The 288,358-nt window shown below is 40.3% G+C and overlaps 1 protein-coding gene and 1 pseudogene across 1 annotated transcript; both read left to right on the top strand.

Annotated features, from left to right (window-relative positions):
• Positions 1 to 110,826: 110,826 nt before the first annotated feature.
• Positions 110,827 to 110,977, top strand: LOC149319773 (U1 spliceosomal RNA; annotated as a pseudogene).
• A 27,963-nt stretch (positions 110,978 to 138,940) lies between these two features.
• LOC149319774 (uncharacterized) lies at positions 138,941 to 139,752 on the top strand. Its single transcript, XM_089508448.1, has 2 exons — positions 138,941 to 139,463; positions 139,556 to 139,752. The coding sequence occupies exons 1-2, from the start codon at positions 138,944 to 138,946 to the stop codon at positions 139,750 to 139,752; spliced, it is 717 nt and encodes a 238-aa protein (XP_089364574.1). The 5' UTR covers positions 138,941 to 138,943.
• Positions 139,753 to 288,358: the final 148,606 nt, after the last annotated feature.

Here is a 288,358-nt window from a genome sequence, read left to right on the forward strand (position 1 = left end):
ATCACGAAAAAGGAATTCAAAGAAATAGCAGGCATGTGCAGGGGTAAAGTCAGAAAAGCTAAAGCGCAGAATGAACTCAGACTTGCTAGAGAGGTTAAAGACAACAAAAAGGGCTTTTTTGGATATGTCCGCAGCAAAAGTAAGAAGAAGGAAATGGTAGGGCCACTGTGTCGAGAGGATGGCAAAATGTTAACAGAAGACAGAGAAAAGGCAGAATTACTCAACACCTTCTTTGCCTCAGTCTTCTCAGAAAAGGCAAAGGGTGCTCTACCTGAGGATAATGGAGCAGAGGACAGAATAGGGGAATTTCAGCACAGAATAAGTAAAGAGATAGTAGAGGAACACCTTGTTAATCTAAATGAATTTAAGTCTCCAGGACCAGATGAACTCCATCCAAGGGTATTAAAAGAACTGGCAAATGTAATATCGGAGCCATTGGCAATAATCTTTGAAAACTCCTGGAGAACAGGAGAAATCCCAGCAGACTGGAGGAGGGCAAACATTGTCCCCATCTTTAAAAAGGGGAAAAAAGAGGATCCCAACAATTATCGTCCAGTTAGTCTGACATCAGTACCAGGAAAGATTCTGGAGCAGATCACTAAACAAAGAGTCTGTGAACATCTAGATGGCAATTCCATAATCACAAAAACTCAACATGGGTTTCAGAGAAACAAGTCATGCCAGACAAATCTAATCTCTTTCTTTGATAAAATTACCAGCTTGGTAGATGAAGGGAATGCTGTGGATATAGTATATCTTGATTTCAGTAAGGCCTTTGACAAGGTTTCCCATGACATTCTTGCAAAGAAGCTTGTAAAATGTGGACTAGACAAGGTAACTGTTACATGGATTTGTAACTAGTTGACCGGCCGAACCCAAAGGGTGCTCAACAATGGCTCCTTTTCATCCTGGAGAGAAGTGACCAGTGGGGTCCCACAGGGCTCTGTCCTGGGCTCAGTGCTATTCAACATCTTTATCAATGACCTGGATGACAGAATTGGGAGGATACTTATGAAATTTGCAAATGACACCAAATTAGGAGGAATAGCTAATACCCCAGAGGACAGGATCAAGATTCAAAATGACCTGAATAGACTAGAAAGGTGGGCCAAAGCTAACAAAATGAAATTCAACACAGAGAAATGTAAGGTATTGCACTTAGGGTGGAAAAATAAAATGCACAGATATAGGATGGGTGACACCTGGCTGAATGAAACTACGTGTGAAAGGGATCTAGGAGTCCAAGTAGACCACAAGTTGAACATGAGTGAACAGTGTGATGTGGCAGCTAAAAAGGCCAATGCTATTTTAGGCTGCATCAATGGAAGTATAGTGTCTAGATCAAGAGAAGTAATAGTGCCACTGTATTCTGCTCTGGTCAGGCCCCACCTAGAATATTGTGTCCAGTTCTGGGCACCACAATTCAGAAAGGACATTGAGAAACTGGAGCGTGTCCAAAGGAGGGTCTGGAAACCATGCCCTATGAGGAACGACTTAGGGAGCTGGGGATGTTTAGCCTGGAGAAAAGAAGGTTAAGAGGTGATATGATAGCCCTGTTTAAATATTTGAAAGGATGTCATATTGAAGAGGGAGCAAGCTTGTTTTCTGCTGCTCCAGAAAACAGGACCCGGAACAATGGATGCAAGCTACAGGAAAAGAGATTCCACCTGAACATTAGGAGGAACTTCCTGACAGTAAGGGCTGTTCGACAGTGGAATGCACTCCCTCGGAGGGTGATAGAGTCTCCTTCCTTGGAGGTCTTTAAACAGAGGCTGGATGGCCATCTGTCAGGGATGCTTTGATTTGGATTTCCTGCATGGCAGGGGGTTGGACTGGATAGCCCTTACGGTCTCTTCCAACTCTACGATTCTATGATTCTATGATTCTATGAATGGGGCTCGTGCATGCGGTGGTGCAGAGGCGTTCACATGCCACGGGTGCACACACCATTCATCCAAATGAGACGCGCCGCCGTTTGCACCCTTGTGCTCCCACGCGGCTTTCAACATATGCTGAAAGCGTACCTTGAAGAGCTGTGATTTCATTTGGCACCATATGATTGCTTTTTTCCTTGCTAGTTCTGGGGCCAGTTCACCTGGGAACCAACCTGCTGGTGATGCTTTTCTGTATATAGCAAGACTGGCCCTTGGACAGCAGTTACACAGTCTATCAGACCCTTATTAGTTTGGTTGAACCTGCAAGAGCTTACACTCTACTGGCATAGTTTTCAAGAATCCAGGGTCACTGCTATTCCATGATGAGATAGCAGTGTATGGTTTTATGGAAGATGTTTTCAAATAGACCATGATTCATGCTTGGATTTCTTGACACAAAATGGCCATTGATTTCAAAGATTTAGACATGGAATTTGATAGGTTCAAGGATGATAAGATTTCAAAGGGCATGATGGCTTTACTTAACCTTTGGATTTATGCATAATATTCTATTCTCAGTTGCCTCCCTTTCTCTCAACACTTGCTTATATCTTTACCCTTTTCCCTACAAATTTCACTAGATGTCACTGTTGTCCATCCTATCATTTGATCAGAACATAACACTGCCCACAAAGAGAATTTACCTAATTTTTATACAAATGGAAAGCAAGATATTAAAAGAACAAAAATGTCAGTCTTTTAAAACCTGAAATCGAAGCCTTGAGTATCTCTGTTGCCATTAGTAGCTTCTGGTTTGTGTAGTATAAGCATTACTTAAAAGAGCCCTGTTGGTGCAGTGGTTACATGCCTGTACTGCAGCCACTCATTCACAAACTACAAGGGTATGAATTTAATACTAGCGATGGGCTGAAAGTCAACTCAGCCTTGCCTCCTTCCCTAGGTCACTAAAATGAGTATCCAGCTTGTTGGGGACAATTAGCTTACACATTGTACACTGCTTAGGAAATGCTTAAGTGCACTGATAAGTGGCATAGAAATGGACTTGCTACTGCTATTGCTTGCTTTGTGTGTGCATGTGTATGTGTGTGCACGCATGTCCATGCTGCATGTGTGTGTAGACTTAATGTTTTTGATGTGAATCACATACTCTGTCCATCTGTGATTGATACTTAATGTATCATGCTTAATGACATCAGCATGGTTTGTCCCTTGTAACATTACCAGGAATGACCCCTCTGAAACCTAGGGACAATATAGCAGAGAGTTGTCCCTAGGTTTCAGGTTTGGGCCCTGAAATAATAATCATTGTCATTGTTGTTGTCATCATTGCCATCATAATCTATATACTGTTTCCCGCCTAGAAGCAGGACTCATGATGGTTTACAAATATAATATACCTAAGCATAAAAAGTCTACATTAAAGTTGAATTAAATTATCAAGAACATTTAAAAAAGGCAAACATAAAATTGAAAAGAATTTCAAATCTTTTAAAAATAATACAGTTAAAAACCACACTGCACCTTATGCTAAACCCTTTCTTTAAAAATATTCAGTTTTCAAAAGCCTGTTGAAATAAATAATAATAATAATAATAATAATAATAATAATATAAAGTATTTGCTTGCTGATGGGAGGAAAGGAAGGAGGGTGCCATTCTACCTTCCACAGGTAGGGAAATCCGGAGAACGGAGCAGATTCCAAGAAGACCTTATCTTGTATTATCACTAGAGGTATCTGTGAAAATGATGGAAGTGAGAGGAAAGCCTCTGCTAAGTATGTCAGAGCCCAGATAGATCCATAAAGGGTGATATGGTCACCTAACCCACACACCTAACATATAGCTGGTCACATAACCCACATAACCCTGGTCACATAACCCACATATAGCTTCATAGCACTTTGAATTGTGTGCAGAAACAGACCAGTAGCCAGTGTAGCAAATGAATGATAAGATCTCTGTAACCAGCTCCACGTAACAGTCTGACTGCAGTTCTTTAAGCCAACTGAAATTTCTAAATACATTTTATGTCAAATGACTCTCAGCAAGACCCCTCCCCTTTATTTTGAAATCAAAAATTCAGGAAACAAGTCCTACATGAGCAGGTACAAATAATCTGTATGTTGTTAGTTGTAAACTACAGACTGGTTCTCCCTGGCTGCACCCACAGATTCATGCTCAAAACAATGGAATTTAGGGTTTATTTTTTCCCCTTTTCATAGGTTCTAGGTTTATAATTAGTATAGTAGATGCAGGGGGGGGGGGAGTGATGGATTTGTTGATGTGGGGATAGTGAATTTCCTTACCTCAGAGTAACAACTGCTTTTCCTGCAGGTCTAGGTGGTATAGCAACCCTTCCAGTACCAAACCTCTGTTGGGCATAGGATCCAGTACTTGGATAACACCCACACAAACTAGAACAGCTGTGGGAGAAATGGCCACAAAACTGAGAATGTATTTACAGCTATTGCAGCAGTGGGTCCATTGTCCACTCTGGCATTTTAGTGGCTAGAATACTAGATTGGGATTTGGGATATCCAGATTCTAGTACATTCAACTGAACCATGAAATTAAGAAAGAGAGCCTGCTTCAGGAAGTGGATTGCAAAGTTCTGCCACAGCGGACCTACATACATTTCCATCATGGTCTCTTGTAGGATTCACCTTTCTTGTGTAGGACATGCCTCCAAGACATTTTGTGGCTGGTGGAGAGTAGAGAACAGCTGAAAAGTATCTGTCTATGTGACTGTAGCCAAATGCACAATGATGATGTCATCCTCCAGGTTCTCCAGAGGACCCCTGAGAAGTCCTGGGGATGTCTTCGTTGTTGTGTATCTGCCTCCATGCCCACTGCCAGATGCTTTTCCGCTACCCCTCACTTTCCACCAGCCACTAAATGTCCATGTTGTTTGGGCAGGTAGCATGAAAAAGGTAGGTTTTTGGAGGGGCGAGTATTTCACAAGGAAGGTACACACCCCCTCCAAATATCATATGCAGTCATACTGGAGAAGGTCTTTTCTGCACACAAGATAGTATAAATTTCAAAATGTGAATTGTTTTCACTGACTGCACAGTTTTCAAATTGTTAAAATCGTGTATTACTTCATTTGAGAACAAAATTAGTGAAGAATTACATCCCTACCTGATCCACAGAATGTGTTGTGGGTTAAGTGCAGTGGTAGCAATTAGGATTATACATTCACCTTTAGACACAAGCTGCTGTGCAAAGGTATTAAAGATATAATCCAGAAGTAGCAATCTGTTGCTTCTATTATGGTTAACTTAATGTTCCTCCTAAGCAATTTCTGCAATGTTTTATCTAAAAGCTTCCTTTCAGCACTTATTTTTTAAAAAGGCTTGTCTCATTTTTAAGATAACTTGCTGATGACAATGTCATTGATATGTGTAAACATATCACTAAGGCTGCAAAAATAAATCATGCTCCATAATAACCCACATAACTAATATTACAGCTATGATTGTAAATGATATCATTAACACTTACGTGTGAAAATAAATCATTAAGAAATGTACTGCATAATGTTTGTTTATCCTTGGCTGGCATCTGTAGGAAATTACAGGCAAGTCAGAGTGGGCAGAAACTACTTTTTTCCATTCCTTTTGCATCATGATTGTTCAACTCTTGGTTGCCTCACCCATAACTCGAAAGTTGTCCTTACTGGAAAGGTACAGTGGATAAATTTGTCACTTCATGGACAACCGTAGCTGTGGATTATAATTAAAGTGGGCAATTGGCTGTTGTTTCTCTGGTTTTGGACATCAGCCAGGACATCATGGACATGGGAAAATAAGGGGCTGCCTTATACTGCATTAAACTATTGGCCCATATCACCCAGTATTTGATCTGGGGTTATGTCTACATGGCCCAATTACATTGATTCTCCCGTTCCACCCTCACTGCAACCTGTTTACACAAAGCAGAGCCAAATCCCTGATTCAAGTGTGGACTGTCTTTACAATGTAAATGCACTGAATCTGCTCTACCCTTGTCTGAAAGGTTGTTTTTTTTTTTGTTTTTTTTTTAAACCCTTACTTTTTATCCAGATTTTGCAGGAAAATCCAGAGCACTCTGTAGTGATGTCAGGCAGCTGTTTCCACATGCATCTTGCTGTGCCACCTGGTACTGCCTAATAATATAATAATAATATAATTTATTTATAGCCCGCTTTTCCAGAGTAGATCAAAGCAGGTTACAACAAAGCAAAAGGGAATACAAAACAGAATACAAAACATACAATATAAACATCATAAAAACAGCTCATTACGTTAAAACACTATAAAATACAAACAACATAAAAAACCAGAAAAAACAAACTAGCTGAATGAGACCATTGTATAACAGGGGAGAACAGCATGAAGTCAGGACACATGGGGGAAAGCTTGTTGGAAGAGAAAGGTCTTTAGTTCCTTCCTAAAGAGATCAAGAGAGGTGACGGAGCGGAGCTCATCGGGAAGAGAGTTCCAAAGCTGCGGGGCCAAGATGGAAAACGCCCTTTGTGCAGTCAAGGTGTATTTTGACTTAGGAACCCTTAACAAGTGCTTCCCAGATGATCTGTGTGCGGGGCGGATTATATGGGGAGAGGCGGTCCTCCAAGTATCCTGGGCCAAAGCCATTTAGGGCTTTATAGGTCATAACCAACACCTTGTATTGCGCCTGGAAGCGAATAGTCAGCCAATGTAGATATTGCAGGATAGGTGTTATATGGCTGGTACTGGAGCATCCAGTGACCAACCTTGCTGCCATATTCTGTACTAATTGAAGCTTCCGGGCATGGTACAAGGGTTGCCCCATGTAGAGCGCATTACAGAAATCCAACCGAGAGGTTACCAGAGCATGTACCACCGTTTCAAGGTCCTCCCAGCCCAGGTAGGGTCGCAGCTGGCGTATCAGCCGAAGCTGATAACAGGTGCTCCTGACTGTCACATCCACCTGAGATGTAAGGTGGAGCGGCGAATCCAGAAGCACCCCCAGACTGCGAACTGAGTCCTTCAGGGGAAGCGTGACCCCATTCAGGACAGGTGGACAAAGTTCCATCCCCGGGCCCGGGGAACCTATCACGAGCACTTCCGTTTTCTCTGGATTCAGACTGAGTCTGTTTTCCCTCATCCAGCCCATTACCGACTCCAGCAGGCATTTAGAGGAGAGATGCCATCCCTAGTCACTGCATCAGTCGGAGACACAGAGAAACATATTTGGGTGTCATCAGCGTACTGATAACACTGCGCCCCGTGTCTCCGGATGATCTCTCCCAGCGGTTTCATGTACATGTTGAATAGCATGGGGGACAGAATGGCTCCTTGAGGGACACCAGATGTAAGTGTCCTCTTATCGGAGCACACGTCCCCCAGCTGCACCATCTGGAATCTGCCCAAGAGGTAGGAACGGAACCACTGGAGTGCAGTGCCCCCGATACCTAACTCCCTCAGGTGTTCCAGAAGGATACCATGGTAAATGGTATCAAAAACCGCTGAGATGTCCAAAAGCACTAACAGGGACATGCTACCCCTGCCCATGCTCAGACGGAGATCATCGACCAGGGCGACCAGGGCAGTCTCAACTCCATAGCCTGCCCGGAAGCCGGTTTGAAATGGGTCTAGAAAATCTGTTTCATCCAAGATCACTTGAAGCTGGAAGGCAACCGCCCTCTCGATCACCTTCCCCAAAAAAGGCAGCAGCAAAACAGGCCGATAATTATTCCAAATCAGGGGGTCTAGGGAGGGCTTTTTTAGCAGTGGTTTTACAACAGCCAATTTGAAGCTAGATGGAAACCGCCCTTCCCCAAAAGATGAATTGATTATGCGGCGCAACATAGAAATTACGGCCGTCCCCTCCTGAGCTGCCAGCCATGAGGGACAAGGATCGAGAGAGCAAGTTGTTTTCCTAACACTTCGAAGAATCTTGTCCACTTCCTCAGTACTCACAGACTCAAAATGATCCAGTCTAACAAAGTCCAAGGAAGCTCTGGAGACCTCTACTCTGGATTCTGAAGAAATACTGGCATCAAGATCAGCCCTTAATGAAATGCCCAACCATGTGATTGATGCTGGATGCCTTGTTTCTGCATTCAGAGGGACTGACTTGCACCAGTAGCAGCTGTACCAAGTGGCACACATGTGTAGGCCACTCCCTGACACTGCTCTGGTGTGTGGAGGTAATGGGAGGGAATCCAGGGCAGCTCTGTGAGCAATTTGGAGTATTCTGTTTGGTGTAGACAAGCCATTTGACTGGCAGGTGCTCTCCAGGCTTTCAAGCAGAAATTCTCCCCCCTAACCTTAGCTGGAGACCTCTGGTGTTCCTTCATGATCTCTCATACAAGTAGTAACCAGGAGTTGTATCCAGATTAGTCTAACTATGATTGGATGGATAGATGGATTGATGGATAGGCAGCTCTATGCGACTTTGAGGATCTTTTGATCAACATTTGGGAAATAAATCTTATAAAGATCTCATAATAACAACAAAAGTGCTAGGGAAAAAAGTCAGCGGTTCTGTTTCCTTTTATTTCTGCATCTTCGACACTATACTGGACACCTTCCACAAGGAGAAAGGATGACAATTAGAATTTTCTTTATAGCTTGTCTGTCCACAGAGGCCGAATTAAACATAATGATGAAAATGAATACCAGAATGGGTTATGTATATGCAAAGATGGTGGGAGTTGTAGTCCAAATAAGTAAGTAAATAAATAAGACTAATTTGCCCATTCACTTGCTTTTTGTGTATGGCTATTTCTGAGATCATTATCACTACTATTAGTTTAATTTCATTTCTACACCACCCTTCTTCCAAGGAACTCAAAGTGGCTTATATGATGTCTCCTCTGCAAACACTAATTTTATCATCACAACAGCCTGTGAGGTAACATTGAGAGTTTGTGACTGGTCTATAGCCACCCAGAGAGCTTTGTAGTCAAGTAGGGATGTGGACCTGCCTCTATCTAGCCCTACTTCACCTCTCTAATCTTTACCCAACATGGCCAATCTAGTTCATTGCATGGTTAAGCACTTCAGCTGTGACAAAATGAGACATCTGCAACACATTTAAGGTACATACATATATATATACCTATTTGTGTAGTGCTACAGTGGTTTCTCAGTGTAGTGTGGCAGAGATTTTTACTGTCTGAGAAAAGCCAGGAACAAAGGTCCTCCTTCTCCAAGGATTTTTTTGTAAGACCTGGCTAAGGTCATTTACTTTTCTTAAGCTGGTATGAGTTTGCCTTTGAACACATCTGCTGCTGGACTTGTTAGATCAGAAGGGAACTTGTTCAGCAGCAAAGTAACAGCAGGAAAAAGCAAAGGACATTCTACCCTGTACCCAATTTCAAAGGAGGATTGACAGACTCTGTGACGATGGGTCAGGAGGCAAGTCTCAGAGGTCTGTGGCATTTTATACTTCCAGATTTCTCTTAGCTCTGTTCTCACCTGGGTGCAATCACTACAGATATGCATTTTAATGGACTCTTGCATTTTGTGAGTGCATGTATGTGTATGTGTCAATACCTCTTACAGGTTATTTGTCTTCCTGACAAAAGTACAGCAGGAATAGTGCCATTATTAGTAGCCAAAAGAAGGCAAGCCTATGACATGTATGGGAAGTATATTATTCTTGTTGCTATCAGCCCCAAGAATATAATACCTCAGTCTGACAGGCGCAGAGTAAGTGTCATCCTTTCTTATTTAAATTTAATTTACACAAAATAATGCTCTTCTTGCTCCATTTCTCCTCATTCCCTTTCGTCTCCTCCCTTGCTCATTTTTCTTTATCACATCCAAGTTACTCTCCTCCCCAATGTCACCCCTCCTGTGCCCATATATTTCACCTTTATATAGTGTAATGCTTCCCTTCCTTTCCAGCAGAATTTGACTGTTATTGGAACCATTTGTTTCATTTTAAAATGTAAGAATTTCCAAGGAGAATAAAATAACTATTTACCATGTGTAACATTTTCAGTTTTCATATGGCTAGGGAAATTGTTTCATCCAATTTGCCTTCTGCCTTGCTTCTTTCATCAGTCTTACCTCTTCTTTCACTGCTGCTTTCCTTTGACACTGTGCATCACCCATGCTTATCATGAACACTATGTTTAGAAATAGGTTTAACTTTTTGTACTTGACCTGTTCATCATAAATATTCCTTGCACACTCCCCTGTCATGACCCTAATTCTCATATATCTGGAGCTGAAGCACCACTTGGGCACAATATACTTAGCATATCTATCCATAAATGCATCCTGTCTTTACTGAGGTATGTTTAACATTAAAATAAAATTTACTATGATGATGGCAAATAGATACTTATAGGACAATTTCGGTTGTGAGTCAGAAAGTCCTACGCGTTGCCATTACTTCATTCAGAATAAGAATTTGAACAGCCACAATACTCAGTTGCATTACTATACAATCTGTAAAGATGTATAATTAAATACCAAGGTCAGAATCATCTATGCCATCATATTTCTGATTGCTTTGTATGGCTGTGAAAGCCGGACAGTGAAGAAAAATGACAGAAAGAGAATCATGCCATTTGAAATGTGGTGCTAGATAAGAGTTCTATGGATACCATGGTTGGCTAAAAAAGACAAATGGATGGGTCCTAGAGCAAATCAGGCTTGAATTCTTACCAGATGGCTAAAATGAGGCTATTGTTCTTTGGACATGTCATAAGACAACACAATTCACTGAAAAACCTATAATGGAAAATAGAGGGCAGTAAGAAATCAGGAAGACCACATCACAGATGAATTGATTCAACCATAGAAACTAGAGCCCAGTGTAACCAGGGCTCTTGGGGGCTTATTATTCATAGGGACCCATAGGTGGAAGCTAATGTATTGGCAAACAGCAGCAACAGCAACAACAATCATGAGCTGAATGTGATTTCAGTCAAATGTTATTCTTCCTCTGTCAATCTGGAATGATGCTGTGCCTGCAACTGTATCCCAAGTACAAGGAATCTTAAGACTTGTCATTCCAAGGCTGCCTGGACTCTGTAGAGTAGATTCATGCTTCATGGACTGCTGGTGCTGGAGTAGAGTTCTGGGTGCCAATTAGCAGAGCTCTGGAGGCAGTCCCAAAAGGAGGGCCCCCTTCGTACACCTGTACTGACTATTCTAGGAGTCGTGGCACAGGAAATAAAAAAAGAATAAATAAGGGACACCAGAATTACCCATTTTCCTATCTGCTCAGAAGTACAGTGAGCCCTTGGTATCTGCTGAGTTTGGTTCCAGGACTCTCTCTGGATACCAAAATCTGTGGATGCTCAAGTCCCATTCAATATAATGGCATATTAAAATGGTGTCCCTTATAGAAAATGGCAAAATCAAGCTTGCATTTTGTAATTTATTTTATTTATTTGAATGTTTTCAAGCCATGGCTGCTTGAATCCATGGATACAGAATCCATGGAAACAGAGGGCCAACTGTAAAGTGAGAAACAGCTGAGTGCAAGAATGTAACTACTGTGAAGTTACAAGGACGAGATTACTCAAGAGACACCATGGGGAAGCACAGCACAGACATGTAACAATAATGGTGAAGTTAATAAGCCACAATCCTTTGAGGCCACTTTTTTCTGTTCCATGGACATCTACAACTGTACAATGAAGAAAACTGAATCAACCCCAGGCCCATTTTATATGCATCTATTATTTCCATTCAGAGTCACCTGATTGACCTATATAAAGGCAGAAAGGTGTTATTGGGGAAAAAATACCATGCACTATATTACAAAACCCGATGACAAACAAGTCCTTGATTGTACAGCTAGTTTTATTTGGATCTCTGAAGGAGATGTCTCAGTGTATATCTAAAATCAGAGGTTGTATCTTTGTCTGTTTCAGGAATGTGTTCTTCCCTTTGTTACTCAGCAAGTGAAACTGTCAAAACAGTACTTTAGAAAAAGTATGAGGAAATTGCTAGAAACTACAGGGTCATCTTTCCCTGCCAAAGTCTGTAAATGGTATTGCCACCAGAGTTGTACCCAGGAAATTTATTTGAGATGAGGAGCTAAGAAATTCTGCTGGAGTAGGTATTTTGGGTATTTCATTTTATTTAGCTTGTATAGTGCATGCCCAGAGCATGGAAGCAATATGACTCATTAAAAAATGGGTATTCATGTGTAACAAAGTTTTGTTTCAAAGGCAATGCAATAAACAAAATTACTTTATTGGTGTAAGGACATTTTCAAGTTACTTCTAAAGGGCATTTTAAAATATTTTAGAGGCATTTGACAGGAATGTTTCTGTATATTCTTATCAATTTTTAAAAAAATTATGAAAACAACAAGTAAAGCAAATAGCCCTTTTTTATCACAGTGAGTAAGATCAATGTATTACTGTTCCCAAACTACAATGATGAACAGCAACAAGCTACTTTTAAAAAAGAATGTCCCAAGCTCTCTGCAGGCCACTACAGCCACTAAATTTAACATCCTGTGGCAGAACTGACTACTGAAAATTTAGCAAGGTATATCAAAATTTTCAGTGATGAAAAATTGCCACTGTTTAAATCAGAAATGAGTCTAGACACTTCTATTTATTGCCTTCCCACTCTGCTTGGTATCTGTTTGGTTCCTGCTGAGCAGCAGATTTGATTGCTCCAATGGTGATTGGTGGCTTCTATGTCAGCAGAATAATAAATTGACTCTGGGTTTCAATTCAGACTTTAAAGTAGCTATTCAAAGTTGCTAAATCAGTTTTTATAATCGGATCCAGCACTTTGAATAGCTTTATAAAGTTGAAACAAAATCCTGGAATAGATTCACTGCTGCCCTGACATGGAAAGACCAGCTGTCACTGTATAGTTGCCACACTTGCCCAACAGGGCACTTCTAGTGTTCTCACAAGGAAGGTTCTTAAAGAATAGCAGCTGCTCTTCTCTCTCTCACCATGTTTCTTTCCAATGCTCTTCCTTCTAAAGCAGGGAGGAAACAGAGTGGAATTTAGTTTTGGACTTGTAATGGAGAGTTTGCCTCTTTTCTTTCCTGGCATATGTTGTACAGATGAGGAAAAGAAGAGAAGCTTTTCAAAAACATGTGGAAAATAGACAAGAAATCCCAGTCAATAAAACATTCTGTAATATCCAGCTTCAGACTGTCTGCCCTTGGAGTTATCAGGATCAGGGATGACAATGCAGCAAAGCCTCCTTGGTTAATCTGATGTGCAGCACAGGTGATTTATCTATTGGTAGATGAGGTTTTCATAGGGAGAAGTAATAAGTCCATATCCAAGCTTATATCTGGTGACCATTACTTCTTGGCTATGTGTCTAGCTAATTGTAGAAGGATTCCTTCCAGCTCATCAGAATGGGGATCAATAAATCTTGGCGACGCCATAAAAATTTGAATTTCTCAAGGCATTAATTTCAAATTTTCAGTGATACTTCTGCTATGTGAGACTTTGTTAGGTTTTAATAAAATTTATTATCTCACTAGGGCCACACTAATTCTAATAACAAATGACCAGCTTCTGCCTAAAGCTCTAACACTGAATAAAATTTACCTGTAATCCATCAAAATATGCCAAGAACCTGTGTCCTGCTTGGTGGAGTGTAATGTTGGGCCTGGAGAATCCCCCTGTGTTACCCAAAAAAGTCGGGAAAGCTTCTGGCTTCTTAGGACGCATGCATTATTATTATTATTATTATTATTATTATTATTATTATTGGTAATAATATTGTAATGCTGTAACTGTATTTTTAAACTCTGCTGTGATCCCACCTTGATCCAATCGGGAGAGGCAGGAAGATACAAATAAATTTATTATTATTATTATTATTATTATTATTATTAACATATAATAATATGAAACCTCATATTTCAGTGAGAGGAGTGTAGGGTATGCTAGCTCTTGGGCTACTGCTTGTCAAGTTTGCAAGGCTATTTAAAAGGACAAGCATACACTGTCTTGTACATTTAATGGCCAGGGAAGGTACAGAGTACCTGGGAACCAGCTGGCTATATTTCTACAGCCAAGAGAAATCAGCAGCTTCCCATTGCTGAGTTCTCCATTGAGTGTGTAAGGTTACAAATATCTATGTTACCGACAGGATTCCAGCAATTGTGTTTCTCTGCATCCACTCTCAGTTGTTGGTTTCTCCTGAAAGGCAGAACAAGAATGTAAAATATCCTGGTAACAAGACAAGGATAAGGTCTACCAGACATTTTACACATCAGCTGTCAGGTACATAGCCAGGATTTTAGGAAGGGGGGGGGGAACTAAGTGCCACCATTATAATGGGGCTTGGGTGCGGCGGTGCAGCAGCACGCACCATTCATTTTTCTAATGGAAGGGGGGGGTCCGGACCCCAAGAACCCCCCCCCCCCGGCTACGTCCCTACAGCTGTGCATCAGCTTACCACTGCTGGCTTCTGATATCATCATGAACAGCATTGTGTAACTTTAGGGTGATGGAGCCATATTGCTGACAACATATACCGCCATTTTAGAAAATTACGATAATGCGCCACACAGCATCACACAAGATGTCCCATTGCACAACAGAGGTTTTCCCCATAACAGGGCACCACACAAGATGTCCTTTTATCCAATGGGTGCTCCCATCATGCAACAAGGCGATATGAAAGGTGGGAAGATTTTTCCAGCAATGACTTCCTTTGCCCTCTGTTCCAGATTACCAGTGCCCTGTACCTCTGTTGTAGGCGATTCCTTCTTCTCTTTATGCTATCATTGCAAACCTGTCCCACAAAGTGCCACACTTTTGTGCATGGTGGCCATTGTGCAATGGCCATGCTGCTCACTCTGCTTGTGTAATGGTCCTGATGGCATAGCTATGAGAACACTTCCCTCCTGGGAATACAACCATTGCACAATACCACATTTCTAAACTGAACAGTAGTAAGGTGGTTTATGACATTGTAAATTCTCAACAGGATACTAGCCTTCATTTCAAGGCACTTTGTCATCATATTCCAACATATTGACATATTTCTGAAATTGTGGTATTTGTAACTGTGCACAGTAATCCATGTGACATTCAACTAAAGCAGAATAGAGTGATACCATTGCTTTCCTTGATATAGATGCTATACTTCTATTAATATAGCCTCAAACTGTATTTGAGGGGTTTTTCCCCCTCTCTTCATTACTGTTGTGCTCATCCTGGAGGAATGCCCGGCTGAGGACTCGGAAGAGGAGAGAGAGAGAGGGAGGAACCTGACCCTGAGCCTAGTCTCAGTTCCTCATTCCCTGTGCCAATAGAGGCTGATGCCAAAGAGGACAGTCAGGAGACTGGCACTCAGGCAGCTGAGTCTCCTGCGAACTTGGGCAGCGAGGAAGAGGAGGCCAACGTACCTGTGCCTTCTTACAGTCGGCAAAGTTCAGAAAGGACAGGGCTGCATCATTCTAGGAGGCTTTATGAGAACCGCCAAGTAATCATGAAGCAGCTGCACTAGGAAGTGCTGGAGATAAAAGCTTGGGAAGAATGTCAGAACTTTTGTCAGAGGTTAAGTGACATTCTTGGTGGAAAGTACTCTCATTGTGGACTCCTTGTTTTCCTGTTTTTTCAGATTGAATCTTTGGACCTTTGCCTGACCTTGCTGCTCTCTGGAAACCTGACCATTGGATTGACTGATGACCTCAGCTCTTTGGACTTCTAAATTCTTTGATATGTTCTAAGGCCCTAACTTTGTACACTTTGGATTTGACTTGTCTCAAACTCTGTGTCTTGGTTGCAACCCACTATGTGCATCTAGTAACTAAGGCTGTTGCTATTGGCCACTGGTTGCCTTCCCAGAAAAATACATCTTTGATTTTTGTTTTGTTTGTGGTTTACCAAGACCCAAAGATCATTTTAAAATGCATTACTGTAAAGCCAGTGTTGCCCATTTTGTGTTTTGTATTTGATTTTTCCTGCCTAAATTCAGAACCTTACATTTGTATGGGTATGTGCCTTCAGGTCTCCTGCTGACGTATGGTGCCCCTATTATTTTTTAGTAGGGTTTTCTTAGGCAAGGGATCTTCAGAGGTGGTTTTGCCAGATCCTTCCTCTAAAATAGCCTACAGCACCTGGTATTCTCTGGTAGTCTCATATCTAAGTACTAACCACATCTGATCTTATTTAGCTTCCAAGATCAGATGAGATCTAGTGCCTTCAATGTATTTAGGACCAACCTTACACTTATTGTTTAAATTCATTTTGTTAGCTTGGGCCTAATTGATTTTGAATGAAATTCATTTTGTTAGCTTGGGCCTTATGAAAATTGGAACAATGTTTACCACCCATCAGTCTGCAGGGACTTCATCTGTTCTCCAAAAATTCTCAAAGACTGTAGACAGAAGCTCTAGGATTACATCTCCAAGCTCTTTTATCACTCTTGGATCTAGTTCACCCAGCCTGGATACTTGAGTTTGTTTAATATTGTTAAGTGTTCCCTTATCTGTTTTGTGATGCAGCCCCCTCTCTGCATCATTTATTCTGTTTTCACAAAATTGACCTGTCTCCCTTTTGTGAGAAGAGAGTGGGAAAAAAGGGTGTTGAGTGCTTAATGCCTTCTCTCTGCCATTTATTAACATTTCCCCATTTGTCGGTAGTGGACCTACTATTTACTTGTTCTTCCTGTTGTTTTGAACAACTTATTCCAAGATTATTCTGAGTTCTAGCCCTCTTGACACTACAGATATTATGTACACATTTATATACATCCTTGCTGAATTGTTATTTCTTATAAATATCCTATTTAAATCTCAGCTCATCCAAATGTTGCTTATGCAGCCAACTGATTTTTTAAAAAAGAAGTCTTAGACTTTTCTTTCTCTTTGGAATGAATTGTGATGGTGCCTTCAATATTTCTTTAAAAAATTCTCATCCATAATGAACAATTTTCTTTCTGAGTATGTGAAATGGCTACACCTATAGAGCAAAGTGAAGAAACCAGGAAGAAAGAAAATTAACTTATTTGAGATGTGGTGCTGGAGAAGAATGCTGAGAATACCATGGATGGCCAAAAAACAAATGGGTTCTAGAACAGATCAAGCCCAAACTTTTCCTGGAAGCAAGGATGACTAAATTCAGGTGATCCTACTTTGGCCACATCATGGGAAGGCATGACTCATTAGAAAAGGCAATAATGCTAGGAAAAGTGGAAGGCAGTAGAAAGAGAGGAAGACTGCAGGCCAGATGGATGGACTCAATTAGGGAGGCCACAGGCCTGGATCTACAAGACCTAAGCAGAGCAGTGGAGGATAGGGGGGCTTGGATATGCCTCATATACAGGGTTGAAGTTAACAACAGCAGCAACACAGAGCAACATGGCAGTGAGAGACTGGTAGGCTAGGTAAGGAGCAGAGAATGTGGACATCTTACATCTCTTTCATTTCCAGACTAATTTCATGTCCAGATTCATTCCCAAGAAGTCTAAAATTGCCTTCAGTTTGCCTTCTGTTGCTGTTGCTGTCAATAACAGGTTTGTTTGTTTATGGGATTTATATCCTGCCTCTCTCCCAAAATGAGATTCAAGGTGGCTTGTTTCACATATTATATCCTGCAATTACGGAGTTGATTTTACACTTGTTGTGGATCAGTATTATTTTGCTATCTGTTATTTCCATTCTACATATTCTTTATTTTGAACCCCATTTTGGGAAAAAGGCAGGCTATAAATCCTATAAATAAATGAAATAAATAATTGTTAATGTTTATTCTCCAAAGGTGAGAGACCACGCAAAGGTTTAGAAAAAATTTAACACTAATGAGGTCACCTTAATATATTGCTTTATAGGCTATTTTAAGTGACATATAATTATGAAAGATCTCCTTGTATAAAAATGGGAACATAAAAGATCAATATATGTAATCTATGGAATGATGACTGGTGGCAAAAGTGAACAAGAATGAATAGATAAGGTGTACCAGAAAAATGTGATGGAGTTCCAGAGGAATTTGCCCTTGGCCTAAATCCAAAGTTAGCTGCAGCTACAGCAGACACATGAAAATGAATGAATTTTGTTCATATGAATAGGCTTACTTATGTAAGACCCACCAATTTCTATAGTTCTATTCTATTTGAGACTAACTTTGGGTTTAGCCTGTAATTTAACTGAGTATGTCTTGGTTAATCTATTAAATGGAGTGGGAAACTTTTACTGCTATAGATGTTTTAGGTGGCAACTTGCATAGCCCCTTATATGTGTGACTGGTGAGTGGGGCATTGAGAACTGAAGTCCAAAAAAATTGGGCAAATAAAGATTGCATGTCGCTGCTATAGAACAATTTTGTATTATCATCTTCACCTTACAGAATCAAGGGTGAGACTGAGAACCAGCATTAAACTCACCTAGTAAGTTCATATTTCACATTTGATTTGAAACATGTAGCCCTCTTAATATATACCTCAATCCCTTTACCACTACAGTGTATAAGCGCTACTAAATATAATAGTTCTGGGCAAAGTATGTGATCCCCTCCATCATTTATGATTACTGCAATTCATAGTAGTAGTTGTAAATTCAGAAAAAGACATGAAGCAGTAGTTCCAAACTAATTAATCTAAAACAAGTATCCATGCTCTTATATGCAAATGGAGTTCTATATTTTAACATGAACTTGGTACTAATTATTCATCTAGAATGAATAAGACTTACAGAGTCAAAATATTTACTTTTAGTGATTCCTGTTTGTTTTCACTTGAAGGAGGGTAACCCAAATCATAGCTCCTCTTGCTTGGAAAACAATGTATAATATAGTTATAATTTGGCAAGGGACATTTGCAAAGTAGACTAATAGGCAGATCATAACATTGTTATCCAGAAATCTCACAACCAGTGTGTACATGACACACTGTCTTTTTTATAACATGTAATCTTTTTACCTTCAAAAATGGGTAGAAGAATTACTGTGTGTATTTATAGACTTATGGTGTTATTCAGCCATGCATATATTTGTCAGTTTCTGGATACCAAATGTGCATGCTTTAAGAATATTATCTGAACTGCTCTATACAGAGTGAGAGTAAAGTGCATTTTATAGCCAGTCTAGATAGGAAGAGTAAGGATAAATTGAACAGACAGTCCTGGCAGATTTCAGTTGTAGTTTCATGGATATTGCATTAGCTAGCGAATGTCAGCAGAAGATGTGTATTATTTCATCTGCGTATTTTGCCGCAAGGAGCCATCAACTACAGTGATCACTAATGAATCTGCTCTACAATTTTCCAAGGTTCATCAATTTTCTATATCAATATACAAACCTCCTAAGCAAACCTGCTTTCAAGACATCAGTATGAGGAAACAGATGGCTACAAACAAGCCATAACTCATTTTGGAAAAGGGGGAAGGGAACTCTCTGGCCTCTGTTCTGTGTTTGTTGTATACCCCCAAAAATCTATACATAGAACATATTCTTTTAATACTCTATATATTCTGAATTTTTACAGCAGTGGACAGTGCTGTCATAAGTCAGAATTCTTTACTTTTTGCATATGTGCAGCTGCTTTGTGTATACAGTCATACTTGGTATATCTGCTACACGTCAAAGTGGCAAGAGACATATCAAGAGGGACTGTGTTTTGCTTCATTACACTTTAATTTTTTTTTATTATGTTAAGCCCTCATTATTTTATGCTGTGCACTCTGTACAACACAGCTTTATTTTCTGCTATGGCCCTTGCCGATAAAGTCCTTAAATCAATCTCAAAATCTTCTTTGTCACATATGAAGTGGCCCAGAGAGGATTGTTTGCTAAAGTGCGCTACAGCTCATATTTGCTCTTTCTTGCTGCAAGCCAAATCATGTGGTATTAGATGCTGGAAGTACTGAGACAGTACAGAAATCTCTAACTACATCAGTTTTCAACCCCCTGCCCAAATTTCTTGCCTGAAAGAAGCTGCAGCATAAGAACTGCTGCATTAGCTCTTTGAAAACCAACTTTTGCCATGGAAACATTTCAGCAGAGTAATTTTTCCTCTATTTTGTGCTCCGATTAGGTTGTCAGGGCAGCACAAAGCAACTCCATTACTCCATAGGGAGCCAATCCATTGTCTTGAGCAAGCAACAGCTCTCTAGTGTATAAAGTTGCTTCTGTGCAAGTATTGTATTCTGCATGTGATGCTTTGCATGTTTTCCCCTCATCGTTAAATCAATTACCATTCCTACCAGATGGGACTTTGTCTGTATTTCAGAGCTTTGAGCTCTGAATTTTATGAATTCAGTCAGCATGCACTTATACATATGCTGCTTCTTTTATTTATTTGATGAATCTCCTTTCTTTGATGTCTAACTTAGTTTCTATCAGAATGAAGGGAAGGCAAAGCCAAGAGGCACAAGAGAAGTTTATTTACAAACTGATTTCCAAAACTACCAATATGTTTTGCATATAAACATTCTTCCTTAGGAAAGACTATTCAGTATAAAAATTATTTTATCAGTGAACTGGTAAAATCCAGTCTCTTCCTGCCTATGCTAGGCAGAGGTGAAATAGTTTAACAGTTGTGAGTTCCAGTTAGGTGTACTGTGGATGATGGGCAAAAGCTTCTCTCTATCATGACAAAAGAGGTGAGGGCAGGAGAAAGTGATGGAAAGAGTACCTGGATCAATCATATAAAAAGCTCTGAAATGAATGGGAGAATTCCACAAATGAAGCAGATCTAAGTGCATGACAGCTATAGGATTCCAGGGCTTACAGTCAAAGAAAGTAACTTTCCCATCCTCTTATTGTTTTGACACTGGTAGTCCATTTGGTATCTTGTTTACAGACTGTGAAATTTAAAAACTATTTTGGCAAAGGGAGTACTATGAACAAAAGTGAATAAAAGCCACACACAGCCACAGAATGAAGGGAGCAAATGTTTCTGTTCCTCACTTTTGGCTTTATTTATGATTTCATGAAACCAAACCAATTGCGAATATGTTTTGTAGCACTAGGTAGTTGTGGCTGGTGAGTTGCATGTCAGTGAGCACAGTGAATCTGCTCTGCATTTAGTCCAAACCTTAAAGGAACTATCAAAGGTTCTAAACCTACTTTGGGGATAGGATTCAACACCTTTGATTCACTGTCCCACTGATGTGGAAGCCATCAGCTGCCACTGTTTGGAGCTGGTACCAAAATAGAAAAGGAAAGGTTTTGATAAAGTTTTCATCTCTACCCATTCACTGTCCATTAGTCAACAAGCGTTCATTGCTTGTCCTAGGCCCCATTCCCACTGGGCTATAAAGCAACGAATCTTGCTGCGAGTGAGTTCCTGAGTCATATTCCTATCACGTCCTTCATTCTCATTACAAAAGGGAGGAAACGGAATAAGTTTTTCTTGACCCATGTTCTCATTCCCATTGATAGTTCTCCATTGTATTTTGATGTGGATTTTTTGTTCCCCATTCACATTGCCTGTCTGGAACTGGTTTTTCTTTTTTTAAGCTGGTAATCAAGCGCTTAGGTGATTAGATGTCACAGTGACATCAGTTGCTTCTATGCATATTGACGTGGGCTATTTTTGTTCCCCATTCCCATTTGTGTCTTTCAAATCTGTTTTTCTGGTGTGTTTTTTTGTGGACAATGGATTGCTGAAGCGCCTGAGCACTTGGGTGGATAGGCATCATTGTGATTGCCGCCCAGACGCTGGAGCACTGAGGCACTTAGGCGCTCAGCAAAAACAGAAAAAAGGAAAAAGAAGAAATAATAGTTATTAAAAGGGTGTGCAGTGGGTCTCCTCACACATCGATCTATGTGGAGTGGGAGGGGGTTGGCAGGGGGGCGTCATGTGCTTACCATGTTTGGAGGCCAATGGAGCAATTTGCAGTGTTCAGACACCCGACATAGCACCTAGGCAATCAAAAGCTTAATATTAAAAAAATTTGTCTACACACACGATTGTCTTGCCCTGCTTCCTGCTCCACCGGGGGAAAGGCTACGCAAATGGTGGGAAATGGCACCAGGAATGCAGGAAAGAGAACAAAGTGGGTGACACCCCCAGGACTGCCCCTTGAACATTGCTCCTCCCCTCCTAAAATACCGATTCGGACACCCTGTCATTCCCATTAGTTTGTCCCAGATCCGACACGGCAGCTGCTAAAAAAACCTCTGGAAAAGTGGTGTCAGGATAACCTGGGTTATCCACCACTGATTCGGGTTTCGCTGGAGAAACCAATCAAAGTAGGATCAAACCTGAATTCAAATGGGAATGATTTTCCTTAAACAAGGATTGAACGCGAGTTCAAATGGGAATGATGTCCCTATAATCCAATTCTTGATTCACTTTATAGCCCAGTGGGAATGGGGCCCTAGGCCATATCTTTATATTCATAGTTAGTTTTAATTATTGCTTAACTCCTTTATGGCAGAATGCACAATCTAGAGTTACATACTTGTGACTGTTACATATGCATGATCCTTACATAACCTCTAGTTTAAGAGCTTAGTTTACAACTCTAGTTTAGCAGTTTCCAAAGACAGCCTCACATAGAGTGCAGTACAGTAGTCCAAGCAGGATATAATCAAAGTATATGTTACTGTGACCAGAACTGAGATTTCAGATTTGAGGCAGTGAAATAATTAAGGACCTTTTAACATTATCATCATCATCATCATCATCATCATCATCATCATCATCATCATCATCATCATCATCATCACATTCCTCTGTTCTTCTAAAGCATTCACAACAATGTACATTACTGCTCCATTGCTCCTGTGAGGTAGGCAGGATGTAGAGAAAGAAACTGACTGACCCAAGGTCATCAACTAAGCTTTGCAATGAAGAGAGAATCTAAATACAGGCCTCAGTGCTTTCTAACCATTTTTTAAAAGCCATCACATACCCTGGTGGCGCAGTGGTTAAATGCCTGTACTGCAGCCATTCATTCAAAACCACAAGGTTGCGAGTTCAAGACCAGCAAAAGGGCCCAAGCTCGACTCAGGCTTGCATCCTTCCAAGGTCGCTAAAATGAGTACCCAGACTGTTGGGGGCAAATTAGTTTACTTGCTAATTAGCTTACTTGCTGTTCACCGCTATGATCTTTGGAATAGTGGTATATAAATAAAACATAATAATAATAATAATAATAATAATAATAATAATGACATACAGGATATATAGTCAATCAACTAAATTTAGTAAATCTGCCTGTATATGTGAAATATATCAGCAGGCAAATACTAGGAAAAAGAAGAGCAGTAAGAAAACATTTCTTATTGTCAGGTAGGTGGCACTAAGTAACTAACTACTGCAAACACTCCCCAAAATCTAAGTATGCAATTTCTTTTTGGTGTGACAAAGTAGTTTCTCTATGAGAAGGAAGCAAATGCATATCAAAGAAATAATTCAATAAATAAAGAGAGAGGGACGAAGGGAGGGAGAGAGGGAAACGAAGGGGAATTTTGATAGATGTACAAAGAGGAAGAAAACAGAACTGCAGCTTTCATGGTTTCATTAAATTCAGGTTCATGTATATCTCCTGTTGGAATAAATTGTGATGGCTTTGAAAGATTGTCTATGCAAAGATACAGAAAAGGTAGATTCTCCTTCTTCTTCCAGGAAGCTACAGAAAATATATTGCCTAGTGATAATTCATTAGCCATGAATAAATGATAAGTAGTGCAGCAAATCAACAGGAGGAAAGAAGTTGTCCAAAGGATGAAAGCAGCTCATTAGAGAGCAATAAGACTTGCAGCTTCTTGCAGCCTGCTTCTTTGAAAGCCAGTTTGGAAGTAAGCACCACCAATTTCAGAGGGATTTACTCTTAAGTAATAAACAGACATATGTCATTTTAGAGAAGAAGGGGGAAAAAGCAGAATGAAAACAGCCAACAACACCAAGACATCATGATAAATGAGGCTAAAACAGAAAGTCTGAAAAGAAGTGAACCAGAAATAAAAAGTTCAAAAAATGCTGCTGGAATTATAAAGAGCTCATGGAATAAGAGAAAGGGAAACTACATTTAATGGTATTTTCAAATTAGTTCAGTTATAATGGTAAGTAGGGTAGGGAAAGAAATTAGATTTATATAGAAAAAGGGCAAAAAGGAACCTTACAATAATAAAATACAGGTTAAAACCAAACTCTTGATTAAAATAAATACATTTTAAAAAATTAATAAAAACTTGATGGAAAAGGTATCCACACCTAATTAATGACAACTCATACAACTCATTCAGCAACAGACTAGCTTAGGTGCCAAAGGCTTGTATGCATAGAAATAATATTTGCCCAAAGGCAGAAGGACAATAAAGGGGATGCAAAAGTCCCCCTCCCCCCCGGAAAAGTGTTTGGAATGAACACCAAAGAAGACCAGCCTAAGTACCAACATTATGATAGTTGGGTTATCATCACAAGTAATTTCTTGGTAATCTAGAAGAGGTGATGGCTGTTTTGGTCTGCAATTCTATATTATCATTTTATTATTGGCCATGCTGGGTGGGGCTGATTGAAAATATAGGTCCCAACAGCTATGCCCCATCCCTGGTCTATGTGAAGGATGGAGAGTTCACCACACTAGTGTTATGAAGAGTTTTCCACACTTCAACACTGAGCGTTAAGCAATTATTTTGTCTGACATAGGAATCTTGGGTGCCAAGCGGGGAGGGGCTACTCCACCAAACATTTCAATCCATAAATTAACCCTTGAAAAGATATGGTTCCCCACCACTATATCTTAAAACTGAAGAATTAAGGTCCTAATCTAGATTCAGTCTGGGCTACCATTGTCTCCTTCTGGACACCTGAGTGCCCAATTTGTGGTGGTGTTTGAACCAGACAGGCTAAATTCTCATCAATACTCCACTTAAACATTCTTCAATATTGGAATCTCGGGATATTTACATGGGAAATTAGCAGGCTTTTTTTGGGGTAATCTTTTAGGGTTTTTATTATATTCATTCATAGGTATATAAACATGTGTGGGCCTCATAGAGAGAGAAACACAGACAAGACATGTCACAGATCAGGAGAGAATCTTTCTCTCTCGCTATCTCTTTAACAGGTTTTGTAATATTTAACAGATTTATATGTAAATTAACTTCTTAAACAGTGTAATTCAGCCATATATTCATCATCATCATCATCATCAACATCATCATCAGGTTCTTTCATACTTTCCATAGTGTCTGTTAAGGTAGTATAAAGACACTTCATGAAGGCATTCACATGTACAGGTTTCTGTCCTTTGTATCATATTCATAACCATTTTTCTATCAAAGAATACAATTTCATCTGCTGAGGCACTATATATCTCTAAACAAACATCTATGTACACACAGGCATTTCAGGGTTAATCTTCTAGAGCAGTTAAATCTTAACAGCATTCATTACAGCCAAAAGCTTCCTAATGACATTCATCATGTGTGTAATGGGACATCAGCCCTCCTCATAGGCGGGCTTGCCTTCTGCGGCTTTAAGCTTACGCAGAAGGCAAGCCCTATTAGAAATAATGAGGCATGTACCCATGCCGTGCGCCCCACGCACCACTGTATGCACATTTCCTATGGGGCTTGAGCATATGCTCTTTTCCCTATATGCGGGGGAAGTCTGGATCGGATCCCTCATATATAGGGAGGGCAGACTGTATATCTATTTCAGCATAGTGTAGATGTTTCTTACCAATACTGTTTTCCTCTGGCCAGCATGGTTTAACTTTACCACTATCTTTGGGAAGGTTAACAGCCTATCAGTGTATCAGGAACAACCCAGCTGTTGAAGACAGCAGTCTTTGTCAATGGAGAGATGTCCAAAGACAATCTGATCTGTTCTATCTTGGATCCTTTTACTCTCTCTTAAGATCACCCAGGTTATCAATGTAAATCAAAACAAAGGAACAAATAGTTCCCACACTTACAATATCCAAAGAGAACAAATAGCTTTACTGATGATCCTGCCTGTGGTCCACTAGAAGTCTTTGGCTTCCCTCCATTTGGACCTGCTATGAGGTTATCCTTGATCAAATCCTCTGGACATTTTGTTTTCTTCATTACAATTAAGCATATTTGTTATTGCAAGTCAGACCTTCTCACATCCACAGTATGAGATTATTCTTAAGCTTGACATTTGAGTAGGTATTTCACCAGATGTAAGCTGCTGCCAAATTCTCATTGAACATCACACTCAAATACATCTAGCTTTCTATATTATATCTTATATCTATACTCTGTACGTTCCATTTTGTACTTTGTTGGTCTATTCCAAGGCTGGCAGCCTGGCAACCTATATGTCTTGCCTGTAAAAGCTTGGAGCAGTAAAACTCCTGCACAGCTCCTGCTTCATTTGGATTTATGCAGGAGAACTTCCCAGAAGGCTGTGTCTTATGTTGTTAAAAATACTGTTTCTAAAGTGAAATGCTAAACTTTGCTAGGAAAGTCTTTGCATGTGAAATTTGGTGTCACAGTCAGGTACTGCGTAATGTAAATCCTTTTGAAATACATTTACCAACCAGTCTTTTATTAATTAATGTAAAGTTAAGGCAAACACACTCCACCTAATGCGAAACTCAGAAAAGTGCACAGTTAAGCTAACTAATACTCGTACCAGCAGACTCCCATGCAGCTTCAAGTATTTCTTGATGAGAAATATGACAGACCCAAGGCATCACATTTTCATGACTGTTAAGCAGATCTTCTTGTATTTATCTTGTAGTATTGTAGTGTTTTTTTTTAAAAAAATCTCAAGCCAGAATTAAGAGGCAAGCTATTAATATTAATGTTCCAGTTATCTATTGATGCAGGGTACCTCTCAGCAATCTGTTCTTTTTTAGGAAGAGCTACTTGAATTCATCCAAAGGTAGCAGAGTGCAAGAACTTATCAAGTTGATTTTAGCTATTAAATCCCATTTTCAATGGTTAACTTCAGAAAGAATTTGCATTGTACTTATTTTGCAGTCCTGCACTGTCAAACAACACAAGTAACTATTGTGCTTTCAGGTGATTTATTACTTTCAATTGTTTGCTTGAGAGTCTAGTCCAGTGCATTTCAGGCTATTTGATGTGAGCAGTTTCCCTGCTTCATTGTGCCAGAGCCCAGCATTATATTTGTGCCCATGACTGTAATAGTTTCTTTTTCTTTCCTAGAAAATGGGGACTATTAACCAAATGTTCAGGGTACTAGTCCAGGGACCACCATATTGAGTAGGATTGCTGTAGGCCATACTCCTGTACTGCAGTTCCCAAGATACCTCAATCCCTCTCTTCTCAAAGTACCTTAGTATATTTTAATATACACCAATATACACCAAACTACAAATCCCAGCATTTCTTAGGGCTGATACACTGAATTATTCTCAAAGTGAATCATTCTTACATATGCCTTTCCTTTCGAGACTCAAGCTTGGCGTATGAGTTTGATTCTGCATTTTGTAGCAAGTCTTGGTTATTGACATGGCAATTGGCCAGCACCCATAATGCCACTAAGAAATCTCCTGACTCAGTCTCTAGGGCAGTTTTTCTCTCTCTCTTTCAAAATTTTCTTTCAAAAAGTGACAAAGAGATAGATATCCATGATGTTTCCTAGAAATAAAAATGGGGACAGCTTGACCAAAGAAGAGGAGGCAAATAGTAAGAGTCACTTTGGATTCAGAATTTATATTATTATTATTATTATTATAGAATTTATTTTATAATATCTGTACCATTCACACTGTGCATTTAGGAGTGGGCATAGTCATAATAACTCTGTTCTCAACTCAGGTTGACAAGACTTTCAGGACTTTTTGTATTTCTTGCCCTTTTTGCCAGCTAATTACTAAAATGCCACAAATGCTATCTTTAACATCAGGTCACTTTTATGAAAAGTACATTCCAAGCAGTTGGCCTATTCTCTCAGATATCTCCAAGATTAGAATCTGGAACAGAAGTGCTTCCCCACCACCCATACTGTATTTCAAAAAATAAATACTGCCTTGTGAAATCTAAGCAAAAATCCATGCAGTCCAAGTTTCTACTTCCATGAATGTCCTGCCAGATGTCCAGGCAAACTCATAAGCAGTGCATGATGACAAAAGCCATTTCCATTTGGTTTGATTGCACTTGCAGGCTCTGATTAAAAAGAAATGAATTACAATACAGACATCTGGTACACTGTTCAAATCAAGAGTCTCTTGCCTTCTTATTTATTGCAGTTTGAAAGTATAAACTTTAATTATTTTATTGTTATTTGTAATTATTATTTATTGTAATAAACAAGTGTTTATTTATAATGCCCCTTTCACAATATTTGATATATATAATCAAAGATAAAAGAATCAAACAAACACTATAATATACTTAAAATAAAATTCACCATCCCACCAATTGTCACTTATCTTGGCAGCCTTAGGCACACCCAGCAGCTTAATCCAGTGTTTTAAAGAGGATGGTCTTGAGCCCTTTGCAAAAATGGATAAAATTCTCCTCCAGTCAGAGATACAAAAAAAAGACTGTTCCACAAATGAAAAGCCAGATCATGAAAGGCTTGCAGACTTGTCAGACATTGCATCTGCACTGCAGAAATAATCCAGTTTGACATGACTTTGACTGCCATGGCTCATTGCTGTGGGACTCTGGGATTTGTAGTTTGCTGTGGCAGCAGAGCTGACAAAGAACTAACTCACAAAACTAAAATTTCCAGAATTCCATAACACTGAGCCATGATGGTTAAAGTGGTGTCAAACTGGATTATTTCTGCAGTGTGGGTGCATCCAGGATCATATGCACTGGTGGAACTGCCAATAATACCTTTCCTGTAGTTTGTAGCTTCTTAGATGGTACATACCATGCTAGTTGAGCTGCCAAGTACTGACAGAGGTTAGAGCACAAAGCCTTAAATGTCAGGACCAAAAGTGCATAGTGAACCTTGGCTCAAACTGGTAGCCAGTAGAGGCATCTATGAGGATCTGAGACATGAATATTCAGAGAGGCTTAAAACAACCTGAATGACACTATTCTGGATTAAACAGGAGGGATAAGAGAACAGAAATGTAAATCTGCCAGTAGGCTATTATGATAGAAATTATGAATTATGATTAACATTAGTACAAAAGACATTACTAATGGTTCCGTATGGTATGGTGTGGGAGGAGGTCAGTGATGGGCGGATGACACCATGAATTACCACAGTGGGGGATGCTAACCCTAGTGAGGCCACTGAGAATTGTGGTGGTAGGCTGAGTTTAGACAGTCTGTTTCATACAATGAGTGACTGAGATGCATTTGGGGTGCTATCTATGTACGTCCAATTGTCCACCAGCTTGCTGGTCTGAGGTGACACAGGTAGTCCGAGCGGTCAGTACATGTGCTTATGAGATTTCCTGTTTCAAGGACCAAGATAGGACCACAGCTTTTGGGCATTATGCACAATGACCAGGGTAGGCAGTGGTGAGAACACTTGATATTCTGTCTCAGAGAGCACATGGACTTTGGAAGGGCTTATGTTTCATAAACAGATCTTGAATCCATTTCTTAGATTTCACAAGTTTCATAGGGCAGCCATCATGTCATCCATTAGATAATTAATGGGTATCCATTTATACTCATAGAGCTGGGCATGCCTAACATCTCTATGAAAACTAACATGGGAATATCAGGCAAAAGGAGCCTGCCTGCCTGCCTGCCTGCCTGCCTGCCTGCCTGCCTGCCTGCCTTCCTTCCTTCCTTCCTTCCTTCCTTCCTTCCTTCCTTCCTTCCTTCCTTCCTTCCACCCCCCTTTCTTTCTAAAAGTAATTCATTGCTGGGTGTTCATTGCTTTTCGAAACTGACTCCTTGGTGTTACTCATTGACATTACCCATTTTTATAAGAGCAATATATTACTAACACATTGCTAGCATGTAACCTTTTAGTTATTTTAAAAACCTATTTCAATAAAATATACTTAAAATATAAAAATGCTCCCATGTCTCCCCAAGATCAACATGTTAGGAATAAGGTGTTAACGCACCATTTCTCATTATACTGTTACTTTATTTTTTAAAAAAATATAACAGTAGTAACCCTTATTATTACCCTAAAAGGTAACCTGTTGCAGGTAGCATTACCTGTAACGGATTACTTCCAAGTCATGAGTCAGAGGCATGGCCTCACTTTTCTTTACACAGTATTCCTGAGGCTGCATCTACACTGCAGAAATAATGCTTAGGTTATAAATCCATAACAGCAATATAGAATGAGAAAACCAGTGTGGTGTAGTGGTTTGAGTGTTGGACTACAACTCCGGAGACCAGGCTTTGATTCCCAGCTCAGTCATGAAACCCACTGGGTGACCTTGGGCAAGTCACACACTCTCAACCTCAGGGGATGCCAATCTTGCCAAGAAAACCCCATGATAGGTTTGCATTAGGGTCATTATAAGTTGAAAACAACTTGAAGGCACACAATAACAACAGCAACAAATATGGAATGACAGCCCCTATTTCAAACTTTACAACTTTGAACGGATATTTTTGAAAGTCTGGTCTCCTTCCCTTCTCTCAGGTTTCTTGAGAATAAAAAATCATTAAAAGTGAGAACACCAGGTACTGAGAGCTCCAACCACAAAATACACACAGTCATTCCACTCCTACAAGATGCCGCTCCTGCTGAGCTCTGCAGGGAAATGAGGTCGGATTGGGCATGGGGGAAAAAAGGCAGAAGGAAATACCAGACAAAAGTTTACTTCAGCAAGTGAAAATTGCTTTGCAGTCTACTTTTCAAAGTTCTTGCACTTAGCTGTGTTTCCCAAGTGCTGGAAATTAAATATACAGTAATCTCCAAGAAAGACAGCTATGTGTGTGTAATAGCATAGGCAACAGGGAAGACTCAAACTCTGAGGGGAAAAAAAGGAATATATAGAAAGGAAGTGGGACAACAACTCTGGAAACCAGGATTCAAATCCCTGCTGGTACATAAAAAAACCCTGAGTGACCTTGAGTAAATCACACTCTCTCAGCCTCAGAAGATGGCAATGACAATGGCAAACAAGCTCTGAAGAAACTTGCCAAGAAAACCATATGATAAGGTTCACCTTAAGGTTGCCAGAAGTAAAAAAAAAAAACTTGGAGCCACAAAACAACAACAAAGGCAACAATTAGATAAACTGAATTTCATGTGTAAATAATGTGCGCATGTGTGTTTGTCTAGGTGTGCGGTGCAGGGTTGTAGCTACCAAGGGGAGCCCAAAAAGAGGAGAACACTGCCCCCCAATAATTCTGCCTCCCAAAATGAAATTTTTCTTTGGTTCTCAAAATTCTAGCATTCCAATAACTAAAAATTTCAAACAGGCATTTAGAAATACAGTTGATCCATTCAGAGAAGAGGGGACAGTTATCAAGGGAATGAGAACACAGCAAGAAGAAAAATTCTAGGTATGATTAGTTTTCAATGTCTCACTTTCTACAATGCTAGAAATTTGGAGATTAAATGGAAAAATTCATTTGGTGAGGCAAAATTCTTATTTAGGGAGGCAATGGCCTCATTTTCTCTCTCCTGGATGATGCTAGGTAAGAATCAAAAGGCAGGGAAGAAGAAAAGAGAATAAGGCAAAAACCTTTATTATATGTACATATAATTCTTCCTTCTTTGTTCCCAGTGTATGGTGCACAGTTAGGGTTCTGCTAGCTACCAGATTATGAGTGATCTCTTATAATCTGGTAGCTAGCAGAAGCCTAACTGTGCACCATACACTGGGAACAAAGAAGGAAGAATTGAATAGAATCCCTGACAGAGATCTAAACAAATAGAAATGTTGTATGCAAACAAATTGGTTTAATGTTGGTTGGTGAACAAAAGGTTCCATATCTTGTTTACTTTTTGCTTTTTTCATAATTGGACATTTACCTAATGGAAGCACCAATAATTTAAATACTGGCATTTCTCACTGAAGTCTTGGAGAGCTTAGAGTTTCTTTTTTGGAATATAACACCCAGAGTCCAGCCAGCATGGTCATGGTCTGTGACATATAAGAGAATGAGGTAAATTAATAGAAAATAATTTTCCAGAAATGATTCCCAATGTGTTTCAAACTATTTTTTTCCAGGGAAAGTTTTATAGCAGACGTACCAATGAACTTTCTTCTAACAAGCAGAATGTGCTTCCTGGTTTGAGTAAGCAGCAGCAACAGCAGCAGCAGAAAAGTTAGTACAATGAAATGCACATGTGCATAACTACACAACCAACAGTTTTAAACAGACATTTCCACACTGTTCACAGAGAGAAAATAGTGACAGTGACTTAACAGTGACAAATGGAGACAATTTCTTCTAACTGCAACCATTGAGAGAATATATGATTTGTGCAAGAGGATTTTAACTCTGATCTGAAACAACAGAAGAAATATGAATCCAGAGAATATGGTTTGAAAGGTATGTGTTTAAGAAAAACAGAAGGCTAGAGTTTTCTACACCATTGAATTATAATTAATACACCAAGGGAAAAGAAAGAATCTCTCTCTCTCTCTCTCTCTCTCTGTTGTTCCACTCATCTTACAGTAGGGTTGCCATAAGTGAGGACCTCCAAACCGGGACAAATGTAGGACAAATGCAGGACAACATTTTCAAATGTAGGACACATTTTTTAAAAAATGGAGGACACGCAAAAAAATTGAGGCTTTTTTAGAAATGTTAATATAAATCCATGTTTCTTAGGCATGATCAAAATGGAGGACATTTTGACATTATTCGTAGACAGATCACGGAAATGTACTTCCTTTTCTGGCCACCCCCCTCTCCCCATTCCAAACAGCACATTTGGGCATTGATCATGGCTTTATTTTAACATTGCCTCTTGCATATTTCAGAGGCTTATTCCACAACCAAACCCTTTGGTCAAGGGACTTTGGTTTTCCTTCATTTTGGCTTATTTTGTCTGTATTCCTCCCCACTAAATAAAGGAGACATGAAATGGAGTTAATGGGTACAAGTTGTTAAACAAAAAAGTCTTGTGAGACTCTGTAGGCAAGAAGTGCACCATGTTAAGAACTGCATTAAGCACACTTAGGCTGCTGCCACACTGCTTTCACTCTCATCACTCCATCCTATGGAATCCTGGGATTTGTAGTTTGTTGTGGTGCCAAGGCTGGGCTTTGAAATCTCAGGCATAAGAGAGGCAAAAGGCTTGGGCTGCATCTACACTGGAGAAATAATCTGGTTTGAGACCACTTTAACTGTCTTGGCTGAATGCTATGGAATTCTGGGAATGGTGGTCTGTTCCAGCACCACAGCAGAATGGCAGTTAACCCCTGGAAAGCTCTCTGACCAAGGTGACCAATGCCCTCACCCCAAAATGTAGGGCACCCAAGCAAAAATATGTAGGACATGGCCAAAAATAAAAGCTAAAAACACCCATGTACTTATAAATCCATGCTTCTTAGCCATGATCCAAATGGAGGACATTTTGAAATGTGACAGAAGAGGACATGTCCTGGAAAAGGAGGAGGATGCCTGGTCACCTTGTCTCTGGTCCAAAATACACTGCAGAAATAAAACAATGCTGGACTGAAATGCCCAGAGTTCCTCACCAAAGCTGCATCCACACTGAGAGAAATAATCCAGTTTGAGAGTGACCTAACTGTCCTGGGTTAGTGCTGGGGAATGCTGGGAATTGTAGTACATTGTGGCCCCAGAGCTATCTCTGACAGGGAGTCCCATAACCCTCCAAACGTAGTTGAACTGCAGTGCCCAGAATGCCTCCCCAGGTGCATCCACACTGAGGAAATGGTCCAGTTTGAGACTGCTCAGTGCTGGGGAATCCTGGGAATTGTAGTCTATTGTGGCCTCAGAGCCATGACTGACAGAGAAGTCTCAATGTCTCCCAAACACTAGCATTCCCAGGATTCCCTAGCACTGAGTTAAAGCAGTCTCAAAGTGGGTTATTATTCCTGCAGTGTGTGTGAGAGATATAAAAGCTAGGGACTGGATTCATTTGGAGGATCTCTGTGTCCAAAACACACTGCTTGGACTGCCAGGGCTCAGTGCTATGGAATCCTGGGAATGGTAGTTTATTGTGGCACCAGAGCTCTCTGACAGAGAAGGCCAAATGCCTCACAAACCCCAGAATTCCAGAGCATTGAGCTTTGGCAGTTAAAGGGGTCTCAAAGTGCAGAGGGGGGGGGGAGAGAGAAAAGCCAGGGAGTGTGAATGAGCTCTGAGAGGAGGAGGAGGAGGAGGAGGAGAAGGAGAAGGAGGAGGAGGAGGAGGAGGAGGGAGGGAGCCAAGGGAAGTGGCCAGGACCACCAGAGGAGCCCCTGCTTTTCCTCATCATCGCAGCCTTCTCACTGCTGGCAAGAGGCTCTGCCCCCCCGCCTCCTCTGTGGATCATTCAGTCTCCTTTTGTCAAAAGAGCTCTGGTGCCACAAGAAACTACAATTCCCAGAATCCCATAGCACTGAGCCATGGATGTTTAAGGGGGGGGGATCAAACTATTTCTGCAGCCTTTGCTACCCCAAAGCCTTCTATTATTTACCAGCAACTTGCAAGGCAAAATCTCTTCCTTCCAAGCCATTGAAAACCAACCCAAGGGGAGGGGGGCTGATTGCTTCTTTCCCATTGGTCAGCTTCGGGAGAAATTTGCATATTACAAGGAAAGGTGTTTAGGGCCTCAAAAACGACCCTGTGATAAAGAATTACAACAATACTGAGTGGTAGACATTTAAAAGATGAGGCATTTAGACTCCCAGGGAAACAGGAACGATTGATGGCCTTTTTTTCTTTGCTCACTGTAACCTGAAAGTAATGCCTTTTGCAGGGTATATATACCAAGTGGGCTGGCAATAGCTCTGAGTGGCAGATGTCTTTAAGACCTGCTCTCTAGGCTTAAGTCAGGCAGGGAGGTGGGGAGGGTGGCCCACAGCCATGGGGAGGGCTGGAGCTGCCTCCAGGGCCTTGCTGGGGGGGGGGGGAGGTCCCGGGGGAGGGGCCAAACTGGGGCGGGACTGTGTGGCCCCGCCCCAAACCGGGAAAGTCCTGCCCCCAGGCGGGATATGGCAAGCCTATCTTACAGACACTTCCCTACATACATGAATATACCTCCACCCATCTCTGATGGTTTTAATGATTTAAATATATTTTATTATTGTTATGAGGATTTATTATGCGTTGTTTTAGGATGGAGGGGATCATGGGATGTATTTTTATAGTATATGATGTATTTTATATTGTATTTTATCACTGTTGTAAGCTGCCTCGATCCTGTTGGAGAGGCGGGATAAAAATAAATAAATAAATAAATAAATAAATAAATAAATAAATTACAAGTCTGAAGTTCTGTACTGATTCAGTGGGGCAATCAGATAATTTTAGGTTCTGTATATAACAGTATTATGGGATAGGTAATGTGCAATTGTTTACTTACCTCAAAATGGCATTACGTTAAAAATGACTACTGTAGGTCATTGATAAGAATTTTTACACACAATAGTTATACATTTCTCTGTGTTACAGCGTTGTATGCAGAGAATTAACAAAATGGAAGATTTGTTATGCGGATCACAAAAAGATTTGTTTTATTTTTACAGCATGGGTATTCATGGTATACAATCCTTCTTTTCAGATGCTACAATAGATCAGGCCTTAGCTAGAATCTAATGACAGTTCTCTGATTATTTAAAAAAGTAATCACAACATTAAAGCAATATTTTTTCCTGCAGAGGTTCTACAAAGAGTGGAGAAAAATGAAAGCAGAGCTACAGCAAAAATAATTAATTAATTTATTATCTTTTTCATTAAATCAACAGTGTAACCTATATATGTCTACTTGGAATTGTATTGAATTGAATGGTGCTCCCACGGAAACCTGTGACTGCAACCTAAAAGTGTCAAAATTCCAAATATAAAATTTGATTTCAAAACTTTAAGATTTTCAGTTTTTTAATTGCCTAATATTCATCAGGCAGCAATATAATGATAATGTTAAAAACAGACAATTAACCACATTATAATATTAAAATATTATTGAATTAAAAAGCATATTTAAATCCCTTTAAAGCCAAACTCCAGTATACCCACTGGCTGAACATAACTCCTTACTATTGTAGCTCTACATCAGTGATGGTTTCTTTTCTGGGTGCAAAAGCTCAGCTACTTATTGACTGTGAAGGTCTGCCTGGGAGCTGTCAGCAGCCCTTGTGTACCTAGAGCAAGTGAAAAAGCAGTCATCACTCCCAGACCAGGTGTGAGTGCACAAGAACATCTGCATGGCTACTAGATGTACCGCTCCAGCCAATCCAGCTGGAGATAAGGATGCAGCTGTGGTCAGTATCCCATTGTACAGTAGGATACAGGATACCTCCTTCCACAACATCTTTAAAACTACTTCCACTGGTGTATGACTTATTTATTTCAGTCCTATTCATAGTTACTCCAAAGTAAGCCTCAGTTACTTTAAAAAGGTAAAGCAGTCCCTTGACATGAATGTCTAGTCGTAACCGACTGTAGGGGGCAGTGCTCATCTCCGTTTCTAAGCCGAAGGGCCAGCGTTGTCCAAGGACTGCTCTGGTGGTCATGTGGCCAGCATGACTGCACTGAACACTGTTACCTTCCCACTGAGAAGTGGTACCTATTTATCTACTTCCATTTGCATGCTTTTGAACTGTTAGGTTGGCAAAAGCTGGGACTAGTGACAAGAGCTCACCCCAGCATGTGTTGCCTGGGCCTCAACCTGCCAATCTTGCAATCAACAGAGTCAGTGTCTTAATCACTTGAGCCACTGCAGTTACTTTAGTTGTATATAAATAAAAATGCAGTATCTCTGAAGATGCCAGCCACAGATGCTTGCGAAACGTCAGGAAGAAACTCTTCTAGAACATGGCCACATACCCCGAAAAACCCACAAAAAACTATGGATGCCAGCCATGAAAGCCTTCGACTTCACAAGAATGCAGTGTTTTATAGCATGAATAAATGTCAGACTAGGAAGAGGGTCCCTTTAGAAGTGTCCCAGAAACTGGCTGCATTTCTGGAGATGAGCCATTTTTAGTAATAACCCACAAGGGCAATGTTACAGAGGGGTGGGGAACCCCATGCAGTCTTGCCAAAGCGCTGTTGGTCTTCTTTAATAGGTAGGATCATACTACTGAAGGGAAAATCAAAAATACAGGAAAATGTAAGCTTAAGGGGTAGTAGTCAAGGATACAAAGAGGGTTCAGCAAAAGCATTAAATAGAAAGAATAACATAAAAAGGAAGTAACAAGAAAAGAATGGAGAAGAAAGAGATTTTCAACAGAGAAATTTAGTCATGTACCTCAAGCTGGGTAACCTAGGAGAATATTGTTCTCTATTTTTAGGTTTTTCTTTGGAAAGGTCTGGTTAGCAGTGAGACTTCTAATGTGTCTTAAAGTATTCATGGCCTACTAGCAGACCAAAAATGCTTTGCCCGCTTTTCCATGAGATGCTGTTTATTTGTCTACAAATATATAATAGTACAAAACCTCATTCAGCAGTCACCATAGTGATGGCTTGATCTTGAACTCTTGTGATAGCCGGAGAAATGAGTCTTGGAAGAAAGCATATGGGGACTGGTTTTTCTCTTGGCTTCCCTTTTTGCTTTTGTTTTTTGCTTCCCTTCAACAGATCTTTGGTATATGCAATTGGAAGAGCTTGGTTACTGGTGACTCTCATATGAATGAGTGGGTGGGTGGATTAGTACTGGGTACTTTACAGTTCTCAGGGTGCTGATCCTCTTGGGGGCTCAGACATTTAAAGTTCAGATTAAAACATGGAGCAGATTCACCACCCACCTGACAGAAGCTACCAGCAATTTTGGCACATGGTCCATCATTTTTATAGCTTACAGGAAAGCAGGGCCAACACTACTATTAGGCAGACTACAGTCAGAAGTGTAGCTACCGTGGGAGGGAGGCATTAACCCTAATAAGCTTTGGAACTCCCACCCTAGAGAGGCCAGGATGGCTCCACCCCTGCTGTCCTTCTGGCGACAGGTGAAGACATTCTTGTGCTGGCAGGCCTTTGTGAACTGAGAAAGACTGGATTTTTAATGTTTTGTAATGTTACAAATTATAATGGTTTTTATTTCAACATGTTATACTTAAAATTGTTTAATTATTTTTTAAATTTTAATTTATATATTTTAATATTCTTGTACTTTTAAAAATGGTATTGTTTTATACATGTTGTTCACCACCTTGAGTCCCTATGTTGGAAGAAAGGCAGGATATAAGAAAATAATAATAATAATAATAATAATAATAATAATAATGTAGCATTGAAAATGCTAGAAAGCAACATCAACAATTTAAGATATGCAGATGACACCATACTACTAGTGGAAAGTATCATAGACTTGAAACAATCACTAAAGAAAGTCAAAGAAGAAAGCACAACGGCAGGCCTAATGTTAAAAATAAAGAAAACAAAAATAATGACCATGGAGCCATTATTCAAGCCATTGTATTCCCTATTACCATGTGCAGCTTCAATGGACATTGAAGAAAGCAAATAGGAAGAAAATAATTCATTTGAGATGTGGTGCTGAAAAAGATACTGTGCTGAAATGTGGTGTGGAGGATACCAGGCACAGCCAAAAAGATAAACAGTTGGATCCTAGAAAAAAAAATCAATCTTGAACTCTCCCTGGAAGCCAAGATGACTAAATTATGGCTGTCATACTTTGGCCACATAATGAGATGGCAAAACACATAATGAGATGAGATTAGAAAAGACAATATGTGTCATCACACACGATTCCTTTCTATGGGGGCTCCTTCCGTGGGGCTTCTGCAGTGAATCCAAAGTGACTCCTCATTTTGATGAATTTGGAAAAAAGTGCATTCACAGAAATCGTTTCCAAACTCACTTTGATTTCACTCTGAATTGGTCTGGTGTGGAATGCAACTTTGCTTCTGCTCTGGTACACCACCGCAACCCCCCTGGGTTATAAATTTCCCATGATGCGGCGCTGCAATTTTCCCCCATTTCCTTTCGGTGTTTCTTTCAATTTCAGCGCAACTTTCAGGGCAGCTCATTTTTTGGGAATATATATATATGTGTGTGTATGTGCGTGAATGTGAATATACAGATATGTATGTATGTATATCTATCTGTCTATCTATCTGTCTATCTATCTATCTATCTATCTATGTGTGTGTTGAAATTGCTGAAATGGAAGGGAAAATAAAAAATGAGGAAGAAGAAGATACAAAAATATTCATGAGGCAAATATTCACGCAATCACGCAATTATGCAAAACAGGGAATAAGAACTTGCACCCTTTCCACCCCAGAAATGTACGAGGTCACGATGCGTTCAGACCGCCACTGAGCGTGCTCAAGGGTGCCAATTCAAATCGTTTAATCCCACCAGTGCGGTAATACAATTTGCACTCACTCCACTTTGCTTGAATCTGCATCACGTGACTTGTTTTGGATTCGATTCCCCCTCAATTCGGAAGGGCAACAGAAAGGCAACCAGGTGTGATAAAACATTCACATTATAATGTGAATTTGCATAGCTGAACCAGGAGTCACCCCGGATCTGAGCTGCAAAAACCTCCTTGTGATAAACACCAATGATGCTGGGGAAGAGGGAAAACAATAGAAAGAGAGGAAGACAGCACACCAGATGGATAGACACAGTCAGGGAGACTGTGGGCCTGAGCCTACAGAACCTGAACAGAGCAGTGGGGGATGGAGACGTTTCATTCACAGATCGCCATGAATCCAGGTTGATATGTAGGCAGCTAACAATAACAACAATAACAAATAATTCTGCCCCCCATATAAAATTTTTCTTCAGAATTTCTAACATTTCATTAATTTAAAACTTTACATAACCATTTAGAAAAATAAGTTTAAGCACCCAAAGAAAAGGGACACACAGAATTACAGAGGGAATGTAAATGTATCAAATATAAGAGTTCTTGGTGTGGATGATTTTTAATGTCTCAGTCTCTGGAATGCTAGAAATGTGAAGACAGAAATAAAATTTCATTTGTTGAAGGGGTGGAATTCTTATTTACAGGGGCAAATCACCTATTTTGTCATCCCCTCCCAGCTATATCTCTGACAGGGATAGCTGTCTCAGGTAAGTGGTATAGGGGAATCATTCTACAGGATATCAAATGAGTAGATTATTCAATTTCTTATTTTACTACCATAGAAGGGGACAGATGCTTGTGGGATTTTTCTGTCTCGTGTACCAAAATAACGTGGTGGTTTTGAGCACCATGTCTTGGGTGAGTGGGGCATGTATGCTAATGGCTCTTTCATCTAAGGCAGAAAAATGGCTGGACTAGTCCTGCAACAAGTACAGAAGTCACATGACAGAAACCTTCTTCCTATCCCAAATTTGTTAATCTGTGGAGGCTGGGACATTTCCTTTCCTTTGGAAATGGGAATCATTTGGCCCATCAAGATATTGTTGGACTGCAAGTTCCAGCAGCTTCATTCAGCATAGGCAATGTTTAAGAATGCTGGGAGCTGAAATTCAACAACAAAGATTTCCATACCTGCTTGAATCGCTGCTAAAATGTCCGTCAATCATCCTGAAAAGGTGGAGGAAGCACGCGTGTCTGGAAAACAGGCATGCTTCCTCAATCATCGGGGAAACGTTGCTCCCTCCTTTGCATCCCTGAATCATTCCTAGGGAGCAGATTTCCTATGAATGCAAAGTTTGCGTTCATAGGAAATCCGCTCCCCTTGCGACGATTGATGGACACTAGAGGGAGTGACATTTTCCTGACAATTGAGGAAGTGTGCCTGGTTTCCAGACATGCGTGCTTCCTCCACCTTTGAGCAACGTTTGACGGATGTTTTAGCAGTGATGCAGACAGGTGTGGAAATCTTCAGTATTTGGAGTACTGCGTGATTCCCATTCCTCTCTTGCCTCATGTCATATCTTTTCCAAGATGGATTCTTCCCTGGAAAACAATGGCACAACAGTAGCCAGTATCAGCCATGTTATTTTTATGAATACCAAGGTTTCCTGTTCACAGAATGAAATAATAGGTCTGAGCAGAGTGGTAGAGGATAGCGGGATCTTGGTGACATCTCATTCACATGTTCACTGTGAGTTGAAGTTGACTTGAAGGCAGTTAACAACAACAAAAATCCAATAGCTAGTTCCAACTAGAGTAGCCACATTAGAGCAATGCCATTTTCTGAAGTGTTAACACCAATTGACACCAAATGGGTCTATTCTATTTGGGACTAGCAATTGGATTTAGGCCACACTATCAATACGTGATAAAATTATACAGCGAGTAGCTTTCTAAATGATGCCTCATCTTGTAGTGTTCAGGTATCAAAGGAGAAATAAATGGGCATATGTACAGAAATATTAATTTTTTGGTGCTCCCAGCTCTGAAAATAAATGTTTACCTCTCTTTTTTTCTGACATAGGTTGAATTTTGTAGAATTATAATTTCAAAGCCTAAAGTGCTTTTGTTTTATGACACCCACAGCAGAAATTCAGACACATGCAATTTCACTGCTTATTCAATATTGCCTTTGTTATCTTAACTCCTTTTCAATCATACACACAAATCTCCAGTTCTACCACTTTCTGTCCAAGGCCAGACTGCATTGATTTTATTCTTTTTATTGTTTTCAAAATACTTTTTGTGTGGACAGTTTACAATAGGAAGGCCACCTTTAAAATGGCAAATTATGTATGGATCAACAAACTGCGGTCAGTAGGAAAAATGGGTTTGAAATCAAGAAACTCAATACAACCATCATGTTTAATCTTGGATAGCTCATAAATGTACTTTAATTATTTAAGTATTAAACTTCACTCTGTACAATAAATCAGTTGTCCCTGCTGGTAATGATCATTCTAAGTTACTTTATATATCCAACTCAGGCTTTATTAAAAACTGGACTGACAAATAAAACAACAACCATAAGACCTTTTATTATCAAAGAGTGAGATTTTAATAGTTCTTTTTTTCCAGACATCATTCCCAATAATTTATACTTTGAATTGGTATTTTTATTTGCTTAAAATGTATCTGTCACTATCATCCAATATTTTGTTCATTGTAAAGTTAAGACTAAGAATATAGATTCACGGTGAAAGGTTTTTTCTTTGCCATGGGCTCATAAGAATCAATTAAAAATACAGAATTTCTGTTTTGTTTTTTGAAAGCAATGTCAAATATGAGTATCAGAGGCAGATGGGGACAAATTAGCAACCTATTCCTTTTGGTGATATCTGTTGCATAGGTAGTGCAATTCTACAATTTCAGCCAGGGTCAAATTAGATGTTAAAGGGAATGTTCATTCTGATGGTTTGACCTGCTTTCTGTCCAACAATGGGATTTCCAATGGGCCCAGTGATCAGGCTTGCAGGTTAGGCCAATGGTTACATTCTAATGACCAGTCACAGGACTCAGTCCACTAAATGTGAGATATGTCAGTGAGAAAAGCAAATGTGATGACAAGCTGACAACTTTCACCACTAGAGGGTGGTAAAATGTGCTTATAGTATTATCTATTTGGCCCTCAGATATAATTAGTCTTTGCAACTGCAGCTTTTCTTCTAGCAGGAAGCAAAACTTAGGCCTGATACAGACCGCCCAAAAAGGGTGGTCTGCCAGTGCCCTGGTTTGCTCCAAGAGGAAGCTGCAGTGGACAAACCGTGTGGCTTCCTCACAAAGCAAAAAGAACCCGCAAAAAGCAGGTTCTTTTTGCGGTGCCATAATGATGCTGCAGTACGCCAATGGCACAATCACAACGTTATTATGGTGCCGTGACGTGCGGACTCTAGGCATTCGTCACATCAAAATGGTAGCGCCCATCTGTACAAGGTGCCGCCATTTTGATGTATGAAAGATGTGCTGGGGGTGTGGGGCGTCTGTAAATGATGCCCCGAGGCAACCCTAGCATGTCATCAAGACGTGCCATGAGGCCCGTCTGTACCGGGCCTTAGACATCAGACTTCATACAATTGTGGCAATGCTAACTGTTAAACAAAATGCTGGTATGAATAGTCAATGGCAATGTTGATATGAGGTTGAGGTTTGAAATAGACAGATGTACATGTCTAGATCTAAAATATGCAAGATTCTTATGCTTTTAGAATTGCTCAGATATTGTTTAATCATTCCAGTACTTGTTCATTTCCCCTGATTAATTAAATAATCAACTAGACAGGTCTTATTTGCTGCTCACTGTGAACTTAAAAACATAATCAGAGTACAACTATAATTTAACTATAATTTAATTGCCCTTAGATAAACTGATATTTTAAATGTTGCAGCATGCTTTTTTTGGTGAAGGGAGGAGGAATGAAATTAGTAATCATAACTATGTAAACCTTATTAAGGTAAATATGGCTTATTTTTATTGACTTGAAATTTGTTAATTGATGCAATCAACACTGCATGCTGTGCTGGACACATTCATCTTCCACTTTGTTTCTCTGGAGCACAATGTTGAATGTTTTATGTGGCAATAAAACCTTATGCACAGAAGTCTAATTATCTTGGATAGACTAAAAGTGACAAATCTGATGCATTTATCATTCTAGCACTTTTCCAGACTTTTAAAAAGTGGATTCACAAAATTAGTATATGTCTCTCTCTCTATCATTGTTATTTTGAACCTTCTTTTTGTGTACAGAATCTCCATGCATCCAACAGAGGGCCTGACATCAATCTCCTCTCCATGAGGACTTGGATCTTAGGAAGTAGTCCAAGTCTGTGAAATCTCACGCTACAACATCTTTTGCATAGTTAGTCTGAAAAGTGCTGCAAGATCCCTTTGCACACTGATATTTCAGTCTAACATTCCTTTGTCTCTAAATTCCTATCCATGATTCTTTTACACTTGTCTGAATTCATTGTTTATCCTATTGCAATGAAATCATTTTCTTTAGGCCATGTATCCTTGTGAGCTGGAGCTAACTGCAAATATTAACAAGTACAGAAAAGTGTCCTAAGACTCAAAACAGATAGGCCAAAAGGACCATGCTGGCACTGTACCAGTGGTGTTTGTACCAGGACTGAGGTGACTGCATGGGCCGGGCCCTGATCTGAGCCACCACTGCAGTCCTGAAACAGGGCCACTGGAAGGAACAGCAGGCTCCCAATGAGGCCTAAAGCCACATCATTTTGCCCATGTGTATCAGGCTATGACTTAGTAGCTAAATGAAAGTTGCTAAAAGAAATGTACAAATGTGACCTGCTGACGAAGGTTGAGATTATCTTTATCCAAGCAATCAAAACATTCAAAGGTCAAAAGAGATCATTATGCATTATTTTACTTTAATTCTGACATAAATGAAATCAGTGGCCTTCACTGAGTCATTCTCGGATGCGCCAGTGTTTAAGAACATATGATTGGGTTAAGTATGAGAAAACTATCCTTTTCACTTGCATAGACAGATAGATGGTTTTGGAATTCGCATCACATCTGCTTCAGTTTTCATCTGTTGAGACATGTTGATCAAGATCCTATATCACAGGCATAATAGTTATGTATAACTACATATTATTTTCTGATCAGCTCCCCAAATCTAGTTTAACAGCCAGTGATCTAAAGCATGAATAGGAGTTTGTTCCTGCTTCTGATTGTCACAACCTTGCTTGCTGGATGGGAGGGGGCTGGAAACATTATCCTCTAGTACCCCAATTTCTAGAAGAACAGACTGCCATTGGTCTATGTGGCTGCTGATTTAAGATAGGAAGGAGAGGGATTTATGACTATGGCAATAGTGCCATGATCATACACAGTTAGAAGTGCATAAGTCTAGCTTATACATTTGTAACTACCCACTAAGATTTCACCTGTTATAAAAATCTATGTTTAACAGAGAAACCACCATAATCTGCCATAAAGTATTACCACATTAGGAGAAAATCACAGGCAAAGTAGTTGGAGCACCTCACCTTGAAATGTGATGTTTGTGTGGGTGTGATTGGGGAAGAGATGTATTTTCTGTTTATTTCATAAGCTAACCATGGAACCGACAGAAAACCTATGAGGGCTAGAAGGGAAAAGTAGAATATTGTCCCAACTTGTAAAATAGCCTACTGTTGCTTTCACTTCTACAGCATGTGCAGAGAAGCAGCAATTTTGTCCTTTCTCTTCTTCTGAACATAACTTGTTTCAGAGGCTCGGATGGTCCAGTTTGAAACAACACTGGCTTGACTCCACCTCTGCATCTCTGTGTAATGCTTAATCCTATCAATATTTTTAAGACTGTGAATATGTTGCATGTAGCCAGCCATAAGGAATGATAAATTAGTATTTGGTTTTAAGGAGCAGTGTTTGTATGCTTGTTTAACTATTGTGTTTGGGGTTTTACAATCACTTTTACTCATTATTTTTTATTACACAACTGTGCCTGAGGGATTCATTGGATTAGATCTCAAATACATATAAACTGGCAAACAGTTCTAGACATTCTGGAAAGCTTCTTGAGAAAAATAGAAGTGGACTATGACTACCAATAGGTTCATATTTATAGATTTTGAAGTAATATTAGTTGTCTCCATACTGAGCCAATGTCTGCTGTCAATAATAGAATGGATGAAGGCAAGCCAACGGAAACTTAATCCAGAAAGAAAAAGCAGGTGTGCTCCTGGTCGTAAGGCAGGTCAGGGAACAGGGACTCTGCCTGTGCTGTATGGGGTTACATTCCCCCTGAAATCTCAGGCTCACAGTTTAAGTGTTCTCTTGGACTCAACTCTGAGCCTGCATGCCCAGGTTGCAGCAGTGGCCAGGAGTGCATTTCCACTGCTAAAAACTAGTGCACCAGCTGTGCCCATGCCTTAAAACATCATATTTGTCCTTAATTAAATCCCACTTGGATTACTGTAATGCACTGCTTGTACAGACCAGCAGTAATCATTTGGATGATGCATGCCCTGATGCCATCCCCCAAACCAGTGTCACACCACTAGCCCGACAACATGGTGGTCAGCATTACTGTGCTCCTTTGGCACAATGTTCACATGGTACACACCAAAGGGTGTATGGAAAAGTGTTGTGGTGGCAGACAGGGCACCTTTTTTGGTCCAGAAAAACACAGGATTGGGGCTGCTGCATGCGGTTGCCATGGCCCTGATCTAGCATTCAAAGGGCCAGCAGCAAGCCATTCCTTTGGGGCAGTATGTTTCACCTCTATGTGGGGCATTTTTTGGAAACTGTTCAGAAACTTCAGTGGCTTCAAAATTTGGTGGACTGTTGATTGGGGCCAGTCTTAAGGAGCATATAACTCCCTTATTGAAACAACTTCACTGTCTACCAGTTCTTTTTCGGGCACAGTTCAAAGTGCTGGGCATGACCTATAAAGCATTATAAGGCTTGGGTCCAGACTACCTGAAGGAATGTATCTCTCCATAGAAACCCCTAAGAAGTTTAAGGTCTTCAGAGAAAGGCTTTCTCTCAGTCCTGCCGCAATCACAGCCTTGCTTGGTGAAGACATGAGCACAAGCCTTCTCAGTGGCTTCTCCTGCCCTCTGGAATGTTCTTCCACAGGCGGCTAGTCTTGCCCCCTCCCTGCTTTAAAAACGATTTTAATTGTTTTGAAATTTTTATTGTAATATTTTTAACTGATTTTATCTTTGATCCACCTTGGGTCCCTTTCCAGGAGAAATGTGGCACATAACTAACTAAATTTTTGATTCTTGTCTATGCAAGAAAACCTGTCTTTCACCTAATTCTGTCTGGAAATGGATAATTGACTCCAATAATACACAATAATACACTACTGCCAAGGCCACAAGATGCTTTACAGGTGTGTCCTCAGAACAGGTTGGAGTTTCTGCATGTACTCTGAGAAAATACCTGGTAACAATGTTTGCAGACTAGTTATCAGCCCATAGTCTGTATACTTGTGCTTGGCCTCAGTGAAGGTGCTGCAGAATGATTCTCCATTGGTTCCAACATCCCTTTCCTTGTTGAAAAAGATATGTATTTCCCTCATGAAGTCCTTGGTTGGTTGCCTTGCAGCACTGAACAGCAGAATCCACTAGCAAATCAACCAATAAAGCCATTGCTGGGCTTTGGGTGTAGTTTTGCAAATTTATTTGTAATTATTTTATAAATGTTGTCACACAAGATTTTTGTAATTACTACTTAGATTGAAAAGACAAATTATTTAAAGAGCATGAAACAGACAATTAGGTAAGTATACTCTCTTCCATGCTTAGTTTTTATTTGTGCTGTAATGTCTGCAAACAGTAATAAGGCAACTTGTAAGGCACACAAAAGTTATAACCATTAAGAAGGTAATCTAAAAATGACAGAATTTTACAAAGAGGCTGAGAAAATTCTAGCTCATTCAGCTCTTGTTTTTTGACATAATGTAACTGATTGGTTTTATTTCTTGCAAGAGGACTAACTGGGTTATCTTTTGTGTGAAGTGAATTTTTTTATAAACTATTCATTTCACCTAGGTATTTTTTTTCTGTACTATTTTAGGATTTCAGGTGGATCATTGAAGAAAATTTGTCTGTGGTCTGATTTCCTTGATCAGGATGAAAGCTGAGGAAAATGGGTGTCTCTTTCTGCTTCTATTCCAATACCATTCTCCTTCTTTTGTGCCTGCCTTTGAGAAGCAGGGACAAAAAGTGGTGATAAGATATGAATAGGAATAGGATTGAGACCAGAACTAGGTACTGAGTTTGATATAGAAAATTGGAAAATATAGATTATACAACAGTCAGAAATCATTTGACTTCTTAATGATAATAAGATTCCAGTTTACACAAAATTTCTATTATACCACTTCAGGTATAGGCTAGATTGTGGTCTAAAATGTAATTATCAATGAGAGCTATCCCCCAGAAGACATTCTGTCAAATTGACTGTGTAAATTGGTATTAGAATTGCAAACATCTATATTGACTTAATCTATCCAATTTCATCCAAGCTAACAACTGTACAGAAAAAAACCCTGCAGAATGGCATTTCAAAATAAGTGAAAGTTAATTGATTATCTGCACATGAGTTTTGCTTTGTAGATTATAGCTCTGGGAACTAGAGAAATTTTACTCTATAGTTTGGACATATCCTTGAGGATTGAGAGCTATAGTATCAAATATACCACAAGAATCTATGGAACAACAGAAGGGCTCATTAAACTAGAAGAGCAAGTGATTTATCAGAAAGGAGCTTCTCTCTGCATGTACAGTTGGCCATCGGTATCTGTGGGAATCCATTCCAGACCCCCCCCCCCCCCACTGATAACAAAATCTATAGAGGCTCAAGTCCCATTGTCACTTGTGGTAGCATCACCACGTGGCGGTGCTGCCAACAGGAACAAATGCACTGAAGTCTTCCCTCCCTCCTTCCCTCCCTCTCCAAGGCTTCTTCCCCAGGCTTGGCTTCGAGGACGGTTCAGAGGCAGAGGCTGGAGCCCTGTCGGCTGGAGGGAGACAGAGCCAGGGCTGGGGCTTGCGTATCAGAGCCTGGAGGTTCTGTCCTGAGTATTGGACCTGAGATGGGGCAATGAGAAAATAGTAATCCAGTAATGATTTCTTTAAAAGAAAATAGCTTGTCTTGAAATATTTTGGAAATTTGGAAATTTGGACTTGGAACTTGCAAAATAATCTGGAGTGTTTGTTGTTAAGGAAAATGCAACATGGGATATACAGTGAATGAAATAAAACATGTATGTGAAAGTCAGGGTGACTCAGCAGAAGCAATTAGGAGCCACACAGGTGTAGAAGGTAATGGAATTAAAAAGTCCTAAATGCCAAGGACAGAAATGCAAAATGGATAATTGAACACACCTGAGAATTGTTAAGTGGTCAAGGCTGAGATGATGAAACCATTAATTCTGGGTAGAAACAAGAGAACCAATGAGAGTGGAAGTACACACCCACTGGGTGGAAACTGACAAGAGTGGGTGGTATTATCCAAGGACTATAATAATGGCTATGAATCCCAATGTATTGTGTGGGTAGTAGTAGTGAGGAGTATTGTTGTATTGGAGTTGTGTTGGATAGTTTTGGAGCTGTATATAGTAGAATAAAGTAGATCTTTTATATAAGACTACTGAGTTGTCTGGTGTCTTGGGTGAAGATACAAGAGCCAGCTGGATCCTGAAGAAGTGGGAAGACTTCTGTGGAAGCAAGAGTGAGAAGGCTTGGAGAGTTTGTCAGGGTCTTCAGCCTATTCTCTGTAACTCTGCTGCTTTAGAGCAAAGCTTTAACCACTGGCCAAAACTGGTCAGCGCCGGTGCGTAACAAGGTGGTGAGTTCGAGCCAGAGGTGAAAAGCTACAACTCCCATCATCCCTGACATTTGTTAGTATAGGATCTAGCTTGTTAGTACAGAACCAGAGTTTTGTGCATTTGCCTCATCAGTTCTCTACATATATGTTTGTTATGCCCTTAACCTACATTATGCATATAAGATTATTTTTCCATCAGCTAAAAGCTGCTCAGAATGTGAAGACAATATTTGGGTCTTATTCTATGACATGTGTGGCTAGGGAAGCCATTATTTCTCCAGTTCCAGTCCTGCCCTTACTTGTAATATTGAGTTAACACTATGAAATGGAGACACACCAGTTGAACCTTCTTTTGCATCTAGACTCCCCCCCACCAAATAGTTTTTGCAAGTTCTTTCTGCCTTAAATGTCCAGAAAGCTTCACATTTTGGTTGCTTGACCAAAAGCAAATTTGTCATTTTCACCAGACAAATTGAATAGGTACAAGTATTCTCAACATTTTGAGGAAGGAGTGTATCTTTAGTATTTCATTATAGCAGTTTGATACTATTTTAACTGCCATGGCATAATTGTACAGAATCAATCCTAGGACTTGTAATTAAGTGATAATTTCATAATTTCTTGTTAGAAAGCTCTAGTGTACTACCCTGAACTACACTTTGGACAAAAACTCCAAAGATTGTATAGGATGGAGCTATAACTACTGAAGTGGTAGCAAAACGGTTGAAAACAGGTGATGGGAATGTTCCTGTTTGTTGTTCTATCTGTTACTAAAGTTCTCAAGTTTTCTTTTAAACAACCAGATCACATTCCTTTTCTCAAAGAACATCCAGACCAACTACCAAGACAAACAGAACTATTTTATTCCCACCTAAAGGCTGAGTTCTTTTATTTCTAGACAGAATGTAGCAAAGGCTCCATTTTTTCCTCCAGAGGTGCAGTTTGCTAGGTTCAATTAAAGACATTTTTCCCATGGTAAGGAGAGTACAGGATGTTTTTGCTAGTACAATAATATTTTTGGAACACTGTAGATGTCACAGCAGTTCTGATAGATCAGACCTATGTAGTTTGGCATCTGCTTCACACAGTAGCCAAACAGATGTCCTTCCAGCAAGCCCACAAGTAGAACAAGACCATTAGATAAATGCATAGCATTATTTAAATTAGCATGTGTGAGAGAAAGTGTGTGTGTTTTCAAAAAAAAAGTGGCATATTTCCCAAGTCTGATCACATACTAGCACCCAAGGCAAGGGAAGATTAAAAGGTGGTGTTATCTGAATGACAAATACTTACCCGTGAAACATTCTCTATCACTAATGCCAGGGTTTAGGATGGGGAAAGCTGTCTGGCTGGCAAAATATACTTAAACTGAAAGGCATCTGAAAATTGGCATTATTTTTAAACTCATCACCACATGAACAGGAATTGAAATGTATTGCTGAATTGCAAACAATCCTGTTCCATAGAAATCCAATTGAAAATGGAATGCTGGAGTAAAGGCACATGAATAAACATCAGGGCTTTGACTGTATTCTAAGAGCATCGACTAGGAGGGACTGGGGAAGAAGGATGTGGGAAATATCTTAATATACAAAGCAGCTTCTCTTGAATCTTCAACAAGATGGAAGTTGGCACAGTTCATTATTAAGGAATAAAACATACTTTAGATGAACTGCAGCCATTTCTCAATAGGTCAGAAAGATCTATCTTGAAAGGGCAAAATATGAACTAAAAACAGGCCAAGGGAGATTACATTTTGCCTTTTCCTTCATCCCTATAATCATATTTGGCACAGAGCTTGGTAAATATCCAATAGTCTGCAAAATAGCCAGTTTCTTTCACAGCATGGAAAGGGAGGTAAGGAGAGGGGAGAGAAGGAGGGAGGAAATACTGCTTGGAGACCTTATTTTTGCAGCTTTGTTCTGCAGCAATACAGAAAAAGTGATGAAACTGCTTAATACATAGATGATGACATAAGACCTTGGACCCATGCTATAAATGTCATTTTGACTATTCCACTTAATAATAATTAAAATGTCCATAATACAGTGTTGTAATGCAAGGGTGTTTTGTGGTCACAGTAGAAGCAACACTGCATCTTGCTACTCTGGGGTTGAGCTGCTCCCCTCACACACTTTGGCCATGAGCTGCTGGTATCATGAAGACAACAGATCAAAGATATCAATCAAAATATGAACCCCCCCCATGACATTCTTAAATTGGGTACTGGGTATCAGTGAACCCACAAAATTGGATAATGTTTGAGCAAGATATTGCTCTAGATAGGCTTCTTTTGATGTGATCTAGCATGTTTCATTTTTATTTTCTTATAAATGAAAATGACTGTTTTTCTGTATTTCTAGTTGCATAGATTTTTTTTACTAGAATCCTGTTAGTGACATACATATGCTGTCTTGTTTTGGGTGGGGTGTAGAGGTTATTTTCTATTCTTTTCTGTCTCTTCCAAAATTGCTCCTCCAGGCAACAAAGAAGCTCAGTATGGCCATTGCTATAGGGGCAGGGAAGGGATAGGGAAGCAATGGCTTTGCCTCTTCCTCCCATCACAATTTGCTAGACAGAGAGAGACAGATGAATGAAATAGTTTTTCTTCTGCCACTCTCCAGTGAACTGTAGGGCATCACAGACTGTCCTCAGTTTCAAGTCACACCCCTCCCTCCATTCCCCTTCCAGGGCTGTTTAATAGTTATATTTGTTTAACAGCTTTAGCAACAGCCCCACAAGGTTTGGCATTTGTCTGGAAGTAAAACATGGAGCTTAGTGGACAGAGCAGGTATACTCTATGTGCACCATCTAGGATCTCAGCCTCTTTATTCTACCTTCAAATATTGTCTAACATTTGCCATTGTTAGGTATGTGCTAAAGAGGATGGCTGAGATTCTATGTCATCTGGCATAGTTATGATGATTGTGCTCCAACACTGTAACTAGATCTCAGGGCCAAAGCCACCACATCTGCTACACTGGGGCCTCATTATCCATGGGCTTGCCATCTTCAGATTTAAGCATCTGTGAAAGGCAAGCCCCATTGTCCCCAATTGCAGTGCACGTATGCAGCCATGCTAGCAGCTGCGTGCACATTTGGCACCATTACGGACAATGGGACTTGAGTCTCACTATATTTGTATATGTGGGTCGATCTGGAATGGATTCCCCCATGGATACAAAGTTCTGACTGTATGTACATTTGGCACCATATTTTCTTAAAGGTTTTATGATATTTGAGGGGAAGGGAGTGATGAGCAAAGATGCTTCCAGCCCTCTTCCTTGTACTTTGTGACAGCAAATGTGACAGTCCCAAAGTTCCTTGCTGTTGTAAAGCACCTCACTGATGGGGGAAAGCTGGAAGCTTCTTTGTTTGCCACCACACACATTAGTGTTTCAGACAATCCTCTGTTGGCAGAGGTGCCAGGTTTATACAGTAGGTTTTTGGGAGTATAGTCAATCATTGCACTGGGAAAAGACTGTAAATTTGAATCCTAAAAAATTATGGGTTTGTAAGTCTGTCTTAACGATTCATAAACACTGAACAAGATGCCAGGTGATATATGAGTCATGGATTGCCAAAGCTTGACTATAAGTATTTATTCTCCATTTATATCAGGCTGCTCAAAGAGTGGCCTATGGACCATACGTGGCCCTTAGAACCTTTAACCACAGCCTGCAGGACCCCTAAGAAGTCTCGCCAAATTTTTTAGTCTCCTCTCCATTTTTTTTTTAGGCTGATTCTAGGCCTATTATTTTTGCTACCAAACCACTCAAAATCTCCACAAACCACCTAAAAAGGCAACAGTTTACTACTTGAACTCTTCTAGGCCCTCAAACTTCCCCAAAACTTACATAAAAGAAAAAGAATTGGCTAATATGGAGGCCGGATGTGCTGAAATGTGCTGTTGCAGCCTGCCAGGTAAGCTAAGGAAGTTAAAATTGGTTCTGCTTGCAGTTGCCCACTCCTGATCTAGATAAAATAGAGCTTCGTCAGGTAACTGATTAACTGCTGATATCTCAGTGGTGTTGCAATCAACTGCTGATATAAGTGGGTTGTCTGAGCAATGGACATATGCCCAGCAGCAGCAACTTCTGTCTTCTTTTCCAGTTCTTTATGTTTCTTCCTTGGCATCAAGACCCTCAAATTAGCTTGAGTATTCTTAGCCTCTGTCTGATTGTCATTTTGTACTGGTTGGATCAGTGAACATTACATTTCAATGGGAAAAAGTGGCTGATAAATCGTGGAGAAGTTCTCATCTTTCTCATCTTCTCATCTTTATTATTAATGCTTAAGCCAAAGGCCATTCGCATGATAAAATATAAAATATAAAATATAAAACCAGTAACAGCAATTTATAATTATAAAATATCCCCTCAAGTAACATCCAGATTTAATACATAATACATAATATACTTCCAATCAATTAAATAGAACAACATTAAAAAAAAGTGGGGGGAAAAAAAACACTTCAAAATTTGGGTAAAATCATCCACCTAACAATCATTAAAAGCATGGAGAAGTTGAACAAGGTGAAAAGTTGAGAAATCAAATGAAGAAAGGATGAAGGAACTGGAGATTTCAGCATGTTGTCAGTTTCTCATTGTTAAAGGTTTTCAATGAAAAGTGCACCAGATGTCAGGAAAAGATTCTGTATATACCTCAATAGCTACAATTGTCCCAAAGGCCAAGAAGGTCGGAATGGATGAGGGACCTTCTTCAGGACAGATTGGGAGTGCAAAAATAAAATAAAATAAAAATAAAAATGCACAGTTGTTTCTCATTTACTGCCAACCATTGCACTGACATTATACTTCTACAGAGAAAATCCCACTTTTCTCCTAAACTCAAATTACAATTTTTCATTCAGTGAGATCTTGTAAATACTGTATAAAATGTAACTGTATGAGTGTCATGAGAATCTATTAATTACTGGAAGTGACTTGGATAGTGACTTGCAATATAACTCCTCACTTCACTGAGCTGGGTGTTCAGATTATTGTTCACATTTTACATCAATGAAATTTTGCTTCATTTCCCAAATTGATAGCATTGCAGTAATTTAAAACTTCAATTTAGCATTTAGAAATAGTTTCAGCATCCAGAGAACTGAGCAGCCAAGGTCACCCAGGGAATGCAAACATAGCAAATATAAGAGTTGTGGATGGGAATGTTTTTCAATGTCACACTTTCTGCAATGTTAGAAATTTGAAGACAACATGAAAATTTCAGAATTCATATTTTATTTACTTATTCAAAATATGAATAACCCATCTGCTATCTAAAGATCTCAGAATGGTATACAAACTTTGGCAAGGCAGTGTCTTAATTTTGCCTCCTCATATGTAGTAATATCCCAGATATATTGCTGATGTCTAAATGGCAAATGAAAACAGAAGGACAACTCCTTGAAAAAAGTATTAGGAGTGGGTGAACAATCATTCAGTTAGCATTTTAGTGAAAAGTTATTTATTTACTGGATTTATATGCTGCCTTTCTCCCAAACTGGGATTCATATTATCAAATGCACACTTCCTAAAACTATACATGAGCCAGAATAAAGTTATGGAATGATTTAATCAAGTTATGAATAAAGTTATGAAATTCTGCAATGCTGTTAATGCAAATGTGTGTATGTGTGTGTGCGTGCGTGCGTGCGTGCGTGCGTGCGTGCGCGCGTGGCATGTGCCTTGTAGGGGAATGGATGTAGAAAAATGCCTATATTGGGGGGAAATGTACACAAAAATGCATCTGAGAAAAAAGATGTTTCTTAGGAAATAGGTGAATAAAATATTTGAATATTTGACAAGAAATGTATGGAAAAAGTATGAATTTTCATGCAAGTGTTTATGTAAAGTTATACAGAGAATGAACTCAGTGTTGGAAAAAAAAAAAAGAGAACGTGAGTGTAACTGACCTTGATAGATTTGTCAGAATACAGAATATTTCCAGCTCATTAAAGAAAATTAACATCAAATCTTCACAGAGAGGAACTTAGTAAAGCCACAGAGTATGTCTTCTTTTCAGCTTGGCTGAGCAACAGCTGGCAGCTTCATTCACATTTAGGCAAAATAATCCTTGGTGTCTGAAGGTGGGCATATCATTGTTCTGTCTTAAGTGCAATAGTCGCCTTATTTTCAGTGATTCTTTTGACACTATAGGACACCAGTGGTAGCTGTTCATTCCCATGCCAGTGGGGTGCTGAGTCTGCTCTTACTTACAGTCTGTATTTCAAAGAAGCTATCCAAAGTGCTGAACTATTTTTGGGGACAGACATCAACACTTTTGATAGTTCTTCTAAAATCTGGACTTAAACCCAGTGGCCAATCCATTGACATGGCAGCAACCAGATGCTACTGCAATTCACTTTGCAATTCTTATTTCATCTTTCCTCAGATTATCAGGAAAATAAGCCCGATTTCCATCCCTAAGGCATCTTGCAAGCCCCCATATTCCCACTTTTCTAGAAGGATAAGCATACGCTGTCCAAGTTCTGTGGAGGGTGTATTTTTAATTCTTGTTTTTCACGGGATTTTAAAACCATGTGGAGGTGAAACTGCATCTTAACTTAGCCCAAAGGCAGAGGCTGGGCACAAGATTATTTTCAGGGAAACTGAACATGACTGAAATGTTACTTCTCATAGCTTCTTCCCATAGTTTCTACTTCTGGTATCAAATAATGGGAATTGTAGTGTAACATTCTGGAACATACATCCAGAGGGTATGTGATTGTGGAAAGGTGATATGTCTCCTCATTTCTTTAGTTTCAAAAGGACTACCCGCTCAAAAAAAATCTATGTGAGGTGATAACTGTGTATGCCCCAGCTAATTATCTCTGTAGCATATCACCTTCAGCTCTTTGCAGAGTATTATCTGTCTGCAGCCTTAATTGGAATCAGCTTTTCTTTTTAATCTTGTCACCCTCAAGGCATCAAACTATACCCTATAAAAGTCATCCAGCGCTATAATTCAAATGTAGCTGGTAGAGAGATTATACAGATAAATGTAAAGCAGTCTTTTTTAACCACATGTATGTTTTTAACCATAGTAATTTCTTCCCTTCCAGGTTGGGGAGTGCCAAGCAGAATCATGGGCCTTGCTCATTTACAACCCAATAGAAATAGCAAATGAAATGTTCAGTATGACATCTCTCTTTGGCACTCAACACTCACAGGCACACACACACACACACACACACACACACACACACACACACACACACACGCAGACAACCATTTCAGTCCTTGCTGTGAAAGGAGTGTTGTATTGCAACATTTCAGATGAGTAACATCTTGGGATAACATTTATTTCTTTAAAAAAAAAAAACTTTTGGTCCACAAACTTTCTAAAAGGCATTTTGTTTGTTTTGATTTCTAGGCATTCATTTTTTCCCCAAGACATCAGCCCAGTTTGTTTGCTGCACTGACATAGTGAGGAGGTGAGATAGAATGTTTGTGAAGAAATATAGCTGTTATCTAGAGATAGCTGGTGTAAGTGTCTTCCAAATGTTATCACATTAATCCTTTCTCCCTGCAGTATGGGCTTTGTAGAAGCTGATATAAAAATAGCAAATTCTGTTGAAGAGTTCCTTATATTGTAAGTAGTGTTTTAGAAGGGGACAGATGCTGTTGTGACCCCCCCCCCCTTTAACTCTTACTTAAGGAGAGGGAATGTCCAAACCAAATCAGAGCATTTTTTCATTATGCCCTGCTTCATTGCTCCATCTCCCTGTTGAAGTGTTTGCTATTTTCCACATAAGTCTCACGAGAATCAGTCTGGAACTTTCATTTCTGTGAAGGGTGATAGGAGCTAAATTTCTCATCTCAGGTGGCAAACAACAATTCTATCTCCATTTCCACTAAGCTCCACTGAACTCAGTGAAATTTAATTTTGAGTAGACAAGTATAAGGTTGTGCTGTAACTCACTAGCAGGCAAGTATGTCTCAAAACTTATTGAAAGCCTGTTAGCTGTTGTTAATTCTTACCTCCATTTCATTTTGTATTACTCCTGTGGTCTGATAGGATAATTGACCTGGTTGGCTGATATTATTTGTGACTTGTTGGCAGGTTATAACAAATCACAGATAAGGTCACTGCCTCTGCATTAGCAGAGGAAACTCTGCTGCAAAGTGCTGCTCTTTTTAGACTGGGCTAAGGGTCATTTTAAGGAATGCAATGGCTTAGTAGTTAAGACACCAAATCTGATGACCACAAGGTAGGCAGATCGGCAGTTTGAGACTCAAGCGCCATGTGATGCAGTGAGCTCCCATCACTAGTCTCAGCTTCTGCCAACCTAGCATTTTGAAAGCATGTAAAAGCATGTGCAAGTCGATAAATATGTATCTATAATCGATAAATAAGTTCAGTGGGAAGGTAACAGCATTCCATTTAGTCATGCCAGTCACATGACCATGGAGTTGCCTTTGACAACACTGACATCCTTGGCTTACTAACGGAGATAAGCACTGTTTCCTACAGTGGGACACGACTAGACAATCTTGTCAAAGGAGAAACCTTTATTGTTTTAAAGGGCCATTTGGGCCAGGGTCAGGCCCAATCTTAGCCAGGCTGTTGGCAAGCATAATCTAAAAGGAGATACCAAGTCAGGGGAGACATGGGCCTTTTGGTCCATGCATAAAATCTCTGAGACTCTTGGCAAGTCAGTTGCCCAACTGAACCTGGATAATTTCAGCTTAGAAAGATCAGATGAGAGGACTGTAAACTGAATGTGAAACACCTGGATATCTGTGGTTCCAGTATTTTGCACCTGTCTGTGGCAGACACCAGCTACCCAGGTAAGTTCTATATAAATATGGCATGTAAAGATATGCTAACTGCTACTACTGACAGAAAAAAATCCCAGTGATTTCAAATTAGAACAGTGGTGCCAGATGCAACTCGAACAATATCCCCCCAAAAAAAAAAAGTGGGAAACAACAGACAGCTATTGTAAAAAGAAATAACTGACATCAATTCTCAATTCTTCTGCTTCCCACCTCCCATGGATCTTCTCTGAGGTTGTATGTGGCATCATGTCTTTTTAGAAGTACTATTCACTCACTGCCCTTATGGTGTATCATTGCAGTGATCCATAGATTAAAGACTCCCTTGGTACATATTGGTAGGAAATTATGTCAGTGATCCATGAATTAAATATGATGAGATTAGAACAGTTACATTTTTGATGGAGTCTATGTGCCAGTTCCACTGATAGTGCCAGATGTGCATATGTGTTCAGTACTTCAACAAGTAGAATTAAAGCATTTAAAACATAAGAAAATCCCATCTGTAGTTCTTTGAATAAACACATTTTGGTAAAGCTGGCATATATAATTTTGATCAGTGTGGCATCAATTCTCTGTAGTTTAGCAAATGTGCTCTGAACTGTCAACTGTCACATTGCATTAAAAATGTGGAAGAATTTCCTAAAAGCTACCCAGTTAATAATTTGTAGCCTACTACAGGAATAAAATTATGTTTTGCATATCAAATGCCACTCCTACTAATAAATTTCCATTAGTTTTTTTTTTATAAACTTAAACATAAAAAGAAGTGTCATATGGAATGCCATTAATAGCAAATTCAATAATATGGATTTGATTTGTTTTCTTGTCTTTAACTCATAGTCCTTTTCTATTTTAGAAATTAAGAAGAGCTAAATTCAATTAGACTTGGCTTGGGATTTTGGAAGCTAAGCAGGGTCAGCTCTGGTTTGTATTTGGATGGGAGATAGCCAATGAATTCCAGGTACTGTAGGCTATGTTTCAGAGAAAGGAACTGGCAAAACCATCTCTGAGTATTTCTTGCCTAAGAAAACCCTGTGAAATTCATGGGATTGTCATAAATTGACAGGTGACAGATATAATGCACACAAGCTCAGTCAGACTAAAGGCCTACTAGTCCAGCACCGGGATGCAATTGTTTTCTAATTTTGTTCTTTCAAGAAGCAATGAATAATTTTCTGCCCCTTGCAAGAAAGTATTTGAAAACTGCATAATTTTCAAAGATTATTTGGAGTTCAGGACTTAAGCTGCTTTGAGTCCCATCTGGGAGAAAGACAGGATCTAAACCAATCAAACAAATAAATTCTGCACAGAGTTTGCACATGATATTCTTATACAAAAAGCACCATTGTCTGTGCAGAAAACAACATTTTTCTGTGCGGAAACTATGTGCATGCCCCTCTCAAAATTGGTGGCTAATGACAAAGATTCTAATCAGTCCAGCATTCTCCTTGTCAGCGGCGCGGTCCAGACCAGCACTTTGCGCCGGCCTGGCCACATACTAGGGTTGGCCGGGGGCAGAGCAACCACACACTCTGCAACCTTAGTACGTGACAGCAGTGTAATAATGGTGTCGCCCTGTATGCATGGGAGCTGCCATTGTTACATTAGCGTCACATGGCGTCTGCACGTTGCCGTGTGGCACTTATGTTACAAGTGTGCTAGTGGCACACTTGTTACGCTGCCCCTGCGACTTTAAAAGAACCCGCTTTTCGCGGATTCTTGTTCTGCAGGAGGGAAGAAGCATGGTTTGGTAGCTGCAGCTTCCCTCTGAAGGCAAAACAGGCACCAGCAGGCCACCGTTTTTCAGCGGTCTGTACTGCACCAGTGTTTCCTTGCACTTGAGAAACACATTTTTCAATAATTAGGGGGGGGAATGTAAAAAAAAATTCTTTCCACTCCTACCCCAGCATCCCAGTTTTGTTCTCTTACAACTGATATAAAGAAGCACAGTGCCTCTGATACTGGAAATCATATACAGTGCACCTTTCTTTTATTAGGGGGATCTATTCCGGACCCCCCTGCTGTAAAATAAATTGCACATATGCTTGAGTAATAGGGCTTGTGTTTGAGGCAGCGCGGTGGCCATTGTTTCTTCCGGTGCATGGTGCCGCTTCTTACAGCACTGCTTTCAGCGTGTGCTCCTTTCTTTCAGCGTATGCTGAAAGCAGCATATAATGTTCCTGCATATGATGCGGGCACACTGTATAACCGTCATAACATCAACAAGGCTCCCTTGTTAACCACAAAGGTGGAGGGACATGAATCCCCACCAACAGTGACAGTTTCTCTTTGGTATTTTTAGGAAATTATTAGCTCAAAAGGAGGCCTGAAAGGGTTAGGTAACTTAAGGGGATTTTCCCACCTATATATATCGGTACTAACTGTCGAAAAACTCTGGTTAATGGATACAAGTTTTATTTAAAAATGACAAAGGTGCACACAGACGCACAAAACCAAGGCCTTAGGAACCATACAAAACTAATGGAAAGAAAGGTGTGAAAAATTGGATAGCAAAAAAAAAAAAAAAAAAAAAAAAAAAAATAGAATTAGAAGGGGTGATGACTACCAGTATTGAAGAGGGGGTTGCACAGAAGATGGAGAGTGGCTCAGAAAGAGTCTGAGGTCTACATAGTGAGTGAGGGACCATCTGTGCATATAGGGTCTGTGGCCAAATTGTGAATACAAACTGTGTTTAAGAAGGCTATGTCTAGGACTGATATTTATATCCAATGTTATAGCCTTGAGGGATACTTGGTGCTATTCTGTGGTGAAACAAAGATGTGATGATTTTCCTATGCAATTGACAAAAAGACTCTGGAATGACTGATGGCTTTAGCTCTAGAGTGACAAAGTATTGATTGATTTGAGATAACCTCTGGATGCTCAGACAGGAAAAGTGAACAGCCTGGGGTGAGGTATGGTCTTTCATCTGCTTTGTGATGGAAGGCTCAGTCCCCATTGTAATATATAGAGAACCTAGGGGAGGATGGTGTGATCAGTAAACCCATCTACCTTTATTGTAATAATATCTAGGTCTTCCACATGTCCTTGGGCCAGTGTACCTTTCCAATATGAAATTTCCTAGTGTTCCAAATGTCATCATCACCTCCCCAAAACATGCATGGTGCTACATATCAAATATGAGATCCCATATTCAGTGAGAGGGGTGTAGGGTATGCTAACATCCCTTCCCTGGATTTGACTAATTCTTAGTGTTCAGGTTAGTGGTCATCACTAATTGTTGTGAGAACAAATTCTAAAGCTTGACTATGTGGGATGTGAAGAAGTGCTTCTTTTTTCCTGTCCTGAATCTTGCACCATTCAGCTTCATTGAATGGCCTTGTGTTCTATTAATATGAAAAACAGATAAACATCTCCCTGGACTATTTCTCCACCTCATGCATAATTGTATATACCGCCATCATGTAGTATGCATATACGTTTTGGACAAAGCAGCTAAAGAACACATGGGAGGGGGGAGTACTGGATAGAACTGATACGATCCCATTTGTCCCTTAATGGACTGATGTACTATCCCTACATTTTAAGCCACTTGGACAGGGAAACATATTGCTACCAAAGCATACTGAATGGAGGGGCAGGGAGAGATTCTGTGCAATTATGCAAAATGAATCATAGAGTTGGAAGAGACCACAAGGGCCATCCAGTCCAATGCCCCACCATGCAGGAAATCACTATCAAAGCATCCCTGACAGATAGCTATTCAGCCTCTGTTTAAAGACCTCTAAGCAAGGCCACTCCACTCCACTCCAAGGGAGTATGTTCCACTGTTGAACAGTCCTTTCTCTCTCAACGTTAGGAGCAACTTCCTGACAGTAAGGGTTGTTCGACAGTGGAACAAACTCCCTCGGAGTGTAGTGGAATCACCTTCCTTAGAGGCTTTTAAACAGAGGCTGGATGGACATCTGTCGGGGATGCTTTGATTTAGATTTCCTGCATGGCAGGGGGCTGAACTGGATGGCCCTTGCAGTTTCTTCTCTATGATTCTATGATTCTAACGCACTGTATAGATGGGCCCTAGTGGGCGCCGTCATTACACACAAAAAGCATCGCTTCCTGATGTGCCTTGCCCCTTGCACTAACGAGGGCGTAAAAATGGTGGCGCCCTATACGCATGGGCACTGCCATTTTGATGTGACGGACGCCTAGCATCCGCACGTCTCAGCGCTTTTATGACACCGCAGAAAGAAGCCGCTTTTTGCGGCTTCTTTTTGTTGTGCAAGGGAGCTGCATGGTTTGTCCACTGCGGCTCCCTCGCGCAACAAACGAGGGCGGCGGGAGACCGCCCTTTTGGGTGGCCTGTATCCCACCTATGATTCCTCCATTAGACTCTCCTCCATTACTTCTGCTTGACTTTGCACAAGAATTAGGAAATAAAGCTACTGTACAGGGTCCCCCTCACAAAAAACTAATCTTATTTATTTTCTCTACCGGACTCTGTGTGTTGGTGGGTATAAGACTGGGTTTTGCTCAGATTCTGCCTTGCCAGACTCTGCTATTGAGACCAAGTACTATCTAAGAACCAGTGTAGTGTGGTGACTTGAGAATTTTACTGGGAAGATTTTCATACCAGGCTGAATCACTGGGGAAATGTCCCTGAAACATCACTCAAACATTGCTCTAAAGTGGAGGAAGCACTAGTGAAACATTGCCTCCTCCTTAGTGTCCCTGAATCGTTCCTGGGGAGCAGATTTCCTATGAATGCAAAAGTTTGCGTTCATAGGAAATCCATCCCCCTTGTGACAAATCAGGGACGCTAGAGGGAGTGAAGTTTCACTGACGATTAAGGAAGCGCACCTGGCATTCAGACACTGCACTTCTTCCACATTCGAGCAATATTTGAGTGATGTTTCAGGGACATTTTCCCAGCAATTCAGCCTGGTATGAAAATCTTCAGTGACTTTGGAGATCAGGGTTTGATTCCCCACTCAGCCAGCCATAGAAACCCACACACTCTTACTCCAGAAAACCCATGATAGGTTCATCTTAGAGTCATCATATATCAGCAATCTTAGGGTCATCATATATCAGTAATGACTTGAAGGCACGCAATAGCAAATTATCTCTCACCTTTCCCCAAAGGGCATATAGAATTTGAAAAAGACATCCTTTTAGTATTCTATATGTGTTTGGAAGTAGCACCACTTAATTTTGCAGGAGTTAATTCTAAATAATGATAGATATGTTCATATGTTCATATTACAGTATGTAAAAAGAAAGCAGTTTATTTCAAATTCTGAAACTTTTAGCACTGACTGCCTCCCTAATGCTGATTATTCTAGGATTCATGGAATTGTCTCACACTATATAACTGTATAAAGTTGTATGGTATGAACTGAAAAAAAACAGTTTGTCATAAGAATTATATTAGTCAACTTGCATGTGGTAGTATACTGCCATCTGATGGCCAAATGCCCTTTCCAAATATGCTAATTCATACATGTACACATGTAGTGTAATGCAATTGGCATTATTCAAGAGAGATTAACTCATGTATGGATGCAATGCACCATCTCCATGAAGGGATGACCAGTGTAAACATGGCTATATGCATGAGATCCAATTTAAGTAGTCCCTAATCCTATGAGTTTGTTGAATCTATAGGATATTTACAGAAATATTTTCCTGGAAGTGAAATGGATTATCTCTATTTACACACACTGAAATTATACATGTTGGAGCAGTATTTGGATGACCAGGGAAAGCAGAGCAAGAACAATGTATTACTTGATTGTGAAGGATGAGATCAGGCTTATTCAAAGGATATCTAAAAGACCTGGAGTTTTGTCTGACTTTTAGTATATTAAGCTAAATTACAATGAACTGGTGTCAGACTAATGTGAACAAGACTTTCTACAAGAAATGCGTAAATTTCACTGTTACCAAAGTTCCATACGAAGAATGGGCAGAGATCCTACATTGAGATAACGGGCATAAAGTTCCACCAAGGCATCTCTACTCATAGCTCTGGCTGCCTTCTTGTTGTTATTGCCATGTGCTTCAAATCATTTCTGACTTATATTGAGTATATTGTATACACTCATGTATAAGTCTAGAAATTTTAGTCAAAACATTGACCCCAAAACCCTGGGTCAACTTGTCCATGGGTCAATGTAAGTACTGTATTTTAGCTCTTGTTACAAAAGGAACCATCCCCTGGTGAAAGGTGAGAGCTTAATCTTTCCTCAGAGCACTTAAAAGATGTACCAACCCCCTTTACTCTCCCATCCACCCAGGCTTTAGGATGAGCACAGTTATGCTCGATAGAATTTTGTAAGTTCTTTGGCACCATTTTCCTTTGCTTCATCCTTTACATCCTTTATTACATACCATTAAGTCTGACCCTCGGTCATATCAAAATCGGTATTTCCTCCCCAAAATCTGCCCTCAATTTATATATGAGGTCGACTTATAGTTGAGTATATATGGTATGTCCGAGGGGACCAAGGCGAACTAACCTCTGATATGTCTTAAATCTATTTTTTCCAGGAACTACTGTCCCTGTGCATTGCATCTCTTCCAAGTTGTTCCCTCTTCCTGTTCTGTGTGTGTGTACATGCGCACACACTAGGGAATGTGTTATATTGTCCTTACTTTCAATCCTTTCTTTATCTTACCTCTCTTTCTTCTTACAATATCACACAGCTTAATTCCAAACACCTACAGCCTTGCAAATTGGCCCATTTTTGGGTTAGTATCTGTCCATCCCTAAAGCAACTGTGTTCTATTCTGCACATGCAGTTTGCCATTTACGAAGCTCTACCATAGTATTTTCTATTCCCCAATGCAATTATTGTGTATATCTTCATTTCTATATGTTCAGTAAAATTCCCCTTTCAGAGAGCTCTGTGTGAACACGTTTTATCAAGTCCAATTTGCCTAAGATGTGCTATTGGCCAAGGTTTACAAGAGCCTTGATACATTCATAAGCTCTAAGGCCATGCCTAGTAACAATCACATCATTTCCCCAAATTTCCAGAAGACCTCTGAGCCTTCCTAGAGAATGTCTTCATTTTTATGCACTGGGTAGAGGAAAATAACCAATGCTTACTTGCTGCCCCCAATCTCCATGGACCACTAAATAACCATGGTAGGGAATCTCAGAATGAGATAGCTGGGTTTTTAGGGAGTTGGGAGTGGTTGTGCAAGGGAGGTGATTAATACATCTCTCTGCAATGACCAATAAAGAACACAAACCATTATTACATTTGTGTATTTCACGATTAGGATGCCAAGGATGTATTCCTTAAACTGGCATGAAGCTAGAGGATACACAGAAGATACTTATGCTAACAAACATTCCCTAATACATTTTAGCAGATTTGACCACCTATATGAAAGCTTCTGGCTCTGACATAACATTTTCTTCTGGAGGGATTTACTTCAGGAAGAAGGAAAAATAAAGAGTTAAATGCATTTGTCAAATGCCTATAAAAGTCAGAATACACCAAATTGTTTATGATGTGTTAAATCTTTATAGATGTTTCATTCCCCCCCCCCCCCCTTCTGATCTTTTGGCTCTTATTGATCTATTAATTCCTGCCTGCCTTTCTGCCACAGATGTTTCTTTTTTCCTCCCTAGAGAAAAAAATAGAATGGCAGTGAATGATTATTGCACCTCCAGCCTCATGGCTGCAGCTGCTACTTGTCAGTGTTTTTCCCTTTTTCCATTACTTGTGGCACCATTAGCAGCCAGGTGCTGAGAAATAGTAAAATGTTCTGCAGCCATTCTCTTGTTCACCTCAGCCTCAAATCTATGCAGGTATATGCTGTGTTTTGTCACAATATAGTTCTTCAGTGGGCTTGGTTTTATTGGTGATGCAAATTTGAATACAATCACATTTTAGCATGTGCTCTAAACATCACACCTGTTTCATGGTGCTTCTTGACAGAAGCTCATATAATGCTGTGTAGAATCATATCTGATGAAAACGTTCCCACCTCTCTTGTGGATGAGGTTTGTGCTTGCAAGTCTGGTGAAATAGGCGACAATAAATGGCTGAGGTTTTCCTCATTACAGCTTCTCACAGCTTCCTCTGTCAAATCCTGTCCGTTACACACTTTGCCTGTGGCTTTAGCAGCATAATAAGTTATGTGTGGCTGTTCAGGTGGCAACTTTCTCTGTAATTCTCCTACTCGAGCCACTGCAAAAAATCAAATTAACATTGACATAGGCAGATTCATATTCAGTCACTGCTGAACTGAACTGAAATGGAAGGCCAACCGAGATGATTTCATCCAGAGAAGAGGTACTGGGCCCTTCCCACCTCCAACTTCCATTGGAAGTCCTGTTGGTTTTTTTTTTTCTTTTTTCTTTTTGGTGGCTTGAAGATTAAAGTAGTGAGGAGGAAAAAAGAAATTCAGCACTCCCTTCACAACTGCTCTATCTTCAAAAACAATTCTCACTTTTTGCAATGAGTCAATTCTGAATCTGTGTTAGCGGCCCATACATCCATGCATAGGTCCATTCTGTGCACTGCTTCTACATTAATGCACACATTTAAAAAACCTCATGTAAATTTGCATTAATTTTGAATACGTTTTCAGAAAATATGCATTTTTGTATATTATACATTTTTCTATACATTTTATTCTGAAATATAAAGCTGGAGGCATTACCCTAACGTACATATTTGTGTATGCATCTTATCTTAAAATACACATTTCTGTATTTATTTGAGCAGAGAACTGCATCACAAACATTTCCAGATTTTGTAATCTGAAAGATAACCATATTCGGACCTGGATATTACTCCGGGAAGTGAAAATTGGATCACTTCATGGAAATGCTGAGGTGAGAGCCTGAATTCATTAATAGCGTGGTTCCTTTCTAAATTATTTGAGTTCAGGGATTCTTTCATGCTAAATACTTATAGCTCTTTAATAGAACTTCAGATTACATAGCTCCTGGAGGATGTAGTTTGGTGGGGCACTTGAACTATCTGGCAGAGATTTCTGAATATGTCACAGAACTAGGAATCACAGGATTCCATAGGATGGAGCTGTGAGAAATAAGTGATATCGATGTGTAGCATGAAAGAGAAGTTTATCCTATAATTTGTCATTTATATATGCCAACACAATTTTATCTGTATTTTCTTGCTGCCTCCTTTTCTCAGGTGCATAAACAACATGCCTTGATCAGAAAATCAAATTGTTTCTTAGGCCAGTTTGACTGCTGAAATTAATTTCCAGAAGAGGGCAGCATTAATGTACACAAACCAAAAGAACAAGACACTTTCTAAGGTACTGTGTAGTGGTGCTCAGATTCAGAGGATGTCACTGTGAATAGTAAATATCCACTGAGTTTAGCAGACATTTTCAATAGGTCCCTGGTTTGAACAAACTGGATTAAAACTGAATTGAATAATACTGAATTAAAATTGAATTGAACAATAAGGAGAATAAAACCTGACATTCTTTTGGTGCCATGAGGAAATTTTGTATGTTAAAGTTTGAGATAAGAAGGTGAGGGAGGAGAGGGAGATAATTTATTTTCATCCTGTACTGAAAACATTTTTTTACTTTTAAAAATTACATTAGTTTTAGTGATTTTATATTAAAAAAATTAACAAATTGTTTTATTTTTATTTTTTATTAGAGGGTCTTTAAAGATAACATAATTAGAAGTGTCATGTGGCTCCAGCAATTAAAAATATTATTTGATAGGCCAGACTGTACATAAAGATTAGTAGCATCTAAAATTAGAAGCTAGATCAAGTAGGAGTTCACAGGAGGTCAAGAAGGATGAGAAATTCAAGGATAGCAGTACATCAAGTGAAAGTAGCCTGGAACTCAAGTACAAAGTACAAAAAGAAAGGACATGTACGCTCATGGACCCAATTTTATTTTATTTTTATTTTTTTGAAAAGCAGGAACAACTTGTGCCTGATTGATCTTCAGGCTAAGACTTTTGCATTCTGGACCCACAATCCTGCCTGCTTTTCACATTTTATGAAATTCTTGCAAAGAACGCAATCTTGCATAGGAATTAATGTGAAACTCAAAGTTCAGGTTATTTGACATAATACAAGCCAAGGTGCTTTGGATCCCATGTTGGAAGAAAGGCAAGATATAAATTAAATAATTAATAAAATCTTACATGAAGGTTCTTCCCTAGACTGCATGTACTAGAAATTATGGCCATTTGTGGCTTCCCATTACTTAGATGTGAAATAAAAAGTGCAAAATCACAGACGTGCAATTTATCTCTGGATTCCACATTAATTCCTAGGAGTAAATGTTTTCTATATACGACTTCTATAGTGCAGGAAAAAAGATGCATGCATGCAGTCCTGCATCTGTGCCTTCTGTCAAGTTTGCATCCCCTGCTCTCCCTAAAGTCAATGACATGGAAGTGCAGTAGTAAAATAATTATGTATGTAAGCCTTAGTATGTAAATGTGCACTCAAACAAGGGCGCGTTACAGACCGCTGAGAAGCAGCGGTCTGGCTCCGCCTCCGCTTGCAGCGTCCGGGAACCACATCCTTTAAACGGCGCGGCTCCCGTCCGCTACGTCAAAATGGTGGTGCCCGTATGAACAGGGCGCTGCCATTTTGTACAGACTGAGTCCGTGATAGGGCAACGGGCGTCTAGAAGAGACGCCCCTTTTTCAAACTGGGACGTCCTCAGGACATCCCTAATGGCGGTTTGTAACCCGCCAAGGTGTCTGCTCCTGATATGCTTTGTTTTAGTGAAGACTGCCCTTTGGTGCAATGGGTTTTCCCATTTCCATTGCTATTTATAACCAAATTTTGCACCAGTTTCATTCACAGGAGCATCCAAAGGTGTCTGCTTGACCCCCCACCTATCAAAGTTGCCTCTACTAATCTACATCCTGTTTGGGTTCAAAGATTGGACCACTTTGCATTTGTTCTTTATGATTTAATTGTGGAACAATAAAAAAGAAATGCTACTGATTCTCCATATCCACAGATTCTTTATTTATGGATTCAACCATTGACATGTTGAAAATGTTTCAAAAAGCAAAGCTTGATTTTGGTGTTTTATATAAGTGACACCATTTTACTGTGCCATTATATTTAATGTGACTTGAGCTTCCATGGATTTTGGTATCTACAGGAGATTCTTGAACCAAACCTTAGAAAATGCAAGAGTCTACTGTATATAGTAAAGAACAGTTGACTTCAGTGTAGATATGGGTAACTTGTGGTCACTAGAATTTTTTGCAACTCCTGTCAGCTCATCATAGCTAGTAGTGAGAGATACTGGAATTACAGCTGAACAACATCAGACACTTCACAAGTTGCCCAGTCTTGCTTTAGAAATTAGAACCCTGACCAGGTGAAGTTCTTTCACTTCATTTGGTGTTCTTGATGTCAAAGAGTGAAACAATAATTTCTCTTAAAACCACTTTTATCAATATTCAGTAATTTGTCCAAATTGGAAATGAGACAGAATGGGTCTTATTGCTCTTTTCACAGTACTCAACTTGAATAATACAAGGATATTATAAGTGAATTTCACTCACTTCAGATTGGGTTATATTGATTGATCTTGGTCTTTCATAAAAAGACAGATAACTGAAAGACTGACAATAATGTTCTCTTACACGCAGGCAACCAGACTTAAGCTATTATTGAACTGTTATTTCCACTTTATTGTCTGACTATAATCTTCTCTAATGAGATCTCCAATGGCACCCTAATTCACCTTTTTGTCTGTTAAGTGTTTTTCTACTGCTTCAGCTTCTTCATTAAAGCTCAACTTTCTTTCCAGTTCTAAAGTCTTCTCATTAGAAGCCAGAAGAGAGGGAGAGGGGAGGGAGATGGGGAGGGGAAAATACAGAACTCTATTTCACCAGTAATTCTTTTCTTCAAGGTTCTAACCAAATTTTCCACTTGGTTTTTCATCATTAAAAATAACAAAATAACAATCAAACAGGCTTGAATTTGGTTTTCCAAAGGGTTGTGTTTCTCTAATGATTCCTTGCTCGTTTGTAGTCTTGCAGGCATTTTTCTAATTTTTATATTTTAATTCAAAGAAGTCCTTTGAAACAGATATTTGCATAGTAACTTATATCTGGGGAGTATAAATAAAATGTTCAGGCATCAAGAGCATGTCATAACTAATGTCAGCCTCCTTTTGGCTTTCAAAATTGTTCAATCCCAACTCCTCGCTGTGTCCCCAAATGTCCACTTTCTTCTGAAAAGAATTGCCAGAAGAGCTGTAGAGGCATTACTGGGCAAGTACTATGCCAATAGCTGCAGTTATCTTTAGATTATCAGAGCCTGTACAGATTGACACTTTATGCCAGCCTACAGGTGAACCAGGGCTGAACTAGGGCTGAGTGTTCACATGCTCTGAGCTCTAGTTCCATCACCCTGGCACCATCTTGGCATGCCCATACACACATGATGACGTCCCTCAAGAGCAGCGCCCAAATGGCGCTATGCACAAGGGGCATCATCATGGCATGTGAGTGCACCAATGGCATCCCTTTGGGGACATAAAAAGAACCCGCCGGGAAGTGGATTCTTTTTGGTCCCTCCGGAGGCTGCAGCATCTGGTATTTAGCATTTAGCCACCCATCTGTAGATGCCCTCAGTTACCGTATATACCCTACTCACTAGATGCTACAGAATGATACTAAAAATGAAGCATTTTAAAGTTACTACATTTTGAAATAAAGTAATTGCTGGAAAATGTGAAAGAAACTACTAGATATTTCAAGCAGAGGAAATTGCAAACTACAGAAACTAGCCTGATGTCTGCCTACCCATTCGCCCACTCACTGGATCTAGCAAACAAAAGAAACAAGCTTTTAGTCTAGTTTATAAAACATATACAATCATTTTTATCTACAAATACTTGTTCAGAGTCAAACACAGGTGCATCTTCTTGAGAAAACAGAAATAATAAGCATTATGCAGCATCAGAAAAATGTTCATCTCATAGAGAGAGGGGCTGCATCTGCAAAGCACATGCTTTTATACTGGTTGTTGTTGTGTGCCTTCAAGTTATTCTTGACTTCTGGAAACCCTAAGGTGAACCTGTCATAGGGTTTTCTTGGCATGATTTGTTCAGAGAGTTTTCCATTGCCTTCCCCTGAAGCTGAAGGAGTATGACTTCCCCAAGGTCACTCAGTGGGTTTCATGGCCAACTGGGGAATTGAACCCAGGTCTCCAGAATCATAATCTATTGCTCAAACAATTATTTCATGCTGTCTCTCCTATATTGGAGAGACAGAAGAAAGAATATGGTTGCAGATTAGAGATTTGGAAAAACGTCGGCATAAGTATTTTTACAGATGTTACACAACAAGATATTCAGTATCTCTTTGTAGAATGGTTTGGTTTGGCTACACAGTACTGGATGGCCATTTGCAAAAGGTCAGTGATTGGCAAGGGTGTATGCTGAAGGTCACTGCAGTGCCCTTGCCCAGCTAGCAGCAAAACAGGATTTTGGTCTTTATGTGTACCTATCCTTTGTTGTTGTTTTTTTATAATTGTGCTGCAGTCTAATTTATTTCATTTGTTGTTGTGTACCTTCAAGTCATTACTGACTGATGATGACCCTAAGGTGTCCTGGTGGCACAGTGGTTAAATGCCTGTACTTGAAGTCACTCACTCACAAACCATAAGGTTGCGAGTTCAATACCAGGAAAGGGCTCAAGCTTGACTCAGGCTTGCATCGTTCTGAGGTCGCTAAAATGAGTACCCAGATTGTTGGGGGCAATTAGCTTACACTTTTGTAAACTGCTTAGGGAGTGCTTAAGTGCACTGATAAGCGGTATAGAAATGTACTTGTTATTGCTAAGGTGAGCCTATCATGGGATTTTCTTGGCACAGTTTGTTCAGAGGGGATTCTATCATTGCCTTCCTCTGAGGATGATAGAGTGTGAATCGAAGAAGGCCATGTAGTCAGTTTTCATGGCCAAGCTGGGATTCAAACCTTGGAGACCAGAGCCATAGTCCAATGCTCAAACCCCTACACCATGCTGGCTCCCCAATTTACCACATGCTTCATTCTCAAGTTGCTTCTTTCCTCTTCAGTTCTGGTGAGCACTGATAGAATGAGACATGTAAATATTACCATCTTGACAAAGGAAGGAGAGGAAAGGATGAGATCAGGCTTCTAAAAAAGTCCTTAAGAAACAGAAGTTATCTAATTGCTTATTTTACCTAGAGGTAGAGCAATCTATTTCTATCTATCACATAGTAATGAGAAGTCATTATCTTGAACTCTTCTTTAATTAACATCAATCCTGATTAGTCAGAATAAATTAGGCCTTTGTCTGTTACCATAATAGTAGAACCTCCAGTAAAACGGGCTTTTAATCAGACATTACCATTTGCCCAGCACTTCTATGTAATTATTACTTTACCTTCTTTCAGGGATAGTATATTTTGTCATATTTGAATTATGAACATTATTCTCATATCAGTTCTTCTCTGGACAGATTTGGGCATGCAGGGCCTTTGGACACTTAGTAAAATGTACATGAAAATCAAGAGAACATTATTAGATTTAATTGGGTGCAGGAAGCAGCAAAGTATGAATGTCCTTTATTTGTAGCAGAAATGTTTAACATGAAAAATACCTTTGAAAACATCACATTTTGTGCCGCAATGAAGAAAGGAGCATAACTGGAAGAATAAATGATGATAGGAAATACTTTCCTTGTGCAGGGATTCAGGATTTGCAACTGCCAGTGCATTAAAGATGGCAGAATTATTTATTTATTTGCAAAAAATATTTATACTACCTATATAAAAAAAAAATATTTAAAAGCCCCATACAGCAATCAAACAAATATCTTGACATGACAAATACAGCTATGACCAGGATGGTGAAGACCATGTTGTGCCTGCTTGCCATGTACCCAGGAAACAAGAGGAGCGTGTTAGGAAAAAAAAATGAGATCCCAATCCTAATTCAGCACCTTAAATATGGATTCAAAGGCAGACTTTTAAGAGATAAGCACTTAAAGCCCACTAATTGTATGGGTAAGTGTACCAAGTTTTGTTTTCCCCATTTTTTAAAATTACAATTTTTTCATTAGATCTATGAAGAAATCTGTGAATTTTGGTGGAACAAACCAACCAACCAACCACAAAACTCAAACCAAGCAAAATTCACATCCATCCATGTGCTTTGCTCCCACAATCTGGCATTCAGAGCTATATACTACCCCGATTAGATATCATTCTTTTTCTGCTTCTGGCTAAAACAGTGATGGAGTAGGGTGGGGTGGGGAGAATGAATACTTCTTAGCTTTCTGCAGCCAGCTCCCTCTTCCTCCTATTTGTACATTCTGTTTCATGCATATCACACATATCTGATATTTTGTCTTCGGTGATACTGCAGACACCAAATTAAGGCTCAAGGAAGTCTCTCAGCCCACAGGTACTGACCAATGTGTGCTTATTTCAGGTTTTGTCATTTTTATGGGCAAATTGGGGTAATTATTATTTTTATGGTCAGTGCTTTTGGCACAGCATCCATACATTTACAAAACCAAAATCTGGCAGCTTTCAAGCTAAAGAAAGAAGACATTTCTTATTTTTAAAAAATCATGACAATTAAATTTCAGTGGAGACACAGCTGAATTTTCTCCTAACTGAACTATCATTCATTTTGCCCACAGCCAGATTCTAAATGCATATCAATCATGAGTGTTAATAGACTTGGGAGATTATCACATGCCTCTTTTTGCCTGATCTGGGCACAGGCTGGGCACGGGCTTAAACGGGTGAAAATGGATATCGCATGCCTCCATACCCAACTCGGCTGCATCGCATACCCAATTTGGACTCCTGGCTTACTTTTTGAAGAATGAGATTTTCTTTGAAAATCCAGGAGTCTGGATCAGGTACATGATGCAGCTGACTTGGGCATAGAGGTGTGGGACAAGATCTGTTTTCACTTGTTTAAGCCTGTGCCCAGCCCATATCTGCATCGGGTGAAAAGAGGCATGCGATAGTCTCCTAATTATATATAGCTTTTAAAGGCCTGTGACTCCTGTGTTTCTATAATCTAATTTGATCTAAACAGATAACAAAAACATTAACTTAGTGGTTTGAGTGTTGCATTACAACTCTGGAAACCAGGGTTTAAATTCCTCTGGTCTACAGAAACCCAATGGGTGTCCTTGGGCAAGTCACACTCTCTCAGGCTGCATCTGTACTGCAGAAATACAGTTTCCACTGGGGTTTCATTCTAGCACCCCCCATGATATAAAAATCAATGGATGCTCAAGTCCCATTGAATACAGTGGTGTAGTAAAAATAATGTTCCTCATATAAAATAGCAAAATTAATGTTTGCTTTTCAAAATTTATATATTCTTGTAATTATTCTCAAGCAATAGATGCTTGAATCCATGGATGCAGAATCTGTGAATACGGAGGGCTAATTGTAGTAGAATTTGACATATCTTTAACTGTCATGGCTCAATGTTATGGAATTCTGGGTTTTGTATTTTGTGAGATATTTAGACTTCTCTGTCAGAGAGCTCTGGTGCCATAACAAATGACAAATCCCAGGAGTCTATAGTACTGGGCCATGGTGGTTAAAGTGGTGTCAAATGCTGTGATTTCTGCATTGCAGATGCAGCCTCAGCCAGAGAAGAATGAAAAGGCAAACTCCTCTGAAAAATCTTGCCAAGAAAAACCCGTGATAAGGTCACCTTAGTGTTTCCATAAGTCAGAAACATCTTGAAGGCACACAACAGCAACAACATATTAGCAGCCTGAATGATCTCAATTAAAGCAATTTAGGCTTAATGTGTAAAAGTAGGATTCAACGAATTAGATGTTTAGTAGAACAACAAAAAGGATTTTTCTATTGATTTATCCATTCACTCTCTTTTTGAATAGTGATTGCATCACTAGTTACAGAACTCTCATTCTACTTTACTCTGAGTATGTAATGACTGTGGGAAAAGGCACATGAAAAAGTGCAAGGTTCATAAAAAGGAGCTACTGGCACATCTTTGGATAGTTTGATCACCACGGATTTGCTTGTTTAATAATGCAAGAGGAACAATTTCCCCTTACACAAAAATATTTAGGATGCTGAAACAAAGAAAGCTCAGGGGAACAGGAGAGAAAAGGAGTTTTGTGTGAAAGGTTTATAAACTCATTTCTGTGACTGAAAACATGCACTATTCCTAATACTAAGTGTACACCTACTAGGGATATAAACCCTTGGCTATTTTCTTCTCACATGTAAGGACAAATAATTATGGTAGTTGTGTCCCCATGGCAGGAACATTTTCCCCTGTATTTGAATTTCCTGAAGTGTTGAAAAGGAATTATTCTGCAGAGAAAATATATGGGAGTTTTTGTATGCAAAAACTGTTTTCTGTGCAAAAACATGTTTACTACATAGAAAACAGAATACAGTGGAACCTCGCCATACGCGGCGGGATCCGTTCCGGATCCCGCCGCGTATGGCGATTTCCGCCTATGCTCGAGCACAGCGGCGCGGAGGTGTGCGCGGCGCAACGGGCGCGCACGCCCATTCAACTGAATGGGACGTGCCGCCCCTTTTGCCCCCCGCGCGCCCAGCGGCTTGAGCGCATACGCTCAAAGCCGCTTTTAAAAGTCAGCGTATGCGGGGGCCCCACTGTATTTCCCATACTGCATCCCCCACAAAATTGACTCACAATACTTTGGAACGTTGGAATTGCAGGGGGAATTACACAAAATCCTTGCTGGACTTTTCTTTCTAATGGGGGTTCCTGATTGTTGGGAAACCTATTTTTGACCTAAGGAGAAATTATTATGAATATTATTTCCATCCTTAATGCCTACTCCATTCTCTGAGGAGATTATCACACTATTCTTTAATAGTGGGATAGAAGTGTGATGTTCACTACAATGGCAAGATCCTATCACACAGCCTCTGAAGTATGTGTGATAGGTCATTCCAGGGTAATTCACAGAAAATGGGATTTAAAGAGGCTTCCCTGCACCTCTACTCCCAATGGAAGACAAGCCTCTTTATTCATGAGGAGGTAATCATTTGGCTTGGCAGGCAAAATGGGATTTTAAGAGCTTTCCCTGTACTGCTTCTCTGCTGCCCAATGAAGGCATGACTACCAACATCTCAGATAGCTAACAAGTAAACTGAATGGTAGTGCAATGAGATCTATAGCCAATCTGTTATCAATTTGCAGTTGCGAGGTAATGTGAAAAGAATTGTTGCTGTTTCGGGTGTTTAAAAAGCTGCAACAGCTTCAGGTAGGAAGCTTTGTACAATAATCTCCTAAGACTAGAGATGGACAATTGTGACAGATCTGGGGGCAAACTGTCTGCCCTGGGAATGTTCTGCTGGCTGCACAGACTGGAAAAAGAGCCTAAATAAATAAATAAAACAGGGAGAGGCTGGGGATTTTTAAAAATTAAACAGTGCAGGAGGCCTTGCAGCCTATTTAGAAAGTGAATGACCATTCCCAGTGGCTTCCAAAAGAAATAAATAATTTTTTTGTCAAGATAAAAGAGGTCCAACGTATCTGGAAGTTGAGGACAATAGAAATGACAGTGTGGATTGTATATAAGAGTGCATCTACACTGTAGAAATAATATACTTTGACGCAACTGTAAATGCTATAGCTTCATCCTATGGAATCCTGGGGTTTGTAGTTTTACAAGCTCTTTAGCCTTCTTAGTCAAAGAGTGCTGGATTGCAGGATTCTGTAGGATAGAGCCATAGCAATTAAAGTGGTGTCAAAATGCATTATTTCTCTAGTGTAGGTGAATGCTAAGTTGCTGCTTGGCTCCAACTGGTGGATATCAGTGTCTATGAAAGAAGCCTTGTGGAACCTAAAGTATGGAAATCAATCAATCCCTAAATATGGCTTCAGTGTTTCTCAGTATCCCAGTATCACTTAGCGTATTTTAATTTTTTCCTCCAGAGGCATTACTGGCATACACCAAATGCTTTTTGTGAAAAAATTCTTCACCTTAAAAAAGAAAGAAAGAATGGGCTCCAAATACTAGGCATAAATGTAAAAAACCATTAGGAATTAATTTCTCCTTGACAAGATGCCCTATTATTGCTGTCAGTGTTGCAGTTAGGAAGCCTTTATAAGCAGCTGTGCCATTTGTGGGATATTAGCTAACAACCCTTCCAAATGAGTAATTTTCTCAAAGCACACAATCAGTAAATCAACAAATCAGTCAATCCGTCAATCCTAAGACTGGCATTTTAGTTATGTTATAGTGGTTTTGCTCTTTGACAATGTCATTCACTTGTTGGAAATACATCAGAGTGAAATCAGGGTCATAAACAAAAGATTAAAATTAACCTTCTTTTGACATTGTTTGAGTATAAAATAGGCTTTGGAAACACATTGCTTGAAAGGCATGCCACATGTTCTGCCTCACATACTGTTATAAGTCTTCATGCTATCATCTTAGTCAAAGCTGTCTTTCTGTCAGCAGGGCACAGCCAGGTAATTCTATACCTGGCCCAAAAGTATAACTAGGCTTGGGGACGCTTAATGTCATAGAAGCAAGTAACAGAAATAGGAAAAGTTATATTTTGTGACTAGCACTGGCTGGGGGATTCTGAAAGTTGTAGCACAAAAAGTAAGGTTTCCAAGCTCTAACTTGTATAGAGGGTTAGAGAATTGTTAAACTTAAACTCTTGATCTAAGATGATGTCAAGATTAGAAAGCCCAGCTGTGTGTGCTGGTTGGGAATCTGTGGTCCAAAAAACCCCACAAAAAGATGTCCAAGCTTTGAGTGTAACCCTATTGAGCCCTTGTGAACTGAGTACAAATATGTCTGTCTATATGAAAATAAGGCATCTAACACTCAATGCTCTTTCCCCTCCACTACCAGTGCCTTTATTACCAAGAATGGAGAAAAAAAAGAATCAGGAATGGCTCATGCTTCTTCCTCCAGTTGCATTGTAATATAAGAATTAGGATCTAAATCTCAGCAGCATGAGTCTTTCTTCCCATCATAAAAAAAAGAAGTGGTGAAAAAAGAAATAGACACACAGCACCATTTTTCTCATCTTAAAGAGAGAGAGAAAAAAGAAGTGGTGAGAACAGAAGAAATAGACCCTGGAAGGGACCTTGGAGGTTGCCTAGTCCAGCACTCTGGGTAATATGGGATCTAAAGTGCAGGCATAACAATAGCATCATTGACAGATATCCAATCAATTCTTCCTAAATATCTCCAGGAAAACAGAACTCACTATTTTCTAAGGCAGTTTCCCCCCACTGTCAAACAGCTCTTGTTGGTAGCACATTTCTATTAATGTCTGAATGATTTCTGTTCTCCTGCCATTTCCTCTCCAGGGATTTAGTTCTTCCTCCTGGAAAAACAGGCCATTTTCTGAAATGACATCCTTTAAAGAATTTGAAGACCGATCTCTCTTTTACTGTCTACAAGCTAAATATACCCATCTCTTTAAACTATTCCTCATGTAATGGTTTCCAGACACCTTGCCATCTTGATTGACCTCCTCTGGATGTTCATTAATGTCCTTCATAAAATGTGGCACTCAGAACTGGTCACAGTATTCCAGATGCAGCTTGCTATTATTCATAATAGCAAGGAACAATTGCGTCTTGTGATCTAGACATCATGCTTTTTTTTAATACAGCCTAAAAATGATTTCATTTGCTTGCTATCTTGCCCTGTGTTTTTTGGCTTTTCCAAAGCCAGATACTATTTTCCTATGCAGGAAAAGGCCATGGAAAAATAGAAGTAGTTTTGGCATCCATACTGTTAGCATAATATCTACAAATATTACGTCTAATACTTTCTTTTCTACATCTCACTTCAAATATAACTGAAGATGCCTACTCCCCCTTAGTACTATTCATCAGCCAAGCTTGGATGCAAACAATGTTTCTCATTTTTATTTCTCATCGGAATAGTTCGTACCTCACAATTTTTAAGTTCTGCATTGCACTTGAAATGTTGAAGCATTTTCTGCTCTGGAATTTTTATCCCATGAGCCCCTATCCAACTTTTATTTTTCTTTAAGGATGCATGTCTGATTATGCTCAGTTTTAATTTCCCTTGTTGTTGGGTGCCTTCAAGTTGTTCCCGACTTATGGTGTCTCTATCATGAAGTTTTTGTGGCAAGATTTGTATGGAAGGGGTTTGCCCTTCACTCTCTGAGGATGGAGGACTGTGACTTGTCCAAGATCACCCAGCAGATTTCCAGGAATTATTGAAGATTTGAAGTCTGGTCTTCCAGAGTCCTAATCCAGCGCTCAAATCACTACACTGTGCTGGTAGTTTATTAGCATCACTTGCTGTATTACAAATTAAAAATGGGAGGGACAGTTCCAAAGTCCCCTCTGCCATCATTTCATCAGCCAGTTGTTCTCTAATGATCCTGAATGTAATGAGATTGTCAGTAAGGCAAATCAAAAGATTTTCTTTTGATGTTCCTGAATTTATATATATTTTAAAATATTTTTAAACCATGGATGGTTGAATCCATGGATAAAGAAGTCATGGATATGGAGGTCCATCTGTACATTTACATTTGTGTTGGGAATTCATTTTGGGAAAATATATTATCTAGTGGGAATGACCCTAAGGAGTGATTGAAAGATTGTCTGCCTAAGGCCAGATGCAATTTATTTAAGCTTAATTATTTTCTGGATAATTTTCAAAATAGAAAATAAGCAGAAAAAGTCTTAACAGTTATGCACAGATATTAAGTTTAATTTTAACTTTTTAATATAAAAATATATCTTGTCATTTTGGTGTTCACATATTGCCCAGGGTGATTAACACTATTAGAAGTAATCATAAAATGCTATACAGTTCAAAAACATCAGTGACTTTATGATTCTATGATTCTATGACTAAAAACAGACAGCTGGAGCAGATAAAACAAAACTTTAGATTAAACTTTTCCATCTCTTTAAAAAAAGCCTTCCTGAACAAGCAGGCATTTACTCCCCCTTAACTGTTGTGCAGTGCTTTATAATCAGAAATATATGGTTATTGAACATGGACAGCATATCTAATAAACATGTATAAATGTCTGTCTATTTTAAAAATCTATGGAAGCAAATGGCAATCACTGTGCTTTTTAATCAAGATGTTCCACAGGTTATTTATGCATTGCGTGAAGAAGTATATCATGTAAGACATTTTCCCAAGGGTTTTTAACATGGGGATATATCTTTGCCGCCTGTCTCCATTTCATTTGCAATCTGTGTGTCCTGAAAAGGCCGTGTGACATTCTGACTTCTGATTACTTTTAGTTTGCCTCAGGGTAATATAGATAGCCCTCCATATCCATGGATTCTTTATCCATGGATTCAGCCATCCACATATTCAAAATATTATAAATAAATAAATAAATAAATAAATAAATAAATAAATTCCTAAAAGCAAATCTTGATTTCGCTATTTTATAGAAGGGATAGCATTTTATTATGACATTGTATTTAATGGGACTTGAGCATCCACGGAAATTATTATCCACAGGGAATCCTAGAACCAAACCTTAGTGGATACCATGGACCCATTGCAATTGTCATCAAGGGCTGCCAAAACTTTCCAGCATCTTATATGGTAAACCAAATGATGCCTCACTGGCGTTGCACAAGGCCACTCACCTCTTTGTGTGTGTGACAGAATGCAATCAGTTGTATGCCTTTCCTCATAAGAGAAGGAAACTGAACTTTGGGGACCTATGAATCCTCTTCCACCACTGGATAAAGACTGAAGGGGATTGTAGCCAAAATCTATGTAGGGGAATTTTACTTAGCTCAAATTGAGAGGGGGTCAGCTACAAGGACCCTATAAAATCGTCTTCCAACTGTATACTGAGGGGCCAGTGGATCCAAGAATTGATGCAGAGGCAGATATCTCCAATTAAGTATATTTTTATTTAAAAGAAAAAATCACACAGCAATTCACTGTCACACACTCATTCATTCAAGGATCAGGAAATCAGGGGTTAGTTTGGAATAGGTTTTGAGGGAGAACTACAGGTGATACTTACTATAGATGGGGCTTGCTTCTAGAGTCCAATTGGGTAAAGTAGGGTGAGACACAGCTGTTCTGAGAACATTGGTTGAACGAATGTGCTGGAGCTAGGCTAGAGATCACAGTGACGTAGTCTCCCCATGAACTCCGAACTAGCACACAGAGGAGAGATTTCCAGGGGTTTTTAAGGGCTAAAACTAGCCACAGGGCAAAGATGTTAGACTGAATGGGATGAAGTAATCTGGTCTGGCAATAATCAAGGGAAATGGGAAGGGAGTTAAGTCATTAGGCGGCTCATCAGGTGAGACATCTAGACAATTATCACCCATTCTTCTGATTATGGAGGTGATGATGATCCCATCCATGACTCCCAAACTACCTGTTGGGCCAGTCCTAGGGGTAGTGTTCCCAAGAGGTCCCATTAGGCTGACCTCACCAGGATGTAGTGCATACATATCCCACTGCTCTGGGGATTATGGTGGATTGCATGTGGAATATCACACACATGCCAAAATTCACAAAAATGCACCTTGGCTAACAGGATGGAGGAGAAAAAGAAGGAAAAGGAGGTGAAGGTGGCAGTGACATCCCTGCATGCTAACTGAACTATGGAAGGTATGAAGAATTTGTTGTTGTTACCTTCAACAACGAGTTGTCAATTGCAACTCATGGTGATCTCTGCCACCTTCCAAACAGCTATTTCTAGCTTAGAAGTGTTCTGACAAATTGCCTTTGCACAGAAGGCGTGGCTGGCATTTAAGAAACAAATTGTTAGAGTTAGTAATCATTGCATGCTTATACTCACTAATCTCTGGATTGCATGTTACTTTCTAGGAGTTTGGGCACAGTATGACAGCTTCCTTTTATTAAGATTTTTCTCACACCTTTTCTTTTCCCACATCACTCTGACTTGCAACCATTTTCTCTTCTCTCTCTCCTCCATTATACTGTGTATTTGATTATGGACATGTTTTGTCAATAAAGATACTTTTATATTTTTTACAAAAAAAGATTATGCCTGTGTCCCTTCTGTGTGGGGGCTGGTTGTTGTGCAGTTTCTTCCCTGCCCACAGTAACAACAGCCCAGAATTGTATGGGCTCAGTGGCAGTGATGACATGGGAACACCGAATTTACAACACTACATTCTGCCACCAGAGGCAACTACTTTGCCGGCCTCATAGCAGAACCAATCCTGCTTGCACTCCTGCTATGTCTAATCTGATACTAAGTCATAGACCATGACCTAGGTAATGCCTGGTTCACGTAAGTAAATGTCTTATTTTTATTTAAATACAGTAGTTTGTTTATTGTTTTAAAAACTATCTTTAAAGGCTTATATATAAATTTTACCAAATCTATTTTATTGCATCTAGACAGTCTGTTTCATCTTTCTATGTCTACTAACTCACTGGAGACTAGACCATTTTGAAAATTAATTTGTCTCCGTTGTTTTGGGAAATGTGTCATAAGACTCATACACCACACTATTCACTCCTCACTTTGCTGGTTTTACATTTTAGAGAAAGCTCTTACTCTTCTAAATGTTCCAGAAAATCATCAGAATTCTTACTCAAGTGAAAACTATATGCATAAATGAAAGTCTGGGTCTCAGAATATTTTGAAAATTATTTGTATTGTGTCACTAGCTTTCAGAAGTCTTGAAAACATTTGTACCTTTTATGTATTCATTTACCTATTTTTAAAAATGAAATATTTAGAAACAAATCTGAAGTTTTCAGAAGTCTGATAACACTATCATTTCTAAGAAAGATTGTTTTTCTTTTTAAGGAGACCCCAGCCACCTCCCAGACATCCTTCCTATGATAGGTTGAAAACTTTCTAAAGCTAAAGTTCGTGGCTCCTACATGTATTGGAATCCTTCAATGACTATGTTGGCTGAGGAATTCTGGGAGCTATAGTGCAAAAGAGGGAGGGATTTCCCCATACTTTGAGCAATATTTTCTGAACTTCCATCTGCAAGAACAGCATTTCTGTTATATGTCTGCTTTTTATCCAAGCCCAGGAATGAGTTACCACATTGGAGATTGCAACACTGATACAGCACCTTGGATATACGGAACTGGAAGAAAAGCCAAGGCCTTGGCTTGGTATGTTTGAGTACTTGAAGAAAAGGCAGTCTGGAGTGGCATTTTTAATTAATAGGAACCCAGAAAATTTTGCCTTTTGTTAAGAACTGAGTAAATATGTAACTCTTCAAATATATACAGTCGCCCCTCCTAACTCGCGGATCTCAGATCTGCAACCTTGGAAATCCACAGAGGGATGACCTCCATGATTTTTAATGGGGTGTGCAGAGGTGTGTGCATGGGCACACGTCCCATCCATTTTCATGGGCGGGGGTGTGCGTTCCAGAACGGATCCCCTGTGAAAATGGAGGGCCAACTGTATGTTTAGCAGGACTACACTGCTAATATTTGGTGTGCTGGAAATATGTATGTTGTAATAAGGGAAATCTAACAGTTTTGCTTTTCTCTATCTTTCAAATGGTTTTTGTTCAGAATGTGTAAAAGTATTCAGTTTCTGGTATAGCCTTAAAAAATGTATGGAGGTAAAATTCTCAGCCATCTTCACTGGGCAAATTCATTGGATGAAGTGGATTCATGTCAGAGTGGAAGGCGGGATCGATGCGTAATACCTATCTCTCCTTCCTTCCACTTTCCTAACCAAAGAGGCCTGAGAGTCAGCCAAGTCGTACCACAAACCCTGTCCCTGCTCCTATGCAACGCCAGGTCCATAAAAAATAAGACCCACATTATATATGACCTTCTGCAGGATAAAAACTGCGACCTGGTGTGCATCACTGAGACCTGGCTTGGGCCTGAGAGTGAGGCAGTGTGGGCCCAGGCCCTCCCAGCCGGGTTCTCAGTTAAGGACCAGATCAGGTTAGGTGGGCGGGGGGGCGGTGTTGCCTTGGTCCATAAAAACTCCCTTTCCTTAACCAGGATCCCAGTCCGGAAAACAGATTACATCGAGTGTATTTACCTGTCCCTGAAGGCCAGAGACAGTCTGGGGATTCTGTTAGTCTACCGGCCACCCCGTGCGCTAACAGATTCCCTGGCCGAGCTGACACAGCTGGTCTCGGAACTGGTGTTGGAGTCCCCTAGGCTTCTTGTCCTGGGGGACCTCAACATCCCTTTCGAGGCCAGTGATGTTCCAACAGGTGCGGCTCGGGAGTTCATGTCTACCATGACAGCCATGGGCCTGTCTCAATTGGTTTCAGGGCCAACGCATTGCGCTGGTAATACTCTCGATGTGGTCTTTAGTTCGGACATGGAGGCTCCGTGGGTAGAGATCTCTAAAATCTCTCCCCTGTCATGGACGGATCATTTCCTGGTTGAGGCTCGAATCAAGGCTTCTACCTTAAGTCCTCCCGGGGGTGGCGGACCTATTAGGATGGTCCACCCTCGAAGGCTGATGGAACCCAAAAGGTTCCAAGAAGCCCTAGAGGGGTATACGACTGGTACTGACGGCGATTCTGTTGATGCCCTGACCAACATCTGGGATAATAATCTCTCCAGGGCTATACACAGTATTGCTCCCAAGTGTCCTTTCCGGCCTGCTTCCAACAAACAACCCTGGTATACGGAAGATCTCAGGGAAAGGAAGCGGGCTGCACAACGACTAGAGCGCTACTGGCGAAGACATCAGCGCTTATCTGACAGGACACTCCTTCGCTCTCATTTGAAAGCTTATGGAGTGGCAATAAGTGCAGCAAAGAACTCGTTCTATGCTGCACGTATTACGTCCGCAGAGTCGCGTCCAGCAGAGCTGTTCAGGGTTGTGAGGGAACTAACTCAGCTCCCTCCCTCCCTGAGCCCTATTTTGGTACCATCCAAAGCCTGCTGTGACGATTTTAACAACTTCTTTGCGGATAAAATCTCTCGGATAAGGGCTGATCTCGACGCCAGCATTCATGCAGATCCTGTAGGTGAGGTCTCCGAAGCGTCCGTGGCCCCTGTTGTACTGGATCACTTTGAGTTTGTTAGTACTGATGAAGTGGACAGGATTCTTCGAAGCGTTAGGAAGACGATGTGCTCTCTTGATCCCTGCCCCTCATGGTTGGCAGCCCAGGGGGGAAATGTGGTGTCTACTTTGTTACACCGCATTGTTAACACATCTCTAGGTGAGGGCCAGTTTCCATCGAAACTGAAAGTAGCAGTGGTTAAACCCCTGCTCAAAAAGCCCTCCCTAGACCCCCTGATTCATAATAACTATCGGCCCATCTCGCTGCTACCTTTTCTGGGGAAGGTGATCGAGAGAGCAGTCGCTTTCCAGCTTCAATCGATCCTGGATGACACCGATTTTCTAGACCCATTTCAAACCGGCTTCCGGGCGGGCTATGGAGTTGAGACTGCCATGGTCGCCTTAGTTGATGACCTCCGTCTGAGCATGGACAGGGGAAGCATGTCCCTGTTGGTGCTCCTGGACATCTCAGCGGCTTTCGATACCATTGACCATGGTATCCTTCTGGAACGCCTGGGGGAGTTGGGTATCGGGGGCACTGCTTTGCAGTGGTTCCGGTCCTACCTCTCGGGTAGATTCCAGATGGTGGAGCTGGGAGACTGTCGCTCCGATAAGAGGGCCCTTACATCTGGTGTCCCTCAAGGAGCGATTTTGTCTCCTATGCTATTTAACAGCTACATGAAACCACTGGGTGAGATCATCCGGAGACACGGGGCGCGGTGTTATCAGTATGCTGATGACACCCAAATAGTCTTCTCTGTGTCTCCGACTGATGCAGTAACTAAGGCTGGTATCTCTCCTCTAGATGCCTGTCTGGCGTCGGTAATGGGCTGGATGAGGGAAAACAAACTCAGTGTGAATCCAGGGAAAACGGAGGTACTGGTGATAGGTTCCCCTGCTCCGGGTGGTGAGATTTGTCATCCGGTCCTGAATGGGGTCACGCTCCCCTTGAAGGACTCGGTGCGCAGTCTGGGAGTGCTCCTTGATTCGTCGCTCCAGCTAACATCTCAGGTGGATGCGACGGTCAGGAGTGCTTGCTATCAGCTTCGGCTGATACGCCAGCTGTGTCCCTACCTGGGCCGGGGGGACCTTGAAACTGTTGTACATGCTTTGGTAACCTCTCGATTGGACTTCTGCAATGCGCTCTACATGGGGCAACCCTTGTACCACACTCGGAAGCTACAATTGGTTCAAAACATGGCAGCCAGATCCAGGGCAGACCATATAACACCTATCTTAAAAGATCTTCACTGGCTGCCTATTCGCTTCCGAGCCCAATACAAGGTGTTGGTGTTGACCTATAAAGCCCTAAATGGCTTGGGTCCAGGGTACTTGGAGGACCGCCTCTCCCCATATAGTCCGCCTCGCACACTCAGAACATCTGGGGCCAACCTGTTGGAGGTCCCTAAGTCTCGTTTTGTAATGACCTCACAGAGGGCCTTTACTATCTTTGCCCCCACTTTGTGGAACAAGCTCCCTGTACAGCTTCGTTCCTCTGCATCGTTACTTTCTTTTAAAAAAGATTTAAAAACACACTTATGTCGGCTGGCATTCCCACTTCAGTAATCCTGTTATCCTTTGCCCCAACTACCTTAAAGTTGTTGCCTTATCTTTGCCCTGATATTTTGATTGTTTGCTTCCCGTCCCTACTCCTCTGATGATGTTTTAATTTTTATATGTAATATTTTAACCTGTATTTTATTGTCTTCTTATCTGTAAGCCGCCTTGATCACATTGTGGAAAGGTGGGGTAGAAATAAAGATTATTATTATTATTATTATTATTCCCAGAATGAGAGGTCAATGTTGTAATTGCCTGCCATATACTTTTAACGATGAGACTCATCTCAGAAAAGAAAAAGAAAACTAGTAGCAAACTAGTGTGGTTGAATGCACAAAGATTTAAAACCGTCGTTTTAGGTGTTAAACCCATTTGTCAAAGTTGATTTCTCTCATTTACTTTTAAAAAAAAAATCTCAAATTCATTCCAACCCAGAAATGAAGAAATTTTGAATTTGGATAGTTTTTTTTTTTACAAAGAGTGAACTGAAATAAAATTTGCACCTGTTCCTCCATTGAGGTCACCCTAGGAACTGACTGGTGAGAATTTCACAAGTGACAAATAGAAGTACTTCCTTATAGTTAAAGGTGTGTAATTTACTACCACAGAAAGTGTTGCTGGTCACCAAGTTTGACAGTTTTACAAAGGGATTGGAGCAACACATAGCAGATACCACTACTTGTTAACATTTGCTAATATTCTTGGTGGCTGCATACCAACTCCAGGATCAGATGCAACAAGTCCTATGCGGAGCAGTTGCTGAGAACAACAAAATGACACTATTGTATTCAGATCCAACTTGTGTATTTTCATGTGACTGACCACTGTGGGACCAGGATGGTGGACTTGGCAATACTTTGGCCTGATCCAGAAGGGGCATCCTTATGCCTTGTGTACTATTTCTCCTAGCCTATTAATGGGAGTCCATGCCTTTTTCACACACTTTTCAGCAGTAACACTATAATCTTGAAAGAAATCTTGCTATGCAAACTCCCAAATGAATATGTTCAGGCTTTTAACCTTCATTTCTCAAGGCTTACTACTGAGCCTGAGTAGATAATATGCATTATTTCCTAGATTTGTAACATAATACAGACTTGAATCTATCACTTCCACTCTGTTTTTGATCCCTGTCAGAAAATCTTCTCACAGTGCTTATCTATTTAGACATAAATACTAATAACCCATAGTGTCAATCCCGTATTCACTCACCCTTGTGATCTCAGTCGGATTTACTTCTGAGTAAGGTGCTTCAGAATGCAGCACTGATGAAAACCAAAACTACACACCTTGCAATATTCATTAAACAATAAATATTGCTTACAGCAAGAAGAAGTGATTATGATTAGACTTTGGAGCTTGCATGGGTGTGGTGAAGCCACAATCTGTTTCAGTAGATTGTTTTACATGTAAAGGGTTTTTTGTTCAATATATTTTTATTCTATTCATTCTATTTATATACCATATTTCTATATTAGTAATTTTTTTAAAAATTATCTCATAAGATGAATTGAGTCCTAGTCTTGGGGGAAGGTTTAGGTATAAATAAAGTGATTGATTGACTTAGAGTTCATAATAAATATGTTTTATATCTTTCCTCTTCTGTTATCTGATCTGTTATCAGCATTAGGGTGATCTGCTTTGAACAGCATTAGAGCAATCATAGTTAAAAGGGAAGTGTATTTCTTGTTGCTCCTTCTACTTCATTTGTTAAGTCTCTGAAGTATAATTTCACCCATTAAGAAGCATCATGTAGCATTATCTTTGCTAATGTTAAATTACGTTGATTAAAAAAAACACATATTGTGCCTTCAAAATGCTATTGTGTATAAATGCATTGAGACAATCAAGCAGAAGCAAACAATAAATAATATTCATCTAAGTCTTTTTGCTTGTAATTTCCCCTCAAGCTAACAGAACTAAAGACATAGATCTTTCAAGGCATATATGGGAAATTTCATTCAGTGGGATTTGTTGCATCTCAGATATGTAGGTGGAACAGCTTCAGCTTGCTTGAAAGTGGTCCCATGACAAACGTTTCCTGCATGTAGGAAGCTAACATAGGAAGAGAACTGGGCTAGAAACATTTTGGAATTTCTCATCTTTTCCAAGATCACTCCACATGGGGTTGACCTGTTAAAGTTCACTGAACGCTTGTCTTGATGTCTGGCTTTGAATATATTTTGACCAATGAAAATATCGTTCCTAGTTTTTAATGACATACTAGAAATAACTTTGATAAGAGATGCTAGATCATCCCTCAAAACAGGTCTCATCCTATTGATACCAACTTGAAAGAAATTCCATTGTGTTACAAAAAATGCTCATGAGAATCAACCACAAGTTTTACGCTCTAACTGAAGCTTTAGGGTAACTATAATATAGCCAGTTGTGATAAATATTAAATATTCTGTATGAGTAGCTCCAGGCTGGGGAAAGAGAGCGGGAGAGAGAAATAGAGAAAGAGAGAGTTAGTATGTCTTGCCAGAGATATTTTATACACTGGTTTATGAGTTCTGTAGATTTGTCACCTTGAACTGTTAATACATCACAACTTCATTTTCTCTGGAAATTCACAAGAATTAAAATGTCATTTTGCCCAATAGATGGTGAATTGTGCATCACTCTGTTTCCGTAAAGTACACAGAGAGAGTCCATGTTGCCTGAGTCCACACAGGGCTTACCAACATTGAGGGGTGACAACTGCCTCAAGGCATGAATGTTGGGGGACAGGAGACAGCAGTAGGATGTTGGAGCATTTAATTGCTCATTCAAAGCATCCATTATGGAAAATGTTGCTCCCATTCAGGTACCAGTCGAGTTAGTTTCTGTAGGTGGAATGAGGAGGGCACCTCCTCCTTTAGTTCAGAAAGCAAAACATCTTGCCCTGAGTCCACACATCAACTTCTGTGAAAAGGAATGCAGTGTCCAGATATGGAGATGGCTATTCAGAGGTAAGCAAACACCAAGGAATTCTCATTGAGTTTTTTTTTTCTTCCCTGCTCAAAACAGTCTTTAAAATAAACCTGTATCACTCAGGAAAGATCTGGCTCCTCACACAAAAACCAAAATGGTACCATTCCTTCTTCTGTCTCACACATGATTTAGGCAAAATATATGGCTGATTGGTTTGGAGGCTCCATTGCCCACAGATGCTAATGGGAAATGAAAGAGAAGCAATGGACTGAGAAGAGCAAGGGCAAAGGACATTCAGTAACTGTCCAGCCAAGAAAATAACAACCTTCTAAAGGTGAAATTATGAAGGGAAAAGAAGTGGGTGATGCTGATGCTCCATATTCAGAGCTGAGATTGTGACGCTTCCTATTCAGTTCATCATAATATTAAGGATCTGACCATTTTTACCCCTCGTCCTCCTTCTCAATTTTATACTTAAGACTTCACATTTTGTGAAGACTTGGGATATAAACGGAGAAATACCAAGTTGAGACTATTTTGTCAGTTTTTAGTGCAGTGTATTATTGTGATATATGGAATTGCAAGTAAAACTTGCATGCACAAGATCCTAGGTGCGAACTCTGTCATCTCCAGGGAAAGCAGGGAAAGACCTATAGTTTTTTGTGGGTTTTTTGGGCTGTGTGGCCGTGTTCTAGAAGAGTTTCTTCCTGATGTTTCACCAGCATCTGTGGCTGGCATCTTCAGAGAATGCTTTCCTGGAAAAAGTGTGTGTAAGTGTGTACACACACACACACTGTGTGAGCCTGGGAATGCAGGAGTGATTAAATGTGTATTGTTCTGTGCTGATGGCTGGCCTCAGGCTGGGAGGCTAATGCAAAAGAGGATTAATGTCTGCTAATTGGTGATCATTATCTGCTGAGAAAGCCCCTGACTCTGAATGGTTTCCCATTTGCATTTGCTAAGTCCTTATTTTGCTATTCCTCAGGACTGGTAGCCAAATTTTGTTCACTTTAAGGGTATTCACTTGGCTAAAATCCTAGAGAGTAGATGCCAGTGCATATCAAGGGTGGAAATTGTGCAGACCTATAGATGTTGATGGAGTGATGCTCCTATCTGCCCTAGCTGACATAGCCAATAGTGAGGGATGCTGGGACATGTAGTCCAATAACATCTGGAGGGCTGTATGATTGCCTCCCCAAGGGCCTTTTCACACTACACAATTATAGCAGTATGATTCCATTTTAACAGTTATGGCAACATCTTATGGAATCCTGGGGTTTGCCTTTCAAGAATGAGTATTTAGAATTCTCAATCAGATAATTATTGTGCTTCACCAAATTACAAACCCCTGGATTTCAAAGGATGCAGCTGTGCTAGTTAAAAAGGAATCATAGTGCTATAAATGTGTAGGGTGAAAGGGCTCCTGATATAGATGATACTGAGTGGCATGAACCAATGTTTTCACACAGTGAAAACCAACAAATGATAAAAAGCAAAAACCATATGCAAGCAGATTATTAAAACATGAAATGTGTATTTAATTAGCAATAAATGAGAAACAGCCCTTTTATAAAACTAGATACTGACTATAACAATAAGAAAACACAGAACAAAGGCTGAATACAAAAGTAATTTAACATAATATAAATAAACTCAACAAGTAAAAAAGAAAATAAAAATGTTCCCTTCCCACTATGCCAGGGGAAATAGCTTCACAGAATAAATGTTCTATGAAGGTGCAAAGTATGCTTAAGAATTTAGACTCTGAAATGAGTATGAAGAGATATCTTTCCAGTATTTCAAGATGTAAACCTTAGGTTCAAGGTATACTCTGAATGATAAGGATCATAATTTTTGTATTTGGGCTGTATCTGTTACTTTGCATTATTTTTGTGTTCAGTGTTTATCTGAGTTTTCTTATTAACAGTTTTGGTTTCTACTGGATTATGTGAACTGTTAACTCAAAATGCACTTCACATTTCATTCGCTGTACATTTTTTAATGTGCTGAGCAAGGCAACTTTCTACACATATATAAGAATATTGTGTTGCAAAACATATAAACAAAGGAGGATATAGACATGAAGGACTAGTCAGGCATCAGAAAATCCTGTGTTGCAAAGGCACTGAATCATTTGCTCCTGTCCCAGACTCTTTGATTCCAATCTTACTGGACTAATTAGTAAATTCTGAAGAGAAGTTGTAACCATATTTGGTGGAATGCAGTCAGAGTGCTCTATACAACCTGAAATGCTTAGGGTTGCCAGACTGAAAACCGAACAGAGTGCTTGTACCTTTAAAAGTAACATAGGGACCCATACAGACAGGCCAAAATAAAGCTGCTTTGGGTCACTTTGGAGATATGCTGTTTAAATGATGCATGTGTCCTAAGAGTCTGGAAGCCGCACCAAAGCCACACTCCACTCCTTAGGACGCATGCATAATTTAAACAGCCTATCTCCAAAGTGACCCAAAGCAGCTTTATTTTGGCCTGTCTGACAGGGCCATAGATTCTATTCTATGCACCCATGAAAGTCACAAGAGCCTTCTCCAGTTTTCACTCTGGTAACACTGGAACACTGTAATCACATTTATCTGAGTGTTGTAACAGTTTCTTGTTAGAGGTTTCTCATCAACATAGGGATGTTGAGGAAGTATGGGTGCATGCCTCTTTAAAGACCTCTGAATAATATCAAATGAGCTTATCCCACTAACAAGTAAGCTGGCTTACCTCTTCCAACTTGAATGCAGGATCTAGGATGCCCCTGGATGTTATCATACGTAAATTGCCACCTACTGTATATAGCCAGGATGCTGCTGCCTGGATGATCCTGGGACGAAGCGTCACTCAGCCGGCCAAATTTTGAAGTAGGAATCACCCTGAATTCGAAAAAGTGCTGGCTGAGCAAGGCTTTGACCTGGGATGCACCAGCAATTTAGGTATGATAACATCCGGGGGCATCCTGGATCCTGAATTCAATGCCAGAAGAGGTAAGCCAGCTTATTTGTTAATGGGATAAGCTCCTAAGTTAGGCCTAGAAAAGACCGCTTGAAAAGGGTGGCTTACTAGTGGCCTACTTTCCTCCGGAGGGAAGCCGCAGCTGCCAAACTGCGCAGCTTCCCTCCAGAGAAAAAATCACCCGAGAAAAGTGTGTTCTTTTTCCGCCGCAGGGCAGAGGTAACAAGTGCACCAATGCTGCACTTGTTATGTAAGCGACGCGTGATGATGTACGGGCACCACACATTGCTTACGTCACAATGGCAGCGCCAGTATACATGGGGCACTGCCATTGTAATGCCATGGCGACGTATTAGGCTTAGGGACCATGCAATTGCTGCACGGTGCCTAACCCTAGAATCGGCGCTGATACGCCACTTGTTGGCGGTATGTACCACACCTTAGTTCATAGGACATTTGCAATGTGCATGAGCACTTATGTCTGCTGTGGGATGTCTTTTTTCCATAGGCCAAAACTGGCCCTCTTGAAAGATCAATGTCTTCCTCAGATGATAATACTGCATGACACCATTGGAGGGGGTTTGCAGTTTTTCCCCATTCTAAATATTATTATTATTATTATTATTATTATTATTATTAGGTTGAAATGAATCTCCCAAGGCAGTTGGAATTTTAAACCAAATTGTACTGGCATTTTTGGTACCACCTTGTACCCTTGGTCCCACCCACTATTGGAAACTGAATTCACTTTTACCCTGAAAGAGGATCTCCTGTAGGGTTGCCATAATTCTCTACTATAAACCAGGACAAAATGTAGGACAAAATTTAGACCAAAATATAGGACAATTGTAGGATAAAATTTAGCCCCAAATGTAGGTCATTTAAGGTTCTCCATTTTTCTTAAATGTCCTACACTTTGGGTTAAATTTTATCCTACAATTGTCCTACATTTTGGTCTAAATTTTGTCCTACATTTTGTCCCGGTTTATAGTAGAGAATTACGGCAACCTCCTGTCTTTTATTTATGAGGAAAATGCTTCCTGGACAAGGTATATACTTAACAGTGCCGTTTGCTATGTGTCTACTTAGAGGTATCATTGTTTTCAGTGAGACTTACTCACTTGTAAGTGTGCATAGGATTACACCCTAGTTAAGCAAGTGCAGCTAATGCTGTATATACATTTAGCAACAAAAATCCAAGCCCTGCTAATATAGCAGATGCAATTTGCAAATATCTCTCATTAGAATAGTAATTAATATGCAAAAATCTGTTTGCCAAGCAATTTAGAAGTGAATCAAAATTAAATTAGACACAACACTCTGTTTATTTCCAATTTGGCTTTAAATGAAATGTTAGGGGTACATTCAAAGTGAATGACAAAAAATAATTTGAAGGGAAGGGGGTGAGTGTGCTCCTTTTAGACCTTTTCTTCATTAGCTTCATAATTTTGAGATAAACATAACTTTTAGAAACGTGCCTGGATGTAATTTCCATCAGAAACATCGTTCTGTGTTATGGGGAATGAAATCTGCTTATCCACAGAACAGGAATAGAAATAAAGCTGAATATTTTGAGAATGTAGTAAAACTACACAGCTAACAGCAATTTAAATCCTTACATTTATAGGCGTGTTACAGACTGCTGAATTGCGGCAGTCTGCTGCTGGCGCCGCTTGCAGCGTCCGGGAGCCGCAGCTTCTAAACTGCGGGACTCCCAGACGCTGCGAGGAAGGAGCGCAGAAATCGCGCTCCTTCCTGGGCCCCAGAAGTGGCGCCGCAAAGCGCAAGGTGCGCTTTTGCAGCGTCACTTCCACCGCGACACGTCTGGACGCTAGGCATCCAAGACGTCAAAATGGCGGCAGCTGTGTGGAACGGCCGCCGCCATTTGTTACGGACAGAGTCCGTAACAGGAGTAGGGGCGTCTAGAAGAGATGCCCCTTTTTTAAACTGGGACGTCCTAAGGACGTCCCAAATGGCGGTCTGTAACCCGCCATAGTTTTGCAAAATAGTTAGAGTTCTCTACTACAGTGCTCTCCGTCCCCACCCACCCCGGTTGTAGCACAGACTGTTGTTGTTGTTGCTGTTGTTTTTAAAACTAACTAATTAAACATTCCAGGCTGCCAGAGGGCCATGTTAGTTAAAGTAGTATCACAGTGTTGTAACTCTGTAGTACAGGTGTACTGCAGAAATAAAGCAATTTGACACCACTTTAACTGCCATGACTATCTGGTGGAACCCTGGGATTTGTAGTTTGGTGAAGTACCAGAACTTTTTGAAAGACAGGCTGAATGCCACCTCAGATGCATGCATCTGAGGAAGTAGGTTCAAGTCTATGAAAGCCCATGCTATCAACTTCTTTCTTACAGTTAGTCTCAAAGGATTACAAGACCCCTTTGCATACTGATTTTCCAGACTAACACAGCTATGGAGTTTATCTCACAATGTTTAAAGTGACTTACCCCACTTACATTTAATTTTGAAGCCGGATCTTATCGCATGCACCGGGGCTTATCCAGCATCTTTTCAAAACTGGGAGTCTGCTGTTTTTGAAAAGGTGCCGGATAAGCACGGCTGAGGTCCAGGATGCAGCCGGGTTGCACTCACCTGGCCCCTGCTGCGTGCAATAAGATCTGGGTTCAAACTTAAATGCGAATGGGGTACGTCACTTTAAACTGCATGCAATAAACTCCTATGTCTTTAATTGCTTTCTCAATAAAGTCCAAGACTGGACTGAAGTTTTCTTATGCCTCCACTGCCCAGATCCTCCTTCCTAGTCCTCACCCCTTCCTTGAGAAGTAGACAGTAATAAAAGGCTTGAGACTAACATTTCTGCTCCTATCAGACATTTCTCTCCAAGCTTTTTGCCTGAACCGATAAACTGATGTAGAGATGTAGATCCTGGATGTGGAAGGTGTCAGCTCTTTGGAGGCTCCAGACTCCAAAAATGAAGACTCTAGTTGGCTGAGTCAAGGTTGTCTGACATAGGCTTGACTGAGTCAAAGATCTCCTGAGACAACAGCTATTGGTGAGGCTGGGACATGATATTAGGGCCTGGGTTGGATGTGTCAGGAGCTGCTGGATCTGTGTGCAGCTTCCCCATGAGGAGGATGCTGTCTCATAAGTTTATCGCATGGGGCTTCAACCGTTCCCCAGCGCGTTCTAACGGGGGCGAGCGGGGGCGTGCACGGAGCGCGATGGGCACCGGATGGGGCCCAAAACGCGACTTTATCGCACGGGGGGACGCTGCCGCCGCCGCCGCACATTCCCATTGCGTCCCAATTCGGTTCCAGAGGGCGCCATTTCTGGGAACTGTTTCCAAGCATTGAAGCCCCATGCGATAAACTTATCAGTGAAGAGCCTTCTGGCCTTGGACTGATTTGATCTGACTGAGTTTGCCATTAGATTCTCATGGCCAGGAAGCACTATCAAGATCATCATGGGAATGCAAAGAGATCTGCTTTGGGGTCCTGTATCATTAGTTTTTCTTTGGTTTTAATTTTGGCTTGTTCCTCAATTTGTTTCACGGTAATCCTTAATGGATACTACCATGGTTCTGATTTCCATTTCCTGATTCTTCTACTATGGAGCGAAACAGATGGGCAGGAAAAAGTGGCTTGAAGCTGACTTTTCTGAAGCCACACTGAAACCCCACCAACTGCACCGCCAAGGCAGCCAAGGCACCGCCAAGGCAGCCAAGGCGCCAAGGCAGCCAACTGCACCGCCAAGGCAGCTGGAGTGCTCATGTCATGACCACATGATATGGCTTCAAGCCAGGAAGAAGCAGACAAAGCTGCTTCTTTTTGAAACAGCCTTTCTCTGCATAAGGCGCCCAGAGGGAACTTTCCTGCTGGCTTCAAGGCATATGTCATCAAATCGCCGCACCTTCAAGTCAACCTGAAAGCAGCTCTTTTTGCCTGTCTGTTTAGCCCCAAAGGCTGCCAGGTCAGATCTATTGCAGCCCTTGAGATTTAAGTTGCAAAATCTGAGGCCTAGGAATATCACGGGATGGGCCCTGGTGATATTACAGGGATGATCTTACCAGGGGCAGCCTCTGATTATGTGATTAAGCATGATAAATTAAGCATCAACTTAGTATATTGATGTATAGAGTATGTGTTACCCAAAGAAAGACTGGGGGAGGGGGTCCCTACCAAGTATGTTGGCTTTTCTGTAAATATTGGGGGAATTAGCTTAAGCTTGCAAGAGTCTGGGTAACTTTAGAATCATTGGCACCTTGGATAGTGGAGTTTGAGGGATAGAGATAGGTGATAATTACCTGTCTGAAGAGGAGACCATGAAAAGCAGGAGTGGCTCAAACTAGAGTCTGAGGACAACACAGTGAACGGAAGAATCTCTCTGTGCGCACGGTGTACTGAATGGGGACTAACTGTGTGCAAGGAGGCTAGGTTTTGGGGCTTTTCAAATAAAATTTAAAAAATCAAGTCTAAGAAATGAGGAAAATAAACATCCACTCACACACCCAACTTTTCCAGGAACCACTCTTGCTTTGAGATTCCTTCCTTTTAACTTGAGGACTGAGATGAAGATCTATGCCCTGAGAGCTGGGAATGCTGTTCATCTAAGTTTGCTGCCCTCAAGCTCTCCCTTATAGCCCTTTCCCCAGCACTTTTCGTCTGTACCAGAGATTGGAAAAGTTACTTCTTTGGATAACAGCTTCCAGCCATCATAGTCAGTGGTTTCTAGGAGTTACAGATCAAAATCAATTTACCCAGGAGTCTTTGGTCTGATGTGTCTGACTGGCCCCTCCCGGTTGGAGTCAAAAAGTAGTCTACAGTAAAAAGGTTTCTTCACTTCTGTCCTTTCTAATGCAAGCACATAGCCAGCTATGCAACTGTGAACTTGTCCCAAAGTCCCCCAGATTTACCAGAGACTACTTGAAGCAAGTACAAACTATATGTTCTTTTGTTATCTCCACACAATGTCACAGACTTTCCTCAGTTTAATAGAATTCTTGAACTTCATTAGTACAATAAACTTGTTAAAAAAATTTAAAAAAATCTCAAGGACCTCATCTAGCCTAGATTCACTTGTAAGAACAGTAGTCTAAGTGAAAATTGATAATAATTCTGTATTCTATTTGTATGGTTTTTAAATGGCTTGGTGTAGAAGATTCCCCCCTCCCCAAAAATATGCTGATTTAGGCATGGTTCTTCAGGGATTAGCTCAGTGCTTCATTTTAAATTGCTGCTTATCACAATAAAAGTAAATGCACAGTTCTAAGTTAACTTAAGTATCAGATTCCTTCTGTATGTACAAATTAATCATATGCTGACCTAAGATTGAGATAGCCGACCTTGGCCTTGTGAGACTGATATATTTAGTCATCTTCACCTAGGACTATTAAGATATCTATTGCTATTTTGCTGAATTATTACCCCCCCCCCCATCTATTTCCCCCCTACTTACTATGTGGATTGATTTGCTGCATAAGCAAGTCTCAAACCTGTATGTCTGGCTACATTTCTTTATGTTGGTTATCTATGGTTATGAATGTGTCTTATTTCCAACACTGAGATGGAGAAAAAATAACCAATCAAACAAACAAAACAGATTAAAAACCAGCAGTTATTTTCAGCACAGCACAGTCCTATTCATGAGATGTAACACTGTTTGGAATAGGATTACCATTATCCTTGAACCAGCAAAGTCTGAAAATAAAATATATACTAGCGTAATGCTATACCAGTGGGTCTCCCCCAGTGCAGAAATAGACAGAGCAGAGGACAAAGCAGGAGAAGACGGGAAAGTAGACTCCTGTATTCAGGGACGGCATTGATATAAAACTATAGTGTTAAAAGTGTTATACACAGAGATGGGTAAGAATGCCAGTTCGTTGTTGAGAAGAATTTGCTAAATTAAACATTAAAAAAAAACCCAAGCTTGCAGAAAATGAATATGAAACCATAATTATCAGATTCATTCACTGAGACCTGGAGACTAAAGTGCTTAATCCTCAAAAGTCCCAGTTTGAAGGCAGATTGAATTAAGGTTGCTATATTCCCCTGCCCCCATGATGAATTTCAGGAACGAGCCCTGATGGTGCAGTGGTTAAATTATTGTACTGCAGTCACAAGGTTGTTAGTTTGATCCTGCAGGGCTCCAAGGTACACTCAACCTTCTATTCTTTCATAGGTTAGTAAAATGAGTACCCAGCTTGGGGGCAATTGGTTTACATATTGTAAACTGCTTAGGGAGTGCTAGTTCACTGATAAGCAGTGTAGAAATCTGCTTTTATTGTTATATATATATTCTTATCTTTACCACATGCACATATGGCAGGTACAACATGGTCTTCTCCTCCTTGCGGTAACTGTACCTATCAGATTTTGCCATTATAATGGTAGAGAATTTAATTTCAGTTCATTCTTAGCAAACAGTGAAACTTACATTCAAGTAGACATGCACTATTTTACATTGTTCACTATGTTTTATTTTTATTTTATGAGGCAGGTGCACATGACAGATCAGCAGTGGCTGAGGGCTCCCATGTCAGTGGAGTAGTGAATCTACAGGAGATTTTAGACTGGTATTTAGGAGTGAGCCAAAGGACTGAGCCTATTTTTGTGATAGGGTTCTTTACTCTAGATAGTTTATGTTGTTTGTTTTTTAAAGTTTAGACTAAAGCTTGCAGCGTGCTCACTGCTCCTCTAATATGTAAACTATTCACCACCAGCTTGTACAATTCAGTTCATTCTACACATGAGAAATGCAGACAACTAGATCCTTTTTTTTTTTTTTTTTGTCAAAGTTTAGGTGCATGACCTATTTTTTAGACAAAAACAAAAACAGAATACGGAATGACTAATCAGCTATTCACATCCAAATGCTACTGCTCCGTTTCCAAATAATTGTTTTATTACAGCATGAAATTATGTACAACATCTTTTGTGAAATGTTATAACATTTAGTTCTCAATCTAGTTATAGACTGTGATTTCAGAAAGTAAATTGTGTAGGTCTTAATCCCTTGTTTCTAGGCAGCTTGGTGTTTTGTGCTTGTGGCATCCTATTGAATAGAACCTTGTGAAATACTCTAATTCTAAGCTTAGTAAACATGTAAAGGAGGGCATACACTGGGAAATGTACTTCATGGTATAGATGAATTAGACTGAACAAAGAAGTGATTGAATGAAGAAAACTGATCTTTTCTCCCAGGAGCTGTTGTTTTGAACAGCACTACTGTCAAAGTCGTACTGACCAGGATTTTCATTTCAAAAGACTCTAGCAAATGATTAGAATTAGATAGTAGATAAATCATATTATCTCCTTACACACATTAACTAACAGTGTGTGTGTGTGTGTGTGTGTGTGTGTTGTCTGAGGTTCTGCTTCATTCAATTAGTGATTGTTTTTGAACTCCTTTCAAAATAAATAGCACTGTACAACAACACGATGATCATTGTATGCGTTAACTCTGCACACAGCTTTTAAACTGTGAGTACACTGGGAAGGAAGCGGCTTTGGCAAAACTCAGCACATGATGATGCCTCTGACCTGTAGCAGCCCTGTCCTCCACCCATCCCTTTTCATTCGCAGGGGAAACCTATGAATGACCTGGCAATTGTGCAAGTCTGTAGGTGCAAGTGTCATTCCCAGGGCAGTTGCACAATTGTCAGACACGTGGTGGTAATGTGCTCTTCTCCCAGCTCCTGCTTGATATTCCAAAGCACTCTAATTATCTTTTAAAATTTTCTTTAATTGTTTCCTTCCTTCCTTCCTTCCGTCCATCCTTTAAAAAACTTTAAAATAGTTAGTTCAGGGATGCAGAGCTCTGGAATTGCATTGAGCAAAGCGAAAAACAACATAAACATAAAGCCTAAAGGCATGATGGGTACAACATTAGGCAGGGAGATGAGGTTAAGAGAAGAGAGTGTGATGGGGCAGCAGCCCTGGCTGCACAATTTAGTAAAGTTGTTAAGCAACTTTAAGACAGCTCAACTGGTTATGATCTATAAAGCCCTATATAACTCAGGTCCAGTCTATTTGGCAGACTGTATCTCCCTGTATGAGCCGGCCCAGGCTCTGAGATCATCAGGAGAGGCTCTTCTCTCCATCCCACCATCAACACAAACAGGCATTTAAAACAGAAAGTTTTTAAACCATGGGATGGGGTGTTGTTATATTGTTTTAAAGTATTTTTAATTTTTTATCTTTTCAGTTGCATTTTATTCTTTTAACAGGTCACTTGTTTTAATATTGTAATAATTTAATTCACTTTTAATGTACTATTTTTGTATTCTTTTAATTGTAGTGGTTTTTTTTAAATGTTGTGAGCTATCTGGGAAAAGAGTGGGATATAAATAAATAAATAAAAGAGAGACTAGTTGGTCCTATCTGCAATAGTAATCCTGACAGCTTGTAGTACATTATTGTGGCCAAAATGGTGTTCCCTGGGAGGTTATGGATGAACTGCATTTCTGCAGGAAGTTGGTAGTGGTCTAAGAATATTGTTGATATATCCAGAGGCACTCATGTTTCTGTGGTGGTCTAGAGGTCTACACACCCCAGGAGCCTCAACCAAGCACATTTTATCTGTTACATAATTTACTATTATTAAGGGCTTGATGTGATTTGTTCAATTAAAATCCCTTCTGTTGGCAGCTCTCTTTGTGGTTTCTTGCTTTGGTCTGAGCTGTGGTATGCACTAAAACCTTTCTCCTGTCCCTCACAGATCAAAGTATGTTTAAAGCCTAACATTCAGGAACAGAGATCAAATGCTGATGTCTCATCATGCTTTTTTGCAAACTTGGTAGATGCATAGTTTTAGAAATGCTGGTTCTGAGATTAAATATATACAGATTTACATATGACTGCAAGCAAACTGCCACCTCAAGAGAAAAAAATCTGTGGTGGTAGCTGTTTTCTGAATGAAAGGAAATAATGTGTTTAAGGAAAGAAGAAGGGCACTTGTATCTTTGAGGAGATATTTCGCTGGCACCTGCATTTCTTTTCTCTGTCTATTTCACACTTATTGGGTGTGTGATTTCTATGCCCAGCACCCGTTAGTGCCTGTAAGTAAAAATGACATTTAATTTTAAGCACCAGTGCATACCATTTTTATTTAATGTACCATGTCTCTTGGGTACAGAAGAAGGAACTATGCTGTGTAGCATTTGTCAGCCTCAAAAAACGTGATTCTGGAAGAGAAACCAAGGGGAAGATTCTCACAAAATGTGACTTGGAAGCTATACTTGATAGTGTACTGCTCCATCCTTGAGCTGAGACAAACATATCTCAAAGCTTGACCTAGTTGTCTCAAAGAGCATGAGGCATGGGAACCTTCTTTTGAGACTCTTCCATGTCAGAATTTAGAAAGAGTAAAAAGTAAATCTCTATATATCAAATAATGGTATGTCAGGGACAGAACTCAGGAAAACCACATTTTGTACAGCAACTTCCAAATGTTTCAACCAGCTAGTGTGACTGGCAGGCTGGAGGATTTTGAGGGGCCATAATCCAAAAAAGTAACAGCTGTATTGCAGTTACAGATTCATAAAGTTATGCATCTATAACAACTTATTATTCAGTAAGACTATGCATTATGATAAAGGTATGTAAATACTGCCGAAGTTCACCTTAACAGCCAGCAGCTGTATTGAATGGAGGAGATCTGATCAGCTGCCCATTGGGGATCACGGAGAATGACATTTCCACCTCTTCCCATTAGTGAGTAAGGCTGTGACAATCAGAAACAACACCCCTCTTGCAATTCCTTGTTGCAGTCTCATTAGCTAGTGGGAAGATGCTGGAAACATTATCTTCCTCATGCCCCAGTTAGTAGTTAAACATACCTTCTTTACCCAATGTGGCTGCTGGCTGTTAAAGTGGGCTAGGAGGAGGCTGAGCCAAAATATGCCACTCTTAGTTACAGATACACAACTAACGAGCCCATGCAGAACTTCTAAATTCTAGTCAAGGGAAAAGCCAGACTTATGATCTTCAGTTAGGGATGTCATGTCTTTTTTGTTACAGGATCCTTATCTTTTAATAGGCAGACAGGTACAGAGAGCCCTGTTGGTGTTTGCGTCTAGGATCACCCATGGGTACCAAAATCTGTGCATGCTCAAGTACCATTAAATACAGTGGGGTAATAAAATGGCTAAAATGTGGCTGCCCAACTTAATGGGTCAGCCATTTGTAGGAGTGGGCTGGTCAATGGTGGCCAGGCCTGGCAGCTCCTCCTTCCTAGTTGGAAATGGCTAGGGAATGGAGGAGCTGAGGTGAGGGGGTAGGCTTCTGGGCCTCCTGATTGGTTGGGGGAAGTGCCTTTTAGGCCACCCCACCAACACATGGTGCCAGACTCACTGAGATTTTTGGTGGTGGCAGCAGCAGCAGCAGCATTTTCATTTGGCCAGGAAGCAAGGAGGCTGTTTCAGGCTGGCCAGTGTGATTGGGCAGTGGCACCAGCAGCAGATTAGACCCAGAAGGCCTGGAGAAGGGGGGCCATGTCATGTGGGCTGGAAAAGGAAGTGGCTGCTGGAGTTCAGGCTGAGTGGGCTGGAGATATGGTGGTTGCTGATGATCTGGCCACTGAGGCCTGAATAGATGGTGGCTGTGGCTGAATGGACTTCGAGAGGCCAGAGAGGCAGTTGCTGTGATGGGCTGGGCTGGGAATGTCCAGTGAGGCCTGGGTGTGTGTGCGATGATGGCAAATTGGGCTGTGAAGGCCTGGAGTGTGTCACCCTTAAGGACATCTAAGCCCTGCTAGGGCATCTTAACTTCACCTGCAGGGTGGTCTCCCTAAGGAGGGCATTTGCGCCCAGTTTGCCAGAGTAACGCCTGGCAGGAGGCTTGCCGGCAATCACATATGTATCACTCAAGGAATAAGGTCAGATCTGCAGGTACAGATGCAGTTCCTCAAGGGTTTCAATGGGTATCCCTTTGTCAAACTCCATGGGAGGTGAGCCAGGGGTTGCAGGTGCATTCCAATGTGGCAGGGAGCCAGGGTTTCAGAGTATTCTTCTAGGGCTATTGGTGTGACTACAGATGGGAGGAAAGAGGCATCCCGACTTCACTTTCCTGGGGTTCTTCCCCATCTTTATAGTAGTCCACCTTTGGACTGATGCCTTTAGGGATGAGAAGGTGTGCTTCTAGTGTGACAATCATTCAGTAGTCAGGGTCATCAACTGTCAGTCCTGCAGCTCTAAGCAGGTCCTGCGGTTGGTGAAACAGTTTGTCTTGCGGTGCCTTAGTGCCAAGATAACTTTTCTGTCTCTTTTTCAGGAGGTCAGATTTTACATTTTAGCACCAGGAGTTGACCCCTTGCCCATGCCTTTCCCCAAGAAACTTTGGCAGCTTGAGAGCATGCCGTGATACAGGGAGCCCTCAATTCCCTGTCCCCTTCTACTCTGAGTTTACAGCAGGGCAGTTACCAGGTTCTTCTGCAGGGAACAGGGCTACAGTCTGGGATGGCTGATCCAGGAGTGCCCCATTCTCCACTTCCTCAGGCATATGGGGGGGGGGGGGGAGGGATCAGCCCCTTGCACCCATGTGTATTAAAGAAAATATGTCAAAACAGATTTCTTTCAGGGAAACAATTTAAACACAGAACCATTATAGAATGAGCTTGAAAGTGTAAAAAACAAAATTCACAGAACGGGACTTGACATATCTACCTATCCCTAGTGGTTACATCCCTTTGGGATGTGGGTTTTGTCAGGGCCATTCATGCTAACCATTGCATTGCAAGCCTGCCGTTTCTTTCTCATATAACATTATATAACCTCTTGCTAATTAATAAATTAAATAACAAAAGCATATTGGGCTATTGCCTGCATTAAGGTATGGCTAGTCTGCCATGATTCCTTCTTCCCCTGCATTTACATTTACCCACAAACAATCTTCAGCATTAAACTGCTGCTTACCAATATACTGAATTGATTCTTCAGATGCTTCAGCACACCTTTGCATTACCTCATGTCTCAAGTTTTGTGGTTTTTTTTTTAAAAAAAATAAGGACAGGATTGAGTTATATAAGATGCAATTACTTTGCCAAAGCTTATAAAGATGTAGAATAAAGTAAAATTGGAGATACTTGCCCATTTTATTAATCCTATTTCTTATTGCTTTATGACCAGCTCTTCAAAGGCAACAGTTAAAAAGAAGATGATTTCTAAAGCTGATTTGCTTCTACTAGCAAACTTTCATTCTTTCTTCAGAGACTGCAGCCCAGAACATGAAGTATTATTCAGTTTTCTATGTTTTTGCTTAAATTGGTGAGAAATGCTGTGATTTATTTTGATAAAGGGAGAGATTGCCTCAGGAAAGTCAAGTTTCAACATCTGAATACTCATAGATATTGGTTATTCTAAGTGATATTCTAAAGTATATTGTAAGTGTTTTCTAGACCTCCCTAGAGAAACTCACCAGAAGCAGCAGAATTATATCAAGGTTTGCTTTCCTTTTTTCCCCCCCATTCTTCCCTATGGGAACCTCTGGCAATTGTAAGGATATGCAAGATAAGGCTTCTGCCTAACACTGGTGCTTAGATAGCTTGTTGGCTGTATTAATGCAGAATACAAATTCATATTGCTTCAGACACACATGAGAAAATGGAAACTGCCAAGGACTGTCCAGGACATTTGGCTGCACGAAATACATAGGATTCTCTGCAAGAATGTTGAGAAACTGGAGCGTGTCCAAAGGAGGGTGACTAAAATGGTGAAGGGTCTGGAACCCAAGCCCTATGAGGAATGACTTAGGGAGTTGGGGATGTTTAATCTGGAGAAGAGAAGGTTAAGAGGTGATATAACAGCCCGGTTTAAATATTTGAAGGAATGTCATATTGAGGAGGGAGCTAACTTGTTTTCTGCTACTCCAGAGAACAGGACCCGGAACAATGGATGCAAGCTACAGGAAAAGAGATTCCAGCTCAACATTACGAGGAACTTCCTGACAGTAAGGGCTGTTCAACAGTGGAACACACTCCCTCAGAATGTAGTGGAGTCTCCTTCCTTGGAGGTCTTTAAGCAGAGGTTGGATAGCCATCTGTCAGGGATGCTATGATTGTGATTTCTTGCATGTCAAGAGCTTGGACTGGATGGCCCTTGTGATCTCTTCCAACTCTATAATTCTATGCTTTGTGAATTATCACAAATTAATACAAATTAATTAATACAAGCATTAATGTCATTATCATCCTCTCTACTTTTCATATTTCATTTTTCTCTAAATTTTCTGCATATGCTTCTCCCTGTTCAGCAATCCTGTATATGTATACATGAGCTAATTTAGAAATTACAGTTCATGACAGTTTATGCCATAATATATTTTTGGGTTAGTGTTATTTGGGGGCTCAATAGGGGCAGAGGATCACAAAGAATTCTATCCTGTCATATTTCTGTCTTTGAGAGTTCAAGGAAAAGATACCTTGCTATACACCATTCTTGCTTAAAATTGCATATACTCCAAGTATCTCAATTTGGCAGGGGCAGTCCTGATTCATCCTCAGTCATCCCATTTCAAAATGTTTTAAAATATTCTAGCTGGTCTCTCCTCCTCCCACTTTCCCCCTTTGTCCTCAACTTACTTCAGTTCCTGCAAACTGAGTCAAAGAAGCAAACATAATGTGGACTAAATTAGCTCAGCAAAGGGAGATGACAGAAGGGAGGAAGAATCTGGCCCTTCCCAAATGTTCAGGCTAAAACAAACTATTGCAGCTTCATTGTTAATATTTTCTATTGTCTTGACCATATTCTGATGTTGGTTGGCTACATATGCCCCACTTGTCTTCTGTGAAATGTTTGAGAGTATCAAGTTGTGCAGAACTGGGTTGGTTTAGACCAGGCCTGCACAACTTGGCTGGAGGTAGGGACCAAAATTAAAATAGGCTAAATTTCTTAGGGCCGCAGATAGATTTTAATTAAATATTTATTAATAAATAATAATATTATTAATTAGAATTAATAATATTAATTCTGTCCTCCCCAAGTGGTGGAGGAGCCCTGTCCATCCTCCTCCTCTGCCCAGACCTCTCCTTGGAAGAAGGCCAAATGATGGAGGAGGCTTGAGGGGTGAATCTTTGCTCCTCTTCCTCCTCCACTCCATGGCCTTCTCAGGAGAAAGCAAGGTGGAGGAGGAGCCTTGTAGGGCAAATGTTGCCTATTCTCCTCCTCCATCCATCCTTCTCCTTGGGAGAAGCCAAGCAGCCTTCACCCACCCTCCTCCTCCACTACCCAGCCTTCTCCTCAGAGGAAAGCTGGGCTTGAAATTGTTCCATATCTTCATGGGCTGCCTGAACTCTTTTGGCAGGCTGCATGCAGACCCTGGGCCATATGTTGTGCAGGCCTGGTTTAGACCCAGACTTTCTGTAAGCAGAGGTTTGTGGATGGGATGCTCTTACTGGAGGAAGGGGAAGAAAATCTGTTATACACCGCAGCTCTCTGGGCCCTCTGAATATCTGCTGCTGGTGTATGAATTTGCTGGGAGGTAGCAATGAGTGGGAAATAAGCAGTGATGGAGACATCAGTCGATTGACTTGGACTCAAGTTGGACTCAAGTTACTTCCATGACTCAGCTTGGACGTGATGTGGAAATAAACAACACACCTGACATGACTCAACTTAAGACTTGTATATTTTTAGTAATTAACTTGCTGGCCTAACTTCATCCAGACAGAAAGTGTATTAAGCAATGGGCTTGCTGCCTGTCCCCACTGTACATTAGGGGAGTGGGGATCTTTAAATTTAGGGGGATCTTTCCACCTGAAGCCTGTTGCCTAACATGTTTGCTGTTCCTCTCTGAGATTTATCTTTGCCTAACTTTGTGCATGTCTTCTTGATTATCTAGCTATTGAAACTCCCCCTCCCCTAGCTCTTTTTTGCTGTTAAAATTGGCTTGCAGACTTAAGACTTGACTGGAAAGTACAGTGGAGCCTCCGTATATGCGGTCTTTTTATAGGCGGCTTTGAGCATAAGCGCTCAAAGCCGCTGGCGCGCGCGGGGCAGAAGGGGCAGCGCATCCCATTCAATTGAATGGGTGCACGTGCCTGTTGCGCCGCGCGCGCGCGCGCCCGTTGCACCCCGCGCACCTCCGCGCCGCCGTGCACGAGCCCCATTGTTTACAATGGGGCTCGAGCATAGGCGGAAATCGCCATACGCGGCGGGATCCAGAACGGACCCCCCCGCGTATGGCGAGGTTCCACTGTATTTTGCAAGGACTTATGACTCACCTTGAGACTTGAGGCTAACCTGAATGCATCACTGGAAATAACTGACGTGGCCTTTCTTCTTTTCTTTTGGATCTGCCTCCATTAAATCTTAGTGCCATTTGCAAAAAGGAAAAGACCTTCCATTTGCCAAAAGGCAACTTTGGATCTAACTGGGTAGATCTAACCCTCACTCTTTTAACACTATCTGGCTTTGTCCTGTCCCTCCCCCACCCAACAGTTATCATATAGAAAACTGAGTGTATGTAATCTGCAAAATCACCTTTTTTAAGATGCATTTTTAAGAGCAGAACTACATTATAGCTGATTGCTGAGCCTTTGGTGTCGCCTAATTAGGGTTTTAATGTATCATTAACGTTGCAAGGATTTGTGTTAAAATTACAAAGTACCTGACTGACAATTGCTATGGAACTCACTCAATGCTTTGTCTGTCCTTTAGCTCATTATTGCCTTCCTATCATGCATGCATGCAATCACAAGTGCAGAACTTAATGGAATAATCATACTCATGCCATCTCTTTAAAAGGTGAGATCCAATACCATTATCACATTATATTACCCCTAAAATGGAACTCTCAAGAAAGATACTACATCAAGAAATTAAATCATAATCAAGTAATTATCTAATGAGTTAGTTCACAATTCATTTTTGCCCAGAGTGAAGGGGCAAAGTGTATATGTGTGTGTGTGTGTGTGTGCACACGCATGCATGCGTGTGAGTAGAAGAGATGAAATTCTTCATTCATGCTTCTACAAATCCTGAGGACCTACATAACAGACCTTAATTTCTGCAGTGTGAAATTTGATAGTTCACTTGAGTAACAGAAAGGAAAAAAGAAGATACCTTACTGCATATAGAAAAAAAGTTTAGATAACTTTTCAGTCAACTATGCATGATAGATCTCTTGCTTTTCCAAAAATGGAAAGTTTTAAATCTGAATAAAGAAGTGAAATGTGAAAAGTTTGTTCTATGATAAAAAATAAGCCATAGGTGGTTAGATCCTTCTTATTGTGAAGGAACAAGTATGGTTAAGATTTTTGGGGGGTGTGAGTGTGTTTCAGGCTATGTGGCTATGTTCTAGAAGAGTTTATTCCTGACCTTTCACCAGCATCTGTGGCTGGCATCTTCAGAGAATGCTGGCATGGAAGAGAGTTGTATGTACACACACAAACACACACACACACACACACACACACACACACACACACACACACAGAGTGTGACCCTGGGTAGGGAGGAGTGATTTCCATGTTAATCTGTGTATTCACCCAGAGGAGTGAAGACAAGCAAACACCCAAAGGGAAGGTATTTTTACCGTACAGCAAAGGTATCACAGACAGAATAGGGAAACTGGTGAGGAAACACAACCTCCAAATGGTTTACAAACCAACCAAGACAATCCAGCCAACGCTGCACTCAGCAAAGGACAAGAGAGACTCTCTCACAGCTGCAGGAGTTAATCGCATACTGTGCAGCTGTGGACAAGTCTACATAGGGACCACCAAAAACTATGGATGCCAACCATGAAAGCCTTCAATTTCACTATGGTTACCTTACTATTAATTACAGCCTGAGTATATCAATTGAATGAATAGAATTGAATTGTTAGGCTCCATCTGCACTGCAAAAATAGTCCAGGTTGACACTACTTTAACTGCCAATGCTATAAAATTCTGGTAATTAATGTATTTCCATATCTGAGAATTATCTCCTTTATCTCCACATTTCTCCAGTGGATCTCAAAATACAAATGGCAGAAGTGCACCATGAAAATTATCCCAGGCTAGTTTACAAGCCAGAACTACCAATTGCCATGGTATACTCATAGAGGAAGTAGAAGCTTATTGCATATCCCGCAACTGTCACAATTTGGCAGGGACAAATCATCACACTTTTTGAGCTGCTTTTAAAGATGTCCCAGTTTCTCTCTATTCCTTCCACTTTTCCTCATCACCCTCTGCATATTTCAATTGCTGAAAACCCAGGTCAACATGTGAGAGTAGTCTGCATTCAGTTAGTTCAGCAGGGGAGAGAGGGGAGGAGGGGGAGGAATTTTCCCCTTTCCAGTAGATCAGGCAAAAGCAAACTGCTTCAGCCCATCCCAGCTTGCCTGATTTTGCTCATTAATTACTTTTGTCATCTTGACCACACTCTGAAGTTGCTTGACTACAGTTGTTCCAGTTTTCACCTGCTGAAATATTGGAGAGTATGCTACCCATCCCTAGATAATTGCTGTGAGGTGTGTGGTGTGCTGTGAGGAGGGTCCCTTCAATGAATAAGCAGTCAATAGCCATGATTGGATAATCTGCCACTGAGCAGCCATTTATTTTCATGATTCTCCTTTCTCCTCTTCCAGCTTCTGACAATGAAGTGTAAAGAGCGGTAGACTCCTCCTTTCTCCATTACTGGACCATGGCCATTAGTAGTATTTCCTAGCTAACCACTTCATTGGCTGGTGCTGTCACTCTACCTTCTTTATCTTGTGTTGTTGTTGTGTGTCTTCAAGTCATTTCCTATTTATGGTGGCCCTGATGCAACTCTGTCACAAGGTTTCCTGGGGCTGAGGGCCATTTCATAGGTGAACTGAATAGTGTTTAAAGCCAACCAAGTAGCCCCCAGCCCTCTGTGTACTAGTCCCCATCTTTTCTTTGTTAAAATCAATGTTAATATAATAATAATAATAATGTTTATTTATATTTCCTGCCTCTCTGAAGATTGAGGTGGGATTACAACAATAAAATAATACAAATAATACAAATACTAATACAATCAATAAAACACTAATATGGAATTTACCAATTCCTATTAGTTCTCTAAAATCAATTTATCAGTAGTCAGTGATCATAGTCAAGAGTGGAATATTGTCATAGATTTTTATATGGAGTCTGATGGGTAAGCCCACCGGGAGAGGTCCGTTTTGAGTGCCTTCTTAAAGGGCTCTAAGGTACAATGAATCTCTTCTGGTAGGTTATTCCATAATTTTGGAATTGCTGCTGTAAATGCCCTGGGGGAAATTAATAAAATAATAATACATTTTTTATTTTTATCCCGCTTTTTGCCAGACAATCAAAGCAGCGTACAACAAGCTAAAATAGCTTGAAGATGCCAGCCACAGATGCTGGCGAAACGTCAGAAAGAAACTCTGCTAGAACATGGCCACATAGCCCGAAAAACCCACAAAAAACTACGGATGCCAGCCATGAAAGCCTTCAACTTTACAAGCTAAAATACATCCATATATACATAGTACCCATCCTTAAAACAAGATTAAACAATATAACATTAAAAATAACATGCTAAAATCCAATTAATCCAAATAATAACCATGGGCAGAGTTCGATAGATGGAAAATCTTATTTGTGGCCGAGTATTTTATTCCGGGAAGTTCTGCCAGAAGAGATCCGTCTTATTGGCTTTTTTGACACTCTCCTGGCCATTCCATAAGTTGTCCTCTGGGAGGTTGCCATCAATCTGGTCTTTAAGGGCTGTAGTAAATTCCTCCCAGAGAACCTGAGTGTACAGGGTGGATTGTATGGAAGCAGGCGATCCTGGCAGGGGAGACACCATGATCATGAAGGTGGTTTTCCCAGGGTGAGGCTCATCCATTGCACTCCAGGTGTGCGGACCCCTGCAATTTCTCCAAATGCAGGAAACTCGACTGCATAATAAGTTGTCATTAACCTGGCGTTATGGTGTTCCAGTAAATACTTCCCTGATGTTCTGAGAGTGCGGGGCGGATTGTGTAGGGAAAGGTGTTCCTGCAAGTAACTCGGACCTGAGCCATGTAGGACTTTAAAGGTGATAATCAACACCTTGTATTGCACCTGGAAGCTGATTGGCAGCCAGTGAAGAGATTTCAGTATTGGTGTTATATGGTCAAACCTAGATATGCCGGTGACCAATCCAGCTGCCGCATTTTGAACCAATTGAAGTTTCTGGACTTGGTACAAGGGTAGCCCCAAGTACAGCGCATTACAGAAATCTAAATGAGAGATTACCAGTTCAAGTACCACTGCTTCAAGGTCCTTTTGGTCCAGGTAGAGACGCAGTTGGCGTATCAGCCGAAGCTGATACCAAGCACTCCTGGCCGTCGCATCTATATGAGATGACAGCTGTAGGGATGGATCAATGAGTACTCCCGAACTGTGAACTTCGTCCTTTAGGGGAACTGTGACCTCGTCCAGGACTGGCTGACAAATCTCCATCCCTGGACTTAAGATACCTATCGCGAGTACCTCCGTTTTCTCTGGATTCAGCCTGAGTTTGTTTTCCCTCATCCAGCCCATTACCGACCCAAAGCAGGCATCTAGAGGAGAGATGCCATCCTTAGTCATTGCAGTAGTCAGAGACACAGAGAAATAAATTTGGGTGTCATCAGCGTACTGATACCACCACACCCCATAACTCTGGATCTCTCCCAGCTGCTTCATGTAAATATAATTACAGCGCTCTAGAAATAAAGTTAATAATAATAATAATAATAATAATAATAATAATTGAACAGCATTGGTGACAGTATCGAGCCTTGAGAGACACCCGATATGAGCTCCCTCTTGGATGGATAACTGTCCCCAAGTGACACCATCTGGACTCTGCCTGAGAGGTAAGAGTGGAACTACTGGAGTGCAGTTCGCCCTATACCTAACTTCCTCAGGCTTTCCAGAAGGATACCATGGTCAACTGTATTGAAGGCTGCTGAGATGTCCAAGAGCACCAGCAGGATCATACTTCCCCTGTCAATGCTCAGACAGAGATCATCAGCAACTATGGCAGTCTCAACTCCATATCCCACCCTGAAGTCGGTTTGAAATGGGTCCAGATAATCAGTTTCATCCAAGATAACCTGGAGCTAGAAGGCAAATGCCCTCTCAGTCACTTTGCCCAAGAATGGTAAGAGGGAGAACGGTCTATAGTTATTTCTCACTAGGGGATCTAGGGAGGTTTTTTAAAAAGTGGTCTAACTGCCTGTTTTAATTTTGATGGAAATTTTCCCTCTCTAAGGGATGCATTAATTATAGATTGTAATAATGTTTTTGTTGCATCCCCTCCCTGGATGGTAAACCATGATGGGCAAGGATTGAGGGGGCATGTCATCCTCTTAACACTTCCAAGAATCTTATCCACTTCATCTGTATTTACAAATTCATTATATCAACATTATTTTTTGCTAAAATCTAGGCTAGGATGGGGATCATAAAGTAGCTTTTAGAATTAGTAATGTATTTATTTCAAGGATTTAGAGATACTGGAATAGGGTCTTTCCTTTGGTTTGGAGATTTATATATCTTATTTTCAGATTAAAAAATCTAGTCTATGGATTAAGATTTTACTGTCTGGTCTTTTAAAAAGGAGTACGAAAGTGTCACTTAAAGAATAAATCTGACATCCATATAGTACATTTCACCTATAAAAGGTGACTATTATGTTCCTTTCACAACTGTAAAAGGCCCATGAGTCACCGATGCAAAGGCAGGAATGGGCTGTGAAAGGCTTTTCAAGTGAAATGAGCAGGATCATACTTCTTAGATGAGCTCTTTAATTTATTCTAATTTGTTCTGCTAATTTGTTTTAAACTAAATCAATATGTTTATGATTTACAGCAGCCCCTATTGAATATGTGATGAGATTAAAGCCAAGCTGCAATCACTTCTGTAATCATTAAGCTGCTTCCCCCTGCCACTTCATCCATTGCTTTGTCTTGCTACCAAATAATTATGTCCTCATTTTAAACATTTCCTCATGAGAGGGGAGTAGGTTTTTTTATTATAAAAATTCAATCACTTTTTAAAATTATTTCTACACATAAACTGATATAGAAAGACCAGGAGATGGAGTTGTGTACACACTAGAAAGGCTTTAATATCTATAAGGACCTGGGAAGGATAAGGGGGATCCATGATTAATTGCTTCTTTAAAATGTGACTATAAGGCTTTATTGCTAGACTCATCAGTCTTGCCCTGGCTTTTGTTGGGTGAGGCCACTTTGCGCACTGATCTGCTTCAGAATTCAGCTTCAGAATTCTAGCTTTCAGTTTGATCCAGTTTCAGTTCTCATCTTTGGCTATCTTCTCTTGCTTTATAAACACTATAAACCCTGTTGGAGGGGGAGCCTTCTTGGAGTCATTTTCACTAGGCACAAACTTTTCCTCCCAAGGAAATGACGTGACATGAATGGGATAACACACTTTCTTTCTCAGAAAGGTTAAAACCAGAAAGGAATTTAAGATAAAAAAAAAAAACACAAGTTGATAACTGAGAGCATGAAATGTCTCCTCCCTTCACCACCTTCTGCATTTCATTCACCAAATGGCTAGATGCTTCTTGAACCAGCAGTAGTGGAAGTAAAGCAGCATCATATTTCCACATAGCCATGTCATAACTCAAGATAAGAGTGATAGATGCATGAACTGGGAATCTCAACACAGATCCATCATATTAGCAGCAACTGTGACAGTTGTTAGTAATGGCCCACAGAACGCAGGTGTAAAGAGAGAATGGTTGCACTCTCATTGCCAATCATAGTTAGCTGACTAAGAGTAATCAGCTTACTCAGTTTCAGTGTCAAAGATGCTTCCTTGTATATAGTATGACTATCCATGTGAACATGAATTTATTAAAATGAATAATGTATCCTTACAAAATGTTTATAATGATTAACTTTCAATGTAATGTTGAATATTTGCATAATATCTTGTCAGGCATTAATTATATCCACAGATAGCAAATTACACCCAACTGTAACAAATTAACTGTTATCATTAATTTTGTCACATATAGGAAAAAAAGTATACATACTGGGGGTAGTGTGGGTTATCTAGCAGGGTTCAGGCTATTAACAAGGTAAATGTATGTCCTACAAAAAGAATGGGGTGTTATAGCTAATGGCAATTCCATTGTAACCCATTGTGGGATGACAGGGTAATATCCACAATCTTCTCCCTTCCCCCCTCCAAAGCGAGAAAGGGGAAGAAAGATGAAAAAGCCACCAAGAATTAAAATTAGAAATGAATCTAAGGTAAAAAAAACAAAACAACAAGTTGATATGTCAGCAATCCTATGGTTTCAGGTTTATGTCACTGATATCAAAAGACCAATGGGAAGTTCTCCTCTGAAATCTGATGTAGCTCCAGCTCAGAGGGAAACAACTGGTCTTGGGCCTTCTGGCTTGGCCCTCCATATGGGCCACCAAAAATGTTGTTGTAAACTGCCTTTGAGGTGATCTAGACTCATGGTGACCCTGTGAATGAGACATCTCCAAGACCCCTATCCTCCATTGCTTTGCTCAGGTATTGCAGATTCAGGCCCATGACCTTCCTGACAAGAGCCACTATAACCCCCTGAAAATATAACCATGGTCTCCCAGAAGTCTAGTTCAAATTACTATACAACACTGGCAGACTGTGCTAGTTATGTATGATTATAACACTAGATCAGGCAAATCTCATTGTTGGGATTTGTCTACACAGACAGTTCACGTCAGGGAAAAGATAAGGAACAGGTTAGACCACCTCAGTGAAAAGCTTCTGAGCTGCCAATTTAGCTGCTTGAATATGCATGTGCAAAATCTACCATCTCCTCCTTCTGGAAATGGAATAGCTCTTGTTGTTTCTGAAAATTAACAGGATATTTAAATAAATCCTGAATAAGAAAACATTTTCCATGAAATACTTAAATTGTAAAACTATCCTCCTTGAATATCACCTTGATCTCAGAGTTGTAGAAAATGAGATGATCTAAGAATGGATGAATCATATCATGTTCTGCATTACAAATTTGATGCCTTTGCATTGGACTCCATCTGCATATTAAAGACAAGAAATGACTTTCCATTCTTAACACTTGTCTAACTAGAAGACAAAAATGGCACAATCGGCACCTTAATGAAGGGGAGTTTGTTTCCTGAATTACAAGTAGTGACCCATCTGACAGTGTAATGAGCCAGGTTCTGAATTAAGGAATAGTTCACTTTAAACAGATAAAAATAGGTTACAGCTTAGGTTGCCATGTTACAATGTGAAAGTAGTTGAAGAAAAATCCATCAGTGATACCTTTATTGGCCAATAAAGGTATCTCTGATGGATTCTTCTTTGTATTCGTTAAATGGTCAACACAGCTACCCCTGAATGTTTTCTATTTAGTTGAGATACTGTAGAAGTAATAGAGCCAGGATGGTATTTTCATCTGAGTGTTGCATTAGGACAGTGGGAGATCAGAGTTCAAAACTGCTCTTGGCCATGAAAACTTAGTGGGTGACCTTAGGTAAGACACACTCTCTCAGCCTCAGAGGAAGACAAGGACAAATTCTCTTGGAACAAATTCTGCCAAGAAAAACCAATGATAAGTTCATCTTAGGGTGCCATAAATCAGAAAGACTTGCCTGACAGTAAGAGTTGTTCGACAGTGGAACTCACTCCCTCAGAGTGTGATGGAGGAGTCTCCTTCTTTGGAGGTTTTTAAACAGACTGGATAGCCATTTGTTGGGAGTGCTATGTCTTCCTGTATGGCAGGGAGCTGGACTGGATGGCCATTGTGGTCTCTCCAAACTCTATCATTCCACTGTGTAGTTTTGCTAGATACATGAGAAAAGAAGCATGAAACATTTGGGGTGACCTTGTGGTTGAATGTTATGGGATAAGACTAATTATGAAGACTAACAGCACCATCATAGTAATTGGAGACAGGGATGGACAGGCCCAGCACTTCTTGTGACTTCACTTTTTGTTCAGCTTCCTGACAAGCCCATTTTCTCATCCCATGATGTGTCAGATAGTACAGAAACGTGGCACCCCACACAATAACAACAGCGATACCAAAGAAAGTAATGCACATACTCCAGATGTATGACAGGATGGGGAAAATATCTCTTTTTCTGAACTCCTGAGGAGTTATTTCAGATAGCATACACAATTAGATGGACTAGTGATCAGACTCCATATAAGACTGCCTCCTGTTTTCAGTGAAATGCAGGAAGTCAGAGAAATAACTAAACATTTTGTTTAGCTTAACATTATTAAGTTTGATTTATTTTCTGCTTCATAGCTCTGCCTAGATTTGGATGACTACAACATTCTCCTCAAACTATGTGGCACACTGTCACACTTTGCTATGCACATTTTCCACTTTAAAGTGATTTACTCCTGGCTCTTCTGTTTCATCCTTCCTAGCATGCAAGCACTGGAAACAGAAAATCCTCTTATTGTGGTTCTTGAGTAGGTGAAGAGGAAATAGTAAAACAAGCTTGTCATGCAGAGCTGGAGGGACCAAACACTTCATGAGACAAACACTATGTCCCGATGATTCACATATATAGCCTTTTGTTCTGTCTCAGATTAATGGATGGAACCCATCAAGTCTAACCATGATGAAAAGTGATAACAATTTTGGGAAATTCTATGCAGGTATTGCTCTACTGCTCATATCAATAGTTCACATATTCTACTATTCTGATTCCTACACTGACCAGTCAGATATCTCTGTCTCTAGTGGGGTGCAATGGTATCAACGTCTCTTTTTGTTTGCCCTTTGCATATCATATTCAAATGTAGTATGCTGATGATAGTGAAGGTTCTGTTTACCTATCCTGACTGGTAGCAATGGTTAGACTGATACATTTTTGAAGATCAAAGAGATAAAATTATTGATATACTCTATCAAAGAAAGAAAGAAAGAAAGAAATGCTTGAAGGGGGAAAACTTGAATTATAGATCTGATAATCCTGGGGGACAGCAGGATTGAACAAAAAGAGAGGGAGAAATTATGAAATATCAAGTCCTACAAACTCAGATCAGTGCCTCTGGGAAAAAGAAACAACTATGGTTCCAGTAGTGAGTGCAATTCCAAACGGACTGAGAAACTTCTCAATGAAATTCCCACAGACAGGTTTATACAATAGCACAATTAATAAATGTACCACATTATCTGATGATATCTCATTGATTCCTAGATTCTTGGATAGAATCCAAATCACTGATGGTCCAAAACTTTATACAATAATACCTGATAGACTATGAAGCCACAACAACAAGAAACTAGTACACAGAAAGTCTTAGTACAATATTTTCTATATGCTGGACTTAGGAATGATTTCCGATGCTCAGGACATCCCCAAGAAGGGAAAAAACAAAAGAATATGTGGCTCATGGGCTTAATACTTTCCACATTGTGTTTTCATTGATTGACAGTGGATCTCTATGTTTCAGACAGGAGTTTTTTCTCAGCTTTTTCTTGGAGATGTCAGGGACTAAACCTGCAAATAAAGCACATGCTCTATCACTGATCTGCAGTCCTGCCCAACTGGGCATCTCAGTCAATATAACAGCAGTAATATCACAGTTGTTTCAATTTATGAATGCTCTCATTATACAGAAGTTTGTTAGTGCAACATCACAGAAATACTATCTTCATTTTCCATTTGTTCAGGTAAGTAGGTCTCTTGTGCAATCTATATAGTGCATTGTTAGTGACCAATGTGCAGAATGGCCCCAGTAGCATGGGCTACCATCTTTCTTGTTGTGCCAAACCAGCTCCATATTATTAATAAAAGTTTTGAGTATTAAAGCCAAACTCAAAACATGCTTAATATAATCACTAAGATCCTACATTGCAAACATAGCTGTGAATGCATAACTATGGAACAGACTGGCAGAAAAAGCCAACTTCCAGCTGACTTGGGGGCATGGCGTACAGATGATGCATGCCCCCAAGCCAAACCAGAAGCCGCCTAGCTGTTTACATAGGGGCTGGCTTCCAGGCTCTCTGGCAGCTCAGCATTTATACACTGCACACCGCTGGAGTGACTTAAAGCTGGCTTCCAGCCATAGTGGGGTAGAAAAGTTCGCTTTTCACTGGTCCAAAAAGGAGCGGCTCTTTTCCACTTGTTTTTTGGCTGGCAAAAAGGTGGATTGGGGCCACGGCATGTGGTTATCATGGCATCAATCCGGTTTTGAAAGGGGCATCTTAAAGCCACCCGTTTGGGCCATCTATTTAGCCTTTAAATAGCCTTCCCTGACATGACCTGTTGAACCTACCTTAACATCCAGCAGCTGCACCAAGCAATGGAGGTCTGTTCTACTGGTGAACATAGCACAGCAGAATTATATTTCCAGCCCCATCCCACCAGAGATCTCTAGTGTGATGAGAGAGTGTAATGAGGCCTTGCTTCTGATTGTCACATGAGAGATCACTTGGAGGAAGGGCCTGCTATGTCCCAATCACCATTATAACACTTCCATCACTTACAGAGGTTTCTGGTAGCTTGGTAGGGAGCATTTGGTAGCAATCAGTAGCTTGGATGGGGTATTTGTGATCATGCAACAGTGGTGTGATCATAAACATAAACACCAAACAGTTAATGAAAGCACAAATGAAGCTCATACGTTCATAATTCCCTAACAATACATTGTCCTTAGTTTTTGTTCTTCTCAAGTCTCATCAGAGATTTTATTTATTTTATTTGTATTCCACCTTTCTTCCATGGTTTGTCTTTATTCTGCATGTCAGTGTTCAAACACTTAGTAAGCAACAGTGAATGAATAATTGTTCATTCTGGATGTCTGGATCATAATATGTAGGGTCATATTAAAATAATAAAATCGACATTGATAGATGAGAAATCAATAGCCCTCACTTATTCCAGCATTTGTTTTACATTTAATTGTTATTCATTTCAACAGGTGATTAGCTAATGAGAGAGCAGGCACTGAAAGCCCAAATTGTTCCATATGTCTGGCCATTTGCCATCACTCCTGTAGTAATTTGGCAAAGTGCTAGGTGAAAGCCCACCTGGATGTGTCTGGGCTCAGGCTACTGGGATTTGACCGATTATATGGGATGTGATGAGCATCCTTATAATTCATGGCCTAGTCTTAGTGGATGATAAAAAATACACTGTATGAATGATTGGTCATAGCAATACTGCATTCATCAACACAACTAATAAATATTCATGTGGTTAACAAACTTTGTATTAATGTTGAATTGATTCATAAGCTTTCAGTCTGAATTATGAGTAACCTATCTGAGCAACAAACATCTTATCTGGAATTTATGAGCAGAATTTTTAAATGATCTAATTGCAGTTTGCCTTTGTTAGACACAAAATTCAAGAATAAGTCTGATAAAATCTATTTTTCCCCTGTATTCAGTGGTTGAAGAAGTGCAATTATCAAGTAACCAGGGGAGCAAAATAATGCTTCAGTGAGAGTATTAAAGTTTCGCTTTAGATTAGAAACACCTAATTACTTTTTAAAAGGGGAAGATAATTCTAAAACTGATAAATGGTCAAACTAGGTTTTTGTTCTATTTAGGATAGGCATGTAAACTCCTACTCAAAATGTCAGCAATTTGAAAAACAACTTTGTAGCTGAAGGAATAATCTTTGTCTATTTAGTATAGTCAGCATTGCTATTTACTTCGCAATCTCTCAGGGATCAGGCATGGAGATGGGAGACTACAGCCAATAGGGATTGAGACAACCTTTCAAAATATATAATTACTTCACAAACCTTACAAATCTCTTCATAAATATGGTGGACATTAATTAAGAACACAATGTCACTGGGGGAGAGGCAGGTCCCTTGCCCTCCCTCAAATTGTCCTCCACCCCCATGGTCCTTAGGGAGACCCCTGAACTGGGGATATTGGGCTTAGAGGTCCAGTCCCCCGGCCTCAAAAATGGGATTATACGTCATGCTGAAACTGCCAAAATTCTGAAAAACTGCAAGACCAGAGCAAGGCAGTTGTCAACCGGGGTACTAGAGGTCTCTCATTCATAGGGTCATCATAAGTTAAACTTGACAACAACAAAAGCAATGGCAACAACAAAATGAAAACCCCAGAGTTATGGTTCCATCTGCAAAAATGTGGCCTAATATGGGGCACCGAACCAGGCATTGGATGACTCATTTGCCACCTTAGGGGAGCCCTGCCCCTACACCAACTGCTGGATGATAACAGTGGAGTGATACATATTGAATCCCATATGGCCATAAGCCACTGTGTGATCCTTTTGTCACCTGGGAGTAAGGCAAGTTCAACAGCCCCTGTGATGGGCATATCTCTCAAAGTCTCTACCCCATGGTATCTTTGGAGATCTCATAATGGGAATGAAAAGCACATATGTCCAGCTTCGCTCAAACCCCCATGACAACCCATCACAATAGTAAGGTTGATTACTATCCTCCTGCTGCTAAATTTATTGCATCTGCAAACAAATTTAGTACTCATATCTAATATCATACAGGACATCTCCTGCTACAAAATTAAAAGATTAACCCCGTCATACCAGAAGTGAGCCTCTAATGGAAAGAGATGTTTGGATTATATCCTCTTCTGCAGACATACAGTCATCCATTGCCTCACTGATGTTTTCCCAGTTGACAGCTCCACACCAGATGCATTACTGTAACATGTGTGAGCAAAACAGCATATTATGGGGGAAGCAAATGTGCCAGGCTTCAAGATCATCCTTGGCAACCATATACGTTCTAGTCCTTTGGGGAAGGCCAGGGTGTTCTGCCAGTGCTGGGTGATCAAGACCCATGGTTGGCAAAAATAATCAGCAGGAGGTTATATAGCTGACAGTAGTACGTTTCAAAGCATCCCTCTGTGTCAAGCAAAGTGAATGGTAGGTGGTCCTCTAGGCCAACCAGCCAACACAGTGTACTTCTCAGCACAGTGCATAATGCATGTATCATGTTAAAGAGCTTTTCAGAAGGAGGAAATTCTTATACAAAAAAGAAGTTGCAAACCTGATTCGTGATCACAAACATGGTTAAAGAAAAGGAAATCAAAACCAGAATTAATCGTGTTCATATTTCCATCATATTTATAAAAAAATTTGAGAACTCTGGAAGTTCTTATTAAAGAAAACTTTCATGAATGGAAAATAGTACATCCCTGAAAAACTTTTAAGAATAGATTATCACCATAAAGAAGTGAGTTTGAATAAAATATGACTTTGAAACCATAACACAAGGGGGAAAGATCTTATCACTAACCCACTTATGGAAAAATTATTGTTGAATCCATTCTTTGACTTTGATTTGACTCACCACAAGAATTCATGCCTAGTTTAAGTAAATCAGGATTATAATGTTGAGTTCATTGTTTATAATGTATCACTGTTGCAATACATGAGAGGCAGAAGGGAATTTCACTATGAAATCTAGCTTCCACTTTTAAGCAAAGTTTAAAGACTTTATGGATGTGAATATAAACCTTTAAATGTGTTTCCATGTTTGCTTATGGTAATGTGTACCATGCTATAATATTCTGTGCTTACTAATGACCAACATGGGGCCCCTAAAAGATTTTATTTATCTCTCTCCAGTGGAGTTCAGGAAACTCCTACCATCTACCATTCATGCCTGCTAACAGCTACAGTTACTAATACTCCCTTGTGTCTTATCCTACTATACCATTCTCTTAAGATAACTTTAGCCTCATTCAGGTATTTTAAATAGTAGTTAACTAAACATATGAGGAAGGGACCTCAGCAACTATGCAAATAGTTTGAAGTGGAAAGCCTCTTGTGGATATGGGGGCTTTGCATATGACCTGGAACCCTGGGAAATCAGGGTTCAGAATATTTACTTTGGTCTCACCACTTATTGTGTAAGCCAAGCAGAAGGGGCAGGACTAGTGTGAATTTAGTTAATCCTTATTTCCTACCAGATATTGTTTTAGCTAGTTTGTTTTAACTTACACTATCAGCTCTTTTGGGTCCCATATTGGGAGAAAAGTGGGATATAAATAAATATATGTATTCTAATTTAGAATGCTTAAATAGAGCTATTTTCTCAAATAATCAGTGGATTGCAGCTAATATCTCCCTTCTTTGGATGGAAGTAGTATTTTTCTTTGGATGGATGTAGTGGTCACTGATGAATTTACTCTTGGTTTTATGGCCACTGCTTTCACAAGTGCTCCACATGGTACAGAAAACCTTTTGGAGCTGTACCTCTGTCAAGTATAGTATCAGCATCTGAATGGTCCCTGAACAATCTAGAGTACCTGTATGAAGAGCAGACATAAAACCAAGAATGGGTTTGCTGCCCCTGCAGTAATGAATCTTCACGCCATCCTTGGATGGAAGAGCTCTTCCTCTGTTTTGAGAATCCTTTTCATTTCACCACTTCTCAAACCATTCAGCATAGTCCTCTAAGTAGAATTTCCAGGGGAACAGCTATGAGGAGGAGGGATAGGAGAATTCTACTTCTTTGAGCCCAGCTGTACCTAAACCTAGATCTAAACAAGTTTGTATTCAATGATGTCAAACAGCTCATTAGAAATACCAGCACTGAATTTGAACTGCAGGAAAAGAGATTCCATCTAGACATTGAGAAGAACTTCCTGACAATGAGAGCTGTTTGATAGTGGAATACGCTCCCTTGGAGAGTGGTGGAGTCTCCTTCTTCAGAGGCTTTTAAAGAGCGGCTGGATAGCCATTTGCTGGTAGTGCTTTGATTGTGTCTTCCTACACATCAAAGGATTGGACTTGATGTCTTTTTGGTCTCTTCCACTTCTATGATTCTATGAAATATGGGCAGTTTTCATAATTTATTTTACTTGTGCTAAACTTTCTAGAGAGAAGAATTTCAGTTTATTTTAACTAAATGAAGGCACTTGAATGTAGTATAACTAATATACTGAACTATAAAGGTCTTGTGTTAAAAAATCATTAAGTTAAAATAATCAAGCTGAAATTCTTAATTAGAAATGTGTACATGTCTAGTAATGGCTCACTTTGAGACCATTTGCAAAGAGAGGTGTTATTTAAATGCAAATTTATTTTATATAGTAATTTTCACATAGTCATCTAATCGAAAATCAGAACTTGCACTGTACTTGCATCACACTAAATACTGAAAGCTGTTCTCATGCTTGTGGTAATCTATTGAAGCTAATGAAATTACACCAAGGAGCAACTGGAGCCATATATCTCTAACACCCTACTAAAAATAAAGCATCTTGTGTATTAACTAAGAGAAAAGCAATTAACCTCTTTTAGATACAGCATGTATGCTATTTTATAGTTGAGAATTATAATTCTCTTTAACCCACACACTGCACCTTCATCACACAGCTAAAACGTGCATTACTTGATATTACCAAATTAGTTGCATGTGCAAATTTGGTATTTTACATGCAGATGAAGCAAACAGAAATATTGGCCTTCCTACTCCTATCAGCTGAGTCAATTTCCAAGAGCTGTTAAATGCAATGCTTAGCAAGACAAAGAACTGGTTAGTTAAATATAAAGTGGGCACTTAGTATCCGGGGGGGGGGGGGGGTTGGTTTCAGTGGAAATCAGTAGTGTTTTGGGAAGTGGGAAATGCTAATATGATACTCAGACATCAGAAGGGCTGCCAGACCCCGAAAAACCCAGAAGAGTGAAGACAACCACCCACCCAAAGGGAAGGTATTTTTACCATACATCAAAGGAGTCAGAGAAAGAATAGGAAAACTGGTGAGGAAACACAACTTCCAAATGGTTTACAAACCAACCAAGAAAATCCAGCAAATGCTGCCTTAGCAAAGAACAGGAGAGACACTTTCACAGCTGCAGGAATTTACAGTATACTATGTAGCTGTGGACAAGTCTACATAGGGACCACCAAATGCAGTATTCAAACATAAATCAAGGAACATGAGAGACAGTGCAGACTGGGTCAGCCAGAAAAATTAGCAGCAGGAGACCATGTTATAAACCATCCTGGGCATAAAATGCTATTTGAAAACAGTGGAATTCTGGACCATGCCAACAGCTATCAGGTCAGACTGCACAGGGAACCCAATGAAATCCACAAACATCAAGATAACTTCAACAGAAAAGAAGAAACCCTTAAAATTAGCAAAGTTTGGCTACCAGTCCTGAAAAACACTAAAATCAAGACCCAGCAAAATGCAAATGAAATCCACCAAGGGCCAGGGGTTTTTCTAGCAGACAATGGTCACTAATTAAACAGACTTTAATCTTCTTTGCATATCCTCCCACCCTGAGGCCTTGCCATTCAACAACAGAACAATACACAATTTAACACAGAAATCACTCCTCCCTACCCAGGGTCACACAGTATATATACACTCCACACTCTCCCATGCCAGCATTTTCTGAAGATGCCAGCCACAGATGCTGGAGAAATGTCTGGAATAAACTCTTCTAGAACATGGCCACATAACCCAAAAATGCATTAAAAATGCTAATGTGATGGTTTATTGTTTGGATGATTCATTACTGGGCAGATAGAAACAGATTTGTAATGGTCATGAATTTCCTTTGAATTTGTAGTTTGGGTCTTGAAAATGTGCTTGTCAAGGAACTATCATTGCAGCACAGCAAGACAACATCACATTACTACATTGTCACATTTTCCCTATTAGACCAATGGTTGTATATTTTTTATTATTACCAATAATATTTTATTATGACTGCAAAGCCTAGATTTGTAATAACACTATAAAGCCAATATAATATCCATTCACAACAAGAAAACAATAAATCTGTAGGGAGGATGATAATGTATGAACCATACTGTTCATAAAATAATGAAACAGTGAGAAGTTAATCTACAGGAAACTCTCCATGATAGTTAAACATTTATTTAAAAGACATTTGTTTCTCCACTTATAAATTTCTTTCTTGGAGGCTAACAGGTTGGGAAGGGCATATTGACCTAAAGATAACTGACACATATGCATCTGATTTATTGATGCTATTTCTCAAACATCAGTCCCACAGAGTTTGAGCCTTATCTCTAATCAGTATGCACCAGACTGTGGATCTAAGCAATTATTTTAGACAGTTTCAGCTGCCTTCTATATAAATGGAAAGGGAGAGCAAATTTTCTGTACACAGGAAACTGCTGAAGGCATATGTTTTGCATATTTATAGACTGGCTCAAAAAGCAACACCTATTGGTGGGCAATTGGGCAGTTCACATTTTCTTCCCCATATGTGGTCTATCATCAAGTTTATTCTGCATTAGCCAACCAGGGTTTTGCTTATAACCATAAAACAATCCAATGTGATATTAAAACATAATTAAAATGAGACAGTTAAATTGGTAATAATACATACAAAATAAAACTGAGATTAGATCTTGTCACTAGACAACTGAAAAGTTTCTCTTTTTGTCAGAGCTAATTTGGTGTACTTGGCCGTTCGATAGGACACGTAGTGATCAGTTCCTGCTAATAAAAATATCAGGTTTTTTTTTTAGGGAATGGTATCTCTGATATGTACAATAAAAGGGTCAAGGTACTGAGCTCTCAAGTCCAAAGACAAAGAACTTTCCAGAAACAAAATGATACAAATCTTCCATCTTTCTACAGCCACATGGACACTGTCTGTTGGTGTTCGGTATGCCATCATATCATCCTTTAACTTCCACTAGGTACAAAGTATTTAATCTTCACTTAGCTGGAAAGGTCTTAAGGTCATATGGGCAAGAAAAGGCTAAATAAGTGGGCAAACTTCCAGGACAAATGTTGAAATTCTTGTATAAAGTAACAGAGTTGTTGTTCAGGTTGTCCGGAGACATGGGGCGGGGTGTTATCAGTACACTGATGACACCCAAATTTGTTTCTCCATGTCTTGGACTGCTTCAGTGACCAAAGAAGACATCTTCCCTCTGAATTACTGCCTGAAGTCAGTAATGGAATGGAAGAGGGAAAGTAGACAGCCAGGATCAACCATTATCAGCTTCGGCTGATATGCCAGCTACGACCCTTCCTGGAACAGGAAAACCTAGAAATGGTTGTACATTCACTGGTAACCTCTTGTTTCGATTTCTGCAATGCGCTCTTACATGGGACAATCCTCATGCCATCTTTGGAAGCTGCAATATGTCCAAAATATGGCAGCCAGATTGGTGACAGGGAGTTCCAAGTTTGATTCTATTACACCTATCTGAGGTGAGGAAGGCAATGGAAAACCTCCTCTGCCAGATAGGTTCTTTATAGGGTCACCATAAGTTGCAGTCAATTTGAAGACACATTAGAACAATGCTGGCAACAACCAGCTAGTACTGAAAAGTCTGTTCAGATAAAAAGCTCTCTGTAGTGTGGGGAGCCAGCATGGTGTATTGGTCTAAATGTTGGGCTAGGGCTCTAGAAAACCAGGTGTTGAAGCACTGCTAAGCCATGGAAACCAATTGGTTTGCCTTGGAAAAGCCATGCCTTCTCAGCCTTAGATGCAGTGGCATTACTAGGGGGTACGAGGTGTTTGTGCAGATAGCACCAGATGACACCCTAAGAAAGGGTGACACTAGTGCTCTTCAAACATCTGCCTTTGGCCAGAAATGGGCTATGGTATTTGACTGTGTGCCTTTAAAATGCTGAAGAGATGGTGTGAGGCTTAGTGGGAGGAGAAAGGAGAGGCCCCAGTTTTTAAATTTTAAATTTTTAAATGTTAAAAGAATTAGTTTAATTTTTAATTTTTTAAAAAAAACATCGCCCCCTTATACTTCAACCACATGAAACTGTATATGTATATGTAAATGCATTTAGACTGTGCACATGATATTGTAATGTAAAGGTATAGTTTTAATTTTACTACTTGTTAACGTCACAACTATTACCATTACACTCAGTAATATACAGGAATTACAATTAATGAATAACATTAGTACAAACAACATTACTAAGGATTCTGTATTTTGTGGTAATGAAAGGAGGTCAGTGGGGGGCTTGACACCATGAGTTACCACACTGAGTGATACCAAACGTAGTGACACTACTGTTTGGAGGAAGACTATATTGGCAAAACTTCCCTGAATAAATTTTGCCAAGAAAGCCCAATGATAAGGTCAGCATAAGCCAAAGTTGATTTGGGATGGAAAACAATTGCGAGCAGAAAGAGAGCACAGAGTGACTGGCCTGACCTCTATCATTGGCTTATATGAAAAGTTTATATGCTAGTATTTGACACTGGGGAGAAAATTCACTAACTTAGATGGAAGGATCCATGTGACTAGCCACATTATACATCATAGTGCCATGTTGCCCCATGGCAACAGCTTGCCATGGGAATATAAGGAGTTTCAGTTGGCTGTCAGTTGGCTTATTCAGCCTTATTAAGCATTCTATGGATAGCATTTATAGAGAGCTTTAATTCAGTTGCCTCTGTGTATCTTGCCTGTTTCAGCAAGGTGGGAATTTTTTAAAAAAATTCAGTTTCCCTTGTTACCATAATAACAGTCTTCCTCCTGTGTAAAATAGTGACAAAAGTTATACATTATCTTCTTTATGTCAAAAGACACTACTTTGTTATACAGACATGATAGAAGACAAAGGCATTCTCTTTATCAATACCATTTTACATTATTTTTCCCTTCTGTCAGTAATTTTGTTTTCAGTAAAACATCCCCATACAGTATAGGATGTCTGAGAGAAACATATGCTATGGGAGAGATTTTTTAGAAAATATATTAATCATTTCTTCAAACAAGAGTTCCTTGGAGATTTTCCTTGTTTCCTGTGAAATATTATTCACTTCACGCAACCAGAAAATCAATACTGAAAAAGATATTCCATTCATTACATGCATGTGCGTATTCATTGTGATGTTTCTTCTGCTGTGATTTACACGGGGTTTTGTTTCCAACAGCTCCAAACTAATATCACCATAATGCTTGATTTATTCTAACATGTATTATGATGAATGGAATAACAGTAAACAATTTAAGTTTCAGAAGAGGCCTAATTGGGGGGAACACCCAAGAGGCACCAGCAAGTGTCACAAGCCGTTACTTGCTTTCTTAGAGCAGAAACTTCCAAATCATTTAACAGCAAAATGAAAATGAAGCGTTGCTGCAAATCAAGTCAGGAGTCTTCTCTAAGTGCTCAGCTCAGACCGTACCTTAGCTCCAGCAGTGGCATCCCTGTCGCTGGTGCCACCCGGTGCGGGCAGCAGGGATTCTGGGGGCACCACATCTGGTCTCCCTTGGGTCTGTCCCATCCTTCTCCTTATTGTCATGGGCCAGGAGCTGCAGTATTGGGACCTGGAAGAAGAATCTGACGAGGAGATTGAGGAAGGGACCTAGGCAAGTCTTCCAGACAGAGAACAGCCTGCAGCTCTCCCTGCTGAAGAGCCTCAGCCAATTCATCCTGTTGAACTGCAGCTTCATCCAGCAGGACAAGGGCAAGACTCACCTGCTGATGAAGTAGAGGACACAGCTGTGGTCTTTAGTCCTCAATCAAGAAGGTGGGAGAAATGTTTAGAGCAAAGACATTGAGCCAGGCTGAGAGCTAAGCAGCAACAAGCAAACTCTAAGTAGGAAAAGCTGATATCAGCCATTTAAGGGCTGACTCTGCCCAAGGCCAGTGTTTCTGCATTTCCAGACTTCTGAATTTCCTACTTTGGACTTCCTGGCTTTGTTGACCCTTGGACCATATTGACCTTGATTCCTGTTGCCTTCCTTAACTCAGACTGCTTGACAACATCTTTTTCATAATGCACTCCCACAGGCAAGGACATTTTCTAGCTGCTGGTAGTTTTACCTGTCTCTTTCTGCATTATTCAGTTTGTAGTTGCCTCTCAGCCAGCCAGTGTGGATGTTTGGCAAACCAGGACACTCATGAGAAGATGGATGGGACAACATGGGAGGGAGGGTAGGGGGTGTCCTTGGCCTCCCTAGGGCTGCCCTGTTCCCCTCATGAGGAGGGTGGGGAAGTATGGGGAGAGTGCACTCATCCTTACTCAAGGTCACCTTGTCATTCTTCTCATGAGGAGAAGGATGGGTCTGCATACAGGAGAATGCTCTTGGCCTCCCTTGGGGCCACCCCATCATTCTCCTCATGGGGGAAGGGCCCAACTGGGTGTCATCCCTCCTCTGGGGTGTCACCTGGTGTGGGTGTCACCCACCACAGCCACTGATGCCACTGAGCTACAGCTGTGTTTTTCTGTAGTCTTCCCTGGTTCCCCAGATACCTTATCAACTGCATGGAAATTTCCCATAAATCCCTGGAATGACTTTTCACTGGAGGCAATGATGCTTGGTTGCAATACATTAGAACAATGCTGTTGTTACCACCATGTTAACCTATGGGGAGGCTGACTTGCAGATGAGGGAGGACCCCATTAAAAAAACACCACATTCTGAGGATTCCCTCAAGACTGTAATCAGCCTTGTTTTTCTTTGATGAAGATTTTCACACGGCATCGTTATATCGTTCCTTTATTGTCCCAAAGTGTAGTGGAATCGTCTTAACAGATAGACGATTCCACAAGATTTTCACATGAGGCTGTTAGTGTTCGTAAATCATTGCTAAATCATTCTTAAATCATTGCTGTGTCCAGTGTGTGAATGTAACTGTTTTGAAATCGTTTTGTAATCATTTATTGCTGAATTCTGATATATCAATGTTTTAAGAACACTAACAGCTTCATGTGAAAATCTTTTGGAATCGTCTATCTGTTAAGACGATTCCACTACACTTTGGGACAATAAAGGAACGATATAATGATGCCGTGTGAAAATCTTCAATGACCAGATAGTTTTATGCAGACAAAAAACTTCAGAAAGTGTCAAAAAGGCTTGGAGTTGGATCAAGAATTTCATGATTTATGGTTAAAACATAGAACTCTATGTATAATGGTATACCATTAAATAACCAAATCAGAACCATAAATGCAGTAATATTTCCATATATGATTGTGAAAGTTGGACAATGAAAGAAGCTGATAGGATGAGAATCTACTTTTTTGAAATGCCATGCTGAGGGACTGCCAAAAAGATAAATGTATGGGTCTGAGAGAAAATCAAACCTGAACTTCCCCTAGTAGCCAAAATGACTGAACTGAGATTTTTGTACTTTCGGACCCATCATGGCACAACATGTCTCATAGGGAAAGACCATACTGCTCTGGAAAGTACAAAGCAACAGAACATTTGAGCATTGGACTATGACTCTGGAGAGCAAGGTTCAAATTCCAGCTTGGCCATGTAAATCCGGTGGGTGACCATGGTCGAGTCACATTTTCTCAGCCTCAGGAGATGTCAATGGCAAACCCCCTCTGAAGAAGAAATGTGTCAAGAAAACTCCAAGATAGGTTCATCTTATAGTTGCTGGAAGTCAGAAACGACTTGAAGGCACATGACAACAACAGGAAAAAAGGAAGTCCACATCACAGCTGGATTGGTTTGATCAAAGAAGCCACAGCCCTGGGTTTACAAGATCTGTGCAGGGCTGTTGATGACTGGGACTAATGGAGGACCCTCATTCATAGGTTTGCCATAAATCAAAAGTGACTTGATGACAAATAACAAGAACTGAATGTCTGCAGAGCCTCAAGCCCTTTTCATTCAGACATAGAAAAGGACAGGGGTGTGCAACACTGTTTCTACAATTGCCAGCATTATGAAGCCTATAATTTGTCCAGATGTAGTATATGCCCCAGCAGACTGGCTTTGCATACCTAGCTAATAGAGCAACATATTCTACTGGTTGCATCCTTATTTTGCTTTTGAACCCAAATTTATCCAGGCAACCCTGCGCTGGAAAATATACATTTGCGCTATATCTCAATTTGCAAATGAGAACTACTGGCAATGTTTCCTGGATGTTTTCTGTCTCCAAAGAGTTGTGCTCACCTCCACTCTGATAGCTCCCAGATGGATTTTCTGGCATACATTAAGGATTACACAATTTTAGATCTCATTAATGTGTATTTCAAGAGTTCACCTTTGCTTTTTTGTTCCTGTTAGATTTCCCCATCATTGGGAATTTGATGGCTGGGAAGCAGACTGTAATCTCATTAAAATTTAAGAAACACTGTTTGTGTGGATAAATCCCCCTCCCCTGCTTTCTCTTAGCATGTTTGTGCAATGATGTCTGCCCATCCAAGTGGGCAGGAACAAGTGGGGCTTCTACTCCTTTCCATCAGAAATGGAGAACTGTGGCCCTCCAGATGTTTTGGGCCTACTGTTTTCATCAACCACATTCTGCTGATGGGCAATGTTAAGGTATTATGGAAGCTGTAGTCCAAATCTATAAAGATCTAAAAGTCCCCTCTCCCTGCTTCACACTTCTGCTGCAGATCTCAATGAAGGGATCTCTTCCATCACAGATTCACAATGCAATCTGCCTTTAATGGAGTAGGTCTAAGCTTCTTCTGCCAGCAGAAATGCCCTTTGGACAGCAGAACTCTTCTGCCAGCTGATTTCATAGCAATCTGCTGGTTAAGATCTGTAGGCAGAAGAACCAATAGAGATGTAAGTAAGTGATGGAGTTGCTGAGGGAAGAATGATGGTATATTCAAACCTTCTCCAAAGCAGGGACACAGGCTCAATTCTTCTTGTTGTGTGCCTTCTACTGGTTTTCAGCTTATGGCAATCCTAGGATAAACCTATCACAGAGTTTTCTTGGCAAATTTTGTTCAGAGTGGGTTTGTCTTTGCCTTCCTCTGAGAGTGTGTGACTTGCCCAGAGTCAGCTAGTGGGTTTCCATGGCTGATCTGAGATTCAAACCCTGATCTCCAGAGTTATAGTCCAATGTTCAAACCACTACATCATGCTGCCTTGCCACAGCCATTATACCAGCACAAAATTAGGCTAGTGCAAGAGTTATTCCAAGTATTCTCCAAAATCCTAAAGAGGGGAGGTGTTTGGCTTCATCTGTCTTATTAGGTGACTCTAATTAGTGTCACACTCATAAGTTAGAATCCTATTGGTGCAGTATTCTGGCCTGACTGTGTCAGTATAGTGAATAGGACAGGATGAAAAAGGCCACAAGTAAAATGTCCATGAAAGGGGGAAAGCATTGCTCAAATAGGCTGCTGAGTGTTAGCAGGTTTTGTCTGCTTTTAGTCATGTCCTTCCTTGAGAGTTTGGCTTCAGAAGACAAAACAGACCTATTACAGCTGTGCAGGACAGTTTCCCTTTGCCATTGTGCACCACTGTCGTTGGCTTCATCTGCACTGCAGAAATAATGCACTCTGACAACACTTTATGTACCATTGCTCAATGCTGTTCATCTTTAGGATTTACTCTCTGAAATCTCTCATAAAACTACTACTCAAATTTCCATAGCACTGAACCATGGTAGTTAAAGTGGTGTCAAACTGCATTATTTCTGCAGTGCAGATTAGACCTTGTAGAATTTTGAGCATCATTTTGCTTGTGTGGGAAATTAATGCAATGGTCCTGAAGTTACTGCAGTGCCTTGTGTCTCCTTTCTTGTGGGCTGGAATGTATATTGAGCATTTCCATTCTGTGGGGCATTCTTTTGGTTACCATATTTGTTGACAGATTTTAGTTAGAACTAGAGTTGATTCTGTCTCTGTAGCCTGGTGCAGCTCTATTGGTATGCCATCTGTGCCTGGTGATTTATTTCTCCCAAGTGCTCTGAGTGCAGCTTCTACTTAACCTTTAAAAAACCTCCTCCTCCCTTTCCTCCTCCTCCTTCTTCCAAGCATAAATTTGAATTTTGGTTACATTGATGGATTTTTACTGATGTCTTATTGACATTATTTAGTCAGACTTTTCATTATATCCTTTGGCTGCTTTTGCTATATCTCTCTTCACTATAAATCCCACCCCATTTCTTCTTCAATTTTCATTTCCTGACCAAAACACTGTGTAATTACCTGACTCAAAATGTCCCATTGCTATCCACTTCAGCTCACTCATTCTATTTCTTCTTTTACTCTTTCTGGTTTCTACTGATTCATGCTTCTCACATTCCATATTCCTATAATGTGTGTTAGTCAGCTTTGGAATTTCCTTTCAACTCTAAGCATTTTGAATGTCCTTTTGGCTTGAGTCCAGTCTCATACTCATAGTTGTCCTTTGCTCTTCTCCAGTAGTTCTTGTCTTTCTATCTCCAGTAGCTCAGTGAGTGCCATCTCACCTGCGAGTTTCATCCTCTGGCACTATCTTGTTTCATTTTGGATTGTCGCATAATATGGTTTTTGTGGTAAAAAGCATCCAAAAAGGGTTTACCATGCCTTCTTCTATGCAGTACTATGAAATATTAATTGGATGCCACTGCTGCTGACTCAGATCTTCCATCAGTGCCCCCCCCCAACTACTGCTACTGCCACCTAGTAGGTGTTTGGCACATTGAGGACATTATTGCATGAGCCCTGTGCTCATCACAATTACAGTAATTAATGAAAATGCAAATATATTGGTTTGTGAGCAGCCATTATTGCACAACTTTGCAATCATGCAACTGCTGCTATTACCCCACACTTAAGACTCCCCTTTAACCTCACCTCTTTGCCCTGTGCCCTACCCAATGTGTCTTTCTTTTTATTTACATTTTAAAAAACAATTCTGAAGTTTTAGTAATGCAATTTAAGTTTTTAAAAATAAAATAAAATAAATACCCAAAAACTGAATCAGGCTGCTTGAGAATAGCAAGGAGGAGGGGGGACAGGGGCAGAGGAGGAGACTGACTGCCAATATTGCAGCTGCCACAACAGTGACATTTTGCACATGAGGAGTATTGGGCTGCTGCATGATGGGGAGTTATTGATGTGGTTTCCCAATCAATGAAACCATACTTGGCATACACAACAGCAGTGGGTTGGATGTGATGTCATGTGATAAGTATTGCCAAAAGCACTATTTTATCACTATAATTGCAGTTTAAAAGCCATGTGTGGCAATCATCTTAGTTTGGTTCCTAAGCAAAAGCCCATCTGTCATGGGGCACTCTACCAGCAGCACTGCTGCTGTCAGCATAGTCTCTTGCCTGACAGGAGCATGCAGTTCCACCATCACAGTAAGGTAGTGCCATTGGTGGGTCCTATATTATAGATAACATCATATATTGCTTGTGCTTGTTTACTTAGTTGTACTGGCAATATTTTTGCTCAGAAATATGTACAGTATTTTTGCTCAGAATTTTAAAGTTACTGGATTTCTCTTGAACATTTGGTGTTCTTTTTGACTAGTGTTTATTCTCATAGAGCAACCAGCTTTCTTATAGTAGTACTAATAATTTTCTAATACAACCTGTGTGGTGCAGTGGTTTGACTCTGACTCTGGAGACCAGGGTCTGGATCCCTGCTCTGCTATGGAAACCCACTGGGTGATCTTAGGCAAATCATACTCCCTCAGCCTCAGAGGAAGGCAAAGGCAAACTCCCTCTGAACAAATCATGTCAAGAAAACCCTGTGATAAGTTTTTGTTAGGGTTGTCATAAGTTGGAAATTACCTGAAGGCAAACAGCGACAATGATTTTCAAAGGGATAGTTCTAACAATGGGAAGACAAGACAAAATATTTGAACTATAGTAAGTAGCTTATTTATCTGCCATAAGAAACCTGGAACTGTGCTGCAAAACCTAGGAAACAGTTTCCCCCCACAGTAAGGAGCCTGTCTAATGCCTTGAGTTATTTTCATTGCAAATATCTGCCTAAGACTTTCTTTCAAAAGGAAAATAAATACTAAGTTTAGAAGGTGTGTGTGTGGGGGGGGGGGGACTCAATTTAGAAAAAGAGTAATCCATTTGTTGTTGTTTTTAAAAATGACAAATAATCTGTTTTAGGAAGATTTTGGGGTTTTGTGTTTGCAAGCTGGCTATCAAAATACCAGCTGTTTCTCAAATGCCAAATCAACTAATCCGTATAAAATACATGTAGTATTGAATGGATAATTGACTACAGGTGCAAGGAATTAAATATCCATTTTTGCAGCCTAAGGAATAAAAGAAAGAGAAAAACTTTCTCTTCAGAGGCAATGATCATTAGGAAACTACTGTTCATGTAATATAGAGATAAGCTTGCCGGGAAAAAGGAGCTTGCTTCCTCAGAGCAGTGATACTCTAAAGCTGAAAATTCTATAGCATGAATGGGGAGCATGCGGCCCTCCAGATATTGTTGGACTACAACTCCCACCATTTAGTTAGCTGGTATCTTGTTGAGAAGTAATTAATGCACAAACTAGATGTACACATTCATTTACTATTATAGCAGTATTGACATGATTGCAAATATCTCCCAATGCATGTTAACAGCCAGCAGCTCTACCAAACAATGAATTCTGCTTGTAATCAGGGCACTGCAGCATGACATTTCCAGTCCCTTCTGCCAACAATCTGTAGTGAAACATCAGAGAGTGGGCCCCTTTTATAATTCCTCATCTTACTTCAGATCATCAGTAAAAAGGGCTTGGAAATGTCATTCTACTGCACCCCATTTCCAGCAGAACAAATTGATATCTATCAGTCTGTGGCTGCTGGCTGTTAAAGTAGACTTGGGGAGTTAGGTCAGAAGACAATACATAATTATGTATTAGTAACTAGGGCTTCATTTAGCATTTCCACATAGCTTTTATTGTTAAAAAAGAGGTTTACAGTAAAAAGAAAGAGTATGACTAGCATTCGCTTGGTGACTTCTGAATGTATAAACGATGTAGTGATTTTATTTATGAATTAATTTTATCAATAATAAATTACTAATAAATATTAGCTGCAGATATTTTCTCAGCAAGGAATATAACCTTCAGGACTAGAGGAACACATCACCAAGACTTTCAATATAGGTTTTGCTTGCTTTTTAGTTAAGAAAACTGATCATTGTCTTTATTTGATATAGGTTTTTATGGCTACTTGCCCATTTTCCTTCTTTTTTTGCGTCTCATTCCTTATCTCATCATTTTCTTTTGAAAGCTTGCAACAAAACTGGAGGGGCAAGTATGTGACTCTCCAAATGCTGTTGGGCTACAGTTCCCATCAGACATGGCTAGCATAGTCAATAGTTGGTCGTATCTGTTGGTGTCATGTACAGGAACACATCAGTTCAGAAATCTAGCCTTTCAGCAGTAGAAACAGAAACGCTTTATTCAGAAACTATAGATGTTCACCACAGATGTGTGTTGTCAGGACTGAGAATGCCTTGTTAGAACAGTATAGTTGAAGCATTCAAATTTTGAGCAGAATATCACCCCATTCACCCATAAACCTAAGCAGATTCCTTTCCTTCCCCTTGGATACCTCTAATTTCATCCCCTATAATAAACAAGAGAAAAGTTTGTGAATATGTATGTGTGTTTTATATGGCAACACTTTCCAGATAAAAGAATAAGAAGAAGTTTACTATTAAATTGGGAATCCCTCCTATTCTTTTCTGGTGAGCAGTACTTTCATGGAACAGAGATTTACTTTTTTAAAAAAACTTATTGGCTTAGGACAGGAAAGGGGAATGTTTTGTGGAATCCAACTTCCAATACTCTTAGTAAGCAAGCAAATAATCAGATATAACTGGAGGGAGATGATATCCAGTGATATTTAGTCACATATTTCCATCCTTACTCTAGAGCACAGGTGGGTAAATCATGGCTCACACACTATATGCAATCCTCAAACAAGATCAAGAAAATATAATTCAAAAAACAATTACAGTATAGATAAAGACATAGAAAAGCATACTCTCAAACTGTCTCAGTTTGGCAGGGACAGTACCAATCCATGTTGACCACACTCTGTTGTTTTGCCATACAAGTGTGAGTTTTCATTTGTAAAATGTTGGAGAGTATGGGATCCTTCAATCATATTAACATTTTAATATCAGATGAGTTCCCCCTCTTGGGTATCAGTCTAAATATTTTCTGCTCTTTTTTGTTGCTAATTTTCCCACATAAGAACAATACAATCAAATAGGAGACAACATAGAAAAAGAACTCCTGGATCTATTTCTTATCCAGCTCTGTTCAAAATAGGTGTTTGTTTTTGTTTGTTTTTTTGTTTGTTTTTAATGTGTTTGTAAAGGCAAGGAACAAAAGCAGTGGAATGGCAGAGATGGAAGAAAAAATAAAGAGAAATGAGAAAAAAGTGTAAAAAGTCAGCAAGGGAATTAGCAGATTTCTGTATATATAGCATTATTGATGGAAAAATAATTGTATATTGACTATTCAGATGAAATTCCATCACTGGCATAAAGGGGAACCGTAATTTCATTGTTTTCTTATTTTCCACACTCCAAGGAGTTTGTCTTCCAATCAGAATACCAAACATTTACATGCAGTCCTCCCATTAGTGCTAATGGGAGCCAGACATGCTAATCTTTTCAATAAATTCTAACTGAGCTATGTGCATGATGAATCCCCCATGCTGAGATGGTTTAAGGGACCCATAGGTATACTTCAATGGCATGTGTATTAACTTCTATGCTATTGCTTGCCTGAAACTGGGGGGGGGGGGGGGGGGACCCTCTGTCCTTGAATTAGAAAAACATGTTCCTTGTTGACTTTCCTCCTGTGTCATTGTTTCAGATGAATTCCATCAAACAAATTAATGCATAGCATAGTTTGGACTGATTAATCCTCTCCATCAAAGTATATCTTCAGAGGATGTCCAATAACCAAACTTTTAGCTAACTGGATCAACAGACTTTTTCTATGATATGTATGGACTTTTGCATGCAAAACTTGCTCTTTCCTTGTAAATATTAGAAGGGATCATGTCTTATGTTAATATAGGTGTTGTCTGCAAATGATCTTTGCCAATTTTGATATTTTTTGTAACACAGGTGCAAATTGTTACAAATCGTTAGTGTTTCTATAAATTCACTATAAAAATAATCTGGTTTGACACCACATTAAGTGCAGTAGCTCCATCATATGGAATCCTGGGATTGTAGTTTTAGAAGGTCTTTAGCCTTCTCTGTCAAAGAATGCTGATGCCTCACAAAACCTGTGTGGAAGGCTGTACATCCAGCCCCTGACTGAACTACCTCAAAGCGGCATGGCTCACAATGGCACCCAGATACTTCACAGCCAGGGGAGACAGACGGAAGCCAGCGGGAGTACTGGAGCCACTCCAACCACTCAAGATGTTCCACCAGTAGAAGAGCAACCCCCCTGCCTGGCCTCCTCAATAGAATCCAAGACCCACCAATAACTGCCCCCATGCCCCATTTTCCCAGCTCCATCCCCTAAGGAGGCTCCACCTGCTCTAGACGAACATCCACCAGATATCTTCTGAACCTGAGGACCCTGAAGACACTCCGTTCCTCCACCTTTTCAAAAAACAGGAGACCACTGCCGTTTGTGGGGAGACAGATGAAGAGGCGGTGAAGAATGTTGGGGAGATCTTCCAAGAGCAGGAAAAATTTGTCCTAAGTCTGGAGGATGTCCAGGCCCTCAAGGATTCCGAGGCATGCAATACCACAGTCAAGTGGAGCAGAGGGAAAAAGCCAGCAAGCAGGCCAAAGGTGTCAAGGTATACTAAATTGTGACTGGATGAGAATCTAGTAAAATGGCATGTGTAGACCATAGTAATAAGCTAAGTAGACCAGGTAATTATGTTAACCAATTAGAAAGGTATAACTACTTTGTAGATCTGCTGGATTATGGGAGCATTCTTTCTATACTGCTTCCCATGCTGCTGTGATGGTAAGATCATGTTAGCATGCTGCTGAATCAGGATTTTTGACTGTGCTTTAATTTTTTGCTGCTGTGTACTGTGCCATTCATATTGTTTTGCTTCAGTTTTTTAAAGACTTCTGTTAAGTAAAGCTTTTGTTAAATGCCTCAAAACTCTGCTGTTGTTTTTTGCCACAACACATACACCCCAACCAAAGGATGGCGTCACAATCGGACAGCCTTTGAACCCTTCTGTAGCCACAGCCCGGGAGCAAACCATCAGCACAGAAGCAGCAAATAGGGGCCGAGGGAGGCACAGGAAGAGGAAAAGGCCACAGAAACCAATGGGAAAGCCATTTCCTAAAAAACGAAGAGGAAGACCGAAAGGAAGCACAAACAAGAGTCCATCTCAAGCAGCTCAGAAGGTGTCTTACAATGAGCAAGCCAGGAAGCAGGAGGGGAACCAAAGAGGGGAAAAGCTGACAAATGGGCAAGTGAGTGGGCAGCCCCAGCAAGAGAATGGAGTCATGGTGAGGACACAAGGCAAAGGAGCCGGTCAGCCTTTGTCTTCTTCTGTGGCAGCAGCCCAGGAGCACATTGCCAGCACAAAACCATTGAAGAGAGGACGCGGGAGACCTAGGAAGCACCCACAAGAACCAACAGGACAACCATCTCTTAAAAGACCAAGAGGAAGACCGAAAGGAAGTAAAAACAAGAGTCTATTTCAAGCATCTCAGAAGGAACAAACAGGAGAGTCATCTCCTAAAAGATCAAGAGGAAGACCAAAGGAAGCAAAAACAAAAATCCATTTAAAGCAGTTCAGAAGGTGCCTTACAGCAAGCGAGGAAACCACTGAGTCAGCAGGCATGAGGGGAGCAAGAGAGGAAAAAGGCCAGCAAACAGGGGAGTGAGTGAGCAAATCCAGGTAGCAAACAGAATCACAATGATCACACAAGGAGCCGGCCAGCGTTTGATTTTTTCTGCTGCAGCAGCCCAGGAGCATCCTGCCAGCACCGAACCTCTGAAGAGGGGACGCGGGAGGCCTAGGAAGCACCCACAACTACCAATGGAAGAGCCATCTCCTAAAAGACCAAGAGGAAGACCAAAAGGAAGCACAAACAAGAGTCCATCTCAAGCAGCTCAGAAGGAGTGAAAGACTGGGAAGGGGTGAAAGGACAGGCCCAGGCCTGAAGAGGAAGAGCCCTCCCCTCCCTCCTTCCAACTGTCATCTTCTGGCCTGGGAGGGAGTGAAAGGACAGGCCCAATGCCATTGGGCCCGGCCTCAATTAAGAAAAAGAGCCCTCCCTCCAGTCCATCTGCCTTGGTCCAGGCCTCAGAGGGAGAGAAGAATGCTGGACCTGATCCCCTCCCTTCACCATTCCCTTCTCCTTTTGTGTCATGTCTTTTTAGACTGTAAGCCTGAGGGCAGGGAACCATCTATTATCCCCTCTGTTGTAAGCCGCCCAGATTCCCAGAGATTGGGCAGCATATAAATAAATTCTATTATTATTATTATTATTATTATTATGTGCATAATATTGTTTAATTTATTTGTTGTTTCTTTTGATAATAAAATTAGCAAAGAATTACAGTTCTACTGAATAGTTTCTCCTAATGTTAAACAAAATTGATCTAGCTGTAACTTAAGCCCATTAAATACTGTCATGCTACTTGTAGCAATAGAGAACCCGTCTTTGCTATCTTTAATGTGACAGCCCTTCAGACACTTGAAATCTGCTATCATAGCCCTCATGTTTCCTTCAATGACTTCTTTATAAGCCTTATTTTCTATTGTTGATCCTATCCTCTAAACTGAATCCATTTCAAATTTATCTATACCCCCTTTAAAGCAGCTGGCCTGGAACAGACTCCAGTATTCTAGATAAGTAGAACAGATTTAAAAAATAGTGATGCAGTTGAAACATCTTAAGATTACACTTTAAAACTAAAACAAACAATGTTACATATCACAGAGGTATCCACAATACATCACAGATGACAGATGTATTGCCAGACTATATACTAATGCCAGACTATATACTAATCTTCATGAACCATTGATGTCTGTATATTTTGCAACAAAAATGGTGACAACAACATTGACACTAGCATTGTATATAGATGCTCAATATGCAAGGTAGTCCAGAGAGAAAAACTACAGTAGTTTAGGGAGAAGCATTCTGAGGGAATGTGGCTGACAAGATCCATTTAGTATATTTCACCCCCTCCATTGTGAAGTGTGTCCTTTTTAAATGAAGATGAGTCTAACATACAGCTGAAGTAACTTCATAAAATGTACTATTTTGCTCTGCTGTCTCCATATTGCACTCATTTCTGAGTTGATATTGATCTATGCATGATATGGGACCCTGTCTGTATTAAACTTTTGAAGGCTTTCCTTTCCTTTCAAGAATGGTGTAAGAAACAAGTCCCTTTCTGTTGAGACACACTGATACTTGAATGCTTTCCCCAAGTATATGGGGCAGGGGGGGGCTCTCTTTTTGATGCGTTATGGATATCTTTTTATTTGCTGACACCACAGGTTTAGAATGCAGTGAAGCTAGGGTGGCCATAACTTGCTACCACTAAACTGGGACAAAACATAGCCAAAATGTAGGACAAAATGTAGGGCAAAATTTGCCCCCAAGATGTAGGGCATTCAAGAAAAAATGGAGGACACAACCAACTAGAAGCCAGAAACATTAATAATTTTTTTAAAAATAATATAAATCATTATTTACAAAAAATTTACAAAAAAAATTACAAAAACATCTGCTACTGCTGGAGGAGGCTGCTGGAGCCAGAGGACTCCTTGGCACAGCGGCCTCTCTGTAGAGGGCCCAGCCAGCCAGTTAGGCCCCTCGGCTCTGTCATGGGCAGCGGCAGAGCCACGGGAGGAGGCCTTGCCACGGCAAGGCCTTCTTCTTTGGGGCCTAGCCGGCTGACTACACCCCTCAGCTCCATCACGGGCAGCAAAATGGTACAAAATCAGAGAAATGGTACAAAATCAGCCAGAGACATTTTGATGGCTGAGCAAAGGACAAATGCTCAATCATCCATTCTACACTGGAGAGACCAGTAGTGGCATCTTTCTTTTATGCTGATGGCTAGATACCATGCTCTACTGCACAGTCCCCTCCCTCCACATTCCAGTTTTACTTTGGTTCACTATCACCACAATATCCAACTTGCCTGGATTGAGATTCAGTTAATCTCCAATGACTCACTGAATCTGAGTAGATAACCAGTGTAGGGTAGTGTGTTAAGTGCTGGACTACAACTCTGGAGACCAGGGTTCAATTCCCCTCTCTGCCATTAAACTCACTGGGTGACTTTGGGCAAGTCACATACTCTCAGCCTCAGGGGATGTCAAGAAAAAACCCATGAAGATTTGCCTTAGGATCATGAGTCAGAAATGACTTGAAGGCACACAAGAAGAAGCCCCCATTTGGTCTCTGAATGTATTCTAGCATTTCTCCATCTGCTCTTATACTGGAGAGGTAACTAGCCAGTAATCACCTGATTATTGATGATGACATGCCAACAATTTCTTTTTTACATAAATGACCAAAAGCACAGGGGAGAAGATGAACTCTGCAGTGCTTTCCAAGCTGAATCCCAATTGACAGAGTAAATAGTACCATCCCAATCATGTAAGATCTTTTTTTATATGACCTATGACTGATGACAGTGGGAACAGTGCCTGTGAATTACAAAACTCATGCTTTGATCTGCTTGTTCCCAGAGATGATTGAAAGTGTTTCGTGTCTTATTTTCTCGCTGTAGTCAGCTGCACAGCTCTTTACAGAGCTCCTGTTTAAACATATACAAGCACCTGGGCATCGACTAGACTGATGCACTAAATGAAAGTCATTTCTGCAAAAGGCAGAAATCTCTCATTATTTTCAAGGGCTGCTGAAACTGTAGTTTATTGTATTGCATTCATGCATGGTGATGCTTCAGATGGAAAAATACAAAGTTGATTAATCACAGAAACATTGTATTACTTACACTGTTACTTACATATTAATGAAGTGAAAATGAAAGCACAGCATATTTCAGTTTATTGATCATGTTACAGAAAGGGATCATGGAGTTTGACATGGGTGACTGTCTGACAAATAGCAATCCGTTGCACCCACACAGCCACCCTAGTAAAGTTTCCTCCTTTATTATTGTGATGGATTTCCTCTCCAGAGGTCCTTTTACATTACAGAATTATAGCACTATGATTTTATTATAACTTTCTGGGATTTGCTATTTAAGGAGAGGCTCTAGTGCTTCAGCATACAAAAAGACTATGGCCCCATACAGACAGGTCAAAATAAAGCTGCTTTGAGTCACTTTAGAGGTATACTAACAGTCTGGAAGCCACGCTAAAGCCATGATCCAGTCCTTTAGTGCAGCTTCCAGACTCTTAGGATACATGCATCATTTAAACAGCATACAGTACCTCCAAAGTGACCCAAAGCAGCTTCATTTTGGCCTGTCTGTATGGGGCCTAAGATACCATAGGCTGCAGCTATGTCAGTCATAGTGGACACTGTAGTGCTATAATTGTTTTGTTCAGGAATAATCAAATTATTTTTGCCACTGTGCAGGACCAGGCTCATCAAGGTCATTTCACTTTTCCGTTCTGAGGAAGGTTTCCTACCCCAGAGTGGAATTCTAAGTATGAGACCCAAGATGGTGTACACTTTAAAAACAAAATACGATTTTAAAAACTCTTAATATAAAAGTTAAAATATAATTAAACTAACTTTAATTTAAAACACAATTTCAAAACACAAGTTAAAACAGCATTAAAAAGATGCTGTTTAAATTGTATTTTAAAATATCACCAAATGTCATCTAAATAAAAACACTTTTATCTGCTGGTGGAAAGACAGCAAGGAGGGAGCCAACCAGACTTCCCATGGAAGGGAGTTCCACAGTCTGGATGCAGCCATGGAGAAGGCTCTCTCCCATATCCTCACCATCCACACTTGGTGGGACTGAGATAAAGCCTTCCCAAGCATATCTTAAAGCCCATGCTAGTTTAAACAATGAGATATGGTCTTTCAAATAGTCTGGTCCCAAGCTGTGTCTTAAGAGACATTGACTGTGATTTTACATCAGAAGCTGAAATGAGTACCTTTCCTATGATGGAGCTATGTCATTAATCTGAAACACAACCATGCTTGTAAATTGCGATAAGGCACAACGAGGCATTGCACATAATGTCATATACTGGGACATGTTACATATTGTACAATGGGACAATTTGCATAATTGTCCATCAGGATCCATCAGGACATACTGTGCATTTTGACACATTATGCATTGGGACTGTCATGCATCAGAACATGTTGTGCATTGGGACTATTGTGCAATGCCCATGCTGCTGGATCTTCTAATGCAGTGATCATAATGGGATAGCTACATCTCTGCTTACAGTGGGACACACTCCCTCAGAGTGGGGTGGAGTCTTCTTCTTTGGAGGTCTTTAAACAGAGGTTGGATGGCCATCTTTCGGGGGTGCTTTGATTGTGAGTTCCTGCATGGCAGGAGGTTGGACTAGATGTCCCTTATGGTTTCTTTCAGCTCCTTGATTCTATGATTCTGTCTCCTGAGAATACATTGATTCAACTTTACATGATCAGATTTCAGTTTGTAACTTCTCAACAGGATATCAGCCTGTGGGTATTTCTGGTATTTTGTATTGGAAAGACTAAACCACAGGAAACTTCCAAGCCTGGAAGTGAAAGCATTAGTCTACAGAGTAGAATGCCAGCAGCCTCCTTAAATCAATGCTTTCTAGCAGACAATTCTAAGCAGCTCACAAAAAATCCTAGGATTCTATAGGATGGAGCTATGATTGTTAAAATGGTATCCTACTTATATAAACTATATAGTATAGAGAGCTTACTTATATTAATTGACATATTTTTTAAAAAAAAATCCTGCTGGAGAAGAAAAAAGAGGCATTTCTTCCATCTTGTGGCCTTTGCACATTTTTCCCCTCCAAAATTTAATGGAGAATCAGTTAAGATTTCTTTCTGTGTCACTTGGGTTACACACATCCAGAATAAAGCCCCTTTCCTTTTCCCCTTTGTTTTCTTTTTGCAGCAGCAGCTCTATCAGCTTTGATGGAGAGCTGCCAGAGTATTTTCGCTGTGTGAAATAATAGGTAAAGATGAGTGAAGCAGAAAATGGAGACAATCTGCTTCTTGAATAGAATAAACAAAATGACAGAGCAAAATTGAACATGTCATCCAATAAGTGACTGTCTTCAAACCTTCAAGGTTATTTGGGTGTCTGCACAAAACTCATTCTGAACTAAAGACCAAAAATATGTTTGATGTTCCTAGCCCATTGTTGGCAATTGCTTTAGGACAGAAACAGGCAGAAGAGCATGGGAAAACTATATATTTGGACTACAGTCTCCAAAATCTGCAAGAAGCTTGGTCAATCACCCTGCCAGCTGGAGAGATCTGGAACTTCTAGTTTGAAAAGCTATGATTTAATGAGAATAACTTTACTAAGCTCTGGGTAGAAGGTAGATCTAGAGTTATTGATTGATCTTTGGGTGATTTGTAGGAAATATGTATTCCTCACATTTCTAATACTCATGTACTTATGTATAAGTCCCAGGACAGAAAGGCCAAAAATTGGCATACTGCTGCTGATACTAAGGATTGGGGAATGCACACCATCCGCATGCCACAAGCCCTAGGACATACGGGAGCTGCCATGACTGTGTGGCCCTGACCACACATCACGCACTGTATGATGCAAGCGCGGCAGAGCATCTGCACCTCCGGGCACTGCACTTACATCATGGACGTGCGACAGGTGCAGTCATGGCGTGTGGAGTGCGCCACAAAAGAACTTGCTTTTTGCAGGTTCCTTTTACTCCGGAGGGATGCCACACGGTTTCGCTGCTGCAGTGTTCCTCCGGAATTAAAAAGGGAGCCTCCCATCTGCCTTTTTCGGGCAGACTGTTGAGCACCTAAGTCAAGAAAAACCTTAATTGACTTATCTTTGGTTCATTGTAAGTACTGTATTTTAACTCTTACCAAATAAGGATCCATCCTCTTCTCTGAGCAGAGTGGTGAAAGGTGAGAATTTATACAGTCCTGGCAGAACATAAAAGAAACACCAACCCGCTCTACTCTGGACCATGCTAACAACTATCAGATCAAAATGCACAAGGAAGCCATTGAAATCCATAACACCTGGACAAGTTCAACAGGAAAGAAGAAACCTTTAAAGTAAACAAAGTTTGGCAACCAGTCCTGAGAAACAAAATCAAGACCCAGCAAATGCAAATGAAAACCACTCAAGTTGAGAGGGATTCCCAGCAGACAATGGATCATTAAGTAAATGGACACCCTGTAGGCCTTGCCATTCAACAACAGAACAACACACAGATTAACATGCAGATCACCTCCTCTCAGCCAACAGTATATATACCCCACTCTCTTCCATTTCAGCATTCTCTGAATATGCCAGCCACATATGCTGGTGAAACATCAGGAATAAACTATTCTAGAACACAGGCATTTTACAGACCGCTGCTTTGCGGCGGTCTGCCAGTGCTGCTCTTTGCTCCGCAAGGGAGTCGCAGCATACAAACCACGCGACTCCCTTGTGGAGCAAAAAAGAAGCTCCAAAATGGAGCTTCTTCCTGTGGCGCCGTTATGATGTCGCGAAGCACCCATGGCGCACTTGCGACATCATAACTGCCGCGACCCGTCTGGACGCTATGTGTCCAAGACGTAAAAATGGCGGTGGCTGTGTGGAACGGCCGCCGCCATTTGTCACAGACTGAGTTCGTGATAGGAAAAGGGGCGTCTAGAAGAGACGCCCCTTTTTTAAAATGGGACATCCTGAGGACGTCCGAAATGGCGGTCTATAACCCGCCACAACCTCATAGCCTAAAAAACCCCCACAAAAAACAATAGATGCCGACTGTGAAAGCCATTGATTTCACTCGTTTAATATCTCTGGCACGACATCTCTTTTGGCCTTTTTGCATGCCTGGATAGGAAAATTGTGATGGCTCTTTGGTGCTTCCTCCTCAAAGGAATACCAAGGGAGTAGGGGGTGGGTGGGTGGATGGGTTCCGTGGTTCTTTTGGGTTTTTCTGGAATGGACTAAACTCTCATCTTTCCCCACTCTGCTCAGAGAAAGGGATAACAGTGATGTTATTCCAGCATTGAGGAATTGGACTCACAACACTTGAATTTTAAATATATATTTTCCCACTTTACTTTACTAAATGTATGTGTTCCTACTCCCCCCTCTCTATGGTGAGATTTAGCATGGTGGTTTGAGCATTAGACTGTGACTCTGGAGACCAGGGTTCAACTCACTGCTTAGCTATAGAAACCCACTGAGTGAACCCGGGGAAATGATACTCATTTTCAGGAAAGCAAAAAGGCAAATACCCTCTGAACAAATCTTACCAAGAAAACCCCATGATAGGTTTGTCTTAGGGATACCACGGGCCCAAACAGACAAACCAAAATAAAGCTGCTTTGGGTCACTTTGGAGGTATGCTGTTTAAATATTGCATGCATCCTAAGAGTCCAGAAGCTGTACCAAAGCCACACTCCAGTCCTAAGAACTAGAGCGCAGCTTTGGTGCAGCTTCTGGGTATCTCTTGAATTTGGGTATCTCTCTTAAGATGCATGTGTCATTTAAACAGCATACCTCCAAAGTTACCCAAAGCAGCTTTATTTTGGCTGTCTGTTCTGGCCCCATAAGTCAGAAATGACTTGAAGGCACACAACAGCAGCTACAACATAATCTTTCTACTAGGATTCAGTTGGTGGATTTCTGGATTCCAGTGAGAAAACAGAGTAGATCCCATCAGCTTGAAATCTGTCCATCAAGTCAGAAATTTATGAGTTCTGAGTCAACTTCATTTTGGTTTGACTGGAGGATGGGGAGACATAGTCCTGTTTTAGAACTTTAAAACTTTTCTCTTGGAAATGTGTTGATTCCTCTTGTGCTAAAATAGGGACCCTGGCCCGATTTAGATGGGCCTTTGTGCCACCCCCGTCATGTGCTAGAGGTTGGCTGTGACGTACCATCCATACTGGCCTCACCCCTAGCATGTGATGGAGGAGTCAAAATGGTGGCGCCCAGTACACATGGGTGCTGCCATTTTGATGCAGTGGACATGTAGTGTCCGCATGTCCCATCACGCTGGCGACATCACGAGTGTGCCATTTGCACACTTGGGCATCGCAAGCGTGACACAAAAAGAACCCACTTTTTGCGGGTTCTTTTTCCACTGCCGGGAAGCCTCATCATTTGGCAGCTGAGGCTTCCCGCCAGCGGAAATGGAGGCAGCGGCAGACTGCCCTTTTTGGGCAGTCTGTATCCCGCCCGTGTATCACAGCTTTCCACAACCTGGTGCTCTACAAATGTGTTGGGTTACAATTCTCATCATCTCTAACCAAGCTTCCTGCTCTGCCCTGGTTTTTGTTTATGATGGCTGACATTCTGTTCAGTTACAACATCATAAACTGGATTTTCAATTTCATAACATCGGGGATTCATGTGTACTGTCATTAATGACCTAACATGACTGCAAAAATCTTCCTATTCAACTAGGCAGCACCCCCAACTGAAGAATTTCTGAGGTGCTGTATATCAAAGTCCTGGGAAATCATTTCTGCAGTGGTCTTATATTTCAGGCTTGTAATATCAGATCTGTAGGAACTACAGGTCTCTATGCGCTGGACTGTAGAATATTTTGAGACTGATTTCTAGACTTTGGGGATAAAGCATTTCTTCCAATGCCTCTTGTATTAATTCCTTGTTGGTGCATTGAATCCAACAGAGATGCATTACCTAGTTGTGGTTTTGTGTGTTTTTGCAGTAGTCGAAAGTTTATAAGCATGTTATTCATTTTAAATTTTAACCTTTTCAAACTCAAGAGGGTTTTTACTTATTCCCTCCATTTCTACCGTCTCTTCGGTGTAGTGTCTCAGCCTAAGCAGATTAAATGGTGAAAACTAGTAACAGAAATCTATTAGGAGATTCACACAAACATGGCATCCACATGTTGAAAGAATGCTTGAGGGAGATCATAAGTCCATATGGACTCTTCCCACTCATCACCAGTCTGAGAACGGTCCTGCTTTTCACCATGTTGAAAATGCTTGCCCTCTGTCTATGCTTTTAAATGCTGCATGAAAGCTCTCCACATTTTCTGAGGGGGGTACATGGATCTCCTTTATGAAAGGAGGGACACCAGCCTAATAAGAGAAGCACGAAACATGTCCACGACAGGGAAACAACTCCACCATATGCAATGGGGGCTGGAACTGTGTTTGCAATGGAATGGAGGCAAGTCTAGTTCATATGACTCTGTTTCAAATTGGTTCAATGTGGGTGAGTGGGTGTTAATGTAAACCTCCCTATTATCTGCTTGCTTTTGTAGTATAAGGCTTCTGTATCTGCAAGTACAAGTTTTTACCACATAACCATAAGGAGTCTGGAAAGAACAATTTCCTCAGCATCCATAGTTCCTGTTAATATTATTGATGGTCTTTGGATTCCCATCTGGCTGCTTAGAGATCTGATTAATATACCTGGTGCTGGAAAATAGTAAGATTTAATCTGTACAAAAAGAGTGACTACGGAGGGACCTTGATCTAAACAAGAACACACACACACACACACACAATGGTTTGCCTGTGGCATGATTCTGTAATGTTTCTGTGTGCATAGATGCGTCATATCTATCTCGCCTTCCTGTCCCCCTCCCAACCTGAAGGACCTGAGGGTCATTCCAACCGTGCCACAAACCCTGTCGCTGCTCCTGTGCAATGCCAGGTCTATTAATAACAAGACCCACATCCTCCAGGATCTCCTGGAGGACTCAAAGTGTGACCTGGCTTGCATTACCGAGACCTGGCTGGGGCCTGAAGGGGATGCTGTGTGGGCTCAGGCCCTCCCTGCCGGGTAGTCGGTGAAGGACCAGCGCAGGTTAGGTGGGCGGGGGGGTGTGTGGCCTTGGTACATAGGAACACCGTGTCCCTCACCAGGAACCACCTCCGACAGACCACCTATATCGAGTGTATTTACCTGACCCTAAAGGCTAGGGACAGTCTAGGGATTCTGTTAGTGTACCGGCCACCCCGTGCATTAGCGGACTCCCTTAACGAGCTGACACAGCTGGTTGCTGAGCTGATGTTGGAGGCGCCCAGGCTTCTTGTCCTGGGTGACTTCAACATCTCCCTCACGACAAGCTCTGTTCCATCTGGTGCGGCTCGGGAATTCATGGAGACCATGGCGGCCATGGGCCTGTCCCAGCTGATACAGGGTCCCACGCATTGCGCAGGTAATACTCTCGATTTGGTCTTCTGTTCGGAGGCGGAAAATCCGTGGGTGGAAATAGTTGATATTTCCCCCTTGTCATGGACGGATCATTTCCTGGTAGAGGTGATAATCAAGGCTTCTACCCAGATCCCCCCCGGGGGTGGTGGACCGATTAGGATGGTCCACCCTCGAAGGCTGATGGAACCTGAGAGGTTCCAAGAAGCCTTAGAGGGGCTCACGGTTGGAAATGACGGCGACTCTGTTGATGCCCTTACCGGTATCTGGAATACCGGTCTCTCTGGGGCTATACACAGAATCGCTCCCAAGCGCCCTCTCAGGCCCGCCTCCAAACGCAAGCCCTGGTACACGGAAGATCTCCGGGCGAGGAAGCGGGCTCTGCGACGGCTAGAGTACCGTTGGCGGAAACACCTTCGCTTAAGCGACAAGACTCTCCTAGACCGACTGTTAGAGGACTATGGAGAGGCAATACGAGCAACAAAGAATTCGTTCTATGGTGCTCGTATTGCGTCCGCGGAGTCGCGTCCAGCAGAGTTGTTCAGGGTGGTCAGGGAGCTAACTCAGCTCCCTCCCGCCCTGAACCAGATCCTTGAACCCTCTAAGGCCTGCTGCGACTTGTTTAACGACTTTCTCGTGGATAAAACTTCTCGTATAAGCGAAGGTCTGAACGCCGACATTATGGCAGAACCTAGGGTAGAAGCGTCCAGAGCCTCCGTGGACTATATTATACTGGATCAGTTTGAGTCGGTGAGTACCGAGGATGTGGACAAGATCCTCGGAAGTGTTCGGAAAACAACCTGCTCTCTTGATCCCTGTCCCTCATGGTTAGCGGCCCAGGGGGGACCGGCGGTGACACTTTTGTTACGCCGGATAATTAATACATCTTTCAGGGATGGACGATTTCCATCGGATCTTAAATTGGCCATAGTAAGACCGATCCTAAAAAAGCCCTCCCTTGACCCCCTGGTTCATAATAATTATCGGCCGGTGTCGCTGCTACCATTCTTGGGGAAGGTGATTGAGAGGGCGGTTGCGATCCAGCTTCAGGCGGTCTTGGATGAAACGGATTATCTGGACCCATTTCAAACTGGCTTCCGGGCGGGTCACGGGGTTGAGACAGCCATGGTCGCCTTGGTCGATGATCTCCGTCTGGGCATTGACAGGGGAAGCGTGTCCCTGTTGGTGCTCTTGGACATCTCAGCGGCTTTCGATACCATAGACCATGGTATCCTTCTGGGGCGCCTGGCTGAGGTGGGAATCGGGGGCACTGCGCTCCAGTGGTTCCGCTCCTACCTCTCTGGGAGGTCCCAGATGGTGCAGCTGGGGGACGTGTGCTCCAGCGAGCGGGCCCTTAAAACTGGGGTCCCTCAAGGAGCCATTTTGTCCCCCATGCTATTTAACATTTACATGAAACCGCTGGGAGAGATCATCCGGAGATATGGGGCGCGGGGTTATCAGTACGCTGATGACACCCAAATCATTTTCTCTATGTCTCCGACTGATGCAGTGACCGGGGATGGCGTCTCTCCTCTCGTGGCCTGTCTGGAGTCAGTAATGGGCTGGATGAGGGAAAACCGACTCAAGCTTAATCCAGAAAAAACGGAGGTACTAGTGATAGGTTCCCCTGGACCAGGAATGACGGTGGTTCCACCTGTCCTGAATGGGGTCACGCTCCCCGTGAAGGACTCCGTGCGCAGTCTGGGGGTGCTTCTTGACTCTTCCCTTCACCTGACTGCTCAGGTGAATGCGACGGTCAAGAGTACCTGTTATCAGCTTCGGCTGATTCGCCAGCTGCGCCCATACCTGGCTCAGAGGGACCTTGAAACTGTTGTACACGCTCTGGTAACTTCGAGACTGGATTTCTGTAATGTACTCTACATGGGGCAACCCTTATACCAAACTCGGAAGCTGCAACTGGTGCAGAACATGGCAGCGCGGCTGGTCACTGGTGCTCCCAGGACCAGCCATATAACACCCGTGCTTAAAGATCTCCATTGGCTGCCCATTCGCTTCCGAGCGCAATATAAGGCGTTGGTTATCACCTATAAAGCCCTAAATGGCTTGGGCCCAGGATTCCTGAAGGACCGCCTCTCCCCGTACATTCCGCCTCGCACCCTCAGAACATCTGGGCAGAAAATCCTGAAGGTGCCTGGGGCTAGGTTGGCTGCTACTGCCAGAAGATCTTTTTCCACAGCTGCCCCAGCCCTCTGGAATACGTTGCCCACGGAGCTCCGCTCATCTACCACCCTGGCCCAATTTAGGAAGGGCCTAAAAACCTTCCTATTTAATCAGGCATTCCCCGACTAAACATCCTGTGGGCCTCCCTCCTCTCTCGTGGCCGTGAGGTTGGGCTAAGGGGTTTTTTATTGTTTTTAAGGATTGTTATTGTTAATGTATGTTTTTAATCTTGTATCTTGTTTGCGCTTCGGTGCATTTTGTTAGCCGCCCTGATCACCCGGAAGGGCGGGGTACAAATAAAAATTTTATTTATTATTTATTATTATTTAATATGAAACAAACACACACAGGCAAGCAAATTACATGTGACTTTGCCATGAAAAAACATGCTGTTGCCCTCCAGATATTGTGCAACTACAATTCTCACCATGCATCACCAGAAACTATGCTAGTTAGGGAGTGGTGAGAGCAGTAGTCCAACAGTGCTGTCAGTATCAAGTGGGCTCATTATAGTCTAAGTTTTGTGGTGTGTATTAGTGTGGCAAAAATAAGGATATGGTAGTTGCCTGTGATGAGGGTCACAGAATGTTGCAGCCCTACATGTTTTAGGTTGAATTGAATTGATTCATATATGGCTATTGTTGTAAACCTCGGAAAGATTGGCACAGATGCTAGGAAGATGTGGCCAAGAGATACCCTTTGTTATATAGGCTGTATGTTATAATGTTGTAATGAGAATTAAATCATTAGCAATACTAATTGCTTCGTGATATAGGATCATTCTGGGAATCTTCTCAAACGGGGCAAATCTTCTGACAGCTGTTAGCCAAGAATGATGCAATACAACTCAGTATGGACATAGGAAACTGAAATTTGAGACTGACAGCCACCAAGCACTTGGAGCTTGTTACCGAGTTTGGTTTTATATAAATTTTGGGTGCCAAGCAATCAAAGATCATGCCCCTGACTGACCCCATCGCAAGCCGCCATTACCCTACAAGCGAGCCGACCACGTAGCCAGCAAGCTGCTAGGCTTGGTCACAGAAAAAAAGGTAAAATGCAAACCTTTCAGCAGGCAGTTTTTGGAGTTGCCCTACAAGTTTTGCAGGATGCCCAAAGAGAAGAGGACAATAGAAGTAGCCTCTCTCCTAATGAGCGAGTGATTGTCTTAAACAGCTCTGCCATCTAGATATTTGTCCTCCCCTGAAAAGTGTCAGACCTCTTCTTTGTGTATCCATTGTGTAAGTTTCAGCTTAGACAAAAGATAGCCATCAAGACCTTTGTTCACCAGGTAGCCATAGCCTGAGGATACGTTTCGCAGTATAAATAGGACCTAGATTTCTGCCCTCATTGGGCTTGTCGAGCTGAAGTTCCAAACCTCATTCCTGGCTTGTAGAGCGCCTCACTCCAAGCTTGCGAACCTGGAGCCCTGAACTCCACTGAAATCACTCGAGCTAAGCCAAAAGCTCACTGTCTCTCGGGCCTCTTGTTAGCTTTGCCCGCCAGAACTCAGCTCCCAGCCACTGCGGTCACCGCTTGCTTTTCCGTTCCCATGGCCGTGCTTCACCATCCCTCACATCCGTCGTTTTGGAGAAGACTCCTAAGGTAATTATCCCAAGGTGCCTCTATCCTTTCTCCTTTACTCTCAAACTCTCCCCCTCCCTTGCTTTAGTATTGAATGTGTGTGTGCGTGTGTGATACCTTTTTTGTTGTGTGGCTTTAATAAATGTTTATATTTTAATTGCACCTCCTTTGGCATTGGAATCTGTTTCTTGGGGTTGGACTAGATGACCTCTAGTATACACATAGGGACACGATCCGCTGCGTGTGTTGTTAGGACACGCCTCTCGTAAATTTGAGCTAATTAAATTCCCCTAATTTGATCCTTCCTAACAAACTCAAGTCCCCATCAGCATACTTATGCTGTTATGGGGATGAGGAGGTTGCTGTTTCTCCTGGCTTCATCTTTGGGTGCCCAAGAGCAGTCAGAGGGTTTGTGGGCACATTGATACCTTTCCCTTGTCTCCCTTTTTGGATGTTGGGTAAAGACATATCCTGTACTTCCTTGCACAATGTACATCACACTGGATGTACAATAACATTGAGGGTCTCTGGGGATTGTTTCACTGGCCACTGATCAGCTGTGGGGGAGTACTATTAACTGCCCTTGCCAGAGTATCTCTTCATGTAACATCTACACACATACACACACAGGGTTTTCATTTGCATATGTCACCAAGAGGTTTCTAGCCCGAGTTTTGGAAAAGACATGGAGAGCCAAGAATAGGATTGATATGCATTTTGGTATGTTCGTTGTTTTCCTGGCAAGATGATGAGGTAGCAGCAGGTTGTGCTCTGTTGGATCACTTAAGCTGCATCTTTATTATCTAAATAAATGCAAATATTACTTAATGCTAATAAGCCTCATTCTACAAGAAACCAAGCCTGGGCAAATGTTCTACCCTTGGACATCTATCTAACCACTTGCAGAAGGGTTATGTGTGTGTGTAAACCACAACAAACTAAAATCAGAATTTGTTAGTGACACTCTCTCTCTCAATCTGTCTCTCTCACGCACATACATACACACACACTGTTAAGCTGGCCCTGTTCACTTTCAGCCCAGGCCATTTGATCAATCTTTGCAACAGTTGAACCTCTGGGCTACAACCCTTGTGGGCTTGCCACTGTTACCAATGCAACTGGAAAAGTCCTGAACAAGGAGACAGAATTAATAATAAGACATAAGTTGGTATACCATGTTGAGGGCTAGATAGAATATATATGAAGGGTGTCTATATAGGAGAAAAAACAACCAAATTTTACATTTCTGCATTGGAATTGGCTGATTAGTTTATTACAAGGGGGAAATGTCAATTCAAATTGAGTGGAAATGGAGTCCTCTTGTCAGAACATTTTGACAGTGTACATTGAAGAGTTGACCAACAACCACAATGAGGTGTCAGATTACATTTCTTGACAGCGTTTTTCATGTGAAATTAATGACTGGAATGGGTGCTTCAAGAATAAGTGCTAGTGTAATAGCTTGGCAATAACCTGGCAAGTAAATGACAGCAATGTAGCTGAAAGAAGAGCACAGTAAATAGGACTTTTAGATGGAAGAAAATTGTGACTGACAAAATGTAACATTGAACCAATTTATATTTAACATTTATGGTGCGTATGCTGTCAGGAGATGGGAATAAGCACATACATAACTCCGTAAAGGCAAAAGCCACCTTGGCCTACACATAGAGAGCAGCACTATACAAAGAAATAATCAATGCAAGGTTGATTATAGTGTTTCAGACAGAAATAACAAATGGTTTAAATATTTTCTAGGCAAGGATTAGTTTTTAGGAAGGAAAATAAGCCCTGAAGTAAGATTTTAGCAAATATCCACGTTGCTTTGAGCCTGATATAGATATCTTTATGGTTGTTAATTAACATTTTCATTAACATTTTCCCACCAATAACTAGCCACGGCTATAACAGAACTGAGCACTGAAAGATTAGCCTGATGCGCAGTTTTAACTCACACTATGTCAGGGCAGCATATAAACACAACTGCATGCTCTTTCCATCCCTGGAAGGCAGATTTCAAGACTTGGGACACTGCTAACATTCCTAGATATTAGGATCTGAACCCTCTTCAGTAGTCTTCAGGACAGGGAAAAGGAATCTCATGGTAACAGCATGGTCTTGAGAAGTGTGTGTATATGTGTGCATTTTCCTCATTTGTTAGATTTGATGTTTCTTATTTGAATGGCATACTAACTGTGGTATGCTTCATGGATGTTGTTTCAGGACATCACCAGGGCCTAACCCATGTGACATCAAAAGGGGTCATTATTATCTTTCAAGTAGGAGCACCCATTGAGCCATCAGCTCCCAATGTCTAGCCTTTCAGCGTGTTCTTTTCCTTCTCTGTTTGGAAAAAGAGACTCTTTTTGAAACTGCTGGTTCAGGGAATAGGTAGCCAGTATGTAAGTTATTTTTACTTTGAGTATCAGAACAAATTACATCTTTCACAGAAAATGGCAATGCTATAGCACAACTAATAGTGTAATAAAAATCATTTATTCTAACACTGCCTAGAAGTATTGATTTGAAAGAACAATTAAAATCTTGATTTTTCACCTAGTCCTTCAAAATGCCTGGCTGGTCCTGAATATCAAATATAATCAAAGAAGACAACCTGGTCAAACTCTAGCTTAAAGGAAACAGTTTCTTGTATGCTAAATTTAAATGTAAATTTACAGCGCTTTATAAATAAAGGTTAATAATAATAATAATAATAATGAGTTTAAAGGGCACCGCATTTAATGGGCATGATCCAGTCAAAGTTAAATACTATCGATTTCAAAGGGTGTTCCTGCCCCATGGAAACCAGTGGGATTTAAGAAGTTTAGCTTTGGCTAGATCTAAGCATTTTAAGCACTTCAGATGATGTATAGGTTGTTCATATACATTTCTCTTGGAAAGAAGAAAAATGCTTTAAATGACTTTTAATGTTCTCCTGAGTAATGGAGAATAAGCTCTTTTGAATATGACCCTAGCAACAAACTGTACCTCTGTAGTCAGAGGACCAGTTTAGCTAAATTCAGAGAGGCTCATCATCAGAAGGCTGGGTGCCAGCTGGTGGTCACAGTACCTATGATGGCAGCGGTAGAAGAACTACCTGGACCAATGAAATCACAAACCACATCAAGATATTCAAGTTATGCTTTCCTCATATAATCATGCCTACCTCCTCCCCACTCTGCATAATTCTCTAGACCATTCCAGATTATTCCACCATCAGTAACTATGTAAAACTCTCACCCTGTTAAGTTTCAGTTCACATCTATGAAATGTCTCCTTTGGGTTCTTTCTCCCTGAACTCTATTATTGTCCAGACCTTTAAACTGCCAGTCCATAGACTTTGAAGACTCAGAGTATATTTATAGCAAACAGACATGGCTTTAACAGTTGTGGCTCCATCTTAAGGAATCATGAGATTGGTTGTTTGGTGTGGTATTTAAAATTCTTTGTTAGAGAGCTAACAAGGCACTCAAGCAACAGAGTTATCTAGCACAGAAACCTACTCATTTTACCAGCTTACAAATTGCAAGATTCCACAGGATGAAGCCATGACTGTCAAAAGTATATCAAACTGCTATAGCAGCATATCATAGATACACTCAAAGACCCCATTGTCAATTCCAAACTACAGATATAAATCAGATCTTCTTTTACAAAGATATTTCTTGGTTATTGTTTGGAATGGAAGAAACTGTCACTGTCAGTTTTGATTTTCTCCAAATTTTAATTTTTCACATTTTCAATATCTTTTGAATATGTGCCTTTCTTCCTCCCTTCTCCAATGACCTTTCAGATGGCATCTTGGTCTCAGTGTCAGGTATTTGCCACTCAGTACTGTTGGGACATGGTGGCTTAGCAGTTAAGATGCTCACTTTGATGACCACAAGATTGTCTGGTTGGCAGTTCAAGATCCAAATGTTGTGTGATGGAATGAGCTCCCATCACTGGTCCCAGCTTCTGCCAACCTAGCAGTTTGAAAGCATGTAAAAGTACAAGTAGATCAATACGTATCACTTCAGTGGGAAGGTAACAGCATTCTGTGTGCCTCACAAAATTCTATACAAATTGTATACAAATATTTGAGATTTTAATTTGTTGCCTGCCTTATTTTATTGAACCCCTTCCTGTATTGCTATGTATTATTTATATGTATTATGCTATTATTTCTTAGAATGTATGCCATGGGCAGGTTTACTTTTACATATTTTGTTGTTTGTATGTATAGCACTGTGTAAATCTACAGTGCTATATACATAAAGCATTAACAACAACAACAACAACAACAACAACAACAATAATAATAATATTCCAGGATTCCATTGGATGGAGCCATGACAAATAAAGCTGCTTTATCACTGCTAATGGAACCTAATATTTTTCAGGAAAGATGTTCTTCTCAATGCTTTTCAAGTACATGGAGAAAATGGACTTTGAGAAGACACCACAGGTCCTTTCCACTGCTGTGAAATTACTGAATCCATTGCTGAGAAAGTCAAGCATAAATATCTAATTTTTGTTGCTGGCTTTCCAATATATTGCTATGGTTAAATTTATCTCTAACCTCATATAGAAAATTACCCAAAGATTATTTTTATAGTGTAATTGGAGTAAGGCTTAAACAGTCTGAAGGGGTGTTTTGAACTCACAACCTAAATTCACAACCCATTAGTCTTAACAGATATTTCACGTCAAAAAGCAATAGAAACTGGAATACTCTAGAGCTTCTAGCACTAAATTCTTGATGTATGAACCCACAGTGAGCAAACTGACACAGAAACCTAAAATTAGATGAAGGTAGCACTAAAATATAAAATTTAATCACGGGAATGCAACATTATTTCATTTTAGATAGAAATGGCATAGGAAGCAATAGTAATCAAAGCCTTTCCTCGGCTGATGGAGATTAAACTTATTTTGTTCTCCTAAATAACCATGCAGAAAATCTCCAAACTCCTAATAGATTCCATTTTTAGTTTAAACAGAAAAAAAAAAGGGGGGGGGGATTGGAGATTTATTCTAATTTTATAACTCCTTTCAGTAACCCAGTGTAAACATGTTGTTGTTATTGTTATTATTCAGCCTTTTGCCAAACTGGGACCCCATATATATGTGTGTATGCAAATATTCTTCACAACAACAACTAGTGTCATTAATCACAATACTATTCTGAGTATGCAATAACTTACCCACAACTGCCTCTATTTTAGCTCCCATACATTGAGAATATTTGTTGCCTTTCTCCCTAGATGGCTTTAATGAAAATCTGTGTACAGTTATACGACTACTTATTTAGCCATCCCCACAAAGTAATTAGGCTGTATTACAAATTTATATGTAGTAATTTAACACAAATACAGACACAATTGTAAATATGAAATAAATAGACTGAATAAATATATTAAGTTGCCTAGTCTGTCTTTTCATATGTCCATTCTGCCAGTCACACTGAGTATATATAGGCTGGAATACAAAAAAACCAGACTGGTCACTACTTCCCAAAAAGTATTTACAGCCACAGACCCAAAGTTATGGAATAACTTGCCAGAAGAGATCCGTCTCATTACATTATTAGAAGCCTTTAAGAAGGCATTAAAGACGGATCTCTTCCAGCCGGCATATCTACCTGAGCTGCTGTTGTGAAGATTTCCACCCCATTTAGATTATATGGAAAAACAGATGAATCAGATGCGTTGTTTCCTCTGCTGTAATATTGCTGGCTGACTAGTATTGACTAGTACTGTATTGTACTGTATTTTACTTTGTATTGTGGTTATATGATGATGTTTTTAATCTGTTATGTATTTTGTAGACTATATTGCTGATATTGATGGGATCGCGCCTCGATCCACAGGGAGAGGCGGGAAATAGAAAAATAAAAATTATTATTATTATTATTATTATTATTATTATTATTATTATATGATTGATTTATCTGTAGTAATTCAAGATATATATAAAAAAATGGCCATAATTCTCAATTTCAGTTTATGTTGTGTAACTCTATGCATGCTTAGCTACATAGCAGAAATATTAAGAAACCCGCTTAGTGAATTGTTAAGATGTGCAAGGGGATATTGGTACACATTGGCACTCCCTAGACAGTATCTCATTGCATGTAGGATCCTGTTGTTTACTGGGTCTCATTGTGCATTGGTCTCATTGCACATCAGTTGTCACTTTGCTGGCTTTCCAATGTAGAAAAAGTGAAATGGAACTGCAATAAGAGAAATAGCAAAACCCAAATCACTAGGAACAGATGATATTCCAATTTAACTTCTGCAATCCACACTGACAGAGTCAATTCTACTGCTAACCAACATATGTCAACAGATATGGAAAACAAATAGATGGCCAACAGATTGGAAGTGATCGATATACATCCCCATCCACAAAAAGGGAGACACAACAGACTGCAGCAACTATAGGACCATAGCACTGATCTCCCATGCAAGCAAAATCATGCTCAAAATTCTGCAACATAGGCTCCAACCATACATGAAGAGAGAAATCCCAGAGATTCAAGCAGGATTCAGGAAACGAAGAAGCACTAGGGAACACATTGCATGGAGCGCACCAGGGAATTCCCAAAAGAAAATCAGCATGTGCTTTATAGACTATAGCAAAGCCTTTGACTGCATAGATCATGAAAGGCTATGAAACGCCCTTAAAGACATGGGACTGCCAACACATCTGATAGTCCTGATGTGGAATCTGTACTCAGGACAAGAGGCTACTGTCAGAACAGAACATGGAGAAACAGAATGGTTCCCAATTGGCAAAGAGGTCAGACAAGGCTGCATGCTATCACCCTACCTATTCAACTTACATGCAGAACATATTATAAGAAAAGCAGGCTTCGACACAGAAGGAGGAATGAAAATAGGAGGAAGGATATATCAACAGTGTAAGATATGCAGATGACACCATAGCAGAAAACCTCAAAGAACTGGAGCACCTACTAAGGAAGATCAAAAAAGAAAGTGCAAAGGCAGGCTTAATGTTGAACATAAAGAAAACAAAAATAGTGACCACTGAGGATCTTTCCAAGTTCAACCTAGACAATGAAAAAATAGAAATAGTAAAAGAATTCCCATACCTGGAATCAAACACTGATAGAAATGGGGACTGCAGTCAGGAAATTTGAAGAAGACTAACTGCTTTATCACACTAGGGGGAAAACAGGATTTAAATGAGAGTTAAACTACAGAAAAACAGGAAATGCCTGATGTTTATCACAAAATATTTCCTGGTTTTCTCTAGTTTAACTCTAGTTTAAATCCTGTTTGCCCCTTAGTGTGATAAAGCAGTAAGAATGGGGAGGGTGGCTATAAAAGAACTAGAAAAGATTATAAAATGCAAAGATATACAACTGGGCACAAAAGTTAGATTCATACAAGCCACTGTATTCCCTATTACCATGCATGGATGTGAGAGCTGGACAGTCAAGAAAGATGATAGGAAGAAAATCCATTCATTTGAGATGTGGTGCTGGAGAAGAGTGCTGAGGGTCCCATGGACAGCCAAAAGGACAAACTAATGGTTCCTAGAGCAGATCAAGCCAGAAACCTCTCTGGAAGTCGAGATGACCAAACTGAGTTTGTACTTCGGACACATCATGAGAAGGAAGGACTCACTGGAAAAAACAATAAGGCTGGGAAGGGTGGTGGGAATAGGAAGCAAGGAAGGCCACATGCCAGATGAATGGACTCTATTAAGGGAGTTGTGGCTATCGAGTTTCAGGCCCTAAGCAGAGCAGTGGAGGAAAGACGGTCTGAGATGTCTTATCTATAGGGTTGCCATGAGTCAGATCAACTTGGGCAGTTCACAACAAACAACAAAATGTAATAGCTGTCCCTTGCTGAATGTGAACACTGCTAAACTGCTCAGCTCTGTTTTCTGCAGACACAAGTACATTTATGAAGATGTACTGCAAATATGTTATTAATATATTTAATATTATTTCTACAGAATTTTCCTGTACTATGATGTTTCAGGTATTGTGAAATGGGATGTTTCTAAACAGATGCCTGTAGATAGGCTTTTTCTTTTTTGAATTTGATATTCTGAGCAAACTCTAGGTGGTGCTAGTGATTTAGGCTAATCAACTATTGGTTTCTTTTCTAGATTTTTAGAATGGATGCTGTGCCATCCCCCTAACTTTGGCAGAAACAGCAATATTGGGGTGGGTGGGCTGGCAGTGGGCTGGCAGAGACAACTTGCCAGCACAATACCTGTCCTTTTTGTGGGGAAGAATTTTAGAATCTACCATGCTTCACAGGCTGGAGATGAACTCTACCAACTTCCTCCTTTCTCTCAGGGAATTAAGCTTGTTAGGCTCGCTTTCATGCACACTCCTTACATGCCAACAGCTAGAGATAGAGTGTGATGCATAACACTTTCTTTATAGACATTAATTCACGCAATTATATTACATGCAAAGTTGCCAGGGGGCTCAGTTTTCTGTGACGGTGAGCTCTCTATGCTGATTGATGGCATTATTATCCTTATCTTAAAGTGTAATTAAGCAATTTTTTAAGCTGCATACATGGATGGTTTGATTTGAAAATTACCCTCCACTAAAGTGATCTGTGTATTTTTAGATGGGTGGGTGCAGGTGCAGGCTCAACTAAAAGCTGAGAAAAAACAAAGCCATGAGTAATAAAATCAAACTGCCCCCCACCGGCTTAAAAATCAAGGAAAAGGAAAGGCATTTCTCCAAAGACGTACACCTGAATGTAAATTAAGCCATAAATTACAATGAACAAAGGATGAATTGCTTTGCTGAGACCAAGTTAATCAAAATACACTGGAGAGGGCACAGAATTTAAAAGCATTTGTTATAATGAGGGTCACGGCTCCCATGTTTTGTTTTTATGCGATTTTTTTTTTTGTTGAAAAGTTTATTGAAAATTAAAAACACACAACAACAATAACAGAGGTGTCTCGATACAGACTCACTAGTCCTTGTATCGAGTTGTACATCAAGAAGAAGTTAAACAAAGCAAAGTTCAGAGAGGGTTACCTAACCCAGAAGGGAAGGTGTATATGTACAGATGTATATACCTATATATATTTACGTATTGGAGAAGTAGGTCTTTCTCTGTTCCCATAAAGTTTAGGTGTTATATCCTATCTTCTTCCTTAGTGTTTTTATTTCCCCTTTACCTCTTTCCTTCCCATATATCCCTTCTTGTTCCTTCTGTTTGAATTGTACTCCTTCTTGCAGTGACCTTCTACTTTTCCCATCCTCTCCTTAAATCCCTTCCTCTCTTCCTCTCTACTAATTACCTTCACCCTTCCTCCTCTCTCCTTTCTTTGCTACATACACTCACCTTCCCACACATACTTTACCTTCATTCACTCCTTCTTCCTCTTCCCTCTTCCACTCCTCCACTTTCCTCTTCCCATTCTTACCAGACTTCTCTCTCTGATCCTATTGGGTATATTTGTTTATTTTCCCCACCCTTTTAACCTTACTTCAAGTTTGTAGTATCGTCATTGTTTTCTTTTCAATAGTCCATCCACAGTGATAGTATACTTTCTAAATCTTCTCTTTCTGCTTGTTCAAGATCTTACTGCTCTCTATTTATTGATCCTATACGTAATTCTTTTAGAACACCTCTAATTGCTATGTTATTTTAAGTCATCGAGATTTTACATTGCATCTTAACTCTCCAACTCTTGTGCTCTAATAGAAATGATATACGTGTTCTACTGTTTTATTTATTACTATTATTTATAAAAGCTAATTGTTGCTATCTTTCCCATTCCCTATTCATACTTTCTAAAACTTTCGCCCATTCTTCATTTACTTCCTCTAGAGATTGATTTCTAAGCAGTTGTGTCATTTTATCCATTTCTATTGCATCGTAAACTTTCATTAGCCAATCTTTCTTGCTTGGGATCTTTTTCCCTTTCCATTTTTGCGTTAGAGCCAATCTCGCCATTGATATTAAATAATACAAAACCTTCCCATGTCTTCTGTCTACCTCCTCTTCCCACATGTTTAATAAAAAAGTTTCAGGGAGAAATTTAATTTTTGTCGGTAGAATCAGGTTTATCGTCTCATGTATCTTTTTCCAGTAATTCTTAACTAATTTGCATGACCAGAGGCAATGATATAGAGTTCCAGGTTCTTGTTGACATTTCCAACATAGATTATTTGTTGATTTATAAATCTTGGATATCTTTTCTGGCGTTAAATACCAACGGAAAAAGGTTTTATAATAGCTCTCTCTCAAATTATATGAAGCCGAGTATTTTAATCTCTTTTTCCACACCGCTTCCCATCTATTTAAATTCAGAGGGTAACCAATATTTTTAGCCCATTGTATCATATTTTCTTTAATTACTTCCTCTTCTTGCTGCCAGCCAAGCAATAATTTGTAAAATTCTGATATCCATTTTGGGTTTTCTTTTACTAATATTTTCCCAAATTCGTTTGGTTCAACTTCAAAATTTGCTATTTTGGAGTCTGCTTTAAATCTTTCTCTTATCTGCCAATACCTGAACCAATCTAATTCTATTCCTTCCTCAAAGAGTTCTTTTTGTGTTTTAAATTCTACATTTTCTTTTTTGTTTTTTTTTAGTAACTTTGAATATGTTAGCCAATCTGTTTTTTGTCTGGTTTCTGATCTTTGAATAGCTTCCTGGGGAGAAAACCAATTGGGGAATTTTGCCATAATTCTAAATTTATATTTATGCCACGTTTTAAGTAGTGATCTTCTGATATGGTGTAAATTAAAATCTTTATTTGCTTTTGTTTTCTCATAGCCCAAATATGCATGCCATCCAAATTTTAGTTTGTCACCCTCAACCTCTAATAATTCTTCGTCTTTTAGCAAAATCCATTCTGTAATCCACATTAGACTGCAAGCTTCGAAATATAATTTTAAATTTGGTAAGCCTAATCCACCTCTCTCTGTTGAGTCTTGCAAGATTTTTAACCTAATTCTAGGTCTCTTTTTTTGCCAGATAAAATTACTCAAATCTCTTTGCCAAATTTTGAAGAAATCGTCTTTGATTACGATTGGGAGTGTTTGGAATAGATATAAAATTTTCGGGAGAACCATCATTTTTATTGCTGCTATTTTCCCCATGAACGATAGATTGTACTTTCTCCATTTCTCCAATTTCAATTTGATTTCTTTCCATACTTTTTTATAATTAATGTCAAATAACTCGTTCAGATTACTAGAGATTGTTATTCCTAAATATTTTGTTTTTCTTTCTATTTTAATCTTTAGCATATCTGATAATTTCCTTTCTTTTTCTGGAGACATGTTTTTAGTTAGTATCGTGGATTTATCTTTATTTAACTTGCAGCCTGTTATTTCTCCAAATTCTTCAACTTTTTTTACTAATTCTAATGCGCTTTTACATGGGTCGTTTAAAAAGATTACCAAGTCATCAGCGAAAGCCCTTACTTTATATTCATATTTTTTTATTTTTATGCCTTGAATGTGATCATTATTCTTGATCCTTTTGATCAATCTTTCAATTGTGAGTATAAATAGTAACGGGGAGAGAGGGCAGCCCTGTCGTGTACCTCTGTTTATTTTGATGAAATCGGATTTTTCGCCATTCACTATAATTTTTGCTTTTTGGTCTTTATATATTTCTCTGATCCATCCTATAAATTTGGTGCTTAGTTCCGATTTCTCTAAAATTCCAAAAAGTGTCTCCCAACAAACTGTGTCAAATGCTTTTTCTAGATCTAATAGTAATAAGCCTAATTCTCTTTCATTGTGTTTTTCATAGAATTCCAATATATTTAATACTAATCTTGTGTTTTCTCTTATTTGCCTTTGGGGAAGGAATCCTTTCTGATCCTTATCTATACTATCTTTTAAAAAGTTTTTTAATCTGGTTGCCAAGATTGATGAAAAAATTTTGTAATCAATGTTCAATAGCGAGATTGGTCTATAGTTTTGGACTTCCTTAGTATCTTTACCTTCCTTTGGGATTAGTATTATATCAGCTTCTTTCCATGTTTCAGGAATTCCCTCTCTCAATATCGAATTTAACATATCTTGTAATGGGGCACTTAATACATCCTTAAAAGTTTTATAATATTGTACCGTATAACCATCCGGTCCTGGAGATTTCCCGTTTTTCAGTTTATCAATTGCTGTCATGACTTCCATCAAGCTAATTGGTTTGTTTAAATTTTCAAATTGGTCCTTATCTGGTTTTATATATTCATCTCTACTGTCTGCTAAGTAATTTTGTATATCTCTTACATCTATTACTTGTTTTTGATATATCTTCGAAAAAAATTGAACAAACCCGTTTTTTATTTCTTCTTGTTTAGTTACCATTTTGCCTTCTATTTTTAATTCAACTATTGTTTTTTTATTTTGTTTTCTCCTTAGCAATTCTGCCATTCCTTTGCTAATTTTATTGGCATGTTCGAAATTCTTCTGTTTTAAAATTTTTAGCTTTTGGCTAATTTCCAATGTATCTTTATTCATTTTTTGTTTTTTTAATAAGTGGATCTCTTCCAATATTTTGGGATTCCCCAGATGCGTTTCTAATTCTTTTTCCTTCACTGCTATTAATTTGGATATCTCCTGTTCTTTATCTTTTTCTTTTTTATTCAAATAGGCTTCTTGACTGATTAAAAAACCCCTCACCACCGCTTTTCCGGCATCCCAAACATTTTTTAATTTTGTGTCCTGGGTAGTATTTTCTTTAAAGTAATTAGTTATTACCTCTTTTGTTTTTTTAATAATTTCTTTATTTTGAATTGTAGAATCTTTCAATCTCCAATTCTTTGTTCTAATCTTTTGGGTGAGAGTTACTATTACGGGGTTATGGTCTGAAATTAATCTTGGCTGTGTTTCTACTAATTTAATCATGTTGCATAAGGAAGTTGGTATCCAAATCATATCGATACGAGATAAGGATTGATGTCTGTTTGAATAAAATGTAAATCCCTTTTCCTTTTTTCTACCTAAGCTCCAAGCATCTTTTAAGTAGTAATTATTTATTAAGTCAAAGAAGGATTGAGGGAGTATACCTTGGTTGTTTTTAATTGCTTTTGTAGATTTTTTGTCTAGAGAGGGTTCTACAACCCCATTGAAGTCTCCCATAATTATTATTTTATCATATTTCAGTTTTTCTATTTCATTGTGTAACTTATAGTAGAAGAGTCCTTTTTTATCTTGGGGGCAATATATTCCTAGTATTAAATAATTTTCGTCGTTCACATTAACTTCCACACCTACGTAGTGTCCCGCAGGATCATTTAGAACTTCTTTCGAGTGGATATGATTTTTAATATAAATTGCCACTCCTTTCTTTCTATTCTTCGCTGCCGAAATGTAATCTTTCCCTAGGTCTTTGAATCTTATGAGTCTTTTTTCAGTGCATTTAACGTGGGTTTCTTGTATACAAGTGATATCACAGTTTAATTTTCCTAAATAATGAGTTACTTTTTCCTCTTATTTGGTGAGTTTAGTCCTTTTACGTTCCAGGTTATTAATTTCATGCAACAATTTTGTGGATTACCTTTTATAATCACCTAGAATTAGTGGGTTTCCAATCAAATTTTAATGGTTAAAAAAAAAGTACAAAAAAGTTTATTTAGCTTTCTACACAATTCGTTGTCTTTTTAATCTTTATTCCGCCTCTCTCAAATCTTCTCTGCTTTCTCTTTCTTCAGGTGTATTCCTCTTTTCTTCCTCCTCCTCTCGCCTCCTCTCTCCCTCCTCCCCGTTCCCTGTTTCTGGTAATGGTCTTAAGAGGTCGTCGTTTTCTTCCCTCTCGTTTCCCTCTTTCCTCTCTCCTGGTGATGTTCTTTTTGTCATTTCTTTTTTAAATTCTTTCCAAAAATTCCCGGCTTTTTCTAGCGAATTTAGTTTATATCTTTTTTGGTTCCACGTTAAGGATAATCCTTCCAGCTCTTCCCATCTAAATGGTATTTTATACCTCTTCAATTGTTCTGTTAAAAATTGGTAATCTTTCCGCCTTCTTAGCACCTCCGCCGGGATATCCTTGAACACCTGGATTTCCGTCCCTCGTATCACAAATCTTGTTTTGAAGTTTTTCTGGAGAAACGCGTCTTTTGTCTGCTTTCTTACCCAGTACAACACCACGTCTCTTGGTAGCTTCCTGGTTCTTGCTGTATTCGAGTTTATCCTATACATCCTGTCGATTTCTCCACCCATTTGTTGTATCGGCATATCGAGGTATTTTGCTAAGTAGGGAGTCAAGAGGTCATAGAGGTTTTCGTGAGCTTGTTCCGGGAGGCCTCTTAATTTGATACATTTTTCCCTCTGTTTGATTTCTAATCTCAGGATAGCATCTTGGTCTTCTTGTTGATATTTGTTTAAGTCTTCTATCTTCTCTTCTATTTTCTTTGTTTTTTGATCCAGTTTCTCCATTTTTCCTGTTATTTTTTCAATGTCTTTGTTAAGCTTGTCCAGATCTTGTCTTATTCTACTGGCCTCATATTTCAGTTCTTTCTTTGTTTCTTCTCTCGATTCTCTGATTTCACGTCTTGTTTCTTCTTTTGAATCCCAAATCTCATTCTTAAGTTCCATGTGTAGTCTTTTCATTTCCTCTAACAGACCTGAATTTGAGTCGGCATTAGACAATCTTCTTTGGCTGGACATTGCTGCTGCTTGTTGTTGTCTTTCTTTTTCTCTTCTAGTCATAGCCATTTTATTTCTTAATGAGGAAGGTCCTTATCTTGTGTCTTCTATCTGTAGTTACTTTCTTTGTTTCCTTTAATCTTTAGTGTTTTATTTTCCTTTTGTAATCCACTAAGATTATATTACTACAATCTGTTCTCACTAATTAATTTGAGATATTAATTATAATAATAGATGCTGTTATTTAATACTATCACTGTGGAGGTGGATCTTCCTCAAGTTCTTTTATTCGTAAATGTGTATCTACTCCTTTAGTTTAATATAAAAGATAGTAATCTACAATTAGATAAATGACTGTTTGTGCAGTTCCACCCCTGGCGTTAAGTTAAAAAAGAAAAAGAGAAAAAAAAGACAATTGTAATCCTGGACTATTTGCCTCGGTATTTTGTGACTATTTTGTTCGATATTCACTCTTCCTCTTCACTTTCTTAAGACTCGGGAAAAAATAGTTAACTCAAAAAAAAAAAACAAAAAAAAAAACCCCTTTTAGACCGCCCTTCCCTAATCGACGTTAGGTAGAAGCGTACAAAAAGAGAGGAAAGCGTCAGTTATCTAATGGCCGAATGGCTAATAGTACTCACTAGCCAGGTAATTCAGTGGTTTGAGCTTAATAGTAATATTATTATACTCCTCTATCTCTCACTTATCAGTAAGTTGACACAGTGTCCACAACAATTTCTAACCCTTTTTAGGATATTTAGTAGGGAGGGGGGAGGAGGGAGAATCAGCAGATATTAAAGAAATAAAAAATAATAATAATAAAAAATAAAAAAATAAAAAATCAAAATCAAAAAAAAAGGGGGGGGGAAGAGAGAGAGAAAAAGAAAAAGAAGAAAAGGGAAAAAAGAAAGGAAAAAGAGGAAAGGGCAAAACAATCCTTTTATATTTACCCACACCCCCCTTCTTTGCCCAAAAACTGTTCGAATTGTTCCACAGCACCTGTGTTGTAACACTAAAGCTGTCTCGGAGAATATATACTTGAATTCCACAAAAGTTGGGCTATTTATCCACTAGTATTGTTGAAATGTTACTTAATAAGAAAGAAAAGGGAAAAAAAAAAGAAAAAAAAGAAAAAAAGAAAAAAAAAAGCCCAAGCTGCTTTTCTTTGCTATAACACTGTATAGCTCAGAAAGTTAGCTACCCTACAGGTTGTTATTTAATTTAGCTAGGGAGAGTTTAAAAGTAGTTTCAGTAGATACAGTGTTTCCAATGAGCTATCCAACAAAGAGGCTAAGCATTTACAATGTTAATGTTGTAGAGTCTGGTGATAAGTGAAGCATACAGTTAAATAGTTGCAGTTTGTACTTTCCCCTTCGACTGGGGTGTTCAAGAGATTGTATGCTATATAAGTAGAAAACAGATGCTTTTTTCCTCTTATGTCTTACTCCCCACAACGGATCTCTGCGGCGTCAGGCTCCTGCAGCGTTTCCAGACACATGTGTCTAGTCCTGCCTTGAATAAAGTTCCAGCGCCTTTGCCACACAATCCACTTCAATCCTTATTAACAACAGCCAGCAAGGGGCTGCAAGTTGGATTTTGCGTTTCCAAATGTTCTATTTTCCTCTCTCCCAGTTCAGAAATAAAAAGTCCCAAATAGTACTTAGTAATCCCAAGGGAAATATTGTCCAATTCCTCCAGCGTCAAGATGGCGGTCGGGATGTTTCTATTGAATTAATCCTTTCCAGCTGAGTATCTAGAGGAGCAGTGTTTTCTTCGAGGGAAGGAAAAGAAAAAGAAAATATAATATAGGGAAGTAAAGTCCACTCTTGGTTCGTCTTTTGTAGAGGACAGGGAGAATTGAAGTAGCTCAAACAGAGCTCTTAGAATCCCTGCCGAGACACAGCCAAGCGCGGGGAGGGGGGGAGAAACCGGATTCCCCAAAGAGACAGTTTAAGCAGAGGCTCCGTTCTCCGTTCTCCCTCTCTCCGTCTCCTCGCGGCGTCTGTTGGTTTGGAGAGTTTGTAATGCCGTATTAGGATTTAAAGAAAAGGGTTAGATTCCCACAGAATCAGAGTCTCTCAAAAGATGCGGAAATGTGTCTCAAAGGCGATGACGGCGGTGCTTCTGCCGCGCCGCGGCTGCACAATCCCGGTACTGGCTGGCTCAAACCTCCATTTCTCTTTGCGCCCTCTTACCGGCCGATTTCCTTGCCGCTTCCCTGGACGTTTAGAGTTGCAGAGGTAACGCTGAGCCCCTCTTCTTCTCCCCTTTCTGGGGAGCTCCTTGAAGTGCTTCTCGCGTAGTTAGCTTACTTTTTACCCTGGGATCTGCAAGTCTCCTCCCGGAGTGGTATTGAGAGGAGGCTTCTCGCACCCGCCATAACACCGGAAGTGTTTTTATGCGATTTGAACCACTCAGCAATCAATGTGGCCCACAAACATGCCTAAGAGGGAAAGGAGCTCTTACATTGGCCTGACTTCAGTAAGACATATTAACACATGGCCAATGTAAGACCTCATTTCTTATTATTTAAAGAATGTACCCCATTCAAAGGTTTCAAAAGGTTGAGAAGGGAAATGTGTTTGTTTTTTATTTTTAAAAAGGTGGAAAAGTTGCTGTTTTGGAGCACAACTGGCTATTGTCTCCAACAAAGTGTCTTTTTACTCTGGTTTTTTTTAATCAAAATCTATACAAATGGCCTCTCCAAATTCTTCATCCCATTTGTGGGCAAAGGATTTGAGAATGACCCTGGCAATAAATTTTATAAGAGAGAGGAGAACTTCTTCCCCAGTGTTGCACTAGTCTAAACAATTAAAATACTCCTCATTCCAGTTGAGTAGAATGTGATCCAGTCTCACATGATTTGCAGGGTTAGGGTTAGAACCTGAAGGTAATTTTTAGTTATTTCCCATTCAGCACACACATCCCAACTGAATCAGAGAGAGAGAGAGAGAGAGAGAGAATCTTAGAAACAGGTTACAATGCATGTGTATTCCAGAGGCACTAAGGAAAAGGAACAATATCAACAGCCAGAAGCTTCCAGCAAAGTTGGGTCAGGAGCTATTGAACATTACTGCATGTGGTGTTCAAGTTCATTTCAGCGTCTTCGAGAAGAACCTTCCAGGCTTACTTTACCCAGCATGGCCATTGCCTCCAGCTGCATAGGAAGGAGTATAAGAGGCCTTTCTATTTCAGTGGAACTTCACTTTACACCAGAGTCTACATATGGTCCGATATGACTGGTCTTGCTCATTAGAACTACCTTCTGGATTTCCTTTTAATTTTGATTGCTCTTCAGTTCTGACTCCTAAATCCTTAGCTCTGGTTTCAGTGAAGATTACTTCCTAAAGCCCAGCACTGACAGCTTTCAATATAGATAAATAAACATTTTAGAAAGAGGAAGAGACAGGTCCTACCATAGTGCTCTCTCTCTCTCACACACACACACATATATACAAACTAAGATATATAAAAAAGCAGTAGGGGATAGCAAATTAAAGGATTGCAATAGGCAATGCTTACCAGGTCCAGAAGCCAGGCTCCAATCTGGGGGAAAGCTGGGAGATGAATGTGTCTCAGAAGCTTATCTCACTCACTTTCCCCCCCGTTCTATTCCTGTTAACAGAGTGAACAGGTAGTGAAACGGGATGAGGACTGATGCTACCACATTCAGTTTACTGCTCGATATGGGAACGTTACTGGAACAATTGCTATTGCACAGCGTTAATGGAGAAGATGACATGTTGCCATTTTTGGACCTGGCTGTGAACGGATATCACCGCACAGCCAAGTCCCTTCCCAAGCGTGACCCGTTCTTCCCCATTTTTCTGCACATGCGTACATGTGAAATAGGACTGGGTACAAATTTCAGTGGGAGGGGAGAGCATTTCTACAGTCCCTCATACTTTGTGCTATGTTCTGTGGTGTTGCTTTGCTTGTCTGCATCCATCATAATGGATTATCAGATTTGGCTTCTCCTTCTCCAAACCATCACCCATTTCCTGATGATGGAGCAGGAACAGAGAAAAAGAAGAAAATTTATTTCCTGTTTTTTTTAAAAGGTTTCAATGAGATATGCCCTTTGACAAGGAAGAAGATGAACAGCAGCAAACATGTGTTTCCAGCTTACAAGATAGCATATAAAGAAAGATAAAAACAACATTAACAGTAAAAAAATCTATTACTATGTTATTTCATAAATGTATAGTTATTGTTATTGTCAGCATGCAGTACAACCAGGGAAGGAAATGGCTGAAAGAAACAATGGAGAGAACACAATATTTCTATATCTTTATTAAACACACTGAATGTATCTTTATTGCACACATGGTACATGCTGTTCTAAATATAATGAAGACATGAAGAAATTATTTACATGTCCATGGCAGTTTCAGTACATAACAATAATCAAACAGATACAATGCCATAATGCTTGAAAATAAAATACAGTGGTTCCTTGCCTTATGTAGGGGATCCATTCTGGAACCCGCTGTATAAGGCAAGTTCTGCCTATGCTCAAGCCCTGTTGAAAATAATGGGGCTTGTGCACACGCAACATGGGCATGTGCGCCATATAGGAAATGGCTGTGTAAAAGGCACCCGCGTATGATGCAGGTGCACTGTATATCATTAGAAAACATATTTAGCAATGCACATATGATAACCTTACCTGTAATGTCCTAAAAAAATCGTAGAATTATGTTTTTAACACTAGTAATCCATGGATTTCCCATATTGCATCCTCGCGGTATTATTATTCCATAAACATTATTTAAAAAGGGGGGGGGGATTTTTTTGAAATATATATACATCCAGGAACCCCCATGGATGACAAAATCTGTGGATACTCAAGTCCCATTAAATACAATGGCATAGCAAAATGGTGTCCCTTATATAAAATAGAAAAAGCAAGCTTGGCTATTTGAAATTTATACTTTTTAAATAATATTTTCAAGCTGTGAATGCTTGAATCCATGGATAAAAAAATAGTGGCTAAGGAGGGCCAACTGTGTATGTATACATGCGCGTGCACACACACACACACGTATTTTAAGAGTGGCCCATCCTGACATATTGATTTGCTAACATACACTGAATCCTGCTTTATTGATAATAAAAAAACTGTGTGGCAAAAGAAGAAGCATTTTCACTCTGGATACAACAAACTTGACATTAATCCAAACTGTTCAGTACTATTGAGGATAACAAATCACCATCCCGTCTTGGCAGGAAAAGTAGCAAGGGATGATAAGTCAGGCGGAGGGGTTTCACGCCATGTCAAAACAGTAGGGATCAGACGGGGATGCAATTGGGACACCATAGATATCACACACAGTAGAATTAATGGCCTCAAAACATTTTCTGGGAAGGGAAGACGGAATACAATCATCAGAGACATTTCATATGAATGGAAAGGAAAGAGATGCAGATAAAAACATTTTGCAAACAAAGCTTTGCGGTGAAATTCATTCCATTCCATTGTCCTTCAAACCACAAAACATTTCAAAAAAAGTGTGCAATAAGCTCCTCAGTCTGTTGCTGTGTGATACAGACAGCAGTACAGCAATAGTAATAGTATATACATTTTTATATCATTTTTCAGTGAACTCAGCACTCTCTAAGTGGTTTACAATCTGTATCAACAAGCTGGGTACTCATTTTACCGATCTACAAAAGGATGGAAGGCTGAGTGAACCCTGGAGCCCCTGGGATTGAACTCATAACCTTGTGACTGCAGTACTGCATTTAGCCACTGCTCCTCCTGGGCTCCCTGGTACTGAGTACTGAGGGGCCAAGCTTGAATTTGACAGAGTTTTTGCCTGATTTCAAACTGGACTAAAATGGGAGTGCCCAAGCAGGGATATTTATGGGCCAAAACTGACATGAGGCAGTTTGAGCTGATTTTTCAGGAATCCCAGAAACAACATGTTTCCCAGCTGGTTCATGGTTTTAACTTCAGAGTTACAAAAGGAGTATTTTTGTTTGATGGCAATGACATTGTTTTAATCAAGCAGCGATAAGATCAGGATAACCCCAGGGAATTTGGGATAGGATGGAAAATACAGTGTGGGCTAGCAGAGAAATTGGTTTAATGCTAACAGATTTCTTTGTCCTTGATCCTCAATAGGAAATGCACATGGCAGGGGGTTGGGAAGCAGCAATATTCACAGCCATTAAATTACATGGGCCCTTTACACATGCTCCTAGGTGTGTATGACCAAAAGTTCATTTAAAGATCATCATGACCTTGGCTGTACCTAATTTGAAGTGGTACTACCACGCTTGTGTGTTGGACTGGGTACTTGATTGGATTAGACTGGACAAAAAAAGAATAATAAATTTTGAAAAAATTGATTTAAAATTTGAGCTACATGGGTATTTAGTGTATGATAAATCAAAATTGGATGGAAATTTTAAGAATCATTTAATTAGGAAATCAACGCTTAGAATTTGGGAAATATACAAAAAAAAGTGGTGCCCGCAAATACCAACCTGGTTATCTTCAAATGAAGCATTGTTTAGGAGAGAAGTCTTAAAAGAAAATGCTTGGGTGACCTATGAGGATATAACAATATTAGAAAAAGGGAAAAGAAGAATAAAATCCCAGGAAGAACTCCAAAATGAGGGGTATATTTGTAGTTGGTTTGCATATCATCAATTAAAAGAGAGATTTCTGGTGGATAGTAAAACTTGTTGGATAGGACCGGCCATACCAGAATTTGATAAGATAATAAGGATCCCAGGAAAGCAAATTGCAAAAGTATATAATCTGATTCGGAGTTTTGAATTAGAGGAGGAAACTGTGAATGAATTCATGGTTAAATGGGCGAAGGATTTAAATGAACCAATACAACTTAAATATTGGGGAAAATTGTGGCAAATTAAAATAAAATATACAGAGTGTTGAGGTAAGGGAAAATATTTACAAATCATTATATAGATGGTGTCTTACACCCTTTAAAATATCCAAAATGTATAAAAATAACAATAATATTTGTTGGAAGTGTAAAAAGGGGGTAGGAACTTATTTACATTGTTGGTGGCATTGCCCAAAATCTAAAGTGTACTGGGGAAATATACAGAAAGAACTTAAAAAAATATTCAATTTTAAAGTGAGAGCTGATCCTAAAGTGTATCTTCTGAACATAACTGAGAACTGGAATTTGGAGAGAGAAAAAGAAAAAGTGCTGTTTTACATGATAATTGCTGCAAGAATGATGTCTGCAAAACACTGGAAATCGGAGGAGATCCCCACAGTTGAAGAATGGAGGTTAAAAGTGTTAGATATATACGAGATGGACAAGTTAACTACTTTGCTAAAAAAAAGAACTTTAGATAATTTTCATAAGGAATGGAACTCCTGGGAAAAGTATATACAAGAAGAAAAAAGGGAGAATTATGTATAGCGGTTTCATAGGATTAGAACAAAGTAGAATGAATCGATTTAGATGTGGTTAAGATTTGGTTTCGTTAGACAAGAATATGCGGATTTATATGTTATATAATTTGGACATAAAGGTGTATAATTTATATGAATGACTCCTATGGTAGAGAATTAGTAGAGGATAAACAAGAGTTAGTAGTGCACCTATTATAAGATATGGGGAAAACCCAGTAAGCTTGAGGAAGTGAAAAGTGAAGATTAAAGATAGTAAATTTTATATACTGATAGAAGCAGTAGTTGGAATAGTAATATATTGTAATGAATACAATTGGATGCAGAACTTTAGGAGAATTTGCAGATTTTTTTTCTCTTTTTCTATTTGTATTTTAACATTTAAATAAAGTTTTTTGTTTTTTTTAAAAAAGATCATCATGACCTTTCCAAGTTTATGCTTTTTGGCCTTTCTGTAACTGCTTTTATAACAAAATATAACAAAATACTTGTACCCCAAAATAATATGATAGCAATTGTGGTGAAATCACATTATTTGAAAGGTTCTAGAAAAGGTTGACATTTTAATGTAGAAAGGAATACAGTATCTTAAGAATGTTGGCTCTCTTCTATGTCCTGCAGGCATGCAGTGATTAAAACTAGGCCCACTAGAAGAAGCCAACTATCAGCACTGTCTGAGGTTCTTGACCTCAGCAGTAACTATTTAAACAGCAGAATGCAAAAGCACAAACTCAGTTAGTAGTATTGGCAGTATTGCACTGACCAACCTGGATTGATACACAGACACAGTTGGATTCTTGGGGGCTTTTATACCTTGTTACAATATGTACAAATTATATACAAACTCTGCTGTAACTCTCTCTAACATTCACTGTCAATATACAGTAAATTCACTCTCTACAAACAACACACCAACTCATCTCCAATCCACAACTGCCCTGGGTTTTAGAGCACTTATATACAATGATAATGACTAAGAGTTAAAACCTGGTCTTACATCTCATTTACAGCCATACAAACCATTTTACACTGTCTTAAAGGGACATAGTTCCCAACAGAGAATTCTCCACCACCTTGACAAGTCTTGGCATTCACATGAGACTTACACCAAGTTTTTTTCCCCTGTTGTGGTTGCTGCAATTTTCATAAAACTCGTGCTTCTGTGCAAAATTAGTTTTTCACCTTGTCACATATTAAACATAAAAAGTCGGGCTGATCACAAAAATCCATCCAGTGTCTCTAGTTTTGCTAGTCCAGATACAACAAAATAACATCTATTTGTACTATTTCATTTTATGCCAAAAATGTCTCTGAGGCCGACGAAGGGTGCATTTACACTGTAGCAATAATGCAGTTTGACAGTACTGTGCCATGGCTCTATTCAATCGAATATTCAGATGCATTCTTGTGAGGCATAAGTACTCTGGCAGAGAAGGCTAAACACCTTGTGAAACTACACATCCCAGCACTTAAAGTGGTGTCAAACTGCATTATTGCTACAATGTAGATGTACCCCAAGTTATAAGACAGTTTAGCCATCTTGCAGCTAGAAGAGTAAGGAGAGGGCATTTTCTTGTTTATCAAGCAAGCACTAGCAAATCAGGACTTATGTCCCAATGGGGTATAAATGGAGCATCAGAATGAGTGGTAGTGCTTTTTAAAGGAAAAGTTATCCTGTACTGATGGAAGAAGAGGAGGAGAAGAAGAAGAGGAAGAAGAAGAAGAGATTTCTGAATTTCTCCTCAAGCGACACACATGGAAAACAGATAAGAGCAAAGTAGCATCTTTATCTGGCCTTTCTTCTTTTTTAGCAGGACATATTGAGATAAAAAGGCAGGAAAAGGCCTGAGCTTTTTGGCTCAGTGAGAGTATACAGCCAGAGGATATTCAGCATACTGAGGGATTGGATATTATTGAAGGAAAGCATCAACAGGCTCTGAATCATGTTCTCCCTGAAATTTGAAAACTCAGATTCCCAATTCATTCTAATGAAAAGGATATCATGTTGAAAACAGAATTCTACATTCCCTGGCATATCTTGTATCAACTAATGAAATACAAAGAAAATACATGTCAAAAAATGATCATGCTTTTCTGTGTTTGTTTGTAATGGACAAAAAATATACAAGATTATCAATGTTGTGCCTGTAGCAATGATAAATAGGACATTTTACACATCGTTGTTTGGGAAGAACCAGCCTCCAAGAATATCTTTTGCTATATTTTCTGATTCAAAATTGCATCTTGCCAGTTTTCCTTACATAACATAATGAGAAAAACATTCCAAGACAAATAGTATATATATATACACACACACACACACACACACACAAAATTTCCTCTGGGGGAGGGTTGATGATGATTTGATCATGCAGATTCACTGATTATGGCAAAAAATAGAGGGCAAAGCTAGTTCATTTCAAAGTTATTCTGAACATAAATAATGAGAATATTTGCATAATAGGAATGTTAGTGAATGGGAGTTGGTGGAGATAAATTGTAAGACAAAGCCCCCACTCATTTCTGTAAATAATGGGAATAAAAATCTCTCTAGAAAGTCATCTTGGTAGGAACACACTAAGAATGTAAATAATGCAGTAGTGATGCTTTAAAGGAGATATTCAAATATTAAAAATTAAAAAAAAATTACAAATATCTGGCATTTCTTTGGATTTTTGACATAAAAGATGAAGAAATGTGGGTGGCATATATTTGATAATAAACATGATACTCTGGGTGGTTTCTCTCTCTGTGTGTTAAGCTTCAAATCAAAAATATATAGGCATGACAGGTGCACTGTGCCCCGTTTATGTAGAAGTAAAGAATATGATGGCTGGCATCCTGTTAGACAGTTGCAATTTCATAAGCTACACTTATCACCTTATAGCTGCTTCATGTTCACATTTATGATTGTGGCATAACTGTCAGCCAGTATATTAAATTGGGATGAAGGCCAACTCCCTGCACTCACTCAGCTACAGCCAAAAAGCAATATACAAAGCAAAGTATAAAAACAACCCCCACCAGCTATTGGTATTGGCAGTGTACTGACCACTTTCACACTTAAAAGAAGCAATCACAGACAGTTGATTCATCCAAAGTTCTGGAGGTTTTTATCTACAGTTGTAATACGTACAATATAAAAGTGCATACACACACACACACTGATTTTTCGAACAACTTCAAAACATGCTTCATAGCTACTAAAACACCGTAACTCACAGCAATAACTTGCTCCTCCAAAAATAGTTCACAACCAACTGAATCTTCCAACTGTCAAGTGATAATAGACATGTGACCATTTTCTTTGTCTGTTCATAATGTGTCTGTGAGTCATCATCTATCAATCAATAATCAATTTTCTGTTGTTTAAAGTCATATTACATGAACAATAACATGACCTCAAATGCCTCCAAAACCCATCTCAACACAGGAGTTTATTGCACATGCCCTGGAACGGTCCTGGCGCGTTACAAAAGGAGGTGGGATGGGAATGGAAAGCACCATAGGATGCAGTTTACCACACAGGAGAACACCGCTGCCACCACAATTTCCCATTCTGTTCCAGATGTGTCCCCCAGGAGGCAATTGTCAGGAACTGTTTAGAAACATTCCTGAAAATCACCTCCTGGGGGATGCATCCGGAATGGAATGGGAACATGCGGCAATGACAGTGTTCTCCTGTGCAGTAAACTGCATCCTATGACACCCTCCGTTCCCATCCCGCACCCTTTTGTAATGTGCCAGGCCCATTTCAGCTTCTGTGCGATAAACTCTACAGGCAGCTGTACTGAAGCAAAGGAGTTCCACAAAGCTGGTGAGTAATAACATGGAGGAACAACACATTCAGCCCTCTGCTACCAATGAGATGCAGTGCAACAAGGAGTTGGTAACATGACCTTTTAGAGCCCCCTGCTTCTGCTTGTCACACTATGGCCCACTGGTGGGAGGGAACTGGACATGTCACATTTAAGTGCTGAATTTGCTGGTGTTGCACAACTCCTTTGCACAATGTGTCTGGCTTTCAAGGTAGGTTTTAGTGGGTTGGATATGGAACTCAGCTACAACATCACATATATCCCATGCAGGATCTCCTGTAACCTTTGGTGAAAGCAAAACAAGATAATAGATGGTGAAGGATTAGTGACTGCAAAAGTTTCTTTATTACATTTCCTGATTATTTTTCATGGTCCAGTTGGATTTGTACCTCTTAAGGAAAGGCTCACAAATGTAACAGTGTAAAGGGCCAGTGAGGTGTAGTGGACTGGCTTCAAATCCCCATTTGATCATAGAAACCCACTGGGTAATCTTGGTCAAGTCACACTTCCTCTGCTTCAGATGATGGCAAGGACACCACCACCCCAATCAAATTCTGTCAAGAAACCCTGTGGTAGGGTTGCCTTAAGGTTGCCATAGGTAAAAAATTAACTGAAGGCACATACCACCACTAACAACAACAAGATAAAGAAGTGAAAATGCCATTTACTGGAGTGCCTCTTTCTTGAAAGCTTGCCATTAATCATTAAAGTTAAGTTATCCCTGCTAGCTCTATTACTCTGGGCAAGACATTTTACAGTTGTGCAAAGAAAAACAACATATATTGTGTCTGTTTTACTCTTTGTGGGATATGTGTCCATAGGTGGGATAAAGAGGGAGCTAAGTTTGAGAGTTATCATTGGCATTAGTTTCAATTGTCTCAGAGTCTCTGTGCCCCAGGACACTAACAGGCATGGTACTTTAAAATCAAATGTGACAAATAATAATCATGGCAGGACTTGCATTAGATCAGGACTGATAAAATAGCTGAGGTTAGTTTGCCATTTTGGGTGGAGACAGATTGCTTATGGCAGTAACCACCAGTTATTAAATGAAAGCATCTGAATAGACAGAAAATTCTAAATAATAGGGAAATAATTACCCATTTTTCATATGGTTATACTGGCAGAATGTAACCAGTGCAGTGGAGAGTACAGAAGGTTAAAAGACAGGTTAATTTCCGCACTTATTTTCAGAAGTAGCTTAGCTGATTGCATTCATTATCCTGGAGAATGTCAGAACACTCCATGCTTACCTGCAGCGTCTTTGCAACACCTTTTTATATGGTATGGAACTGAATTGAGGCAGGCTTTGCTCCAGAAGTAAGGGAAATGAAATATCATTCATTCTGTTTTATCTATAATATTCTGTGCATTCCATCCCAGGGAGTTATTTATTTTAGAAAAGTTCTTCCCCCATTTTCACACCTAAATCTGAAGCAGTGAAATCTTACATCTGTGATAATCTCATGACAGCACTAGAAAACGAATGCTGCAATTCTATTCACACTCATCTTAGAATAAGTCCCATTGAACCAGAGATGTACAGAAGCCTCAGAAAGTTCTTTCTTGTTGTTAATTTAAGCTGTCTTGACTTGACAAGATACCTCAATTTAGGATTTTCAAGGTCTGTGAAAATCCTTTGCCCCTGGGAGCATGGGTACTAAAAAGCACTGACTGCATGGGAGTAGCAAAGGCATGGGGAGGAAGGCACTGTCCCTCCAAATAAGAATTCGGTTTCCCACCCATTGAAATTTTCCTTAAATCCCCAAATTTCCACCTTTGCAATGACCTAAAACTTTAGTTGATCATTTAGAAAATAATAATAATAATAATAATAATAATAATAATAATAATAATAGTATCCCACCCCTCTGAGAACAATCGGGGCAGCTAACAAAGTTAAAAATACAAAACATATAAAATCCCTGGTACCCAGTTTATTCTGTCCTTGACTGCGGCCAGCACACACAGAGACACGACGATAAGAATGGCTTAGCACAGTAAGTGGAAGCAGAACACAGACCTTGCAAGGAGTAAGCGTGAGCACAGTCCGAAAAACCAAGCTGAAGTCAGGATACCGGGAGTCAGAGTAGTCAATCAGTCCAGGGTCAAAGCAGCCAGAAGATAAGAAGGGTCCAGTCCATTCCAAGGTCAAAGCAACAAGGAATCATGATACAAAGTGCCAGCAGCAATCACACCAAAGGATCATTCAATAAACTGGCACTAAGTTGAGGCCTCTCTACAGCTTAAGTAAGGGAAACTCTCCCCCGTGCCACCTGAGGCTGGTTGGCTAATTGCCTCTCTGCAGTCCTCCTGGATCTGCGCCTGCAAGTACTCTCAGCTCTTCTCCGTTTGTAAGTAGGCACATCCAGGCAAGCTTCCTCCGCAGAGTCACCACTAGGCTGTTGCACCACAGGAGGCATCTCACTAGCACTAGGACCTGGTTGGGCCTCCTCCTCTGGGGCTGGGAGAGCACAGCTGGGACCTGGCAGAGCAGGATTATCACCTGGTGTAGCCTCAATTAGCTCTTGCTCTGGAGGAGGCTTGTCGTCCTCCTCATCCTCCGAGAGCTGTTCTTGGGTGGCCATGACAACTCCTTTTTATACTGAGTTCACGGATGTGTAAGCAGAGCTCCACAAGTGTATTTCCCAACTCTCAGGAGTACCAATTTGTGAATTTCAGGTGTAGGCAAAGTGAGGATGGACACCATGTTCCAGGTGTCAGGGTTTGTTTTTTTCTCAGAATTCCTGCGGTTTCCCCAGCTTTGGAATGGAGCAGAAAGGCCAGCCAATCAAAGGCAGCCCTGGTTGGCTAGCAGGACATGGGATCCACTGGAGCTCACTCAGGTGCACTCCCGTTCCATGTAAACTACCTCCCCACCATGCCACCAGTCAACTACAGTTGTAATCCCTATCCACCATTGTTTCAGTTTTTGTTAGTGGTATCACAATGCTAATACTGATTGCTACAACTCTGAGTGCTCTTTGATATGGGGGCCAGATCCAGTTTGGACATAAATGTGAGCCCATCATACTTAGCATGGGGGTCTTCTTAAGGGACCCCAGGGGTGTAGGTACCAGGTTATTCCCAGCACTGGTGCAGATTACTCTGCCTCACTTCTGTTTTTTGAAAGAATCATATTGTGGCTTCCATTTGAATAGATTCCTGCATCTCTCATCCCAGTGCAATTCAGAAGGTAGGCTGGGTAAATTTGCCTGGCAAGCTGGTCTACTGATGCCTGGATCTGAGCCCATGCTGCAGCCTAACTTTGTTCAGTTGTTGTTATTGTTACTATTTTTAATTTTTACACACCTCCCTTTAGACTGAGGCAAGAGACAACAATGAATTAGATGCATAATACAATGTAAAGAACATATAAGACCAATACATATTGAAGACAATCAATACATATTTTAAAATCACTGATTTAAATGTCATCTGGATAGGTCTGAGAGAGGACACTATTCTATATGGCTATTTTAAACTTAGACAGTATATCCAGATGCTTAATCTCCTCTAGCAAGTCATTTGACAATCTAGAGATAGCTGAAGAAATGTCTGGGTAACAGTTGTCAATCTAGTTTTGCCTAGTAAATGTCTCCCAGTGTCAGGAACTGCATATGTACCTTGCCTGCAATAAAATGTTGGGAAGTTGATGTTGGGTTACACACTAGAAAAGGCTATTGCTGAAACATGGTGATCACAGAATCAGGTGCTGAGATAACAATGGGAGGGAAGCAAGCATGAGTCAAGTCTATTCAAGGTTGTTTCTGTGAGAAAAGTCTGGATGTAATACCAGAAAAGGGGAGGTATGGGAATAAGAGGGGAAGATGTGATTATTAATTATAATGAGTAAGAATTAATCCCACCAGGAATTTAAAATTGTGTGCAGTTTAATTAGGCAATGATAATGCTTGCTGGTCACTTCTGACAATTAATGTCACATCTATAGTTTCTTAATAATGGTTTTCTGAGTTTTAACTATTGAAGCCTGGATTTCTGAGCTTCGTATCCTGCTGGATTTGACACCCAGAGGACCTGAGTGTACAGGATAGATTATACAGAAGAATGTGATTCTATAACTAACCTGGGCCCAAATCATGTAGGGCTTTAAAGGCAACAACTAAGATTTTGTATTGGTTTGAAAACTAATTGGTATCTAGCGGGATGATTTTAACATTGGTGTAGTATGATCACTTCAAGATGTGCCAGTTACCAACCTGATTGCCATGTTTTAAACTAAATGAAGTTTCCAAATTTGGCTCACTGTAGAAGCCTAGCCTTACAAAGATTATCACACACAGAAAAACTGATGGGAGAGATGTGGAATCTAAGGCGCGTTACAGACCGCCCAAAATGGGCGGTCTTGCACTACTGCCTGTTGCTCCGCGAGGGAGCCACAGCAGCCAAACCGCGTGGCTCCCTCGCAGAGCAAAAAGAAGCCCCAAAATGGTGCTTCTTCTTGCACCCTGGATGGGACGCCGTGAGGTGCTACTTGCGCACTCGCGGCATCATATCCGGGGTGTGATGTGGAGACGCTATGCATCCGGCATGTAAAAATGGCGGCGCCCATGTATATAGGGCGCCGCCATTTTTATGCCCCTGTCATGTGCTAGGGGTGAGGCCGGTGTGGATGCTAGGTCCTCGGCCAACCCCTAGCATGTGACGGGAGCACTGCAAAGGCCCGTTTGTAACAGGCCTAAAAGACAAAAATGGGTCCTATTGCATTTACCTGTGCCCGGGCTGTAGGCAACACATAAACACTCAAGAAGCCCATCTACTGTTAAGGAAAATGCAACATGAGACATACAGTAGAAGAAATAAAACATGTATGTGAAAGTCATAGTGACTAAGCAAGAGCAATTAAGAAGCCACACAGGTGAAAAAGCTAATGTAATTTAGAAGACTTGAATGTCAAGGACAGAATTATAGAATGTACAATTGGAAGCACCTGAGATTCATTAAGTGTACAAGGTGAAATGATGAAATTCTTAAGTATGGGTTGAACTATGAGAACCAATCAAAATGATTGTACACGCCCACTGGGTGGAAACTGACTAGTGGGTGGTGTTTAACAATGGCTATAATAATTGCTATGTTTGCCAATGTATTTTGTGGGTAGTTGTTGGGTAGTTGGAGTAGTTTGGAGTACTGGAGATTGTAGAGATTGTGATTTGTAGGGCATATAGTATTGTGTATATAGTACAATAAAGTAGATCTTTTATATAAGACTACTGAGTTGTCTGGTGTCTTGAGTGAAGATACAAGAGCCAGCTGGATCCTGAAGAAGTGGGAAGACTTCTGTGGAAGCAAGAGTGAGAAGGCTTGGAGAGTTTGTCAGGGTCTTCAGCCTATTCTCTGAAACTCTGCTGCTTTGGAGAAAAGCACTAACTACTGACCAAAGCTGGTCAGCTCCGCTGCATAACAAGGTGGTGAGTTAGAGCCAGAGGTGAAGAGCTACAACTCCCATCATCCCTGACATCTACATCCTGGACCTCTCCCACCGAAAATCCTCAAAATGGGATTTTCCTGTTCTTGAAAAAGTGGCAGGAGAAATCCAGGTTGATTAAGGAATTGTCTTCTAGATGTTCACAGACTCTCTGTTTAATGATCTGCTCTAGAATCTTTCCTGGTATAGATCTCAGACTAACTGGATGGTTATTGTTGGGATCCTCTTTTTTCCCCTTTTTGAAGATGGGAACAACATTTGCCCTCCTCCAGTCTGCTGGGATTTCTCCTGTTTTCCAGGAGTTTTCAAAGATTATTGTCAATGGCTCCAATATTACATTTGCCAGTTCTTTTAATACCCTTGGATGTAGTTCATCAGGTCCTGGACACTTAAATTCATTTAGATTAACAAGGTATTCCTGTACTATCTTTTGGCTTATTCTGTACTGAAATTCCCCTAATCTGTCATCAGCTCCATTATCCTCAGGTTGAGCACCCTTTGCCTTTTCTGAGAAGACTGAGGCAAAGAAGGCATTGAGTAATTCTGCCTTTTCTCTGTCTTCTGTTAGCATTTTGCCATCTTCTCCACGCAGTGGCCCTACCATTTCCTTCTTCTTCCTTTTGCTGCGGACATATCCAAAAAAGCCCTTTTTATTGTTCTTAACCTCTCTAGGAAGCCTGAGTTCATTCTATGCTTTAGCTTTTCTGACTTCACCCCTACACATGCCTGCTATTTCTTTGAATTCCTTTTTCATGATTTCCCCTTTTTTCCATTTCTTATACATGTTCCATTTAAAACTTAGCTCAGTTGAAAGTTCCTTAGTCATCCATCCTGGTTTCTTGAGACACCTCCTGTTTTTCTTTCTCAATGGAACTGTTTGAAATTGTGCCTTCAGTATCTCCCTTTTGAGAAACTCCCATCCGTCCTGAACTCCTTTATCTTTTAGTATTTCTGACCACAGGATCACCCTCAATACTTCTCTAAGGCGGGATACAGACGGGCAAAAAGGGGTGTATTCATGACGTCATGAAGGTAGAGCCTTTAGACGGCCCTTACCTGAATGCCGTCATGAACACGCCCCCCGCACGCCCCAAGCGGGAAGAAGCGGCATTAAAAAGGTGCTGCTTTTTTCCGCTTCTTTTTGATTTGCGGCGTACGTGCGCAGCTCCAAATGTAAGCTGCTGCACCGGTACGCCCGAATTGCTACGCCGCAAATATAAGTTGCCCATTTAAAAGCTCCGTGTCAGCTGCGTCGCATAATGGGTCGGGGTCCGGGACATGCGTGGTTTGCAGTCGGGCTTTAATTGCAGCGTCCGTTGCCATGCAGCTGTGGAAGCTGCGGCACAGCTGCGGCGCATTTTAAGTCTCGTAACCCTAACCCTAGAGCTCCATGTGCGCATGCGTTGCTGGAATTGCGGGAAGTTGTAAGTTTTGCCGGCGGATGTTTTGGTTGTAGAAAGTGATAAGGGAAAGTTTGGAATTTAAAGTGACCCCCTACACACATTCCTGCGCCATTTTCACCTGGGAACGGGCACAGTTCGGCTGCTCCTGGCACAGCTGTGCGGCGGCTCCCCTTTGGCACCAGGCAGGATGGCACAGCCATCCACCAGCACCCCGAAAAAAGGCAGGGGGACGTCTTGGTCTCATGCGGAGACGGCTGACCTTATAGCTATATGGTCCCAGCCAAACATTCTGCAAAAATTGGAGCAGTCCTACCTGAATGCTGACACATATCGAGAAGTGGAAGAAGCCATGAGAGCTGCTGCACCGGTACACCAGAATTGCTACACCACTAATTTAAGTTGCCCATTTAAAAGCTCCGTGTCTGCTGCGTTGCATAATGAGTTGGGGTCTTGGAACATGCGCAGTTTGCAGTCAGGCTTTAATTGCAGCGTCCGCTGCCATGCAGGTGTGGAAGCTGCAGCACAGCTGCAGCGCATTTTAAGACTCCTAACCCTAACCCTAACCCTAGAGCAACATGTACGCATGCGCTGCTTGGAAAGTTTGGATTTTAAAGTGCACCCCTACACACATTCCTGTGCCATTTTCACCTAACAATAAAACCCCCTAAAACTGTAAATATTTACATATGTACAAGGGAGGTGATGGGGGATGGCAGGGGGACAGCGGTGGCAGTGGCGACAACTGTGGCTGTGCATTGCAGATTCAGCAGGAGCGCGGGGACCAAAGGAGAGGAGGCATCCATGATGCTGGTGACACTGGCAAAGTGCAAGTGGACAAGGATGCCAACACCAGCTGATCACCAGCTGGCAGGAGACCATCATTGTTCTTGGGCAGAGCGGGGGGAAAAGTTTTAAAGGGGCTTGGGCACTTTAAATATGCCCATAGGCTTTCTGCCGCCGCTGCTTAGCCCTGCAGCTGCGCAGCTGCGCACCCGCCAGCCGGCAAAGGAAAAAAAAAGCCCCGTTTTTGGCTGCCCGTGAGGAGGGGCAGACAGTCCCGCAGGGAGCTCATGGAAAGGGCACTGGGATTTCAAGAGACGGCACTAGGATTTCAAGAGAGGACACTGGGAGTTCATGAGAGGAACCTAGAAGTTCATGTGAGGGCACTGGGATTTCAAGAGAGGAACCTAGAAGTTCAAGAGAGGGCTGTTCAGAACCAGGAGAGATCAATAGACAGGTCAGACCAGGAGCAGAGGCGACTCAACACCACCTTGGAAGCGCAGACTGTTCTGATGGGGCAAATGCTGGAGATCATGAGGGGAGGGCAGGGTGGCCCGAGACGCAGAAGGGTACGTAGGGAGCAGGGTGGAAGAGGCAGGGCTGTCCCCAGGGTCGTGCACGAAGGGGTTGAGCAGCAGGAGCCCCCAGCAGGAGGTGGAAGAGCCAGGGCTGTCCCCAGGGTCGTGGAGGAAGGAGTAGGGCAGCAGGAGCCCCCAGCAAGAGCAATCCTTCCAGCTGAGGAGCAGGGAGTTGCCATGGAGGTGGAGTTGTCTCAGCAGCCTCTTGCTGGGCCATCCTCCAGCCTCTTCAGTGACTCTGTGGCAGTCCCACCGCCCACACCCCGCCCCCAAAGGCAAAGGGCAACTAGAGGGGACCTGGGATCAAGGGGCAGGGAGCACTGACAAGGCACTAGGTCCCATGATGTCCCATAAAGACATCATTTCGCCTCCCAGGGCATGTGTTCCCTCCCAGCCCTATCTACTCTAGTCTACCCTTCCTGTTCTCTCCTCCCACCATGCCTGGCTCACTGGTCCCCAAACCAGCAATGTCCAAACTCTGTCCTTCCAGGCGTTTGGACTTCATCTCCCAGAATCCCCAGCCACCTTGCCCTGTGGTCTGGGATTCTGGGAGATGAAGTCCAAACGCCTGGAAGAACAGAGTTTGGACATTGCTACCTCCCAGCACTCCTGCCTAGCTTTAGACTGCACAGTTGCGCCTAAGCTGTCACATTCACACTCACAGCCACACTGCCGCAGTTGCGCATAATGAACCACACAAATTTTTTTAAAAAAATAAAGTTTTTTATTAATAACAACAATAAAAATTTTTTCTATATACAATATGTACAAAGGGAAGGGGGAGGGTGAAGGGTGGTGGTGAAGGGGGATGGCAGAGGGGGCAGGGGAGGGAAGCTGCTTCAGGGAGGGGGAGGAGGCGGTGGGGCGGGCAGCCGGCGGAGGAGTTCCCGGAGGGTCTCTTCCATGGAGGAGACTCTCTCCGCCAGCTTGTCCACCTTCTCCTCCAGGGCAGTGAACCTCCTCTCAGTCCGGTTCTCTGTGGGGGGAAAAGAAAGAGGATGGTTAGGATCAGCCTGTGGAGCCCATCACCCACTCCCACAGGCAGGGTTTCTGGGTGCCCCCGCTCCCTTCCCTGGGTTCACCTCTGCACTTACCTTGCTGCCGGGCTTGGAGGACTCGATCCAGGGTCCTGGCATCGAGGGCCAAGTCCCCTGGCTCCCCTGGCAGGCGGCGGCTCGGGCCAGGCTCCTCAGCGGCGGCAGCAGCAGCAAGGACATGAAGCCCTGCAAAGGGGAAGGAAAGGCCCAAGTTACCATGCTGGCATGGCAGACGAGGGCACAAGTGTCGTGGGGGCTGCAGTCAGGCAACCCCCACCCCTCACCCTAGGGACCTACCTGCCGCCAGAGGAGCCTGCTCTGGCTGCGGAGGGGCCACAGCAGCTGGTCCTGGCTGTGGCCCACCCTCGGGGACATCCTCGTCCCCCGAGGATGGTGGAGAGGGCGACCTGGCACGGTGCCCTCGCTCCCTCCGCCTCCGCCTCGGCCGCACGCCTGCAGAAGGGAAGAGGAGGGATGGCATTGGCACCATGCAGGAAGGAGAGGAGGGCAAGGGAAGGGTCAAGGAGGGGAGGACAGGGCATGGCAAGAGCTCTGGCTTACCTGGAGGACGGCGATCTTCCGGTCTGGGCCTATCTCCCCTGACCCACAGGTCCTTCAGCCACGAGAAGAATGGTGGCCGCCTGTCAACCGGGGGGCTCCTCTCCGAAATCCTCAAGAGTTTCAAAGAACGCTGCCTTGAGAGTTTTAAACTTCACTCTACATTGGTGCAGCGTTCTTTGAAACCCTTGGTTTCGGAGGGCACGAGAGGACTCGAGAAAATGCCCCCGGTTGGGCTTGTTGGTGCTGGCCATCACCCTCCTCGCAGCTGCCTGCAGCATCAGGGAGTCCAGGAGGATCCCGACCTCCTCATCGGTCCAGTAGGCCATGCGGATCGGGACCCTCCTGCGTGGCGCTGCCATGTTGATCGCCGTCCTGGGGTCTTGCACAGTTGCGCACGGGTATATATGGGCACCTGTGGCTCAGGGCCGTTAGGCCAAGGTGGTCCTAGGCCAATGAAAGCTTTCAGAGGAGCAGTTTGAATCTCTCCCCCAATAGATGCCCTCTGGGTGCCCTATTGATACATTCAAATGGGCCATTAGGAAAGCTTGAATTTGAGGGGGATTGATACATTGTCAAAGGGGCAATTGGCAGTTGGAGCTGATGTATCTTTTTGACCCAGGAAAACAGGCGCCAGGAGACCTTTTGTGTGTGTGTGGTTGTGTGTGTCCCCCTCAGGCACGTGGCAAAACATGCCCACAGCACAGATCAGGAATGATAGGCAGACACAGGCTGTGGATAATGGGATACATTTATTCATGTGCTTATGCTATTACAGAACATTGCACTCTGACATCACAGATGATGGCACAGGAGCCATCCTTCAGATTCTCCTTGTCAGAAAAAAATCTGCCAGGGCATTCCTCACATCCTCCCCTGCTGCCTTCTTGGCAACCTCTTCATCCGCCGTGATTGCTCCCAGGGTGGGCAGCACAAAATGGCGCCTATATCGCATGCCCTCATCCAGGACCCTGCCCTTGGTCTCACAGATGTTGTGCAAAATGACACATGATGCCAGGATGGGCACCACGTTCTCCTCTGCCACCTTTGTTCTTGGGCAGGGCGGGGAAAAAAGTTTTCAAGGGGCTTGGGCGCTTTAAATGTGCCCATAGGCTTTCTGCCGCCGCTGCTTAGCGCTGCAGCTGCGCAGCTGCGCATCCGCCAGCCGGCAAAGGAAAAAAAAAGCCGCGGTTTCGGCCGCCCGTGCGGAAGCTGCCCCTTTCTTTGCGGCGTCCTCCGAGGCGGCGGTATAGAAGCTACGGGTTCGAAACGGACCCAGGTGAGGCGTCTTCACTGCCCCCCGTGTGGAAGCCCCGACACCTGAAGCACGTCCCCGGGGCGGGCGGTCTGGAGGCTCCGTATTCAGCAGAATACACCTCCAAGACGTCTTCTCCTGCCCGTCTGTAGCCCGCCCAAGTTTACTGAAATCCACTCTCCTAAAGTCTAGAATGTGTGTTTGACTATGCCTGGCTTCTTCTTTCCATTGTATAACAAACTCCAGGAGAACATGGTCACTTCCACCTACTGATCCCACCACTTGCACCCCATTAACCAAGTCATCCTTGTTGGTTAGGATCAGATCTAAAATAGCTGACCCCCTTGTTGCCTCTTCCACCTTTTGGACAAGGAAATTGTCTTCAAGGCAAGTGAGGAATTTGCTAGACCTTGAGGATTTTGCTGAGTTTGACTTCCAGCAAATATCAGGATAGGTGAAGTCGCCTATCACTACTACATCTCTCTTTTCTGACTGTGTGGTATTGGTCAGTAGGCTTGACCAGTCTTGTCAGCCTCTCTGTCACATCACAGATCTTTGCCCCGGGGAGACAGCACACCTTTCGAGACATCTTGTCAGGCCTACAAATCACTGCTTCTGTACCCCTCAGTAAGGAGTCCCCCACTACGACCACATGCCTCCTCCGAGGCTTAGCAGCGACGGTTCCCTCGGGTGGGATTCTCAGGTTCCCCTGCTCTGTCCCTGAAGTCTGTCTATGCTGCTCTTCCTCGTCCTCCGTGGTAAGGGAAAGAGCTTCGAATCGATTCTCTAGCTGCAAGCTCCCAGAATAATCCCTTCTTGGCCTACTTCTCTGAGTGACATTCCTCCAGCTGTCTGCCTCCTGTGTATGTGAAGTGACCTCCTCGGCTCCAGCATCTTCCTCTGCGTGGTATTCGTCCAAGATTGTTAGTCCTGTTGTGTCCAGGAAATCCTCCTGCTCCGTAATATGCTGAAGTGTAGCTACTCTGGACTCCAACTGCTGCACTTTCTCCTCCAAGAGTGCTACCAACTTGCACTTGGTGCATGTGAAGTTCTCCACTTCTGTAGGCAAGAAGACAAACATGCCACAAGTGTTGCAGGTGACTGCAGTGGTTCTGTCAGTGTGCATACTGAAAAGTCTTAGGAAATTACTGGAACAGGAATGTGGGCTTCCTCCTAAAAAAAAAAAAACCCTCCGGAAAACACCAACGTTAAAGCCCCTGATGTTTCACCAATTTCTGGCAGTGAGCTCAATCAACTATGCCTCTGCTGTAGATCTCCTTGGATCTGGGAGGAGTGATATAGAGCTAGTCTGCTAGCTCCGCCCCCTAGTGACTCACAGATGTGACTCACTGAAGCTCCACCCCTTCTGCAACAAGCACACTCTCCCTAGAGTTTTAAAAAATTTAAACAGTCACCACTCAAAATGGCTGCCCAGCTACCTCTCTCCTCCTCCTCCCTGTAGCAGGAATATATATGCTATCAAGACATAATAGGAAGTATTTTAATGGCTGTGCATTTATAATGCACAGAGGTAGAATGATTTTAACTTAACTTCTTCAATTCTAGATTTTAACTCCTTTTGGCTACCATTGTTTGTGGTTGCTGCATTAATTCTCAGTCACCACAAAGGAAGTTAAGACAAAACTGAACATTATAGGAAACATAGGCTACAGCCACAAGCAATGCCACTCCAAAAGGGTAAAAGATGTTACATTTTATCCCAATGTCACTATGTTGTGCTTGTGTGCAGCAGTTTGGCAATGAACTGAACTAAACACGGCCCATTTAATCCAGTTTTCATTTCTTCTGAAACTAGCTGAAGTGTACTTGGCATTGCCCAGGTCTGTACCTGGTCCATGGGTTTTTCTATATTCCCACCTTTTTTAAAACTCCAGGAGTCATGCTTTCAGTGACAGCCCATTTCATTGCCTTTTCCCCCTTTTTATCTGAAGAATCTCTGCAGCAGTGTTATAACTCTCTTCTGGGTTTGTTTCTTTCCCTGCCTGGATCTGCACTGCAGAAATAATTCATTTTGACACTACCTTAATTGCCATGGCTCAGTACTATGAAATTCTGAGAATCGTAGCTTGTTGTGGCACCAGAGCGGAGATTTGATACCGCAACAAACTACAGATCCCAGAATTCCATAGCATTGAGCCATGGCAGTTAACATGGTGTCAAACTGGATTATTTCTGCAATGTGGATGCAGTCTCAGTCTGAGAAACCTTAGTAATAATGCCTCAGGATGCATCTACACTGTAGAATTAATGCAGTGGAAGAGATTACACATTGCAGAGAAAAGGGGAAAGAACTTGACACAAGGATATTGTTTGGGGCAATCCTGTTTCCTCCCCTAAAATGTAAATCCATCTAATACATACCTTACTGAGTGCATTGTGGCCTAGGAGTGCAAGAATCATAGCTGGAAAGTACAATTCCAATTTTCTAATTTTGCAGATAATATCAGATGGCTGTGTGCCAGCCTTCTCAATTTCACTTCAGAAGATACGATCTTCCATGCAGCTGCATCTGGAAAATCCTTGAGGTGAAATAAATAACAACAGCCCACCCTGTTTCAGTTGCTCTCTGTTTCTATTACAGATGCATATAAGCAAACAACTTGGTGGAAACAAGGATTTTTTATTAACAAAATAATATAGAAGTCAATAATATGTGTGACATTTCTGTCTGGCACTTTCTCTGCTAAGTTGGCTTTTTTGAGGAATGGGGTGATGTTTTTATTTACATTTGCTCTTCAATAGCCTGCTATTTTCTACTATTGTTTTCTACCCTGAAAAGGATTTAGCAGAGAGATGTATTTTTATTTTGCTGCATGAGCACACTAAATCTAGCCAGGAAGCTTGACCAAAACAGCTGGAAACTGACACTGAAATTAAAGCTACAGAGCTACATCTCTAATCCTCTGAGCAGTTTATATAAATGCTGTTTACATAAAATGAATCCCCAAACAGACAAGCTTAAAGATATTAAATCCAGGCTTTGTAAACGATGGGCAAGCAACAGAGAACAATCCCTGGTGTGTGTATGCTTTTCTTTAAACTAACAAGGTTATCGTCTTCCAAAAGCCTCTTAGGGTGAGTTTAATGAAAGCCAATGGAGAAAATATATAAGCAAGGGAAAGAGTAATTATTTGGCTTAAGAGGAAAAAAGAAAACCAAAGGGCACATGAAACTTGGGGATGGGGTTTTTTGTGCAAAGGTGTTTCCATATACATGTTAAAAGGGGACAGTGCACAACATCTGTCATAATGAGATATGGAAATATGCTTGCCATATTTCTGCTTCACAGTGACATGTTCATTGGCATGGTGGAGATGCAAACTGACACTGAATTTTAAGAATCCTCTCTCCACCTCAGAGCAGCAGATGCCATTCTTGTTTGCAGGCAATTGATTTTAGCATCTCCAATATCTTCATGTATCAACAACTCCAGGGCTTCATAAAATATTGATAATGGCTCTCCATTTCTCCAGCCCAGAAATTCCATTCTATCCTTTAATTCTAAATTTTGGTTCTGGACCAGAGCTGGGTGCCCACAGGAGGTGAAGGGGGGGGGGGACCCCTTCTGTGCTACCACATCTGCTAATGCAGATACCAAGTGACTGAAATGCCACTGGCTTAGAAGCCTGGCTCACAAACGTTTTGCTGTTTGCTTGATTCTCTCTTCTGTCTGAGTAAAGCATTTCCCCATCACTCTGTGTTATTGAGCTGTTGCTGAGTTAAAGAGGCCAGAGTACAAATCTTAGACTGAAGTAATGTATGGAACATGACAGCCTGACTCCAATTGCTCATAAATAATAATATTTTCTACCTGTATGCTACATACCATCAGAACAAGCTGTCTGGTTACCTTGGCTGTGAAGTACCATCTCAAAATTTCCTGAAAAGCTTTCTACAGTAAAGAGTTTCTCCATTCTTTTCAACATGGCAGAAAAAAGAGAAAAGTAATGGAGTTTGACTCCAATCTGCTGCTGGTTACAGCTCTGCCCACAGCTCAGAACTTACTTTTTGGACTACGATTCCCAGGATGCCCTCTCAAGCAATGGCAATCCTGGCTAGGGAATTCCATGAATTTTAATTCAAAAAGTAATTTCACCAACATCTATTAAGATGGAGTATAGCCTTCCATAGTAGAATGATTGCTAACACCTGCACTACAGTCTTTCCATGAAACATGTTTTAGTTGGTTTTCCTGTGCCAGTGCTTCTCAATTCATCTGATGTGGGAGGCTGGCATCTCCCCCTTACCACTATTCTGCCCATTGGCTACAATTGTTTTTTTATCTCTTAGTGCCTAGACAGGGAAAGGCAATTGAGAGCTCATGGACTAGCATGGATTGCCTCTTTGAGTAGCACTTTTCTATGCTACAAATGCTTGATCACAGCTAAAGTTCAGTGAAATATATTTGGTCTAGGTTCTGTGTGACAAGAAAGAGGAATAGAGACCACTCAAATAAGGAAGAGTGGATGCTGCAGGAGAAAAGTCCTGACTGAACATTATCAAGGCAAGTATAGAGAATGCACAAGGAGAGGAATGCACTACTCCCTGCTCATATAATTCCCTTGTTAGTGTTATCAGCCTTTACTTGCCTATACTCATAACTGCTTGTTTGGATTATGGTGACTTCTTTGCTTGTTTTACCACATCTACTCTTTTTCTGAATCCTCGTCCTACATGGAAGACTAATGTGTAACCTTTTTCTCACCCTTCTCCTCTCCTTCCATTGGCTTATGTATTTAACTATGAACAAGTAATTTGTAAGTCAAGCTACTTTATATGTATTTTAAAAAAGATTAAGCTTCTTTCTTTTTTCCAATAGACTCTCCATGTGTCGGTGTGCATGGGCCTGGCTGTTGTTCAGCTTCTGTCTTATCACTCTGACTACGCTGCTTGAGAAATCCACTACTGTCTCTCATGGTTGCCAACATCCATGATTCTTGTCACATGGAAGGAAGTGTTTTGAAAAGAAGAGACTCCTTAGTGCATGTCACCTTTAAAGATCTGGTTTGTGCACACCAGTAATACATATCAGTCAAGAACAAAGTGCCAAGAAACTTCAGAAAATGGAAATGAGTATCTCATTGATTTACACATATTTCTAGTATACATAAACAAGACTGTTTAATTTAATACCTTTCAATGTACCCATATTTCCCTACCAGCAACTCTGTCTTCCAAACTTCATAATGCTTTCTAAACACGAGAGAGTTCAAAAAGAGTTTGCAGTAAAATTGTGCTTTGCATTCAGATGAATCCTAAACCCCCAAACTGAAACAGTCTGATTCATATAGAATTTTGAGATGTTCAAATACACATGAAGCTCCTTAAAAGCAGGCTCATTTCCAATTTTCTCAAGATAGATTTGGGAGAACATATGCATAGTGATTTTTTAAAAAGTCTTAAAAGTTGTTTTTCATTCATCATAACCCCTCCTCCAGTCTTGCATTTATACATCTGAACATTTGCAGATTTCTTAACTGGGGATATTTCCATGACTATTGATATTTATATGCATATTGCCATCAAAAAAGCTAAAGAAAAGGTCTTGAGCTGGGAGAAGTATATCTGGTATCTGTATGCTCCACTTGCACTTTCAGTTTTTTAATTTGGGACACATCTATCATGTATGTGGTTTAAAATCCCTAGTGGAATGAGCACATACTATTTAGAAAATGTAAAAATTGCTCTGAAATCTTCTCATAATAAGCAGCTGTCCATGCAAAAAATTTTCCAATTTTACCCACAAATAAGCACACTCTGTTTAAAAAATCAAAATAAAATGGGGAAAAAGCTTCACTTTTTTGTTAGAAAGTTGCCAGATATAATCTCTTCTCAAATATCTCCTCTTCCTATGATTCTCCAAAGAGCAGAAAGGTTACAGAAGACATGAAGACTTGGACTGCTCAGTCAAAATTTAGAATTGAAACTGACTCAAATGGTAGGCTTCCACATCATTTTGACCTGAATTAGGCTGTTTTATGAATTGAAATCATCCAAATTAAGGCTGAGTTGAATCTTGTGAATGTTGTATTCTTTTTGTTTCTGGTTTGGCATAGAGAACATCTAAGGCTGAATCTACATGAAAGCTGTATCCCAGGTCCACTGCATAGTATCCCTGCCCCAATTTACTGTCCCACACACTTGTTTTAATCCAAATTGAAATCAGTTTGGAAAGTCACATGTAACTTCCATTATATAGCCACATCAGTGCAAGACACGGTTTCTACTGTGTGCTCATATTTCATATCGGTTTGTGTCCAACAATAGCAGCTGTGGGTTCTTTTGGATTCCTGCCATGCTTCCATATATTCACATATTTGTTCAGTCAAATAGCCTTTCTCTGTTTTCCCATCATTCTGATTGTCCACCAGTGCTTCTATAAAGTGAAGCCAGTACATCAGGGAAGGTGAAATGCCAAACTGTGACTGTGTACAACAGTCTGTATGTGAACTTCACATACAAATACCAAAAAGAAAAAAGAGAAGAGAAGTGCAAAAAAGATGACATCACCTTTTCTAAACACCACAAACAAGGGAGCTACCCTTCCATGGCAGGAACAATCAGGTGACCTAAGTGATCACCTGAAGAGATAGTGTGGTATATATATTTGGTCTAGGTTCCAAATTTGACTGACTCTGGAGCCCAGAGTTTGATTCCCTGCTCGGCCATGGAAACCCCTGGTGACCTTGGGCGAATCACACACTCTCAGCCCCATAAAAACCCATGAGAGGTTTGCCTTAGGATCACCATAAGTCAGAAATGACTTGAAAGCACACAACAACATCAGCAACATTAACAATAACAATCTGGTCATTTGACCTAGATGACCACTCATCAACTTTCCCCACTCCACCACAAACCCAAATCATGGATGAAACCACACATTTAAAAAAACAACAGTTCTTTAAAAAAAAAACAGGACAGAAAAACAAATGTTTTTTAAAATTGCCTTAAAGACCTCAAGCATCAAAATAAAATGTTTTTTCATTGAATCCAGAAGAACATTGAGTATTCCAACAGGACTGGGATAAAGATAAGCATGCATTCTTTAGCCTGTGTATATTCACACAAACACCCAATCCCATTCCTGCTGTGGCAACCCCCAATTATATATATATTGTTGATGGCTTTCATGTCAGTGGATGGTAAATCTGCTCTGGGTGTTAGTCAGATTTTTCTGATTTGGTGATAAGGCTTCAGGACCTTGGACAACTCCTTTGAAATGTGGACTAACTCACAGCAGATTTACCATCCCACTAATGTGGAAGCTATCAGGCAACACTATACAATAATGTATTAAAATGGGCCAGAATTGTAGCTGTAATTTCACCGATTTGTTGTCAAACGATTCAAAGTGAAGTTGTGGTAATTCATCTGAATTGTTGCAAAGCTGAAATCAAGAAAATGATTATTCTCAGGCCTGTGTTTTTGTTCTGGATTTTATTGGCAACTTTGACTTCACGGTTAGCAGATGGATGCACAAAACTGGAGCTGCTGGCTCTCTTGCAGTGCTTAAAATGAAAAGTGAAACAAAAAAGCAGACAGAGCTGCCCTAGCAGTGAACCATTGGATACAATACTCTGCTTCACTGGGTATCCAAATGAGTTTCAGGTAGTTCAGCACATATGTAATTTATGTGCTGCATTCTTTTATCTAGTACCAAAGGGCTGTTTCTCAAAGCAAGGAGTGTTCAATGAACTTGGCACCTCTTCCATGCACTACTTCTCTCTTAAACTCTTCTAATATTATACGGAAGGTTAACTTGGTTAGGATGAATTCAATAGCCTTTCCTTTAACCCAGTGAATCTCTGCTTGTGTTAGAGGTCACAATAAAAAAATAAAATAAAATAAAAAAATCAAGACTACTTTTGGGTTAATACTTTCACAGTAATGTCCTCTTTCATGCCAGAGGGAGCTGAGACCTGCCTGAGTCATGTTATGTCACAAGCCTGAAAAACTAGAAGTCTGAGCAGGCAGGACCCTTCCCAAAGGCCAGCACTTTCAGAATATCATTTGGGCCAAATGTCCACATAAGAATTTTGGAACACCAGCCATTTCACTTTAAAAGTGATATTTTTAATTAAAGGAAAGGATTTAGTACTGCAAAGAAACCTTTACAGAGGGATTCACAAATTAAATTTATTCCAGTCTAAAAGTATAATGTTCTTGTAACTTGTATTTTTTGGATCTTTGGTTACACAAAATTTCTCTATTGATTTAAATCTAGCCAAAGATCCGTTAAGCCTGATCTTTGTTGGGTGCTCTACCAATGTGGCATAGTGACAGCTAGCGTGGTTGTAGTGGTTTCAGTGTTGGACTATGACTCTGGAGATCAGGGTTTGATTCCCAGCTCAGCCATGAAACCCTCTGGGTGACCTTGGGCAAGTCACAGGCTCTAAACCTCAGAGAAAGGCAATGGCAAACCTCATCTGAACAAATCTTGCCAAGAAAACCCTTAGGGTAGCTATAAGTCAGAAATGACTTGGAAGCACACAACAACATACAGTTTAGTCCTTTCTTTAAGCCTGTTCCACATAGTCAATTACCATCTCCCTACCTTATCAACTTTATGTGTGTGTTTTTTTCATCCAGCAAACACAGTTAGAATGTAACTTGTGGCAAATAACAAACTGCTTGTAATGCTTTTGCTTCTCTCAGAAAACTTGTCCCTGCCATGCAGTTGCCTCCACCTGCTCCACATCGTGCTTAGTTTTAAATGATCCACAGAAGCACAGAGCATACACCTGTGGAGACAGTATTTAATCTGCAGCAACTGTTAAAATTAAGAATCTTTGTCATGAATTCACAATTTCTCTGAAAGAACATGGAGTATTTGTTGTAACTATTGATTGTCATATCCAGTGTACCATATTATAGGATTGAGAGGAAAACCTCTTTCCACAGTTTTCTTATCTGTCTAATCAAAATAATTTGAGGTGACAGCTGACAAAAATAACCCTCCATTGAATGGGGTAATTTACCTGCACACAGCTGAAACTGAAAAGCCAATCTACAAGTATATTTAAGTTCCCCAGAGAAGTGGAGAGTTATACAGAGAGATGGAGGTTGTGTAGTGCACATAAATACATGCTTAGCTCAAGATGGAGAGAGATGTTTTCAATTCATAATGGAATAACAGTCAATAGCTGAAATGATATAAGTGTATGGGACATTTTTAGGATCCATAGAGAGAATATGGACCGTGCATGAACAGAGAAGCAGATGAGTAAAAATCTAACTGAATATAAATGTATACTGAGCCTAATGATTCATCAGAAAGGGAAGAAGATTCTCTGTTCCAAAAGAAAACAATGCAAGGAATCGGTGTACTGCTGATCAAAAGAGTGTCAATTTATCTATGACCTGGTTTCAGGACAGAAATTTGACAACAGAACAAAGAACATATTAACATATTTTATTAGCATAGGAAAGTACAGGCCATTGTTCTTACTGTGATATTTGCATTAAAGATTAGATGCCTCAGAAAAAGAGGTGCCAATCCAAAATCAGCATTGAAAAGATAGGTGTCTGAATATACCTAAGCACTTAAAGACCTGTTCCAGGAGAGATGAAACTGTCACTTCAGCTTTCTTCTGCACCTGATTTTGTTTTTGGTGGGGGAAAAAATCTCTTTGTGTCATATTTATGAAGAATTGAGCCCATTTGGGAAAGATCTTGCCAACAAAATGAATAGAAGGAAATACTTGCCTGTACCTAGACTCTTCATATATCCATAGTTATGTGCTTCCTACTTCCCTGAGAAGCGAGCAGTTCATTTCCTTTTGATGAGAAGAGGCCAGGAGATGTAGTATGTCTTTGTGATTGTTATTTGTGACTGCAAGCACAATATGCTGGAAGTAAATTGATATTCCTTCAGCAAGCAGCCATACAGATTCAGCCAACTCTTCCTTAGTAAATCCACAGTTCCAAAATCTCTATTCCTCTGTTAGTCTAGACCGATTAGTAGAATATATCTGACTTGGGCAGCATATTGGATGAAGAGGGAAATAAAATAAAATAAAATCAGACAGATATAGTACTTTTATACCATTTTAACTGTCATGGTTTTACTTTATGGAATCTTGGATTTTGCAATATGGTAAGGTACTTAGAATTCTCTGTTAGCATGCTCTAGTGGTTAGAAGAGAGGAGTAGAGTTTTGTAGCAGGGAATCTTAATTACCTCCCCACCAAGTTACAAATACTAGAATTATATAGGATGGGGTTAAAGTGGTATAAAACTAGTCTAATGGTGTTATACATTTATCCTCTCAATCTGTTTCCAAAGCTCTGCCAGAGATCATATCCAAAAGACAATATCCAGGGTTTCTGGATGAGACCAATTATCTAGATCCATTCTAATCTAATTTGGGACTGATTATGGGATGGAGGCTTTAGTCAACTTGGTGGATGCCCTGCACAGGATATTGGATAGGAAAAATGTGTCCCTTCTGGTTCTGCTGACTTTTCAGTGGTCTTTGATACCATTGATCATGCTATTACTTCCTGGGTTGGGACTTGGAAACCATGCAGGGGCAAACTCAGAAGATGCTGAGACTCCTGTTCAACGCCTTAGCCATTAACCTGTTGGCTTGATTCTATCATATACATGAAACTGCTGGGAGCTGCTGTCCAGAATTTTGAGGTCCAGTACTATCAGTATGCAGATGACACCCACCTCTGTTAGTCCTTTCCACCTCAATCCAAGAAAGCCGTTTTAGCCCTAAACTGGTGCCTGCTATCAGTTTTCCACCTCAATCCAAGAAAGCTGTTTTAGCCCTAAACTGGTGCCTGCTATCAGTAATGGATTGGAGGAAGGTGAAGAAACTGAAATGTAAACCAGATGAGACAGAAGTACTACTCCTGGTCAATCAAAAGGCAGATCAGGGAGCTTTTGTTGGAAGGGCTTTGCATTCCCCCTGAAGACACAGATTAACAGTTTGAGTGTTCTCCTCAACTCAGCCTTGGGCCTGGAAGCCCAGGTTTCCACAGTGGCAGGAGAACTTTTGTACACCTAAAGCTTATGTGCCAGCTGCACTGGATTCTTAAGATTCCAGATTCTCATCATAATGGTACTTGCTTTAGTTCCATCCCATTTGGACTACTGTAACACTCTCTACATGGTGTTGCCTTTGAAGTGTATTTGGAAACTTCAAATGGTGCAAAGAGCTGCCAGTATGTTAACCAGGACAGCTTAAAGGGATCATATTACCCCCCTGTGACAGCAGCTCCACTGGCTGCCAATTTGTTTTTCGACACAATTCGAAGTGCTGGTAATGTCTTATATTTAAAGCCCTATATGGCTTGGGTTCAACCTTTCTGATAATCTGTGTCTTCCCATATGAGCCTGTTCAGGCCCTACATTCTCAAAAAAAATAAAAATAAAAAAATTCTCTGAGGGGCTGTTAAGACCGGCCATTAAGGCCTGCCTGTGAACAGGGCATGGTGTCCATAGATGCACACCCCAACCCCATGGTGGTGTGACACTGTGCACCACATCACATGGTGCACAGCATCATGGCACTCCTCTGGCACTGTGTTTAAATGATGCAGTGCCAAAAGGGTGTCATAAAGCCACAGCACAGCAGCTATGGCGCCCTTTCCAGGGTGCAAAAAGGAGCCACTTTTACGGCTCCTTTTTACACGCTGGAAAAGCCAGATCGGAGCTGCAATGTGCGGTTGCCATGGCCCTGATCTGGCAAAGATGGAGATGGCTGCATACTGCCCCTTAGGGGCAGTCTGCACAGCCTCTGACTCTCACCACTTTCACAGGCAGTTAGAGGGGATGTGATATAAGCCTTCTCAGTGGCTGCCCCTATGCTCTGGAACTCCCTTCTGAGCAAGGTCAGAATGTCCCAATAGAATGCTCTATTGCATTCCTGTTCCAGTTAAACTGAACTGTTTTTAATTATTTTAAAAAGATATTTTAAGTGTATGTCCTACATTGTTAAATACTGTGAATAGTTTAATTATGGTTTAATGTTCACTTTTTGCATATCCTCCAAATTTTCACAGAGGAAAACTTGGATACATGTGGTCAAACAAGATTAGAGTGTGGTCAAGATGGCACAACTTATTGGTTGCTTTATCCTGAGTCGACTGGGAAGGGCAAATTTTCACACACACCCTTTCTCCTTTCCCCTGCTGAGTTAACTGAGTGCAAATTTCTTTTATACTTTTTACTCAAGTTGCAAGTTGAAGACAATGATAGAAAGTCTAAGGGGGAGAGAAAAACTGGACCATTTTAAAAGCAGTTAAAACAGTGGGATAAAAGAGGTTTAACTGGGACTGCTCTTTTCAAATTGGGATAGTTACAAGGTGTGTTTTTGTGTGAATTTATCTACATATATTGTATTTTTGATTTAGATTGCAAGGCACCTTGAGTCTCAAATTAGAGAAAAAGGGAGGATATAAAAAGCAGGCTACATTTGTGGCAGGAGTGAACAGAGACAAACATACTGTTGATGTTTGTACATGCCTTGGTTACATCCCGTTTGGACTACTATAATGGGCTCTACATAGGACTGCCTTTGAAAAATGTTCGGAAAATTCAACTGGTTCAAAGAGCTGCTGCCAGGCTGTTAACAGGCGCCGATTACAGAGCCCATACAACTCCCCTGTTGAAACAGCTTCATTGGCTGCCAGTTCGTTCCCGGGCACAATTCAAGGTACTGGTTATATCCTACAAAGCCCTACATGGCTCAGGTCCACATTATTTGGCAGACCGTTTCTCCTGGTATGAACCTGCCCGGACTCTGAGATCCTCTGGAGAAGCCCTTCTCTCCATCCCAACACCTTCACAAACACATTTGGTGGGGACACGAGAGAGGGCCTTCTCAGCAGCTGCCCCTAGACTCTGGAACTCCCTGCCCAGGGAGATAAGAACGGCTCCCTCCTTGATGGCTTTCCGACGGCAGGTGAAGACCTACCTGTTCAAACAAGAATTTAAGGAATCACTATAAGAACAGACAGGAATGTTGGACTAGTTTAATCATTCTGTTTAATGCATGTCATTTATCTATTTATTTTTAAAATTTTTTAATTGTACTTTTTGTTTGTTTGCTTGTTTTTTAATTGCTGTGAAGCCACTCTGAGTCCCAGTCCCGGGAAAAGAGCGGGGGATATATATATATATACTGTTGAGATAAAAGGCCAGAACTATATCAGTTACAGCTGAAGAGGCTTTGTTGACACAGGACACTGAAAAATCTGCTTCCCACTCCACTTAAACTCAGACCCCAGCCAATTGTTGGGAAGCAACACAGAATGAAAGAAAATGGTTTTCTAAATGGAAAACTGAGGTGCTTTATAGACAGCCCCTATTGTGCGCCATTGTTATGCGTGAGGGGCGGTGCTTCTTGACGCGCCTTGCCCCTCGCACGTAATGAGGGTGTCAAAATGCTGGCACCCTATACAGATGGGTACTGTCATTCTGACGTGATGGACACCTAGTGTCTGCATGTCTCGGTGCCCTTGTAATGCCACAAGGGCACCATTGGCACCTTGCAGCATCACAACAGCACCGGAAAAAGAAGCTGCTTTTTGTGGCTTCTTTTTGCTGCGTGGGGGAGCCACACAGTTTGTCCACTGTGGTTTCCTCGTGCAGCAACAAGGGCGGCGGCAGACCGCCCTTTTGGGTGGTCTGTAAAACGCCTGAGTGATATATGTGCCACACTAGGGTGAGACTGATACTATTACTCCTAAACTGGGTGTGACCCTGTTCAATCATAAGCCATGCCAGAGCCAAGAGAGAGAATATGTGTAGAAGACCAGAGTCTAGTTGAGCATGAAACACCAGGGGAATATTTTCTGCTCCCTGGAAGATCAGATGGAGAACTTTCCTGTCTGTGTCTACCAACAGTAACAGCCTACTAGACCTGCCCTTGATGGCTAGCTCCTTTGCTGATACAGGAGGACCATGAAAACTGTGAAAGGGGGCTGCTGATGCACCAGGATAATCTGGTGTCCAGGAGCCATGCAAACAGGAAGCCAGGTGACTCAGAGGATCCTTGCTTTTTCTACACCGTTCCCTCTAAACAGTCAATCTTCTCTGCTTACTGACTAGGCTCAATGGTAGATGGATTGATTTGGATCCCTGCTTTCCCCTGGTTTTAACACGAAACACTCCCCACAAACCTCTTTGCAAACCAAAGCCTGCTAATGTATTGCTTTTGTGTGAGTGTGGTAATGTTTTGGCAACATAAGGCATGGCACAAGAAGAACTGGTGGCGCAGTGGTTAAATGCCTGTACTGCAGCCATTCACTCAAAACCACAAGGTTGCGAGTTCAAGACCAACAAAGGGCCCAAGCTCGACTCAGGCTTGCATCCTTCCGAGGTCGCTAAAATGAGTACCCAGACTGTTGGGGGCAAATTAGCTTACTTGCTAATTAGCTTACTTGCTGTTCACTGCTATGATCTTTGGAATAGCGGTATATAAATAAAAAAACAAAAACAAACAAACAAACTGTGTTCACTATTCACATATATGACACTATCAGCTTCAATGATATATTATTTGGTGATAGTCAGAATTGCTAGATATAACAAGTGCAGTGGCTATAGCTTAATTTTCTGTAGATTTTGACATGAAGCTAGAATGTATGGGTAATCAGTCTGCCATGGCATATTTTGTCAAGGATTCTTGAGCTCTGTGAACAGCTAGATTTATTTATTTTTTTATTTATTTAGGTATTTATATCCCGCCCTTCAGCCCTAATGGCTATCAGGGCGGCTTACATTTATTATTATTTTTTAACCAGACAGTTCCCTGCCCGCAGGCTTACAATCTAAAAGACACGACACAAAAGGAGAAGGGAATGGTGAGGGGGGAGGGGATCAGGTCCAGCATTCTTCTCTCCCTCTGAGGCCTGGACCAAGGCAGATGGACCGGAGGGAGGGCTCTGCTTCTTCCAGGCAGGCCTGGTGGAGCTCGCCTGCCTCTCTCTCCCAGATGGTGGCTGAAGGGAGGGCTGGTCCTCTTTGAGGAAGGCAGTTGGAGCTCACCTGCCTCTCTCTCCCCTTCCAGATGGTGGCTGAAGGGAGGGCTGGTCCTCTTCGAGGAAGGCAGTTGGAGCTCGCCTGCCTCTCTCTCCCAGATGGTGGCTGAAGGGAGGGCTGGTCCTCTTTGAGGAAGGCAGTTGGAGCTCACCTGCCTCTCTCTCCCCTTCCAGATGGTGGCTGAAGGGAGGGCTGGTCCTCTTCGAGGAAGGCAGTTGGAGCTCGCCTGCCTCTCTCTCCCAGATGGTGGCTGAAGGGAGGGCTGGTCCTCTTAACACTTGTTCCCATTAGAACTCTTCCTGGCTGTAGCAAGTATCAGATAGGATCATTAAGTATAGAATCACTGAGTATAGATGTCATAATACAAATACCACAGCAGAAGAATGCATTTAAAAATACAAACAAGAGGTATAATGCCTCAGTTAAGAAAACAGCACTAGTCAGAAATATCTTTCTTATTCTATTGTACTTGAGGTAGAGGTTCCATAATTCAGAATAGATCTTTAGTTCTTTACCAGTAGGTTTCTTGTAAATTTTCTTACACTTTCTTATAGGCATCTGGTATCAGTGCTCAGGTACTAAAGGGGGAGTGCAGAATCTACTGGGGAAATAATTCTTGCCGTGCCATGGTCTGTCAACCCCATATGCCATATTCCATCTGTAGTGTGAACTAGGAATGCATGTGAATGGATTTTTTTCCCCTTTATTCAATATTTCAGTTCAGGGAACAGCAAAAAAGTGTGTTACTTCTTTTTCTAGATCATTTTTATAGTAACACTGAGAAACAGACTCAAGTTTGTTTGTTTTTTATTTATAATGCAAAAGAATTGTGTTTACCAACACCCCTGCTGCCATTCCTTTGTTCCTTATATCTGCAGATGATTTTTCATGGAGCTGAGATTTAAAATGGTTTTATAGACGAGAGAAGCCCTATTCAGAAGTTCAGCAAAAGAGTTAAATCAGCATGCAAAGACTAGCTGTTTTACTCTCATCATATGAAAAGTGATGTCTAGATGTTTATAGGAGACCCTCCTCTATATGGATTTCTAGGATTCTCCACATGAGTCAGAAACCTAAAAAGTCATCTTCCTATCCTGTGTTTCTTTTCACACACACACACACACACACAGAGAGAGAGAGAGAGAGAGGAAGTGATCCAGCAAATAGCAAGTTCTTCTAGGCTGTTGGTAGGAAAACTATAACTTGCTTTCAGTTATAGTGAAATCGAGCAGACCTACTCTCAGAAGCTCTTTCATGCTGCCTAAAAACCAGCAATCATCTAACAACTCTTTTAGCTTGGGATTAAAAGGGGGGTGTCTTGCTGTTCTCTATGCCATTTGACTCATCTTTGGTTCTTATACCAATGTAGTTACAAGGATAAAGAGAAGAAAAGAAAAATGAAAGGCCTGCCAAGCCCTGAGAGCTTCCCTTGTTGTCTTGGAAGAAAAATAACCCAAGATACTGCAGGTGTTTTATCCTCTCATAGCACTCTTGCTGTGTGTCATGCTACAAAGTGTCAAAACCTCTGTTGTGATTCTGTGTGATGATTTATGCTGGAGATCGCTTGCTCTTCCCTCCTCAGTCTTTTACAGAGGTCAAATCTGAAACTGAAAAGCCAAGCTTCCTTTTTGATGAGTATGATGGTCTATTCCCCCCTAAACGAACTTTAAAGACAATCATAGCCTGCATTTACCAATGTAGAACAAAGACATGGAGCCACTATTTGCTGCAAAGCTTTATCTAAACAGCTAAAGGGCAGCATTCTTTTTTTCTTTTTCTTTTAAGGTGCTGCACTCATTGGCTGTGTTTTTAAAATTTCCTTTAGTTCAGCCGTCTTCCTCCTTTACTAAGGCTAGCCATAAAAACACTAAGCACAGTGAGACAGTCATCTCAAGCAGAAAACTTTGAGTGTCAGGAAAAGGTCAGCAAATTATTAGTTATTTCATGTATTGTTATTGTATTTTTCTGCCAGGAAACAAAGATTTTCTGTGTTAGGTCAAAAATAACTCAAATGCCTTGACTTTAGCAAGAGGAGCACTACTTGCTGATCTGCCTCAGGCAACAAAATGTCTTGGGCCAACTCTTGCCTTTGACCCTGTATTTACAGTTGAGTTCTTGTTTCTTGAACTTAGTTTACTCATATGTCTTTAAGAAGTTACATATCCAGAAAATAGCTACTGGAAATTGTACTGAAATATACTTTAAAAAGAAAAAGAAAAACTAGATAAAAATTTAAAAGTAGAAGCCATGTAACGAAGTCAAGCAAAAGGAGAAGGCCTATGAAGCTATTAAGGAAACATGGAGGAATGTTTTGAGTTTTTGTAATATGCAAATGAACAATACTTATATTTTAAGCAGCTAGGGGAGTGAAAGCTGATTTTTTTCTTTATAATTGAACTATTATATTCTGTTTGTTAATCACTCCAATATATATGGATTAACTTTATCCTACCAGGAACCAGTACTGTTCATTTGCTTTTAAATAACTTTTTTCTCCCTCTTTTTCCCTCTGTGTATATATGCTCCAGTTGACAGAATGAAGCTCTACATGCTAAATTTAGAGTAGCTCCAACAAATACAATGGGACTTACTTTTAAGTAGAAGTGCACAGCACTGAAGGAGAAAAAGAAGGCCCAGTGGGATAACTGTTTTTAATCTCTTCCAGCAAAACCAAAAAAGAGCATACAACACTTTAAGGACAGGGAGAACTAGTGTATCTGTTGTCACAGTCCCTGTAGGCACATATCCACCAGTTTTCCCTGCAGGGACTGTGAATCCACCCTCAAGTTTAAGACCCTCCTGCTGTTGTTCCAAGAGCCATCCGGGTACTTGAACCTATTCCTGACAAAAGTCCAACAGTGGGAACTCTTCTATACAACCTATGCAACCCAGAGCAGCTATAAAACCATGCATGAATCCACTGGCTGCCCTGCTTAAGGACTAATAAGGTTTATTTCACATCAACTTTAATGCACATCAACTTTCATGCTCTTCAGGTGAAAGGTTCTCCACAATGGAATACTGGATATTTAAGGTCTTTTAGACTCTGTGTTACTATAACAGAATAGACATGTTATTCAAAAGTGGAGCCCACCTCAATATTTAGGGCAAATAATTATGGTTTGAAATTATGTATTGAAATAGCCAAATAGTCAATTCATAAAGACACACTCATATTTTTGATAAACAAATATTATTTGTTCCAATAAAAAACTCACTCACAAAAGACATCCACCATGCTGATCCCCAAACTGTCATTTCAAAATATTTCATAATAATTTCCTGCTCTTCATCTTCAATTCTGCTTTCTCCCAGGATTTCTTTTTCTCAAACACAGTTAAGTCTGGCATATTATGTTTGCATTGTTTATCTGTTTCTACCTTAAAATCTCATAGGACTTTTACTTTATCATTTTTAAAAACTTTTTCTGGCTTATGTTCTTTGCAGATGGCAAATCATATTTTTTGCATGGATTCCAGTGTATCATTGCTGCCTCTCTATATCCACCTTTCTCATATTCACTCTGTGGTGTCTTGCTGTGCAAACTAATAATGTGGTCAATAGTTAGGATTGCCTTAGGGTCACCATAAATCAGAAATGACTTGAAGACATACAGCATCAACAATCAGGAAACATTGATACAACAAATAAATAATAAAATAAATAAAACTTTTATTTATATCCCGCTTTTCTGTTACAAGACAATCAAAGCAGCTCACAACATATTAAAATCCATATTTACAAAATTATGTCCCAAATTCCCCCCTTAAAACAGGATTAAACATGTACAATTAAAATATCTATTAAACAAACACACACACACACAAATGAGTGGTGGGCTGATACATGATGTGGGGGGGCAGTCATTCCGTGGCCAGGCACTTTTATTCAGGAAATGGATCTCCATCTCTCAATGCCTACATTGTACTTCCATCTCTCAATGCAGAAAACTGGCCTTTATATCTATATAGATATATGATGCATTTTAAAATTATTTTACACTATTCAGATTTTTTTAAAACACAAATTCTGCTATTCCCTGTTTTTTTAGGGCTGAGAATTTGGAGACATACAAACCATAATGGATTACAACTCAACTCCAGGCTGCAAATTAATGTGGATGGTATGACTCAAATAAGTGCCTATCAGAATTTGCAAGTAATGAATTCCTCTGGTTTCCTCCTGTGAAGAAACCTTGTTTTCCCTTTGTATTATTTTATGCTGTCTATGTTTTGTTAGGTTCCATTATTTGTTGGCTGCACATAGCAAGTGAGAATATTTTTGTAATAGTATCATGACACCTGAGTTATCACTAATTTACAATTGGTGCTAGGACATTCCAAGTTCCAGCTTGTTATGAGTATAGGAAACTGTAATAAAGAGAAGGAAGTTCCCATTTGACAGGAGGAAAAGAGTTCATTTGGGATGATGATGATGATGATGATGATGATGATGATGATGATGATGATGATGAATTTTATTTATACCCTGCCTTTTCTCCTAAAACAGGGACCCAAGATAGCTTAAAAATATAATATAGTGAAAACATGCAAAATATCAACATTGAAATTGAATTAAATTATTAATAACACTAAAAATAGTTTTAAACTTATAATTTAAAATGTTAAAAATTAATTTGAAAAACAGTATGTCTTAAACACTATAACATGCCCTTAAAAGCTCTTTCTTTACAAACCTTTAATGTTCAACAGCCTGTTGAAATAATGGGGAAAAAAGTCTTTGCCTGGGGATGCAAGAGGGAGACCATTCTTTCCACCCTAGGAAGGTAATTCCTAAGTCTGAGGGTAGCCACTGGGAAGCTACAGTATACCCCCACTGATTCTACTTGTGAAGGTGGTGGAACTGATATTTAGCTTGTAGACAGTTCAGGCCTGTGAGTGTCATGATTGGCTTATGAGTATCACCTGAGCTATGGCCAGCTTTTCTATAAAGCAGAATATAGTTCTTTTGGCCCTGTATAGACTGGTGCTTTGTGCCGGCCTGGGGCCAAAATTAGGGCTCGGTAGGGCATCCACACGCGCCCAGCCCTACTTTTGATGCTTGTGCGCCATATTGCCATGCCCTGTCCAAACAGTGTGTGCGACAATGATGCATGGGTCTCCAAGCACCCAAACGGCACTTGCCAGAAGAGGTGACATCATGGTACATGAGCGCCAATATAACACCCCTAAAAAGAAGCTGCCTAGAGTGGCTCCTTTTTAGGGAGTGCATCAGTACCGCATCATGCTACTGGTGCAGCACTGATGAGGGGCAAAAATGGGCGGCATGGAGCAGCCTGTCTGTATCCCCCCCTTAGTCTTCTGTAGCAACTGTGATGACTGGAGAATGGAGAAAGCTAGCTTGGAGCTAATCCCCATATTTGTTTCCATCATGGTCTGTGATGTTTCTATAGTCTGACTTGTTTGAAGCTCCATGCTAGATTCTAGTAGGCATTGGAAATAGCCAAGTTATCATCTTTATTTTAGTCTGTTGTGTACTATTATAACAGTTTCCTCTGATTCCTAATTCTGCTCCATATTTTAAAGTTATTTTTATTATATTTTTATTACCAATACATTTACATCCGTTTAATTGGATGAATGTGTGCCTGTGTATGTATGATTACAAAAAGCCTGCCTCTGAATCTAGCACTTTGCCGCTTATGTCATTACTACTGAACACTGGTTTGTTATTTAACTCAAGATTCTTAGAAGCAGAGGATGCATAGTTTGGCCTCTTACTAGCAACTAATCACAGAAATGTCCTGTAAAGTCTGAATCTAACCAAATCTAAGTCTAGTTTTGGGACAAGCTGGAGTGGGTGGAGCCTACCTCATAGGATTAACATAATCCTGTGGTGTTTTTTTTTCTTCCAGTGAGGACTATAATTGGTTCACATACTGGTTTGGAATTTTTGACATCCATGAATGATGCACCAACACTGTTCTTTAATCCATCTTGCTTAGGAATCATTGCTAGTGTCTACCTGTGTTCCAAGAAACCAGGGTTTCAAGCTCTCTTACTACCTGAAGGAATCAAAAAGCCTTGTCATTCAAAGAGAAGGAACAACAAGACAATATAACAATATGGCAGTGGCACTTGGCCACCCAAATGGAAAAGCACAGCTGTTCCTGCCTTGCCCCATTCAAGAAAGCGTAGAGTGTAGCTGAGTGGTTGCCTCCCTCTTGCATGAGAATCTATCCCCAACCAAGAAGAAGAATACAGAAAGTAGGAAATGGTGGTGGACCAGCAGATCAACACACATGCACAAAAGGAGAAGTTGGTTGGGTATGTGTGTGTCAGAAAATACACTCCTGGGACTTCCGGTGGTATGGCCGATCGCGGTGGCCGCTGTTAAGAGAGGCTCTCTCTTGGGGCGACAGCTGCCGGTAGCTAGACTCCGTAGAGGGACAGCAAAGTGGAGTCGAAATATCCCTCTTGATAAGGGGATTCAGAGGCGCCCACTTTGCAACCCCCAAGACCCTCAGATTCCGTTCCGGAGGCGCGGAACAAAGAAAGAAAGACCAAGCGGAGGAAAGTGGAACGTAGCTGAGAGGCGCGGGTGGCGTGCGCGGGTGTGCTTGCGGCCGGCGGCTACTGTTTTGGTATGAGCGAACCTACCACTTATTAATTCCAAGCTGCATTTATAGTCAACTGAAGAGTAACGAGTTTCCCTTTTGAAGTAATCTCTACACTTCTCTTCATTGCGGCTGAATATTTGCTCTCCAGCAGCGAGTGTGCATGCCATGGATCATTAGCCAATGGTTGGCATTCTGTTAGTTGAATATGCATGTGTTAAGTTTCCCTTTTGTCTGTGTATGTTCTTTTTCAGATGCTACAAATATTGGTATTCCCTTTCTTCCCTTCCTTTGAAGCCTCCTAAATACACACAGAAATGCCACGCCTCCTGGGAAGTGAGCAAGATAGCCAGGGTGAATCGATTTTCAGCAGACCTGATGCTCTGGAGAACCTCAGAAGATCTCAGTGCTGATACAATCATTTCACATCTCACTACAGGTCATAGCCAAATGCTTCTCTGATCCTGTCCATTCACTGCTAGGCATGGAATGGCTGTTTAGAGGGGGTTCAGAGGCTGTACAGTAAGTCTGGGTGGGATGGTATATGGCTCAGACTAGCATAGGTCTGAATAAACTACTATGCTACACTGAGCCATAGTTACCCATGCTTGATTAACATCCAGAATCAGTGGCTGCAATGTGAACAAGTGCTATGTTTGCACTGAACTACTACCTAAATACCCTAAAGGTACCACAGACAATAACTTTGAATGGCACTTCTTTGGAGCTTTACAGGCAAATGCCAGTACTCTGAATTGTGTCCAGAAACAAACTAGAAGACAATGATGTTCATTTAAGAAAATTTTCCAGTTGTTGCCTGTTGTTGTGTCTCAGTCAACTGCATTTTTCAAATGGTCTTCTCTGTATGCATGTGCCTTCAAGTTGCCTGTTGACTTATGGCGACCCAATGAATTTCATGAGGTTTTCATAGACAAGGAATCCTCAGAGGTGGTTTTGCCAGTTCCTTTATCTGAAATAGTGCCCAAAGTATCCATTCAAATACTAACCAGATCTGACCCCATTTACCTTCCAAGATCAGATGAGAACAGACAATGGGTAAGTTTGCTTTCATCCAGTGAATTGAAAGTAAGGTGAATCTGCTCAGGCATCTTGCGAGAACTTTAAAGGAGTTATCCAAGATGCTAAACACCATTGCCAAACTAGGTTGTATCATAGTTCAATATATCTTTATTCTCTTATTTCAATTTTTTCCCATTGTTCTAACTCTATATTTTGAATCAAATCTATGGGCCATTTAAACATACATTCTTTTATTGTTTCATCCTCCATTTTATATTTCAGTAACAATTTATATAGTTTTGAAATCTGGTGGTTGTCTTCTTGAAAAATTATTTTTTCAAAGCCGGGGTTGACTTTCTCAATTCCAAATAATTTCACATCCAAATAAAAACCAATTGCATGTATAGTCTTCATCTAACAATTCCTCCTCTGTTTTCATTTTCTGCTGGTTTTGTTCTACTTTTGTTTACTCCCCATATGTAACACATCTCTTATTGTGCAATTCCTCCCTTTGAAACAATATCTCATTTGTAGATACCCAAGTTGGAATGTTAGCACACCATTTTGTAAGTTTATTGCACATCATTTCCAGATCGAGCTGAGAACAGGCTAGGATTGACAAACTGGCAAGAATGGGTTTACCGCACATGAGAATGCCATTGATGCCTTCAAAATCAGCAGCCGTAGCACAGATGGAGAATGGCTTGGGGACTACCATTGATGGCATTCTCCAGTGTGGTAACACCTGTTCTTGCCTATTCTGTGCCGATTCTAGCCCATGCCCAGATCGGTATGGAAATGACATGTGATAAACTTATTGGTTTTATCTTCATCCAAACTTTAAGTAGAATTTCCTTATAAAATGGTGTTGAATTCTCTGTTTATTTTCAATTTATCATAGAACATATTATCAAATGCTTTTTCAGCATCGATAAATATTAATGCCATTTTTTATTACTATTCTTTTCATGATACGCTATCAAATTTAATATATTCCAAATATTATCTTTAATCATTGTATTTGGCAAAAAACCCCACACTGATCTTCATGTATCCAATTACTTTTTTAAAAAATTCAATCTTTCAGCCAAAATAGATGCCAATAATTTATTGTCACAATTTAATAAAGATATGGGCCTATAATTTGTTGGTTTTAATCAATCTTTGTTTTCTTTTGGTGTTATCGATATGTTAGCTCGTGTCCAGGTTTTCAGCATATTGCCCATCAATATCTCATCCATAGTCCTTTGTAACAGTATTAGCAATTGTTTCATAAATGTTTTATAATACTCCACTATAAATCCATCCAGACCTGTTGACTTCCCAGATTTACGTCTTCTTATCGTATCCAATAATTTATCTAGTGTTATTAACTTATTTAAATCTTTCCTTTGTGCTTCTGTTAATTTAAGGATATCTTGAACATTTAAGTATTCTGTTATGTTCTCCTTTTTAATCTGTGTCTCTTTGGGGAGAAAAAAAGAAATTATTGCCAAACTGGGGTAAGCAACTTCAAGGCAAAACAAACTGCCCCAAAAAGGTGGATCACACCCCAGCGATGCTCACCCTAGAGTTGCAGGCAACCACACATACATGGCCCCAATCTACCCCACTGCAACAATTCCCAAGTGGCCTCTAAAAAGGAGTGTTTTTTCCTGCTACTTCTTAGGGCTGCTTTTGTTTTCAATTTTTATTTACCAAACTTTTTAATATACCAAAAAAAAAAAAAAAAAGTCAGGGCTGCTTTTCTAGGTTGAAATGGCTTGGGGGTGGCTTCCACATGGCTTGCGGGCATGCATCTTGTAATCGTCATGTACCCGAGCCACCCAGAAGCAGGCTTTTTTTGCCCCTCTATTTTGGGCCTTCGGTAACTCCGTTAAAGTTCAGATTAAAATTCAGTGTGGATTCACCACTCCATTGATTATATTTATTTATTTGTTTGTTTTCATTTTTATAGCACATTTGTCCCAAAAAGGGACCCAAGGTAGCTCAGAAATAAAACATTTTAAAAACACATCACAATAAAAACAATTAAAACATCAAATAAAACTGTGTGTCCTGAAGGTGGTAATTTTTTGTCTTGTTATCCACCCTTCCTTTTTTTAACAGAAAAGAATGCATGGTATATAGATACTTTTCTGCTTAAGTAAGACTATGAAGAATGTAGACCACTGCTGTCAAAACTAGAATTTAGCAAAGTAACTTTTCCAAGATCTGGCCAAAAGCAATTGCTCATGAATGCACAGGGCCATGCCAGCCGTGTCTTTCATAGGTCATAACAGAATCTTAATGTATATTCAGATACCAGTACAGAAAATAATCAGCCACTGTTTGCACAGATACTTGGCAAACAATAGTGTGTCTTTATCTTTGCATCACCTCTCTTCCCCCTTTGTTACCCTGGTGTCATATTTTAGATTGTAAGCACCATGATGGCAAAGTCCTGTCCTCTAGAAAAATCCATGTATTACATATAATAGATGGTAGCAACAGTTATTATTGGTAGCCCACCTAATGCCACCAAATAGTCTTCAGGGGAATAACTCACAAATCTTGGGTGGGGTAAGGAAAAACATATTTCACACTTTGTGACCAAAGATTATGGATATAACATCTCTCTTTTATTATAGCTTTGGGACTGAGGGGCTGAAGAATTAGTTATAATAGGAGTTCATAGCTTTAGCTCTACAGACAATTGGTTCAAACCTTGACATTAAAATGGGCTGTTTCTCCCACACACATTTCCACAAATGTGATATACCTGTGGATTGGTGGCTTTTAAAATATAATTTTGCTCCAAAACTGCTACTTTATGCTTTAGCAGAACATAATGTTTCCGCCCTCCTTTTTACCTCTACTTTGGAATGCTTCCTCCTTCAAGTCATTTCTTAAGGGACCAGTGAATGTCACTATCTCATCAGAAAAGGCTTACAAAGGTCAGGCAAAATTGCACTGGTAAGCTTCAGGGACATTTTTAACCTGTTTCTTGAATACAGAAGTTTCTTATAAAAGAGGCCCTTAGCATTGTATTCATTGTATATGTGCTAATAAATGCTGCTTCATGTGCCACCTTTAACCTAGTAATGCAGACGATACAGTTAGAGAGATTGAAAAATTGAAATAAATCTTCTTTAAGATTCCACAGTGTTAAACTGTTGTATATGTGAGCAAGGGTCAGCCCTCAAAGGATATGATAAAAAGGCTGGATCTTCATATAACAGCAATCCAAAGGAATTACTACTGAAAGTCTGCTCTTTCAGTAGGAACAAATAGACCATTGGGGGCTTTTCTGTAATCCCAAAATTTTCCTAGGATTTGGGGTTTTTTTTCAAAGTGCATTTTCACCCCAAAACAGCCACACAATAATGATGGAATTAATTTAAAACCCAACTCCCAAAACAAATCCAGAAACTGCAACTGAAAGTAAGTTCTAATGGTAAATTTCAACCAACTTTGTGGCCAGAAATAACATGAAGCTACCTGTCCTGAGGATGCAGGAATAAATGTTTGCTCTTGTGCTGTCCATAGCTGCCTGTCCCAAAGGGATTTTCAGCAAGCTAGCAGATATAAGAGCATCTTTAAGTCTGCACCTGTGTGTATGTTTTCCAAGGAATTAATTTGGATTGCTGTGGTATAATTTGCATTTCAACTCACTGAATTACTTTTTAAAAAGTCCAGTTCAGTCATGGTATATTATACACTCATATTTCATACTGAATCAGGCAAGTGGTCTAACCTAGTGCTTCTATGGAATCCTGGAATTTGTAGTTTGTTGTGGCACCAGAGCCCTCTGACGGAGAAGGCTAAATATCTCACAAAACTAGAAATCCAAAAATGCCTTACCTTTGGGCCATGACAATTAAAAGTGTCCCACTCAGCATTCTTCTCACTGACAAAAAGATTTTCAAAGGCCCACCTGGGCCATTTCATAAGCACATGTGAATGGTACTGGGCCCTGGTGTTAGCAAATGTGAGAGACAGCACTAGATCTCTCAAGCCGAGAAATCAAATGAAAGTACACAACCAAAACAACAACAGACATTCTATAGTGGAAACCCACTGGCTACCACACATAGGCGCGGTACATATCACCAACAAGCAGCGTACCAGTGCTGATTCTAGGGTTAGGGACCGCATGGCAACTGCACGGTTCCTAACCCTAGTACATGCAAGCGGCGTAACAATGGTGGTGCCCTGTGTACACGGGTGCTGCCATTGTTACGTAAGCAATTTGACTATGTATCCTATAAATTCCTGACTTGAAATTTCTATTTATACCCTCATAATCCTATTTAGGATTGCAGGGCAGAAATGCAAACTACGGCCCGGTACATACCGCCAAGATGCGGCATCCAGGTGGTGATTCTAGGCTTAGGGACCATACACTAACTGCATGGTCCCTAACCCTAGCTTGTCACAGCGTTTTTTCTGGGTTCTCTTTTGGGCGGAGGGATGCTGCACAGTTTGGCTGCTGCGGCATCCTTCTGGGGCAAAACTGGCTGCCTCCAGCCCATCCTTTCGGGGCAGTTTGTTTCACACCTACTTTTCCTTCCTACAGTGAAATAAATAAAAAAATAATTCTGTAGCAAACTCAAAGCAAGAAAAAAACAATTAAGTGAGATGAAATTCAACAGCTAAATATCAAGACATGTATTGTCACAACTTCTGCTAATAAAACCACAGCCCGTCCTTGAGCAAACATGAGCCTTATGGATTAAGTTTTATATCTACAGTGAAATATGACACCAGTGGCACAATAAACTTGTAGCAGGACACTTGTACTTGGCTGTGAATACTGGAAGCTTAGACACACGAAAAAGTAATAGACTTTGCTCATAGTCCTTGGATATATTTCTTTTTTCCCCCTATCAATATTCAGAATGGTTTTTTTTTAAATAGTAAATTCTGATGGAATTACAAGATTATAAATGATGATAAAGAGGGAGAGGTGGAATTTCTGACTTTTGATCTTTGTTTTGCTTAGCATTACACTGCATGAAAGCCTTTTAAACTACACAGTTAACTGTTCACATATGCTTTAAGAGATTGTCATAGCAAGATAAACACACAATACAAAGAGATGTAATACAATCAATTGTACAGTAAGCCGTGCCAGCACTTGACCTATGGAAAGGTTGTGAGTCTGAAACTGGGGTCTCAAAGCTGTAAATAGCCTCTTGGCAAACTTGATCCATAGAACAACACTCAGCCCTTGGCTCCCCCTCCCCCTCCCCTCCTGGTGCTATTCTTGCTCTAGGGAATTGGTAGACAATGCGGATCTAAAGAAATCAAAGAAGGTAGAAAATAAAGACAGGAAAAGGTGAGGGACAATGAAGGAATAGATCTTTCAGAGATAAGTGCTGATACAGACAGAAGGGCAGATTTTTAGGAGAAAAAAATCCATGTACAAATACACAACAAGGTATTCTGACTTCTATGACAGAAAGCATTTGGAATAGATAAAGGAAAAATCATCAGGAAGAAAGGAATGGGGGAAATTAAATTGCCATAGACAAAGAAGATAAGACTAGTGCCAGGGAGACTAAATAACTGGTTGTGCCATACTATGGCATCTTAGAATCATAGAATCATAGAATAATAGAGTTGGAAGAGACCACAAGGGCCATCCAGTCCAACCCTGCCAAGCAGGAAATCTAAATCAAAGCATTACCAACAGATTGCCATCCAGCCTCTGCTTAAAGACCTCCAAGGAAGGAGACTCCACTACACTCCGAGGGAGTGTGTTCCACTGTCAAACAGCCCTTACTGTCAGGAAGTTCTTCCTAATGTTTAGTTGGAATCTCTTTTCCTATAGCTTGCATCCATTTTTCTAGGTCCTAGTCTCTGGAGCAGCAGAAAACAAGCTTGCTCCCTCCTCAATATGGCATTCCTTTAAGTATTTAAACAGGGCTATCATATCACCTCTAAACCTTCTCTTCTCCAGGATAAACATCCCGAGCTCCTTAAGTCGTTCCTCGTAGGGCATGGTTTCCAGAACCTTCACCATTTTAGTCGCTCTCCTTTGGACATGCTCCAGTTTCTCAATGTCCTTTTTGAATTGTGGTGCCCAGAACTGGACACAATATTCCAGGTAGGGCTTGACCAAAGCAGAATACAGTGGCACTATTACTTCCCTAGATCTTGACACTATAGTTCTATTGATGCACCCTAAAATCACATTGGACTTGTTAGCTGCCGCATCACAATGTAGACTCTTGTTCAACTTGTGGTCTACTTGGACTCCTAGATCTCTTTCACTTGTAGTCTCATTCAGCCAGGTGTCGCCCATCCTATATCTCATTTCATTTTTCCGCCCTAAGTGCAGTACCTTACATCTCAGAGTCTGCACAGAGATATACATAGCAATATAAGAAGCTGTCTTTATAACATGTCAGACTATGAATATGTCTTTTTCAGCCTAGCACTTTTCACATATTGGACTACAACTCCCAACTTCCTCATCTAGAATTATAAAACAGTATATCATACAGAAGTCAGATACTTTTTGCAATCACTTGGACCCTACAGCAGGAGAAAGGTAAAAGTAGTCCCTTGACCTGACTGTCTAGTCATAACCACCTGTAGAGGGCAATGCTAATCTCCGTTTCTAAGCTGAAGAGTCAGCGTTATCCAAAGACTATTATGGTGGTCATGTGACCAGCATGACTACACAGAATGCTGTTACTTTCCCACTGGGAAGTGGTACCTATCTATATACTTCCATTTGCATGTTTTTGAACTGCTAGGTTGGCAGAAACTGGGACTCGTGATGGGAACTCACCCCATCATGTAGCACTCGGGCCTGGAACTGCCAATCTTCTGATCTTATGATAATCAGAACTGGCATCTTAACCACCAACCTTTAGGATGGGAGCAAGATGGAAAATACTTATTCAGGTTTTTGCTGTTTTGGAAGACTTCAAGGTATTGTCCAACTTTCACTGAACCCATCATCTCCCAGGTGTCACATATTGTTGAGCCATTGCACTGGAGATGATGGGTGTTGAAATCCAGACTATCTGGAGGACTCTAGAATCCAAGCTAGGTATGTATAGACCAAGAAGGAGGTAGTTTATTTGCTGCACTTTGAAGTGAAACTAGGCTACGGTTTCTTATACTATACTCACACATTTGGGAATAAGTGTCATTGAATTCTATGAGACTTATTTTTGTGTAGGCATTTGTGGGATCATCATGTTAAATTAAAGGACATGAAATCAGTTTATTAATTTTAGCGAATAAATTTTTTGTCTTTAATTAAGTTATTCGTCTGTGCTAGAACAAACTCTTTACAATCAACAAAACCTGCATAGCAATGGACCTACCAAGATCCCAGAGATTCAGCAGGTCTGGTCCAGTTGGAACTCACAGTTGGATTTCGGCATATGTCTTCTTACCTCCTTCCATAATTTTGAATTACTGAGTGAATATTATACTACAGTGAGCAGATAATATTCTTTAAAAATAAAAGTGTTGAATGATTAAAACAACTCTTGTTTTGTTTTTAAAGGAAGATTATTTTCTCTTTTAATAATATGAAGATCAGAAGCAGAGGTCACGTCTCATACACACATTCCCTTTATTAGTTACACACAAAAGGATTTCTGAAGGACTATTTTCCAAATTTTAAAATTGCCTGCAATTTATTTTAGGCCATTTATTTTCTGGCATCAGTGAGCAGAATTTACATGTGGCTCTGAAAGTGAAGTGAAAACAGGGTTTTATTCAGATTCAGTTACCTAATCTGTTCACAGTCTGAACAAAGCAAGACAGCAAAAAAGTGTTGTAGCATCATGAAAAGACTAACTGGTTTACTGGGAAATATGATGTTGCAGACAAGATTCAGAAGAAGGCTGGAATAGAATTCAGTCATCCAGCTTGTTTCCTGGCTTGTGAAACAGAAGAGGGAGCCCTCACTACACCATCTAGGCAGAAGGAAAGCAGTTGAGATGAGAATTACTCTTTGTCCTTACTAAACTGAAGTGGGGGCTGAAGAAGCAACTGCAGCTGGCGTTTGCCATGTGTTCATTTACTGACACCTCAGTCCTATATATATTAACTCAGGACGGATTCCAAAAAACATAGCTGTTTTGTCTGAGGCAGCCAAATAGATCAATCAAACAAGAAACTCGAGGTCCTTTTACACTAGTCATAGTGCTGTGACTCCACTGTGACAATGTCCTATAGATTCTTGGAATTTTTTATATTTCAAATAGGGGTATTTAGGATTCTCAGCCAGAGAGGTGTAGTCCTTCAGCATACTACAAATCCCTGGATTCCATAGAATGCAATCATGGGAGTTAAAGTGGAATCATAGTCCTATAACTGTATAGTGTGAAAGTGTTACATAGTTCTCATTGGTTTCAAAGTCTAGACTGAGCAAATGAACTTTGGGTAAATGCCCTCTGAAAGATTGTGTGGTGACATTTTGAGCAAAAAAAGAAAAAGAAACAAAAAAGAAAAGAAGCTTTTTTATTTATTTTCTGAGCATTGGAGAGGACTCTGTGATCCTCAAACATGACCTTAAGTGGACACATGTGTTGCTTTTCCCACTACTGTTCTAGTCCTTTAGATATTTTGATTATTTGTGGTTGCATCTTCTCTGTCTAAATTGTATACATTTTAGGAATGTTTTCTTGTGTGAAACAAATATTAGTGGCACCCTATATATCACAATACAAAGGACTAATGTACATGGTAGCTAGAACAGATATTTTTCTGGTTTAAGCCACAAATGTCGGAGGAGGTATTCTAAATCCATGTACCTGGTAGTAAGCTGTATTGAACTTATGAGTGTAGTCATGCTGGCTACATGACCACCAGAGCAGTCCTTGGACAACGGTGGCTCTTTGGCTTAGTAATGGAGATGAGCACCACCCCTACAGTCAGTTACAACTAGACATTTATGTCAAGGGACTACCTGTACCCTTAACTTTATTTTTTCTGTTCTGTTCTCCTGGACCCACAAAATATGGCATTTTCTATCCAAAGAGAAATATCTCCTCCTCCTCCTCCTCCTTCTCCCATGCATAAAATAAGCCTCAACTGTGAATAGTCTTTGAAATCTTTGACTACAGTAGAGACTTGATTATCCAACATAAAGAGGACTAGCTTGTAGTCGGATAACCAAATATGCCGGATAATCCAGTTGCCCCTCACCTCCCTTCCCCTCCTCCCTTCCTCCTTCCCTCCTCGGCTTGGATCTCCCTCCCAGCTTCACTTTCCTTCCCCCTAATGGGCTCTGAAGAGCCCGTTCGGGGGGAGGAAAGCCCTGGAAAGGAGAAGCCTGGGCCAAAGCCGAGGCTTCTCCCTCCTGGCTTCAAAGAGGCCTGGGTGCCCGGCCCAGGCCTGTCCTCCGAGGCCGCGGAAGACAAGCCTGGGCCGAGGATGTAGGCTCCTCAGAGGGACTTGGGTGCTCGGCCCAGGCCTGTCCTCCGAGGCCGCCAAGGCCAGAGTCCTTTCTTCGCAGCCTGGTTTCCCTCAGCTCGAATGGAACTCCATGGAGCTCCCTTCAAGCCCAGGGAAAGCAAGCCACTGGGGAGGGGACTGGGCCAAGGCCAGAGTCCCTTCCTTGAGGCCTGGTTTCCCTCAGCTTGAAGGGAGCTCCGCGGAGCTCCCTTCCAGCTGAGGGAAAGCTAGCGTCGGCAGGGCTTCGGCCCCCTTCTCTCCAAAGGGAGCCCGAGAGCTCCCCTTGGAGGGAAGGCTAGTGCCGGCGGGGCATCAGGCAAGGCCTCTCCCTCCTGACTTCCCTTTCCTCCCCACGAACGGGCTCCTCAGAGCTTGTTCATGGGGAGGATAAGGCAGCCTGGGCCGAAGCCGAGGCCTCTTCCTCCCGGCTTCCCTTTCCTCCCCACAAACAGGCTCTGAAGAAAGGCCCAAGAAGGAGGGTCAGATAATCCGGAATGTCGGATTAGCCAAACTTGGATAACCGAGACTCTACTGTATTTGTAGTTTTGGCTTATTCTGTTGTGAAAAAGTTTTCAACAACCTTCTTACAGCAAGAAAAAATGGTAAACCAATTTATTCTTGCCTATGACAATAAAATAAACTGTACATCGTCAGAAAGAAGCACTGAAGAATGAGAATCCTGGATGGAAGCTCAAATTTTATTTTCTAGGCTAAGCTTCTATGCATGTATATAAATATAACCTGAGCCCCCAGTATCAGCTGGGGTTTAGTTCCAGGACCTCCTGTGAATACCAAAGTCCATGGATGCTGAACACACATAACATACACTGGCATAAAAACAGTATCCCATATGTAAAACAGCAAAATAAAAGGTGTTTTTTTATTTTAAAAAAATATTTTCAAGTTATGAATAGTTGAATCTGTAGGTGCAGAATCTATGGATACAGACAGGCAACTGTATATTCAAATATCCCTATTTATCCCAGTATCTGAAGATTACATAGCATTAAACTTTCTGAGGGTGATTTGGAGTGAGTTACTGTTCTTCTGCCTAACCTACCACACAGGATTGTTGTAAGGATAAGATGATCTAATTGCAGATGTGCTCCAACCACTGACATTACTGCAGAGAAGGTGCAATGCTAATGTGATAAAAGAGAAAAGCTTTTACTTTCCTTCCAAACTGTCAAATTTTACAGAAAATTGCCATGCATGAATGCATTTATCCTTGGAGCATTGTTTTACTATTCACAATCTTTTCCGTCAGGGGAAACAAGAATTTTAAAAGTCTAGCGTAACATAATTAAAACATGAAGAAAAGAAGATTGAAAATACATAACAGTAATTTCAGCTCAAGGTGAAAAATCCATTTCATCCAAGGATGTAAAGGAACAGCATTTCACAAAGTTAATTTATACAATGATTGAATTAATGTGCTAGGCATTATGTATTATTACTCATAAAAGGTTTCAGAGTGACAGCTCTGGAGACTGAGGTTTCTCCTTGAAGAAACATATCACATTGGCAACAGCAGTTCTGAATTCTCTGTCTCCCATATCAGTGTGACAACATTACCCTAGAAAGCAAATTTACTTCACTGAGACCATAGGTCAGCCTCAGCATCATTCAGCTCAGATATCTGACAAGGGCACCACTCAATTCAGCTGTGGTGAGAACATCTGCTTCACACAGTTGCTACCTTGTGGTCAGTTCTTGTTAACAAGCATATCAGGGAATAACTCTTTTAGACATATCTGACATATAAGCAGAATATTTGGAAGGGTATATATAGTAAAACTCAGCTGTATGTACTATATTTCCACGACATGACTTAGACTGGGGATAGGCAACTTGTGGTTCCCCAGATGTTGTTGACCTATCACTTCAATCAATCTTAGCTAACATAGCCAATGGTGGGTGAGGATAGAAGTGAGTTACTGTCCTACAATATCCTACACTTGTTGGCCTCTTCTGTTTTAAATGAGACACCTTTTATAAATATTCTTACAATTAGGCAGTGATGTTTTGTGGGTTTGAAGCTATAAAATAAAGCAAGATAATAGGAGGTAGCTCTCTTAGAAATCCAGCAATCAGAAATTGTCTTTTGTAGGAACAGGGCTGGTTCTAGGTATTTGGCCACCCTAGGCGAAAAATATTTTGTTACCCCCTGTCGCCCCTCATAATTATTTTCACCCCATGATTTCCACTGTTTCATTTCTTAAAGCTAAACATGACATAAAACTTAGATTCCAATCTCTCGTCATAGTATTGAGAATTAGTCAAAAAGCCAATTAGGTTTTTACAGATTAAAGACTTTTTAATTGCTGTGACATTTGGAATGGAGTTTCAATAAAAAACACAGAAACACAGTGTTTTTAAAAAACAACATATCAACAGGTGGTTATTACCCCATAGAATTATTTTTATCAGAAATTGAGCAAAAAGGCTTAAAACCCTAATGGTGCTTTTCTTGCTTTTGTTTTTGCAAAAATCTTTCACTAGGTCTTTTGGGTTGATCTGGCTTGCTAATTTGCTTTCGATAGAAAACTATAAAATCAATTTTGATATAAGTTTAAAGTATTTTTATTTTATTTTATTACGAGAGTTTAAAAAGTACATTCACTAAGTAGGTTAGGTTAGGTTAGACTAAGTAGGTGAAATGACTAGGTTGGTTATAATTGTGTTTTGCTCTTTACCAAACGTTCTTTGTATTATTTTATTGTATAGGTTGGAGTGTTTAGTCAATATAAGTAGTTCGTCTCCTTTTGTTAAAGTTTTAGCCTTCTGCTTGTATTGTCTCTGTAACCTAATTTATTTCCTTTTATAGAACAACATTCTTTTTCTGATTACGTAATGATAAAAGACATAGGATACAGGGCGGCTGTGCGCCCCCCTACTCCCTAATATAATGTAATAATAAATAGAGTACTCACCTAAACAACTAAAACTTCCTCTTTGCTTAGTTTAAAACGTGTCGTAAGAATGCAACACAGTATTAAACGTACTAGACAAACATTCAAAATCAAATCAGTTTCTTTGTTGTAAACAGGAAACTCAAGACTACTGGTGAGTGGCATTCCATGTTGTGGCACCAAGGGTAAGGAGAGTGGGCGGCAAGAGGAGAGGGGGCTGTTGAGGTTACATTCCTTGAGGTTACATTCAAAGCACATGTGAAAGCCGGATGATGTACCATGTGACTGTACCATGGACACAGGGGGGCGCACATTTATGTTTTGGGCATTATACAAAGAAACCGTCATACAGTAACTTGCTTTTACGTCGCTTGCTGTAATGAGTTTTCTAAATTTTTCTACCCTAGACGGCTACTTAGTTTGCCTATATGGATGAGCTGGCCCTGACTACACTGAATGCTATTATCTTTCCACTGAAGTGATACCTATTTATCTACTTACATTTGCCTGCTTCTGAACTGCTAGATTGGCAGAAGCTGGGACTAGTGACAGATGGTCACCCCATCATGCAGCACTTGGGCCTTGAACTTCCAACCATCCTATCTTCTGATCATCACAATTGGTGTCTTAACCACTAAACCACTGCATCTCTCCACATGAAAACATGCAGAAAACAATATCTCTGTTTTCTATGTAGAAAATGATGTTTTTACACAGGAAACTTCTTTTCTGTTCAGAAAATATATGCTTATATTCCTTGGTCAAATGAAAACAAATGGCAACAAATGGCCTTAGGGTCTAGATGCAGACCATAGGCTGCATTTTGCCCACTCTTCCTTGTACCCAGATGCATGAAAGAAAAGCCTGACAGCTGCTTTTCCAAGACAGAAGCAAATTTACAAAGCAGATTGTATCTGAATCTGGAACTCAGTGTTTCCAGCTATGTTTCCAGCTATGTTTCCAGCTCTTCCTTGTTAGCAAGCATATGGAGAAAAAGAGGAGATAAGAATGAAAGCAGAGACTGGATTTCATATGGCACATGTAGCTAATATGTTCTGCCGAAAAGATATTCATGGCAGATGTTATCATAATAGTACTGCCAAAAACCACTCTATCACTTTCTTTCTAATGGAAAAAATGTCCCAAAATGTTTCAGTCATTGAGAAATTGGGAAATATCTGGGTTGGTCAGGGAAGCAACATGATAAAAAAGACAATCTCCAATTTCTGTGTCAATAATAATAATAATAGTTTTTATTTGTATTTTCCCACCTCTCCCAGATGGATTGAGGTGGGATTATTACAGTCCGTTAAAACACATACATCAATATAAAATACATTTAAAATACATCAATAGAAATAATACAATTAATCTTAAAACTGAGTCCTCGTCGAGTGGTAATCCAATAAATCCATCCAGTGGTCTGAGGGTGACGCTTACACAAGGTCAGGTGGATAAGCTTCTCAGAAGAGATCCATCTTAAGTGACTTCTTGAATGACTCCAAGGAGGTAATAAGATGGATCTCCTCTGGGAGATCATTCCACAGTGTTGGAGCAGCCGTTGTAAAGGCTCTCTGGGAGGTCGATATGAGCTTAGTTGGAACATGTTCTAACACATTATTCCCAGTTATTTTGAGAGGGCAGGGCGGATTGTGTAGGGAGAGGCGTTCCCGCAAGTAACTCGGGCCCAAGCCATGTAGGTAATAACCAGCACCTTGTATTGTGCCTGGAAACTAAGTGAAGAGATTTTAACACTGGTGTTATATGGTCAAACCTGGATGAACCGGTGACCAATCTGGCTGCCACAATCTTGAAATGAAGATGTGGAACCATTCCAGAGGCCTGAAAATCAGATCCAGACTTTCTGATGTTGATTGTTAAAATTCATAATAGCTTATAATAATAGCTCCCTGCAGTTTTACTCTCTTCCAGATAGTTTTGTCTTACGTTAAAGCTAAGCCTTCACCAGGGTGGTTTTTGTGAAAGATATGGAAGGAATAATTTCAAGTTTAGACTAGAGTATCTAATTACTGAGTAAACAACATATCTAACTATTGCATAAGCAGCTCTAAACTGTCATTATCTTATTTCTAAAGGAAAAGGGGGAATGGAATAGAAAGTGGTCTGGCACCTACAAATTTACACACTTCAGCTGAGCCTGCAAAATGAAATAATGGCCATTTGGAATAGGAAAAAAAATTCTATATTGTGAAGATGGAAAGAGAATGATGGTTTATGGCGCCTCTAAATGCACCGGCTACATGCCTCATATGTTCAACAGTTCTGAGACATTTCAGGGCCAAATTGCCATGTGTGCTTATGGTGTAGTTTGTAGACTGCTCTTTATTATTTATTTTGTGCCTCTATTTAATCGATAGCCTGTCTTTCTCACATTATGTGGCCCAAGACAACTTACAATATAAGTTAAAACAAAATATAGTTCAAACAACAGGTAATGCAAATGTTTATGTGGACTTTTGTGGACTACCAGTTGTTTTTCGACTCCAATTCCCAGCAGTCCTAGCTAATATAAACAATGGTGAAGCATGATGGACATTGTAGTATGATAGTATATTGGGGCAACAACAGTTCTTTCCTCTGTTCTATAATGACAAACAAAAAGATAAGTTCTCATTTTGATGAAATGACAACTTATAATACAATGGAAGGGTTGGTTGCAGAAAGACGTTATGGGAGTGGTGAGTAGAGAGAGAAGACTGAAAGAATAAGGAGCAATATTCATCCATTTTAGTTACATGTACCAAGCTCTAGTTTCTGTAAGTATGAAAGGGTTAAGTGAAATGCTTCACAGAAATGTTGAGTTCATGCAGGATGATAGGTGGTGAGTAATACTATCCATATGCTACAGTCAAATGTGCTTACTAACGTCTTACAAGGGGCATGAATGAACAAGTAACTCAATTCAAAGAAAGTCAAATATTCTAATTCTTTAATGTTAGGCACATGTATAGGCAGTAAAATGATCTCATGTGTAATGACTTACTATTATACAGTACAATCTTCCTCTACATGCCTCTGCCCTGCTTATGTGTTCCTTTAGAATTACCTAACAACAAACTCACCCAGAGGCAGGAATTTTGCAAAGTTGCTTAGATCAACAAATTAGCCATTTTCAAGGTAGTATTTCCCAAATACACCTCTCATGTCTGCTATGTTCCTATCCCCTGGCCCAGGTGTTGATAGGTTACCTCTTTTTATCTGGAACCTCCAATTCTCTTTGTATGTGGCTATAAATCAGCAGAAAACACAGATTCTGGGAGTTGTAGGCTAAAAAGTAACTTTCCCAAGCTCTTCCCTATGCTTTTGTTTTCAGACACTTTGGGGGGGGGGGGGGGAGGAAAGTTCATATAGTATGTACTAAGAACTTGTACATTTTATACGAACCAGTGATAGTGACCAGAATCCAACAAGAAACTGAGAGAGCATCTCTGGCATAACACATATCCAACATTACACTGGTGATAGAAAGAAATGGAATTGAAGTTGACAGACTCAATGAAAGTAGCATTTTCTCACCTCTTGAAACATATTATACCTCACCTTTAGTATTGACAAAAAATGCCTGGCATTTGTGAGAAATAAAGTGTTCACAAAATGAATATATTTTGAAATGGGCATAATTTGGGGAAAATGCACATTACTGAGGAGAAATACACAGAAACATACTTTAGTCAATAGGGAGACACTGAAAATTTGGTATTTTGTTGGCATGGTTATCTTTGGTATAACAAAGATAAGGCATGTGATGAATCTAAAAATGGCAGTCAGCCATTCATGTCCACAGATTCTGTACCTCTGGATTCAATCATCCCCAGCTGTGTGTGTGTATTCAAAGAGCAAACCTTGACTTTGCCATTTTGTATAAGGGGCACCATCTTACTACACATGATACATACATAATACAACTTCAGCATCCATTCATTTTCGTATCTGCAGGGGTTCCTGGAATCAAACCTAAGTGGATAACAAGGGCCCACAGAAAGGCTCTCCTATTAATTTGGTATAACTATAAACAGAGATGTAATATTAGCTATCTCGCCACAAGAAGCCTTTGAACAGAAAAAATTGATTAAAAATTGGAGATGGTTGTGCTATGATGATCTTTTGTATTTTGAACAAGATCATACATAGAGCAGGATTAGACCTGGTGGAAGGAGCCATAAAAATTTGAATGTTGGCAATTTTGGGATTTAGAGACATCAAACTGAATGTCTCAAATTTGAAAATACTGACTGCAAAAGTGGAAAGGGAAATCACAACATTAATTTACAAAAATATAAGTGTATATTTATAAATTTATATTCAGTGACTGTTTGAAATTTGGACAGCATATTCAGCCGTCAAATACATTCCAGGTGATTTACATAACTTTAAAGTACACAGTGAAGATACTGTATCAAAATAGTCAAAATTTTCTATACCTTGACTCAATTATTAATCAGAATGGAGACTGCAGTCAAGAAATCAGAAGAAAGCTAATACTAAAGTTAGAATTTTCCATGCCATTGTATTTCTCATTTCTATGTATGATTATGAAAGCTGGACAGTGAAGATAGCTGACATCAATACACCTGAAATGTGAAGCTGGAAAAGAATTCTATGGATACTGTGTATTGCTAAAGAAACAAATAAATGGGTCTTAGAGCAAATTAACCCTTAACTCTCCCTAGAAGCCAAGATGACTAAACTGCCATACTTTGTGCATAACATGAAAAAATATGATTCATTAGGAAAGACAGTAACACTTGGTAAGGTAAATGGTAGTAGGAAAGGAAGAAGACCACATTCCAGTTGCATAGATTTAATCAAGGAAGGTACAGCCCTGAGTCTGCCAAACCTGAGCGAAGCTGGTGATCATACGGTGACTTGGAGATCTCTCATTCAAAGGGCTGCCATAGGTCAAAGTCAACTTGTGGCAATTAATAACAAAGACTGAAGAATTCTATTGTAAGAATAATAGGATATGCTATAAATGATGTATTTGCAAAGGAGACAGGATTAAGAAACTGGGTGGCACAGTAGTTAAATGCTGGTATTGTAGCCACTCACTCACAGTCGCATGGTGTTGAGTTCAATACCAGCCAGGGGCTCCAGGGCCCACTCAGCCTGGCATTCTTCCAAGGTCACTAAAATGAGTACCCAGCTTGTTGGGGGCAATTAGCTTACACATTGTAAACTGCTTAAGGAGCGCTTAAGTGCACTGACAAGTGGTATAGAAAGGTACTTGCTATAGCTATTTTTAAAGGAGATTGTGTGAAGAAGAAAGTGAAGGAACTCATAACCTTGCAGTTATGTCATAGGACTGTGTAGCTTGCTAATAAGAAAGGAAACACTTGGCTCCAGGGTGATTCAGTGCCTTTAAAAATATGGTCTGAACTTAAGGTCACTATTATTAGATACATATGTTTTGATGTAGCCATCTGCTGAACAAAGCAGCCATTGCTCTTTTCTTAATTCTAGGCATTAGCTTCATGACAAATTTAAGGATGCAAAACACATTAGAGAAATAATATGAGATCACTTTAACTCCCCTAGCTAGGGACTCCTGGGAATTGTAGTTTATTGTGGCACCAGACCTCTCTGACAGAGAAGGCTAAATGCCTCACAAAACTACAGTTCCCAGAATTCCCTAGCATTGAGCCAGGGCAGTTAAAACAGTCTCAAACTGGATTATTTCTGCATTGTGTTTTGGACTTCAGTTTTAAAATCACAGAGTTTCTCCAAATTTCACTTGCACTTTCTTTCAATCCTTGTTTTGTATCAGGTTACAAGACCCTGTCTTTCCAGAGTCTTGGGAGATTATCGCACTGCGTTCTGAGACCGTTCTCATCACGTGATGAGAACGGAACGCATTTGAGTATACCGCACGTATGTGTTCCAATCGGGTTCTCAGAACGTTTAAATGTGTTCCAAATGTGTTCCAAGAGGGTACAGATATGAATGTGTTCCCAGAGAGCTGAAACGTGATGAGAACGTTCCAACAGTGGTGTGTGCGATATTCTTATCTGTTCTCAAATCCGTTCTCTCATTCCTCCGTCTCCTGATTGGCTGAAAGAATGACAGGCAGGGAGGGAGGCAGGCAGGCAGGCGAGCGACTGCAGTGAGGGAAGGTGTGTGTGTGTGAGGGGGGAAAGAAGGAGGGAGGGAAGGGAGGAAAGTTGGGACAAGTGAGAGAAGAGGAAAGAAGGGAAAGAGAGAGAAAGAGAGAGGGAAACAGGGGGGCCAGAGCAGAGAGCAAGAGGGAGAGGGTCTGGCTGCTTCTGCGGGGGCCTCTAGTGTCATGTCCAGCGGGGCTCCTGTGCTGGCAGCCTGCAGGAGGCAAGGATGGCAGGGATGCCCAGGACCTTCTCCTCCTTCCCTCCAGGAAGGAACCCACAAAAGCTCCTCTGTTTGGAGCAACACACAAAAGCAAGCAAACAACTCCCAGAATTCCATAGCAAAGAGCCAGACAAGAATTAAAGCGGGGAGGGAAGCTCACAGGCCCCACCTGGAATATTGTGTCCAGTTCTGGGCACCACAATTCAAAAAGGAGCGTGTCCAAAGGAGGGCGACTAAAATGGTGAAAGGTCTGGAAACCATGCCCTACAAGGAACGACTTAAGGAGCGGGGGATGTTTAGCCTGGAGAAGAGAAGATTAAGAGGTGATATGATAGCCCTGTTTAAATATTTGAAGGGATGTCACATTGATGAGGGAGCAAGCTTGTTTTCTGCTGCTCCAGAGACTAGGACCCGGAGCAATGGATGCAAGCTCCAGGAAAAGAGATCCCACTTCAATATTAGGAGGAACTTCCTGAGAGTAAGGGCTGTTCGACAGTGGAACACACTCTTTCCTCAGAGTGTAGTGGAGTCTCCTTCCTTAGAGGTCTTTAAGCAGAGGCTGGATGGCCATCTGTTGGGGATGCTTTGATTGTGATTTCCTGCATGGCAGAATGGGGTTGGACTGGATGGCCCTTGTGGTCTCTTCCAACTCTATGATTCTATGATTCTATGAAGGCACACATTACATGTGCACACACACAGGAGGCAAAAGGCTGACAAGCAGCCAAAATGGGGAATTGGGATGACAGCAGAGGACTCTTCTTTTCTAACCGGTTTAAAGAGCTGCTATGGCTGCCGGGGCTCTGCCCTTGGCCCAGTCCCCTCCCTGGCAACTTGCTTTTCTTCGGCTTGAAGAGACCTGCATGGAGCTCCTCCTTCTTCCCAGCCTTGCAAAGGAGGTTTGGGATGTAACTTGCAAGGCTCATCTCTCCTCATTTCTCTTTCTCCCTGCCTTCCTCCCGATCCCTCCTTCTTCCCTCCCTTCCCTCCCTCCTCCTTTCCCCCCTCTCTCTCTCACACACACCCCTTCCCTCACTGCAGTCGCTCGCCTGCCTGCTTCACTGCCTCCCTGCCTGTCATTCTTTCAGCCAATCAGGAGATGGAGGCGGCCTTGGTGGAATATGTTCTCGGAACGGTTTCAGGAATCGCTGTGCGGTAAAATGCAGTTCTGATCACGTTCTGATCACGTTCTAGTTTACTAATGCAGTAATATCTGTTCCAGGAACGTTCTCATCACGTGATGATAGGAACGTTCTCAGAACACAGTGCGATAATCTCCTTGGTGGTGAAATCTGCTGAATTTTTAAAGTGTTTTTTCTTCACTTGTGCAATATCTTACATTATGGCTTTCAAATTCCAAGAGTCTCACATCTCTAAGCATTATTTGTTCCTTCGACCATATAAACCAACAGGCCTCATATAATTTAACATTAGGGACTCCCAAGCCATCTCTTCCTTTGCATCATGCAGTATTTTAAACTTTATTCTGGGTTTGTTGCCTGCTAGACAAATCTAGAAATCTTTCCGCCATTGCACAAATTATTTGATTTCTTATACTAGAAATCATTTAAATGAGAAATAAATTAAATAAATGCCTTTATTGCTGCAAATCTACCCAGAAGGGATAAATTTAATTTTTATATTTTTCTAAGTCACTTTTAACTTTTTTCCAGACTTTTTCATAGTTGTTTTAAAATAATAAATTGTTGTTCATCATGACTGTAATTCTGAAATATTTAATTCCTTTTTTTCTACTTCAGGTTTAAAAATCAGTTTATTGTCCTCTTCTGAAGTCATATTTTTAGTCAGCATGTTTGTTTTGTCACAATTCACTTTAAATCCAGACCATGGCCTAAAAACCTTACTTTTCCCCCCTAAAGAACCTTCATTTAGTCCAGTGGGGTTTGTGTCATTACCACAAGATTATCCACACAAACCTTCAGCCTATACTCTTTTTTTACCCTCTCCTCAGAGATTTTATTGTCTTGTCTAATATCTCACAATAGGATCTCCTGTACCAAAATAAACAGTAAATTTTTCCTACTATCTTTGATTCGACTCTAGTTCCTACTTTTAAATTCCAACCACATATGGTTAACAGGAAGTCTTGTTTTCGAGTGTGGTCAATTTCCCCTTGGACTCCAGTGCAGAATCATTCAGTTTATTCTTCTGCCTCTGTAATATGAAGCATAAACTTAGATTATGGTTATATTGGTGACTTTCCCCTGAACTCTTATTGATATGATTCGGTCATTATATTTTTGATTGCTTTTGCTACATCTCTCCTCATTATTATTGCCACCCCCATTTCTTTTTAGATTTTGACTTTATGGGGCTCAAAATGTCCCGTTCCTATCCATTTTAGCTTACTTACTCCAACTATTTCAATGCTGATAAATTCCATTTCTTGTTTTACTATGACTAGCATCCCCTGATTCATGACTCTCACATTCCATGTTCCTATGATGTGTGTAGTGCTGTTTTGGATATTTTTTTCCATCTCTTCAGTCTTGCTCAGATTCTAAAATAGTTTTGACTCAAGCTCAAATGAAATATACAGATTCTTGCTGTATGCTATCCTCTCTTTATGGACAGAATACTGCCCTACAATGAAATCATGAGATTTCCAACTCCATGTTTGTTTGCAAAAAAATAATATAGGGCAGAATTGGCATGTTATTGTTGTTGTTGTTGTTGTTGTTGTTGTTATGCTTTATTTATATAGCGCTGTAGATTTGCACAGTAGATATGTGGAGATGCATAGCTCTATTGCATATATCTCACAGGTATTTTTTAACTGATGGCAGAATGCTAAGGGAAAGAAGATTTGGGGAACTGTTTGCTGGGAATTGGTATTGGTAGAGATGGATGGTGTCAGCACCCATTTCTATTTGCTGATTTTCACTTACACATGTTTCAGTCCTCCCCCTATATTTTTATTAAGTGATAGATAAAGGCAAGTAAAACTAATTTTCTAATATACCACTTAGGTCCATCCATGTCTTGCTCAACAAATAATATGCAGAACTGAACAAAGCTTTCCAAATTGCCATCAAGATAGCTTTGTGTGGAAATGTGGAAACTCTTCAGAAAGTGTTTTAGCAAATATGAATGATAAAGTATTATTTAACCTTCCAGCTGGTTTAAGTACAATGCACCAGCCAAAGTATTGGGTGAATAGTTACCACTTCTTTGACTGGTTTTATGGAGTGCAATGGTCATTGAGTGATTACATACCAAAGCAAGGGGTTTATGCATTGCAGCTGGAAATCTGGCTCTTAAAACACATTAATATGTCAATATAAATTTAATATATGCATATTAGAGCATTAATGCTTCAGGGCTATACACATTTACTGGGAAGCAAATTCAAATGAATGTTTGAGCAGATAGTTATAGGGCTGTCATCAGCACATGGCATGATTAAAGCTTGGATAGGCCACTGCTGTTAACGCCTACCTCCACTGGACTCACATTTTACATTTAGGGAGCTGCTGAGACAAATGCACTTTCCAGTGAGATGCAAATTACCTCACAATCCCCATTGGGCCCCATTCTAATGTATCATTGCACTAAGTCGGAATAGTAACATTGGTGCATAAAGGCCAACTTTGGATGAATTCAAATAGCTGCTTACTGCAGGCAGCAGCAACCAAGTACAGTACACTTCTTAGCCCCTGTTCCTCACTCCTTCCCCACTCTTGTTACCTGCTGGGCTGCTCAAAACACCTACACCATCCCAGCCCACAGCCTACAAGAGAGGAAAGAGAGTGTGCATGCACCTAGCACTGGATGTAAGGAAGCTTGAGAATACCTTCTCAGGAACTGGGGTGCAGACTGGTGGAGGAAAGACAGTAACATGTAGTAAAAAGGGAAGTGTTCTTAGAAGTGGGATGGGGTTTCAACAGGGAGGATTATCCAGGGTTCCTTCATATTTATTTATTTATTTATTTATTTATTTATTTATTTATTTATTTATTTTTGGTCAAACATGTTTTACAGATGTGCATAATAAGACTAGGACTTAAAAATGTTGCCTTGTGCAGTGTATGAGCAATTCTTATTTAGCTCATTTGGACTGGTTTCTGGGTAAAGTTGCCTAGGATTAAATGACATGCATATTTTATAAGGTTCCTTTTGTAAAGACGCCGCCGCCACCCTATGGTTTTGGATTCCATATCTATTGCTTGCAATCTAACCTTTGCCTTCGGCTGCTGATGTATCTGTTGAGATTTAGGATTGGTTTTTGTACCCTGAGGTAGGTGAAATGAGTAATACTTTAAATCCTCTGTGGCATCATTTATAGCTTCTTTGTAATTGGGAAATGATATATCACTGCGAAAGGATTAAATTAGTTCTTGGCCAGGAATTTTTCTTACTGTATTCTACTTCTCCAGTAATCAGAATTCTCAAAATAAGGTGACTCAACACCAGGTGAACCAGAATGTTGGATCAGACTCAGCTTGAAAAGCCAGCTATCCAAAAAGCATTCCTGGGGTGTTCGTCACATCATGTCCCTGAAAAACATAAACATTTGAATATGCTGATTCACCCTAATCCTTCTAGAAAGAAACCATGCCACTCCTAGGCAGCTCCTACTAAATAAATATGAAACTATACTAATATGTACAGACCAGGGTGTTACTCAGGTCCTATGTAGGGAATACTTGGGACAAGAAGGGGTTGTGGAAATCTGGGCCCTTTCACACAATACAATTATGGCATCATGGTTTCACCTTAGTGGCCATGGCAATATATTATGGAATTCCAGGGTTTGCAGTTTAAGGAAAGCTCTACTCTGTTACCAAACTACAAAACCCATGATTTCACAGGATGCAATCATGACAGTTAAAGTAGAATCAGTCTTGGAAGATACAAACAAAGATAATGATCATAATCATAAGATAGTGATCATAATATTCTTTTTAAAAATACTTTTTATTAAACATACATAACAATCCACATATACAACACTAGAACATGAAGAGTGACATCAATATACACATTGAAATAACATTAACCTTATAACCAACCACTTATCCAACCCCTCTCATTCCCTATCCTTCTCATTCAATCTTCCCTCCTTACATTCAATAAATCCCATCTCACTCCTTCTTATTTACTTCTCTCTTATTCCTTTTTTCCAAACATTCATTCTGTTACTCCAACACCTTCTCACACCCTCTCACACACTTTGTCCAACCTTCTTTACTTTCCATCTACCCACCAACCTTCTTCCCTGCTATCCACCCTCCTGCATTCTTCACTTGCACCCACTTTTCAACCTTCTTAACTTCACGCCATTTTCTCTTCCATACTACCCATAAACTTCCTTCCCTGTACAATTTCACTCAGTTTAATTGTTCATAAGGATTTCCAAGTGTCATTAAACAACTTTATGTTTTTCTTAAACCTTCTCAAATCTACTCAAATTCTATTCCTCTTTCCTTGCTTTGTTTCAATATTTATTTATCAGGTTTTTTTCCATTTTCCTCATTTTTATTTTTTCTTTATTTTGTCATCTTATAGTATCCTTACATCTGGCCAAAGTCTTTCCCAGTATTCCTTCACTAGATTCCATTCTTTTTTCTATTTTTTTCATTGATTTATTGTGATCATCCATATCTCAGCCATTGGGGGTTCTGGAGATTTCCATTTTGGAGCAAATAGGATTCTGGCTGTAAAGGCCATATAAAGAATTATCCTCCAATTTTCCCTTTCAAACTTTTCTTCTAAAACATCTGTCAAATTCAGTAGAAAAACCTCTGGTTTCCATGTGATGATCCTTCCTAGGATCTTTGTCATATGTAGATGGATCCCTCTCCAAAACATCTTAGTTTTCACACAGTTCCACCATATATGATAGAATCATAATCATAATATTCTAATTGTGAGCCTCCAAGATAATCAAAGTCCTGGTGCATTCATGCTTTCACGGTAGGATTTAAGAAAGGGCAACTGCTTGCCCAGGGTTTTTTTTAAGTTGATTCCTTCCCACTGAAATAAATGGGACTAAGATTAATCTACAATTCTACATCATCTCCAGTGGTGGTGTTCATTATCAGCCAGTTTATACTGGGAAATATAAGAGATTTAGTGGATCTGTCTCAAGCAGAGTTTCTAATGCACTAGGCAGAAGTCCTTTCCAGCCCACTACACTCCCACATACTATATCTAACAACGATATGAATCAAATTTAGGTCTTCATAAGGTATGTAAAAATAGTTACACACAAATACTTGTGGATAATCAACATTGGTTCATCTTTTTGAGAGAGGTAAAAAAGAAGATAGTACTACATGCTTTTAGGAAGGTTGAAGCAATTTCATCCTGAGATAATTTTGCTGACCACATGCTTCGGGGAGCTTCTCTTTCAAGGGTGGACCACTATCTCTTTATGCTCAAAGGGGAGATCCAGTATAGCTTCTGTCCTCAGATGTCTCTTATATAAAAGTTATGATTGCCCTGTTAGTATGATAAAAGTAAAAAGATTTTAAGTGGCATCCAAATTTAGTGGTGCTTAAGGTATGTCATTTAAATTTAATCCACCATATGTATGATTCAATCTGGATCCAATCCAAGTTTTTAAAACTATATTAATTGATATTTGCATCTTCAGATCATTCTTATTTATATTTGTCACATCAAAGGTTAACATCTTCTTAGCTGACTGAAGATATGCAAGAGATGGACATAGTCTGTCAATAATTCTGGCATAATTAACTTCTGTGTTTGCAGTTTCACAGATTTCCTATAGCCTTTGTCTTTCCTAATGTGAATTGCAATCCAATACAGTGCTCGTTGTATGAGATTGACATTGATTTCCTTTTATAAATTGAATCGTGAGCAGCCATGTATCTTGGCTGCTTTTGTATCGTAATTGGACAGCATGTTACAGAATTTTAAAATGTTTCCTCTTTATCACTGCCATCATAATAAGCAATTGAATCCATATTTATAAGACAGTAAAAATTTTATTGGCAGTCTATTCGTCTTTCATCTAGTCATGGATAAAAAGTGAGATGAAAAAGAATATTGTGGTTAATGCAATAAATACAAAGAGTGCACCAAAATAAGTATCTTCAGGGGTTTTCTAAGATATTCTCTAGGAGAAAAAAGAAATCATTGATTCATTCTTGTTATAACAGTAAGCAGATACATATTCTTCTATCATGGTTAATGCCTGCTTGTTTGGTGCTCAAAAATAAAATCAAGCCTCTCACCATTATTTGTGCAATCCAAGTCCTTAAGGAAATATGAACATGTTTGTATAGAAAACATGAGTAGGCATCATATCACCCATAACCTCATGCAGCCCTTGAGGAGTCTCATCTGGCCCTTGGTCCCTGAAACTATATATTTAAAATACTTGAAAATTCTTTTCCCAACCCAAAACAGCTTCTGGGGCACAAAATATCAGAACAGCAAAATAAGTAAATAAAAATAAAAAGGGCTGACATCTTGTTAGGCAGTTGTAATGTAATAAGCGAGACATATGACTTTGTAACTCACATTTAGCACCTCTCTCACTACCATGGAACTCCATCAGTATAGATGCCTCGATTTTAAGGTGAGTTTGGGGGATTGGCTCAGGAGATGGAGGAGACAGTCATGTATATCATAGCTATACTATGTATCCAAGGCAGAATCTCAACCAAATTCTGTAATTAATGAGAAGATCCATGCCAAGCATAGCAGTGTGTCCTGTTGAGAGTTGGAACAAACCAAAAACAACGCTCTGATTCTTGGCATGTTCGCCCATTAGTTACACTATACTTGTACTTCAAAAGCACCTTACATGAACTTCCTTCAGCCCTCTTATTTGTAAATTTAACTTTTTCCCCCCAGAAAAAACACATCTGTTTCTGCAAACTGGTATGTGGGGGCATGTTTTTATATGCCCCCACATATATGCCACCACTACCATTAAACCACTTTTGAAAATCACGTTTTCCATAGAAAACACTGTTTCCAGGCATACATGGATGTTTTGTTTTGTTTCTGGAGAAATTTGTTTTTGTGTGTGTGTGCTCATCCCTTTCCCGAATACATCCCCTTCCAGATCCCCCTCTTCATCACACACACTTTATGATGGCAAAGGAAATGGCAGAATTGGGCTAGAATATTTTGCAGTTGAAAACAGAACAGCATCTGACACTACTTCCTCAAGCGAAAATTCAAAATTTCAAAGGACCATCACATTATTTTCTCTTCCAAGTCAGAAATATCCACTTTTCAGTTTCTTTCTCCTTTAACTACAACAGTTTAAAAGCCTGTTTGCTGCCTTTTCATAACACTGAAAATGAGCTGCATGAGAAGGTTGTTTCACTCTTTCTAATGGTTCTTCACTCTTCCTGGTCCTACCACTGTAAGAAGTGGGGAATTTTTTTTTAAGTTTATGTTGTTTTCTTCTTTGTTGGAAGTTGTTTTATGATTATATATCTGAGAATTTTCAAATTCAGTAGCTGTTTATTATATGCAAAGATTTCATAAATAAATGAAAAGAGCCATCTTTGTATTTCAAGTTTCAGATTTTTGAGGGAGTTTTCAGCGAAGGTCAAAAATGTTTTGAAATGTTCCCAGTATACAGTGTCTCAGAGAGTTCTAAAAAGATGCCAAGGCAGGCTTTGCAAAAGGTCTGCTGATTTTCTCTAGCAAAGCCTTTTCGTGGGATCCTTAGGTGGGAATGATCATGTTCTCCTGGAGTTTGTTATACAGTGGAAAGGAGAAGCCAGGCATAGTCAGACACTCATTCTAGACTTTAGGAAAGCTGATTTTAGTAAACATAGAGAAATACTGGGGGTGATCCCATGGTCAGGAATACTAAAAGAGAAGGGAGTTCAAGTTGGATGGGAATTTCTCAAAAGGGAGATACTGAAGGAGTCCCAGCAGACTGGAGGAGGGCAAACGTTCCAATCTTCAAAAGGGGAAAAAAAGAGGATCCCAACAATTATCATCCAGTTAGTCTGACATCAATACCAGGAAAGATAGAGCAGATAATTAAACAGAGAGTCTGTGAGCATCTAGAAGGCAATTCCATAATCACAAAAAGTCATGCCAGACAAATCTAATCTCTTTTTTTGATAAAATTACCAGCTTGGTAGATGAAGGGAATGCTGTGGATATAGTATATCTTGATTTCAGTAAGGCTTTTGACAGGGTTCCTCATGACATTCTTGCAAAAAAGCTAGTGTAATGTGGGCCAGCCAAGGCAATTGTTACATGGATTAGTAATTGGTTGACTGGCCAAACACAGAGGGTGCTCAACAATAGCTTCTTTTCATCCTGGACAGAACTGACCAGTGGGGTCCCACAGGGCTCTGTCCTGGGCCAGTGTTGTTCAACATCTTTATCAATGACTTAGATGACAGAATTGGGGGTATACTTATCAAATTTGCAGATGACACCAAATTAGGAGAAGTAACTAATATCCCTGAGGACAGAATCAAACTTCGAATTACCTTAATACACAGAGAAATGTAAGGTACTGCACTTAAGGCGGGAAAGTGAAATGAACAGACATAAGGATGGGTGACACCTGGCTGAATGAAACTACATGTGAAAGGGATCTGGAGCATGTTACAGACCGCCCCTTTGGGGCAGCCTGTAACTGGCCCTTTCCCCGCTGTATCGGGGCCTCAGCTGCCACAACGGCAGCCTCTAAGGCCCTGATCCCCCGCTTTCCAGGCCGTGGGGAAGCGGCAAAAGGCCGCTTCCCCACGGCCTGGAAAGGGGTGTCTTTGGGGCGTCATGCCCCAAGGACACCCAATGGTGGCGGGGAGGAGGAGAAAGAATACTGTGTCCAGTTCTGGGCATCACAATTCAAAAAGGACATTGAGAAACTGGAGTGTGTCCAAAGGAGGGTGACCAAAATGGTGAAGGGTCTGGAAACCATGTCCTACGAGGAACGACTTAGGGAGCTGGCGATGTTTAGCCTGAAGAAGAAAAGGTTAAGGGGTGATATGATAGCCCTGTTTAAATACTTGAAGGGATGTCATACTGAGGAGGGAGCTGACTTGTTTTCTCCTGCTCCATAGACTAGGACCCGGAACAATGGATGCAAGCTCCAGTAAAAGAGATTCCATCTCAACATTAGGGGGAATTTCCAGTAAGGGCTGTTCGACAGTGGAACAAACTCCCTCGAAGTGTAGTGGAGTCTCCTTCCTTAGAGATCTTTAAAGAGAGGCTGGATGGTCATCCATCAGGGATGCTTTGATTTAGATTTCCTGCATGGCAGGGGGTTGGACTGGATGGCCCTAGCGGTCTCTTCTAACTTTGTGATTCTATGATTCTCAGTCTAGTTTTCATTTGCCTCTCCAATTCACCTTGGTGTAATGTTAGGCTAACTGGCCTGAAATTTCTCAGTTCTTTTGTGGATTCCTTTTTAAACAAACATTTTTACTTATCTGCTTTCCAATAATCTGATAAGCAATTGGTGATGATGCCATGGCCATCCACCACCGATTTCCTGTTATGCAGTTAAAGCTCTATCATAAAAGTAATGGTGAAGAGCATAGGGAAGCAACAGCCGTATGGTTTTCTGGTAATTTCCCATTAGTCTTAAAAACAGAAGGTTTTCTTTTAAATGCAGATGTTGTAACTATATAAATCTTTCCCCATACACCCATCCACATAGCAAAAGAGTGAAATATAAGCCCTAGGCCCCAAAACAAATTCAAGGGCATTTACATAAAATGATAAAGTCTTGCCCACCCAAGGATAAAGATGACAAGGAAGAAGTTCTGCTCCAAAGAAAAAGTGGTTAATATGATTGCAGCAGTTTGTTTTGTAACTGAGTACTAATTTATGTATGTCATATCCTTATCAATTAAAATAATAAACACTCAATAAGCCTAATGTGTCTAGTTCCCCTACCCTATTCCAAGTGCATACATTTTCCCAATGGTATATTTTGCATTCAATTTTACACTCAAAAACAACAGCACATCAGAGACATATGGTGCATAACATAGGAACTAACCATTCTGTCCAAGTGACCCATATGATTGGTACTGCCATATATTATTGCTGTCAGTAACACAGCTACCTGTACTGCGATGCCTAGTTTAGTAATTCAAAAGTAATGTGGATGAAATGAAGATTTCAGAGATAATGTAACAAGGGGGCATTCAGCTATTTTTTGGTGCAATAAGTAATTTTTTTTTTAAAAAGTCAGATTACTTTTAAAGAGCATTTTGTCAGAGATTTTTCAAGTTTTATGCCATTCTCTTATCAATCCTAAATATTTTCCCTTTTAAAAAGTAAATAAAACAATGGTAAAGCAATGGACAACAGAACTAGTTATATAGTAAGTCAGTATCTAAACACTATGGCCCTTATCACACGGGGGAAATCGGAGGGAAATCGAGGGTTCAAACAATGATTATCCTGTATAAAACTTGATATCACAATTAAAATTTCCACACACATCGCTATTAAACAGGCAATAAACAGCAACAACTCATTTTCACCATTTATCTGTGAATGATTTGTTGCTGTTTATTGCCTGTTTACTGCCTGTTTAACAGCAATGTTGTATGAAAATCTTAATTGCGATATCGCATTTTGCATGGGATAATCGCTGTTTAAGCTCCTGATTTTGCCCAATTTTCCCTGTGTGATAAGGTTTTATGATGAATAAAACAATGGATCACTCTTCAACTGTATAACAAGTAATAGGAACAAATGACTCTAAGAATGTAACTTGCCAAGCTCTGATAGCTGTCATTTGGAGTATCAGTCATGGAGATGGGGTTTATTTGGATTGCAACCAAACTGAGCCAGTGTGGTGTAGTGGTTTGTGCATTGGACTATGATTCTGTAGGTTCTGTAGATCAGGGTTTAAATTCCCACTCAGCTATGAAAACCCACTGGATGACCTTGGGCAAATTATACTCTCGTTTCAAAGGCAAAATACTCTCTGAACAAATCTTGCTAAGAAAACCCCATGATAGATTTTCTTTAAGAGATTATAGCATTGAATTTAAAGCAACTTATCCCTGACAGGGTAAATTTGCATTTAGATAATTTTAAAAGCTGGTGTTACAGCATGCAACCACGGCTGGGCGAGTGCAACCTCTATGCAGCCAGGATCCCAGCTGCGCTTATCCAGTGGCTTTTCAAAAATGGCAAGTTCCCATTTTTTAAAAACCGCTGGATAAGTGTGGCTGGGATCCAGACAGCATACAGCTTTTAAAATTAAACACGACTTTATCCTGTTGGGGATAAGTCACTTTAAATTCATTGTAATAATCTCTATTAGTTTCATCAAAATGGGAAATGACTTGGAGGCATTCAACAACAACCATAACAACAACTATGGTAACCTTACATGGATCCAGAATTCTAGGCAGATTTTTTCTAAAAATAACTAGTCTACAAGCCAGACACAAATCTGACTACACTGTTATAGCAAACAGATTTTCTTTTAATTTAAAGAATGCCAAGGAAATAATAAAGAAAATATCATTTAACTATTCTACTTTGGTAGTTCGTCTTATGCTAAGCTCCCTATAGAAAAAAAGAAAGAAAAATAAATGCTTCCTGATGAAACTTGACAGAAATTCAAAAGAATGGGATTAGAGTCAAAATGAATAATCACAATGAATCTACAAAAGGAAAACAAAATGTGTGACTTGATTTAAATACCCAGTGTTTAAACATATTCTTTCTCTCCAAAAGATAATATTTTAAATTAAGCATGACTTGAAATGGAGGTGGGCTTGTGTCTTGTTTTGTCTTTCAAAAACTTTTTAGAGCTTCTGAAGGAACTGTCTTTGGCTCCCTTCTTTAGTCTTCAAATTGCTCATCGCACCACAACCCATGCCTGAGAAATGCAAAGTTGAGTTAGAAGGACAATCAAACAATTAGAGAGACGAAAGGTATCCTACTGTGAGCACTCAGAAGCAGCCCACTTAACTGGCTGTTCCCAGACTCACTGTTGAATATTCAAACTGCTTAGTCCACAGAGGCAGCAAAAGAAGGGCCAAGGGAGGGAGCAAGAGCAAATTAATTTAGATTAATGAGTAAAACTGAGAAAACTAATCTAGTCGTGGGCATTAAATAATGCAAAAAGGAGCTCAATTAATTCACCACACAAATTCCCCCATACAAATAATCCATGCACATTTTAACTGGTACCCAGTATGTATTCTTGACAGCCATTTTCAGTTTTGTTGCCCATTTCAAAATATATTCCTCTGCTGAGGAAAAAAAAATGTAATCAGAAACACAGACCGATATTGCCCTTTGGCTATAGGGGAATGTTTAACCCACCTGGTGAGGGTTTCCTGATCTCAGGATCTGATTTTATATTACAGCAGGTGTATTGGAAATTGGGCTGCCATCTAACCACTTTTCATCCTATTCTTTCTGGATTAGAGCTGTTACTGAGGCCAGTGAGGCAGATCTGTCCAGCTGCCATATACAAGGGGTAGAGCAGTGGTTCTCCAGTGCTTTCAGGATCTATGTTAGGGATATGAGGTATATTTAGATAAACTTACTTGTGACCGTGAAAACTTCATTAAAAAGACTTGGGATTGAAAGGAAGGAGTGCCTAGCTGGTTGGCTCCTTCCTCTGGGAGAACACTGAGTGCTATTCAAATTTGGAAAAAGGAGGCCATGGGGAAGGCAGGACAGCTGATGAGGGACTGATCCAGGTTTGGGCATCTGATATTTGGCATACCTCTATTGAATTGTCTTGATCACTGCTTGGATTTGCAAATATCAGCAAGCATAATATATTCATTGCTTCCTCCCTTGCTTTGACAGGCATTAGTCCAGGGTACCGCATGTTTCAAATTCTCCCCTCTTTGTGCAGTTTGTTACCAAGTATGTTGTCTTATAATCTTCTGTTGCATAATAAAGTTGTGGCCATCCATGTTTAACATGTACATTTGTAGCCTGACCTCCCTGGTTTTGTGCAATCTCATACAAATTTGGAACTATGAGAAATTTTAAGGAGGGGATTAAGTGAATTTAATTTCAAACAGATAACTCCAGGGCATTTTATGAACAACACCTGTAAAGTTTATAGTTTTAAAAAACACAAAAACAATTTTTAAAAGTTGTTGTTGACTACTCAGTTTTGCAGTACATTTCAAGTTGCTTTGGTATCAGTTAAAAGTTTAAGTAGGATAGATGATGGTGACAATGATGATGGCAACAATTATAAAGATAAAGATGTTGATAATAAACGCACAGGATTTATTTTTGCTTTTTTTTTTCCTAACAGAAAACCAACTGCTAAATTTCAGTGATGCAGCTTAAGGAAGTAGAGGATAATGAGAATATGGTTTGTTTATTACAAGCAGTCCAAATGATGACCTCTCCTGATAATCCCTTTTGCTCCCTCTTAAGGTAATCTGGGCTGAGAAAGCTCTCATAGCCCCATACTCATCATTTCCAGAGTTGCCTGCATACATTTTTAGTGAATGGTGGAGATTAGAAGCATCTCCTGGCATCACTTCTTGTTCCTGCCCTGTGCATCCGCCCCCACTACTTGGCTACTTCGACCTTTCTGCCTCTGTCCTGAAGAAGACTGCTTGTTGTTGTCTCTCAAATTTTTGGAACTACTGGGGTTGTAAGGTGATTTGCTGTTGTTGTGTGCCTTCAAGTCATTTCCTGATGATAAGGTGAGCATCTCATGGCAAGATTTGTTTTCTCAGCAAGACTTGTTCAGAGGATCAAAGGTTTGCCATTGCCTTCATCTGAGGCTGAGAACATGTGACTTGCTCAAGGTCACCCAGTGGGTTTCATGGCTGAGCTGGGGATTGAACCTTGATCTCCAGAGTCATAGCCCAACACTCAAACGACAATGCCATTCTGTCTCTTAAGTAAGATTATTTACCCTGCCTTTTTTCCTACTACTTACAGTGAAGGCAGATTGCCATCCTGGATTCTGCTCCAACCTCTGGTCAATCCCAGACAATGCCCTACCTTTTTTGTGGTCTAGGTAATTGTGGGATATTTAAATGGTGTCTCATGGCTGCCTACTATAAAGGTTTTAGGCAGACATCCATGCTAAAGGGCTCTGCCATGGTGCTAGGCTTGTGCAACTATGTGAGGGTATCATAGGGCGAAGCTATTAAAGGACTGGCAGAGATGAGTAGATACATGGATATATTAGCCTGTGCTGTGCCTAACGTGTCCACCACAAGCAAGTATCTAATCTACCTCTTGCTCTCATATCTGGCAACTGAGGGCTGCCTCATACCCTCCCCACCAGCCACATTTTCCCTCATTAAATTATTTTCCACTTTCCTATGGAGACATAGTACAGTACACAGTTGTGAAATGGGCTGTTCATAGATGCAACTAGCAAAAAATGTGCCACGCCATCTACATCTGCAGCCAAAGTGTTGTATCAAGCAAACATAATTGTGTGTGTACATACTTTCAAATCACCTTATGACAAAATTACAGGGAAAGAACAAAACATGGGAGCCAGGAATCAGCCAGTTTATATATGTGAATGAGTTTCAACTGCTAATTGGAACTAGAGACAAGCATAACAAGCAGGAATATTTGTTAACTTAAACTGCATGAATATTGTCCATAGGTCAGGTGCTCTTGGGTGATTTACTGTTCCTACAAATGAGTTGAGTGGGTTGGAGGCTTGCAATGAACTTGCAATGAGCACCATTGCTGTTTATCTATGTAATGTACCATATATAATCTGTACTTATCCATGTTTATTCATAGGATAATGCAACTGAGGTTAATGCGACTTCCTCCCTAGTAAGTATTTATGGTCCTGCAGTTCATCACCTTTATGCTATTCACATTTACTTGGATGTAAACTCTATTGCATTCAATGGAACTTGCTTCCAAGTAGATGTTCAAAGAACTGAAACATGAATAACCCATTTCCTCCTCAAGCATCCTTAATATTATTATTATGCTGCACCATTTGTGCTAATCTCTTCCTCCCCTGTCTTTCTTTCTTTCTTTCTTTCTTTCTTTCTTTCTTTCTTTCTTTATTTATTTATTTATTTATTATAGTTTCTCTTCTAGAACTGATACTACAACCTATTTATCACAATCAGTGTCAAAAGCATTATCCTTTTTAACTGTACCCTTTTTGCTATAAAAAAATGTTCTGGTATCTCTCTGCTGACTGTACCATTAAAATTATTGATTGCTCTGCATTTTCCAAGCTCAAAGACACCTGATAAGAGTCTTAAGGGTGTCTAAAAACATAACTCAAGACCATCAGTAGGACTCTGAATAATCCTGTAAGGAGATTGTATATTAAATGTTCAAGCAAGATCTATGGTTAAGGGAGGCTGCCATTTTCAGGAAACTGATTACAAGGAGATGCATGTCAGCTTGCAGATATTTTATAGCTGTTCCAAGTGCTGGAGAAGGGAGACTTTTTTGTAGATTACACAAAACTCTAGGCAGTACAGGCCTTTATAATCTAAGGACATATGTATTCTTTTTGGAATACAGATTTTGTTATTCTGTTTGAATATTTCTACATTCTGCTAAAGTTAAACTACATTTTCCCTTGGGTAGACACCTGATTACCTCAAAGAATTCCATAGACTTTACAGCTACCAAATGCAGAAATACCTAATCCTTCTGCTGACCTTCTCTTCATGTACACATGCATGACAGGAATGAGAAATGGGAAAGCGTGTTGGTTCTGTCTCCAGTGTCACATGTGTCCTTTACAGTTTTTACATATGCCTTTACAGTTTTTGCACTGAATACAACTGTGACAAGGGAGCATTATAGAAGATTATAGAAGCTCTATTGTGTAAAGCAAAAACAAACTGGGCGATACATTCTCCATAGCTGTATTCTAATGAAAAAGTTATCACATACTAAATTGTTGCTAGCCAGAGATACCTAAAAACATGAATGCTGCCAGGGCACTGGAAGAATTGGCACATCTACAAAGAATGATTTCTTGAAGGAATGCTTGTGTAATTTCATATTTGTGAATCAACTGACTTGATCCCACTGATGAATGTGTGGATAAAAACATTGCTCCAACCAGTTTTCTCAGTTCCTGGAAGTTCTGTTGCAGTTTCCACTTTAACAGCTAGGACTCCAGACTCACCTGGAGGGCCTGTTTATGGTGTGGCAGGAAACCCACATTTTTCTCCCTTTGTGTGGTATTCTTCCTCCCAGAGGCCCAAGTGCCTTTTTTTTTGTGGTTTCTGGGCCGATCAACTATTCAGCGTCTGAGGAGGATGGGATCTCCCTTGAGCAGAGTGGGAAGCTGTAGGCTTCCCTATGATATTCTTGGCCAAGATATAAATGGAGCATCTCCAGCATTTAGACAATGGTCCTTTTCCCACTGTTCCACCTTTAAGGCTATTTCTTACCGTAATCTTCTGTAACAACTTAGGGTGATGTAGCATCAGACATGGTCTGGTTTCAGAGGGGATTCAGGGCTTCTGGGCTTATCATTCTTCCATTTGGAGGTCCCCTTAGCGGATGTTGTGGTGATCAGAACCAGGTCCAGCTAGACACTGTTTGACCTGCCCTATTCCCAGCTGGCAAGAAAACCCACATGGGTTACCACAGCTGTCTTTTTGGAGTTAACCCCCCCCCCCCAGCAGCAAGCTGAGGCTCATCAAATAACAGATGGCTTATTTAAACACATGTCTACATTGGTCAATTCACCTATTTTTCACAGAGACCTGTCCAAAGGATGTACAGGAAGATTGGAGACAAATCCAATGTCATGCCCAGCCTGGAGGATGGCTTGGAGGACTCAGAGGATGAGCTAGAGCCCCTGGGACCTGAACCTGTAATGGAGGAGCCAGAGCCCCTGGGGCTTGAACCTGTAACGGAGGAGCCAGAGGCTGGCCCTAGTTCTGCTGGAGCAGAGTCTATGGCCCCTCCAGAGATTCAGCAGTCAAGTTTGCCTGGTGCCGAGGCTGTGGACATGGAGGAGGATCTGGGCAGTGTGCCTACCTTCAATGAGCGTCGAGCAGAAAGAGAGGGCCTTCGAAGATCTCGGAGGCTTTATCAGAAGCGTCTTCGTAATCAGACACAGCTGAAGGCCGGCTCCTTGCCTTCTTAAGCACCTAGAGCATGTGTGGTTCTTTGCCAGTGGATATCTGACTCTTTTAGAGGAAAGACTCTGTCTCTGGCTCCTTTGGCTTCTTGTCTTGACTACCCGGAAACCTTGACCTTGGACTGCTTTATCGACCTGCCTATCTGTTGCCCTGAACCTCGGACCGTCTGACAATTCTCTTGGTAATCCCTTTTGGTAGAACTACTGTGAATCTCCAGGACTGTGTAGCTTACACTGACTTTGCTGTGCTGGGAGGGGGTTTGTTTGTTTGGGAACTAGCTGCCTTATCAGCCCTTTGGCTGCTTTCCCGGACATCCAAGCCTTCTCATTGCCCCAGAGCTTTAACACAGTGGAGTTTTATCCCATTTTTCAGCATAAAATCTGGATATTTGTGAGTGTGTGTGGGCCACACTCCATAGTGATGTCCGTATGAGGCCAGGGAGAGGAGCTCGGAAATACATACATTTGCACACATGAGGGATGGAGGGACAAAAAACAACAATGGAGCAGCCATGGCCGAGTGGCTGTACATACAGTGATTTAAGGGGTGTGCTGGAGAGGGAGAGCTGTGTAGACAATTGTCCCTGAACTCTAGAGTCATAGACCAATGCTCACTACACTGTGCTGGCTCACTACTATATGAAACACAAGACACTAAAACCTGCTTCTGGCCCCATTCTGCAAAAGAAGCAGAGTATGAATTAAATAAATAAATATAAAATTTCCCCCATTAGGCTTCTCTCAGACTCAAAGTGTTCCTCATTCCTACGCTGAGCTTTTTTCCCCAGCCACCACATTCTTTTCAGGAAACACACAGACTGTCTCTAAAGATCTTTTGACTGACTTTACCTGTCTCATGACCTTTTTCCAAATTTCCTAGACAGATCCTCCCCACCAGTCCAAGTTGATGATTCCACAAAAAATCCCAAATGAATTTCCTGTGTCCCTTTCAGTCAAATTGACATTTCCCTTCTATAGCAACTGTAACCAAGGCAGTTACAACAACCATACAATCTAATACCCAGTAGGAGAGGTATTTGCATTCATTAATGCCCATGTGTTGTGAAGATTTCTGGTAAATAAATTTTCAATATATCATTTTCTCTAAGAAGGAATTCATGGTATTTGCCCTCTAATGTGTAATGTGTAAAGAACACTTGCATACTTAGTAGGAATCCTTTGATTAGAGCAGAAACATGCCCCTAGATTTTAACAAGCCATTAAGGTGCTCTGTGACTTACTGAGCACACTTCAATCAGAGATGTGGCACTGCAACTCTCCTGAAATTAGTCTCCATTATGTATATTTCTGAGTAAGAGTTGGCTATTCTTTCAAAAATCTAAAATGCCAGCTCACTACCAATGACACAAAATTAGAATCTTGGCAGTTCTTATGGCAGTACTGCCATGTTTGTCAAAAGTGTAATTTGAAACATCTCCTAAATTCCTGGCAAGAGATCTGTTGTGTACCAGTAAGTAGAGTCATTCATTTTCTGTGCACATTGGCAAACATATCCAGATCTTCTGCTGTTAGTTCTTGCTATTACATTCTCTTTGGCAGAAAATGTTCTCTGCCACTGATACATTGCCATTAGATACATCCTGGCTTCAGTTCTCAGACAGTCTCATAGCCCACCTTTCTTTTCTTCTGGCATCTGTGATGGCTTCTCCACTAATAGCAAGAACATGGAAGAATTATACAAAAGATGGTGAAGAAATGCAGAGTAGAATATCTCACCCCATTGATAAAGGCACCACTTATCTACCAGGTAGTATACACGGCTCTATCTTTTAGGTATCTGTTGTTCTCAGACATTCGATATCTTGAAAATTTTACCCATTTTTGGACTAGAAGTCTTGTTTTCTGTTGCTAACAGGATGAATTAATGTGACAAGCAACTGCATTAACTTTGAAGTCAACCAATTGTCCTTTTGCTCATTAGTGTAATGGTCTTTGGCTGATTCTGGTGAGAGCGTGTATGTCAAGTGCTAGAAGTTTCAAAGTTACTTGCTCTTTGCTTGCTGGATTGATTGGAACTTTCTGGATTGCCATGGACAATGAATACACACACTGGGCTGTGAAGCCTTAATCGAATAGTTAGTCCAAGCTTGAATACAGCCATTGACTGAATGGTAACCTGATAAATCAATACATGTCAGTTCTAGTTGTCCAATGGCTATATGGTAGCTGGGACTAACAAATGGATTTAAGTCTAAGAGCTTAAATCTCAATGTCTTGCAGCCTTATGGATTCTCAAGGTGCTGCTCTCCTGTGAAATCCATGACATTAGTTTCTATTGCTAAGTATGCTTTTCCTTCTTGTGTCCATGTACAAAAGATGTATGAAAGATGTAACTGTTTCATCCTTTGAAATTCAAAATTAATTCCTCCCCCCCCACACACACACATTTTTCTCTTTTCTGGGAAACAGTAATTCAACAACTGCCCAATTTTCAAACATTATGTTCGGTTCAGAACTTGTTCTCTACAAAAAGAAAGAAAGGAAGGAAGCAAGGAAGGAAGGAAGGAAGGAAGGAAGGAAGGAAGGAAGGAAGGAAGGACCCAGCATGCAAGAACAGGTAAGCATGCAAGGAGCAAAATAATAATTGCTGTTGTTTGTTTCCTGGTTTTAAAAAAAATGGTTTCCAAACACCTGGAAACTTAGAACCCAAAGAGACAGGCCAAAATAAAGCTGGTTTGGGTCATTTTGGAGATATGCTGTTTAAATGACACATGCATCTGAAACTTTGCCAAAGCAACGCTCCAGTCCTTAAGACTTTGGTGGCTTTGGTGTGGCTTCCACCTCTTAGGACCCATGCATTATTTAAACAGCACACCTCCAAAGTGACCTGAAGCAGCTTTTTTTTTTGTTTGTCTGTTCAAGGCCTTAATCAGGAAGAATAATACAGTGAATAGAGTTTTGTGCAGTTTTTGTTTTATATCTGCATACCAAATATGCTTTGGGAAATCATTATACATTGGGTTTTTTTAATGTTAGAATTGTATGATTTTGCACAAAAAACACTGTTTCCACAGAGACACAAACAGCTTTGGGGCAAGATTGTATGTTGCACTGTTTTAAAGTCTATGGTTTTTAAGTATGTTTATCTTTTTTAATTGTATTTTATTTTTTTAAAGAAGTGATCAGTTTTAATATTGTAATAGTTTAATCTATTTCAGTGGCCACTTTTGTATGCCTGTTACTGTAATGTGCTTTTAAATTGTAAGCCACTTTGAGTCCCAATTTTTTGGGGGAAAGTGGGATACAAATAATAGAGGAAGGAGGAGGAGATTGCCGTTTTCAGTGCTAAACCTAAGAATCTTGCTGAACAAAAAATCTTTTACCAAACCCTCAGTCTTAACACAAAATATTTCTGATGTGCAAGATGGTGGTATTCTGCACAGGTTTTTTGATGTGAAAAAAAATTTTTTTTGCCTCAGAAAACATCAATCCTGAACCAAAACAAGAAAACCACCAAAAAAACCACACATCACTGGCTAGAAACATTGCTTTTTTGTGTGTGTGCAGAACTCCATTTTTCTGTTGGGAAAAAAAAATCCACTTTGAGATGTATGAGTACCAAATGAAAACTTTACAATTTTTTTTTCTGTACAGCAGAGAGAAAATTGATAATTATTTCTCCTTACTCGTGAGGATGAAATAGTTGAATGTGTATCCTTAATGTACACAAACCTTTCATATTCTTGTTGAATGTGTGGCTGGGGAGGAGCACAGCTAGCAAGTATGTTCGTTAGCCCTGTGCCCTCCTTTCACAACAGAACTATTGAATAGGTTCGTACCATAGCTGTACCACTGCTGGTCTCTTTTCATGGATTACCTGTTTTTTAAAATTCAAGTCATAGAGAACAACTAGGAAGGGGAAAACTGAAGTGGAATTTGCTTAGGCTGTTCTGGGAGGACAAAACTGTATTGGTTTTCACCCTATCCTGGCCTCAGTTAAACAAGATCCTAATAGGAGAGTTAGGCATTATGCAAATGTTGTGCTTGTGTTCATTTATAAGTGATAGTGTGTGTCAATTTAGATAGGTAAATTAGATTAGTTCCCTCAGGCTTTTGTCTGGCTTGTTTACACCCCTCATCTTGCATTAAAGCTGTGTGTTAGACTCACGTATTTGGGAATAAGCCCCAGTGAATTCAGTGGAACTTATGTTTATGGAACTGCACTGTTAAAGTATAAGGGTCAGGGAAAAAAATGAATGTAATCATTGTTGGTTCTTGTTCCGATACACACACACACACACACACACACACACACACACACAATAATAATAATAATAACAACAACAACAACAATAATAATTTCTAAAATGTTATTGGGGCTGCAAAAATTTAAAGGAAATTTAAAATTAGTAATTAGCATCTTCTGATGAGTTACTATGGTGCGGTACAGAGTGCCAAAAAGAGGCACCTCCCCAGCTCCTCTCTTTGCTCCACAGGAGCGCATCAGCAACCAAATTGTGTGGCGCTGCTGTGGAGCAAAAAAGGAGCGCCTGGAAGCGGCTCCTTTTTGTGGCAGCGCTGCAACACCACAAAGCACCAGAGACAGCACAGTGATGTCGCAGCTGCGCCACCATTGTTACATGCCCCGTCTGGTGGGCGTGCCACAACTGCAGCGCGTCCATGACATGCGAGGGTTGCCAGGCGTGTGGATGCTACACCCACCAGGCAACCCTCGCACATGACGAGGGCACTGCAAAGGCCCATCTGTTCCAGGCCTATATTAAGTATTTTGGAGTAGAAACTTCAGAACACTAAGATCTTTCTTGTTAAGTTCTTGTTGGAAGTGACAGCAGTCTTCTTCAGTGAAATAATGATTCAACAGTATAAACCAGGGGTGACAAAATGTGGCCCTCCACAAGTGGTTGGACTAATGCTTCCATCATTTGAAGCCATCATCACCAATGGTCATGGATGATTGGAGATGCAGTTCAGATGCGTCTGGTGGCTAACGTATTAGACAAATATGGCTCTTTACTTTAATGGGCAAAGTACACAAATGACTTTACAAACATAATAAGTGATTAAATTCAGACTCTGCTATGGATGATTTGCATCTATTCAATTTATCTGCAAATAACAGGTTACTAGTAAAACTTTTTCGTCAGAGATATATTTCAGCCTATTCAACAGTAATATACTAATTGTGTATTTCTTCCATTACTTGAATATTATTCTTTTTATCTTCCTTTAAAAATTTGTTTTTCAAGTTTTGAAAATGTGCAAATTAAAACCACATTGTTTTAGAGAATGGTCCCATCAATCCTGAACCAAAACAAAAAAACCACCAAACAGGCATTGGTCTTCTATCGTTCCCCTATTTTTGTCATGGTTCACTTTACCATTAGATAGAATGGGACAGTCATTTCAGGCAGCAGGTGAAGGATTAGCAGATAAAATGACAGCAGCATCTCCCTGATTGTACCTCTCTGTTGAATAGATCCCCAAAGATTTCAAGGGTTGGGCCATTGTTTCTGTTCTTCTGTTAGAGGGAAGGAATCATATTGAGAATACTCAGGATGAGCTCCCACGCCCCATTCACTGCCAGCCCACACTACTGCTATAGATTTTCTAGGGAGTCTGGCTGGCCATCACCTGCCTCCCTCCTGTCCTTCTCAAAGTTTCTCAGACCATGGCCAGGACTCAGTGGGAGGGAGGTGGCTCAGTATTTGTTCCTTCAGGAGTCATAGAATCATAGAATCATAGAACTGGAAGAGACCACAAGGGCCATCCAGTCCAACCCCCTGCTACTTTGAGGTCTTTTCCTATCTTACTATTATTTTTCTTAATGAATTATACATCTTCCTGAACTCACTCTACATAGCTGAAGCTTCAAGACAATTTCCTTTCATGGCCTGAGGCACACATGGGTTATTGTTAGCAAAAAAAAAGTATGCCTTCCTTCCTGAGTTCTGCTTAGGAACCTTTTCTTTTAATTCTTCATTTTATTTCTCTTCTTTTTTGTCTCCTGTCATTTTCCTTCTTAATTTTTAACCATAGAAATGTTTTCTCATTTCTTTGACCTTTTTTTTTTTTGCTTTTTTGAGTGACTTGGTCTGAGCAACTGTGGTTGACGCTGAATGGATCTTAATGGCCCTCTTTGTGACATCATCAGAGGTTGTCCCTCGGTCACAGGTTTTGGACCTGAAATTTTAGACCCTGGGATGTGGATGACATTGCAACCTGTGGCTGGAAAATAGAGACAGGGTAGACTCACACAATCCTAGAATTGGAAGAGACTACAAGGGCCATGCAATCCAACCCCATGCCATGCAGGAACATGCAATCCTGTCAGATGGCCATTCAGCCTCTGTTTAAAAACCTCCAAAGAAGGAGTCTTCATTACACTCCAAGGCAGCATATTCAACTGTCAAACAGCTCTTACCCTCAGGACATTTCCCCTAATGTTTAGGTGAAATCCCTTTTCCTGTAGTTTGAATCTACTGCTCTCTCTCTTAGTCTCTGGATCAGCAGAAAACAAGCTTGCTCCATCCTCAATGTGGCATCCCTTCAAATATTTAGACATTGCTGTCATGTCAGCCCATAATCTTCTCCTTTCCAGGCTAAACATACCCACTTCCCTAAGCCATTCCTCATAGGGCATGGATTCCAGATCTTTTGCCATTTTAGTCACCCTCCTATAGGTGACTCCTGTTGACAATCTCCCTCTTGAATTGTGTGCCTACAACCGGACACAATATTCCAAGTGAAGTTTGACCTAATCATAATAGAGTGGTAGTATAATATTCCTTGACAGTATATTCCTATTGGTACAGCCTAGAATTGCATTGGCTTTCTTAGCTGCTGATTCACACTGTTGATTCATGTTTATCTTGTCGTCTATTGAGACTTCTAGGTCCTTTTTACATGTACTGTTGACAAGTCAGCTGTCACCCATCCTATATGTGACTCTTTCACTTTTTTTCTGCCTAAGTATAATACTTTGCATATATCCTTGTTGAAATTCTTTTTTTTTAAATTCTAGCCCAGCTCTCTAATCTGCTAAATTTATTTTGAATTATGATCATATTCTCTGGGGTATTGGAACCTCCTAATTTGGTGTCATCTGCAAATTTGATAAGCAAGTCTTCTATTCCATCATCATTGATAAAGTTGCTGAAAAGTCCTGGTCCCAGGACAGAAGCCTGTGGTTTTCCAGGTTACCTGCTCTGCACTCTTTAAGCTTGTTTTCTGCCTTTAGGTGTAGCGGAGGATGGTTTTTTGCCAATAGTTATGGAGAAATATTCAATTTTCAATCTTTTCAAATTCTGTAGATAGAATGGAGACACCATTTTCCTCACATCATTTTCCCCCACATCAGGCTGTCCCTGACTTTTGGTTCTGCTTCCACAATCAATTATATGACAACTGCAACTCTGTCTGGCTCTGTGTCACAGTGTGTTAACAGCAAATAGTACTCCTTGCTTCTTCTCATTGCTATTGTGAAAAATGTACATTTAAGGAGATGTGTTTGGTTTGTCTAATTGTTTCAGTTCATCTTTCCTACATATCCTTGCTAATTCAGTTCAGAATCCAATATGAAGAGCCCCACTGGTAGGTCTTTGATTTTGTGTTTATAGTAATAAAATGAATGTTGAGCTAATTTTAAGAAGACGTGAATGCAAAAATAGAAGCCTAATTAAGAAATCTTTCCTGGCAACAAACAATTAAAGCAGAAAAAGGACCCATGTAGCATGTAATTATCCTCCTGAATTTCATGAAATAATTGTAGAAGGCAAAACCACTGGTAATGTTTCGGATAATTGAGAAGACAAGATATTTTGATTATAGATACAAGTTTAAATTTACACTTCTCTGTTTGTATTCACAATTTTACCCACCATCAGGTAAAATGGTGATTACATCTTTTCTTAAATGACAAAAGTATTGTGTGCTCAAAGCAAAGGATGTGCCATGAGGGGAGGGGGAGGCAGACCTTGTGCCACACGTAGCCCCTAGACCCCACTTGTGTGACCCCCAATGCCTCAACTAGTCACTCAAATTCCCTCACCATATATATAATGGTTGTTGAATATTTTGCATCTAGACAAAATGGAGAAAGTGTCTGAAAAATCTGAAAATGCACAAAAACACTCCTGCTACCTCTTCAAGCACCTCAGAACCCCAGTCTACCTCCCAAATACCTCAATTTCCCCTCTGCAGTCCCTCTAAAAATGCTGATAATGTTTTGAGAGGGACTCTTGAAGAAAATGGAGTTGTTTGGCTTGCTGAGTGGAGTATATTTTATGGAGATTTGGAGGTGAAATTCCCTGATGGTCTCCATGCTGTTGCCCACCCATGATGTATCAACATGTAAAGGGACTGAGTAATGGGAAGAAAGACCATAGATAGCTTCCGAAGTACCAATGAGGAAGTTTTCTTTCTTTCTTTCTTTCTTTCTTTTTAGATGTTTTGAGAGGGAGTATTTTTGCACTGTGGTTAGGGGAGAATTGGCATCAATTGGCAGCAGACTGATAATGTGTGTGAAAAAGCTAAAGCTAACATAAAAGCTAGGTGGCTTTTGATGCTGTCTTCAGGGCAAAATTGAACCATGATCCAGCTTCTTCTTGGAGGGAATTCCCTAAGAAAGCCCACCCTGGGGATCTTAATGCTCAGAGAGGGTCATATTGAGAAACACAGTATTTCAAACTGGCTGGATCTATGTGGATAATTAGATACCCGCAAAGGCAGCTAATGATACATGATCTGTTGAGTAGGGAAAGCTCCATAAAATAAGTTGTAATTTATATGATACATAGCTTACTTTATTATAGTTTAGTCTCACTAAACTCTCCCCCCTCCCCCTTCATAGATATAGATATATAGATATCTGTTACCCTGGCAGCAGGCATCCAACTGCCACCAAGTTTAATATCAAATTAATAATTAAAACAGAAGTGGGGTGGGTGCTTGCCTTGCTCACACATGGAAAAACTAGTTAGGGCTAGCCAGGATCTAGAAGGCACCCACCATAATGGGATTCCCCAAGGCCCCAACATAGTCCCTTTTGTCTGCAGAGGGCAGTGGTAAAATCATGGTGGTGACTGTTTGGGATTACCTAAGACAGGGAAGCAGTGACAAACCCCTTTGTCTAGTGCAGTGATGGCGAACCTATGACACGTGTGTCAGTGCTGACACATGTAGCCATTTGGGGTGACACGCGGCGTCCCCCGGGACAAACCTGCTTTTGGGGGGGCCCTGCCCGCCCCTGCCCAGTTCCCCCCAATTGGGGCCTTTGTCCTGGGCCCAGCCTCCGGGCCGGGCACGCTCATGCGGCCATTACCGCGGCCGCTAACGTGGCTGGCCGGCCACCCACCTCCTCCTCCTCCATGGCCGTGCTGCGCCGCCCTCTGCCTCCACCGCTCCTCCTCCCCCTCCCCCCCAGCGCAGCTGCTGCGCAGCCCATGGCGCTTGCCTGGGCCATGGCCGGCAGCAGCGTGTGCTCGCCCCTTTTGCGCACTTGTGTGCGGGGCTTAACGGGCAGCGCTCGCCTCCTAAGCCTTCTGGCCAATGGCAGACGAGCAGGGACTGGCCTAGTTTCCAGCCCCAGTCTGCCATTGGCCAGTGTCAGGAGCCTTGGAGGAGGAGGAGGAGGTGGAGGAAAAGGAGGAGGAAAAGGAGGAAGAGGAGGCAAAGGAAGAGGAGGAGGCGGCGGTGGCAAAGGAGTAAGAGGAGGAGGAAGAGGCAAAGGAGGAGGATAGACCTCTGGGGCAGGGGGAGGGAAAAGTGTTTTTTTTATTATTTTTAAATATATACAACCCAGCCTTGGTTTTTTATTTTATTTTATTTTATTTTTAAATATATACAACCCAGCCTTGGTATTTTATTTTATTTTATTTTATTTTATTTTATTTTATTTTATTTTATTTTATTTTCAAATATATTCAACCCAGCCTTGGTATTTTATTTTATTTTATTTTATTTTTTTTTTATTTTATTTTTAAATATATTCAACCCAGCCTTGGTATTTTATTTTATTTTATTTTATTTTTAAATATATACAACCCAGCCTTGGTATTTTATTTTATTTTATTTTTAAATATATACAACCCAGCCTTGGTTATTTTATTTTATTTTATTTTTGTTATTAAATAACAAAGTGTCCTCCATTTTGACCATGTCTAAGAAACATGCATTTATATTAACATCTTTTAAAAAATCATTATTTTTTGGCGTGTCCTCCATTTTTCAAAAAATGTGTCCTACATTTGTAAATTATGTTTTTTTGTCGAAGTGACACACCACCCGAGGTATGCTCGATTTTTTGCCGAATTTTGACACACCACGCCAAAAAGGTTGCCCATCACTGTGCATTCACAACCACCCAACTACCCGCTTCTAGTCTGAACCATTATTTTCCCCCTGGGAAACCATTTAGCAGAGCTTCTAAACCTTTCAAGCCTTGGTTTCTGCCCCCAAGAAACAATTCTAGGTAAATGCATACAGCTTGTTAAACAGCCATTCTTCAGTCTAGTTTGCAAGCAGACAGGCACAGTGTCAGTTTGGCTAGACTAGGCTCCTCCAAATGCCAGCTAACCTCCCTTGTCACAGCAGCTATTGAATCTTCTCCATTCCAGACTCCCATTGATTGGAATCAAGATCCACCAATAGCAAGGCCTTAAAACTATTCCATTTCTCCCACCCTTGCTTTCTTAGCTCTTGTGTGTGAACATGAGTGTATGTGTGTTTGTGCGTGTGGATTATTTCTTCTAATAAAAGTGCAAAAACCTATTTGATTTGGTATCTGGTGTTCTGTGTGATTTGAACCTGGTATACAACTGGGTTGTTATCCTGGGCCGCTACTACCCCAGCCGTACCATAACTCTCATTTGAGCTAATATTCAATTCCCATATATATATATGGGAATTGAATATTAGTTAAATGAGAGTTATAATAATAATAATAATAATTTGTTTTATTTATATACCGCTATTCCAAAGATCATAGCGGTGAACAGCAAGTAAGCTAATTAGCAAGTAAGCTAATTTGCCCCCAACAGTCTGGGTACTCATTTTAGCGACCTCGGAAGGATGCAAGCCTGAGTCGAGCTTGGGCCCTTTTGCTGGTCTTGAACTCGCAACCTTGTGGTTTTGAGTGAATGGCTGCAGTACAGGCATTTACCCACTGCGCCACCAGGGCTCCATATAGTACATAGTATTTGTGGCCATCCTCCCCAGACCCCAGCAATTTGGGTAACATGATAGATAGATAGATAGATAGAAAGATAGATAGATAGATAGATAGATAGATAGATAGATAGATAGATAGATAGATGATGGATGGAGATGGTGTAGTGGTTTGAGCAATGGACTAAGACTTTGAAGAACAAGGTTTGAATCCCTATTCGGCCATGGAAGCTCACAGGGTGACTTTAGGAAAGATCTAGCCACAGAGGAAGAAAAAAGCAAATCCTCTCTGAATAAATCTTGCCACAAAAAAACTGTGATTAGATTATTTTAGGTACCCAGTAAATCAGAAATGACTTGAGGGCATACAACAACAACAACAACATTTAGAAGAGGATGAAGAAATGACATGTTAATTGGCTGCTCAGTTAACTGTATCTTTATTTTAAAATAAATAAATACTGACCCTATGATTTACTTTAGTGACTGCAAATATTTCCAGTTATAGCTTTATATATCTATCTGGTGCCATCCATACTTGGAGGGAGAGATGCAGGCCCAGCTCCATCGGGCCTGGCCTTGATTAAGATGACGAGCCCTCCCTCCAGTCCATCTCCATTGGTCCAGGCCTCAGAGGTAGAGAAGAACTGCTGGACCTGATCCCCTTCCCCACGACCAATCCCATCTCCTTTTGTGTTGTCTTTTTAGATTGCAAGCCTGGGGGCAGGGAACTGTCTAATTAATAATAATAATAAGCTGCTCTGAGAGCCTTTGTGGTTGAAGAGTGGGATATAAATACTCTAAATAAACTAATTAATAAATATAATCATATGTTCTGCACATTAACAGAAAATATTCTATATAATGTAAAACTGCTCTCCTTTTAGTTACTTAATTTTAATAGATCTGCTGTTTTAAAACTATTACATTTCATGTTTTAAAAAATGAAAAAAGAAAAGAAAGTTTTTTTAAAAAAAATAGAAAACAAATTTAGATTCAGAGTCATGCTCAACAAGTTCTTTTCTGTTAAGTCTTTTTATTCCTTACAAGTGAAAAGCAATGATTTATAATACCATGACTTTGAAACAGATAGCTCTAATCAATCCAATAAAAATAAGACTGATATTTTAGAAACAGGTGTGCTAAGAACTTAGTTTTTAAGTTGTGTTCGTAAACATGAATAATTATTTAGAGAGGTAGCAGGGAACTGTATGTGCCATATGGAATTAGATATTGTACGCAGAAAAATCTTAAATATTTTATGGACATTACTATTTTTATAAGACTAGAAACAAAGTAATAGACACCTAAAAAGAAGCTGTATAAATTATACAGAATGATGATTCTGTTTTGGATTGAGATGCCATATTTTGTACTGTTACCATGTTGTTGTTTTTAAAAATGATGAATGTAACAAATCAGCAAAGCTAAGAATAAGAGACACTAAGAGACATTTTGCCCTCCAGATATTTTAGATTCTCACAATCCCTTGCCATAAATCATCCAGGGTTGGCCATATTCTCCTAGATATTAAGAATATCAGCTTATTTTCCATGACTAATATGCCCCACTATTCAATGAATATCCATGTTACTCACTATAGATATGCACAACCTCGGGGGAAACCAAGATGCTGGGGTCTCAACTACATTAGAAATGGCATTTATTCACATTCAATGTTCAGTGCAAGTTGTCATGCAACTAGTCCCTCCCCCCCTTCTGTCATATCCAGTTTCCTAGTCAACAGAGACTGGATGTTGTTTGTTGGCTGGGGAGCTGACTTTACAATGAAATTGTGTAAGTCTCACCACAAAACTGACTGTGTGTATGAGCCCCTTGTACTCTGTCTGCAATGATAGGATTCCCGTGGCTTGATATTAGCAAGTTGAAACATCTTTGAAAGCTTGTATTTCCAGGGTTAGAATCCTTGATATCATTCTTGGCAGTTGAACTTCTTCTTTTCCCCCCCATAATGGTACATTCCCATTATCTGATGAATTTTTCTTTTAGGCTTAACTTGCACTGCTGTATGATTTAGCTTACTGTTCAACAAGCCTGAGCATGGGAAATTTGACAGGAATGATCTCCATAGATATTCAACCCCTGCCAAAACTTAATTTAGATATTGTGAAGTTTCTCATTCTGCCTTTTCATATGTGGTACATTTTTCTTCTTCAGTGCAACTTTAGAAATTGACATGATCTCTGTACACTAAAGGAAATCAAGAGCTATGATGAGTTTTCAAAAGGCCTCTGTGCCAGGAAAATAATATGATAAACAACAGATTTTCAAAGTCTTCAAATCAGAGAAGGCACATCTGGTTTCCCAAATGCCAGGTTTGCAAGACTGCTGTATTTGCCATGCCTTGGGTCTCATTGAAAGCCTAACTGAATAATAACCCAAATTTTCCTTGAAATAGTTTCAAACACAAGACTGCTCACAATTTAGGGAAATGAGGCTGCCCGACTTATTGACCTTGTTGCTGCTAGGGGATGGGGAAGGTGTGAGCCGGCACATCCATCCCTGGCCAGCTGTGTCCTAGGGGGCACCATACCAGGGCTGCAGGGCCATAATTGACTAGTTGGGCAGCATGAAGGTGGTAATTCTGGCCCCGAAGTCAGGACTACAACTCCCAACATGTATTGAGGCCAGATGTGCCGTTCCATTGGATGGAGGGTAGAGAAAAGGGCCTGAGGGATTGGCCAGGAGTCTGGAAAGGGCAGGAGCTTCCAGGCCTCCTGGGCTTCCATTAGCTGTTTGGCCTATTTAAGGCCATATGGCACCAGAGCTGAGCACCATTCCAGAGTAGCTCTTCCCACCCTCCTTGTTCAGAGATGTGATCGTGTTATCACAATTTTATGGGGCTAGTGCGATAGGTCTTGGATCTGGTGGGCGTTGGCTTATGGTGCTGTGGAGCACCATATTGGGAGTTCATCGGGAACCCACAGGTGCTGGGTGAATGCAGTGTTGCCATTGCAGGGGCAACACCAGACCAGCATCCCCTGGTGACAAGGGGTAGAGATGCAAACAAGTGATAAACTAGTTACCTGAGTTGCGAATGGGCTATTAACTGGTTGCCCCTTTAACATTTTGAGGCTTGGTCATGACCAAGCAAATCAGTCATCGGTCAATTCAGGGATTGTTTGATGCCAGACCCAGATCTCAAGCGCTTTCATGCCAACCCTACCTGTAAGCTGTCTTAATAAAGTTGTGGCCTTTTCGTCCACCTGAGTGTGTGATGGCTTTACTCACTGTGCCTCCCCTCCATGGCAAACAACTTACAGAAGAGTAGCTGTATTAGCCTGCTGCAGCAAAAACAACAGTCTGAAAGCATCTTAAAGAGTAGTAAATGTATTACAGCATAAATAGAGCAGACACTTAGGCTGTAAGAAATCTGGTAATCTCTAAAGCAGGGATGAGCAACAAACAGCCTGGGAGGTCTCATGCAGCTTTCATGGCTGTGACCATGGCTGCCCAAGGTCCCCTGAAAAAAAATGCTATCATTGAATTTTGGAAAGAACATTGTTGAAATTTTGCAGTAAATTGCTGCAATACATTTAAGGTAATCTTTAAACTTCTGAATAAATCTTGCCAAGAAAATCCTATAGCAGCATTTCTGTAAGTCAGACTCTATATGAAGGAAACAAAACAGCAGCAGCAACAATAACAACAGTGGCAGCAACAAAAATCATGTACCATGGAGTTGTTGTTGTTGTTGTTGTTAAGATTTAATATTATTATTAAGCATAAGATTTATTTATAATGCACACAGCACTGTGCATACAATCAATTAAAATAAAATAAAATAAAATAAAGACTTGCCAGTGTCGTACACTTTACAATGGAGATTAATACATATATTAAGTTAGAAGCAATAAAATAAACAGCACAGGTTAAACAGCATAGGCTAACAATCATGTAAGGTTCTGGGAACACTTCCCTAAACAAGATTGTCTTCAATTCAGCTTTGACACTGTTTAATGAAGTAATGGACCATGTTTGTGCAGGAAGAAGGTTCCATAAATGGGGGGCAGTGAATGAAAAGGGGTGGATCTGAGCCGAAGTAGTGAAAATCTTTGGCTGGTACAGTAGTCCTTGGTTACCAGACCATAGGGCACAGACAGGAAAATAAGGAGACATCAATTCCAACAGGTAGGGAGGAGACAAACCATGCAGAGCTTTGAAAGTCACTAACAGAAGTTTGTAGCAAATACGGAAGGGGAGAGGAAGCCAGTGGAGGGATGACATTAAAGGAGAGGAGAGAATTGAAATAAAAACCTTTATTTTTTTGTACTAGTGGAGAAAAATTGGACCAAAGCTAAAGGACAGATTTCAGTACTGTGTTAGTTGAGATCATTCATCAGACTAATCCAGGTAGAAGAAGATTCAAGAGCCTGGGTGGAAGTAGAAAATAATTCCAGAGCAGTAAATGACCCACAGATGCTTTGAAAAATGTTACTTTAAATTCTAGCACTTAATGGCTAGAGAGAGGACAACAGGAGAGCAATTACTGACTATGGCTTTGCTTTCAACTGCATGGGTAGATAACTCCCTGCAGTATAAGCCCTTACCTATCTGCAGTATATTCTAACAACTTCAAATCCCTGCATGTGACTCAGAACTGCAAAGAGAAAGGAAAGCAGCCCAGGCATGTCCTGGCAGGGAGTCAGCCAATCCCTGAGTCTTTCTGTGCTGACTCTTGTCAAAATCGCATCAAGAGCAGATGTCTCCACATGGGGAAAATAATAGGATTTCTCAGCACCATTTGCAAGGTCCAAAGCGTGACCTGTAAAGAAAACAGAGAACTTTAACTGGGGTGCACTTTAATTAGAAATGATGCCACAAGAGAGAAACTGGGCATGTATAAAATATTTTTGCTATAGAAGGAATAATAATAATAATAATAATAATAATAATAATAATAATAATAATAAATTGCTAGGTTTTTTTGGCTAACAATTATTTTCCGTAGTAATTGATGCTGATGGGAGGCCTTGGGAAGATGAGAAAGAAAATAAATGATTAAGGTTTAAAGATTACCAGAAGCAGCAGTTTAGTTCAAATCTACTGGAAGTGAAAATGATGTGTGGTGTAGTGGTTTAAGCATTGGACTACATCTCTGGAGACAAAGGTTCAGATCCCTGGTCAGCTATGGTGACCCATGCTCTCTCAGCCTCAGAAGAAGAAAAAGGCAAACCCTCTCTGAACATATCTTGGGGGAAAAACTATTATAAATGTGGTATAAGCCAGAAAATGTGTTGAAGGCTCACAACAAGGGTAAGAACTGAGGCCCAATTCCACTTACCTCTTGATTCAATTCCTGAACCGATTCCGGAAACCAGTTCAGCAAACAGTGGTTCCCACTATGTTTGCGCCAGTTTCAAAAATCAGTGCAGGAAGCGACAGCTGCAGCTTCCCCGTCATGCCTTCCTCCATCCTCCTGGCCATATCGGTAGGCCAGGGCAGAAGAAAGGCCGGGGCAGAAGGAGAGAGGTAGGCCAGAAGGACGGAGGACTGAGAACTAAGCAGGCATGGAGGTATAGCCAGGAGGCTGGGGAAGCCACTGTCAGTGGGAACCAGGGCAGATTCGAATCCGATTAAAATCTGCCTGGTTCCCACTTTGGCTGAATTGATTTATTTCTAAATAAATCGATTGAACCAAAAAAAACCACCCCATTTTACCAGTGTCTTTTTGACGCAGGTTAAATGGGTAAAAACCATGGCGCCCCTTTCCAAATCGCTTCAGCGATTTGAATTAAGTGGGAACCATGGTGGTTTAAACAGATTCATTTGGAATCACAATCCAGTTTAAACCATAGTGGGAACAAGGCCCGAGATGCTTATTTGTCAGGGGCATGGGTGTAGCTATGGGGAGGGCAAAATGAGTTTGTTGGCCCCCAGATAAGAATTTTGCCCTGCTTATGAAATTTTCCTTTTGTCCCCAAATTTCTGTTGCAGAAACTTCAAATTTTAGGTGAATATTTAGAAGTACATTTTAGCCATCCAAAGAAAAGGGACAAGAAAAGTTCCCTGAATTCCCTAAAGGCACCAAATCCTGTCTGATCTTGGCAGCTAAGCAGGATCAGCCCAGATTAGTATTTGGATGGGAAACCACCAATGAATACAAGTTCCTGTGGGCTATATTTCACAAGGAACTGACCAAAAAAAAACCTCTGAGTGTTCCTTGTCTAAGAAAACCCTATGAAATTCATGAGGTTGGTATCAGTCAACAGAGAACTTGAAGGTGCATGTGCATGCATGCATGTATGTGCACATACGCACACGCACAGAGAGTTACCACGGAAATGGGAAGACTTAACAGAAGAATTCTAGGCAGGAATGATTTTCAATCTCTCACTCTCTGTGTACAGAGAGATCTTGTAGTACCTTTGAAACTAACTCAAATAAAGAAGTTGGCAGCATAAACTTTTGTAGACTTTAGTCTACTTCCTCAGATGCAATCTACTTCCTCTAATGCAGAAGCAAACTGAAGTCTACAAAAGCTCATGCTGTCAACTTCTTTATTTCAGCTAGTCTTTGAATTTTCACTCTTTGCAATGCTAGAAATTTGTGTACTGAAGGAAAACTTAATTGCAGGATAGAGTTACTCTTTGTAGGGTAATGTCCTCATTTTGTGTCCCTGGTAGCTACATTTCTGCTTGAGTGGGGAGAGGGACATACAACCCTGGTGATTATACTGCAAAACCCATAAATCTTAGCTAGCATAAGCCAATAGTGGGGATATAGGGAGGATGCAGTCCAACAATATTTGAAGGGCCACACAGTTCTTCACCCTGATATATAATAATAATAATAATAATAATAATAATAATAATAATAATAGGATTTATATATGTGAGGCCCCTGGAACAATAGTTCCCATTATCACCTGTCAGCATAACCAGTGGTTTTTCTGGCTAGGGGATTCTGGAAGCTGTAGTCAAACAGTAATTTTTTCAAGCTCTGTTGTATACACACATTTAGGATAACTATGGAGATTATCTGATAGGGAAAAAACGCAGGAGCAAAAAGCATACTCCTAGCAAAGTCGTGTGATTGCACTGAAGATTTTCAAATACATTGTGCTTATCCAGGGCTTAATTCATGAAGATCCAGGAATGCTCCAGCAACAAACCATTCATGGGGAAATCCTGGAAATTGTTTGTTGTAGGAACATCCCTGGATCTTCATGGGTTAAGTCTTGGATAAGCACGGTGTCATCTGAAAATCTTTAGCACCATGGCACAAGTTTGCTGGGAGTATCCCTTTTTCTTCCCCAATTTCCCCCCATCTGATAATCTCCTATGTTCCAATAAGCTGCTTCTCTAATACATGTATCTTTCACAAACATACACATTTTATAATGCTATTTTCCTTGATATATGTATTTTAACTAAAATTCCCCATGTATTAGATGAAGCAGTAACTTGAAAAACTTGTATGAACAGAACCCGCAGTGCAACTGGGGGGAAGGGGATGTGCGCTAAGTTATAACATCTGTACCCTTCATAAAATCAGTTTGAGGGAGAAAATGGTTTTTATTCAGACACTGCTGTTAACTTGCAGCAGCAGTGAGAGCAGCACTCCACAGGCTAAGCTGAGGAACAAGGTCAACTACTATTAACTGAAAATGGGATGGATGCATAAATGGAACATAAAATGGAGTAAAATTAGGTAGATATAAAAATGTATGTGACAGACAGCTCTAATGAAGCATAGAACATGAATTACTAGGATACATTAATGTATTTAGGGAGGCAAGGAAGTGGCTTGTTTTATAAGAATTGTGTTTTAGAATTCTCATTTTGTACTTCCAGAACATAATCAGGAAAATTATATGGCCATGCTCCCACTGGACACGCTCCAGCTCAGGCCTCAATAAAAAGCTAAGCATAGCCAGACAGCCATTTATTGTAGTCTGCAGAATTGGCATAAGAGGCTTGCCTGACACAGTTGACAAGATAATGCCCTCAGTTCCCCATATAAAGCTGAACTAGACTGATATTTCAATTCTGTTTCAAGACTAGTGATGAACAATATCTTTTTTCATGCCAGAGAGCAACAGGCTAGTTTGAGAGTACCAGACAGAGTAGATAACAACCACCTTTCTCTTTTCCAATAGAAAGCAATGCAAAGAATTCAAAGAAATGATTGGGGGCTTCTGCTTTTGTTCCTCAGTATTTGTTGCCTGAGGTTATTTACTTTGCCTAATGTTAGAACCAGCTTTCCAGATACTCAGCACATGCCAACAACTTTCTAATATTTAATGCAAGGAAGAAAAAGAGATTTCTTGAGATCCTACGGGTCACCAAATGTTGTTTCAGATCTGTATTTTGCTTTGTAACTTGGGTAGTCCTCTGTAGACATTCTCACTGAAAAACAAGAAGCCAGCTATGAAGAAATAAATAAATTATTATTTATTACTATTCCGTTTATTTATATCCCGCCTTCTTCCCAGTACAGGGAGTCAAAGCAGTGACAGTGGTCAGAGGGTTATGGTGATAACACTGAATTGTTTAAAAAGTGTGAGTAATCTGGTTTCCTCCAAATGTCTTCTAATACAACTCCCTTAATCATTGAACATAGTCTATATTGCCTGAGGTTTATGCAGTTAGTCATTCCAAAATTCAGAGGGCATCTAATTACCTTTTTCTGGTTTAACATATATATTTAGGCTTAAGAAATTTTAAATCTCTTGTTCATTATCACATAATATCATTAAGAATTTAAGACGTCACCTGTTTTTATGTTTGTGTGCACAACTGCTTTCTGACCACATTCTCCATTCTTTTGTGTTCTACCTTGTCCAAATAATGGCTTAATAGTAGAATGGATATTTCAGGTGGTAACTATATGGTTCCTCTTTGTGGTCAAATTTTCTAGGTGACTAGCTGACTTCTTTTGTTTTGTATCATGGTATTATTAATCATCTGCTCCCAGATGTTCCTGACTTTGATGTAGGGTTTTATTTTTAATATTCACTGTTTGCCTATTCTCTTAGGTTATTTTCTTCTTCTCCATCAATGCAGTGAACAGTTCTAAACAGAAAACAAACACCCAAGAGATTTCAGCAGCAACAGCAGGTAATGCATGGCAGTCAGAGCCAAGACATTTCACACTGAAATTACATAAACCCCCTCATCCAAACTGATGGTTAATAGTAATTCTATTCAACTTTGGAGGGAAGGGGCTGTGTGATATTTCTAGCACCTTCTCACCAGCAAGTGAGGCTGTGGAAATCAAAAACAGGAGGGGAGTGGAAACATCCTTCCCCTCTGCCCAGATCACCAGCTGAACAGACCTTTATCGGTTGGTGTGACTGCTGCATTGGGATTTGGAATGGGGAGAGGGAGGTGAAACCAAGAGAGATTGATTAGTTATGCATAACTAGGTTACTAAGAAGGTGAGGTAGAACATGGACCATAAGGTTTATAATCTGGAAGGTTCCTACCAAAGTAAATTTAGCAATAACAGTAGCAATAGCAAGTACATTTCTATACCACTTATCAGTGCACTTAATAACTCCCTAAGCAGTTTACAATGTGTAAGCTAATTGCCCCCAACAAGTTGGCTACTCATTTTAGCAACCTCGGAAGGAGGCAAGCTTGAGTCAAGCTTGAGCCCTTGGCTGCTAGTAGAAAATGTTCATTGAAGGCTTTGGTGGTATCTATCTAATCTGATGAGTATTCTCCAGGAGTTTTATAGTCAATAAAGCTGAGATACGATAAGAAGAAATTATCTTATAATGGCATCACAGAAAAGGAATGGTATGTTGTTGTTTTTCTAAATCACTGAAATCCCTGGCAAGTGATGGAACATAAATGATGATACTAGATATTCAGAAACCTTGTTTCCCTTGATGGTTGTCTGTGAAAAGCATCTCAACAGTAATTTGTGGTGTTTGTACTGCTGCCTTAAGAATTCAGTAAGATTTGGTCGCAATAGACTTATTTAGGTAAAATGTGTTGACGCAATGACAGATTCATTTGTCCTCCTCATATATAAATACATATTTGTGAAGATACTTTATTACTGTAAGAATTGGGGGAACCCGTTACTTAATAAATTTATTAAAAGCCTGCAAATTTTGAATTTATTACAGGTCTAGCTGTCATTACATTGCAAACAGACAGTTAAGCTTTCACATTTTCATAAATCAATCTTTTCTAGCCATGCATATACCCCAAGCTTGTTCACTGTTTATTTGGTTGTTGTCGTTGTCATTGTTGTGTACCTTCAATTCATTTCTGACTTATGGGACCCTAATGCAAACCTAACAGGGGGGTTTCTTGGCAAGATTTGTACAGAGAGGCTTTGCCATTGCCTTCCTCTGAGGTTGAGAGAGTGTGAATTGCCCAAGATCATCTAGTGGGTTTCATGGCTGAGTTGGGAATCAAACCCTGCTCTCCAGAGTCATAGTCCAACACTCAAACCACTGCTACTGAGCTATGATGTTTTCCTTGTCACTATCATGAATATTCCCTTGCTGTCATCCAGCAGATATTCCACCAAGTTTAGGAACCTTATAACATTAAGAACTGGTGGTTTTGGAGTTGCGTCTTTATGTCTACCTGTGATCTGGGGGAGTATTTGTGAGTTTTCTTTCTTTTTCCCCTTTCCCAAACCTTTCATTTTGCACTGTGTCTTTTTTTATTAAAAGCTTAAGAAGAAGGATTATCTTGCCTTTGTATTATGTATTTTCATGATTTTTAGTTTTACAGTCTACCAGATATTACTCGGGGGAGTTTTGGGGCATCAGTGATTTGTATTGTATCAAAGAAACTAGAAATCAGTGAGGAATCATCACTTAGTGTGACGTGTTCCAAGTAGTTCATTTTTTATATGATAGTATTAGAAAGCTAGCATGGTATAGTGATTTGAGTGTTGGACTACAACTCTATAGACCAGATTTTGAATCCCCACTCAGCCATGAAAACCCACTGGGTGACCTTGGGCAAGCCACACTCTCTCAGCCTCAGGGGAAGGCAATGGCAAAGCCTCTCTGAACAAATCTTTCCAGGAAAACTGCATGATAGGCTCCCCTTAGGGTCAACATCAGTTGGAAATGATTTGAAAGCAGAATGTATTTTGTCTTCTAGCAGCAACTTTTGTCCATTTCTGTGTCTGATCTCAGAAGTTCAGAATCAAATAAATCCATCATTAAAAAGTCAGAAGTATGAATTTCTCTCACACTCCTAATATAAATATTAAAAATGTATTTTTGTCAGTACACTGGTGAGACCCATAATTTTCCTGTGATTTCACAGTGAGAACCCAATACACTAATAGCTTTGTTATAGATGGCAACCTTTGCAAGCTTATGCTCATTAACTGGTAGTTTTCATTAAGGTGACTTTCTGTTTCTTTGCTTTGCTACACCCACAGTCTTCCTGCATCACTTTAATCTGCAGATATTTTTTCTTCCCTCTCTCTCCTCCATTGCACCATATATTTGACTATGCCCAAGTAATTTGTAAGTAAAGCAACTTTTAGGTTTGTACAAAGAAGGTAGGTTTATTTCTTTTTCTGCTACACACTGTGGTGGATGTGGGACTGGTAGTTGTTTGGATTCTACCTCTCCAATTTGCTTTGTCTGCTAGAGAGATACACTACTATTTCTCAAGTTTACCAACAAGCATCCTAGTCTGAAACATTTGTACTAGCTTGCCTGTTTTAGCATAATGACGTATTTCATTCTAGGATATAGTGGTATTTCCATTCTGATTAAGCTATGTCATTCTATAAGAAAATACAATCAAAATACAGTTATCAAAACAAGTTTCTTCAGTATTCTATAATATGTTTGTTTGAAATCAGTTGTAACTCAAGAAATGCACAACTCACATTTGTTGTACTCACATTTTTTATTGTTTGTTTTTATAGTGGTGACTTCAAAGTACACTATATACACATACACCCATAATGATTTATCCTGACCCAACACACCCATCTTGGGACATTTCACATCACCTGACTCAAGTGTCATATTCATGTTGCACATGTTCATAGATCTGAGGAGTTGCCTCACTCTAAATCAAACTGTCCATGCCTCTAGCACTTTATGTTATGCATTTTGACAGTACTCTTTTCAGGTTGTCGGGGAGATACTAGCTGAAATCCCTTCAGTAGAGATGTCAGGGATTGATCCAAGATCTCAGTGAAGCAACTACTGTACCTGCCTCTAAATCAAGATGTGTAACCAAACGGTATACCAGATAGGATTTCTGGGTGATTTGTATTAGATCAGCAAGGGTTTCTAGGAGGAGAAATAGGCAGATATTTCTGATGCCTGAATGAAACAGGATCGAGGCTTGACAGCATGAAAACTGGAGAGGGCTTTTCAACATTTAATGGTTGTGCAGGAAAGAAAATTTCAGCATATGTTGCTTGTAACCCAATTGTATAACAAGCAATGCCTGCTGATATTCCTTCTTCTATACAGCCATTAAAAATACAGGAGCCCTCTCCAGTTCTCAATCTGGATCTAAGCTTTAGGACCCTGACCCAGACAATAGGATACTACAGGGACTGAAATGCAAGATAGCTGGAAACAGTGGGGCAGATTAGACCCAAGGGAAGAATAACATGAAGGAAGAATTGGATACATGAGGAGATGAAAAGCTGACATTGGATGAAGCTGAGGAAAAAGGACTTGAGGCTAAACACACCCCAAAATCTTTGCACTGTGTGAATGAGGAACAAGAAGAGATGTGTATGGTTGTCAAGAAAAGAGTGGGCAAGCAAGGGATCACAGGAGACATGCAGTGAAGCAGGGCTAAAATCCACATATTAAGTACCATTTATTCAAATTTGTGGTTCATATCTTTAGGACATTGTGAATGTGAGAGCCAAGCAATGGCAACAACTTTCTATTAACGGAAAGGTCAGAATCTCTCTGAAGAAGCAATTATTCTCTATATAGTCAAACCATACCGTTTGAGATAAGTGGTTTAAATGCCACAGGGATTTTAAAGGGGGACTTGGAGTCCCACAGAGAGGGGGGAAAGCATCAATTTATTTCAAAAGGAAGAAGCAATCATGCCCCACATATTACTTCCTTGAACATCTTTATGAATACTTAGGTCATATGTAATATATTATTAAATAATCTGGTTACCATTAAATAATCCTAGTATCTACATTTTCAAAAAATTCAATGTACATCTATTTCTCTCCTTTTTTAAAAAAAAGAAAAAGAAAAAGGAGTTATACTGAAAGGTTTAATTTCCTATCCAAAATGTCTTTCATTTTATTAAGGAAATTAACTGGAAGGATAGGCAACTTTAAAATCTCTAGGACGTTCTTTTTGTTAAAATTATTTCTTTCTGCTCTATAAATGAGTTAGACTAGACTGCTACCGGTTTGATTTCACTTTTATCCCAATGGATGGCACCATCCCCCTAGTTGCCTAAGAGGGACGCCGCCGCAGACAAATAGAGAAGCACGTATTGGAGGAAAGGCCACAACTTTATTAGCATAACAAAAAGGTATATCAAATACATGAGGTAGGGTTGGCTCCAATGCATGAGGTCTGGATCTGCCATCCATCAGCCCAGTGCTGAGTGGATGAACCCCCAGTGCTTGGTTACGGCCAAGCTTCGGGATGGCAAGGGATATTCTTTTACGCTACTGTTCCAACGGTCGCCCAAGCGATTGATCACATCTCCACAGATGTGTATCGCCCATAACTATCCCTTGCCAACGGGGGACACTGTGTTGATGATGCCCCTGCAATGGCAACACCGCCTCGCTTGCAGCACCCCCGTGTCCAGATGGACTCCCAATCCAGTGCTACGCAGCCCTGGAAACCACGCCCAGCAGATCCAAGACCGAGCTCCTGTAGCAATGGCGCCCGCCCTGGCGCCTCGTGGGCCTTTTATAGGCCCACCAGCCAATGGGAGGCCTGGAAAGGCAGCAAAGCCTGCCTCCCGGCCTTCCAGCCAATCCTGGGCGGCGCCATTCGATGACGCCACCCAATCAGCAGGCACTTCCTCCCATGATGTCTGCTGGGACCTGTAGTCCCAGCAGCGCGGGTGGAAGTCCCGCCTACAGGCGCTCCCTGGAGCCAATCACGGCTCGAACGGCCCCCCGCGCCATGGCTTCTGGGAGCCGCTCGCCAGGCGAGACGCGTTCCCGCCGCAGGGACGTCCCCCGGCAGCAACCGGGCCGGCCCACCAAGGCGGGCGGCCTCATTTAATCATGATCCTGCTTTCAAGTAGGGATAAGCACCTTTCCCAATTACTCTCATTCAGAGCTTTAAAAAAGTGATTCCGGGAGACTTCAACTCCCAGAATCCCTTAGAAAGGATGTCCAGAAAGAATCTTTTTTCCAAGCTGTGCTTTGAATGGGCATTTTATCATACTGCAAAGCCCAGGTCTGCGCTTCACTTGAAATGGAGAACTTGTAGTCAACATTCAAATCAGGTTTGTTAATGGGACACTAGGTGTGGCTCAGTACTGTAGTGGTGCCACATCCAAATTGCAGAATGTAAAATGCCTGAACTAATATGATAGTTTAATCATGCTCCCTGCATGTTAAATACAACAGCAACGTACACTTTGTGTGACAAGCACATCTGAATTCAGATCCTGACATCCTGATCACTTAAGAGTCATTAGCAATTTGTGGCAGATTCAGAGAACACACAGAAAAAAGCATCCAAAAATGAGGGGAAGTTTCATGTGAGAATTCAAATGTAAAAGGGCAAGAATGAAATAGATGTTGGAGGATTATCTATCCTGTTCTCAGGACTTCCCATTTATATCTAATTGATCCCTCAAAGATGCTTGCCCAGTTTCGTCACATCTGCCCATTGTAAGTGATACATACAGAGCAAACTTCATCAACATTATTAATAGATTCTCTCTCCACAATTGCCCAAATGGATCTTGGAATTCTTCTTCTGTAGAGAAACTGGTTTTGTTTTGTTTTGTTTTTGGTTGACCTTTTTTATAACTCCATCTGTAAGACATTGTCTTACAGATCATGTCACAGTATTCTACAGACCTTGGGAAAGTTGCTAGTCTGATCTGTAACACCCAGCATCTCCTATCTGGTTATGCTGATTAGAAAATTCTGGGAACTGTAGCCCTCAAAAGCCTTCAAAAGTAACATTGCTAAGCTCAGGTATTATAAATGTGATCTTTTCTTAAAGTTCTAGAAACTCCAGCAGATGTAAAATGGTACAATCAAATTGCTAATTGGAACCACTTATAGGGAAACAACTTATAGGTTGTTTGTTGTTGTGTGCCTTCAAGTTATTTCCGACTTATGGTGACCCTAAGGCAAACCTATAATGAGGTTTTCTTGGCAGGTTTCTTCAGGAGGGATTTGCTCTTATCTTTTGTAGCTGAGAGTGTGTGACTTGCTGTGTGAGGATTCAAACACTGTACTCTAGGATCATAGTCTGGTGGTCAAACTACTATACCACACTCGCTATCATAAGGGAACATATAACTCACTTATATATAATAAAATAATATTTTTTTTTATTTTTATCCTGCTTTTTGCCAAGCAATCAAAGCAGCATACAACAGCTTCACTGTCTAGTTGTCCATTTCCAAGCAATAATCAAAATAACCTCTAAAATCCTTGCCTGAGTTTTAAAATCTTTGAAAGAAGGGCTTGTCTTTGCCCCACTACATTCACAGATGCATTCACTGAGGATAGAGGAGAGAGCCTTCTCAGTGCCTACTTCCAGAATATGGAATTCTCTCCAATTGGAAGTTTGATTGGGGCCATCCCTGCTCTTTTTTCTTTATATTTAAATAGGCCTTCAACTTTAAATTTGTTGTGTTTAATGCGGTGAGCTGGATTTTGATCTTTAATATGTTTTAAATGTGATTTAAAATGTTATGAAATTAATTAGGATAATATATTGAATTGTGGTTTTTTTTATGTATTAAATGCTGTCCTGGTTTTGTTTCAACCTACCTTATAAGCTACCTTGGGTACCATATATGAAAAAGACAACATATTCAATAAATAAATTTAACCTCAGATACATGTGTGGGCATGCGCACTAACACTTTATGACACTTAAGGGGAAGAAAACCACTTTCCTCCAATCACAAGTGTGAAATTAACTTTTCCCCCACTGCAATGCATACTGAGTTTTCATGTTCAGTGAGCGTTAAACTTTGATCCCTGGACCTCTTCCTGAGGTATGATGACCACTGTAGTTCTTTTAAAAGGCTTTCACAGTAGTTCAGTATTCATGCGGCTCAGCACAAACAAGAAACAGTTTTCCAGTACAAAACTTAAAACTGTCCAACTTTTCATATTGATTTTTCCATACTGCAACATGTGAGTTGAGCTTTGGCACAAAATCTAATACTGGAGAATGGCTTTTTCAGCCTGATGAAGTAATACATCTAGAGAAGCACAATCATAAAGCCAAGTTTGGAGAAATAATGTCTTGCTGAGTACAGAATGAAAATGTGCAGCATAATGAAAAGTGTTCACTTCATTGTAATTTAGTGCTGCTTCAAATACAGTCCAATTCCACTATTTTTTTTACCAGCAGAAAACAATGCTGACCTTTCTGCTTAACCCATAATCCTAAATTCCATTGCTTGAGTCAAAGTGGAAAGAATTCTAAGGCTGAAATCCTATACATACCTATCAGGGAATAAGCCTTACTAAACCAATTGGACTTACATTTCAGTAAACATGTATAGAATTGTATCATAAAACTGGTTATGCTGACATATCTTTTAATTAGAAGTTGTACAGATGCTCAGCCACTTTCAATTAGATTTTGTTAACTAACTGAAATTGTTTCCTTGTATGAGCCTGCCCATGTTTTAATATTCTCATGAGAAGGCTCTCTCTCAATTTTATTAGAATCACGGATATGTTTAGTGAGGACATGTAAGAGGACCTTTTCCATGGCTGCTCCCTAGCCTTGGAAACACCTGTCTGCTCTCTGTGCCAGGAGGCAAAGACTTTTTAATTAGACAGGTTTATTTTATATTGTCTGGTTGTTCTAGAAGGATATTTCAATGGAAGGGTGTTGTCCTTTTATTCTCATTGTTGCATTTTAAATGCAATATTTATATTTAATTTCTACTTTTTATAAATTGTTTTCAAGTCTTTTTATTATTAAAATTGTGGTGGTGGCGGTTCCACTATATTTTGTTTTAAGCTGAGTTGTAAACTACCTTGGAGCCCATATTGAGAAAAACAATTGGGAAATTTTCAGTCAGGTAGTTACAGTATTATACTCGGGAAATAAAAATCTAAGAACAAATGGGGTGGCATTCATAGAGAGGAGAAATATAGTAAAAGCTGTCAGGAGGTATTACACAAAGTTTGACCAAACAATGTTAATAAGACCTTAGGGAAAACTCATCAATATAACCATAATTCAAGTTTATGTTGCAACTGCACACACAGAAAAAGAAGAAATTGAATGGCATCGAGGAGGAAATTGATCACACACTAAAACAGGCCTTGATAATCACAGGTGATTAGCACATAAAAGCCACCATGGATTCCACCCTGGGAGAAAGGCAACATATAAACAAAGTATGTAAATAAATAAATAAGTGTAAGAAACAGAACAGAACCAAAGATTTTTGAAGAATTTGGACTAGGGTCAAGAAATTAAGCAGGAGAGTGACTAGCTGAATTTTGTGAAGCCAACAAGTAATTCTTTGCAAACACATTTTTCAGGCATCCAAAAAGACTACTGTATACATGGACATCACCAGACAGCCAATAGGAAAATCAAATAGACTACACTGTTGGAAGCAGAAGGTGGATAAGCTTTGTTCTCTCTGCAAAAACTAGACCAGGAGCATATTGTGGCACAGGTCATGAATTGATAATATCAAAAATTATAAAGCTAAAAATCACTAAATCAGTCATTGTCCCAAAACACAATCTGAAAACCATCCCTGTAGAATTTAAAGATAATGTCTGAAACTGAATTGTTAAGCCTAATTAATCAGGAGCCAGATGGAAAAAAGGAAGAATTAGACACTATCAGCAGCCCCCCCCCCAAAAAAAAAAAGAAGAAGAAGAAGAAGAAGAAGAAGAAGAAGAAGAAGAAGAAGAACCACCACCTCACTGGATGAAAGATGAAACTCTTCAAATAGTTGAGAGATGAGAAGTGAAAATTGACAGAAACGGGATCAGAATCCTTACTGCAACTGTTCAACACCTGTCATGCAGAGACAAAGAGAACTACCATAATAATCAATAAACAGAAATAGAAGAGAAAGAAGGAACAAGGGACCACTTCTACAAGATCTGAGAAAGCAAAGGGAAATTTAAACCTGTAACTAGCAGAGGAATATATGAAGGCTGCAAGACTCAGTGCTTTTTTATGGGTATTTCCTAGTGCTGAACAAAGCAACAAAAAGGAGGATATTATGAACCAGGAAAGGTGTATGATGAGATTTTTTCTGATCATATTAAGGGGGAGAAATACAAACTTTTCCACTTAGAAACTTACTTCCATGTTGTTTTCAACAGTTTGGTTCTGGCATGCCTTCCATCCACAAAATGCCACTGATTCAGCAGAACATTTTTGCTTGTAGGTCAAAAAGGGGGACTTTTTTTGCAAACAACAACAAAAAATGTCTTCCATTTCAATTCCCTCACTTCACCATGACCTGAAATCTGCTTCAGACTGATGGGGTTCCTCTAGAGCAGAATATGAGGTCACAGTACAGGAGACAACTCAAGAAGAGAATCAGCTAATATTTAGATGCTTGGATTGGATGGAGAAACTACTGGACTAAAAAAAGGGTGTGTGTGCATGAGTATAGACTAAGCACTTCAATATGGTATACATAAGTGTTGGCTAAACAAGTCCCATTTATTTGATTGTTTTACTCTAGTTGCACTTCAATATTTCAGGGGACAGGCTTCCTATAAGCAAAAGAAACCTGTCATAACCCAGCAAGATATGGCAGATGCTTCAAAATTCAATAGAAATTTTACAGTTGTTGCCAAAATCACAATGGCTGATAATGGTCACAATTCAAAATATCATGGCGGGGGGAGGGGACTCATAGAAGTTGAAAGGAGTGAGTGCCATATCTCATTAGGAAATAACTTTTTTTAAAAAAAACCTAAAGACTGCTGGAAAGAGTGCACTGAGCTACTACTGGTAAGATTCCTGAAGCAAAAAAAGGGGAGTGCAAGAAAATAGAAGACCCCATTGCTTGGATTGCAGTGGGAGCAACAGAAGAACTGGGGAGGGGATGCTTGACCTTTCTGTGTGCTTACCTGACTCTAGTTCTGAGTGTCTGTTCTAGCAATGGTTTATCTCTCTTGTTCCTCTGTTTCCTTTCCTCTGCTTCATTCCTTATAGAAAGGGAAGAGAAAGGAGGACAGAAGAAAGGAGTCAGATGAACAGGAAATATAAACCATTCTGTCATTGGTGAAACAAAAATCATTAGATAGCTAATAGCTTTATGCATCTACAACACTTCAGGTGATTTCTTTGGCATGGCAGTTAGATTTTCTGTTTTCTAAATGTGGGTCTGTACTCCCTTCCCTTCAGGGCTACAATCCAAGTTCACAATCCAAGAGCACACAGAGAAATACCAAGTACAGAAGCTCAGAATTCAGATGAAAGTGTGCCTGGGGGATGGGAAATTAAATTTGGATAATATAAACTTAAATTGTCCAATTTCATTTGCAATTACTGGTCCTAATATAAAGAGTCCAATGGGTCATCAATCGATACAGAGCACAATACCTGACACTTTGGGGAGGTGGAGGGTGGGGAAGAATAAAAAACACACCAAATCCATCCATGCTAGTTTAAAGTATATAAAAATGCAACTTAAAAGTTCCCTATAAATCCTTTAAAATACAAAGCCCAGGAACCATTTTAAGTGTGAAAGGGTATAATTTGGAGAATTATAGAACGAAGGTAAACTGGCATATTTGAAAAGTTAATACAATGCTGTTACAGATTTCAGGAATGGAACTGTCATTAGAACTAATGTGAAATAATAAGACATTTCCTAAGCTCACTAATTTAGTTCACATTCTTTAAAACAAGAAAGAAAAAGAATATTCAAACACTAAAAGAGCAAGGGGGAGATTTCTTATTACATTATTTTTTTTTAAAAAAAAGAAGCAAATGCACTGCTTTTCATGTTCTTTTTTCAGAAAAGGAAGTGATTTTTAGAAACCATTAAAAGAATGTTCCCTGCAATTGTAAAGTGACCAAAAGCATTGATTCAAGCATAATTGGTTAGGACCATGCCAAAATGTCATGAACATTTTATACTTTCAAGGAATGCACTCAGTCTATTCTGAGATCTTTATGGGGAGTCATTTATCAACATTTGCTCCCTCCTCATGCAATCAGCGTTACAGAAAATAAGAACATCACCACTATAATCTACAGTTATGGTCTAGCATTCACCCAGGGTCCTTTTAGACTACACAGTTAGAGATCTATATTCCACTTTAATTGCCAAAGCAATATCTTATGGAATCCTGGGGTTTGCAATTTAAGGATGAAGATAAGGATGGTGATTTTCAACCAGACACCTTTAGCCCTGGGATCCTATAGGATGTTGCCATGGCAGTTAAACTAGAATATATCCCTTTCATTGTTCAGTCTTTTGGGTAGTAGCAAATTGGTTACATTGTTTGTTAAGTCAACTTAATTTTCTTTGGTTATTTTAGAAAAAAAATCCTTCATAGTAAAGATAAAACAGTGATGACATAATACAACCAATCAAATGCAAGATTTAACAGCAGGACTGCTACTGTGGAAAAGAATCATAGAGTTGGAAGAGACCACCAGCAGCATCCAGTGCAACCCTCTGCCATGCAGGAATATGCAATTAAAGCATCCCTGACAGGTGGCCATCCAGCCTCTGTTTAAAAACCTCCAAAAGGAAGCTAATTTTTTAATATGGGCTCTTGAGAAACCAGTGAACCAAAAAAAAAAATTCTGAGCCATTTTTTGTCCTCCTTTCATAGCATATTTTTCATACCAAAGATAGCTTGTCAAGGGAATATTCAGTTCAGCTCTAATACAGACACTTTCTACATGTGTGGAACTAAGAAAAGATGAGGTGTGGGCTGCTAGAGAAGCTTGAGGCAAGAACAACTTTCCTAACTAGGATCAGCTTCTGTTCCAACCCAAAAATGAGCTGTGGTTACATGAGGTATGGTTACTATTTGTTACCAAGCTTGCAAACTTCTTGAAGCTTTCTAATCAATAATTTTCCAGTTAGGTTTTTAACTCTGCATTTTTCTGTGGACACACTGATATTAAACTACAAAATCTACATGTACAGTGGCAGTTGTGAAAGGTGTACTCGCGTGTATATGTGCACTTTCATCCATCAAATTCAGGAAAATAGAACCCCCAGATTTTCCTGGTTATTCCTTTTGTCTCCTGTTTTAAAAATTATGCAATAATATAATTAGTACATAATGCAGTGTGTATAAATTTTGTATACAAGTTTCTATAGACAGATTTGAAATACACTGTGAAAAGATTCCTTTAGGCTCCACAGTCACATTTTGAAGTCCAATACATTTTAAGACATAAGGCTCTTCTTCAAGGGCAATCGACTCAATCTCTTCAAGAGATAACTAGAAAAATTATGTATGCTATTTTATAGAGATGCCCATAGAGCATAATAGACTGCAAGAAGGAAAGGGCACTTCACTTCTCTCTGAGAGCTAAATTGTTTATTTGTCATTCTGTTACTGACCTGGTAGCCTGAACAACTAAAATGTTTATGAGCATTCCATTACTTTACAACAGCTAAATCAATGATTGAGGAGGGCACAAAGAACAGCAATTTTTGTAATAGCTGACTGCCCATCAAAGGAGTTTACATTCCACTCATGCCAATATGTGTGTTTTTCACTCAGTTCAAGGCCACTGAAAGTTGGTGCATCAGAAAAGGAGCAAAAGAAGAGAGACTACCGCAAATGTATTTTTTGGCCTTGAAAAGTTATGTCGACTTGTTTCTATTGCCCCAAATCCCCCTGGATGGCAATGCAAACCTACCAAACTGGAAGCTATCTGTTATGCAGCTTGCAGGCTTTTGCAAAACTAAAGTCTCACCATGAACTATCATGAATTATTTCACTCCCTGCTTTTACCCACTGATAAAAGTATCCCCATTGTTTATTATGGCTGATGTTCATTACTTTTGTATTTAGATTTTTCCCCACCAAAAGCTTTCTTTTCATCACATACACTACTGTCTCATTTCAGCAAAAATTTTCTTAACAACTTGGCCTTTGTTATTTGAGCACAGAGAACATGGTGACAAATAGCATTGGGGGTGTAAGTAGTTGTTTTATTTCTTTTGAGATAAGATTTCTCTATTAATAGAATCACACAATTATTTGAGGATCTTGCACTGTAATTAAATTGTATACCAGATTCCAAGGGCTCTGTCACTTAGTTTTCTCTGTAAACAGATTTAGTACTAAGCACATATGATAAATTTGCTTTATATTTTCTAGCTTTTACATTTAGAATCACTAGGGTTCATAGAAAGGGAAAATATGATCCATTTCAAAATGCAGACATATCATTTGAGGCTCAAAGAACCTACCTTTCAAAGCTCTGTGAGATATTACATCCATTCTTTTCTAACTGGAATCTCTCATCCATGATTCCATTTCTTCTCCTTTGACATCTCTTATCGGTAATTGTTTTTTCACATTATTTCCTGCCATTTCCCCCTTTTTATACTTCTTACTTTGCCAGATGTATGAGTGATATATAGTGCCTGGATAAAAATCCTGCATAGGAAAAACTCTGGGGACACTACACTTTCATTATGCAAAGGGACCTTGTAGCATCTTTGAGACTGACTAAAAGAAAGAAGTTAGTAGCATGAGCTTTTGTAGATTTGAGTCTACTTCCTCAGGTGCATGTTGTGGCAGCACATTTTTCGTGTAATCACACATTCACAGTCTGGAAGGGAAGAAAAAGGTAATAAAGTTCAGTGGGTTTTTTTTTAAGAAAAATAGCTCATCAGCTATTTAGCATTTTTGAAAATCATAACAGAATTAACAAGACAGCTACCTTGTTTTCTGAGTCTTTTTCTGAAGAGTCTTCTGTCACTTCAGTTACTCCTGTGAGTGTGAGAGATCACTGTCTTGTCCTTAGACAGCAAAATGTTTTGGGCCAGCCCAGCTTTTAAGTGACAGTTTGCAATAATGCCATCTGTTAACTTCAGATGACAATGCAATTGCTGTCAAATAACCATATTTCTGTAATTAGAATACTGTGTTGTGATTGCACAGTATACAAGTAGCAATCGGGTTGATCAGAATAATTAAATTCAATGGCATTTATCTCTGAATAGACCTGCATAGGATTACACTGTAAAGCACTTAAATCACTGTTGTTGAAATTAGTAGGATTTTAAAAAGGCTGCATCTGCACTTTTCTTCTTTGGAATTATAATAGGATATTCACTTTAGTTATAAATAACAAGATAAATAAATCTAATTAATTACAAACACCTGTGATAAAAAAGTATTAAGGTTTTTAATATGTTTTGGGGAGCTGAATTAGAAAAAAATAATAAAAATGTTGTACCAAATACATTTCATAAATTCAAAATTATTGTTTATTCAGTTGTTATTTAGCTTTAAAAGTGTGGATGCTGATGTTCCAGTGTGATTTCTTTTAGTGCTTCTGAACAGATTTTTATGTTTAATATCAGTGAATTAAAGTGTTTTGAAAGTCTATTAGACAACTTTAACCCTCCTTGTAATTTTTGCAGGATGAGTTGACCAAGTCAAATATTATGACATAGAAATCTCAATACATGATGAAACAAATCTAAGACATTTTTGGATTTAAAACACTGAATTCCTATAAAATGAGCATACAGTCTTTTTTAAAAATCAGTATGCAAAGGGTTTTTGTAGCACCTTTGAGACTAACTGAAATAAAGAAGTTGATTGCATGAACTTTCATAGACTTGAGCCTACTTTCTAAGTAGGTTCAAGTCTACCCAAGCTCATGCTACCAACTGATTTCTTTCAGATAGTCTCAAAGGTGTTACAAGATCCCTTTGCATACTGATTTTCCAGACTAACATGGTTATGTCTTTGAATTCTTTTTTAAAAAAAGTTTATAATCTTTGTGTTTGCAGGCCTGTATTATTAAATAAAATATTTGCCCCTTTCCTTTTATTTTTTAGAATGTATATTTTGTGATTCCTTTCCTTACAGGTACCAAAGGTGTGTGGTCACACTCACACATCCCAGATCATATAGAAGGTTATACCTCCCCAGCACCAGCCGTAACATTTAAAAAACAAAAACAAGGCTTCTCTAATGCCCTCTAAGCCAGATCAGGAGTATCCTAAGACCTGAGTTTTAAGGACCAAATCCAACCCAAGGACAACCCATGATGATACCACAGGAGCCAGACCCTTGTGATGTCATTAAGTATTATGCATTATGCACCAACCATCATTGGTCAGAGAATGTCAGTTAAATGTGTTAAAAGTCTTAACAGTTAAAAATGTTTGGTTGGAAATTACGTTTTCAAAGCACTTTATTGAACAGAAAAAAATATTTCCAGCTCTGTTCTTTAGCACATAATTAACCAATGGGTGTTGCAGTCCCATCAGATACCTTTTCAATCAAAATAAAGTTGTACAAGACTCAACTAATTACTCCAATTTGCCTGCCTGCCTTCCCTCTTTTATAGTCATGTTGTATCACCTTCCCTAATCCCATGAATAAAATAGGGATATTTGGTAACATTTTCACAACATCCCCCCAGAGGTCACTTCCAGTTTGGGTTTTAAAAGCCTTCCAAATATGGTGAGGGGACATAAACAGCAGCAATCTGTTTCATACTATACCATCCATCACTAAGATGACGTGCAAGCTGTGTGTGAGAGAGAGAAAGAGAGGGGGGGTAGAGAGGGGGGAAATCACTCCAAGCAAGTCAATGTATGGATTGTGTTCATTCAGACTCAATTCCATGGTCCATAATGAAAAGCACCTGCATCTTCCTTCATGCATCATTCATGAATAATTATTTCTTCTTCTTGAACTATTCTAGCCACATTCCAGCTTAAGCTGTTCAATGACACTGGCAGAAAGTTAGCTAAAGCATAGAAAACCATCAGTGAATACTGATTGCTTTTCACTAAATTGAAAACAGTAGAAAGAGCTTAAAGAGGGTAAGGTCAGTCAGTACCAGTGACAGTATCCATAACATCCATGCTGCTAATACTATCAAATCTGCGACACAAGATAGAACACTATGAAACTGTTCTTTGTCAATCAGATCAACCCAAGACATTTTGTTGTTGTTTTGTCCAAGGCTGAGATGGTGTACTTCTTTGTTCTGTGTACATGTGCCAGTTGAACCTACAGCTGCATCTCACTTCAACACAGTTAACAAGGGTCTTTCAATACTATAGTTTACATGGTGCAGGTAAGATGTTGTACCCCTAGCCCTGTCCACCAAGATAAGGAAATGAATGAAATGTTCAAAATGAATGTCTGCTTCTGCCACCAATTTTATCACTTTGTTGAATGCTAACTTAGAACCTCGTGGCACTTATAGATCATGGTCCTACCCAATGCTGGCAGAGTTTTGCATACTGCCAGCAGCAGAAAGCGTCTTGGGCTATAGGTATTGTTGACATTGGCATAAAGCTATGGACGATCCACAGTTATTTCTTCTTTCCTGGCTGAAAAGTAGCAGATATGGACAGCCAAAGAGCATCCCTGTGGATAATCAGCATTCAGTGAGACAGAGCTGCACCTCATCACTTTCTGGCTGATGTTGCATAGCCCAGGAAGAAAGATCAGCCTTTGCCATCTCAGATATTCTGGAAGTGCCAGTTGGATGAAGTGCTTCTTTATTCCTGGCTGTACAGTGAAAATCAGAAAGCACCATGGTGTCACTAATTGGTCAAGAAAGAGAGTTTGGGCACTACCTGGCTACCATTACAAAGTGGGGGTAAAGGTGTCATGCAAAATGATACCAGCTGCTTTTTGAAATACACCCACATCCAAAGATACTAGACACCTGTCACACAAAAAACCCTTTATAGTGCCCATTGCATCCTGTTAGATTAAAGAAATCATAGTGCTTTCAGTACTCTTCTCTATGCTCTTCCCATCCAGGCCCCATTAATAACACAACTTTGTGCTAATATGTTTGGCACAATAGGAATTCTCTATAACTAGCCACTAGTTCATGCAGAAACAGATTTCTGTTGATCAGAGTTGATCACAAGGTGTCATTAGTTTGGGATTCCTCATACAATAGCAACAGCATCTCACCCTTACCATTCACATTTGAGTCAGGCTTTATTTCTCTCTTTTTCATTTGTTCTTTCCATCAAGAGCACTTGAATATCAGGTTTTTATAAATACTTGGGTCAGAAAATCGTTCCAACATTCTGGTATTTTTGTGAACACTGCTGTGCTTTCAATCAATGCATGCAGTTGATTCAAACCTAAAGTTTCCTTGTCTTTTTTCTTTGTTGAAATCTTTCCTCCCAGCCACCAATATTTTCTTCTGCCATATGCCTGCTGATGAATATCATCCATTTTCCCCAATAGAAATGCCCTCTCAGCCAGGGCTTTTTGTTTTAATTCTACTTGCACTTCATAGATTTTAGCTACTCTCACATCCAAAGAATTCTTGAAATATCTCAGGTTTTTTGTTTCAGAGTGGTAATTTTCCCTCGTATTTCAGATCTACATGATATTTCTTTTGTTAACAAAACTATGGAGTTTATCACATGAGAGGCTAAGTGCCCAAATCCCACGCAGAAATGGGATTTAAATCCCAGAAAAATCCTGCAAAAGCGGGATCATTTTCATACACATCCAGGGCACTGAGTATTAATGCAACATTAACCTGCATAGAAAGAGGGTAAAATCACACTACTATTTAAATTCGGGATGTCGCATTAATACTCAACAACCCCGACGTCATCTGAAAATGATGCTGCTTTTGCAGGATTTTCCAAGGTTTAAATCCTGTTTCTGACCAGGATTTGGCTGATACCCTCCCATGTGATAAAAACCTATGATGTTGTTGCTTTGCAACATTTCCTTTGGCATTTGCAGTCTTTGCATGAGTATCATTTGAAAATTTATACAGGTGAAGAGTCCACACTTAATGCTGCTGTGCGATACGTGTGTACCGCAGCTTCAAATATACTGTGCAACAGTTCCTGTTTGCCAGGCATGGCTAAAATTAAATGTTTACCACCCCACTTTCTTACCTGCTTTTAAAATATCCTGGATACTCTCTCTTCCTTTCACTTTCCCCCTTAATCCTTTGCTTACATCAGTGGCTGCAAATTGAACTCAAAGTGCAAAAGCAGGTTGCAC

Source organism: Sceloporus occidentalis, unplaced genomic scaffold (genome assembly GCF_023333645.1).
Source record: "Sceloporus occidentalis isolate IW3139 unplaced genomic scaffold, rSceOcc1.0.p SCAF_2, whole genome shotgun sequence".
Classification (NCBI taxonomy): Eukaryota; Metazoa; Chordata; class Lepidosauria; order Squamata; family Phrynosomatidae; genus Sceloporus; species Sceloporus occidentalis.

Excerpts from the sequence above, each read along its gene's own strand:
- LOC149319774 (XM_089508448.1), top strand. The coding sequence starts at position 138,944 with ATGGGAAAGCCATTTCCTAAAAAACGAAGAGGAAGACCGAAAGGAAGC. Across the intron at positions 139,464-139,555 it reads GGAAACCACTGAGTCAGCAG|GAGCCGGCCAGCGTTTGATT; the intron begins GCATGAGGGGAG and ends TGATCACACAAG.